General features: G+C 36.0%; 1 long non-coding RNA gene and 2 pseudogenes across 1 annotated transcript; 1 reads left to right on the forward strand and 2 right to left on the reverse strand.

Annotated features, from left to right (window-relative positions):
• Positions 1-17950: 17950 nt before the first annotated feature.
• Positions 17951-239451, forward strand: LOC107973853 (uncharacterized). Its single transcript, XR_001716344.4, has 4 exons — positions 17951-19166; positions 51291-51385; positions 155582-155848; positions 238579-239451. It is a non-coding gene; the product is annotated as an uncharacterized LOC107973853 (long non-coding RNA).
• Positions 194969-195730, reverse strand: LOC100613627 (ferritin heavy chain-like; annotated as a pseudogene).
• A 21624-nt stretch (positions 239452-261075) lies between the features above and the next one.
• On the reverse strand, positions 261076-261576 carry LOC107973666 (large ribosomal subunit protein uL15-like; annotated as a pseudogene).
• Positions 261577-288358: the final 26782 nt, after the last annotated feature.

Consider the following 288358-nt stretch of genomic DNA (forward strand, 5'->3'; position numbering starts at 1 on the left):
CTGAAGCTATCAAAAAGCTATACAGTGGAAAGCAGCAGAGAAGGCTCAGCAGCAGAGAGATGGCTGCACCTGAGGAAGGAGTCATGAGTCAGGGAGAGGCATGTGTTTGTCCTGGTAATTGCAGCTGAACTTTCCTGGGGAGGAGGGGTGTGTCATTTAGAAATCCCAAAAAAGGCACCCATGAAATAAAAACAAAACAAACAGCAATTATATTTCTGCAACAAAAGCCAAATGATAACTGTAATGTATCATCCATTTTTTTACTCTTCCTGGGCTTGAAACTATTGTAGTCAGAACACCGCAGGAGTGGCCAGGAGGATAGAGAGAAGCCTGTTACCCTGCAGGTTCATGCCATCCTGTCCCACAGCCAACTTCCAGATCTGAAACCTTGCATCTCTGGGGTACGGGTGACAGGAGAAACTTTAATTTGAATAAAGTTTGGAGTTCTGGTTATTGGTTTGGATTGGACATTTTAAATCTTGAAATGAGGCACTTATAAAACAAAGAAATTGGCAAGAATATAAATAGTTCACAGAGCCTTAATCAAAAACAAAATTTAGAGTATTTAGTGCCTAGAGTCATATAACCCCACATGCAAATAAAATGACCATGGAAGATTTGACAGAATCCCAATGTCTTCCAAGAATGAACTGCGAATTTTTCTGTGACTTTTTCCTTAAGTATTCTTTCCATTAATTGAATATTGATCAATAGTATGGAGTAGTGAGCTCAAAGGCATAGTTTTGACTAGTAGAGCACATCTTTTGACTAGTGCTTTCTTCTGACAGAGAGCAGATGTGCTACTCTTACTGGTGCCATGAGGCAGTTACATAGCGGTTTAGGCTTGAGTCTTCCCAGCCTTGAACATGTACAAGAATCATCTAGGTATCTTGTTACCCTGCAGATTCTAATCAATGGGTCTGGGGTGGGGTCCAAGAATCTGCATTTCTGATATGTTCTGAGGTGAAGCCAACGTTGAAGAGTTTAGAACTCTTCATTTTGGGAGCCAGACACTCTTCTCTTCAGTCTTCTAATTGTTCTCCTAAAAATTAACCAATTTTACCAGCCCATTTTTAATGGGCTCAGCTATGACTTTTCTGAGTTTTGCCCTCACTTACCAGTATCTTATTTGAGAACGTAGGAATTATAAGAGCTTAACCTACTCACCCACTGACTCCGCTTCTTTGAAAAATAAGTCAATTTTGGTTTCTCTATCTCTGAAAAAAACTGAAAAAACTCTAGGTTTATGGAGAAGCAAGAGAAGCTGAGATTTTTTCCATCACTTCAAAAGAGAACCAGAGACTATTAAAATCACTCTAGGACAATTTAATTGCCTTGCATGGCTAAGGCAATGATGTTGTTTCCAAATTTTTATAGACTTCTCCCTGAACCTGAACCTGAACCTGAAGAACCTGCCTCACTTCAACTATTCTCACCTTCCACCCAGTGAATGTGGCATTGCCTTTGACTCTCAAGCTCCTTTGGCCATAATTCAATGCTACTTTCCCTAGGAATAGTCCATAATTACTCTTATCTCATTGATTTGTTAATGAGCTCCACTCTAGTGGCAGAGACTTGAAACTGGAAGCCAGCAGACTCCCTGGCTCCTAGAAAATGACTGGGCATCTCTCACTTGATGATGGTTGAAACAGTTTGGGAGTTTAAGGACAAGCTATTCAATCAGAATTTAGGGCATTTTCACAATGCTGAGGCTACACACACACACACGTGCGCACAAACACATAAAATCCATGACTGAGATGCCCCTCTGCTATAATATGGGGGTTGAGATCATTAAGGTAAAGATTGAATGTACCAGATGAATAAGCCTTTTTAATTCATCTGAAAAAGATCTGCATTTTGAAAGGTTATATTTCTTTATGTTCAAAGTCACAGATTGATTTATTGATTTATTTATTTGGGCATAGCCCTAAACCCAAGATATTTTGTCTGAGCAAAGGGTAAATGGGCCACACCTTTCTCTGTCAGCCTCAGAGGAACCCAGTCCAAATACCACAGCTCATATAACAGGAATTTGTTTTTTTCTAGTTGGGATTCAGGTCCCTGCTAAATCGGATGTGATTTGCTTTAACATGTCCATAACCTTCTGTCAAAGTGCATGCTACCTTTTTTGGATGTCTGGCCACCTTTTGAAGATCTTTTAACCTTTATTTGTACTTGCAAGTTAATTATTTCTGGGGAGCTAAATGCCAAGATTGGCAGCCGTTCTAGTAGGACACGACCTGAAGCCAATGAGAAGTAAAAAGAATTGTTTTCCTCTAGGAGTAAAATGTAGCTTGAGGATTTAATCTAGAGGAAACCTTATCCATATTTCCAACATGGACGTCAGCACCATTGATTGAATAATAGTTTCCCTTGCTGCCTTAGGTTAACTAGCCCGAGCTTGGTAAAAAATCATCCTTTTCACCATACTTTAACTTTTAGCATAGACTTTTCTGGAACTATTTTCCACTCCTAGCTCCTTTCTGACATTAAGGATTTAAAAGAAAATGAGAGGAAGGAAGAAACTTTCAAATCATATTAAGAATCTTTAGTTCTCCAAAGATATTTTATCATCTTTATGCTACACACAGGTTTACTTTATTCACATATTCCAATGTGTGAACATTTGTTTTTATGTACAAAACTCATGTTCTTACATAATTTATTGCTAATATTTATGTTTGAAATGTTCGCTAAGAAAACATTTAAAAATGAATATTTGCCTAGTAAAGTTTGTTCATTTGGGATTTTGTTTTGTTTCTTTAAGCAGCAAATGAATCATTACATGGAACTCTAATGCTTGCCTGGTAGAAGGCGGGGTGTGGGAGAGGCTCAGCACCCGTCCTCTGTGCCCTTCTTTTTCCTCCCACCCCTGGGGCAACCTCTAAGGCAAGTCTTCTGTATTCTCCTCCAGAGGCTCTGTAGAAGACAGTTCAAAACCCTTGCCCTGATACACGTATCATACGATTCCAAAATCATTTCTGCATAGGGTTTCAGGAACTTTTCTGTTGGTGAGGTTAGACAAATTTGTATTGTTACATGTGAGCTGTAATAATTCAGTGAACAAAAGGTGGTTCCAGAGTATGTCATTTTTAAAGTTTGTCAGTTTTTGCATTTGGCACATTGCAAGCTAATGAAAATTACTGCTACTTTGGGAGAAATACTCAATGAGGGATGTTTATTACAATGACACAATGTAAGGAACACATTAAGGCAAGCTATTTCTCACATTTTCATTCTTTCTAAATTCATTGCCTTTTTATGCATCCATTCTTGTTTCTACAGAAACTGATTTGTAGTTTCAAAATAATAAATATTCATCTCATATGGATTTTTAAAGGTGACTGATTTGTAAAAATCAATAACTGTCTTTTGCCAGCTCGTGGACTGACATGATTGCCTTCATTTTCAAACATAAAACGATTGCATTAAAATAACATTAAGAGACAAACATTGGCTGACACAGGAAGAGAAATTCTTAAATGAAAACTGCTCCAGCCAGCTTTAATCAGTTCTGATCATGCTTTTTATTATAGTGCAAATGGGCTCTATTAAAAGGAAAGCCAATTCCAGATGATGAAGCAAATAATTATAGCTGCCTTTAGCCTCTAGTTAGTGGTATTAACTAATGGTTTCAAAATGTGAGATTTATTTTAGAAAGAACATTTTCCTTTAACAATGAAATGGGAAATTGGGCTTTGTCTATCTAATGTTAAATATACAGATAAAAACTGAAAAAGAAATTAGTCTTTTTTTGATATTTGAAAATATAGCAACTATTGACTAAATTACTTAACATGGATAAACTTAAAGTTCATTAGTTCAGCAATACCCAGACTAGCTTTGGCTCTATGTTCCATTAAGTGTGAGAAATTCTGTATACTCTCTTTACCCTGCCCCTTTCTACCATTTGAGATTATAATATGTGTTCACACATTAAAGGCCCTTAGAAATTTTTCAATAAAGATCTATGTCTATCTTGTTTTTCCTTTTCTTTCCTCCAGTCAGTTTGAACATGAAATGTTTTTAAGACATATAAGTTAATATTCTATCTTACAGCAATATGGAGTATTCCCTCTTCAGAAATTCTGAATGAATTTATCAACTACGGCTCTATTTTTTAACAGATAGTGATACACAAATCAAACATCCAGCCACTCAGTCATAAAAATTGCAATTATGGAATCAAAAGTTCTAAGTCAAAACAATAATTTAAACACAAGTGTAGGCAAACATATAAATATTGTGTCTAAAAACATCAATCATTGAAACATTTCTCTGGAAATACTTGATTTTTCATTTATTTGAGATCTAATGAAACTTAAATCAGCTTGTTCTCAATGCTGTCCTTCTTAGCATTGATACATTAATTCATTTAGCTTATATATACTTCTATTATTTCTTACGTTGCAGAAATCCCTTTTTTTTTTTTTTTTTTGCCTTTGTCTCCCAGTGGCAGGTATGGAAATGTGTTATTCAGTTGGCCCTTCAAGAAAACAATTGTTCAGCTGTAAATGGTGTAGTGAGCTGACAGCCTCCAGCTGTTCCCTCTGCAGGATCTGCCTCAGCTTTCAAGCCAAGGCCATGCTTTTCCTGGGCAGTGCCTAGTGATCTAGCTCTGCAGGAGGAGTAGACCTGGTCATTTCTGTGCATGCAAGATTCCTCTAACAGGCAGTCTTTGCTCTGGAGCTCCCCGATTTTGTTGGCCAAGATTCTGTCAGGTCTGCATCATGACCTAAAGCTTTCCCTGCCTAGACCTGCTTCCTCCTCCTCCTCCTATTTTTTGTGAGCATTACCTCCAATAAATCTCTCACACTCCTAACTCTGGCTCAGCATATGCTGCCAAAAGGATCCTACTGACATTTCCTTTTTAGCTTCTAAGACACTTTAGAGACAGAGTCGTGTCTTTAGCATTGCATTCCAACTATCTCACAAAAAAGGCTTAAATTAGCACTCCATAATCAGGTAAATTTTCAGTATAATTAGACAGATATAGGTATAGATGCTGATGTACATGCCACATTTGAACTACTTTTTTACCTGGGTTGGGTATATATGAGTGCATGAGTGAGTGCTGTGCAGAAATTAGTAGAAGATACTGTGTGAAAGAGTTAAATTCATTGTGATACAGGCTAAATTTTGCCCGTTTCTCAAAGGATTTCTAATCTGGATAACCCCAACTGAGGAAATTTAGTCCTAACACCATCTATGAGTTCAGGTTATTAGAATATTAGAGTCCATCTGTACCAGTGGAAACCATTTTAGGTATTTTAATCGAAAAGACAGATTTTGAAAAACGCATCATAAGAAGATTAATTCAACATTTGCGTGCATAATAGATGGAAAGAGCGAAGACTTAAAGCAGAATCATTCTAGGAGGCAATTACAGCAATCATTTTGGATCATCATCATCAAACAGATACTGGCTGATGCCTACAACATGCCAAATATTTTACATACATTTACATGTTTAATCCTCAGCCTGAAGTATAGATATTAAAGATAAGGGAATAAAGTTTGAAGTAGAAAATTTGTCTACCTTCTTTCTGGTAGAAAGTCAGTAAGTGAAAAGTTGAACCTAGATCTACTTTACTCCAAAACCTACAGTCTTTTTGGGATATCTAACTGCCTCCTATGGAGAAATAAGGATTCCTCTAAGACTAGAATTGTTTTTAATGACTTAGTCTAAGTGAAAAAACAGAAAGCATCACTCTGAGACATGTGCTTCAGAACAGATGGGTAAAGAAAGACAAGGCATGCTCTGATGGAAAATGTGAATACAAATGAGCAAGAGGTCATTGCCAAGAAGTCTGGAAATCTAGAAAAATGAAAGTCCATATAGGGATCTCCATTATGGTGCTTGGAGAAGGCAATATTTGGGTTAAAATGCTGCAATAAATAAACCAAGTTCAGAGACAAAGAAGTCAAAGCGAAAATATAATGGGAAGTCCAGTAAATATATCAAGTTCAGTCTTCAGAGAAGTCTTCTAAAAAAGGGGTCAGCAAATCATGGCCCATAGGCCAAATTTTGCCTTCTATCTGTTTTTGCAAATAAAATCTTACTGAAACACAGCCATTTGGCCCACAAAGTCTGAAATATTTACTTCTGACCATTTACAGAAAAAGTTTGCTGAAGCTTATTCTAAAAGGCTTTTGTAATTGGACTTGTGATAATAGATATAAAGTAAGGGTTTGCTAAATACTATCCATATAGTAAACATTTTAGGCTTTGGAATAACAAATGATCTCCACTGTATAATCCTCATTTTCTGTTTGTTTGCTTCTTTCCAATCATTTGCTTCTTTCCAATCATTTAAAAATGTAAAACCATTCTTAGTTCATGGGCAAGCATAACACAACCTGTAGCCCAAATTTGTTCTCCAACTCATTATTTGCAGATTCTTCCTTTTATTTTTAATTTTATGGGTGCATAGTAGGTATATATATTTATGAGGTACGTGCAACGTTTTGATACAGGGCTACAATGTCTCATAAATCACATCAGGGTAATTGGATTATCCATCATCTCAAGCATTTACCACTTCTTTGTATTAGGAACATTTCAATTTTACTCTTTAACTTACTTTAAACATACAATAAATCATTTTTGACTGTAGTCACCCTGTTGTAGAATCAAATGCTAGATTTTATTCATTCTATCTAACTTTTATACCCATTAACCAACTCCATCTTTTCCTACCTCTGCACTGTCCTTCCCAGCTTCTAGTAGCCATCATTTCACTCTGTATCTCCATGAGTTCAGTTATTTTAATATTTAGCTCCCACATATGAGTGAGAACATGTGAGCTTTTCCTTTCTGTGCCTGGCTTATTTCACTTAATACAATGTCCTCCAGTTTCATTTACGTTGTTGCAAGTGACATGATCTCATTCTTTTTATGGCTGAATAATATTCCATTATGTATGTGTAATAAATACACATGCATACTGTATGTGTAATAAATACACATGCATACTGTATGTGTAATAAATACACATGCATACTGTATGTGTAATAAATACACATGCATACTGTATGTGTATTTAGGCTGCTTATAGGCTCTCTGCAAGAAGAAAAACATGGCTCTTTTTGCCTGACCCTGCAGGCAGTCAGACCTTATGGTTGTCTTCCCTTGTTCCCTAAAAATCGCTGTTATTCTGTTCTTTTTCAAGGTGCACTGATTTCATATTGTTCAAACACACGTTTTACAATCAATTTGTACAGTTAACACAATTATCACAGTGATCCTGAGATGACATACATCCTCAGCTTACGAAGATAACAGGATTAAGAGATTAAAGTAAGACAGGCATAAGAAATTATAAAAGTATTATTTGGGAATTGATAAATGTCCATGAAATTTTCACAATTCATTTTCCTCTGCTACAGTTCCAGCTGGTCCCTCCATTTGGGACTTCCGGCAACAAACTGTAACATGATGTAATAACATTTTCTTTATCCATTCATCTGTTGATGGACACTTAGTTTCATTCAATACCTTGGCTATTATGAACAGTGCTGCAATAAACATGGGAAAGCAGATACCTCTTTGATACACTTATTTCCTATCTTTTGGGTGCATACATAGCAGTGGGATGGTTAGGTCATATTGTATTTCTATTTTTACTTTTTTGAGGAATCTGTATACTGTTCTCCCTAGTATCCGTCCTAATTTACATTCCCACCAGTAGTGTATGAGGGTTTCCCTTTTTCCACATCCTCATCAGCATTCTTTATTGCCTGTCTTTTGGATAAAAGTCATTTTAACTGAGGTGAGAGGATATCCATTGTAGTTCTTATTTGCATTTCTCTGATAATTGATGATGTTAAGGATTTTTTCATATGCTTATTTGCTGATTATTTATCTAAAAGAAGAAGCTTTCTATCCTCTCCCCTCATTTCATGTTTCATATTAAACATAGGCAAGAAATGGGAACCTGCCTTCAATCAGAAAAGCTAAATCTAGCTGGTGCATGTAGCAAGTAGATCTGAGGCAATAAACTAAGAAAATTTTGCCTTTACAAAGCAAATTCTGCTTCTATTTTACTGGTCACATATTCTTTAAATGGTTTTCTTTTTAATTAGATTAATTTGACTGTGTTCTATACTGATTTGGAGAAGTAGGTTTAAGAATTGAGACTTTATCGCCACTCCATAGTTTGTGTCCATTCAAAAGTTATTTCCTGTTTTATCTTTGAGACCCCAATATTGCTTCAGCTATATGGGTTTGGAGAATGCAGGAACCTCAAAATGAGATATAACGCTACATCTTTTGGGAGTAATCAAGTTCTGCCTGGCTTTTGACTCATATCCCATCCTTTAATCTCTTCAAATATCAGGCACAGTTAAGGCTTCTACCCTGAGGTCTATCTTTGTGCTCCTTGAACCAGCTGGGGGTACTTATTCTATCTACCAGTTATTGGTGGAACCTGCCTCCAATATTTCAACATAGGTTCTTTCTATTTTCTATAAGTGTTGGATGGCTGAAAAATAAACAGAAAGAGTACAAAGAGAGAAATTTTACAGTTGGGCCTCCGGAGGTGACATCACATATAAGTAGGACCGTGATGCCCACATGAGGCTCAAACCAGCAAGTTTTTTATTAAGGTTTTCAAAAGGGGAGGGGGTGTAAAACAGGGAGTAGGTACAAAGATCACATGCTTCAAAGGGCGAAAAGCAGAACAAAGATCACATGCTTCTGAGGAAACAGGACAAAGGCAAAGCAGAACTCCTTATAAGGGTCTATGTTCAGCGGTGCACATATTGTCTTGATAAACATCTTAAACAACAGAAAACAGGGTTCAAGAGCAGAGAACCAGGGTGGAGTTTCCCAACCCAAGTAAGCCTGAGGGTACTGCAGGAGACCAGGGCATATCTCAGTCCTTATCTCAACCACATAGGACAGACATTCCCAGAGCGGCCATTTATAGACCTCCCCCCAGGAATGCATTCCTTTCCGAGAGTATTAGTATTCATATTCCTTGCTAGGAAAAGAATTTAGTGATATCTTCCCTACTTGCCCATCTGTTTATAGGCTCTCTGCAAGAAGAAAAATATGGCTCTTTTTGCCCGACCCTGCAGGCAGTCAGACCTTATGGTTGTCTTCCCTGCTTCCCTAAAAATCGCTGTTATTCTGTTCTTTTTCAAGGTGCACTGATTTCATATTGTTCAAACACACATGTTTTACAATCAATTTGTACAGTTAACACAATTATCACAGTGATCCTGAGATGACATACATCCTCAGCTTACGAAGATAACAGGATTAAGAGATTAAAGTAAGACAGGCATAAGAAATTATAAAACTATTATTTGGGAACTGATAAATGTCCATGAAATTTTCACAATTCATTTTCCTCTGCCACAGCTCCAGCTGGTCCCTCTGTTTGGGGTCCCTGACTTCCTGCCACAACCAGTCATATTTCCTGGATCAATGCTCAGTTTTGTAATAATAAGGGATGCAGAAAGCCAAGAGAAGTCTTACTTCCTATCACTGTCTGATTGCTCTGCCCTTCTTTATGAGTCTAATATTGTAAAATATGTGTGTATGGTTATACAGCCATATTTTGAATTGATAATTCATCCTGCAATAATGAAATAAATAGCTAAAGTTCATTGAATGCCTTGTGTCACATACCCTGCAAGGTACTTTATTATCTCATTGACTCAACAGAGGACTCATGTTAAATGAGCACTGTTCTTATCCCTGCTTCACATATGAGTAAACTAAGGTTTAGAGAGATAAAGCAACTAACTCAAAATCACATAGCTAGCATGTGACAGCTCTTGGATATGAACTCAAGTCTATCTGACCCGACAGGCAATCTCTTTCTCTCTGCACTGTACTACATTTGTACTGAAGTACAATAGTGCCCTTTGTCACTCTGATACCTTTCCTGAAGGGGTTTTATGACATTTTATAATGACTTCCAAATATCATGAAAAGGAAAAGATATTAAGAGAGCATCTGAAATGTATCAATAAATTTTGGATAGTTTTGAAAACATAAACTTATGATTTATTTTCTTTCGGCTGTGTTAACAGAAGTCCCTGGAGGTTAATTGGTTAATTTAAGATATTAAAGAAATGTTCAAAGTATATAATATAGAAATAAATTGTTGGATTAAAATGGCTTTTATTATGTAATTAATTTTTTCAGATCCTTTAAATCTAAAAAACTGGATGTTTCCATACAGAATTTCTATTTTATATGTTATCCTCACAAAACATAACAAAAATGTTCAGAGACTTATTTGAGAAGAATTCATAATGATGCTAAAAATGTTAAGAAATTGTCTGAGTTAAATGTGATAAAATTCAGTAAGAACAAATGCAAGGTAGTGCACGTAGGATGGATTAATCCTTCCCCTAAATATAAAATGATGGTGCATCCTGAATAGTGAGTGATACAGGAAAAAAGACTTAAGATCAACAGCAAACCATGCACTGATCATAAGGATCTAATCACATAGATTCTTACAATGAGAATACATTGAAAAAACTTAGCAGAAATATTTTCCTGCTTTCAGATGTTGAAAACCCCACAGGCAGAAATCTCATAGTGAGTTAATATCATTGACTGTACAGCATAAATATAACCTTATAATACACAAGGCATTTTGCTTCATAATTTATATACATTATCTCATTTGATTATCACAGAAAACCTATATTATTCTTATACTTGAAGATGAGTAAACCAAAGCTCAGAGAAATATGTGTATATTTTTGCTAAAATATGATTATCTAAAAGAACTACACTGAAACCATGATGGTCTAATCTTCTTTCGTAATGCCAAAGTATCCATTTTTAAAGTTAAAATATGACTGTTACACAAATATAGAATGAACACATGCCAAAGATTTATTAACTTATTAATGTCATTAGTTTTTAACTTCTTTACACATTATTAATTTATAACTTATTACCATTATTTATTAATGGTAAAGCAGTTTGAGAAAGTGGATTTTATAAACATTTTTAAAAGGAAAGTTAAAACTTCTAAGGTAGATACAAAACTAAATAATATCCTGTAGGGCAATAAAAAGACAACCATTGGGGGTTATCTTTTCTATTAGACTATTTACATCTTTACCAGACAAGGTCTACAGATCAACTTGCAACTTCATCAAGTTTGAGCCCTTAAATAATAGTAAATAACAAAGTCAGATAAAAGTATATGCTTCAGGCACTTAGAAAATCTGTGGTTGTTCAGGAGAACCATCTGCCATGGTCTTTCAGGAACAGAGGGGTTTCCCAGACATTGGATTCTTAGAGCTAAAACCAGGAAAGACCCTGGCAACCCAGCATATTTGATCTCACTAACAATGCCCTGGAATGACACTGAAAGAACATGCTGCATCCTCCTGACCTTATTTCCAGAAAATTTTTTTAACAGTGAGATTGCAATAATGGTATTCTATCTTGATAGTGACTTCAAACCTTGGAAAAGCTAAGAATATATAGACATTTTTGGGTTTACCTTAATTTGCATTAAACCCACAAAGAATAAGATTTTTTTCCAGTTATTCATTAAAATGCTGCTGCTCAGGATAGCAAAGTCTCTAAGAAGTGGCATGGTAGGTTTCTACTATAGTACATTTAACACGGCCTCAATTTGGCCACCAGTGAAGAGCAGCACATGAGATCCTTCTTTACCTACTTGATGTCCATCTCCTCACACTTTGTGTTTGTATGTTTGTGTTAAGCTACAATGCAAAGATAACCTGTTTTAAAATCATCACCTCTGATTTAGTTACTATTCTGCATTCAATGGGAGAAATTTATCCAAGCTAAACTAAAGGGGCTTTGATTTTGTTTTTCTTTCTCCTTTTTTCTTTGTAAAAAGGAAAAACCTAAGAGAGATTATCTAACGTCATCAAATTCTGGAATATTGCATATCCACAGTCATCAAACTTAGGTTTGTCCCCTCTTCTGTGCCTTTGCTCTCCACAACTCCATTACTCCATTCAAATATGCTCAATGGTTGGTTTCTCAGAGTGTCATCTTGCAGACTTGAGACTTCATAGGGAGTCCTAGGCAGTAGATGAGGAATGGCAAAGGGAGGTAACTGGGCGGATATATCTGAGAGCAGCTCAACTTTGCAGAACCTAAAGACCTTGGGATGGTGCAGAAAATTCAGATATGAGTTCCTGAGACCCCCCAGGAAGGTAGAGTTGCACTATAAGGTCTGAGAGCTGGCAGACTGGAAGAGGCCCAGCTATACTTAAACACTTCTCTGCCTTCCACCAAACTTGCATAATTAGCACATCCAGTTAGTTGTCATGCCACTAACAGAAACCACCCCTGTCGGAGGGCAGTCTATGGTAATCTATCCTTTCTTGAGCCTTCCCATTATCATCTCACTGCCATATCCAAAATTGCTCCTCAAACAGTTTTTCCAAGCCCCCTCAGTAATTTTTCTGAGTGTAGTTATGACAATATAAATTTATTCAACTCCTTGCATAATACAATTTGGGTCAAATTGCAGGATGACACCACTTCTTAAGAGAACAGTGCAAGAAAGCAGAAAAATAAGACAAAGTAGAAATAATTCAGAGAAAACAAAAACCTTGCTAATATCCTTCTTTTGAAGACTGGGGCTGAAGAAAGGGTGGACTGAGAGTAGAGATAGGTATTATCTACCTGGGAGTCACTTTTCTAACCACAGAAAAAAAATAATACTAAGGACACTAAGCATTGCTGCTAAACAGTGTTTTTTTATTTTTTTTATTCTGATCTAGTGCCAGCAGGGGGGAAAAATAGTAATCTCCTAGGAGCCATTGTCATTGCTGAGGACCAAGAACAGCAAAAAAGCTGTCTGCACAGAAATGCTAAACCTCAAAATAAGAAACATAGGACATTTCTGCAACCCAAATTCTCACAAATGCACCAGTCTATCCCTAGATCAAGGAAATAACTGAAAATCTGAAAGGTATCCAGCTGAAATTCAAGGACAGTTCTTTACTGTAGCTGAGCTGCCCTCCAGCTTTGAAAGAACTTTGTGTGAAGACGTGACTCTGACCAGTCTCCCCAAACAGCTGAAGAGCAGAACACAAACCATGAAGTGTCTACACTGAGTCCATTTTCCAAGAGGTATATGAAAAGATTTTAAGATCAACACAGAAAATAAACCTACCCAGCCTATTTTTAGGCTCATAGCACCTTCCAGGATACATCATGCACTTGATGTTTGGAGTTGCAAACCCTGAATGTCTGAGATAGCATGATGGTATATCTAAACCCCTCCAAGGATAACAGCTATAAAGCACAGGGGAAACTGCCTGGTATTCTGGAATCCAACTGTGATGGGGGTAGGGCTGGGGAAGGTGAGGCTTGGAAGACCTTCCTACTTCCTTCAGGAGTACCAATAACAGGACCTTATTACTCCCATTTCAATTACCAACCTAGCTACATTAGTCTTGCAGTTTAAAAGACTTCACTCCTAATTCAGGCAGAGGCAAACTTTCAGACCTATTTTCTGGTACCATTGTGACTTGTTTTTTTTCTCTGTCTTTAAAGGTGTCTTCTGTGGAAATTGAGGACAGCTGTGCCAGGGGCTACTAGACAAATGTCATTATTTGTCTTTAAACTGCTTCATGTCATCATTTGATACTATTTGCCCATATTTAATGGGCAAATAGTATTTGTACTATTATGTAGACCCAGAAAACTATAAATTGTACTTATATTAATCTTTGTTCCCAAGGCCAGTGTTTTTCTTTCTTTTTTGGTAGCCTCTAATTATTTTCTTTTTTGGTAGCCTCTAAATTAGCCTCTAATTAGGGGAGCATCTATAAATAAGTTATTTTAATAAGTTAAAAAATAAATGCCACTTTAAGGAAAAACTTTAATTGGCTAAATTTTGTCCTTAAGCTTTTGCCAGATATTAAAAAGAGAGTGAGACTGAGAGAAAAAAGACGGATCAAATGAGTCAAAAACTACTACTTAAACTAGTCCTAGAAAGTCAAAGCTTAAGTGGGGGACATTAACTTCTAATTTAAGTCTGTTCCTACTCATTTTTCTCTAGCAGGTCCACATCTTCTGTGTCCTTTGCACATGTTAGTACTAATGCCTATCTATGCTTTGCTTCTTTTTATTTTCCCCAGTTGGAATCCCATCCTATTTCCACCATCCAGATCTCTCCCTTTTTTTAGAGCCTGACTCCACCCTTCAATGCTCCAAAGAACATTCTCCACTAAATGTCATCAGGCTATAATGGTACATTTCTTTATATTATTTCACCTATGCCATTTTATATGTCATACATACACGCATACACACACAAAAAACACACACACACACACACACGCAATTTCTACCCAACAATATGAAACAATTTCTTTTAAGAAAGGGACCAATTCTTTGATTGATTTTATATTATTAAAAATACCCCTTAAAACAATATACTATTTTTCCACATTGTGGAATAATACATTTAAAATAAAATAGACTTTTCAGATAGCTGGAGTTTTTATTCTGGGAATTCCCAAGAAAGAAAGATAGCTGAAAATACAGAGACGATAGGCATCGTCAGGGAGGTTTCAGTTAATTGGATAAGGTATGGCTCATTTGACTAATTCCTCTTCTTCCCTGAATTCAAGGTTACTTTTATCTTGACTGCTTGAGCTCATGGTATTACTCTTCAAGCAAACTTTAGGAGACTCACAGGACATGAGACTAGATTTCAACTTACAGATTTTCACTTAAGCATAATTTTCACAGCAAAAGAGAAAAATCAGAAGTAGGATATGGCATGAAGCAAAGATGGCAAGATAGATAATATGTGATCTGCTGTGGCTTTAAAAAAGAGAGAGAGAAAAGAAAACTACTGTGGGGAAGGGCAGATGGAAGAGGGAGAATGGTATGGGAATCAACTAGGGAAAATAGTAGATTTTACATCATTTTAAAAGATATTTTGCTAGACAGGAAAAGAAGTCAAAGTAGGTAACAATTCAACCCAACAAACATAGATGAATGAAATACAATAAATGTTGGACCTATCTGCTATCTTGTGATTCCTTCTGCCTGGTTTTGTCTTTCACTATTTTCTCTTAACTAATAACTTCCAAAATCTCATGGACAAATTCTAATCTTCTGTCTCCAAATAACAAATATAAACATTTATTCAAGACTTAGGAATCAGGATATTTGTGTTAGAATCCTAGCTCTGCAGTTGTAAGCTGTGTCTTTAAATAATTCATTCAACTTATTTGACCTTCAGTTTTGTATTTGTAAAATGGGCATAATAATAGTGCCTAAAGTTGTGAGAATGTTACAAAATACCATGAGAAAATGCCTTGAAAATATAAATCTTTATGCAAATATAAAGACTCCTAAGTATATTTTAATATGAATATTTTTTATGTCAAATTCAGTGTTTTAAAACACATTTAATAGCTTACCATCCAGAATTGTTTCTTTTTCTTTATATTTTTAATGCTGTTAGCTTTCAATTGTTGTCTTATCCAGCTGGAATGAAAACTTAGGGTTATCTTTGAATCCTTCCCATCTTTAAATATTAACTAACTGCTGCCTGTTATTACTTTGCAACACTGGAGATGTGAATCTCTTTCCATTTTGACTGTTTTTGTGCCTCTTTTTCTCTAGAAGATTGCCTTTGGCACACTACTGTGCAGCTCATTCATCTAAACCTCTGCTCCTACCATCTTACCTCCCTTACAGATTGTTTCAGTAGCTCCTCCATTTAAAGTAAAATTTCCTCAATTAGGCCTTATCATCAGCCACAATCTTACTCTGCCTTAACCTTTCAGAGTGTGTTTCCCCTTATGAATCCTCTGGGCCTCCCAAATGTTTTCTTTCAATCTATCTAGTATATCATGAATAGTGGGTAACAGTGTTATAGGGGATGGTTAGGCTTAAGGCCCTAAAACCATTAAAATGAATATAGTCGTATGAGTCGAGAAGACAGCATATAATTTCATAGCATCAGGGCATTCTTAAGACACCTGGGCTATTGTCTGCTTTTTTCATTTTGTCCATATACACAAATGGTTCATACAATATTAGTTTTGGTTAAAAATAGCTTCTAACTAAAACAATAGACTTATGATGAAAACGAATATGGGAACTTGGATATCTATGGCCAAAATTCATCCAAATCAAGTAATAATAGTTTTTAAGATGATAAAAAAATTATACAAAACTAGTTCCTAAACACACACACATACACTGCCATTTAAAATTATAATTTTGTTTCTCTGAATAGAATTGAAAAGAACACTCAGCCACATTGTTGTAACATGTTGGATCCTATTATTTTTAGGTTGCTAACCAATACCAATTTGCACCAAAAGAAAGAGTTACAATTGATGAAAAAAATTAAACAGATGCAAGTTTGATTTTATCACAGTTTTAATCCCTTTAACACAATATTTCATTTTTTTTGTCAAACACCCACTGAACTCTGTTTTATGAATGTTTTGTTAAAGCATATTGTCCTGACATTTAATGCAAGCAAGTCATTGTTAAAGACATCTCAGTGTATCCTGCCATTATCTCTTCCTTCTGTTAAATGGTCACTGGATACATCAAGTCTACCTCAGAGATGGCTCCAGAATGATGGTTATCTGTCCAGATATAGGCCAAATGAATGTCTGTAAGGAATCAAGTCATTTTTCAGAAAACAGCACTACCCAACTTCAGCTCATGAAAAGGTCCCAAAGTTTTTCATAGACATGATTACTGCCTGGAAGTTTTTCAAAGCAAGAATAATCAATAGCCCAAAAGAACCCCAAACTGAGCCTCAAATCTCCTTTGTTGGTGATGCTAACGTGTATAATTAGGACATAATATATTTCTGTTAAACTTTGTGCATGATTTGAAGATCCTAATGATAAGAAGTTCTATTTTGGACAACTGTGTATTACTCCTGGATTAGCTGGAGATAGTAGATGCAGTAGATACCCAGTGATGGAGACTGCACAACATGGTGTCTTCCCTCAGTTGCTTTAGGGTCACACAAGAAGACACAGAGCACATGGACGTTGAACTTCATGATAAAATACAAATTGTGTGATGCAAATAGCTAAGTGGTTGTGCGTAACAAATACTGAACAAACGGATAGAAAATGGATTCTAGGGAGTTTGCAGTATCACTCACCATGGTTGGAAGAGGGTATTGGGGCTCAATCTTAAAGTTACATGAACACTTTTTATTTGATACCAGATGTAACTGAACAATGTTCCTTTTGATGTATGAGGCCAACCAAAATATCACCTCCAGGTTTTCTTTTCCCTTTAATGCAGGAAATTTAATTTGGTAGGAAAATATAGGTCTCTTCTCACCTTCTTCAGTTTCCTCCCTCCCTCCCTTCCTCCCTCCCTTCTTTCCTTCCTTTCTTCCTTACTTCCAAGTCTTAGTACATATATAGAGAGGCATTCTGGCCATTAGTTTTTCATGAAAGTAGTTTATTCCTGAATCATAGGCTGTTTACAGTCATTATACAGCTTGCATATATTTATCTTTAATCATCAGTCGCCTGGGAAATGATACAACATAAGATGTTGGTATGAGACAGATATTCTTCTCTCTTCCATTGTTGTCTCTCTCTCTCCCTGTGTGTGTGTGTGTGTGTGTGTGTGTGTGTGTCTGTGTGTGTGTATTTATAAGGAAAGACTGCTGCTGTGTTAAATAATCAGATGTAATGCTTATAAGCATTTTATATAGTATTTCAAAACACAGACCCATAGCCAAGGAAAGTATTCCCTGTTACGATATTGCTGCTTAACAGTAAACCACTAATAGTATCCCTGAATCCCTGGGTGGTATTAGAAACAAGTCAGCACACCTGAGCTAAGGAGAATACATTTAGGTGGAGTTATACTGGATTCCAGCCCCTTGTTTCTCAGAGTCAAGGAGAGGGAGATAAGACAGTAAAATACTGCTTTTCAGTGGGTCATTTTGAGAGGTGACAGCCTGCTGGCAGTCCTCACAGCCCTCGCTCGCTCTCGGCGCCTCCTCTGCCTGGGCTCCCACTTTGGCGGCACTTGAGGAGCCCTTCAGCCCACCGCTGCACTGTAGGAGCCCCTTTCTGAGCTGGCCAAGGCCGGAGCCGGCTCCCTCAGCTTGCAGGGAGGTGTGGAGGGAGAGGCGCGAGTGGGAACCGGGGCTGCGCCTGGCGCTTGCGGGCCAGCTGGAGTTCCAGGTGGGCGTGGGCTTGGCGGACCCCGCACTCGGAGCAGCCGGCCGGCCCTGCCGGCCCCGGGCAATGAGGGGCTTAGCACCCGGGCCAGCGGCTGCGGAGGGTGTACGGGGTCCCCCAGCAGTGCCAGCCCACCGGCGCTGCGCTCGATTTCTTACCGGGCCTTAGCTGCCTTCCCGCGGTGCAGGGCTCGGGACCTGCAGCCCGCCATGCCTAAGCCTCCCACCGCCTCCATGGGCTCCTGTGAGGCCCGAGCCTCCGCGATGAGCGCCGCCCCCTGCTCCACGGCGCCCAGTCCCATCGACCACCCAAGGGCTGAGAAGTGCAGGCGCAGGGCGCGGGACTGGCAGGCAGCTCCACCTGCAGCCCCCGTGCAGGATCCACTGGGTGAAGCCAGCTGGACTCCTGAGTCTGGTGGGGACGTGGAGAATCTTTGTGTCTAGCTCAGGGATTGTAAACGCACCAATCAGCGCCCTGTCAAAACAGACCACTCGGCTCTACCAATCAGCAGGATGTGGGTGGGACCAGGTAAGAGAATAAAAGCAGGCTGCCTGAGCCAGCCGTGGCAACCTGATCGGGGTCCCTTTCCAAGCTGTGGGACCTTTGTTCTTTCTCTGTTTGCAATAAATCTTGCTACTGCTCACTCTTTGGGTCCACACTGCTTTTATGAGCTGTAACACTCACCTCGAAGGTCCGCAGCTTCACTCCTGAAGCCAGCGAGACCACGAGCCTACCGGGAGGAACGAACAATTCCCGACGCGCTGCCTTAAGAGCTGTAACACTCACCGCGAAGGTCTGCAGCTTCACTCCTGAGCCAGCGAGACCACGAACCCACCAGAAGGAAAAAACTCCGAACACATCTGAACATCAGAAGGAACAAACTCCGGACACGCCGCCTTTAAGAACTGTAACGCTCACCGCGAGGGTCCGCGGCTTCATTCTTGAAGTAAGTGAGACCAAGAACCCACCAGTTCCGGACACAATTTCAAGTCCTCAGGGTGAGTTTTCCCCAGCTGAGTGAGAATATAAGTTAGTCACAGGAGTACCCTGAATCGCTGTTTGGTTGGACTAGTTTTTCTAGGTGAACACTGTGCTGGCTGTGTGGCACAAACTCCTAATTGGTCAGACTGAAATTTCCTTGCGGAAGAAAGAGGAGTATGTTTTTCTTGAATCCTATTATTTCTTAACTCCTAGGACAGACTTCTGCACAGTAAGGGCCTATCAAATATACCTATAAGGATAATTATATTAGCTTTTCAGAAGACAATTACCAGGACTGTGTGATTTGTGCTTTTCTATATTTTTCCCTTTGTGCTTAGCTTAAATCTATTTGGCAATGTTGGTAGTGACTTTCTTGAATACTGTAAGGTTCTATGAACATTAATCTAGCTAATTTTATTTTATGCCACAGCAGATTCTCAAAGCAGAATATTGGTCTCGGCTGGGCGCAGTGGCTCATGCCTGTAACCGCAGCACTTTGGGAGGCCGAGGCAGGTGGGTCACCTGTGGTCAGGAGTTCAAGCCTGGCCAACATGGTGAAACCCCATCTCTACTAAAAATTGGCTGGGCTTGGTGGTGCCTTTAATGCCAGCTACTTGGAAGGCTGAGTTAGGAGAATTGCTTGAACCCCGGGGGAGAGAGCTTTCAGTGAGTGGAGATCATGCCACTGTACCTCAGCCTGTGCCACAGGAGCAAAACTCCGTCTCAAAATAATAATAATAATGGTCTCATGATACTCATAATAGTGGTAGTTTGTGCTCTAAAACTGTCAATTATTCTGTAATATATTTGTATTAGGTTGAGGAGAAAAGAATTTGGGGAATCAGAAGAAAGAAATAAAAAGAAGAAAGGAGGCGGCTGAAATTTCAATAGGTCACCCAACATGATCCGTTCCTTGCAGCAGAAGCTAGTATTGTCATAGAGGAAGACACAAGAGTAGGGAAAAGCAGGAGTCTGTAAATCAAAAGAGCTCTGTCCTACTCCCAGTGAGCAGTGCAACTGGAAGAAATTCTAGAACTTCTCTATGCTCCATTTTCTATTTTAAAAACATTTTTTAAAAACTTAATTATAACACAACCATCTTTTTGAGTATAATTTTTTTCTTCACGAAGTACTAAAGCTACTAGTTAAGCTTCCTTTGTGTAAGCCTCAGAACAGGAAAGTTCTGTTGACAGAGCAATCTCTTTATTTTTTTGTTTTATTTGCCTATAGGATGACATCTTAAAAATCTCAAAAGCAGAAAAACATAGCTGAGAAATGAACAGCTTATTTAGTCTAACTCATGGGAAATGCAGCTAGCACATGTTATAAGACTTCTAGAATTTGTTGATTCATGTGAGCATTAAAGATCTTTATTTGATTTTAAAAATGAAACTTTCATTTCAAGCTGCCAAGCCGAAACATTTGCATCCTGTACAAATGAGTACTAAAGGCCTTTTCATTGGCAGATTATTGGCTGTGCTATGGAAATGAGAAGATTGACTCTATGAATATTGTATCTTTAGCTGTGATCAACTCATTCTGAAGATGACATGACATGATGTGACTGATCATAAAAAATTTATTGGTCTATTTTCCAAAGTTTGTTGAGTTACTTTAAAACATAAAGATATATTTCCCATTTAAGTTTCTTTCCTTTGAAAACTACAATGAATCTTTTTCTGCAAAGACAGATCTTTAAAAGGTCAGCCATTTTTAGCCATTCATGCAGAAGTACATCTCACATTGACATCAAAATGGAAAATATTTTAATTATTTCTTGTTTCACAAATAAAAATAATAATCATTGGACTGAGAAAGGTATAAACAATTTCTGGTAAACTTTTGCTGAGAAAGCTATGAGAAATGAAATTATCAGGGTAAAACTTACAATACTTGCTTAGATTTCAGACGTAAAATAAATTTCCCAGTCATCATTTTAAAACAGCTGTGAGATTCATTATAAATAATGTTATAAATTATACGCGATAATCTTTTTTTTTTTTTGCAATTGTCAGTGTGTTTATCTCTTGTGATCCTTCTTTTTTTCCAAAATTCTATTAGCCCTAAGGAAATGTTTACATTTTGTCAGAAGCTGTTGAGACTAAAGTTTGTGGCTTTTTAACATATACAATGTTAGCATTATTCTTTGTTCACTGAACATCCATAGCTCTCCCTGTGACAGGCTGTCAAGAAATATGTCTCTGAAAAGACAGGTTAGCTCCTCAAAGACAATCACTGATGCAATTCTAAACGATGTTCTACACCCCACTAGAGTGCCCCTTACTGTTCTCGTGTGCAGTGATGTGATGTCTGAACTATTTGTTTGCTCTGCCATAAGATAGCATTAGCAGATGTAATGTGAACAGATCACTCATTTGCAGAAATATTTATGGTAGTGCTTTCAAAGGACCATTCAATCTGCAAGTTGCAATTGGTGAAGCATGTAGCAAGGACTGTTTCTAAAACCATGTAGGCTAAAATGTCATACTACAAGGCAGTTAAAATGTGTTAATATGTGTATGTCCAGAGATTAGAAAACACATGCTGTCATATTTGAGCAGATTCAATACACGTGCATTTTCAGTAAAGCAGAATTAATCATCTTACGTTGAAAGGGCTAGGTTAAATTGCTTTAATTTAAGAAAAAAGCTTCCCTAACACATACTTTATGCTGCCCATCAAGGAAGCTTTCCATATCTAAAATGCATCTTCTTCTACCTGACAGAGCTTTTTTAACATAATATTGTTTTCTGAGCAATACTTAAAATCACACTTCACAGCATGTGATTGCAACACATTTAAAAGTGAAACTGAGCCAGTCCTACTCTTTATAAGGCTGCTGATAAATTTTTCTATCATAATGAGAAATGCCATAGAAGATGAATTAATTCAACAGATGCACATAAGTGTGATTCTGGCCACAAACAATTGCTTTCATCCCTGGGATGCAGCATCGCATGCTTTCATTAAACACCTCACTGTGCTCTAATTATTGACAGTCTTTTAGTCCAAAAACAGCCCGGAAGCAGGTCATAAAACATAATGCCCGGCCAATGGATGCTGGCAGATCTTTGTCAAAAGTTTGGCAAAGGTATCTGAGAAATCTCTGAGAGGAGAAGAAGAGAAAACTAAATACATGCGGCTAAAAGCTAGGGAATACCACAGGGATCTGACTTTTGGACACTTCTTAATATAATACTTTCATTACTTTGGGCTATTTAGCGCAATGATAATTTACTAAATAGAAGCAATTTACTAAAGAGACTCCAGAAATGTAAAAGAATTATTGCACCTCTGGAAAAAGTACATAACATGCCCTCTGAAAAGATGAGACCCAGCATTTCCAATATAGCTGATTTACTACTTAATGTGCATCTGAAACAGCGTGGTGTTGGTTCAGAGAGCAGTTTGCAGCAATTTGATTTACACTAATCAAATGAAATGGTACATTTTCCTGACACCTAAATGAAGTACACATTTTAAAAAATTACTTAAGAAAATAGATATTTGAAATATTTAGTCATTGTGATGGAAGCTAGCAGACATTTCACACTTACATTAAATTGATGGCTTCTAGTTGTCTCTAAAGATACATCTTTGTAATCATCCATCTTGTAAGTTTGCTTTTAGAAATAAAATCTCATCCTTCTAATTGTGTTTAACCTTATGTCAAAAATATTTTAAATACAGTCCTGTGTCACTTAACAATGAGGATACACTTCTGAGAAACACATCATTAGGCAATTTTGTCATTGTGCAAACATCACAGAGTGTACTTAATAGATGTTATAGCCTGCTAGATTTACCCAGGCTATGTGGTATAGCCTATTGCTTCTAGGCTACAAGCCTGCATGTCGTGTTACTGTACAGAATACTGTAGGCAATTATAACACAATTGTAAGTATTTGTGTACTAAACATAGAAAAGTACAATAAAAATATAGTAGTACAGTCTTATGAGACCACCATGATATATACAGTAATGGTGTTATGTGGTGCCTAACTATATATTTAAGAGACCTCATGAATAGAATGAGAAAGTATAGCCAAATAGGAGTTCTAAAAAATTATATGAGAAATGATGCCATTAAATATTTTTCTTAAAAGGTGATGGGTGTTTGTGTGAGGGCAGAAATTTTGTAAGGTTTATATTACGCTTACAGGTACTGAACACCTGCTACATGCTGGTTATGGTCCTAGGTGCTTAAATTACAAAATTGTACACAACAAAATCCTTTTATTTAACAAATGTAACTGGAAATCATTTGGTGTCACAGAATCGTGTAAGAGAGCATCCAAACCAGATCTGGCATGTTAAGGAGATCTCCAGAATCCTGAACTGAGGTGGAAAAACAAAGATGTAGTTGTTTCCAGGATATGAGTAGTATGTGTCTGTTTGGGCACAAGGGGCAATGAGCCTGGGGGTGAATCCAGGTAGAAAGTGTAGAAAATGTGGCTTGGACAAAAACACCAGTATGTGAACTTGTCCTCCTGATGGGATTGGGAAAGTACAGGACAAGGGGGAGAGTCAGATGGAGTCGGGTGGGACTTGGTGAGGTGATGTCACATTACAAAGGACTCATTGACATGCCAGACACCCAAATCTAACTCTGTGTGTCATGAGGAATTGTAAAAGGCTTTTAAGCAAGGTACTGACATGGTCGTAGTCTTTTAGAATGAGAAATGAAGAAGAATTGAAATGAATACAAAATGGACACAGGGAGATAAATTAGAAGACTGATATAGTAAAGGTGAAGACCTCAACTGAGTCAGTCACTGTAGGAGAGAAGATTCTACAGATACTAAAGCAGTAGAATCAAATTCAACTCAAGACAAATTCTATGGAGAAGGTGAATGAGAAGGAATACTCAAATACAAAATCTGGTCTCAGATTTGCTTTTTTTTGTAAAGGTAACTAGACGAGATATTATTGACCCTAGCCAAAAATAAGAGAAGAAAGAGGAGGGGTAATTTGGGGGGAAGAAAATAAATATATTGTGTTGAATGCTGGCCTGGAGCTTATTAAAGAGATTTGGGCTGTGATATGGATTTTAAAGTCACTGGAGTGAAAAAGATTATTAAATTTATGTATGTGGAAGATATCTAGGGAAAATATTTGAAGAGAAACAGCTCCAGGAAAGCATATTAGGAAAAAACACATGCATAACTACTATTGAAGGAATGTAAATCTATACAGCCAACTTTAAAAACACATTCAGAAAAGCCCAAGAAGAGAAGAATACTTTACAGAAAAAAGAGAAAGAATTTCAAGAAAGTCAAAGTCATTTAAGATATTTGAGAACTACAGAGAAGTAAATTAACATAAAGATTGAAGAAAGATCACCTCAATAAAGAAGTAGTTTCAAGGAAGAAGCTGAGATGAGAGAGACTGATGGCAGCGTGCTGGGGGAAGAAAGAGAGGAGAAAGTGATGCCATGAAGAGGAAGCAAGCAAGAGGAAAAAGAGGGGGGACAGCTCCTAGAGGAGGTAGGACCCAGGGATGTGGTTATTTTTATAAGAGGGAGGTTTGAACAAGTTGATTATGTTGAGAATGCAAATTGTATTAGTCTGTTCTAATGCTGTTAATAAAGACACACCTGAGACTGGGTAACTTATAAATGAAAGAGATTTAATTGACTCACAGTTCCACATGGCTAGGAGGACTCACAATCATGGCGGAAGAGCAAGGGACTTCCTTACATGGCAGCAGGCAAGAAGGAAAATGAGACAGAAGCGAAAGTGGAAACCCCTTATAAAACCATCAGATCTTGTGAAACATTCACTACCACAGGAATAGTATGGCAGAAATTTCGTAACATTTAGATTACATGTACAGATACTGAACAGCTGCTATATGCCAGTTGGCTGAGGAGTATTCCATTGTGTATATATGCCACATTTTTAAAATCCATTCATCTCTTGTTAGACACTTAGGTTGTTTCCATATCTTGACTACTGTGAATAATGCTGCAATGAACATGCCGATTTCAATTTCTTTGGGTATATACCCAGAAGTGGGATTGCTGGATCATGTGATAATTCTATGTTTAGTTTTTTGAGGAACCTTTATACTGTTTGCCATGACTGTACTAATTTACGATACCACAATTTCTGCACATCTTTAACTGACCTTTGTTGTCTTTCAACTTTTTAATAAAACTCAATCTAGTATGAGATGATGCTTCATTGGGGATTTAATTTGCATTTCTCTGATGATTAATGATGTTGAGGATATTTTCATACATCTGTCACAGGATCCTTGGAGTGTCGTTTCACCAGCCAGAAACCTCTGTGGCTGGTGGCACCTTTGCCCAAGTTTTGCTCAGGCCCACTGGGCTTGTTCTGCCCACTCAGCCTGGCAAGCAGCACTCAGCTTGCACTACTGGCCGAGATCCCACACCTGCCAAGGGAGAGCTAGGTGCAGGGTGTGAGGGGTGTGTGAGTGAGCACAGGGTCCTGCCACTGCACACAGCCAGGCATGCCAGATGCAGCGGAGCAGGCAGCTCCAGATGTTGGCACAGGTGCCAGCTCTGTGCAAGGCTGCAGCTGGACCAGATGCACCACAAGCGCCTTCTGCTGTGGGCACCTCCATCTGGACAAAGGGGATGCAGTGGTGCCCAGAAGCTTGGAGATGCCAGAAACCACAGAGCCCCAAATAAGGTGTCACAGCCCTGGCTCAGGGAACCCCTAAGTCTGGGCTTCTGGAAGCACCGCAGCTCTTCTCTCCTTCTTATCACCCTCAATGTGGTGAGTTGGGAGGAATGTTTCAGCCCTGTTTGTGTTAAAGCTCTTTCAGTCCCACCATTCAGTGGGTCCCAAGTTCTTGTCCCATGTCCAGGAAGAATGAGGTATATGGACAACTGGAGGGTGAGCAAGGTGAAGAGGTGCTTTATTGAGCAACAAAACAGCTCTCAGGAGACTCAAAGTCAGTAGCTCCTTTCTTTAGACAGGTCACCCCAATGAGTGCTGGCCTCAGCAGAGAGGAGACCTGGTGTGGGTACCTCCTTTCTGCAGGCAGGTCATCATGATGAGTGTGCAGTCCTCAGTGGTGAGGAAGCCCGAAGTGGTTACTTCCTATCTGCTGGCAGGTTGTCCTCTCGTCTCTGTGAGTCTGGCTGAATTTGAGGTTTTTATGGGTTTCAGAAGGGAGGAAGTGCATGCCAATTGGTCCCTGGGCAGCCATGTGCGGGCCCAGAAAAATCACCATAAGTTCGCACTCCCCCTATGGACTCCACCCAGAACTGACAGCCTGGCCCCCAGGGTGCAGGCCATCCCTGGCTTGAAGGTGGGGCTTCACCAGGGACACACACCTTTCTGCCCAGAAGTGTGTCTGCCTCTTGCCATCATCAACCCGCCCCCACAGCACCCATGGCACCCAGGCTGTTTGTGTTGAGGGGCACCTGGAGACCCATGCCAAACTGCCCTCAGCCTCCCCTTGGCCTCTCTCCCATGCTCACTGGTGCCCAAAGTCTGGAGGGGGACAAGGTGGCAGGGGCTGGCATGTCAGCACTACTCCAAGTGTGTGCACACCTGGCCCAGCCATGACATTGCCAGGGCTTGGCCTCAACTTTGTCACAAAATTGGAGAAGGTGCAGGGAGCAGAGAGAGGCCCAGCAACAGGAGCAGGCACTTCTGAGCCTGCAGGGTCAGGGGAGCGTCCCAGACCCCCAAGAATGCAGAGATGCCTGGGTGCATAGTCACAGCTGGGCAGCTGCTCCTATGCTCAGGAGGGCAGGGCTCCTGCCTGTTCCTGGCTCCATCTGGCTTCCTGGAGCTTGCAGCCCCAGCCACACCTCCCCTGCTGCAGCCAGCATCTTCGCAGTGGCAGCACCACGTGAGTCACTGTTGCCATCATTTTGGCCATTTTTATTTTTGTTTGTTTGTTTTATTTTGTTTTTGTTTTTTTGAGAAATGTCTATTTAGGTCCTTCAGTATTTTTAAAATCAGGTGATTTGTTTTCTTCTTATTGAGTATGTTGAGTTTCTTGCATATTTTTGGATATTAGCCCCTTATCCAATGTATGATTTGTCAATATTTTTCTCCCAATTTGTGGATTCTCTCTTTATTAATTGTTTCCCTTGCTGTGCAAAAGGTTTCCAGTTTGATGCAATCCCATTTGTCTAATTTTGCTGTCATTGCTTACGTGTTTCGGGTCATATCCAAGAAATACCTACTAAGACAAATGTCATGGAGCTTTTCTTCTGTTTTCTTCTAGTAGTTTTATAGTTTCAGCTTTTACAATTAAGTCTTTAATCCATATTGACTTGATTCTAGTGTAATGGGTGACACAGGGGACCATTTTGATTCTTCTTCATGTAGACATCCAGTTTCCCAATACTATTTATTGAAAAGATGGTCCTTTCCCCATTGTATGCTATTGGCACTTTTGTAGAAAATTAATTGACTTTTGCCATGTCACATAACATGTAAAATAAGAAAAGAAAACACAAAATCAATTGACTGTATATGTGTGGGTTTATTTCTGGGCTCTCTAAACTGTTGGAAGATATGTCTGTTTTTATGCGAGTACTGTCTATTATGATACCTGTAGTTTTATAATATATATATTATAACGTATATTAAATATACTTTATATATACTTATATATTATAATGTCTATATAAAGTATATACTTTATATATACTTGTATATTATAATATATAAGTATATATAATGTATAATATATACTTACATATGCTCACATATATTATAATGTATATTGTATATATTATATACATATACATGTATAATGTATATATAATATATATTACACATTATAATATATAATATATATTACACATTATAATATATAATATGTGTAATGTATATATTATATATAATATCTATGACAATATAATATATTGTATATATTTATATATAATATGTATTTATATAACATATAATATAAAATATATATATTATATATTACATAAATATATAATATAAATATATATTTATTATGTATTTATATAAATAAATATTTATATAAATAATATATATGTATTATATTAAAATAATATATATAATATAAATATATAATATACATGTATATATTATAATATATACATGTATATGACATGTACATGTACACATGTATATACATTACATTATATATACATGTATGTATATTTTACATACATGTATATATTGCATATTATGTAATATGTATCACATATGTATGTAATATTACATAATTACATGTATGTAATTATGTATGTAATATTACATGTACACACATACATGTATGTAATATTACATCATTACATATAATTATGTAATATTATGTATATATAATATACATATTATATAATATATGTATTATGTATATATTATATATACATGTATATTATATATCGTATATTATATATACTGTATATATAATATACAGTATATATAATATACATTACATATACTTGTATATATAATATACATTAAATATACATTATATAACATACATTATAATATACATTATATAATATACATTATAATATACATTATATAATATACATTATACATTATATATACATACATATATAGATGTATACATATATGTATATACATTATATATATGTATATATAATGTATTATATACATTATACAATATACATTATTATAATATACATTATATTGAAGTATATATACTATAATATATACTTATACATTATAATGTGTATAATATACATTATTATATATAAGTATGTATTATATATAAGTATATATTATATGTATATAAGTATATATAAATATATAATATATAAATATATATAACATACATTATAATATATAAAAATATATATATATTTTTTGAAATCCCATAGTGTAATGTCACCCCCTTTGTTATTTTTGGTCAAGATTGCTTTGGCTATTCAGGATTTTTGTGGTTTCATAGAAATTTTAGAATTTTTTATTACTGTGAAAAATGACATTGGAACTACGCTAGGGATTGCACTGAATCTGTAAAGAATTTTGGTACGAACATTTTAACATTTTTTTCCAATCCATGAACATAAAATATCTTTCTATTATTTGTATCACCTTTAATTTCTTTAATCAACATTTTATCGTTTTCAGTATTTATATTTTTCACTTTCTTGGTTAAATTTACTGCTAAGTATTTTTTACGCTATTGTAAATTAAATTGTTTTCTTATTTTTTTCAGATGGTACTTTGTTAATGTACAGAAATGCTACTAATTTTAGTATATTGCTTTTGTATTCTGCAACTTTACTAAATTCATTGAACAATTCTAACACTTTCTTGGCAGGGTCTTTAGAATTTTCTACATACAAGAGCATGTTGTTAGTAAACAGACAATTTCACTTCATTCTTTTCTAGTTGGATGCCTTTTATTTTTTTCCTCTTGTCTAATTGCTGTGGCTAAGACTTCTAGTATTACACTGTGTCACAAAGAAGTGGAGAAAGTAGGAATTCTTGTCTTGTTCTTGACCTTAAAGGAGAAGCCTTCAAATTTTCAGTATCGAATATGATGTTAGCTATGGGCTTATACATGACCTTTATTGCACAGAGGAACATTCCTTCTATACCTAATTTGTTGAGACTTTTTATCATGGAATGATGTTGATTTTGGCAAATGCTTCTTCTGCATCTATTGAGAAGATCATATGCTTTTTGTTCTTCATTCTTTTAATATGATGAGTTACATTTATTGATTTGCATATATTCAACCAACTTCACATTCCAGGGATAAAACCCACGTAATTGTGGTGAATGATTCTTTTAATGTACAATTGCATATGGTTTGCTCTTATTTTTATTTATTTATTTATTTTTGAGATGGAGTCTCACTCTGTCACCCAGGCTGGAGTGCAGTCGTGTGATCTCGGCTCACTGCAACCTCCGCCTCCCAGGTTCAAGTGATTCTCCTCCCTTCAGCCTTCCGAATAGCCGGGATTGCAGGCATGCACCACCACGCCAGACTAATATTTGTATTTTTACTAGAGATGGGGTTTCGCCAGTTGGTCAGGCTGGTCTCAAACTCCTGACTTTGTGATCCATCCTCCTTGGCCTCCCAAAGTGCTGGGATTACAAACGTGAGCCACAGTGCCTGGCCGGGTTGCTAGTATTTTATTGAGAATTTTTGCATCTATATTCATCAAGATATTGACCTCTAGTTTTCCTTCTTTTTAGTTTATTTGCTAGCTTTGTTATCAGGATAATGCTGGCCTCATAAAATTAGTTTTGAAATATTCTCTCCTCTTTAGTTTCATGGAAAAGTTTGAGAAAGATTGGTATTGGTTCTTTAAATGCTTGGTACAATTCAGCTGTGAAGACATCTGTTCACTGGCTTTTTTTCAATTATTAATTCAATATCCTTATTAATTATTTGTTCAGGTTTCCAATTTCTTTATGATTCAGTCTCAGTAGGTTATATGTTTCAGGGAATGTATTCTTTTCTTGAGATTGTTGAGTTTTTCGGCATATAATCGTTCATATTAGTCTCTTATGAGACTTCCTGTATTATCATTGTAATGTCTCCTCTTTCATTTCAGCTGTCTTTGGGATTAGTTGGTTCTTATTTTTCTAGTCTCTTGAGATATAATGTTAGGTTGTTTATTTGATATTTTTCATCTTTCTTGATGTAAGCATATATTATTATAAACTTATTTATTAGAACTTCTTTTGCTGCATCTAGTAAGTTTTGGTATGTTGTGTTTCCGTTTTTATTTGTCTCAAGATATTTTTAAAATTTCTCCCTTTATTTCTTCTTTATCCCAGTAGTTTTTTTTGGGAGCATATTATTTAACTTCCACTGTTAATTGTCCATAATTCATTTTATTGATTTCTAATTTTATACCGTTGTGATTGGAAAAGAAATTTGATATGATTTTGATCTTCTTAAATTTGTTAGGACTTGTTTTATGGCCTAATATATGATCTATCTTGGAGAATTTTCCATGAGCACTTGAAAAAATGTGTATCCTGTTGCTGTTGGGTGGAATATTTTGTATACGTCTATTAAGTCCATTTGGTCTAAAGTATAGTTCATGTCCAATGGTTCCTTATTGACTTACAGCCTAGATGATCTGTCCAATGTTGAAAGTAGGATGTTCAAATTTCCTACCACTGTGTTGCAGTCTGTGTCTCCTTTAGATCTTTGAATATTTGCTTTATATATTTAGGTGCTCTGATGTTGGGCACATATATACTTAAAATTGTTAAATCCTCTTGATAAATTGACTCATTTATCACTATTTAATGACATTCTTTGTCTCTTTTTACAGTTTTTGACCTGAAGTTTATTTTCTGAAATAAGTGTAGCTACTTTTGCTCTCTTTTTGTCTTCATTTGCATATTTTTTCCATCCCTTCACTTTCAGACTATGAGAGTCCTTTAAGTTGAAGTTGAGTCACTGATAAGCAACATATACTTGGATCTTGCTTTTTTATTCATTTAGCTAATGTGGCAATTTTAGCTGCAGTTTTGTAGCCAGAATTGCTTTTGGTTTGCAGCGTTTCAGCATTGAAAAGGTGATGTCTCACTGCTTCTACTAGATGGTGACAATTAAAATATATTGCTACCTCCCTCTGCCCATTCTTCTCACTCACCCTCCATTCCTCTTAACCTCCAACCCACAGGGTATTCCTTTAAAATGATGAATTACAGAAATAAAAGAGTGAGGAAGGGAAAGACCGAAATAAGATTTTAAAAACAGAGAAAAGTAAGACAAGAAAATAAAAAGTAAAGTAAAAATGGAGGCCCAGGGGTGACAACAAAAATTATACAGAAAATAAGAAAATGATGGTATTTGAAAAATAAGCCTTTTGCTTATGTCAGGATACTTATTTTTACACCCACAATGCATATTCAACCTAGATGACAAAGCAGCATGTAATCAAGTCACACGTGGGAAAGGAAGTTGCAGATATTTTTTCAAAATCATTATAGAAAATGTGACTCACAGAGGCCTTACATTTCTACTCCTGTTCAGGATAATCTTTCAAGTCAGAGAAGATAAAAACAAGGTTTAGTGTTTATAAACTATGTGGGTGAAAAGAGCTAGGAGGATAAGGTTCTGATTTCAGAATCCAAATCACAAGCTTTTTGCATTTAATTGTGACAGAAATGGAAGGTTTGTATTAGGTAAGTGTTTGTAAAGAAAAATTCAAATAAGCATTAAGGGATTTTGAAACCCTGATGAGGTAGTTACCTGCTGCATTATTTAGAACACTTGACACTCAAACTGCTGCCCTTTTGTGTGCCACACTGCCACTGGCTGATGTAAGGGCCTCAGAATTTCTCACTTAAGAGGTATAGTAAATGAAAATCCTTTACCAAAACAAGTCCCTGAAGTGTGTCATCCCTCTGCTAGGCATCTAAGGGATGATTTTTTTCACAAATCATATTAACTCACCAGTACAATAGTAGTAATACTCATTGTAAGTTGCTGAATTTTGCAACTTAACGAATGACAAGAACATGGCATAGGTCAGTGATGCATGTTATGCTTAATTTTGAGTGAGTGACTTGCATGTTATATCTCTGCCTGTCTGAAAAAAAGTTGGTGAAAATAGAGGCACTAAACATCATTAGACTTCCATGATTATACTACATTTTTGCATAAAATAAAACTTTCAGATGTTTTATAATTACTACAGTGTATTATCAAAATTTTATTATGCAATTAAAACATTAGCTACAACAAATATAAATATGTTCATGTGTTCTTAATTAAAGCACTTTAATAATCACTGTTCACTTGTGTATAAGCTGTTTACGTACAACTGGAAGCACTTTATGTGAATTAAATTAATATGAAAGTGGGATTTTAAACTTCTAAATCTATTTTTTTCTATAAATGGAAACTATTAGGTGATTAAAATGTATAACCAAAGGGATAAAACTGACACTGAATAACAGTATAACTGGTGGCTAAGTGCCATGACTCTGGGTTTAGATCCTGACTCTGCTACCCATTATCCATGACACCTGGCACAAGTTGCTTCACCTCTCTGTGCCTCAGTATTCGTATCAGTAAAATAGAAATGCCAATTATAATTAAAACACGTCCTAGGCTTGTTGTAAGGATTAAATGCATTGATATGTTGTGGCACTTAGAATGGCATCTGACACATAATAAGTACTGCATGAATGATAGTGATGAATATCATTATTATTGCTTGATTGTCAAAGGAGCTATTAATCTAAATTATCAAGATAGGGGTCTTTAGTAAGCTTTCTCAAAAGATTTCAAAAAATGCCTAGGTAAGAAAAGCAAGCAATCAACAGGAAATTTTTCTGTTCTGTCTTAAAAATGCAAAATAGAAGACGGCCTAATAACTAAGGTAAAAGCAAAGGGTCTCAGACTTTCATGAAGAAAGCATAATGATATAGCAGTAGAAGTAGAAGAAACAGGAGTCTTCTGAAAAAGAAAAACTCTCCATATCTCTCCTCCCTGACGAACTCCCCCACCACTTTCTCACTCCTCCTCAAGAAGGAGACCTAATCAGCTAAGGCTGGTGAGTCTAATGAGGCCATCTGGTAACATGCAGAAATGAGGAATGCAGAAATGCATCCACTGTGCATTAGATCTCTCTTGTAACACAAGGAAGGGATATACCAAAAGCCTATTTTTTTAAAAAGCAAAACAAATCACTTGCACTCTCTTCATTTCCTTCCTGCAGCCAGTAAGAGTGTGGTAAAATTCTGCTTTAGGGTTTCAGGCATATGGAAACTTGGGCTATATGCTCTAGCCCAGTTTACCGGAGCTATTTTTGGACTTTGGGACAAAAAGCCCAGCTAACAGTAAAGTGCTTGTCTGTTCCTTGGGCTATCATTCCTTGCTTATATATCTCCCTACCAGTGGCTCTGGTCTAGGGTAGGATTGGGCATTCCTGGGTCCTTCCACCTAATCTTGTCTAAAAGCATCTGTATCTCAACACAATCTCTAACATCATGTAATAAATGGGGAAAATAAGAACCATAAAGGGAAAGAAACCTGCCCAAGGTTACATGGTTAGTTAACAGTAGCACTGTGGTTTGAAGCCAAGTTTCCTGACATCCAGTTTAGTATTCAAAAATGGGGTGTAGTAGCTCAAATAAAGTGGAAAAATGCAGAAAATCCTCAACACTTTGAAAATGTTATTTTTAAAGTAGAAAGCATACAAACTGTTTTTGTATAGAACTGAGTTCTTACCATGCTTTATTCTTTCCTTCCAAAGTCCTTCTCAGAAAAGCCTCATTTTCTTAGCCAAATTCCCACTTAGGCAATTACATCCTGCTCACATAAACTGTCTTTATATCTCAATTGGACTTTGCCCACTTCCGTCTAATTTGTCTTGTTCCCCTAATTGGCTTTGCAGAATTGCTATGTGAGCTTCAAATTGCTGAGCTTCCTCTCTGCACTCCAGGGTATCCTTAGAGGGTCATTGAATAAATTACTTTTTTTTCCAGTGTTCTAAATAGTGCCCTAGTGCCCTGAAAGAGTTAATTCACCTCAGAGAGGTGAGCTGTTATTCACCCAAGAACCAGGATTGTTACTGACCCAAAGGGAGCTGTAATAATCTGGGCATATGGCCAATTAGCCACATGCTGGCTTAGCAGACGTTCAGTAGTTGCCCAACCATTGTTCATACCCCATTGGAAGTGACTCAGCCATGGGGAACATGTGACTGTTCAACTGAATCCCAGGTCTCCCCAAAAGGAGAAATTAGAAGTAGATCTGCCTAAGAATGCTATTAATACCTGACTTGTGGAGGTTGGTTTTTCTTCACACTTAGCTGTAGGAACTCCTAAGTATACAAGTTGGTTCTTCAGTGACCCTGCCTAAACAAGATATTAGATTCCCAAAGGAGCATCTCAGGGATTTTGACTGAAGATATGTATTCCGTGTTTCAAATCCTCTTAGAAGACATAATTATAGGGTGTTATTCCATCTTCTAGAGCTGTCCAATAGAAATACAATGTAGGCCGTATATATAGTTTTAAATTTTCTAGCAGCCACAGTAAGAAAAGTAACAATAAATAGGTAAAATTTATTTCAATCTTATATCTGATTTAACCCAATATATCCAAAATGGTATCATTTCAGCATATAATAAATATTAGAATATTATTAGTGAGGTATTTTTCATTATTTGTACTAAGTCTTTTGAAGATGGTGTGTTTTACAGTTTGAGCATGTCTCATTTCAGTAGAAGCCACATTTCATGTGGTCAATAACCATATGTGGCTAGTGGCTTCCATGTTGGACAGCACAGCTTTAGAGGTCATCTAAATTGGTCTAGCCTCAGAGAAGACTATATCTTCCTCTCCTCCTTACCTGTAATGGGTTTCGTTTGCTTATTAGTTTTGCTTTTTCTGGGCAAATTCAGATTCCCTGAGCTTGCTCAATTCTTTCTAAGTTGGGTTCTCGATCTTCAGAATGATCTGTAGATGACCAATTTTTCACAAAGATTTGCATTATGGGACTTTCGTAAGGTGTTTTTGCCCCAGCATCCCAATTCCTGAAATAGAATAGTGGAAAATGATAGACACAGAGCTGTGGTATTTCCAAAAGTATGGAAAATGTAAGAGACAGAATCTTCTTTCCTTTTATTTCTTGATGGTAGAAAGGAAGAGAGAAATATTGAGAAAAAATAAATAAAGTTCAACAGTTCCATGAAACATTAAGAACCTACTAAGGATCAGGCCCTTAATGTGCAAAGATGAGCAAGCCATCATAACAATTTAGAAGCTTGCGGTAAAGAGGAGAAGACATCCTCAAGAATGACTTCAATACCATATAGAAGTGATCAATGAGAGGAAATCATAGACTGTGTGTGGGCAAACTGCATGATATTTTGCCTAACTTGGGATACAAGGATACCTTCCTGGAGGAAAAGAAAATAATAAAGTAAAAGCTTGGATGCCGTACAAGAGACCTAAAGTTTGTAAATCACGCTATGAGCTCACTTACTTCCATAAGTGAGGGGAAACCATTGGGAGTTCCTAAGGGAGTCACCCATTTAGGTTTGTGTTTTAGATGGAACACTCTGACTGCTTTACGGAGGATGAATAACATGGAGTGGGAAGAAGGAAAAGGAAGTGGAGCACTAGAATAAAGGGGACAAAGTAGAGGCTGATACAGAAGTGCAGGTGAGAGACTGAGGACTGCCAAGGGTGAAGGGTTAACCTAAGGCAATGGTAGACATATATAAATTAAAATTGTTAGTTTCAGTGGTAGACATATATAAAGTAAAATTGTTAGTTTCAGTGATTGGTTAGATCTAGGAGATTAGATTTGAAACAGTTAGATAGGGAATTCAGAGAGAAGTCAATTTAGATGTGAAGACAGTAAATTCTATTTTGACAGCCTGAATGTGTTGTTCCTGTGCAACACCCACAGGGACTTACATATGTAGATAGTAAATAATATCTCTAATTTACAGATCATTTAATGAAGTCAAGGAACTTTTCATTTGTCATCCCATTTAATGGCCAGAATGGCCTTATACAGCAGAAATTATTATGAGCAATTGTATAAATGTAGACATTCAGGCTAAGTGTCACAGTTAGTAAGTTGATTGAGTCACACAGTTAGGAGCCAGGATTCAAACTCCAAGCAATCTGAGCCCATAGGCTTCAATCTTCCTTAAAATGTTGTGCTGTGTCCTCTAGTTATAATACCACAGAGCAAAATTTAGGAGTAGAGATGATATCGCCCAAGATGAGGGTAAAAAGAGAACCGTGAGTCGAACACTAAATCTTCTATCGCTCATAAGAAATCTAGAAGTCTACTGCTTGTTATAAACATGTAAATACATGATGAATAGCTCAATCATTTGCTTACAAATTTACCATGTTTAGTTTACAATTTGAAGAACAGATTCTTCATAAATTATAACTTTATCAGTTAAACACATTTCTCTTTAATAATTTTTAGTTACAAAGTAAAACCTAAGGTATGATTGTGATAATTTAATTTTAATTATTATATCCTTTTGTAACACATGTTCTGTTAAATATTTACAGTATCTAGAATCTCTATTTTTTGCCAAATTTTGAAAAATTTAGTCAAATTTTGAAAACACAAAGAACTAATAATATGCAAATTTAAAAGGATAGCAAGACAATTTTCAGTCTTGATAACTTGTCTCCATATAATTAGTTGGTTACAGAGGACTATCACTGTAAGGAAAGAAATCTCATCTACCTCCTGTCATTCTTGACTTTTTAGTAGTAAAAGAAATAAATAATTATTTAAAAATATTTAATGTACCTTTCCCACGGAATTATTGTCTACATCTTTTTATATTCATTTTCTGACTGTCACTAGAATAGCTTTTTGCTTGCTGCTCTAGTTGAACTTGAGTTCTACTCTAAAACTCAATTTACTTTATAGAGGTGCAAGGTCCCTTCTCTCTCTTCATGACTTCCATTTCTATTTTCTGTACCATAGTCTGTTTAGATTCTGTTGGATGGCCGCTATTTTTTGTTTGTTTGTTTGTTTTAACTTTTATTTTAGGTTCAGGGGTATATGTGCAGATTTATTATATAGCTAGACTCATGTTGCAGGGGTTTGTTGTACAGATTATTTCATCACACAGGTACTAAGCCTAGGACCCAATAGTTATTTGTTCTGCTACTGTCCCTGCTCCCACCCTCCACCTTCAAGTAGGCCCCAGTGTCTGTTGTTCCCTTCTTTGTGTTCATGAGTTCTCATCATTTAGCTCTCACTTATAAGTGATAACACATGATATCTAGTTTTCTGTTCCTACCTTAGTTTGCTAAAGATAATGGCCTCCAGCTCCATTCATGTTCCTGCAAAAGACATGATCTCATTCTTTTTTATGGCTGCTTAGTATTCCATTGTGTAAATGTACTACATTTTCTTTACCCAATCTGTCATTAATGGGCATTTAGGTTGATTCCATGTTTTTTTCTATTGTAAACAGTGCTTCAATGAACATATGCTTGCATGTGTCTTTATGATAGAGTGATTTATATTCCTTCGGGTATATACCCAGTAATGGGATTGCTGGGTTGAATGGTATTTCTGTTTTTAAGTCTTTGAGGAATCACCACACTGCTTTCCACAATGGTTGAAGTAATTTACACTCCAACCAACAGTGTAGAAGTATTCTATTTTTTCCAAATAGATTACTGGCTTCCGAGACCTTGCCAGTATCTTTTTTTTTTTTTTTTTTTTTTTTATTGAGATGAAGTCTCACTCTGTTGCCCAGGCTGGAGTGCACTGGCGTGATCTAGGCTCACTGCAAGCTCTGCCTCCTGGATTCATGCTGTTCTCCTGCCTCAGCCTCCCGAGTAGCTGGGACTACAGGCGCCTGCCACCACGCCTGGCTAATTTTTTGTATTTTTTAGTAGAGACGGGGTTTCACCGTGTTAGCCAGGATGGTCTCGATCTCCTGACTTCGTGATCTGCCTGCCTTGGCCTCCCAAAGTGCTGGGATTAGAGGCGTGAGCCACTGCGCCCGGCCTAGTTTTTACTTTTTAATAATAGCCATCCATCCTGAATGGTGTGAGATGGTCACTGTGATTTTGATTTGCATTTCTCTCAATATATCTCAATATCATCAGTGTTATTGAGCTATTTCTCATATACTTGTTGGCCACATGTATTTTTTTTTTTTTTGAAATGTGTCCGTTCATGTCCTTTGCCCACTTTTTAATGGGGTTGTTTTTTTTTCTTGTAAATTTAAGTTTCTAATAGATTGTGGATATTAAACCTTTTCAGATGCATTGTTTGCAAATATTTTCTCCCATTCTGTAGGTTGTCTGTTTACTCTGTTAATGTTTTCTTTTTTCTGTGCAGAAGCTCTTAAGTTTACTTATATCCCATTTGTCAAGTTTTGCTTTTGTTCCAGTTGCTTTTGGCATCTTTGTCAAAAAATCTTTGTGCATCCTATGTCCAAAATGGTATTGCCTAGGTTGTCTTCCAGGGTTTTTATAGTTTTTGGTTTTACATTTAAATCTTTAATCCATCTTGAGTTGATTTTTGTATATGGTGTAAGAAGGGGATCAGTTTCAATCCTCTGTGTGTGGCTAGCCAGTTATCTCAGCAACATTTATTTTTTTTGTCAGCTTTGTTGAAGATCAGATGGTTGTAGGAGCATGCCCTTATTTCTGGGCTCTCTAATCTACTCCGTGATCTATGTGTTTGTTTTTGTACCAGTACCATGCTGTTTTGGTTACTGTGGCTCTGTAGTATATTTTGAAGCCAGGTAAAGTGATGCCTCCACCTTTGTTCTTTTTGCTTAGGATTGCCTTGGCTATTAGGGCTCTTTTTTGTTTCTATGTGCATCTTAAAATAGTTTTTTTCTAGTTCTCTGAAGAATGTTATTGGTAGTTTGATAGGAATAGCATTGAATCTGTAAATTACTTTTGGCAGTATGGTTATTTTAATGATATTGATTCTTCCTATCCATGAGCATGGAATGTTTTTCCATTTGATTGTGTCATCTCTGATTTCATTGAGCAGTGGTTTGTAGTTCTCATTGTAGAGAACTTTTACATCCCTGGTTAGCTGTATTCCTAGGGATTTTATGTTTTTTGTGGCAATTGTGAATGGGACTGCATTCCTGATTTGGCTCTCGGCTTGGCTGTTGTTGGTGAATAGGAATGCTAGTAACTTTTGTACATTGATTTTGTATCCTGAAACATTGCTGAAGTTGTTTATCAGTTGAAGGACCTTTTGGGCCAAGACTATGGGGTTGTCTATATATAGAATCATGTTGTCTGCAAATAGTGATAGTTTGACTTTCTCTCCTCCTATGTGGATGCACTTTATTTCTTTTTCTTGCCTGATTGCCCTTTCCAGGACTTCCAATACTATCTTGAATAGGAGTGGTGAGAGAGGGTATCATTGTCATGTGCCAGTTTTCAAGAGGAATGCTTCCAGCTTTTCCCAATTCAGTATAATATTGGCTGTGGCTATGCACACAAGCTAGAAGAACTACAAGAGATGGCTAAAGTCTTGGACACATACACCCTCCCAAGACTGAACCAGGAAGAAATTGATTCCATGAATAGACCAATAATGAGCTCCAAAAGTGAATCAATAATACATAGCCTACTGATATGGTTTGGCTGTGTCCCCACACAAATCTCATCTTGAATTCCCACGTGTTGTGGGATGGGCCCAGTGGGAGGTATTTGAATCATGGGGGCAGGTCTTTCCCATGCTGTACTCATGATAGTAAGTCTCACGAGATCTGATGGTTATTATAAGGGGGAGTTTTTCTGCACAAGCCCTCTTCTCTTGTCTGCGCCATGTGAGATGAGCCTTTCATCTTCTGCCATCATTATAAGGCTTCCCCAGCCATGTAGAACTGTAAGTCCAATTAAACCTCTTTCCTCAGTCTCGGGTATGTCTTTATCAGCAGTATGAAAACAAACTAATATACCTACTAACCAAAAAAATCCCATGACCAGCTGGATTCACAGCTGAATTCTACCGAACATACAAAGAAGAGCTGGTACCATTTCTACTAATACTATTCCAAAAAAATGAGGAAGAGGGACTCCCCAACTCATTCTATGAGGCCAGCATCATCCTGATACCAAATTTTGGCAGAGACACAACAATAAATGAAAACTTCAGGCCAAAATACTCGATGAACATTGATGCAAAATCCCCAACAAAATACTGGCAAACAATCTAGCAGCCCATCAAAATTGAATCTACCACCATCAAGTAGGCTTCATCGCCAGGATGCAGGGTTGGTTCAAAATATGCAAATCAGTAAGTGTGATTCATCACACAAATATAACTAAATACAAAAACCACATGATTATCTCAATAGCTTCAGAAAGGCTTTTGACAAAATTCAACATCCCTTTATGTTAAAAGCTCTCAGTAAACTAGGTATTGAAGAAACATACTTCAAAATAATAAGAGCCATTTATGACAAACCCAGGGTCGCTGTTTAGATACAAAGCAAGGCACTACTTAACACCCAACATCACCACCTACCTGTTTAAGCACTGATTATTGTCCCTGTGCGTTAATGCTACCCTCACCCACCCTAGATGGCCTGGCTGAAGCTCATTTGACAGGACCTTTCTATGTTGTAATTGGATGAGTCTCAGGATCCAGCTCCCACAACCTGAATCAGCCTCTGAGAAACGTTCACCCATATTTTTAGCTTCCCTCTTTGGGCGCCAGCGTGCCACAGAATTCCCAACACAATTCTTAACAGAAGATGTTGATACTTTTATTATGAACTTCTTTTAGTACTCAGGGACTATAATCACAGAGCAGGGTGTCATTCTATAAAATCTTCCTATTTGCAAGCTTTTTAGGAATTATTTAGAAGAAGTAAATTCCAAAGTGACAAGATAAATAAACCTATTTTGTTTACTATTAAGCAAAATTTTATTTCCTTTTTCTTTTTTTAAAAAAAGAAATGTCCTTTATAATTCACAGCTAGAATCTCTCCAAAAATTCAACTAAGTTATAGTTAAGTTGTTCTAAGATTTAACTACATATAGAGTGATAGGTTGATAAGCTAGGCTTATTAACACAGTTGTCAAGGCACTCTCTGGCTCTTTCTCTTGTCCTCTCAGTTGTATCAATTAGCCCCCTCAATAACTCATACCTAGTCTTAAGTAGATTCAGAGCCTTTCTATTCATGAGGCCATTCAGGTAGCTGCCCAAGTGACATTTTCTGAAAGAGCCCAGAAAACTGATCTAACTGGAATCATCTCCAGCCAGCCCTCCAATGTATCTGTAATCACCATTAAGTAGTATTGGGAACAAAAACCTATGACTTATTTAGCTAATAGAGTTGTAATTCATGTACATGAATAACCACATTTGTTAACCTCTTATTGTCACCGTGACAACAGTAGAGTGTTTCATTTATTTTTAGAGTAAACAAATATTTATTGAGTGATTATTGCCCCATGCTCTAGGCTCTGCACAGGCACTGAGTATACATAAAAGAACATCACAGCATAGATAAAGTCTTTGCCTTCCACAAGTCTAAATTTTAACGTATCCTAATGAGGGGGGTGAAGTATGAGACAATGTATTATTCAGGCTATAACTCAGCTATGCTAAAGGAAAATATATCCCCAAAATTTACTGGCTTCTGAAAACAATGGTTTATCTCTCATTTTCATTCCATGTCCTTTGCAGGTGAGCTGGGTCTCTTCTATGTATCTCTTCACAGGCTAGGAATCCAGGCTAGTAGGGTAGCCACTATCTCAAATATTGTTGGACACTAGAGCCTAGAACAAAAGTACCCTAAAGAATCTTGCACTAGTAATTCAACACCTTGGCCTAGAAGAGATAATCCTTACTTATACTCCCAACTCAGTGACCAGAATTAGTCATGTGAACTTATTCAACCACAAGGAGACAGATATACCTGGGAGGCAGAGAAGTAGAATGTCTGAACATTTTTAATGACTACCAGAGCCATGCAAGTTCTGAGGGTGAGGAGGAAATAAGTTGAGACCTCTATTGTGTTGCAATCCCCAAGCCCTGCAGAATAGCACCCTTGGAGATCTGGGCATCCACGATAAAGCTTGCAAGTGTAAGGTTCCAGAAAAGGGGATAAAGGAACAGAAGCAGGGGGAATTATATTTATTGATTATCTACCTTATCTCAGTCACTTTAATTTTGTTGTATTGTTCAAATATTTAAATTTAAGGGATTGAGGAGGAAAACAAAATGTTTAAGAGGAAACAAGGGAGCTAGGTGTATTCTCATATGGTTTGGCTGTGTCCCCACCTAAATCTCATCTTTAATTGTAGCTCCCATAATTCCCACGTGTTGTGGGAGGGACCTGGTGGGAGATAATTGAATAATGGGAGTGGTTTCCCCCATACTGTCCTCGTGGTAGTGAATAAGCCTCATGAGACCTGATGGTTTTATAAGGGGAAACCCCTTTCACTTGGCTCTCATTCTCTGTTTGCCTGCTGCCGTGTAAGACATGCCTTTTGCCTTCTGCCATGATTGTGAGGCTTCACCAGCCATGTGGAACTGTGAGTTCATGAAACCTCTTTTCTTTATAAATTACTTAGTCTCGGGTATGTCTTCACCAGCAGCATGAAAACAGACTAATATATTTTCCAAATGTAAACCAGGCTCCCTGAGCAATCTGATTTAGCAATATGGTACCAGACATAACATGGCACATACAAACTGATAGCTATGTTTTCTAACTAGGTAAATGCATTCTCCAAGATTTACCTTGAGTCTCCTACCAGAGACATAAGAAGAATATATAAAGTGTGACTCATAGAAATACCTAGGAGAACCAGACGTCGTGGCTTCCTAAAATTCCAGCCACTCAGGAGGCTGAGGTGGGAGTATCACTCAAACCCAGGAGTTCAAGGCTGCAATGAGCTATTATCACGCTACTATTATAACACTATAACCTAAGTGACAGAATGAGACTGTCTTGAAAAAAAAATAACTGAGAACAAAGCTCACTTTGCTTTCACGCCCACAGCTTTCATTCAGAAACATGTCAGGATTTTGTGTGTGCTCTGCCTCCAACCTTCCTACAAATGTTAATATTCTTCCCACTTCTCTTATATTCAAAGTGTTGAGAGCCAAGGCATGCAGCTTGGAATGAGGCCAGCAAGACCTCTTGGTTTTCTTTCACTTTTTCTCTTTCTCTCTTCACTCACTTTTCTTCTACTTGGATTCCTAAATTGCTTCTTCTTTCCATGTCTTTCTGATATCTCCTTGTCACCAACCCATTCTGTTAATTACTCTTCTTCTGGTAATGAAAGAATAAAGCACTTTGTGGGTTTCAATTTAAAGTAATATATTTCTTCATTTGGTTCTTTTTTCTTTTCTTAAACTTTTTTTCTTTTTACTTGTTTGGCCTCAATGTATTAGAATTAAAGAATGTAGTAAAAATTTAAAAGATATGGATGATGCCATCAAGTAAACACATTTTGGAGCAAAGAATTAGCTAGACTAAAAAGTTCAAAGCATTTGGAAACTATTCTCTAAGTTTAGACATCAATTTCGGCCGAGTTTTTCAGAGTTGAACATCAAAAACCAAATTTATAAGTTGGGCAATTTTTACATATGCCCATGAGTATCATATTTAAAATATATAGGGCTATATCTTAGGATCCCTGAAAAGAAATGAAACTTTTGGAAGAAAAAACAGGATTGGTTAGAATGCTGTAAAATTACATGCATAGGGAAATTTGGGGGACAATATGCAATTATAGTTAATGTTTGATTATCAGATAGAATTTTGGAGGGTGGGTGGAAATAAGGTAAGCTACAGATAACTCAAAACCATGCACAGTTCAGATCAAATCACAGTTGACTGTTCATTAGCTTTCAGTAGATTAACCACTTTGCAGATTAGTCAAATATCTGGGGTGATCTTACCTCCCAGGAAGGCTGAGTCATTAGGTAATTAGAAGATTGGAGTTGAAGGACAGCTCTTCAAGGTGCAGAAGCTGAGAACCCAAACTCTGGGTAAGACTGCTGATGGAGTGAATGATGTATGCCAGATTCCATGTGTCCAGACCTGAAACCGAGTCGTCCAGACCTGGAACCCAGTCTTCCAACCACTGGGTTGCTGATAATCAGGGCAAATAATAACGGCTTGATTGCATGCCCTTGTAGGGGAAGATACCCGATTCTAAATCCCTGCTGTACCTTAACTACCTCCATCTGAAAACAGGTTAATCCACCTTCAGATGATCAGGAATTAATTGCATGCATCCCTGTAAGTGCATTTTAATACATAATCAGAAAGCAAAGAAGCAGTTTTTTATATTGAAGGCCTAGAAATTGTTTAGAATATAACAGAAATATGTCTTAGCCTCATTTTTTAATCCAAATGTAAAAATACAAATAGTATTGAAGAGCATCTCTACCAATTGTTCAATATACGCCCAAAGTTGGGACCATTTAAGTCTTCTAAAGCTGTTTGATTTTTAAATGAACACGAATTTACTTTTCAATGGATATCTATCATTGTCATTAATTGACTCAAATAATAACATTGAGCACATATTATACATCAAACCAAAAAGCAACCACCATTAAAAATATATAATGAGTTATGGCTTTGTAATAGAAACTTATATTCTTAATACCAAACATTTAGGACTTTGTAGCCAAAGACTGACAAATGCAAAACAAAAGCATATACTGGACATGTAGGACTTACAATAAAAACACTACAAGATCATGAGTCAAAGGTTTATTTCCTAAAACAAAGAATATGTTGTAAAATCAGATTGTACAATAAAGGGCAATTTGACCATTATATCAAAATTTCAGCTTTATCGAGAGAGAGCATTTCTATTTGTGATAAAACTGAACAAGTTAGAAGAATTGGCCAATGCTTTTCAGTTTTCTTTACAGCCTGCCTGAACCTTCTCTCCTTCTCTTATCTGACTAAAGATATCCCCCTTGGGATGTCTTAATCTAGAACATGAGTTGGCAAACTAGGGCCTAAGGACCATAACCATGCCTCAGACTAAGAATGGCTTTTGCATTTTTGAAAGATTACAACAAAAAACAGAAGAAAGATTACCAAAAAACACCAGACTATACATGGCCCACAAAGTCTAAAATACTAGCTGCCCACTGTAGGAAAAAAATCCCTGAACCCAGTGTAGAATATTCTTAGACTCCTCCCTCTTATTTTCTCATCAAATCCAAATTACTGTCTGCCTCTTAATACCTCTGCCACAAGTCCCTTCTTCTTCATCCTTCTTGCTAACTGTTGGTTATTACTACGTTGCCTCCTGCTTAATGTTGTTGTCTGCCTCCAGTCCCAACCGTCTCCATTATAGACAACTACTATTATGTCGCTAGAATAATTTCCTAAAGAGCAAGTTGCCATGTCTTCAGTAAATCTTTTCTTGACATCCCAAGACCACCACCACCTACATTCTTGCTTCTCCCAGTCCCTGCCCTTGTGCTGATGTCTGCTGCAACACTCTTCACATGAAGGATTTATTTGTATGTTAGCTTTCCCACGAACCTGAGAGCTCCCTTGAGGGTAGATACAGCCACAGCACCTGCCACACAGAAAATGTGTGAATGACTTTAATTCTGTGTTCTCTGGATATAGATTTTAACAGGGTAGAAAACACCCCCAGGATTCTGGAAATCTTTGGAATAAGGAGGTAGGTATGTGCTAGCAAAAAGATGTTTAGAAAAGTTCACAAGGAGAATTGAAAACCAACTAGAACTGAAAACCACCTTCTCATCTGCTTTTCATGCTAATGCCTCTCTCCATGAATGCATTTAAATACATAAATTTTCAACTTAAATTGTGTGCAAGACTAAGCTGTGTACTTTATATATTTCGCCAGTTATTTTCATTTTATAAAGTTGGCATATGTGTGAATATAGAATTGAAAATTGACAGAATGGGTGCATTTTTCGCGTGTAGAACAAGAATTAAAGAAAGGCAGGAGGACAGAAGGAAGACAGAAAAATTTACCACTAGCTAGCTGCTTCCCCACTTTTAATTTCTTTCCCCAAGCTCCAGAAACAAAGCAATCTCCTTGCCTCTCAGCATCTTTTTTTATTAAGCAGGGTAAATTGTGCTATAGCACAATTTTAAAAATCACTCTGAAGTCTTGAAGGCTTAACACAACTGAAGCTTATTTTTTCTTCTCCAGTGAAATGTGTTCATTTTTTGTCAGCTTTAGGGTGGTTCATTTGGACACTCAGGATCCTAGGGTTATGGTGGCTCCACCAACCAGGCTTGTACTCCCTGAGATATGTGGTCTTCTTTCAAGAGAAGAAAGTACATAAAGGCTTCATACTTTATTACTCTGTACTGTATTCCATTGCTCATAACTAGTCACATGGCCCTGCTTAACTGCAAGTACAGTCTCTCATGTACTAGAAATGAAAGGAGAACCAGATATTAGTCCACAGATATTATGGATTTCATATCCATTTGTTCAATAAGATAAACTGTTATGTTGGATTCAGTCTCATCTTCCTTACACCTTCAGTTCACGTTGAGATTTTTTTTCTAAGTAGTCCATTAACTAGTCAAGAAAATAGCAGACATTTATTCCTGCGACAGGTGCCTTCTCTGATCATCTGAGCAATAGCCTCTGTTGGTTACCCAATTCTCCTGATTTTGCTGGAATAAAGGGAATTAGAACAATAGCCCAAAAATTAGAAATTAAGGGAGTAGCCTAGAGCTGTGAATATTTTTGTGTATGTGGAAAGGGCTGAGGTGGATAGCATGGAAATGGGCTATTGGGAGCTGGGCAGCCATGAGCTACCTCTTTATCCTTCCTTATTAGTGTGAAGGCAAAATAGGAGACCACCTCCTCACTCCCCAAAGCTTTCATAATATCCCTCTTGGGATCTCCTTTTTCTTTTCTTGACTACCTTGGATGTTCATTTAGCATGCTTCTACCTATGTACAAATGTTAAGAAGGAGAAGGCCATATGGATTCAATTATCACAGGCATCCCCATCTCATAGAAATAAACTGGAAAGACTTAACTTTAAAAACCTTTTTGTCGTTGGCTCTCTGTGCCTTACCCAGATATCTGGATATCTAAAAGTGAAATGAATATGTGTTGAGTAGGAAGAGATTACCATGGTTTAGATAAGTCTATGTTAAAAGTGTATAGAAACATAATTTGTTAACCAAATGAGCTCTTCATTATAAAGTTAATGCAGTAGTTGCCTGGGGCCAGATTTCTGGCCAATTACATCTCCTGGAAAGAAAAATAAAATTGAAAATTTATACCAGCTCTACAAAGGGAAAAGTAAAAAAACAAGTGAGCAGAGACTATTAGCAACATGATCTGACTTCTAGAAGGAGATAAAGGCTTCCTGCCCGCTGAGAGGAAGAAAATCTTACATGAGTTAAGAGTACAATGGGCTGGGCATGGTGGCTCATGCCTGTAATCCCAGCACTTTGGGAAGCCGAGGCAGGTGGATCATGGTGTCAGGAGTTCAAGACCAGCCTGGCCAAAATGGTGAAACCCCGTCTCTACTAAAATTACAAAAATTAGCCAGACACAGCGGCAGGCGCCTGTAATCCCAGTTACTCATGAGACTGAGGCAGGAGAATTGCTTGAATCTGGCAGAGGTTGCAGTGAGCCAAGATCATGCCACTGCACTCCAGTGCAGCCTGGGCGATAGAATGAGACTCCGCCACAAAAAAAAAAAAGTACAATGAACTCCTAGGACTCCCTAATGCCAGTTACCAAGCTAGCCTGTAGATGGAGTGAATACATTTCTCCTTGCCTGACACGTTCAAATTATGGATATTTTCTCTTTTTTCTCTCCCATGTGTCTGTAGATGGAACTGGGATAATCTCCTAATTGTGAAAGCCTTTTTCTTCAGATAACACTGTCTTCTGCCACCTCTTGGAAGGTCTACACAGGAGATCCTAGGCTGCTTCATGTGTGTTATGTTTGGCCCTCACTGTGTCAGCTTACATAGAATGTTTTTACATTTTGAATTAACTGTTACTATTTAAAATTCAAGAGATTTAATATAAAATTCAAGATGCCTGATAACTCTGGTAATCTGGGACTGAATTCCCACATGGTGACTTTTGGCTGAAGCTAAATAACCCCTGCTACCTTTAAAGGAGGCAAGAGCTCTCCAATACTCTAGTATCTCTACTCCCTGTTGCCTTGTTAACACTGAGACTGGGCATTTAATTTCAGATTTGCCTTGATGTTTTCCTTGGACTTAAGAAGCAAGGGGCATATTTCCAACTCCCAGCCTGTTTTACTTATTCATTTTTCCTGCTGTGCCCCCTTTAAAGATTGGAATTTGTAACCTCTAACTAGCAGAACTGAGTTTTAGCCAAAGCATCAAAGTTAGAAAGGGACTTTCTTGGACTTATTTTTTGTGTCCTAGTAAGCCAAGGTTCAGGTACCATCTTAGAGGTGAGAAATCTAGGAGTCTGCTTAGCCTGCTTCAGCCTCGGCAGAAGGAATCTGAAAATGCCCAGTGTGTCAAGTCAGGGATGGGTATGGACTGAAGACCCAGCATTTAACAAAGAAATTGAACATGGGTTATCTGATTTTTTAGGCTTTGGTCACATGTAACAAAAAGAAACATATCCAAAATGCTTTAACCAAAAAGAATGCATTGGCTCAATAATCAAAAACTGCAGGAATCAGTCTGGCTTTAGGTGTAGCTAGATCAAGGTTTCAGTTGACACCATCAGCCTGAGAGGCTTCTGTCTTTCCATCTTTTGGCTCTGCTTCTTCTGGCTTCACTCTCAGATAGCCACCCTACCTCATGGTCACAGATGGCTTCTATCATGCCCAGAAGCACATCCTCATCCAGTAGGAGAGAGGACTCGCCTTTGTCCTACCATTCTAGCAAAAGCTTATCTACATTACATCATCTTTGCTTGGGACAGAGTGAACCCAGTCTCTGTGGCCAGGGAAATGACAACAAAGGCACCAGTGACAGGTCAGATGCTCTGCCAAAAGCAAAAATGGTTGGAGCCAGAAGAATAATTCCCCCAGATGGAAATCAAAGTATAGTTACCAGGAGAGGAGTGAATGGATCATGGATAGCATCAGTAGCTGGTTTCAACTGCACCTGGACAGCTTCTTAAAAAGCAAACTCTTCAACTCCAGCACTGCCCAGATATTCTGATTCATTAGATCTGGAGCTGGGCCCAGGAGTCTTCTTATTTAACAAGATCTCCAGGGATTCTGAGGCAAGAAGTCATTAATTCAAACTTTGTGAAACACTTTGAGACTGCAGTGTCTTATTACAACTAACAATAAATTTATAATTATATGCTAGGAACTGTATTGTGTTTTATAGGCATTATTACAAATAATCCTTAAACAACTCTGTGAAGTGGATACCATTATTATGTCCATTTTTGGGTGAAAATGTGGAGCTTAAAAAGTTTAATAATTTTCTCAATGACACATAGATAGCAAGTGGCTGAGCCAGAGCTCAAACCCAGTGTTGTTCCTACTCTACTATAATGCCTACATCCCTTTGGATTTCACATAAAAATTAAATGAGGGAGATAAAAGTGTCAAGACTGTGTGTGCCCTCAGTAAATATCAGTTTGTTTATTTTTTAATCTGTGCATTAAATCATAAAAGATCAAGTAACAATTTCTTTTTCTATCATTTTATTGCTGCTGCTGATCCATTGAGAACTTTTGCTATGGGCCCCCTCATTACCTTTGCAACAGATGCTAACTAATGCTGGAAAAACTGTATTCTTTGGAATGTTTGTGATGCCCATGGCAGCTGATATTTTCATTTGAGAGTGGTGCTCAGGTATTGGAAAGAGGGGAATAGAAAATACATTTGTTACATGATTACATGATCACTATGTGGTAGGCATGTTTTAGAAAATATTTTGTCAAGTTTTAACAACAGTGCTACATTGTGTAGATTAAGAAGTTATTTTCCCAAGGTTACTCTGCCCAGAAAAGTAGAGGATCAGAATTTGAGCTTCTACCATGCCCCAGTGACTCTACAACTTCTGGATATGTCATTTCCTTGTAAAAGTATAGCCCCCGTCATAGATATAAATTGGTGCTGACTCCGCTTGAGTGAACTTTATTAGTGAAAACCTCAGTATATTTGGCATATTAAATGTTCAAAACTGAAACACAGGAAATCATCAAATGTGAAGAAGGAACACTGGCAGTTGTACTGATGAGCCTTACAATACTGGAACAGTGTTGATTATAACAATGATAAACACATCTTCTTTTAAATACAATTCTAGTTGACCTTTTTCTTACTCTAGGCTAGAAATCGGGAGTTCAAACTAATCAAACGCTAATGTAATAAGTTATCTAATAAGTAGGACATCACAGGTTTTGAATGCATATCAGATTTTTCTCTTTTCCCTGAGAAAAAAAGAATCATCTGGAATCCTCTGCTGGGTGAGAGCAGGTTCTTATTAGAGGAATGTAATACATTTATGATGAAGATAGGGGTTTTGCAAAGTTGCCTTTCTCATTTGCTTTACATTCAATTCCTTCAGAAGAATGGGAGAAATTCAATTGAATAGGAAAAATATCACTGAAGTTCCAGAACTTGATCAATTATCTAACAATATTAAGAAACTAAATGTATTTTCTTAAGTAATCCAGTTTATCTTTCCAGGTCAGTTAACATTGTTCCTTCTGAAGCGCAGATGGAAATTTTTTGAGTTTTTCCAAAACTTTCCAGAGTTCAAATACCCTGTGTTTTCTTTCCAGTGCCATCAATATTCTGAAAATGGCAGTGATTTTTATTCAACCTGTATAAGCCACTTTCACCATGTACCTGGAAGCAACATCCACATCTTTTTCAGGTAATAGTTTCCAAATATTAATTAATAAATATTGCTGTTGTTAAGAAATACTAAATAACTACAAGTAAGTTGCATATTCTCAAAATGCCTAGAAATTCACTCCAAAATTTTGCAAAATTGTTAGAGGTTAGTGCAGATAACATTGATGCTATTCTCCTTCCTCACGGCCCAAGCTCAGTCATTGAGAAGTAAATACCCAAAATGAAACAAAACATGTATGTTCCCCAAATTTCTCTAAAAGGCACTCTTTAAACAAAAAAGAATTTTTTCCCTCTGGAATTGGAATTATAAATGGCAATTACAATCCCAGATTAGCCCACAGAAACCTAACCATCAATACCAACTGTGTGAATGCTGGCAGCTGGCAGAAGGGAAGGAGACAGGAAATTCTCCCTTCTGAGGCACAAAGCTAGCTTTATATAAAGTTGTTATTTAGGCAAAGATTTTCTTTCATGTCACTATTCTTTTTTTTCCCCTCATCTCATCAACCACATTCCTAGTTTTCCTCTGTCCACTATGAAGGACTCTGTGACCACATTCTGACTCTGATGAGACCCTGCCCAGAATTGACCTGAACCCCAATAATTCACCTTTCTCTCAGGTAATGTTTTCAAATCCAGGTACTCTTTCAAGGTCCAATTCATACAGCTGTTTTTCTAGAATTCCTTTTTTTACCCAACCCTTAGCTCCAACTCTTGTCTTTCTCTGAATAGCTACAGTGAGTACTATTTGAATAAGCTATTTATTATGTAAACATATCCTAGCATTATTGTTACAGGAAAGGGGTCCCAATTCAGACCCCAAGAGAGGGTTCTTGAATCTCAGGCCAGAAAGAATTCAGGGCAAGTCTATAAAGTAAAGTGAAAGCAAGTTTATTAGGAAAGTAAAGGAATTAAAGGATGGCTACTGCGTAGACAGCAGACCTGAGAGGGGCTGGTTGCCCATTTTTATGGTTATTTCTTGATGATATGCTAAATAAGTGGTAGATTATTCATGCCTCACCTTTTTAGACCATATACGGTAAGTTCCTGATGTTGCCATGGCATTTGTAAACTGTCATGGTTCTGGTGGGAGTGTAGCATGGAGGACGACCAAAGGTCACTCTCGCCGCCATCTTGGTTTTGGTGGGTTTTAGTTTGCTCCTTTACTGCCACCTGTATTATCAGCAAGGTCTTTATGACGTGTATCTTGTGCCAACCTCCTAACTCATCCTGTGACTTAGAATGCATTAACCATCTGGGAATGCAGCCCAGTAGGTCTCAGCCTTATTTTATCCAGCCCCTATTCAAGATGGAGTTGCTGTGGTTCAAATGCCTCTGACATTATGACACTGTTTACTGACTTGAATCATTAGTTAAATCATATATTGTATGTAGGTTTTATGTCTTTGTATATTATCTCCGCAACCATTATAAATTGTACCACGAAGGATAAACCTTGCCAAAGAGAGGTCTGGCCTTTGCAGTTGGCACCTGGGAGGTAACCTCTAAGCCCGTGGAGTATCCTGCCTGATTAGAACATCTTTGTTTACTTGGGGTCTGGAGCCATAGGTACCTCAGACTACAAGGTGTCAGATTGACCTCTGGAAGTGCTGGAAACTAAGATTAGCCATATGAGTAGTGGCTGGGTGACTGGATTGCAATCAAAACTCCAGACACCAAAGCTCAAATGAGCTTCCCAGTGGGCAATATTCCATGTGTATTTTCACACAATGTTCCTAGAGAAATAGGTACTGCACACATGCCTTCACTGGGAGAGGATAACTGGAAGCCCTGTGCCTTAAGGTCTCCTGAGCCCTGCCTTGTGTGCCTCTTTCTTCCGCTGATTTTAATCTGTATCTTTTCACTGTAATAAACTGTAACCGTGTGTGTAACAGCTTTCCAAGATCTGTGAGTCCCTTTAGAGAATTATCTAACCTGAGGGTAGTCTTGGATCCCTGATCTCACAGTACATGTGAGAAGTAAAGGTGGTCTTGGGGACTCCTGAGCTCTGTGTACTAATAAAGGGAAGGGACTGTATTAAGTCATACTTCTACATATACATAGTCAAAATGCCTAACGCAGAGTTTAGGACACATGGTTGAATAATGATTTAATTCTATTAACAACTTAACTGTTCATTCTTGTCCTCGAACTCCACTTCCATAGCACCTTACTTAAAGATAACTTCTTATATCTGAGGCAGTAAAGAGCGAAAAAGAAAAATAATTTGAGTAAATATGCTGAGTGTTAAGGAATTCTACAGTACCTGGTGATAATAATGACCACTTAGAACATATAAAGCACCAAGTATGGTGTTAGTCCTTTACTCGCAATAACTCTTCATTTTCATTGTAACCGTTTGAAGCATCATTGTTAAATTTGCCTCTTTTACAGATGAGAAAACTGATACAAAATTTTTAACAAAGATGCATATTTAATCATTAATATAAACTTTTAAAAGTCCACATACCCTTTATCTGTTTATAGCCACCACTCCATTTCCCCATGCTGCTTCACAGCAAACTTCACTGCAAAATCCCTCCCACAGGTTGACTATATCCTGTCTCCACGTCCTTGTTTCTAACTAATTCCTTCACCTACTCCAATGACTTATCTCTACCTTTCCATCAAAATTGTACTCATCAAGGTCTACAAGTCTTTTCATGTGGCCAAACCCAGCAAACATGTCTTAGTTTTCATGCTACTCATCCTCACAGTTTATCGTGTACTTCCTCCTTTAAATATTTTTTTTCTTTTGGCTTCTGATTTTTCTGTTACTTACTAAACTTAATTAGTCTTTGATGACACCTGTTCCTCCATCTAAACTCACTGTTAAATGTTGGCCTGACCAGGGCTTCCTCTGGGGCTCTTTGCTCTTCTATGTGTACTGTCTCCTTAGGTAATCTCATTGCCTTGACTTACAAACATCTATATGTTGATGATGCTCAAATTTTCAGTAAAAGTCTAGACATCTTCCCTGTGCTTCAGGCTCAAAAATCTATGTTTCCCCACTTACTCCTCTTATCAACATCCTTGTGTAAAGGAGAATATGGAAGTAGGAAAGGCAGAAACTCACTCTCTTGGTGCCTCTGTGACATGGTGTGGCATCGAGGGAATCTTCACTCTTCTTACTCCAGTCATGACCCAGGATATTTGTGTTCAACTGGAGTGGATAAGAAAATTGTAAGTCAACACAATTGTTTTTTATAAGGAGTTCTTAATGCATAACTCATATATGTACATACATTATATAGTGGCAATTTATGTGATATTTTATAACTTTAAAATATTTAGATCCAATTCAACTTTCTAAAAATTGGTGTGACAATTAAAGTCAACAGTTTTTATCACAATCTTAGCATGAAATCCAATTCTCTTTTAATAGTCTACAATGTTATCAAGGACTGCTTTTTCCCCCCAGCCCCCACCCACCACTGGCCTTCTTTCTACTTCTTAAATGTTATTTCCTACTCAGAATATTGGTACTTGCTTTTTCCCTCTGGCTGGAATACATTTTTTCCCTCATCTAGCATGGCTGACTCCTTCTCAATCTTGAGGTCTCAACTCAAATATCATCCCCTCATGAAGGCTTTTCCTGACCCCTGTTCCCACTCAGATAGGAGCCCCTAATTAACCTGTATTACATGACTTTGCTTACTCCCTTTACAGAACCTACCACACTAGATAATATTTTTCATTGTCTTCCCATGCCTCAACATGAGCTCAGGGAGAGTAGGTTCCTTGTCTGTCTTGCTCACTGCTATACTGCAGCACCTACAATAGTGTCTGGCCCCCAATAATTAATTTGTTCAATGGATTTGTTTTACTAGGCCCCTATGCCAGGATTCGAACTTGGGTTGAACGTGACCACAGAATTTAAGCTCTTAAATACCCTGCTTGGCTAACATTTCATCTAAAGCAAGTGACAGGAGATAGTGAGGAGATGACAACAGTTGGCATCAGTCAGGGAAGATTTCCTGGAGAAGATGTGAAAGATTTGGATACAGGTAGAAACTTAAGGAAGAATATTTTAGGCCAAGTGAACACACAGAACCAGAAACTAGAAATAACCTGGATTTATGAGGTAGATGACTAGAAAATCTTAATTATAAGGTTAATTGTAATTATAATGGAATTAGTATTGAACAGTCACAACATAGCCTTTTGGTGGAAAAATTTAATTCAATCCTATTTTCTCCCAGTTTCCATGCCAAATTTAAGTTACATTGGGAGCTGATGGGTTCACATGTACATTTATACATATAAATGGCAAAGCTGCAACCTTCAAACTCAGGGTCAGTATCTGTTATAGGAGGTGAGTTAAGGGCTGCTGGTTGCAACCCACTAATGCCTGAAAGTTGTTTAGAACCAAAAACCCAGAAACTGGGGGCATCCTCCTCTCTTATTTATTTTACTTTGAGCTATGCCAGAATATTCAGCATGGCTGATCCTAGTGGAAAGAGCGATGGAACTGGGTGGAGGAAGGAGGTGGCAGAGAAAAGGTTGTACAAACAAAATATTTTCACTTTGCAAATAAAGCGATTTAAGCATTCTCCAAAATGTTACTGCTTCTATATTTTTCATCTTGTTTCCCAGAACATGTCACTTTCATTTTGAAGTCTAGTGTTGTTAAATAGGAAAGCCTAATTGATATATAGAAAGAAGTATTAGTCACCTCACCCAAATGCCTGGGAAAATATCCTTAGCTATACAACTCATGACTCACAGATGAAGCTGAGGGCCAACAATAAACTAAAACTCTTACTCAGAGATAATGAAGCATGAAATGGCACTTTAGAATTAAAACTCCATTGAGAGAAAATGCCTTTCCAAAGTACAAAAAAAAAGGGTTGAAATGTTGAATCAAACTATATAGGGTACATTTTCACAGGTTACTAAACAATATATATTATGCTGTGTAGAGAGGTTATTTTTCTTCCAAATTATGTGAGTCTTTGTTTTCTCAAATGTTACAATATTTTCTAATAGTTTTTTATGAAAACAATTGAATGATAGGTTTGAATTAAAATCATTTTTTTAGAAAAACAAAATGCATCTGGGCCTGGAATTTTAGTACATCATTTCGTTATTGTTGTCCAATTCGAATATATGTTCCTCTAGCTACCCTCATAAAATATTTTAGACTTCTCTGCTTCTTGGTATGTCATGTGTATGTAGGTCCTTTGAATTTATTTATTTACTCTCCAATCCATAACCTAAAACTTCAATTATTCCACAACTTTCTCCGAATATTAAAGAAATATGGGCCGGGCATGGTAGCTCGTGCCTGTAATCCCAGCACTTTGGGAGGCCGAAGCGGGCAGATCACGAGGTCAGGATATTGAGACCATCCTGGCCTACATGGTGCAACCCTGTCTCTACTAAAAATACAAAAATTAGCTGGACGTGGTGGTGCATGCCTGTAATCCCAGCTACTCGGGAGGCTGAGGCAGGAGAATCGCTTGAACCAGGGAGTCAGAGTTTGCAGTGAGCCGAGATTGCACCACTGCACTCCAGCCTGGCAACAGAGCGAGACTCTGTCTCACAAACAAAACAAAACAAAAAGAAATATGTTCATGATCTATTAAGTAAATAATTTATACATACAAAGCCCAAAGGAACTATTCATGGCTCTCTGCTTTTAAGTGTTATTCAAGAAAGAAAGAAGAAAAATATGTTTATTCAAATATTTTATTTAACTCTTAGATACATCACATTATGTCTATAAACTAATTTCATTCTTATTCCTCTTGATTTTGCTGTTATAATTATATTAAAATGCATGTATTCATTCATGATATTTGCTGATTTTTTTAATTGCATGAGAATAATGCATTTGTGTAGTGGGATGCAAAAAATTAATAGTGATTTTATTTTTCTTCCTAAATAACAGGAAATGTTTCCAATTATTTTTTAAAGCAGGACATTTGGTAAAGATAATGTTGCTATAGCAACTTTAGAACAAGGCTTAATTTGGGCCACAGTGAGTGCACCCACTTGTTTTAAATTCATCATTCAGTCTAATCTAGCATTTACATGTAGAGCTTCATTTACAAACAACTGCAGCAGGAGAGCCTATGTGGAAAGTGCTTTAGGGATACCGTGCCTCAAATTTCCACTTGCATTCGTGGCATTTATTAAGAGCCTATATCACGGTATCAAATGTTGTAATGTTGATTAAGAAAAAGATAAAACCTTAACTTCAATTTTACTCAAGATTAAGAGTTGTGAAAATCAATTTGCTCTTAACATGTCCGTGAAAATATTTTGACACTAAAATACTCCTTACTTTCTAGTTTTAATCCTTACAAAATGTTGGAATGGAAACATTTATTGCATTTGTCTGAGGAAAGATAGTTTAGCTTAGTCTGCTTTAGCTTATTTCCACCGAAAGAATACTATGTACCTGTAAGACTCTTAACCAGTGTTGTGTCACTTAACAATGGGAATACATTTTGAGAAGTGCATTCTTGGGTTATTTCATCATTGTGCAAATATCATAGAGTGTACTTACACAATACATGGGATTTCCCAATTGCTATGGTTTTGTGTCCCCTCTGAAATTCATGTTCAAAGTGGATCCCCATTGTAGTGGTATTAAGAGGCAGGGCCTTCGGGGGATGTGATTATATTATGAGGACTCCAGTCTCATGCATGGAATTAGTGTCCTTATGAAAGGGCTTAGGTTGAATGGGACACCCTGTTGGTCTTCTGTCCCTTCTGCCACCTAAGGACACAGTGTTCCTCAACTCCAGAGAATGCAACAACAAGGTGTCAACTTGAAAGCAGAGAGAAAGCGAGAAAGCAGAGAGAAAAAGAGAAAGCAGAGGGCAGCCCTCAACAGACACCAATCCTACCAGCACCTTGATCTTGGACTTCTCAGCCTTCAGAACCATGAGAAATAAATTTCTGCACTTTATAAATTACCCACTCTCAGGTATTCTGTTATAGCAGCACAAATGGACTAAGACAGAAATCAGTACCAGAGAATAGGGGTGTTGCTATAACAAATACCTAAAAATGTGCAAGCAGCTTTGAAACCGGCTAACCGGTAGAGACTGGAAGGGCTTGGTGGTGCATGCTAGAAAAAGTCTAGATTGCCATGAACAGAGCATTAAGGGCAATTCTAGTGAAGGCTCAGGAGAGGAGATCTGTAGAGAACATGTCAGTCTTAGAGAATATCTCAATGGCTGTGAACTGAATGTTGGTAGAAATACGGACAGTAAAGGCCATTGTGAGGCATTCTTAGACATAAATGAGGAATATCTTACCGGAAACTGGAGGAAAAGCCATCCTCATTACAAACTGATAAAGAACTGTGTTGACATGTCTCTTTGTCTTATTCCTTTTTACAAGAAGAATTTAAGAGAAATGAACTAGGATGTTTAAAGGAAGAAATCTCTAAGAAAAGTGTTTATGGTGATGCGTGGCTTCTCTTAACTACTTATAGTAAAATTTGGGAGGAGAGAAATGAGTTAAAGCCAGAATTTATATCAAAAGAGAAGAATAACATAAAGATTTGGAAAATTCTCAGCCTGGCCAGATTGTACAGAATGCAAAGTTGTGTTCAAGAGAGAACACCAAGGGTGTGCCAGGAAATTTTGTAAAGGAGATTAGTGATATGCATCTAGACAAAGAAAAAATGACCCCAAAGGCATTTCATAGGTCTTTGAAGCTGCCACTTCTATTACAGGCCCAGAGTGCCAGGGCCTTTTAGGGCAGAATGGTTTCCAGGGAGGGATCCAGGCTACCTGTGGAACCTTTGGGCTTGCTGCCCAGGGCCACCTCAAGTTTCCACTCCCTGCATTCCAGTGCAGCACTCCTTGGCCACCCTAGCTATGGTTCAAGCAGGTGCAGATGTGGCTCAGGCTGCCACTTCAGAAGGTACAAGCTACAAACTTCGGCAGTGTCCACATGGTGCAACCTCTGCAGGCATGCAGACTGCATGAGCTGTGGAGTCATGGCTACCACCACCTAGATTTCAAAGGATGCCTCAGAGAGGCTCAGGATCTGGGCAGGGAACTGCTGCAGTGTTGGGGCTGCCGCAGACTTTCCAATGCAGCAACACCTAATGGAGCTGTGGGAGCAAGCTGTTCTTGAGGCCCCCTAACTATAGAGCCACCTGTGTATAGTGCCAGCCCAGGAAAGCTGCAGGCATGGAGCTTCAATGTGTGAGAACTGAGAGCTGAAGTTGGGGCTACACCCAGCAAATCAATGTTGGTGGAGCTGCCTGAGATCCTGGGGGCCCATCCCCTGTTTCAGTGTTTCTGGAAGGCAGGACATGGAGTCAAAGAAGATTATTCTCAAGCCTTAGGATTGAATGTTGTTTGCATGGTTGGGTTTTAGATTTACTTGGGACCTGTTACTCATTTCTTCTTTCCTATTACTCCCTTTTGGAATGGAATAATCTATTGTAGGCCTGTCCCACCATTGTATTTTGGAAATACATAACTTGTTTCATCTTACACATTCACAGCTGGAGAGAAATTTGCCTCAGGATAAATTTTACCTTGAGTCCCACCCATATCTGATTTAGATGAGACTCTGGACTTTAGACTTTTGAGTTGGTGCTGGAATGAGTAAAGATCCTGGGGTTTATTGGGATGGAATGAATGTATTTTGCATGTAAGAAGGACATAAATTTGGGGGGCAGGAGGGAAGGAATGCTATGGTTTGAATGTGTCCCCTCTAAAATTCATGTTGAAACTTAATTCTCATCATGATAGTATTAAGTAGTGGATCTTTTGGGGGAAATGATTAAATCACGAAATCTCCACTGTCATGAATGAATCAGTGTCTTTTTAAAGGACCTGAGGGAATCAGCTTAGGCCTTTTTTGCTTTTCCTCTCTTCCACCATGTGAGGGCACAGCATTCATCCCTTTTTGCCCTTCTATCCCTCCCACCATGTGAGGACACCTTAATGGTGCCATCAATGAAAAACAAACCCTCACCAGACACCAAACCTGCCAGTGACTTGATCTTGGACTTCTCAGCCTCCAGACCTGTAAGAAATATGCTTCTATTAGTTATAAATTTCCCAGTCTAAGGTATTTTGTTACAGTAGCACAAGCGGACTGAGATGCCAATTATACAAAAGCATGCAAAACGTGCTCTGGTGTTCAGTTTCACTCTCATAAAGGCTGAACTATTTAACTTACCATTGTAGGAGAGATTCAGTCTGCTACTATTGATGTATTGCCTTTGAGGCAGCAAATATCTTCACACACTCTTTTACCTCTGCCTAAAATTTGTTCCCTGCCCCTCTTATTAAGATTTAACACAAATGTTAGGTCTTCTAACAAGTCTTCCCTGAACTGCAGTTCTCTTTCTCAAGAGAACCGGGCCTAGACTGGACTCTGCTATTTCAAATACTTATTTGCATATCTGCCTCACTGCTAAACAGACAGTTCTTATAAGGAGTACATTCTTTAACTTGGAGTTTCCTTCTCAAACTAAGCAGTACCTGGTAAGTAGCAGGTGCTACTTGCAAATTTAAAAACAAAACAAAACGTGTTTCAATTAATCAACACATAGCTATTGAAGAGCTATCATGAACCGTAATAAATGTTATGAACTTACCATTTGTATTTGGGCCATAAGGTGTATATATCTATTATCTCTTGAAATGACACCTAAGCATATAAGAGTACAAAGCAATAAATGTCATCTATAAAATGACTAAAACCAACAAGAAGAATAATAAGCTATATAAGAATCTAAGAGATGGTCTGCTGGGGAGAGCAGAGGCTGTTTCAAGGAAAGGAGAAGATTTTAGCTAAACCATAAGTATAATTAGAAACTGAGGAGGTAGCCAAAGGGTGTGGAAAGATTTTTCAGAGAACAGCAAAAGCAAAGAGCAATGGAAGCAAGATCATTGATCCTGGGATAATCAGTACACAAATGTGGCTGGGTCTAAAGCTCCCTCAAGGAGAGGGGATTCCTTACATTCTGGAAGAGTGGTTAAGACCAAGCACCTTTAAAAAAGGCTGTGGAAATTATGGAAAGGTTTTAAATCATGCACCAGAAGGTTCTGGTGTACAGAGCTAGAATTGGTTTAATATTTACTATTAGCTATTACTTTCCCCTCAGAACATTGTAAAAAACAACAATAAATAAGAGTTATAACAAAGTAAAATATGAAATGGCAAACTCTTTCTCAAATCCACTATTTTCCCTCATAAGACTATATTTAGTAAACATTTCAGACAATACAGAAATGTAATAAAACAGTATATTTTAGGAAAAGGTAAATTTAGTTGACATCTCATTTGCCCTGAACTACTAGCTCCAGACTTTCAATCTCATTTTTTAAATATTTTCATTGATATGATAAAAATGCTTAAAACACACACATTACTATTTATATAAAAGCGAATTGAGCTATTGACAGAGATTTGAAGATATCTTCATGGTTCAAGAAAATTACAGAAGGAGGCTCTTAGATTTTGTATTATTAATATATAAGTACGATAGCCAAGAAAATATATTTTCTAGAATAAAAAGAATAGGCTATTGATATACTTGATCTAAAATAGTCAGTATGAATACTTCACAGCAAGTTTTAGGAAACAGGTAAAGTTTAAAAGAAATCATTTAGAGAAAAAAGCGTGGGAGGCTGTAAATTTAATTTAATGAGAGGTCAAGACATGTAACTTCACATAAAAGACTAATTCTGGGGAGAAACATTAAATAAACATTATGTGAGAGTCAACTACTACAGTGAATGAAGACTGGATTTGGAGAACGGTAAGGAACACAGGTGGAGGTTTGATAAATGGAATAAATATAAAACCCTAATGTTTAACCACGAAATCAGTGATCTGAGAGGCTGAAACACACTATGACAGATATGAAAAGCATAAATGAAATAGCATAAAAAGCCACATACCAAATTAACAAAATATTATGATTCAGGATCAAAAATAGCTAGTCTATAGCTAGGAATAAGAAAAATAAAAGGCAGGGAACTTAGCTTTAATAACATGATATTAAACCAACTGTTAGGAGTGAAGACAATAGAAAATGGAAAGAATAATTCTATACTCTTGCCTCTCAAGAGCATTGAGGATTAATAAGAAGATAATACATACTTGCTCGATACAAAAGGAAGGTGATGAAGCTTCAATGGAACAATATTTTTATAAATTAAAAAATTTGGTTTTTTTTGAACATGAAAAACTCTAAGCTTGGAATTTTCCATGCTAGAGCTCTAGCAAAACAGTGTTGCTGCTATTTCAGGGGCTGACATAGTTTGGGTGTTTATCCCCTTCAAATCTTATGTCGAAATTTAATCTCCAGTGTTGGAGGTGGGCCTGGTGGGAGGTATTTGGGTCATGGGGGTGGATCCCTCATGAAAGACTTGGTGCCATCCTTGTGGTAATGAGTGTACTCTCTCTCTAATAGTTCCCTTGAGCACTGATTTTTAAAAAGAGCCTGGCACCCTCTCCTCTCTCTTTTCCTTCATCTCTTGCCATGGGATGGCTGCTCCCCTTCACCTTCCACCATAAGTGGAAGCTTCTTGAAGCCCTCATCAGAAACAGATGCTGGCACCATGCTTCTTGTACACCCTGCAGAACCATAAGCCAAATAAACCTTTTTTTCCTTATAAATTACCCAGCCTCAGGTATTCCTTTATAGCAATGCAAACGTACTTAGATAGGGGCTTACAATTCTGTTTTAGAAAAATAATCACAGATCAGAATGCTCCCTTAACTATAGTAGTTAGTATCCTTGTTTTCATTTCTTTTTAGCTCTACCGAGAATATATACTGCCTCATTCTTCTGAATATTGATTGTCTTACATCTCTTAGAGTCATTAATTCAAGCCCTAGCCTCATCTATAATAGAGAGGCATATATAGAACATATAATAACAGTATGTGATGCATGAATTTATATACCATTTACCATATTCTAAGCACTACACTAAACATGTTAAATGTTAGCATCTTACATGTGTTCAATACAATGCTTTCTGTGACTTTAATGTGCTTGTCCTATTTATCAATTTATTGCCACTCAGCTCAAAATCTATTCTTAATTCCTTGTTCTGCAAAATTAGAGCTGAACCATTTAAATATTTTTGTCTTTCCACAGTGGCACAAGGTTAAGCTTTGCTGGCAGACACTGTTTGTAGGGACACTGAAGGAGGAAGGAGTGTTTCTCTCCTGGGTCTGGTGTCGTCCTCTGGTCGGGCACCTGCCCCGAGGGCATCTTTTCCAGCTCTGCCTCCTAGGACACATAGCAGCTAGCAGCCCTGGTGGCCAAAAATTTTCCCCAACACCCCATCAGATAACTTCATAGCCAGGTGTTACTGACAAATCATCTCCCTATGGATAGCTCCCCTTGGCATCTTCTTGAGCCACCTTGCAGCAAGCTAATTCTACTGGCTTTTCCATGGGTGGTCTAGCTCAGCCCTAAGGAGATGGCTGCTCCTCATTAACTGCCACTGCTGCCTCGTTACTGCTTACCAGCTAATCCTCTGTCACCCCCAGTCCCCTATAGAAGATAATTCTTTATATTAAACTTACTTTGTTCAAATAACTGCGGGGTTTCTGTCTCCTGCTTGGAGCCTGACAGGCACAGTACTTTTTTTTTTTTTTTTTCTTTTTGAGACGGAGTCTTGCTGTCGCCCAGGAGGGAGTGCAGTGGTGCGATCGCAGCTCACTGCAGGCTCTGCCCCCCGGGGTTCACGCCATTGTACTGCCTCAGCCTAGGCACGGTGCTTTTATAAGGTAGCAATTGGTAAGCCCATTTTACCCATAGAAAACAAACTAAGACAGTAACTTTCTCAATGTCATATGGCTAATAAATGAAATAATTGAGATTTGAACCTTGTTTTTTTTAACTTCATAACTCAAGTATTCAACCATATTTATGACCAGGTATAATTAAAAACAGATACACCTTTATTCTCAGAAGTATCCCAGTTTGTTTGATAAATTATATTATTATCCTGGTTATATTACACTTATTTCTCATTTTGTTTAAACCCAGTAGTTTTCACAACTTTTTACCTAAAATACTCATCAAAAAATACTAAAAAAAAAAAAATACTCATCATTCTGGAGATTCCAAGAGTCTTATAAACTCTTGTGTCAGGAACCAAGAGCTAAAACCAAATATGACAAAAGATACTCCTATCACTGAAGAAGCTGCAAGGGTTTGGGGAGCTCTCTGTCAGAAACCGAGGATGAAGACCAAATACACATTTCTGATTATACTGCAATATCATACCTTGTGCTGCAAATGGGAATGGAGCTCATGTGTGTGTCATGCTCTCTTGTCCAATTCCTTTAATTCCCCTCTCTCAAGTCTAGGAAGCATATTCCAGGACAAGTGAGAGAGATGTTAATATGAAGATAACTTTGAATCAACTCTAATGTATTCTAAAGACAGTCTTCTACAAATTTTTGTACTTTGTCTACCATCAGTAATTAATGACTTATGACACTTACAGTTGATTGTAACATATGTATTGATAAAACTGGTCATTCTAACCCATTCACAAAGAAAACAACCTCGTTTGTAAGCTAAAGCTTCACAATTGCTTTACACAGGGAGTTGAGTCCAATCTCCCTCCTCCACCGCAAGACCCCATTCCAGTGATCCCTTTACCTATCACTATGGCCCCCACAAGATTAAAGTTTGCCTTACCATCTTTAAAAAAATTTCTTTACATAACATGCAATTTATTATATATAATATATAAAAATTATCAACATCCAATTAATTTTTTTACTGTACAGTCATTTTTTATTAATATACTTTAAAAGGTTTGATTTATTCCAAGTGACAAGTTGCATCTCAACCAGTACAATTGCTTTGATGCTTTACCACCATCAAAACATCTTGAATATTAACTTTTTACATGTAAATAGCTCATGTAGAGTTTTCTAGATATCAAAGACACGCATACAATGGTACATCTCACTGAGAATATCCTATACTAAATGAAAAGTAAATTAAAAGTTAAAAATTTGGGGACCTGCTTCAGGAAAGAAAAGAAAAATTGTTAGGGATCTTGACTTTATATCTTAAGATAAACTACTAATTTTTTCCCCAATAGGACAGAAATAAGGCTTCCTTATTAATATGCTGAGAGTTTCCAAAGCTTTCCTAGGGTTATAAAATGCAGTTTATTCTAGCTTTTACATCTGATGACAAGGATTTAAGCAAGGAGTTATAGTTCTCTTCCACAAAGTTTTGAAACCAAAAGACCCAGGAGAGCAATTGAATGTTTTGTAATTTGGGAATGAGACATTGTGGCATGGTAGAGGCACAATAACCAAATAACAATACATTTGCTGAGGAGACAGATGCATAATATTCCTTCATGCAAGCATTGTCTGCAGTTACCCAACATACTTACATCAATATTATATAACCTAAGCATCTAAAATGTGCAAGGCATTCCTAATCTGAGACTCCCATTTAGAGTTAGGAATACCATGTTGAGAATCCAGCTTGGTTACCTTAAGGATTGTGTAGCCCACATGTTTGATTGGGAACAAAAAGACTTACACTAGGCCTTGATTCACCCAGCATCTATCCTAGGGCTAACAGCTGTGACCTGTCACTCTTCTGAGGTTTTGCCATCGGCTTCTCCATGGAGCTTTGGCTTGCATGAGCCACAGCATCAGCTTGTGACATACTAGTGGGGCCTGCCTCCCTTAAGATATTTAATATCTATCACAGAGGCACCAAGTGCCAGACAGCCAAAGAATACTAATGAGTGCTGTAAAAGCAGGTTTAGGAAAGATTACAGAAATTGTTTGCAGAAGGCTTAAAGTGGATATTGTCCTAACTGCTCACATGGGTCTCATTTGACTGCTTCCAGAAATAAGACATTATTCATATGATTATTTGATATCATTTGGCAATTTGGATTCTCTCCAGATATTGTAGACATTCCAGATAGTCCAGATATTCCCTACTCTCTTCTAGAATCACAAAACAGTTGGTAGGATTGGCTATATCTTGAATGCTTATCAGGGCATCTCTAGTTCTCAAGGTCCAGTTCTCAACTGAAATATGTATTTGAAAAATATTTTGCATGTTTCTCCTTAGTGAATATTTGTGCTGATTACAATATAAAGAGTCTACCTATATGATTATGAAACCACATTTTAGTAATATGTTTTCAAACAAAGGGTCATTATATGCCCTTAATAAAAATAAGTATGTATGTAGTGAAAATATATGTTTCTCTTATATTTGTTTCTGGTAGAATGTTTGTTCATAAATATCTTTGCATATTTACAGCCACAAATTGCAATAAAAAAATAAGAGAAAATAGGCAAGCCATGCTATAGATTGTATAGAAAATGATAAATTTAAAATCATACAAGAGCTACTGAATTTTTTCAAGGAAGTGGAAAGGTATGATAATAAAACTTTAGCTTCATTTAATTTTTTTTTCCAGAGTCTCGTTCTGTCATCCAAGCTGGAGTGCGGTGGCACGATCTTGGCTCACTGCAACCTCCACCTCCCAGGTTCCCAAGCAATTTCCTGCCTCAGCCTTCTGAGTAGCTGGGACTACAGATGCCCGCCACCACGCCTGGCTAATTTTTTGTATTTTTAGTAGAGATGGGGTTTTGCCATGTTGGCCAGGCTGCATTTGAACCCCTAACCTCAAGCTATCCACCCACCTCAGCCTCCCAAAGTGCTGGGATTACAGGCATGAGCCACTGCACATGGCCTGCATTTGATTTTTGACAAAAGCTTTAAGCCTTTTGTTTCTTTGTAAATTAATGGATACTTTCCTGATTGCAGAAAAACTCAGACTAGGGAAACTAGTGTGTGTCCTTCTCTTCGGCCACACTTTTACTGAGGTAACAAGAGGGTAATCTCCAGACCATTTTTGGCCCCTTGGCCTGGTGCTCAGGCAGTAGCAGATTTTGCCTGCTGACTTCAGTATCAAGGCCATTCCCGGATGCTCCAAGCCTTTTTGCTAGTAGTTGGGTACAAGGAAGGGATAAAGAAAAAAAAATTAAAATGCATAATATTAATAGCTCTGAGGTGTGGCTACTTAAGCTGTTGAAAAGGCCGAAAAGGGCAACAAGCATTTGTGAGGTAATTAAAAAAAAACTTTCAGTAATTACTGGTCCCACTGCTTTGACTGTAACAAGCAAAATATTCTGCATTCCATTATACATCTTGTGATTCATCTCATCTCCCATCAGACAGAGATTAATACTGCAATACGAAGAAGGAAACTGTGATTACACCAGATTTTATTGTAATACCATTATCGATTTGTTGCCATAATAATGTAGAATGCACATTGCCTTACTTCAGTAAGTTTTTATTTTTCTACATTTCCCCCTAGAGATTTGAGAGCTTATATGCTATAAAATTGCAACCTTGATTCTGCATTTGAAAAACCTATCCATTGTTCTAAAGGTACCTTTAATCTGACTATACAGGTAGTCATAAACTATCATGATAATAGAATTATACTTCTAGTACTATAAATTTTTCATCACTGGGCTCCTGTCTCAAGCACACCTTAATATTTAAGGTATATCAAGATACACTGAAATTTTTTTTCTCCATCTTAGTCATTTTTATGTGTGCGATGTAATGGATTCTGCAGCATTATAGATTTCAAACAAAAGTCCAAAAAGCAATGATGCCAGCCTTCCTCACACTAACTCGCTTGAAAATATAAAACATTAGCTAGTTAGTCTTATTAAAGCAAAGCAAAAAAGCTTCCAACTTTTTAGAGCTTTCTATTTTTCCATCAATGAGTGTTATTTAAAATATACATTTCCTTCTCACATTTTTGCTTGTTCCTTTGCCAGTAGTAATATTTTGTTAATACAATCCAACTTTATCATAAATTATTACTTAATATGTGGATTCAGATGTCTTCTGAAATATTCTACTTTATGTAATAGGAACCTTCATAATACAAATGGGATTCTTTGTCCACTCTTCTACTCTCTACCTTCACTTTCTCCCTAGACCACTTCATCTGTTCTCATGTAGGTAGTGTCTGTTTACATACTACCTACATGGAGATAGTTTCCAAGTTTGTATCTCCAGTTCAAATCTTTTCTCTGAATTAAACTCCTATAGTCAGCTCACCAGTTGACATTAGTTGTCTCAAAGGTGTCTCGAACTTCACACATTCAAAGAGCTTTATTTTATTTTATTTTTAAGAGCCAGGGTCTATCTCTGTCACTTAGGCTGGAGTGCAGTGGTGCAATCATAGCTCCCTGCAACCTCGAACTTCTAGGCTCCAGCCATCTTCCTACCTCAGCCTCCCAAATAGCTAGGACTACAGGCACACATCACCACATCTGGCTATTTTGTTTCTTTTTAAAGTATAAACCAAGTCTCACTATGTTATCCAGGCTTGTCTCCAACTCCTGGGCTCAAACAATTCTCCTGCCTTGGCCTCCTGAAATGCTAGGATTACAGGCATGAGCCACCATGCCTGACCCAAAGGGAAGCTTTTGATTTATCTTCCAGCTTGCTCCTCCTCCTTATCCCCATTTCAATTATTGTCATCACTATTCACTCAGCTATCTGTGCCAGAAAGGTAGGAATTATCCTTGGTTTTTCCCTTCTCCTCATTCTCTGCATCCAATCCATCAGCAAGTTCTGATGGCTTTATCCTCAAAATATATTCTAAATCCATCCACTCCACTCCATACCCACCCTGGCCTCCCCTGTCCAAGTCATCACCTGGAGCCAATTAGCTGCTCTCCCAGTGTCCACCCATGGTGTCCTCCTATACTTTCTTCACAGAGCAAAGCATTTTTTTAAACCATATTTAGATCATGTCACATCCCAACTTCACTTAGAATAAAATAGAAAACTCTTGATGTCATATTTAAAATCAGATCTAAACTTCTTACTCTGATTTACAAAGCCTGGCTTCTACCCACCTTGAAAATATAATTTCCTGTCATCTCTCCTTTGCTAAAAATGTACCAGCCATCCTTCGTCTCCCACCTCAGGGACTATATACTCTTTCTCTGCTGTGAACACTGTTTGAATTCCTGGGTTCTTTTCGCCCTCCATGCCTCTGTTTAAATATTACCTCCTTAGAAAGGTTTTCTTCCTGACCACTTCATTTAACTATGGTCCTCAGCCCCCTGAATCACCTCCATTATTTTCTTTTACAACACCTCTGCCCCCGATTTCTTTCATAACACTTTTCAAAAATCTGTGATTATTTATCTAATTTATTCACTTTTTAATTAGCTGTCTTTCTCTGGGCTAAAATCTTCTTTAGGGCAGGGATATTGTCTACTTTGCTTATCTTTGCAACCCCAGAGTCCAACAGTGTTAGTCACACAGGAAATGATAAATAAACAAGCAGACAGACCAGAGTTACCTGGATCATCATTGACCGCAGTCTTGTCTATCAATGTTTATTCACTTCTGTCCCAAGCATTCACTTGACTTCCATTATTCAAAATAAACATTTCAAAGGTATTTTAATTTCTATTACGTTATCACCATTGACTTAAATTTAAAAATAATAAAAGTGTATTCACTAATCTTCCAAATATTTAAATTTGATAGCTTAGTTCTTTTCTCCATAAACCAAGTGTATTAGTTTGTATTCAGTGACAAATGACCATAAAAATTCCAGTGACTTAATATGATAAAAGTTTATTTTTACACTTGTTCCATATCCCAGGCACATCAGGAGGGGATTTTGTTCCACATAGTCACTCAGAGATGCAAACGGACGAACAGAGCTCTTACTGCCTTGCAAATGTGCAGTGGGTCGTGGTGCCTCCTCAGTATCAATGTAAGAGAAAAAATAAATGAGAAATTGCACATACGTTTCCCTTACTCCAGAAATGGCACACCATACTTTTGCTCATTGGCCAGCACTAGTGACATGATCCTACCTAAGTGCAGGAGCCAGTAAGTGAAGAACTTAGGAAGCGTTCCTCCCTCTGCCACTCCTGCTATACCATCCAAATGATACGGATCACAATCTTAAAATTTCTCAGAATTTCTTGCCTTTGTATCACTTATCAGGAATGTGTATGTGTGTATATTGCTCAGTTAAGTATATGGCACTTATTTGTAATGTGATTCAATTTATGAGTATTTTTAATAGAAATGAGCAGTTACTATGCATAACACATGTGGAACAAAACCTTGAAAGATCATATGCTCTGTAATGTACTTTGGAAATTAATATAATAAAAGCAATAGTATAACAGTGGGTGGAAAAAATAGAAATAAGAAAAATGACAAATATTATTTATTCAGCCATAAATATAAATACAACCTCAAGTGTAATTTGTTCTTTCAATCTGACAAAAACATATATACAGAAACATATAAAAGAAAAAAATTCCAGTGGCTCTCCATTGCTCTCTAGATCAAAAACTCTTCACCGTAAATGTCAAAGTCTTCCATCAGTTAATACTACCTTGTCTGCAGTACTCTTTCAGAAATGTATCTTTATTTGTGCTAAAGACTTGGCTGAGCACTAGCAATCACAGTGTGATTATCCTCACAACAGAAGTACCTGTAAATGCTGTAGAAATAGAAGAGAGTTAGAAAACGCTTCATAGAAGCAGCAACATTTGATCACAGTCTTAAAGAATGATCTGGCAGGAGAGAACAGGGAGTGGGGACTCCAGTACAAATTATTCCACAAAGCTCCAGAAAGGGATTTGTGCCCAACTGTATTGCATATCAATACAAATCTGATGTACGTATCCTTAGTCAGGTCATGCTTGATGGGGAGCACCCCAAAGAAATCTTGGCAGCCCATGTGAGCGGAAGTTTGTTATGTATTAAAAAAGTTGAAGGTATTCTATAAAAGAACATAGCATGTGCAATGTCACAGGAAAATGAAAATTCATGGCAAATATCAAACTGATAAATACCAAAAGGCTATGGGTAAGCCTCTCACACATTGCTAGTGGGAAGGCAAAAAGTACAACTCCCATGGAGAAGAATTCGGCCCCCTCTTGAAAAATCACATACACATTGTCATTTGACTCAGCAATTCCTTTTCTAGGAATCTATCCCAAAACTGACATTGGCAAAAACATGAAAAGACATTATGTACAAGGCTATTGATTGCATTACTACTTTTAAAACCAGAAATGCAAAAACAAAACTAATTCCATTAACAGCCACTAGCTGAATAAACAATGATCCAACTATGCAAGGTAGACTCTGCAGCTGTAAAAGAAATGGAGACTCTCTTTATCTACCGCTATGCAATATCTCTAGCATATATTTACATGAAAAAGTAAAATGGGGGAAAGTTAGTAGAATGTGCCACCATTTTTCTAGAAGAGACATGAATATTTATGTTGAATGCATGCAATTGCTGTTTTTTTAGGTTAAAAGGCAGTGAAATATCTACAATTTGATGTGGTTTTGTCTAATGTATATGTATTAGCCTATATATTTTAAGGAAAAAGACTAAATTTTTAAATAATATTTTCAAGACAGAATGACATATATGCCAGATTTGCCTGAAAAAGTTCCAGTTTATTCTTCTCTTCAAAGTGCAATTATTAATAGAACCCCTTTTCACTTTTGAAAATGTCTCAATGTAGACCAAAGTTATATGGTCATTTGGAGGATAGGGAGAAAAAGGTGGAGAGGACCGATGGAAATGAAGAAATAAAGGTGTGAAGAGCAGAAATACAAGTTTGACTTCTTTTAACATATTTGTTTGTCAATTTTACTTTGAAAACATGTAAATATTTTAAATAATGATAAAAATTAATTTAAAAAGCAGTTCTTGAAATTCAAGAGCAAAAAGAAATATATAAATCTAAATGTATATCACTTGATGGCATAACCATACAAAACTGTTTAGAATGGCATAAGAATGCAATGATTTGACTATAGTTCCCCAGTAAGGGAAAAAAAACCTAGAAACATGTCTTAAAAAGAGGAACGAAGATAAAGACGTAGAATTAACAGGTTGGATAAATATCCAATAGCACTGAATTTGAATTAAATTAGCGGTATGAGTTCAGAATGTCTTTATATTAAAAAGAAACAAACGAAAAACATATTTCCTGTCTGTTTCTAAAAAGCCTAGAAACAATGACTGATTCAGTAGCTCTGAGCATCCCCAGTGTTCACATTGTGGTCACCAGTATGAACTATTTCTAAATGGAGCCAGAAATCCTTTGAGAAATGGATGCCTACAGATCTAAGGTAGGAAAATTCCAAGATAAGCCTGGAAATTATTTTCATATAAGAAAGCAAAAAAGCTGTTAAAGACTACTACTAAAGTCTAGTAAAAAGGGTTCAGATGGCAACATGAATAGGCTCTCATTGGCCAAAGGGAGTAAGGGAATCTAGGATTTATCCTGCCTCTCTGTAATTAGCTATTCCTCAAGACAAGAAATTACATCATAAGGGAAACTTCCCTTTATGGAATTGCTCCAGCTGATGAACTATGAAATGTTTTTAAAATTAGGATATTTTCATTTTGCAATTCTGAATGAATTAATGGATCTAGAAAATGACCATCAATAGCTAAGCATATAAAAGGAGTTGTAATCAGATATTATATAACTCCTGAGACAGCACACACCACCACCTCTGAAGTTGTCTGATAATGCATTTTTTTTAAAATTTTACTTTAAGTTCCAAGATACATGTGCAGAATGTGCAGGTTTGTTACATAGGTGTACATGTGCCATGGTGATTTGCTGCACCTATCAACCTGTCATCTAGGTTTTAAGCCCTGCATGCCTTAGGTATTTGTCCTAATGCTATCCCTCCGCTTGCCCCCTACCTCCCAACAGGCCCCAGTGTATGTTGTTCCCCTCCCTGAGTCCGTGTGTTCTCATTGTTCAATTCCCACTTATGAGTGAGAAAATGCGGTGTCTGGTTTTCTGTTTCTGTGTTGGCTTGCTGAGAATGATGACTTCCAGCGTTATCCATGTCCCTGCGAAGGACATGAACTCGTTCTTTTTTTATGGCTGCATAGTATTCCATGGTGTATGTGTGCCATATTTCCTTTATCCAGTCTATCATTGACAGGCATTTGGGTTGGTTCCAAGTCTTTGCTATTGCAAATAGTGCTGCAATAAACATACGTGTGCATGTGTCTTTATGGTAGAATGATTTATAATCCTTTGGGTATATACCCAGTAATGGGATTGCTCAGTCGAATGGTATTTCTGATTCTAGATCCTTGAAGAATTGCCACACTGTCTTCCACAATGGTTGAACTAATTTACTCCCACCAACAGTGTAAAATCATTTCTATTTCTCCACAGCCTTGCCAACATCTATTGTTTCCTAACTTTTTAATAATTGCCTTTCTGACTGGCGTGAAATGGTATCTCATTGTGGTTTTGATTTGCATTTCTCTAATGATCAGTGATGATGAGCTGTTTTTCATATGTTTCTTGGCCATGATAATGCATTTAGGTCCAACAGTTAATATACAGGAAATACAAGGAACACTGCAAGATGCAATCAGCAAAATCTAGACTGTGAGAAATTCTATGAGAAAACTACTTGGTTTCTTCAACAAATAAGTGTAAGAGGAGGGAAAAAAAAAACACAGGTAGAATCTATAGACTTAAACAGACTTAAGAAATATATTAAACAATTGCAATGTATAGACCTAGCTCTTGATTCAAACAAAATGTAAACCAGAAAATGAATCATTTATAAGATAATAATCAGAGAAGTGCAAACAGTAACTTGATATTTAGTTCTTGAATTATTGTTCATTTTTTAAAATTGTGATAATTATATTTTGGTTACTGTATTTTAAAGACCCCTGCATATTTTCTATTGCCAAAACAAATGCAGTACTCTATACTCTAACCTCTTCCCTGTGGCAATCTTAATGAAATGACTAGTTTCCTTAAATTGCTGTGTAAGGACACTGCTTCGGGAAGGTTTTTTCACCTTACCCTATCACTTTAAACATTCAGCACCATCTAATCTTCATAATACACTTAATAATTATAACATATCGCTATAGGTATTGTATCATGGTGGAAAGAAAGAAATAAAACAAGCAAACAAAAACCTCAAATACTTTATTGGCAGTTGCTAGAGGTCCGAATAAGCAATTTGTTTTTTCTCATTCGAAACACACATTTATGCCCTCGGCCTTGCCCCACTTTCTCTTCCTGCAGGATTCCACTTCCAATATCAGACCCAGAAGGGCTAATGCCAAAACCAAAGGATTAACTCTGGGCTGACCATGAGCAGAGGATGACTGTGGTGTCACCTTGCAAATAATGCCTAGAGAAATTTTCAGAATATCTGAGGGTAGTTGGACCAGATCGCCAATTGGAATATAAGAAAATCAGTTCACATACCAGAAGAGAGCGGTAACAACGGGAGGAAAGTTGGAACAGGTGTTGAGAAACTAAGTTTAGCTGAGTAATAAGAATGGAATCCAGGTTAAAGATAGAGTCAGAAGAAACAGATGGCACAGGAGTTGAGCAGTAAGCAATATTGAATAACTAGAGCAGGAACAGTGTCAGAACCAGAACCAAGAGAAATAGTGAAGTCAGGTCTCTGTAGCAACAGAGATCAGAAACTTATTTTAAAGATTTCCCTGGAGGCACAGGGTCATTTCTAAGGCATGGGCCGGAAGCTTTTATTTAAAACTTTACATGTCTTAGAAGCACTCTGGTTGTTGCTAGGCAGACAATTTTACATCTCTTGCTATATCAGTTGCATGAGGTTCATCATACATATTGGCTGTGGAAAACCTTAACAGCATCATGTCGTAAGGTTTCAGTAAGGTTTAAATTAAATCATATATTAAGCACTTAGTATAGTGCACCTTAAATGTTAGCTTCAAAACAATGACAACCTAACTAATGTTGAAAGAAGCTTGTGTTTGTAAATTATGTCTTATTGAAAGATGTCATCAAATCCTGTTATTTCTAATCGCTTAAAGTCTCTAAATGTATTTCTTTTTGCCATATCCAATGACAGGACCTTAGTTTAAGCCAGTGGTTCTCTCAACTTCTAATCCAGAGATACCTGGGTGTCCCCAAGACCTTTTCAGAGCATCCTTGATGTCAAAACCATTTTCATAATAATATTAAAATATTATTTGCTCATTGTACTCTTATTCTCTCCCAAATATTCAGCGAGTTTTCCAGAAGCTATATAACATGTGGTAACATCTTATCACTCTGACGATTAATAGAATATGTGTTTTTGTATTCTTGTGTTTTAAATTTTTCTCACTTTGTGTTTCTAATATGGTAACGATTAATAGATATGGTCTCCATAACCAGAGGTCTTTAAAGTCATCAATAATTTTTAAGAGACTAAGTACTATCACTTTAAAGATTGAGAACTACCATCATAATTTGCTTCTTTAGCTTTTACAATGCCTTCTAATGCATCCCTGCCTCCTTCTAATTTCTTCAAAGTCCCCAGCACATGGCATTGCTGCACGACACTCCCTAGAAGATGAGAGTGGTCATCTGACAATGGGCAGTGGGCAAATGTGATCCAGGTCTAGTTGTCTGATAAAGGAAGGTGGTTCCCCTCCATTTCTTTCCTCTTGTCTGCAAGCTGCAAGGTGGGCTAGGGTGTGATAAGCCAGTGTCAACATGTGGATGAAAACCACACCTACCTTCTTCAGATGGTCTGCCAAAGTCTAAAATTTTTTGTGGAAAAAGTAATCTCAACCAAAATCTTCATGACCTTAATCGCTAGGTAAATTTTCTAGCTATTTCAAGGTTTCTAGCTAGGTTCCCACTAAGGCCTGCTCTGAACAACCTTTGATTTTTAAAATTTATTCTTCATTGAATATTTATGAAGTTTGGTAGGCCCTGTGCACAATGCTGGAGTAATACTTAGTCAACATCATGGGACAACCTCAAATAATTTGGGACAACACCATGGGACAACCATCCCACAGGATCCAAAATCAAGGAAAAGGTGTCTTGACAGAGCAAAGTGACAGGGGACCCAGGGTGTCAATAACCAGAAGCCTGATCACACAGATTCTGGGTCTGCACACAAGTGGCAGGACCTCAACATGTAACAGTATTCCAGATTATTGGAGGGGGATAGGTAAGAACACAGTGGGACACTAGTCATTGGCTCAGAATGTAAGGTACTGAGTGGGATCAGTGCAGAGGAGTGCTTGGGTGTGACGAAAGTAACAGGAGCAAATCTTACATCAAGCCTGGGCTGTTCTAGAACCGAGTTCAAGACTGAGCATGCAGGCAGGTAAGGGATCCAAGATCATCAAGAGCTAGAGGAGGCCAGAGAAGAAGAAATGCTTCTGCAATCACAGGTGATATGTGTGTGAGGGTGGAGTTATGTATTTCATTGACATGGTTTTTCACGTGAAAAAGGCACGTATTTTCCCAGCTAATTTTTTTTTGTTGTTTAAAATGGGAATGTAACCTCTTTTGGAGATTGGCAGTATTAATACATTTCTACTGAAAATAATTTCCAATTTTATATAATTTTTAGGCCAAACCATATAAAATTGCTGTTTTATGGATCAAACAGATCAGCTACTGTTGATTTTTGTATGGTTCACCTATCAATTTGCCACTTCACCATGTCGTATTCCTGTTTGCAATGATTGATTTAATAATTTACATATTCAAACTGTGATAATGGGGGCTTTGATAGTCCATGATGCTAAACAGTGCTGAAGGTATGATTTTTTTCAGGGTGAGCTGTTGTTTCATTTGTTCATTCCATTTAGCTCCCTAAGTGAAAAGAACATTTTTAAAAACAGGTGAAATGAATAAACTCATTCGTGCCTCAAACCAGAAATTATTTGAGGTTATCAATAACTTCTCCATGGAAGAGTTTGTTAGAGTTTTGGTCAGGAAAACAAAGTCTCTAGGTATGTTGAGTAGAAAGAAAATTATTACATGGGATTCGAAGGCTTACACAACCATAGAAAGATTAAAGTAATGAAGGACAGAAAGGCCTCTTTTGGGAAATCTGGATATGAAAGAATTGTAGACAACCACTACCAAAGTTCTCAGATACCTGCAGCATCAGAGTAGCTGATACATAAGACTTCATCAAAATGCCACAAGGGAAACCTCATCTCTACGATTTACCAACACTTAGGATCTGTCTAAAGCTGAAGAGTAATGGCTTTCACTTTTCTTCTTTCTTACAAGTCTCATGCAAGTACTTCTTATTGGTGCTATCTCACTAACTAGAATTCTGCTGGCAAGGGAGTCTGTGGAATGTAGTTTCTAGGTTTTACACCCCTGTGGTAGAGCAGGGAACCCAGAAGAGCTTTAGCCTATGTTAATGCCATTGTTATTAATTAGACTATGTGTAGGGTCCGTGGAGTAGAAGAAATGAGTTAAAAGCAGAAAGAGAAGGTAAGGGAAGTATGTGACAACCCCAATTCTTTCTCTCAAGCGAGTGACCCTTTTCACTTTATTTTCCCAACTCTTCTAGCTCTTTCTCTATTGTGGACAAAGGGAGATACTGCTAACACCCAAACCCTGCAGGTATGAGTATGGGTGTGAGTGTACGTGTTTCCTGTAGGATCCACAAAAGAAAGACTCACAGAGTTATTTTTCTTTCAGTCTCTACACTTTCCTTCACTCAAAGAATAAAGTCATATCTATAATTTTTGTATGGAGGGAGTTTAAAGTGTTTGAAAATACATAACACATTAACGTGGAAAAAGAGACATCTGGTATTCTAAGCTATGACATCAAATGCATCCTTTATCCATTATTGTCCACTTAAAATATAAATTGATGTGTTATTTTTAATGAAAATGTAATTTTCTGCTTGGTAAAAATGCCCCCAGACTCCCTATTTCAGCTTCTCAGATTGATTGTTTAAGAAATCAGTGGCAGAGCTAAGCCATGGGGCTTTCACGGTAATTACATCCGATTCCTGGACATTATATTAATGCTGAGCTATTAGGATAAAAATGGCTGCAGATGTACTTTTCATTTGTATTTTCATAATAGCATTTATCTATGGAAGACACCTAATATGTGATAATGGAAAGTTGGTGTTTTTTTAAGGTACATTTTAAAAGGCTAATCCCTTATGATTTGACCACAATAGTTCACTGTCGTGAAATTCTATCATTTTTTTCAATATGTCAATGTTAATTCATTTTACAATCTGGTTAAGTCTGGCTTGGTGGTCAGGCATTAAAGCTGTATTAAAGCTGTAATAGTTGACTGTCTCCTACAGTGTCCTTTAGAATTTTTTTTAGAGTCATAAATTTGAGGGGAATTATCTGTGATAATAGTGTTTCTTGTTATGTAGAATTGCTTATATTGATATTTGATATAATTTTCAAGATCCGAAAAGAGATGAATGAAATTACTTGGATAAATACCAATACATGTATCTCCCTTCAGATTAGTTATTTTTTCCTGGACCTAAATATGTATTCAGCTCCATCGTAGAAAATATATTTTAAATATTGAAAATTTAACACACATATAATTCTACTATCCAAAAGTATTACCATTTTTTAAAAGATGTATCTTTTTTTCAATTATCTATGTGCCAGGGTAGATGTGTGTATGTGCATGCGCATGTGAATGAGAATACATCTTCCGTAGACAATTCAGATTAGGAATATGCCATCTTTTATTTACCATTTAAATACAGGAGATTTTATCAACACTTACTATTGGAAAAGTAAAATCTGAGGACAGACTAATTTTTACTGCTTCATAGATTACCTAAAAGTTCTAGAGATCTGGATTTTGTTGATATGGAGGATTACATCAATAGATTTGCAAATGTTAAGCCAGCCTTGCACTCTTAGTATAAAGTCTACTCAGTCATGGTGTGTAATTCTTTTTAGATATTTCTGAATCTGTTTGTTAATATTTTGTCAAGGATTTTTATGGTGATATTTATGAGGGATATTAGTCTCTATGGTGTCTTTTATTTTTGTATTTTCTTTGCCTCATTTAGTATCAGGTTAATACTGGTCTCATAACATGAGTTGGGAAGTGTTATATTCCCTCCCCTTCTATGTTCTGAAGGAGACTACCTAGACTTGACATTAATTCTTCTCTAAATTTTTAGTAGAATTCTCCAGTGGAACCATTTTGTTCTGGAGATATGTTTTCAGGAGCTATCAAATTATATGTTCAATTTCTTCAATGCCTGTATGGCTATTGAGATTATGTGTTTTATCTTAGTTGAATTTTGTCAGTTTGTAGTTTTCAAGGAATTAGTGTAATTCTTCTAGGTTATTGAATTAATGAGCATAAAATTATTTATAATATTCCCTTATTATCCTTTTAATGTTAAGCTGCAAAATCTGTGGTAATTTTTTTTTTGAGTAATTTTTTTTTTTTCTCACTCTGTCACCCAGGCTAGATTGCAGAAGTGCTGTCTTGGCTCACTGCAGCCTCACCCCCCTGGGCTGCAGCGATCCTCCTGCCTCAGCCTCTCATGTATCTGGGACCACACCCCACACCTAGCTATTTTATTTATTTATTTGGAAGACAAGTTCTCACTTTGTTGCCCAGGCTGGTCTCAAACTCCTGGGCTCAAGCGACCCTCCCACCTTGGCCTCCCAAAGTATTGGGATTACAGGCATGAGCCACTACACCAAGGCTTGTAGGGATTCTTTTTAATGAAGTAAATTTTACAAAAGTAAATGCACAGATATAAAAAGCACATTTTGATGTGTTTTAACAAATATAAACCCATATAACTGCCACACAAATCAAAATGAAGAACTGAAATTTCCTTAACCTCCTTGTCAGCCAATAACCCTTATAGCTAAAGAAACCAATGCCATGATTTCCGTCACTCCAGAACAGATGTTTTAGGGCCCTCCAGAGAAACAGAACCAATCGAATATATAAATATACAGATAGAAGAGGAGATGTATTATGGGAATTGATTCACGTGATTATGGAGGTAGAGAAGTTCCACAATATGCCATCTGCAAGCTGGAGAACCAGGAAAGCCCATAGTGTGATTCAGTCTGATTCCAAAAGCTTGAGAACTACAGGAGCAGATGGTGTGACTCTCAGTACAAGACGCAAAGCCTGAGAGCCTGGGGAACTCCTGATTTAAGACCAAGAAGTCAAAGATGAAAGGAGTTGGGTGGTGCAATTTTCAGAATCCAAAGGCCAGAGAACCTGAAGTTCTAACGTCCAAGGGCAGAAGAAGATGGGTGTCCAGCTCCAGAAAAGAGCAAATTTGCCCTTTCTCTGTGTTTTTGTCCTATCAGAGCCCTGAGGGATTGGATGATGTCTGCCTACATTGGTGAGGGTGGATCTTCTTTATTGGATCTACCGAATTGAATGCTAATCTCTTCTGGAGACATCTCACAGAAATACAGTCAGAGGTCACTTAACAATGAAAGTATATTCTGAGAAATGTGTCATTAGGTGATGTTTTTTATTGTGCAAGCATCATAGAGTGTACTTACCCAAACCTAAATGGTACAGCCTGCTACACACCTAAGCTGTATGGTGTAGTCTGTTGTTCCTGGGCTACAAATCTATGTAGCGTGTTACTATACTGAATACCATAGGCAATTGTAACACAATGGTAAGTATTTGTGTATATAAATATATCTAAGCATAGAAAAGTTATAGTAAAAATATACTACAATTGATTTTTTTTAATGGTCCACCCATGTAGGGCACTTACATGAATGGAGAATGCAGGGCTGGAAGTTGCTCTGGGTGAGTCAATGAGGAAGTGGTGAGTGACTGTGTAGGCCTAGGACATTACTGTACATACTGGAGACTTCATAAACACTGTACACTTAGGCTACACTAAACTTAATTTTTTTTTAATTTGGCTGGGTGTGGTGGCTAACAGCTGTAATCTTAACACTGGGAGGCCAAGGCAAGAGGGTCACTTGAGCCCAGAAATTCAAGACCAGCCTGGGAAGCATAGCAAAACTCTGTCTCTGCAAAAAATTTAAAAATTAGCTGGGCATAATGGTGTGCACCTGCGGTCTCAGCTACTTGGGAGGCGAGGCCAAAGGATCCCTTGAGCCTGGAAGGTCAAGGCTGCAGTGAGCTGTGTTTGTACTAGTGCACTTCAGCCTGGATGACAGAGCAAGATCCTGTCTCAAAAAAAAAAAAAAACTATTTCTTCGATCATAAATTAATTTTAACTTACTGTAACTTTTTTACTTCATTAAATTTTACACTTTTAAACTTTTTGACTATTTTATAATAAAATTTAGCTTAAAATACAAACACATTGTACAACTATACAAAATAATTTTTCTTTATATCCTTATTCTATAAGCTTTTCTCTATTTTTAATTTTTTTGTTTTTATTTTTATTTAAAAATTAAGACACAAAAATACACATTAGCCTAGGACTACAAAGGATCAGGATCATCAATATTACTGTCTTCCTCCTCCACATCTTGTTCCACTGGAAGGTTTTCAGGGACAATGATATGCGTGGAGCTGTCATCTGCTGTGATAACAATGCCTTCTTCTGGAATGCCTCCTGAAGTATTTGTCTAAGGCTCTTCTTGAGGAGGTGTCACTCTTTTCACAAATACGTCCATGGTGGTTTGCTTTTTTTTGTTTGTTTGTTTGTTTTTTAACATCATGAAATTGCCTGTAATCAGATAATGCACCACGAGCATTTCTTTCTACTAGTGGAAATATTTCATTGTTGGGTATATGTTTTCAAAATTTTTAAGAAGCTTATTGAGGTTTGCAAAAGCTTCTGCTAAGCCCTTCACTGTGAATTTTTGGGAGTATTTGTCTTCTATAGTTCCCTTTTCTCTTGTCTCTTCTTCAGCTATGCATTCCTGTTCTATTTCCAATAATTCCTCATTAGTGAATTCCTCAGGAATCACCTCTAGGAGTTCTTCAATGTCATCTTCATCCACACCTGGTTAAAGTTGTTTGCTATATCAATCACAACCTTGTTGATTTTTGCAACCTCTTCATCCTTAGCAAATCCTGTGAAGTCATGCATGACTCTTCAGTGTCTTCTTCTAGATACAATTCGTACACCCCACGGCAACATCACCCCAAGTCCAAACAAGGTTCATGATGCAGTCACAGATGTTGTCTTTCCACAATTTCAGTGTCTTCCTCAGTTGCAGCAATAGCCTAAACTAAGGTCCTCCATAGGTTGTAGGCCTTAAAAGCTGCTATAACTTCTTGATCTATTTATTGAATCAAAGAGGTGATGTTTGGAGAGAGAAACACCACTTTGATGTTGGGATGAAGCTCACCAGTAAGAGGAGGATGTGCAAGAGCATTATCAACAATGAACAAAACCTTGAAAAATATCTTATTCTCCAAACAGTACTTCTCCATTTCACTGGCATAGCAATTCAGGAGGGCATTGGAAGAGGAGCTGGGCTGTCCATGACTTCTCATATTGCTCTTGTAGTACACTGGCCTGTGTACTTATTGATATAAGTACAATATTAAAATAAATACAATGTGTGCACTTATCGATGTGCTGGAAGGCCCTGGGGTTCTCACTGTGCCAAATCACAAAGGGTTTCAATTTATAGGCTGTAGCATTGCTCCCAAGTGGGACTGTTATACTGTCCTTATGAACCTTGAAACCTGGCATTTATTTGGCCTCCTTATGGGTGAAAGCTCTTCAAGCATTCATTTCCAGAATGGAAAGGTTTCATCCGTATTAAAAATGTGCTTGAGCAAGTATTAGGTTGGTGCAAAAGTAATTCCGGTTTTTGCCATAATGGCAAAAACCGGAATTACTTTTGCACCAACCCTAATAATTTTTCTCCACAATCAGCTTATGTAGAGAGTTTCCAAAAGTTCTTCAGCTGCCTTCACTGCACTCGCAGATTCAGCACTCACTTTCCCATTGTATAATGAATAACAATTCTTGAATCATTTAAAATACCCAAAACTAACAATAAATTCAGCATGGTAATCAGGTCGAGCCTTTTCTTTCAACATCAAAAACAAACTTTTTGCTTGTGTCATGATTTTCATGGTGCTGAGAGGAATATACTTCTGTGTCTAGTCTTCAATCCAGGTCATTAGAAGTTTCTGTATGTTTGATATAGGTCTTTTTAAAATTGTGTTAGTTGCATTGCCTTCAGAGAAGCAGATTCTTTAACAGTTTCTGTTACTTTGCTCATGTCCTTCAAGATTGTAACCATCATGGAATGGGACATGCCTGACTGCGAACAATAACTATCACTGATTTTTCACCTTTGTAGTTCTTAATCACTTTTAATTTCGTTTCGAGGTCAGTCACTGAACATGACCTCTTTTTGGCAACATTAGCAGTGGATTTTGAAGACTTAGAGGCCATGCTGAACAAAACAACAGGAGATTACATTAAACATAAGAGAAAATTATGCAATCAAAAGATGCGGTGAACACAAGATATATGAGGCTGCTATTGGGGTAACATGACATAACTGTTTCATAGTAAACCTTTTTGTATAAATAGAAGAAGTACACTCTAAAATAACCACAAAAATTATAGTTTTGGAAATGCCTAAACCAGTAGCTGGTGTTTATTATCATTCTCAAGTATTATGTATTATAGTATAACTAATTGTATGTGCTACGCTTTCATACAACTGGCAGCACAATAGGTTTGTTTACAGCAGCATCACCACTAACACATGAATGATGCATTGCGCTATGATGTTACCATGGCCACAATGTGAACAGGTGATAGGAATTTTTCAGCTCCATTATAATATTTTTAAGACCACCTTCATATATACGGTTCATTGTTGACTGAAATGCAATCATGTGGTGCATATGACTATATTTTACTAGCTATCTGGGTACCCCTTCACCCAGTCAAGTTGACACCTAATTAACCATCACAGCAGGAGATGGCAAACTATATAGTCCAAGAGTTAAATCTGGCCTGCTACTTCTTTTATAAAAAGATTTCATTGGAACAAAGCCACACTCATTTCTTTAATGTATTATATATACTACTGCTTACATGTGAGACAGAGACATTATGGCCTGTACTAGGGAAGTTAGTCTTTTCCGGATTTTTCACTGTTCCTACAGAGACCCAGCCCCCTGAGCAATGGAAATTGACAAGTTATAAAGACAGGGAATGCCTTCTTTTCTCCCCCAAAACATTTGCTCTCCACAATTTAAAGTTACATATTTACACTTCAAAGGGGAATGAAACTAGGAGCCATTTGTTTTCATTCCAAAGAATTATACTTTAAGGATCTTCAACTTTTGTTTTAGTAAAGATTTATTTATATTAGGAAGATAATATTTATGTTCTTCTCTCATGTGGAGAGGAGGGCAGCTGTATAGCAGTTCCCATTGAAACTGCCAGATTCATAACTCTGGGGTTCCACTCCTGTGTATATCTCAAAATCAAGTTGTCTTCAACTCTTTTAATCTTCAAGATTTTCCAGGCTAGTCCTTTGCATTTCTATATGAATTTTAGCATCAGGTTATCAATTTCCATGAAAATCTCTGCTGGGATTTTGATTGAATCTGTAGGTACATTTGAAGATAGTTAACATATAAAAATACTAAACTTTTCCAATCTATGATTACAATATATCTCTTCATTTATCTAGGTCTTTAATTTTTCTAAGTAATATTAGTAGTTGCCAGAGTACAATTCTTGTAAACCTTTCACTAAATTTATTCCTAAGAGTTTGATGGGGGTTTTAATGTGATATTTCAAATTGGTTATTGCTGGTATGTAAAAATACAATTGATTTTTGCAAATGCACCTGTTTAGTTTGTGACAATCTGAGCCCAGTACATGGTTCTCTGATTCCTAAGCCAGGAGTCTCTCTGTAACCAAACTGCTATTATGTGAGCATAGAACAGCTCTCAAAGTAAATGTCCCACTTCTATTTCTGGCAGGTTATGTTTAGCTACCTTTCCAAAAGAGTCCCAATCCTAGTATGCCTTTCAACAGTGTCTGCTCCCTCTGTACTGGAAATTGTAAAAAAAAAAGAAAAAAAGAAAAGAAAAGAAAAAAAGATGCCTTTCTAAATTCTCATAATTTTTTTTATTCTAGGAATTAAAAAAAAACTTGGAATATTTTTAAGTATGAATCTCTTGATTTTGCCTCAGATAAGCATATAGTATTCAACCACATCTGTGAATCTTATTTTAGCCCAAGAACTTTTGTTTTTAATTTTTAATGTTTTCAAATTATTGAATTTCTGTTTTTACTAGCCACTTCTATTCATTCATTCTAAAAATATAGTCTATATATTCCTGGTGCTGTAGTAGGCCCTGGTTTAAAAGTGTCAGCAAAAACAGGTCATTTTCTGCACTCATTATACTTAAAGTTGAGTGAGGGGACCGCTATTCAGTTTTGAGCATGGTTCAGACTCTCATTTCCAAATCTATAAGTCATAAAATAGGAATTAAACAAATTACCTCTCCTCCGACCCCAAACACATATATTCTTTTTTATGAAGCAAGTGTCTTGTGTGACTCTGTTGGGTCACATAAGACAAAGTATAGGTTGGCCATTAATCTCATGCTTACTGGATATTGTTCCCAAATTCCATCAACAGCATGTAAGATAACATTGGTTTTTAGTATTATTGAGAATTTCTATCTCCTTTTAGTGATAAATCAGAAGATGTGTCAAAGCCTATAAGACAGAACTGAAGATAGTTTTGTTTAATGTAATCAATTATTTTCCTAAATATTGTCTCTAGTTTCCAGTGCTTTCTGAGATTAGTCCTTAGCTTTTATGATAAGTTGTCTAGAAAAGAGCATTGTATTGTTCAAACCAGTTATCCTTTCTGAACAATTTTAGAATATATTGCTTCTTAAAGAAATAGTCCACTCCTCTATAGCTTAAAAGCTATGACTATCATTATTTCTAAAATGTATTCTTATAGTTTTGAATCAAAAATACAAAAAAAAACTCTATAGAGGATAATAGCCCACAACTAATTATCTACAGAAGAGGTTAGTTATGAAAGCCAGAAGAAAAGTTTTTTTATACAGAGTTACTCAGCATCTATTCTTCTAATTCTCTTTAGTATAGTACCTATTTCCTATGGATAAGTTTCATACACATTTTTTAATCACAAAATGATTGCTGCTTCTATAGATAAATTTGAACTCGAGGTGAAAATGTTGTGTGCATCAATTTCAAGTCCTTTTTTGGCAGTCTTCTCTTCATTTTGATACTAAAATGGATGTATTGTTTGTGAAAGAATTATATGCAGATTACTGCATGTAGTGTCATTTATTCTTTTACAAATTACACATTTCTCCTCAGTTCTGGAATCATTTACATTATAAAAGCTATGTACAAGAAGAAATAATGAATTTGCTTTTATTCTCAGCACTGGAATCCTCTGTCCTAATGCTATGTCAGTGCTTTATCCACATCTGATTTTAACCTCATCCGCAGAGATGATAAGATGAGGGGAATTTCTTCCACCACAGAAGTCTGACCTGTAATTCTGGAAGATCATTTGTAGTGGAGCATTATCTTGAATTTTAGTTCACAGAAGAAAAATTTGAGAGAAAGAAAAAGAAAAATTTAATGCTAAAGATTATTGTGTCTAAAAGCCCATGGTATTCTTCTTCTCTATTTATTTCTCTGCTAAGTGGCTCCTAATTTGCTTTTAAAAAGCTGCAAAATCTTTTGCACTATTCCTTACCTAATAAGTTTGGACATTGGTGCATGTTAAGAAAAAAATGATGTCCCAAAATATTTAGGGGTTTTTCTTTTCTCCTTTCCTACTTATTTTAGGGATACAAGCTTATATGCCTATGCGGCCCAAGCAGGTTATATAAAGTTCTGATTCCAGCTTGGTATAAAACACTGGGGATCAGTGGTTCACAGAGACTGAGCACCACCAAAAGGCTCTCAAATCCTAATATTTAAATATTGTTTTAGCCAAAACAAACAGTTTGCAAAGGGTGCAGGAGGATATGCAAAATTTAGTCATAAAACCACCAGTTTCCTGATCTTACTTAGATGTCAAATACCAAATATCTTCTCTCTTTAACTCTACAAATAGCCCTGAAAGGGAAGTATCACTGTCCCCACTTCATCAATAAACAGACAGCCAAGAACATGCATAAGCACTCTACATATGTGTAAATAAACATGTCTATATACACTTATATAGATTATATATGTATCTACATGAGAGGCAGTTACTCAGCAAAAGCAACATCAAATCCAGAGACAGTCAACCTGGACTTCAGTATCAGTTCTGCCCCCAATTTCATATCCAATAATGACAAAGTCACCTAGTCCTTCTTTGCCTTGTTTTCCTTCTGTAAAACAAGGATTTTTTACATATTTTAAGAATTAAAGAGGCAATATATGTGAAGGTGTTGATAAACAGAAAAGAACAAGACTAAACCACAGTATGACTCAACCATAACTATATAAAGACAACATGGTACCAAGTGGAGAGATGGGCAGCTATAGAGCTATTTTAAGCAAAACAAAGTTTCCCTCCAAAATGTCCCCATCCTAATCTGGAACCTGTGATCGCGTTATGTTATAGGGCATAGAGGAATTGAGGTTGCAGATGGAATTAAAGTTGCTAATTAGCTAACCTTAAGATCAGAAGAGGATCCTGGATTTTCTGAGTGGGCCCAGGTAATCACAAGGGTCTTTGAACAATAAAGACAGAGACAGAGCTGCGTCAGAGTCAAGAAAGGAGGTGTGATGGCAGACAAGGAGATTGTAATAATGGGAATTGTGAAAGCTTAATCTTCCACTGCTGGCACTGCTGCCAGCGAAAGAGCCTCTAGAAGCTGGAAAAGGCAAGGAAACCAATGCTCCCCTGGAGCCTCCAGAAAGGAAGTAGTCCTGCCGACACTTTGGTTTCAGCCCAGTGTGACTCATTTTGAAACTCTGACCTCCAGAATTGTGAGATAATTAATGTGTGTTTTTTGAGCCACGAAGGTTGTGTAATGTGTTACAGTTGCAATAGGAAACTAATTCAAGAGCTGACTGGCAGAGGGGGCAATCTGATGTTCTCTGCCTGTGTCCCGTTGGCTCCCAGCAATTCACAGGAATGTCAGAGACTGAACGCAAGCTAACTAACCCTTTTCCTTGATATCTGTGGATTTCTGGTTACTTCGCTTAGGCTGTTTCACTGCTCACAGTGAAGCACTGTGGAGACCAGAGAGAATACTCTGGACGAGAACTCATGAAATGTGAACTTTTCTGATTTTCAAACGTCTCTTCCTGTGCCAAATACAGCATTGGGCTCCAGAGTATCGATGGCGCTCTCCTGTGATGTGGGCCGTGAATTTCACGTGATGTGCACCTTGCTCCCAGCATGAATCCTAGACTGAAACTTCTTGGCGGCTGTAAAAATAAGATTTGGGGTTTTCACTTGGCACCTCATTTTCTTAATGTAGCAATAGCTAGTTCTCTCTTTCCCTTTACAGCTTTCATTTGGTCTGGAAAAGCAGAAAAGGATTCGTGTGACTCCTCCTGACTTTCCATTGTCCTATACTGTAATAACTGGGAGAGAAGGGCTGTCCTTGTTTCAGGAGGAGTGTGTGGCAAACAAAATAACTTCCAAATTAATTTGGATTGCCTGTTGGGTCAACTCCACTTCTTCACTGTCAATCCTTCTGAACTCTATTTCATTTGTAGAATTCATGCTTCAGGATATGCACAAGAGGCCTGGCACAGTGGCTCATGCTTGTAATCCCAGCACTTTGAGAGGCCACGGCAGGTGGATCACTTGAGGTTAGGAGTTCGAGGCCAGCCTGGCCAACATGGTGAAACCCTGCCTCTACTGCAAATACAAAAACTAGCCGGGCGTGGTGGTGGATGCCTATAATGCCAGCTACTTGGGAGGCTGAGAGAGGAGAATCACTTGAACCTGGGAGGCAGAGGTTGCAGTGAACAGAGACTGTGCCATTGCATTCCAGCCTGGGCAACAAGAGCCAAACTACATCTCAAAAAAAACAAAAAAAGGTATGCATAAGGACAGCCTCTGCATGGCAATGCTACAATGTTGGAGAGAGATGATTCCTTACATTTCTTTTTCCTGCTTCTAGCACCCAAGGACACACCACTGACTTATTTTCCAGCCCCCATGCTCAAAGATGCAGTAGTAAGCTTTGGGGTAATCAAGTTATGAAACTTACTTTATCCACCTGTGTCTACTCCAGTTTGTCTCTATGTCCAGTTTGTCTCTATGTCCTCTATGAACTAGAGGAAGTCAGTTTCTATTATCTTGTCTGTAAAATGGGAATGGTATTTCCTGGCTTCTCCTTCCTTCATACTGATAAATGTGGTTAATAATGGAAGCTGAGAATAGCCGCACAATTCTGACTTCCTCAGAGATGTGGCTAAATAAAAATTATATAATACATATTAGTGTTCATCTAGACACGCCTAATGAAAAGAAAGCTAAATGGGGAAGAGAGTGCTATGGACATTACAAATTCCACATGTTCCTTTTAAAGCTTAGATTAAGCCTGAGCCTCATTAGCAAAAGTGCCTCAGCCACTTGATCACATAACCTCTGGGGAGAGTCTGACAGTAGTGGTGTCTCTTTTGGTTACTTTTGCTTCCTTTGTATACCCTCAAATTTCATTTAAGATTTTCACAAAAATAGATGTAGTAGCTCAATGTTTTCTTCTTTTCATCATATTTTTTCCAGAAATATAAACTGTCTTGTTAGTTGAAATATTCTTGTATCATTAATGATGGACTCACTATAATATGTCTAAACTATATTTTGTATCAGTAAATATATTACAAAATTGTGGTTTTGTTCTTTTTTTAGAGGCAAAATGAGGCTGGCATTTGAAACAACGCTGTGAGGCTAACTCTCTTTATCTACCCCCTCCCCACCTTCTCTCTCTCTCTCTTTCTCTCTCAATCGCTGTCTCTGGATAGACACACATGCCTGCTCCCATGCACACATGCACACACTCTACCCCCAGAGTTAGATGGTTATATACTGAACTTGAAGAAAACTTCAGCTAGCAGTTGGTCTTTGAAATCTTTTGTATTTACTTATGCCTTTAGAGCTCAGTATTGTTTTCATCTGCTATCCTTCCAGATAATAAAAGAGATACCCACAACATTCTGTATATTAATGCCATAAACGCCTGCCTCTGGCAAAGCCTTAATGTGTGAACAAATAAAGGAATTGTTTACACAGCAAAACATACAAGGAGAAATGTATATCAGTGGTGGAAGCCTCTCTGTCAGAGGGAATTTCAGATCATTTCAATGTTTACATTTGCAACTCAAGCATATTGACAGAGCAAAGCAAATAAATGTACACTAGGAAATGCAGGAAGAAAATTATTTGCCCAGATACTGCAAAGATTTTCTAGCTATGTGAGAAATGAAAATGCATTTTTGCCATATTTGGTAAACTGAATGTTATTAAGAGGACAAACCTCATGTAAAAAGGAGATAAGCAGAAACTGATTTGAATATTATTGCAGAGCAAAGTAAATAATCATGATGCATTCAACCTTTATAAATGTGCAAAAACAGATTAATTTTCCCAATTACAAGCCTTAATAATATTAAATGACTTTAAACACATGAAGTAGGGTAAGAAATAGATAGCAATGATAATACACAAGTGTGTTATAAGGGATATTAATGAATAATTGGTTACACAAAATAGGGAGGGGATGGAGAAAAAAGGGAAAATGCTGGATTAAAGTTAAACAGATATCCTCAATACTTGTCACATCCTTAAAGGCTAATATACGTTCTGAGTCTCTAAATAGAAATAGAGTATACAGTGTTTTCTAAACTTCTTAAACCCAAAAATACTTTCACAAAGCACCTCGAGAGACTAAGAGTTGTGAGGAATACATAGGTAAATGAATATCTTTCCAATTGACTTAGACTTAGAGTTAAACTGAATTGCACAGGGGCAGTGGCTAATGCCTATAATCCCAGCACTTTGGGAGGCTGAGGTGGACAGATACCCTGAGGTCAGGAGCTCAAGACCAGCCTGGCCAACATGGTGAAACCCTGTCTCTACTAAAAGTACAAAAATTAGTCAGGCATGGTGGTCGACACCTGTAATCCCAGCACTTTGGGAGGCTGAGGCAGGAGAACCACTTGAACCCAGGGAGGCTGAGGTTGCAGTGAGCCAAGATCACATCATTGCACTCCAGCCTGGGCAACAAGACTGAGGCTCCATCTCAAAAAATAAATAAAATTAAAATAAAATAAAATAAAAAACTGGATTGCACATTCTATTCTAGATGTTGATACAATGATGGTTATTGAAATCTGATTTTTTGCAAATTAATAAATGAGTTACAGATGTGCAAATAGAGAAGTCATTATTCTATATTTGTTTCTGAAATCTAGTTCCCTATTTCTGAGAGTTGCAGGGGTTATGCCAGAAAATTGCTGACCAGATAGTCACAAAGAGGTATTACCAGATGGTCTCACAGTATATTGGCAATGTTACGATGATCCAGGTCCAGAAACTTGACTTTTTCATAACCAATATTGTATTATCAATCCCATAGTTATAGACCTGGATTCTTTTTTAAAAAATTCACTGATTTTCAATGAAAAAGAAAATTGTCAGTTCAAAGATGGCCAAATAGGAACAGCTCTGGTCTGCAGCTCCCAGCATGATTGATGCGGAAGATGGGTGATTTCTGCATTTCCAACTGAGGTACCTGGTTCATCTCATTGAGACTGGTTGGACAGTGGGTGCAGTCCACGGAGGGCAAGCTGAAGTAGGGCGGGGCATCGCTTCACTCGGGAAGCACAAGGGGTTAGGGGATTTCCCTTTCCTAGCCAAGGGAAGCCATGACAGACTGTACCTGGAAAAACGGGACACTCCCACCCAAATACTACACTTTTCCCAAGGTCTTAGTAACTGGCAGACAAGGAGATTCTCTCCTGTGCCTGGCTCAGTGGGTCCCACGCCCACGGAGCCTTGCTCACTGATAGCACAGCAGTCTGAGATAGAACTGGGAGGCAGCAGCCTGACTTGGGGAGGGGCATCCACCATTGCTGAGGTTTGAGTAGGTAAACAAAGCGGTTGGGAAGCTCGAATTGGGAGGAGCCCACTGCAGCTCCACAAGGCCTACTGCTTCTAGACTCCACCTCTGTGGGCAGGGGATAGCTGAACAAAAGGCAGCAGAGAACTTCTGCAGGCATAAACGTCCCTGTCTGACAACTCTGAAGAGAGTAGTGGTTCTCCCAGCATGGCATTTGAGCTCTGAGAACAGACGGACTGCCTCCTCAAGTGGGTCCCTGACCCTCGTATAGCCTAACTGGGAGACACCTCCCATTACGGGCCGACAGATGCCTCATATAGGTGGGTGCCCCTCTTGGGCGAAGCTTCCAGAGGAAAGATCAGGCAGCAATATTTGCTGTTCTGCAGCCTCCACCGGTGATACCCAGGCAAACAGGGTCTGGAGTGGACCTCCAGCAAACTCCAACAGACCTGCAGCTGAGGGATCTGACTGTTAGAAGGAAGACTAACAAACAGAAAGGAATAGCATCAACATCAACAAAAAGGACATCTACACCAAAATCCTATCTGTAGGTCACCAACATCAAAGACCAAAGGTAGATAAAACCACAAAGATGGGGAGAAACCAGAGCAGAAAATCTGAAAATTCTATAAATCAAAGCACCTCTTCTCCTCCAAAGGATCACAGCTCCTCGCCAGCAATGGAACAAAGCTGGGCAGAGAATGGCTTTGATGAGTTGACAGAAGTAGGCTTCAGAAGGCCAGTACTAACAAACTTCTCTGTGCTAAAGGAGCACGTGTGAACCCATTGCAAAGAAGCTAAAAACCTTGAAAAAAGGTTAGACAAATGGCTAGCCAGAATAAACAGTGTAGAGAACACCTTAAATGACCTGACAGAGCTGAAATCCATGGAACGAGAACTTTGTGATGCATGCTTCAATAGCCAATTAGATCAAGTGGAAGAAAGGGTATCCATGATTGAAGATCAAATTAATGAAATAAAGCAAGAAAACAGGGTTAGAGAAAAAAGAGTAAAAAGAAATGAGCAAAGCCGCCAAGAAATATGGGAATATGTGAAAAGACTAAATCTACATTCAATTGGTGTACCTGAAAGGGTTGGGAAGAACGGAACCAAGTTGGAAAACATTCTTCAGGATATTATCCAGGAGAATTTCCCCAACCCAGCAAGGCAGGTCAACATTCAAATTCAGGAAATACAGAGAACACCACAAAGATATTCCTCGAGAAGAGCAACCCCAAGACACATAATTGTCAGATTTGCCAAGGTTCAAATGAAGGAAAAAATGTTAAGGGCAGACAAAGAGAAAAGTCGAGTTACCCACAAAGGGAAGCCCATCAGACTAACAGCAGATCTCTCGGCAGAAACCCTAAAAGCCAGAAGAGAGTGGGGGCCAATGTTCAACATTCTTAAAGAAAAGAATTTTCAACCAAGAATTTCATATCCAGCCAAACTAAGCCTCATAAGTGAAGGAGAAATAAAATCCTTTACAGACAAGCAAATGCTGAGAGATTTTTTTCACCACCAGGCCTGTCTTCCAAGAGCTCCTGAAGGAAGCACTAAACATGGGAAGAAACAACCGATATCAGCCATTGCAAAAACATGCCAAACTGTAAAGATCATCAATGCTAAGAAGAAACTGCATCAATTAACAGGCAAAATAACCAGCTAACATCATAATGACAGGATCAAATTCACACATAACGATATTAACCTTAAATGTAAATGGACTAAATGCCCCAATTAAAAGACACAGACTGGCGAATTGGACAAAGAGTCAAGACCCATCAGTGTGCTGTATTCAGGAGACCCATCTCACATGCAGAGACACACATAGGCTCAAAATAAAGGGATGGAGAAAGATCTACCAAGCAATTGGAAAACAAAAAAAGGCAGGGATTGCAATCTTGGCCTCTGATGAAACAGACTTTACACCAACAAAGATCAAAAGAGACAAAGAAGGCCATTACATAATGGTAAAGGGATCAATTCAACAAGAAGAGCTTAATATCCTAAATATATATGCACCCAATACAGGAGCGCCCAGATTCATAAAGCAAGTCCTTAGAGACCTACAAAGACACTTAAACTCCTGCACAATGATCATAGGAGACTTTAACACCCCACTGTCAATATCAGACAGATCAATGAGACAGAAGGTTAACAAGGATATCCAGGACTAGAACTCAGCTTTGCACCAAGCAGACCTAATAGACAACTACAGAACTCTCCACCACAAATCAACAGAATATACATTCTTCTCAGCACCACATTGCACTTATTCTAAAATTGACCACATAGTTGGAAGTAAAGCACTCCTCAGCAAATGTAAAAGAACAGAAATCACAACAAACTGTCTCTGAGACCACAGTGCAATCAAATTATAACTCAGGATTAAGAAACTCACACAAAACTGCACAACTACATGGAAACTGAACAACTTGCTCCTGAATGACCACTGGGTAAATAACAAAATGAAGGCAGAAATAAAGTTGTTCCTTATTTATTGAGAACAAAGACACAACGTACCAGAATCTCTGGGACACATTTAAAGCAGTGTGTAGAGGGAAATTTATAGCACTAAATGCCCACAAGAGAAAGCAGGAAATATCTAAAATTGACACCCTAACATCACAATTAAAAGAACTAGAGAAGCAAGAGCAAACACATTCAAAAGCTAGCAGAAGGCAAGAAATAACTAAGAACAAAGCAGAACTGATAGAAATAGAGACACAAAAAAACCTTCAAAAAATCGATGAATCCAGGAGATTTTTTTTTAAGATCAACAAAATTGATAGACTGCTAGCAAGACTAATAAAGAAGAGAAGAGAAAAGAATCAAATAGATGCAATAAAAAATGATAAAGGGGATATCACCACTGATCTCGCAGAGATACAAACTGCCATCAGAGAATACTATAAACACCTCTATGCAAATAAACTAGAAAATCTAGAAGAAATGGATAAATTCCTGTACACATACACCCTCCCTAGACTGAACCAGGAAGAAGTTGAATCTCTGAACAGGCCAATGACAGGCTCTGAAATTTGAGGCAATAATTAATAGCCTACCAGCCAAAAAAAGTCCAGCACCAGACGGATTCACAGCCGAATTCTACCAGAGGTACAAAGAGGAGCTGGTACCATTCCTTCTGAAACTATTCCAATCGATAGAAAAAGAGGGAATCCTCCCTAATTCATTTTATGAGGCCAACATCATCCTTTTACCAAAGTCTGGCAGAGACACAACAAAAAAAGAGAATTTTAGACCAATATCCTTGATGAACATCAATGTGAAAATCCTCAATAAAATACTTGCAAACCGAATCCAGCAGCACATCAAAAAGCTTATCCACCACGATCAAGTTGGCTTCATCCCTGGGATGCAAGGCTGGTCCAACATACGCAAATCAATAAATGTAATCTGTCACATAAACAGAACCAATGACAAAAACCACATGGTTATCTCAATAGATACAGAAAAGGCCTTTGACAAAATTGGACAGCCCTTCATGCTAAAAACTCTCAATAAATTAGGTATTAATAGGATGTATCTCAAAATAGGAAGAGCTATTTATGACAAACCCACAGCCAATATCATACTGAATGAGCAAAAACTGGAAGCAATCCCTTTGAAAACTGGCACAAGACAGGGATACTCTCTCTCACCACTCCTATTCAACATAGTGTTGGAAGCTCTGGCCAGGGCAATCAGGCAAGAGAAAGAAATAAGGGTATTCAATTAGGAAAAGAGGAAGTCAAATTGTCCCTGTTTGCAGATGACATGATTGTATATTTAGAAAACCCCATTGTCTCAGCCCAAAATCTGCTTAAGCTGATAAGCAACTTCAGCAAAGTCTCAGGATACAAAATCAATGTGCAAAAATCACAAGCATTCTTATACACCAATAACAGACAAACAGCCAAATCATGAGTGAACTCCCATTCACAATTGCTTCAAAGAGAATAAAATACCTAGGAATCCAACTTACAAGGGATGTGAAGGACCTTTTCAAAGAGAACTACAAACCACTGCTCAACGAAATAAAAGAGGACACAAACAAATGGAAGAACATTCCATGCTCATGGGTAGGAAGAATCAATATCGTGAAAATGGCCATACTGCCCAAGGTAATTTATAGAATCAGTGCCATCCCCGTCAAGCTACCAATGACTTTCTTCACAGAATTGGAAAAAAAAACTACTTTAAAGTTCATATGGAACCAAAAAAGAGCCCACACTGCCAAGACAATCCTAAGCAAAAGGAACAAAGCTGGAGGCATCATGCTACCTGACTTCAAACTATACTACAAGGCTACAGTAACCAAAACAGCATGGTACTGGTACTAAAACAGATACATAGACCAATGGAAAAGAACAGAGGCCTCAGAAATAACACCACACATCTACAACCATCTGATCTTTGACAAACCTTACAAAAACAAGAAATGGGAAAAGGATTCCCTATTTAATAAATGGTGCTAGGAAAACTGGCTAGCTATATGTAGAAAGCTGAAACTGGATCCCTTCCTTACACTTTATACAAAAATTAATTCAGGATGGATTAAAGACTTAAATGTTAGACCTAAAACCATAAAAACCCTAGAAGAAAACCTAGGCAATACCATTCAGGACATAGGCATGGGCAAGGATTTCATGACTAAAACACCAAAAGCAGTGTCAACAAAAGCCACAATAGACAAATGGGATCTAATTAAACTAAAGAGCTTCTGCATAGCAAAAGAACCTACCATCAGAGTGAACAGGCAACCTGCAGAATGGGAGAAAATTTTTATAATCTACCCATCTGACAAAGGACTAATATCCAGAATCTACAAAGAACTCAAACAAATTTACAAGAAAAAAACAATCCCTTTCAAAAAGTGGGTGAAGGATATGAACAGACACTTCTCAAAAGAAGACATCTATGCAGCCAACAGATGCATGAAAAAATGCTCATCATCACTAGTCATCACAGACATGCAAATCAAAACCACAGTGAGATGCCATCTCATGCCAGTTAGAATGGCAATCATTAAAAAGTCAGGAAACAACAGATGCTGGAGAGGTTGTGGAGAAATAGGAACACTTTTACACTGTTGGTGGGAGTGTAAATTAGTTCAACCATTTTGGAAGACAGTGTGGTGATCCCTCAAGGATCTAGAACTAGAAATACCACTTGGCCCAGCCATCCCATTACTGGGTACATACCCAAAGGACTATAAATCATGCTCCTATAAAGACACATGCACACGTATGTTTATTGCAGCACTGTTCACACTAGCAAAGACTTGAAACCAACCAAAATGTCCATCAATGATAGACTGGACTAAGAAAACATGGCACATATACACCATCTAATACTATGCCGCCATAAAAAAGGATGAGTTCATGTCCTTTGCAGGGACATGGATGAAGCTGGAAACCATCATTTTAGCAAACTGTCACAAGGACAGAAAACCGAACACCACATATTCCCACTTATAGGTGGGAATTGAACAATGAGATTGCTTGGACACAAGGTGGGGAACATCACACCCCAGGGCCTGTCAGGGGTTGGGGGACTGGGGGAGGGATAGCATCAGGAGAAATACCTAATATAAATGACGAGTTGATGGGTGCAGCAAACCAACATGGCACATGCATACCTATGTATCGAACCTGCATGTTGTGCACATGTGCCCTAGAACTTAAAGTATAATTTTTAAAAAAAGAAAAGAAAAAAGAAAATCATCATGGTGACCAAACACCTGTATCATCTGCCTAGTAACTGTTCTCTTTGTAGACCGACCTATCCAGGTTATTTGGTAAGCATGGATCAGAACAATAAGAGCTAGCAAGATGACCTACATCATGAATAGCATCATATCAGGCCTTCAGAGCCTGATTCTCCCAACACCAGAAAGGGCCATCTTTCCATAAGTCCCAGCTTCGGCCACGGTAGAGTATTGCATGAGCATTGCCAGCTGCTGTTCCTTTCATGCTGTTCTTCAATATTTTTGGTAAACACTTCATTTTGACTAAATCCATGCTTGTTTAGTTTGTTTGACTAAATCCATTGCATGATAATGCAATTCAATCTGCAGAAGGGTCGAAATATGACATTACAGTTACAGGCAGATTTCACCTAAAGCTATACCCTAATAGATTGGAGGAACCTATTATTGCTCACTGTGATTTTCCATAATTTCATTTTCAGTCACTTTATTCCCACATTCTGACACTATCTTACTATCATATCTTTTTATTTGCTATAAGTAGAACAGTGTAAATTCAGACTCTCAGTGCACTACCACTTGTCTAGAGGTGTTAATCAGGGAGACATTACCGTGTACATATATGTGTAATACGACTGTGCATGCACCATCCATACCCATTCGGATTTTCTCCAGGCACAGCCAAGAGGAGGAAAGACCAGAAATGCTAGAGAGCTAACTCCTCTCAGAACAGCCCACAACCAATGACCAAAAGATTCAGCCTCCTCATTTTCAGATATGACAGCTCTGAAATTTGTTTTATATCATCTCCTAGGGGTCTCCAGTGGGACTGAGTCACAATTGCCCACAGTGGTAATCTGCTCATTAGTCACATCATATATTGCCTTTCTTTCTCTGTTTCATATCTCTGCTTCCAGACTCATACTTCCTAGGATCATGTCCAAAATAAGCTACTGACACCTCAAATACCATTTGACTCTCAGAGTTCTAGGGAAATCCAGCCTAAGACAACATGTAACTGTAGAGTTGAACTACAAATCTGGTTTATACTCAGAAATGTTTACTTTCTCCCTGAGAGTTTAATTCATTTTAATTGCCAACGCCTGGACTTGTACAATTCTGTAGAATGATAATTGGCTTATGTATTACTGATGAATCCATAACATGAGGCAGCTACTCTATTTTCCTTGGAAAAAAATCATTTTATCAAATGAGTCATTCTACCTGTGGTTTGATCCAGTGTAGAACCTATTGCTTGTAGTGTGAAATTAAATGACAAGATTCCAAACAGTTTGCAGATTGAGCTCTACAAAACTCAATTCCTCTTTTCCCTTTGCCTTGCCTTGAATCAAGTTCCCTGTGAATGTTTTTCAACTTCTAATTAAAGTGCATTATTTTTCGTAGAATAGAATTTTCATGGTGTTATGCATGCTGAAAAATGCATTGCATTTTGAAAATTTTAGCAAAGGATAAGTCAATGACTGCAGCATGATTCAGGCACCTTCCCTGGCAGCCCACAACTCTGTTACCTCATTTGTAACAGAAGGATGATGCATTTAGTATCTTTTGAGGAATCTTTCTTATTCTAAAATTTTAATTTCTATAATTCTAACAAAAATTATGACAGTTATGATTACAGTGAAATTATTGAAATTGTTTGAACCGTAGGGAAAGATTTGCTTTAAAATTCTAGAAGTTAGAATATGAAGGATTATTTGTACTTTTTTGTATTTGAAAGTTAGCTTTAGGCTAGTTTTAAGCTAACAATTTTAAAAATAATTCCTCATTTAGGTCAAAATGGAACTTCAGAATGTTTTAAAATTAAATATTCAAATTGGGATATTTATTGCAATAATTTCTAATACTGATGTAAGAAAAAATACAGTAAAGTCATATAATGATTTAAAGAATTTCTAATTTTCTTGAACTACTACTTTTTTACTGGAGGGCAAAAGTTAGATCCTGAGAGTAACATAGTTTGTTGATGTGTTAAGACTGGTCTTTACCTCTTTGGTGAGATATTTGAGGATAGATTGAATTAATTTATAGGGTGAAATGACCTTTACAATAAACAAAACTTATGAGAATTGTTAAAAGGCCCATAAAAACCTTTAAACTTTAAATGGCTCTGAATTTCTTTACATAAATTGATTAGAAATTCATGGATTTCATTTTTTCTAAGATTTACTTCTATTTTTTAAATGAAGAAGAACTATGCCTTCTAGTTTTCTTAACTCAGCTTTTTTTTTTTTTCTTTTTTAACTTCTTGATGTTTAAGAAGCTACAGCACAGCAGGGAGCTACCCAACTAAATCGATCTCACCTTTTCAAAGATGTTGTCATTGACCATGGAAGACTGTGGCATTTTATTTTGTAAATTTCAATCTTCCTTAAAAAATGAAAGACCAACTTTGAAGTTGATGTTCTACCATAGACTGTAACTAGAAGATGGGTATGTAAAAGACGAACTCAAGCTACCATTCAAGGACCTGAGAAATAACTCTATTGTAACTAGATTCTAAAGGATGCTCAACCTCAGGCCAGTCTGACTGCTGGGGTGGGCAGTGGCCTTGGCAGAGACTGCTCTCAGGTGTGCTTCTCTCCAAAGTGGCTTTCTGGATCCTAATTATGTCAGGCTGTCATTTCTCTCAGCAAGTACCTGTTCATCCTACTTTGTTTTCTCAAATATTCAAAGTCCTTATTTTGTATTACAATATCTGGTGGCGAAATTACCCTTGCTCTTCTTCGGGAATATCCATTTTATTTTAGCAAATAAAATATCTTTACAGAACTACTTTCTGGATACCTCTGGAAACAGAAAATTGATGCCTGCCAGATAGATTTCAAAACAGTACTCAGTAATGAAAACCAATCATTATTCTAATTGATTTCCTTCATTTGGTTTCACAGAATCATGAGACTCCCAGTGCCTTGTGTCTTCCTCCCTGCTTAGGATATGTGGAAACATTTCAAAGAAGAACTGAAGGAATGAATTTGTATGCTTTGGCTCTCATAAATCTTAGATTAAATGATAGTTGTGTTTTTATACCAAATAATTTTTGTTTCCATATTCCTCTTCTTCAGACTGTTTCCTGGAAGCCGTTCACCATTATCTTAGTAATTTAAGCTTCTCAGGACCTATGACTTCCTAAATTTTTCTATCGTGTGATTCAGAGTTACATTTATATTTACTTTACTTCCAAGTGTTTAAATATCTGGATGTAGTCACAAGTAAGTTGGATGATAATAACAGGTTGCAGTTTTTAAGAACTTACTATTTTTAGACACTGCTAAATGCTTTCTACGTATTATCTTACTTAATCCTCTTAACAACTCTATGAGAGAGGTCTTTATCAATTGACCACATTTTACAAATATGAAAACTAAGGCCTAGATTAAGCACCATGCCCAAAGTTGCACAGCTAGTCCCTCGTAGTACTGGAACTCAAACTGAGATTGACAGCAAAGCACTCAATAAGGAATTTTATTTCACTTCTCAGTTTCTCCTGAACAAATAATTTCAAAGAATATACTTGAAAAAAATTAATAAACTAGAAATAAATTACCAGCTGTCATGATCCTCTTGTAGCTCACAGATTGCACCTTTCCACCATATAAACACTCATCAACAGCAAACATTTGGATATGCTCCAGTGTCAATTAAAAGAAAATAGAGAATCCAATGTGAATATCTCAAATTTAAAATCATATTCCATTCTTCCTCACAAATGCCTTTTCCTCCTCCAAACCGGTGTCAACTAGGAGTTACTTGTCCATTCTTTTTTTTTTTTTAAACTATGTTGCAGGTCATGTTTATCAAACATTTTTGTTTGCCTCTTATGTGACTGCAATAATCAACTGAATCAGTTGCCCTCCACTGGCATGCCGGGGCATATGGGAATGTACCACAAATGTTTCCCGGGTATGCTGCCAAATTTTGCTATGTGTAAAATGTATTTTGGTTACAACTAAGAATACATATGGTCATTGCAACGTCTGTCAGATGGAATATGGAGCAAAAGGGGTCCTGTGCTTTGCTGTGGAGCAGGTTAGGACTTGCTGAGGGAAAGAAGAGAAGGTTGGTGCGTGTATTTTCAAGCTGGCTTCCAAGTAACATGGAAGGTTACTTAGCAAATTCAGAGATCGTTGTCACTTGAGTCTTTAAGAAAGTACTTATTTGGAATAATCAGTTATTCTCAAATAGAGACCCAGTAACTGTTTGAATTCTATGAGGACTAAGGCCATTTCTCTAGTTGTCTGAGATCTTGGTATACTGTGACCGATCATATGTGATAACCATTAGTGGTGATACAAATCCAAAAAGTTGAAAAACCACTGAAATAGACGAATGACTTTTAAATTTTGCTTATAGAGCTGACCTTAGAAAAGATTATATTTTATCCCTTTCCTTCCAGCGACTTTCTTATGCTTTAGAAAACGAATGATCTCTTGCTGCCCCCTCATTTTCCATGTCCGCTCTGTTTTGCCACACTTGAGCTTCACTTCTTGAATAGTAATCCTTTATTGTCATACTAATTTCTGGTTCTATCTCAACAACCTAAACCAATTCAACTACTTGGAATAATTGACTGCCTGATTGTCTGCTAGAATTAGTAACTTAAATATCTGAGCTATATGGGTTTTGTTATAAATTCTAATTTGTCACTTACACAGATGGTCAAGCTGATTTTGCATGCATTGATTGGAAGAAGCCAAGCATTCAAACTATGAATAATCAATCCATATACTATATGTATATAAATACACATACCCCCCAACACACACACACACATTCAACTATCCATTATTCTGTGGGGAAAAGGCAATAAATCTTCGTGTCTTTATGAAGAAACCCTGGGCCTATGTCTTACCTAAATTACTAAATGTTGAATGATTAAATAATATTTTCTCTAATATTGGAAAAGAACATGAACACTACTCGAAACATCAGAAGGTCATGAAAAAATCAAGAAGTATACGCACTTACCTTTTTTTAAAAAAGATCACATTTTGACACACTTATGTGTCTGCCTTCCACCTATCTTCATAGAAGCTCTCTCTTTTTTCTTCCTATCAAATTCAGAAACTGTTCTGCAAATGTGAGCCTCTATTTGCCTGTAATGGTAACATTATTCTTAGCCAAAAGCACAGAATTATATTTGTATGGCTCATCTCCAAATTCTACTGGTTGCCCTCAGGGAATGCGCTAATTGCATTTTTTAGCTATCCATTTTCTTATCTTAGCCTTTGTGGTTTTATGCACATTTTACTAGATGTTACACTTTCTTGTGTTTAGGTTTTATTTGCATGACACCAAAGTGTGAGTCAGTTGGCTCATTGCATTTTGCATACATTGTGCATAATGAATACTAAAGTGAAGATTATCTTTTCATGGAGCAACACTGAAAACATGTGTTTCTCTGCCAGATCTGCTTTGATGAAAAACAGAGAAACCTAAAATGTTGGGCAGTGTATGGTAAAGTAATCTTTCTATAACCCAATCTTAGCAATGAGAGACTTTGTATCTTTCCTTGTTTTCTTATTATACATACATCATTATTCTTTAATTTTGACAAGTGAGATCAAAGAAAACCCTACTTTACTTTTCAATTTAATAAAAGTGTGAGATGTAATGTTTATATATGTTTGTGTATATATTATGGTTACCACATAATTCTGAAATTTGATAAAATATGGTATATATGTGATATTATAATTCAGGTCTATTCTTAAAGTTATATAAAAGAGAAACACTCATAAAGAAAGAAAATAAAAATATAATCCAAAATTATTGGCACAAATCTTTTTACAACACCATTTTTCTTATGCTGAATTTGTGTCTGCAATAGGGCCTTTTATCTATTCTTGTCTCAGTGCCTTGTTTTTGCTATTGTAGGCTTACAATATGTTTTAATATCTAATATTGCAGATGGCCCCCTCCGTTGACTTGATATGCATTGCACTGCATCCCTGGAATAATTTGGAAGAGAACTTTGTGCCACCATCCAATATAGGAAAAAAATCCTACCTGGTGGTTTCCCGTTGCTTTAACTTCCCACTTTAGAAAGAAACCCAGCCTGCACAGGCTTTTTTCTTGGAGAAGCACCTGTCATTGTATGTTTTATCTGCTGCTTATTGTGGTCTCCTTACTTCACCAAATTGTGGGCTGTTCAGGTTTTCTCACCTTATATCCCAAAGGATATACGAAGGGGAACATATGTTTCCTTAATCTAGAAAGAAAAAGAGAAAGAGTAGAAGGAAGGAAGGAAGGAAAAAAAGGAAGGAATGGAGGGAGGGAGGGAAGGAAGGAAGGAACGAACGAAAAGGAAAGGAAAGAAAATGGAGAGAGGGAGGGAGCGAGAAGACGTGGAGATTCTTCTCTTTATAATGGTCATATTTCAGTTTTAGGTTTTATACTCCACCCCACCCAACCCCCCAAAAATAGAACTCTACCAAAGACTCTTAGTTTTTGCAGTCTTAGTCTGACAGATGGCAGCAGATTGGTCTCTACAATGGTAGTGATATCATTGACAGAAAACTGGAATGATTGTGCTCTACATTGTCTGTATACAGACTTGACTGCTAGTTTGATCAACATTTATAACTGAAATGATTCTTGAATTCTTTCTGTTCCCATATTAAAATATATAAAATTCTTTTTTCCAAGGTTATCAGCTTTGGTAAAACTTGGCTCATAAATCACAAAATAAAATTATGTATTTCTCAAAAGCTTTTCAAGAAATAAACTATGACTTTCTATTATAGTGAAGTGTTTTGACTTTTTTTTTTCTTGAGATAGGGTCTTGCTCTGTTGCCCAGGCTGGAGTGCAGTGACTCGATCACAGCTCACTGTAGCCTCAACCTTCCTAGCTCAATCCATCCTCCCATCTCAGCTTCCCAAGTAGCTTGGACTATAGGTACATTCCACCAAGACTGGCTATTTTTTTTTTTTTTTTTTTTTTTTTGTAGTGACAGAGTTTTACCATGTTGCCCAGGCTGGTCTTGAACTCCTGTGCTCAAGCAATCTGCCCAACTTGGCCTCCCAAAGTGCTCGTATTACAGGAATGAGCCATTGTGCTCAGTCTGATTTTTAAAAGAATTATCTTGATTAAAAAATTAAAACATAATACTTCCTTTCTGTTAAAAAAATTTGTATAAAACTTGGAAATAAGAAAAAGAATGTCTGCATGTCCTTTCACCGTCTTACTGGAGCATTGTCTGAAACGCATATTCAAAGGACTACTTAATTCTGTAGGGGATATACTTTTTTTTATTGCACTTATATTTATTATTGGTTAGAGCTTAACTATAGAAATTGCATGCTAAATTGTATGCTTTTGTCCATGGCAGATTCAAATTACATCTTTCCAGAAGAAAAGAACATCCCAAAGGTTATGTTTTACTTCCTTATAGGACATTAATTAGGACATGAATCAAGTTTGTCTCAAACTTAGCCAACTTATTTCACCACCCTTTCCAGACTGATGATACCAATTGCTGTTCATAAAGTTCTCCTCTTAATCAGCTTTACCATTCTGCTGGTTTACTTATTAATTATTTAAAAAATCTTCGACATGTCTTTGTTTTATATTTGTATGAATCATTTCTAAAGTTTTGAAAATTATATTTTGGCAATTCAAAACATTTTAGCCATCATATGTGTCTCTGTGTGTTTGAATTGACTAATGATTTTATTCAAACAGTATTAATAAAGGGGTTCTATTTTGGTTTCAATTCTGTATGTATATATAGAATTCTGTATGCATATGTGTATATACATATATGTGTTTAAAATATGAAGACATATTAGAGAAAGTCTACACAATATTTAATGGCTGCAATTCAGCCACACACACAAAAAATAATTAGACATAGTAAATTGTGTAATTATGTATTATTTCTTAATCTGGAATGAAATAATTTATAGAAATATTTTTTGAAAAACCAAAATGTAGAAACTGGCTTTTGAGTCCAGGGTCTGAGAAAATTATTTTTGTTCCCTTTGATTCCCCAGACAGAATATATGTAATGATTTTTCATCAATTTTTAATTTACAATTTAAATACTAAGCAATAAAAGGATTTACATAAAAGATTTTTTAACAGTAGTTATTTGCAGTGCAAAAATGTGGTTTCTTATTATTTCTAGCTCTTAAAATGTTAATGTAATACATAGCTGTATTACAGGACAGTTTAATTTCCCTTGAAAATATGGACCTCAGTGAAGGGTCCAAATTAAAAAGAAATTAATATGTTTCAAATATTAAGTTATTTTTCTGGTCTTCTGAGTTTTATTATAACTAGACTTTGTGGAAAAATTCTACTTAATGGAAGCAACTAAAAGTAATCCTAGTTGGAGATTCTTCACATTACCAGAAAATAAAATGCTTTTAGGATGAGTATTCTATACTCATTTCATTATGTTAATTACCATCAAATATCATGATAATAAAAATTCTGTTGGCATGGAAACTAGTAGAAATACACTGGTCAAACATACTCAACTCTTTATCAGCTCTCCCTACATAGAATAAAAATTTTCATTTGCTCTGCGCAGGATCTTTCCAGTTTGGGGCAATATACTATTTAGAAGGTTAAGTTGCTCTATAGATGTTAAATATTAACAAACAGGTTTTAATAATTGATACTTGAACTTCAAATTTGATGCACACATTTTATAGAAGAAAGCAAGAGTTATGTTGAAATTGTAATAGATTATAGCTTTAACGATAAGTTTGGAAAACCTAAGATTCTTGGCCTCCACTGTTCAGTACGGTGGCCACTAGCCACATGTGGATATTTGTGCTTAAGATTAAATTAATTAAAATTAAATAAAATTTAAAATTTGGTCTTTTACTAGCCACATTTCCAGTGCTCAGCCTCCTCATGTTGTTCCTAGCTATTGTATTGGTCAGTGCAGATATAGAACATTTCTATAATTGCAGAAAATGCTATTGGAAAGCCCTGTTCTAGATTTCTGATGTGTTGATCATGCTTCTTTCTTTCTTTTTTCTTCTTTCTTTTTTCAAATGTTAAAGATAAATTTGATCTTTAAAGTGTAAGCAGTATGTGATTGGACAGCTATACAAGATATCAGGTTAGACATTCTTCATTTATTAAGCAGGGAATTTCAGTTTTTCACATTTACTTTTTATAAATACATAAACAATTCTCTATTATTCTTTAGATTAAAATGCATGGAATGTGCTTCATTCATTCTTAAGATTTCTTAAAATTATTTTTATTTTGAGTGAGAATCATTTCTAAGATTAATAAAAATTAACAAATGTCCAATAAAAAGATCAGAGAAAGAGATCTACAGAAAATAAATGTTAGATTATCAATTCAAAAATTCACCCTTGTCACCAAAACCAAATAAAATACGAATAACTTATCTCATAAGGCCTTTTTTTTTTAGGCTGAAAAAACACTTACTAATTTCTTTTAATGCACCTATAACTTCCATTTCTTAGATTAAATTCCTTAGTTCTTACTCATATAATGTTAAACACATACCATTAGCAGGAATATAACTCAGAAAGAATGAAAGTCTAAATCAGAAGTTGTTTCAGACATCTTTTTTCTGTCCTTTCTGATCATAGGCAGTTGAGTCATACTGGTAGTGGTAATAATTGTTTTAAAATAATTTAATGTAAATAATTTCTAATTTGAAATAATGGTAAAATAGAATATCTATTATTTTCCACTTAGGGATTTCATATGACATTTATTGCTCCTTAATATTACTTCTGTGTTTTAATCCTTTTGTAACTCATGTTATGTTTGTTTTCAACTTAATGTAAAGAACCCAAAAATCCTATAGAATTACTGAAGAAAAATCCCCTTTGGTGTAAAGTTACAGACTTATTACTTAGAGGTTTTTTGTTGTTGTTGTTCGTTTGTTTGTTTGAGATGCAGTCTTGCTCTGTCACCCAGGCTGGGGTGCAGGGGCGTGATCTCAGCTCACTGCAACCTCTGCCTCCTGGGTTCAAGTGATTCTCCTACCTCAGCCTCCCGAGTAGCTGGGATTATAGGCACCCACCACCACGTGCAGCTAATTTTTAAAATACTTTTGGTAGAGACAGGGTTTCACCATGTTGGCCAGGCTGGTCTCGAACTCCTGTCCTCAAGTGATCCACCCACCTCGGTCTCCCACAGCACTGGGATTACAGGTGTGAGCCACCGCGCCTGCCCTACTTAGAGTTTTAATAACAGGTATTTGCATTAAAAATTAATATGAACTTAATAAACTCTGGGAAACTTTTTAGTTTTCAAGCAGTCAAGAAAAACCTTTGTGCCATTTGATTGAGGAAAACATGGAAAGGAAGAAATGTTACTCACATTCTGCTCCTTCCAGGAAGGAGGTAACCCACCATTTTAAGGGAAGAAAATGTTAATTTGAATATTGAGCTAGAGATTCTGATTATTTAAATGTCAATTTAGGAGACAAAATACATGGTAAAATTACAATATATTACATTCAGATGTCTCAAAAATACCTCATATATGTCTGTGTTTAATGTAGTCTCTTATGTAAAGAGAGCCTAACTGAGTTCAAACCAAGTATTGGCAATAGAGAAAATTTTTAATCTAACCCAAAATTTAAATATGTTTTTATTAAATTATATTGATTTAAATAAAAGTGCTTTACATTCAAATCACCGGCATAACAGTGAAAGTTTCATAATCTTATCTAATTACAGCAATCATAAAATAAAGATCTGAGTCTGAGAAAATGATTCTGTCTCTTGTAGAATACATCAAATGCACATAATCTTGAGTTAAAAACACTCTAATTTTTAACTATGGATTTAAACCAAAACAAAACACATGACCTGGAAAGATTTAGTGCTGGCATGAAAGAATGGTTATCAGATGATTTATCAATGTAGTTAACTACATTAACAGACCGAGAAAGAAAAATCATGTTATCATTTCATAAGATACAGAGAAAGCATTTGATATTGTAGCCACTCAACTATGATTTTAAAAATAAAAACTTATTAAACAAGGAATAAGAAGATGTTTCCCTAACCTTGTAAAGTATCTTTAGCAAAAACCTATGATAAATACCATAGTAAATGGTAAAATTTTAAAGCAGTACTATTAATGTTAAGAGTAAGATAATTATGACTGTGGGTTTCATACAATTCAACATCATACTGAAGGTCCTTGCAATAAGACAAGGTAAAAGTACAAGAATCAGAATAAAAGAGGCAAAGTTTTTGTTTTCAAGCAATATGATTGGATGTAGGAAAAAAAATCAAAAGTTCATAAATAAACTTTTATTAATAAGAGAGGACAGCAAAATTTTTTGGATATCAGACCAGTGTTCAAAAATCAATAGCTTTCCAAAAAAAACTAATTAGAAAATAATACGGTAGTAGCAATAATCAAAAGGGGCCTAGAAAAAGATATATAAGACCTTTTAAAAGAAAATTACAGTTGATGAAGGACATAAAAAAAGACCTGACTATGTGTAAAGATTCACTAAGCTCCCTAATGAAGTGACTTGACATTATAATTAATTCTCCACTAAATAATCTGGAAATTTAATGCAATTCAAATGAATACCCTATAGGAATTTACCAACAGGTCTAAAACTCATATGGAAGAATCAAGTTCTAAAAATTGACAGAACCAATTTTGTAGACAACAAAAAGGTGAAACTTTCTTTGCCAGATATCAAGATCTATAATTAAGGAATAATAAAGAAAACATGATTAATTAGTTATAAAAAGAAAACAGCACTTATTATTTATTGATACTAGGATAGATACTAGATAGATCTAATGAGCAAAATGCAGAAACTTGGCACACTACTAAATTAGTAATTGACTATATGGAATTTTAAAAAATGGGTATCCACCTGATAACAACAACAAAAAAATTGCCAGGTACTTAAAAATCTAAATTTAAAAAACAAAAACTTTTAGAAAACATCGGGATAAGGAAGAATTTTGTAAACAAGACTTGAAGATTACTATAAAACTATATTAGTAATTTTATCAACATTCAAATTTTAATAAAAGCAAGCCACATTATGTGGATATATTAAAAGAGGGAAGATGTTGTAAAACATGTATTTGATAAACAATGAATGCCTGGAATTTATAAAAGTTCTTCCCAATCAATAAGTAATCAACAAATAACTGAATGGCCTGTAAATACAAAAAGGATAATCAGCCTCAGTAGTAATCAGCAAAATGCACATTAATACAATGAGATATCATTTTATAACCATAAGATTGGCAACATGTAAACAGGCTTACAATACTAAGCTTTGTCAAAGATGAAGAAAAAGAGTAAGCTCATACACTGCTACTGGAACTATAAATTAGTTAAGTTACTTAGGGGAGCAATTTGCAAATATCTAACAAATGTGAAGATGTTAGATATTTTAGATGTTAGAAGATGTTGGATATACACTATAATCCAACAATTCTACTTGTAGGACGATGGACGTCTCTGTGTATAGAGACTTTCACTAACACACACACACATATATGTGTGTGTGTGTATATATATATATGGATTATCTACATATACATATGAAGAAATATGTTAAGATATTATTTGTAATGTTGAAAAATTAGAAACAAGTTCAACATCCATTAGCAAGAAAATAAATAAGCAATTGTTGCGTGTTTATACACAGTAATACTACTAAGCAATAGAAATATATGCCTGGACATGACTAAATCTCAGAAACATGACATTTAAGCAAAAAATTTCAGAATTTCAAGCTTCTCCAGGGAAGAATTTTTAGGCACTTTGCATCTCGCACTTCTTTATAGTGTATAAACCCCACTTATTTATAGTGTATAATTTAAAAGAATCAAGCTATTTCTGAATCTTGTTTGCTAATAACCTTGTTAAGGATTTTTTTAAATTTATATCATGAGAGATATTGGTTTACAGTTTTTTGTTTATTTGTGTGTGTACTGTCTTTGTCTGGTTTTGGTGTAAAACAAGCTTCATAAAGTGAATTAGGAAATATTTTCTCCACTTCTATTTTCTGGAAGAGATGTGTAGAATTGTTGTTACTTTAAAAAATATAAAGCTCTCACAAAAATAGAATAGAGGGGAACTCCCTCAGCTTGACAACATCTTCAAAAACCTACAGCTATACATTCATGTCATCTGCAAACAGGGACAATTTGACTTCCTCTTTTCCTAATTGAATACCCTTATTTCTTTCTCCTTCCTGATTGCCCTGGCCAGAACTTCCAACACTATGTTGAATAGGAGTGGTGAAAGAGGGCATCCCTGTCTTCTGCCAGTTTTCAAAGGGAATGCTTCCAGTTTTTGCCCATTCAGTATGATACTGGCTGTGGGTTTGTCATAGATAGCTGTTATTATTTTGAGATACGTCTCATCAATACCTAATTTATTGAGAGTTTTTAGCATGAACGTTGTTGAATTTTGTCAAAGGCCTTTTCTGCATCTATTGAGATGATCATGTGGTTTTTGTCGTTGGTTCTGTTTATATGCTGGATTACGTTTATTGATTTGCGTATGTTGAACCAGCCTTGCATCCCAGGGATGAAGCCCACTTGATCATGGTGGATAAGCTTTTTGATGTGCTGCTGGATTCGGTTTGCCAGTACTTTATTGAGGATATTTGCATCAATGTTCATCAGGGATATTGGCCTAAAATTCTCTTTTTTTGTTGTGTCTCTGCCAGGCTTTGGTATCAGGATGATGCTGGCCTCATAAAATGAGTTAGGGAGGATTCCCTCTTTTTCTATTGATTGGAATAGTTTCAGAAGGAATGGTACCAGCTCCTCCTTGTACCTCTGGTAGAATTCGGCTGTGAATCCGTCTGGTCCTGGACTTCTTTTGGTTGGTAGGCTATTAATTATTGCCTCAATTTCAGAGCCTGTTATTGGTCTATTCAGGGATTCAACTTCTCCCTGGTTTAGTCTTGGGAGGGTGTATGTGTCCAGAAATTTATCCATTTCTTCTAGATTCTCTAGTTGATTTGCATAGAGGTGTTTATAGTATTCTCTGATGGTAGTTTGTATTTCTGTGGGATCGGTGGTGATATCCCCTTTATCATTTTTTATTGCATCTATTTGATTCTTCTCTCTTTTCTTCTTCATTAGTCTTGCTAGCAGTCTATCAATTTTGTTGATCTTTTCAAAAACCAGCTCCTGGATTCATTGATTTTTTGAAGGGTTTTTTGTGTCTCCATTTCCTTCAGTTCTGCTGTGATCTTAGTTATTTCTTGCCTTCTGCTAGCTTTTGAATGTGTTTGCTCTTGGTTCTCTAGCTCCTTTAATTGTGATGTTAGGGTGTCAATTTTAGATCTTTCATGCTTTCTCTCGTGGGCATTTAGTGCTATAAATTTCCCTCTACATACTGCTTTGAATGTGTCCCAGAGATTCTGGTATGTTGTGTCTTTGTTCTCGTTGGTTTCAAAGAACATCTTTATTTCTGCCTTCATTTCGTTATGTACCCAGTAGTCATTCAGGAGCAGGTTGTTCAGTTTCCATGTAGTTGAGCGGTTTTGAGTGAGTTTCTTAATCCTGAGTTCTAGTTTGATTGCACTGTGGTCTGAGAGACAGTTTGTTATAATTTCTGTTCTTTTACATTTCCTGAGGAGTGCTTTACTTGCAACTATGTGGTCAATTTTGGAATAGGTGTGGTGTGGTGCTGAAAAGAATGTATATTCTGTTGATTTGGAGTGGAGAGTTCTGTAGATGTCTATTAGGTCCGCTTGGTGCAGAGCTGAGTTCAATTCCTGGATATCCTTGTTAACTTTCTGTCTTGTTGATCTGTCTAATGTTGACAGTGGGGTGTTAAAGTCTCCCATTATTATTGTGTGGGAGTCTAACTCTCTTTGTAGGTCTCTAAGGACTTGCTTTATGAATCTGGGTGCTCCTGTATTGGGTGCATACATATTTAGGATAGTTAACTCTCCTTGTTGAATTGATCCCTTTACCATTATGTAATGGCCTTCTTTGTCTCTTTTGATCTTTGTTGGTTTAAAGTCTGTTTATCAGAGACTAGGATTGCGACTTCTGCCTTTTTTTTTGTTTTCCAATTGCTTGGTAGATCTTCCTCCATCCCTTTATTTTGAGCCTATTTTGTCTCTGCATGTGAGATGGGTCTCCTGAATAGAAAACCCCATCGTTTCAGTCCAAAATCTCCTAAAGCTGATAAGCAACTTCAGCAAAGTCTCAGGATACAAAATCAATGTGCAAAAATCACAAGCATTCTTATACACCAATAACAGACAGAGAGCCAAATCATGAGTGAACTCCCATTCAGAATTGCTTCAAAGAGAATGAAATACCTAGGAATCCAACTTACAAGGGATGTGAAGGACCTCTTCAAGGAGAACTACAAACCACTGGTCAATGAAATAAAAGAGGATACAAACAAATGGAAGAACATTCCACGCTCATGGATAGGAAGAATCAATATCATGAAAATGGCCATACTGCCCAAGGTAATTATAGGTTCAATGCCATCCCCATCAAGCTACCAATGACTTTCTTCACAGAATTGGAAAAAAAACTACTTTAAAGTTCATATGGAACCAAAAAAGAGCCAGCATTGCCAAGTCAATCCTAAGACAAAAGAACAAAGCTGGAGGCATCACGTTACCTGACTTCAAATTATACTACAAGGCTACAGTAACCAAAACAGCCTGGTACTGGCACCAAAACAGAGATATAGATCAATGGAACAGAGCAGAGCCCTCAGAAATAATGCCACATATCTACAACTATCTGATCTTTGACAAACCTGACAAAAACAAGAAATGGGGAAAGGATTCCCTATTTAATAAATGGTGCTGGGAAAACTGGCTGGCCATATGTAGAAAGCTGAAACTGGATCCCTTCCTTACACCTTATACAAAAATTAATTCAAGGTGCATTAGAGACTTAAATGTTAGACCTAAAACCATAAAAACCCTAGAAGAAAACCTAGGCAATATCATTCAGGACATAGGCATGGGCAAGGACTTCATGTCTAAAACACCAAAAGCAATGGCAACAGAAGCCAAAATTGACAAATGGGATCTAATTAAACTAAAGAGCTTCTGCACAGCAAAAGAAACTACCATCAGAGTGAACAGGCAACCTACAGAATGGGAGAAAATTTTTGCAATCTACTCATCTGACAAAGGGCTAATATCCAGAATCTACAAAGAACTCAAATAAATTTACAAGAAAAAAACAACCCCATCAAAAAGTGGGTGAAGGATATGAACAGACACTTCTTAAAAGAAGACATTTATGCAGCCAACAGACACATGAAAAAATGATCATCGTCACTAGCCATCAGAGAAATGCAAATCAAAACCACAATGAGATAACATCTCACCCCAGTTAGAATGGTGATGATTAAAAAGTCAGGAAACAACAGGTGCTGGAGAGGATGTGGAGAAATAGGAACACTTTTACACTGTTGGTGGGACTGTGAAGTAGTTCAACCATTATGGAAGTCCGTGTGGTGATTCCTCAGGGATCTAGAACTAGAATTAACATTTGACCCAGCCATCCCATTACTGGGTATATACCCAAAGGATTATAAATCATGCTGCTATAAAGACACATGCACACGTATGTTTATTGCGGCACTATTCACAATATCAAAGACTTGGAACCAAGCCAAATGTCCAAAACGATAGACTGGATTAAGAAAATGTGGCACATATACACCATGGAATACTATGCAGCCATAAAAAATGATGAGTTCATGTCCTTTGTAGAGTCATGGATGAAGCTGGAAACCATCATTCTCAGCAAACTATCGCAAGGACAAAAAACCAAACACTGCATGTTCTCACTCATAGGTGGGAATTGAACAATGAGAACACATGGACACAGGAAGGGGAACAACACACACCGGGGCCTTTTGTGGGGTGGGGGGCAGGGGGGAGGGATAGCATTAGGAGATATACCTAATGCTAAATGACGAGTTAATGGGTGCAGAACACCAATATGGCACATGTATACATATGTAACAAACCTGCACGTTGCGCACATGTACCCTAAAACTTAAAGTATAATTTAAAAAAACCTTCAGCTGAGATTTATATTTAATAGTAAAGTGCTGAATTTTTTTTCCTAATTTAAGAAATAAGATAAGTAGTGCATTCTCACTACTCTTATTGATTATACTATTGGAAGTTCTAGACAATTCACTAAGACAAGGGAAGGAAATGAAAAGCATACAGATCAGAAAGTAAGAAATAAAACTGTCCTTATTTGCAAATGCATTGATTATCTATGTAGAAAATTCTGAAGAATCTACAAAAAACTCCTAGTACTAATAAATGAGTTCTTTATGGTTGCAGAATACAAGATAAACATACAAAATTGTGCTGAAGTATTTGGACTTCCACAAGAAAAAGAAAAAAGAGCCTCAACCTAAGTCTCGCACCTTATACAAAGATGAATTCAAAATAGATCACAGACATATATATAAAATGTAAAATTAAAATTTTTTAGAAAAAGAAAAGGAAAGAATTTTTAGAATCTAGGACAAGGCAAACAGTTCCAATACTTAATGCCAAAAATATAATCCATAAAAGAAAAAAATGATAAAGTGGACTTCATCAAAATTAAAAACTTTTGCTCTGTGAATAAAGCCTTGTTTAGATGATGAAAAGACAAGCTATATGTTGGGGAAAAATATTTCCAAACCACATAGCCAAGAAAGGACTAGTATCTAGAATATACGAAGAAATCTCAAAACTAAACAGTGAAAAAAAATGCTATTCGAACATGGGCAAAAAGGAACGGATAAATATTTTACAAAAGAAAACACACAGATGATAAACAAACTTATGGAAGATGTTCAACATCATTAGCCACAGAGAAATGCAAATTAAAACCACAATCAATGAGACAACCCTGCAACCCCATCTGAAAGGCTAAAATGAAAAAATAATTACAATATTGAATGCTGATGAGAATACAGAGAAACTGGATTACTCATAAATACTGGTAGGAATGTAAAATAGTACTGCCATTCAGGAAAACAGTTTGACAATCTATACCTTCAATTACCATATAACTCAGCAATTGTACTCCTGGGCATTTATTTCAGAGAAATAAAGAATTTGTTCATATGAAAACCTGTACATAAACGTTTATAGCACCTTTATTGTAATAGTTCCAAACTGGACACTATTATAAAAGGACACTATTACAAAATGTTCCAAACTGGACACTATTACAAAAGGACTATTACAAAATGTCCTTAGGTGAGTAAATTTTTAAGTACATTATGGTGCATCTACATCATGAAACACTACTCAGCAATAAAAAGTAACAAACTATTGATACATACAACAACCTGAATGAATAATCATACTGAGTAAAAAAGGCCAATCTCAAAAGTTTACATATTATGATCCACTTATATAATATTTTTGAAATGACAAAACTGTAGAAATGGGGAACAGATTTGTGGTTGCAAAGGATTAAGCAGGGATTGTGTGTTGAAGGATAAAGGTTGTAGCTATAAAAGAGTAACATAAGGAATCCTTTTGGTGATGGAAACGTCCTGTTTCTTAGCTGTATCAAGGTCAGCATACTGTTGTGATGTTGCAGCAGTTTTGAAAGATGCCTCCATTGGAGGAAACTGAAAAACTGCATATGAAGCTATAATTAATTCAAAAAAATGTTAAACTAAAACACACACATGCAAAGTTATTATCCTTGCAAAGAGTTAAAATAATGTTTATAAGTAGTGTGACTAAGAATATAGCATGCAAGTTTGTGGTAAAATTTTGTCTAATTTAGTACTATATACCTCATTTTCCATAGGGTGCTCAGAAGCCAAGTTTCTACTGCTCTTTAGGGAGATTTGGCCAGCTATTAAAAGTTGAGATGCAAAACAAAAAATAAAATAATGCATATATTGTTACAACCTGGCCAAAGTCTGTAGCTAAAATTATATCCCACTTCCAAATTCAACTGTCTTTGGTCTTATATCCCTAGTTTTCATAAATCATTTACATTGCATGAAAATTATTGAAAGAACTTAAATAACTATTAAGGAGTCCAAGTGCTTACTCTCATAATTAAGTTAAAATTTATTGTTCCCAGTATTTATGATCCTTTGATCATTGAGCAAGGCAATGAATAAGACAATACTAAACGTGGATGAGATTGATCCTTACCTTGTTTTGTTCACATGGCATTTACGTCCCTCCATTCACCCAAGAAGGAAGGAAGGCTAAGGCCTGACCAATCAGCAAACTGGAGCACCTATTCCTTTGGACAATGGCAAATTATGGTGCCATAGAATTTCAGAGATGAAAACTAACAAACCATCTAACCATCTTCTTATTTAACATGTGAGAAAACTAAATCCCAGAGGAATTAATGGATAATCTATGGTCAAATTAGCAAATGACAGAGCTTAATTTTTCATCTATTTAAAAAAAATTACTAAACTTATCCATACATTTATACTAAGATTACTTTTTGTTTCATATATACCCAGAAGGACTGAATGAGAAAGCGGGAACTTGCTATATGGCAGTATTTCAAGAAATGGCTTAGCTGGAGAAACTAACAGTAAAATACTCATGTCTATTAGCAAATCAAATCTAATGAGTGAACTCTTAGTGGAGTTTGGAACTGCCTGAGAATATTCCTATAGAAACTGTGTCATCTTGCCTTCTGTGCCACTAGAACCTCCTATCTCTCCAATAGCTGCTTCTCTCTAATTCTTCACCATAGTTTTCTTTCTGTGGTCTTTTGAGGTTCTCTCCTCACTTTGCTTTTGACTTAAGTTCTCCACTCCTGACTCACCCAAATCCACGGCTTCACACGCCACCCAATTAATCTAAAATTTGATTCTCAGCTTTGGAACGCTCTGCTGAGCTCCAGGTGCATAGAATCAACCTCACGAACATTTCAAGCTCATCACATCTAAAACTAAACTCATTATTTTCTCCTCTGCTCCCTACGTCTGCAGGTAATAACCAACCATTCCGTTTTCCAGGACAAAAAAAAAAAAAAACTTAAAATTATCCCAGTCTACCTTCTCTTGCCACAGTTGTATCTAATCAATACAATCTCCTTTCTGGCCTCATTTGCTTCTTGATTATTGTAATAGCAGAACTGGTCTCTTGAGTCCTCTCACCTCCTCCCCTCATACACAGAACTTCGTCTTGCCTTTTGTGGACTTCCCTGCAAGGCTGCCAGAGTGATCTTCCTGAAGTGCAAATCATATCATGTGACTCCTTAGCTTAAGGTAATGTAAGGGTTTCACAAACCTTTCAACCCAGAATACACAAAGCTCTCTGTGGATTGATCCCTAACTACCCATCAAGCCTCAACTCTGGACACTCTTTAATGCTTTCTTTCATAGAATACTGGTAGTTTCCAGACTTTCTTGTATTTTTCAAACACCACTGACTGTGCACATGGTCTTCCCTCACCTAACTCCTCTCCTGCTGCTCTCCCCCTCTGTACTCAGATTCCAGCCATACAAGCCTCTGTGCTGTTCTTTGAAAATGCCAAGTGTGCTTCTGTTTTAGAATACAGTTTCCATACTAGACTGCTTCATGTTTTTTCATACCCCTTTAATTATTCCATGCTTCTCCCTTTGCCTGTAATATCTCTCTACCTAGCCCAATTATGGCTCTTTTAATCTGTATGTGAAAAGTCAGTTCCAAATCACTTTCTAAAGCTCTTGATGTCCTGACCAGTTTCCCCAGGATAATGTGGATGTCCCTTGCATACCATCTCCTGGTACTCCCAGGCATTGTATTGGTGATGGTTTACCAAGCAGATAACTAGCTCTTACTGTGACTAAAGTCATAAAAACAGTAAATGTTAATTCTATGGAAAAGGGGGTTTTATTTTTAGCATTTTTAAAGTAAATATCAATAAACCCTAGAATGCATTACTGTTATGGCCTCTGCTGTTTTGTCTACCTTTGAAAACAGATAGAAAGATAGATTTTTATCTATCAGGCATGATTATAGAGTATTGTTATTTGTCAATGAATATACTACTACTCTTTTGTATTCATCCCTCTATTTCTCTTGTTCTTTTGCTTATTTTTGTACTACTTCCCATTTCTCTCGTTTTTTTACTTATCACCTCCCTTCTTTCTTCTTTTTCTTTTTCTCTTCCTTTTCATTCCTTATTAATTTCTCAAGTGCCTACAAATGTGTCTCATGTTGCATATAATAATTCAGAAAACAAAAATTGACATAAAATCAAATTCAAATATAAGCAGCTTAGAAAAATGGGGAGACAGTTGAAATATCTATTAGTTAGCATACATTAAGTTACAAGTATTAGAAAAGTCATTCTTAAACTAGCTTAAGAAATAAAGAAGTTGATTATCTCAGATAGCAAGAGGTCCAGAGATAGGGTGGCTCCTAATTTGGTTACTTCAACAACATTGTCAAGAAACCAGATTCTCTCCTGTTTCCTCATCTCTATCCTTGATGTGCATGCTTTGTCTCCAGGCTGTTTCCCAGCATAGTTACAGGATGTTGCAGTACTTATATGTAAGTCACATCAAGACAGAATCGGTCAGACACTGAATGCCTCTTCTGGCATGTGCTTTATACAATTTAGAAAAACAGTTTGAGAAGCACACTCAGTCAAATGTCTGCCACATCTCATTGATCAGTATTGAATTAAAACCTTTTATTGAGACATTCAATAAATTCTTATTAAATAAATTCATGGAAATTCCAACAGCTCTAAAATTAGAGTTTAAAAAATGATGTGCCAGAACTCAGGAACAATATTATATTACCAAAATGTATTTGAGCAAATGAGCAGAGCAAGAAAAGTAAATTATAGGAAGAGATTTCCATCTATCTCACTGCACACATGGAGACTTAGCTGTTCAGAGACCTAGGAGCCATTTTTATTACCATCTTGTCTCCTTTCCCCAGTTAGTGTATCTTTTTCTGTATCAAATTAGCCACAAATTATGTGCTTATAATATCAGGAAAACCAAAACTGGTAGTTGAGAGTGAAATAAAAGCAAGTTGAATTTGCCCTCTTTGTGGAGTTGGTTACAAATCTTTTTTTTTAATTATTAAAGCTGAAAAATATATATTTGAGTATGTCTTAAAACTCACAGTGGTAATTATGATAGGAAAACTGGAACCTTGGAAATCTTTAGAGGATGAAGAAAAGACAGAAAAATATAGTCTACATAACAAAAGAGGTAAAAATTTAACAAGAAACATTGTTACGAAACAGAAAATAAAAACAAAAAAGAGTACTCAGAAGTAAAATCCAATATATCAATTATTAGAAAAAAATTATAAATTGCCTAACTCCATTCATTAACAGACAGATTCTCAGACTGGAAAAAGAAAAATCTACTCTGTGTAGTTTGTGGTAGAGTGATCATGTAGTTTATTTCAAAATCAGACACTTTTGAAAATGAAAGGTAGCCACTATCAATAAGTATGCATAGAAGATAGAAGTAAACCAGACCCCAGACTGTCCCAGGCAAACAGGGATATATCATTACCCTATTTATGAAAGATATACTAAATGAACACTAAAATGTTGAACATAAAATAATTGTTAAATATTTATCAGATTTTAAAACATAATTAAAACATTTATATTAAACAAAATGATTTTAAGGCAAAGAGCACTGAATATCAGTTAAATGATAAATATTTATTGAGCATTCCCTATGTGCCGGGCACTATTCCAGGGACCAAAATAATAGCAACAAAGAAGACCAACACAGTCACCGTCCTCACAGTCTATATTCTAAAATCTAATAAGCCAATGACTATGAAATAAATTAAGAGTTCTCTGTCTTTTCTGCTCTTTTGCTGTAATTCACTTTTATCATATAACAAAAGTTTTACACTGAAACTAAACAGAAAAAGTGGGGGAAAAAGAACAAGGGAAGAGGCAGGGTAGGGGAGAAGGCAGAATAATCCTCAAGGAGTATAAAAGAATACTACTAAATTAAATCGAGTAGAAAATGTAAAAATAATATGTCATAAATAAGATTTATGCTAGTAATTTCAAGATGGTTCAATATTTTAAAAATCTATTAATGTATTAATACACATGAGAAGGTCAAAGGAGATGACACATAAAACCATTTCCCAATAGTCACTGAAGAACAATGTTAATCAGGTTGAGAAGCAGAAATTTCCTAGCACATTTGTTGGAGAATTAAGTTGGTTAAGTCCACAATCCTTCATCTGAAGTTCTAAACACTGTTTTTTGTTTTGTGTTTGTTTTTGTTTTTTGGTAATTCATTCGAAGACAAAGCCGTGCTGACTTAAACTAATAAATAAATGGTAGAATGAAGAAAAGGAAGTTAAAGATTGGCATGAATAATATCACATCTTTGTAAAATTTTGTATATATGTTTGTAGCAGGAGCAAAGAAGTTGGTGGACATCTAAAATTTTTCTCTAAGTGGTGGAATGATGAGCAATATTTGCTTTATTGTTTGTAATACTTTGATTTTCTTTCTTTTTGAAATTGATCAATTCCTCACTGTGAAGTATGAGGAAATTAGCTCATCTGCAATTGCCCCTTCTTCACCTCCCCTCATCTCCCAATTTTTCTAAATTATATAGTTTTTGCATTAATAATATTTATAAAACATATGAATGTATATTTAAATCCTCAACTGTAATAAAATCTTCCGTGTCTATCTAAGACACATTTCTACAAGTGTTGTCCCACAGCAGCACTATATTATGGTGATTTTGGGTCCTACCCCATGCCTGAACCATACTTTCTGAGCTTGGGGCTATAATATGACCAAACTCAAGAAATAATAAATGCATATTAAAAGCATATTAAATGCAACAACTTGGATGGAACTGGAGGTCATTATGTTAAGTGAAATAAGCCAGCACAGGAAGGCAACTTCACATGTTTTCACTTATTTGTGGGAGCTAAAAATTAAAACCATTGAACTCATGGCGGTACAGAGTAGAAGGATGGTTACCAGAGACTGGAAAAGGTTAGGGGGTTGGGTGGGAGAGAGGTGGGGATGGTTAATGGATACAAAAAATTACAAAGAATAAATAAGACCTAGTATTTGCTAGCACAACAGAATGGCTCTAGTAAAATAATTTAATTGTACATTCTAAAATAACTAAAAGAGCATAATTGGATTGTTTGTAACACAAAGGATAAATGCTTGAGGTGATGAATGCTCCATTTACCCTGATGTGATTACTACACATTGCATGCCTGTATCAAAATATTTCATGTAATCCATAAATACATACATGTACTATGTGCCCACAAAAATTAAAAATTAAAAGCATATTAAAACCAATCTCTTTAAATGTTTTTCGTGGACATTAAAATGTGGGACCACTGGCCTATAGTTTAGACTCAAAAACGAAAATATCAACAAGCAACAATTAAATATGATGGTGGGTGAATACAATTAACTCTAGAGTTAAGTGACACACCCGAAGCTGATTGATAGAATCATTTTTAGGCTTTATTTTGGGAGAAAAATATTTTAATGAATTAGTATCACCATTTTCTCTGACAACTTCTTTCGTTGCCTAGTTGATTCCAAGTTACAAATTTCCTCCAAAGCTCACTGAAGAACAAGTAGGCTTGAGTGTCAGACTACTGTTTCTTTCCTGCTCTAGGTTCTCTATTGGACTAATTTTGGACTTATATTTTCCAGCAATTTCTTGAAGCTGATTGTATTCTTTACTTCCTCGGCTGTAATGATTTTATTATTTTAAGAACATAGAAAATTTATGTCATCAAGTGGGAATTAAGACAAAGAAAGTTATACATGTTCTATCTATTGAGCCAGAATTTTTCACATCTGGATGCATTGTCATCATGATCATATTTTTTTAAAAAAAATGTTAACTTTGATTATAAAATATCTGACACATATATGACTTTTTTAAAAGTATGAAAAGCCTGTGAGTAGTACAATATTTTCTTAAGGTAATAAAGAATATCAATCTAAATCAACAAAAGCTTAACACTTAATATTGAAACTGTAGGCTTAATATCAATCAAAGTCAGAAAAACAATAAATATAATTTTTATCACCACTATGATTTAATATAGTCTTAGAAGTTCTGCCTAAATCAATAAGATGAAACAAGAGGAAACAAGAACATCATTATTTTCAGATATTAGCCAACAAAAATGTCCTACAAAATTAACTGAAATGCTCTTCTAATTAACAGGAGAAAATAGTAAGTTAAACATGGAAAAATAAATGTGAAAATTTTATTTTTTATATTTAGCAGCAATAATCAGCAAAATGGATAAAAGTTCCTGGTCATAATAATAAGAAAATGATAAAAATGCATAAAATATGAAATCATCAAGAAATATGTAACACTCAAACGAACACTTCAAATATTCCGAGTGAAATGAAAATGAGCTTGGTAAATGAGTAGACTATATTCTTAAATAAGAGAACAAAAATTCTAAAAATATAAGTTTGCCTTTAAATTTATTTAAACTTTAAACAATTGCATTCAATACTTCTGCAACATTTTTTAAGAGATAGGGAGGAATGGTTTGTATTTGTTTATATTATATATTATATTAGAACATATAATATGTCTACAAAATTTTTTTTTGTTTTTTTTTTTTGAGATGGAGTTTCACTCTTGTCACCTAGGCTGGAGTACAATGGCATGATCTTGGCTCACTGCAATCTCCACCGCCCGAGTTCAAGTGATTCTCCTGCCTCAGCCTCTCAAGTAGCTGGGCTTACAGGTGCCCGCCTCCACGTCCAGCTAATTTTTGTATTTTTAGTAGAGACAGGGTTTCACCATGTTGGCCAGGCTGGTCTCAAACTCCTGACCTCAGGTGATCCACCCGCTTCGGCCTCCCAAAGCTCTGGGATTACAGACGTAAGCCACTGAGCCCGGCCTTACAGTAATTAAAACAATGCTGCACTGACATAAGACTTGATGGATAGGATATGCAAATTAAATGTAAATATTACCATGTTTAAGAATTTTCAATATAGTAATGGTACATGATACACTGGTAAGGCCTAAAAACTATTAAATTTGAGAACACCGACTTGGAAAATAATCTTTAGATTCTAATCTCGTATCACATACCAAAATATAAACTCCATATGTCTTTTCCAAACTAACTCCTCAAAAACGAAACTGTGTACATAGAAAAAAATGTAAATGACTAAATATCTAATCTTAATCAGGAAATCAATAATAGATTTTTATTAAATAATACATTTGAATACAGTAACCTTCAGGCACATATATTTCAATATATTACAAAATTTTAGTGATAAACAGCACACTGGGAACCAGTATTGCAAATGAATTATATTACAAATGAATTATATATAGTCTTTATATATAAAAACCTTATAAAAACTGAAAAAAACCTAAATAAAATTCAAATCTCGAATTATTTTTTAAAAATAGTCAACTTTGCTAGTAGAGAAATTGAAACATTCAAAGCAATGATTAAGTGTAATTTTGCCCATAATGCTAATAATACATAGTTTTCAAGGTAAGATAATAAAAAGACAAGCCACCAGTTGAGAGAAAATTCTCGCAAACCACGAACCTGTTATAAGACTCATATCCAGAAAATATAAAGACATTTTTAAGCTCAGTAATAAACTTTTTTTTTTTTTTTTTTTTGAGACAGGGTCTTGCTCTGTCGCCCAGGCTGGAGTGCAGTGGCGTGATCTCGGCTCACTGCAACCTCCACCTTCTGGGTTCAAGCGATTCTCCTACCTCAGCCTCCCAAGTAGCTGGGACTGCACGCGCAGCCGCCATGCCAGGCTAATTTTTTATATTTTAGTAGAGACGGGGTTTCACCTTGTTGCCCAGGCTGGTCTCAAGCTCCTGAGCTCAGGCAATCCGCCCTCCTCAGCCTCCCAAAGTGCTGGGATTACAGGCGTAAGCCACTGCGCCCGGCAATAATAAACATTTTTAATGGGCAAAAGATTTGAACATAGACTTTAATAAACAAGATACATGGATGGCAAAAGAGAACGGGAAAACATGATCAAGATCATCAGTTATTAGAGAAATGTAAATTAAATCCACAATGAGATATGACTGCACGCTTACTAGAATAACTAAAATTCTAGAGTGATCATAAAAGTGTTGGCAAGCATATGAAAAAACTAAAACTCATATACACTGCTGGTGGGAAAAACTTTGTCAGTTTCTTAAAAGTTAGACACATACCCACAACATAACTCAGCCAGTTCACTCCAAGATATCGACCCCAAAGAAATGAAAGCACGTGCTGCGATTTGAATCATGTCATCTCCTCCAAAATTCACATTGAAACGTAAGCCCCAATGTAACAGTATTAAAAGGTGTAGCAATTGGGAGGTGAGTAAGTCGCAAGAGCTCTGCCCGCATGCATGTGATTACCACCTTAAGAAAAGGGCTAGTGGTTGAAGCACACACTCTCCTACCCTTCCTTCCCTTTTGCTATGTGGGGCATCATCTTGAAAGGAGAGACCAGGTCCCTCACCAGACACCAGACTTGCTGGTACCTTGATCTTGGACTTCCCAGTCTCCAGAACTAGAAAAAATAAATTTCTGTTCTCTATAAATGACCCAGTAAAAGGTATTTGGTTATAGCAGCACAAATGGACTAAGAAAGCAAACTTACATACAAACACTTGTACACAAATATTTATAGTACCTTTATTGGTAATAGCCCAAAACTGGAAATAACACAAATTTCCATTAATAGGTAAATGAAAAACAAATTACATTCATATGCTGGAATAGTATTCACCAATATAAAGGGCTAAACTATCAATACGCACAACAACATGTGTGAACCTCAAAATTATTGTGCTTAACGAAAGAACGTAGGTGGAAAAGAGTACGTAATGTGTGCTTTCTTTTATGTAAAAGTCTAGGTAACACAAACTAGTCTATAGTGATGGCGAATCATGATTGTCTAGGTAGGGGTGGAGAGAGGCAGGAGAGAAGATATTACAAAAGGGCATGAGAAACTTCTAGGGATGATAGATATGTTCATTATCTTGGTTGTGGTGATGGTTTCATGGGTGTATAAATATGTTAAACTTATCAAATTATGCAATTTCAAAATGTACCATTTATTATTTACTAATAATACCTCAATAAATAAATAAATAAAGCTATGTAAAAGGAAAGCAGGATGGAAAATCATACCTATAGAATGATTTTGTTTTCAGAATACTCTCCCTCTTTCTCTCATACACATGCAAACACACACACTCAACACAAGCACAGGCCAAGAAATGAAATTAGAAAGAGATACATGAAAATACAAAGAATTATTTATCTAAATGTTAGAACTTCAAGGTGTTATTTTTAAAGTGCTAATATTTTTAAAGTTCTTCTTTTACTTTCCTGTGTTTCCCAAATTCTCTAAAATTTTGGCTTTGCTAAGCCTAAATGATTACTTCTATGAAAAATAAAATAACTTCATTGTCATCCAACTTCAAATATCCAGATTCATTTTAGCATCCATTTTTTATACATAAGTCATTATCATCAACCTTTTGTGTAGATGTTAATTCATCTTCTTGCTTATTACCCACAGAAGGTATATTATGGAAACTACTGAATAATTACCAAAATATATTGAATTTCACACAGTGATCATTTTGAGAAATGACTATTATGTTAAATTTATTTCTGTTCACTTGCACTCACTTTGAATTATGTGTCTATAGAGTATAAAATGTTATATGAGGGACCCAATTTTTCAAAATGACAAATTAGTTATAATATTATAAATTAAAATTTTACATAACAATGTAATAAAATATCCAAGCATAAAATAAATATTTAAATTCAAGTATATCTTCAATTCTAACAGCTCCTCCTTGCTTACCATACAAATGCAAACTCCTTAAGCTGGTCATCAAGACTGTCAATGCTGTGAGCCTGGCTTACCTCCCAATGTATTCCAAAACATCAACCTTTATTGTCCAGCCCCACTGAGCTACTGATGCTTTCACAGTTCCTGCCTCTGTGCTGTCCCCAGTGAAACTTTCTCCACCTCATGTCCTCCCCACATTCTCTACCTGTCAAGGTCTTGTCCATTCTTCAATGTTTATCTAGTCCTTTCTTGCTGATATACTTCTTTTCTTATAAACCAGAAGTTGTCCTCTCTTTCTTGGAACACCCTTCCACTGATGCCAAACCTCTAAAATGGCACCAAGAAATAAGACACTCACTGTGTGTGTATGTGTTTGTGTGGGCATGAGTATGGGTAGATGTGTAGCTGAATTTCGCCTGTTCTTTTCTATCAGATTTCTCAGCACAGCGAGTGTTTAATAAATATTTATTAAGTTAAATAGCAATTTTTAAACATTGTTTAACACATGACTGTTTTTCTGGATCATGATTTCCTACACAGGAGTAATAATTTCATGGGCTTGTTATTTGTTATGGCAAATAGCATAGAAATCTGCAGTGAAAATATAGTAGCCATTGAATAAGCAGAGCAAAAGGTTGTTGCATATATTTATCATTTCGTTTGTCATCTGATATATTTTCATAAAATCTTTTAAAAATTAAGGAATCCTTTTTTGGAATACTTACCCTAGGCCATGTTAAGTATAATCTTTGTTGTGTAGGATAAAGGAAAATACAAATAAAATAGTTTGCTGTGATTATTAACAAAGAATGACTTTGTGCATTGTGTAAAATGGAGCCAAATCAGCATAGATGGTATCTGCACTGTCTCTGTATGACTGCCATCATGCGTGTTTCTTTGCTCTGTTTATTTTGCTGTTCTCTGTAAAGTAGATCAGCCAATTCTTTGTCATTTTATTGGAACAATGTGTTCTGCTGTTGTTGTTTTGCTCAATATATAGCATGGGGTTAATTCAGATTTAAAATTAAAATATTTACTTTTCATTTTATGCATAACTCAATTACCAATCACTCATAATATGTTATAATAATATTTGGATATATTTTAAGCATATATGTTATTGATAGTATAATAGTTATCTAGTACTTTCAGTAATAAAATATTTCCATCACCTAGAAAGCTTAGAATTTTTTTTATTATTACTTTTGTTTTATAAGTTAATGTAACTTGGCATAAATATAATAGTGTAGATATTTGGCATAAATATTTTAATAGTGTAGATATTTGGCATAAATATTATAATAGTGTGGATACCTTTGGTCAAGAATATTATAATATTCCATTTCTGGAGTAGAGTACTTCAGACAGTATGAAAGGGTCCAGAAGTGCCGCTATTTGATTTGTTACTAAAAATGCATCCTCATATCCAGAAGTTAAATGCTTAGCAAATACAACTTACCTTTAGTTGCCAGGATAATTGGCTTTACTTCAGTATATCTTAGATATCTTAGTTGCTTTCAATAGTCTATCCGTGTTAACTGCTGGTAATTTTTAAAAAACTGATGCCAAGTAAAGTCAACATAACATTAAGCTGTTCTGCTTTATTAACTTCAGCAGTGTGTTTCTCAGTCAGAGCAATACTGCGTCTAAGGAATCTAACTTATTAGGTTTGAATTCTTCTTTTATCCAAATGCTTTCATTCATTCACTCATTCATCCATATATTGGATACTTATTTGTGCCTACTGTTTTCTAAGCACTGTGCTAAAAAGAGTAGAAAGTCTTACTAGTCAAAAAATTAAATCTGGTGGGGGGATATATTTATAGAAAATTATAATACAATGTAGTATGTGTAATTCATTAAACCATTCAACAAAAAATATATTGAACATCCACTAGGTGAGCATGGTATTGTGGTACAAACTAGAAATAAGATTGTAAGCCAACAGACATTTACAGAGTTTATGGTCCAGTGACTTATTTAAGAAATAACTAGAGGACAAACTTGGTAGTCATTAGTAGTTATCCATAGCTTGGTAATAAAATGGATGGGTGGGGATTGAAGAATACACAGCAATTGCTTTTGAGGTTCTAGCATAAGTTTGTTTATTTGATTATTCGTGTATTTGCATTAAAGAGACATACAAAATTTACTATATGTCAGGCTCTGTTCTAAGCACTTTTTAATCCACCTAATCCCACGTAACAACCCTACTTTTACTTATACCTATCTTGCCAATGAGAGGCCAAGTCAATTTTTCAAGGTTACAGAGCTATTAAGTGGTAGCACTGGAACTCTAACCCAGATAATCTTGCTCAAAAATTGTTTTTCTAAACACTAATCTAAGCTGCCTCTCACATGCAACTAGGAGGGCTTATTGCTATAGAAAATATATTTAAAAATGGATACCTCTTGTAGGGATGATGTCAGTCTTGAGATACTTAGAGAACATCCTCTTGGTAGGTAGCTTGCTGGATGTGAGTCTTAAGTTTAAGAAAGATGGCTGGGTTAAAGATACAGATTTAGGAGTTGCCTATCTATGGGATTAGGGAAGGTCGAACAAGTAGGTGAGCTCACTTAGTGGTTCCCAAACACTAATCCACAGGCCATTTCAGATCCATATTGAAGTTTATAACAACTCTTTGCAAAGCAGATCAATAAGGATTGTTGAGGAGTTTAGTGCCTAAATTCTATCTTTTCCCCTTATGTAATTACAGTGAATAGAGAATACACACAAAATATAGTCATTGGAACTTAGCTAAGACCTAAAGTCAAATGGGCTCTATTACTCACTCTGTACACCTAAAACATACAATCTGCCAAAGGAAATAGCTGTCTACACAGGAGACCCTGTCTTACCTACCCCGTTATAAGCTAAAACTCTAGGGGAAATGGCTACCCAAATTCCTCACAAACTGAAGAGAGGAATGCAGCAAGTCTAAAGAATGGGCTGTCCAGGAAAGACGTAAGATGATAATATTAATAAATTAACTAATATGAGAATATACTGAGTGATACCTACATGCCTAGCAAGAGCTTAGAACTAAATTAATGACAGAATATAGAAAATTAAGCAAATAAAAGAAATACTATTATTAATCTAGTACTAAGTAGAATTGTCATGTAGCAAAGGTAATTGTAGTGTATTATTTGGCCCAGTTTTTACAGACATAATAATGTAAACACATTTTTATAATCAAAATTATTATTTACCCACATTGATCAGATGCGAATAGAAAATTGAGTGGGGAGTAATATTGGGAGCAAGGGTAAAGAGAGCTAAATTTTTATCCTCCACAATATCAAACCAATAGAAAATGACTAAAACTAATAAACATAAGAACTGCCACGTTTTATTTAGAGATACAGAAATAAATATCAAATTATCAGTGAAAAATAGGGAGTGCTGGTTTCCAATAAGAAAAAAGGAAAGATCAGGGACTACTGTTTTTCATAACACAATTTGTGGTACTATTGAACTCTACTTAACTATGTGCACACATAATTTTTATTTGAAAGCTACATGATATGAAAACTTGTAGGTGAAAACAAAATGAAAGTCATAAATAGCAGCATTTGTATTAGCAAGCATTGAAATAGTGAGCTCATGAAAGAAAGAGTTGAAAAATTCCACCAGAGACAGAAAGTCCTAATATCCAGAAGACAAGAGTTTCAAAAGAAAGAAAAAAGAGATAAAAAAGATTGAATGGATTCTTAGCATGACAAAAAATGATAGTTAAGTATCTTATACCCTGGCTTATTATAGTGAAATTTAAAGTTATCAAAGACAAAGGAAAATTTCTAAAAGCTTCTGAAGAGAAAGAACAGACTACCCAAAAAAGAAATGATAATTAGGTTGACATCTGACTCCTCAACAAAAACTCTAGAAATAAAAGACAATGGAGAAATATTTTCAAAATATGGAAGAAAGAGAACTCTGATTTTAGAATATTATATCTTCTCAGACTGTCATTTAAATGTAAGAATGAAATTAAGACATTCTTATGCATTCAAAGCCTGAGAGGTTCTGTGTAATAAAGATCCTCTGAAAATATTATTTAAGGAAATATTACAATAAAAAGTAGAGTACTATTAGAAACATTTAAAAAATGGGTTAGAAGGTAACTTGTACAGAAGAGCAAGAACCACAATTAATTTTTTTTTTTAAAGCAAGCAAAGGCCAGGCATGGTAACTTATGCCTGTAATCCCAGCACTTTGGGAGGCTGAGGTGGGCAGATCACCTGAGGTCGGCAGTTCGAGACCAGCCTGACCAACATGGAGAAACCCTGTCTCTACTAAAAATAAAAAAATTAGCCGGGCATGGTGGCATGTGCCTGTGTAATCCCAGCTACTAAGGAGGTTGAGGCAGGAGAATCGCTTGAACCCGGGAGACAGAGGTTCCAGTTAGCCAAGGTTGCAGTGAGCCAAGATTGTACCATTGCACTCCAGCCTGGGTGACAAGAGTGAAACTCCATCTCAAAAAATAAAAATGAAAAAGTAAAATAAAATAAAAGCAAGTGAAAAAGGTAAGAAATTGAAGAAAAGCTGAAGAGCGAGTGATAAAAAATGGAAATCCATTTCAACACAAAACTGAATTTTAGAACTTAAATTCTTCCAACATAGTAACAGAACCAAAGGTAGAGAGGTGAAAAGGTAGAAAATATTTGTCTCATTTCAGTATATATATAGATACTGGTAAGTTCATAAAATTGTCAAGAAAAAATTACCTTTACGTGTACATTAAAATGCTAGTGACAATAATACAAAAAAGAAAAAAATATTTATCACACCTTAATCAGCAAAAGAAAACTTGATTTATCTAATACAAAGCAGAAAAAAACAGAAAACAAAAATTTTTACAGAGAAAATTTTAAGTAAGGTTGAATTTTTAAGTCCCAATATATCAATAAATATAATTTTAAATAAATTCAAATTTTCAATAAAAAAGACAATCAGGTTCTATTCAAAATGCAGTATCCAGCAATACATTGTCAGAGCAATGCAAAACAAACCTACAATTCTATAACACATTTTTCTAAGCAGCAGATAGAAAATATAGCATTTTTCAATAATAGCAAACACTGTTTAATGCGTATGAATTAACAAAGAATTTACAGAACCTCTTGAAAAAATTGCAAAATATTGCAAAACTGTTGATAGACATAAATAATCTGAATATATAAAAAGATATTCTGTACGTATATAAAGAACGACTTAATATTATTGAGTTCTGTTCTCCAAAAATCATGTATAAAAGCAATGCAATCACAATTAAAATCTGGCCAGATTTTTTTAAAAGGATACAACTTCTTATAAAGCCAAAATCACTGATTACAGATCCATGAATAGTTATGTTGACTTTTTAAAAACTGAGCAAAATTGGCAAGGGAGGTTAGCACCAAGCCTACCAGCATTCAGACACATTAAAATTCTTAAATGAGACAAGATTATAATCTTTAAATAAAAGTGTGTGTGTGTGTGTGTATATATATATATAGAGAGAGAGAGATTTAAATACATCAAAATGTATTCATATGTTGAAAAAAGAAGATCCTAGACAAAGTAAACAAATGATGACAATATAGAAAATATTTGCAATATCTAAAACTTGACAAGATAATGATATATGGTTGGGGGTAGGAGGAACTACTTCAAGAAAATAAGAAAAGGAGAAGAAACTCAAAGTTTAAAAACAGGCATTTGAGAAAAGGGGAAGCCCAAATGTTAAATAATTACATGAAGAAATACTCAATACCATTCATAATGAGAATAAAATAAATCAAAACAAAGAAATCCCATTTTAAACCCTAAAAAATATGTGTTGGAAAAACTTGGAATGTTGGTGAGGATTTGGGAAGCAGAAACCACCATGGTTCAGCTAATGTTTTGTACAATGGTGTAGCTAAGAACAATATGGCAGTTCTTAGTGATATTAGGGAAAAGTATACTCTGTGTCCAAGAACCCCTCTACTGGCATTCCCTCACCAAAGAAATGATCAATTAGCGACATGCAAGAATATGCATATTGCAGGGGAGTTGGAACCACCTAGATGTCCCTCAGTGGAGGGACTGAACAGGATAATGTGAACAGGTGGAGGATACGTACTACAGAATATTATTCATCATTCGAAGTAATTCTTAAAACCATAATATGGAAAGGGTAAAAAACACAATGGGATTTATGGTGAAATAACTTTTATGACATTGTCCATATAGGGGAGATCAATTGAAGGGCAATAGTATAAAAAGGAATATGCTAACGTAACGAGAGAGGGGTCTTGAGAGGACTAATAGTGATGCTGCGCCACAAGCCAAGAGAACTCCGCACTCTAGCTAAGGAGGAAGAAAGGTGAAGAAAGAACAAAGTGGGGTGGGAGGAAAGGATGGAGAAAGAAAACAGGGAGGAAGATGAAGTACAAACTTAAAAATACAGACCCGTAAATACCTACCATTTTCTAGTTAAGTTAGCCTGGTTATTTTTAAGTTATGATATAATTTGTGCATGAATTAATTTTCTTACTCTCCTAAAACTGTGGGGTTCCCAGAACAGCCAAATTTCTGCCACACTGTTGATCCAAGAGGGGGACTGAGGACCTAACAATAGACTGAGGGCATTCCCCACACAGGCCCTAGGATTCAGTTGCTACGTTTAAGAAGTCTGGGACTTTGAAGCAAGTGTATGAGCAGGGCCCAAAACAATTTGCCCCTGGACTCATTTAAATGGTAGAATCTCCTAAATCTCTATGTTAAATGGTAGAATCTCTTTGGGTGTATTACCATGGCCTCATCTTATTACTAAGTAAGACAGTAGTTTTCTAAAACATGCTTTTATTAAAAACCTTGATTCTTAATTCCTTCATTTTGGATTAGTTAGAATGTTGCCAACACTCTTAATATTATAAATTGCAGTCAGTAATCATTATTGCAAGGTTATGCTTTGACAATGAAGATTTTAGATTCCAAAAAATGAGGGATGTCCTCATGAAGGGATTTCCAGTCTCAGACAAGGGCTGGTGTGGGGCATTTAAAAACAAGGAATAGAGACGGAGGAACTGCAGAAAGGGGTGGAAATTTCTTAAGGTGACAATAAGCAAGCAAAGGCAGTAAGGTAAACATTTACAAAGGTGGGAAAGGCCATGAGAAGATAGGGAAAGATAAGCTTTAAGAAATAACAACAAAAAAATAGAATGGGGAAATGGGAAATTAATAAAATATTTGCTCAAGTAAATGTATTCATTTCATCGAACAACATTTATTGATTGCCTACTCTGTGACTGGCTCTATGGGAACACAGCTGTGAATAAAACATTACCTCTCAACAGTCCTGTGTGGAAGACAGGATAAAAAATAATGAAGATTCAAGGTGTTAAATGTGGTAATAACGGTATAAAAATGCTGTTGAAAGACAATGGAGGGAATAATTCTCACCACAGGGATTATGAAAGGATTCAGAGAGTAGCATTTGACCTTCATTCCAAAAATGAAGAGCAAAGATTATTTTAGGATAATCATTGAGTAAATAATATATTCTTATAATTTATTACTATTTTATAGTTACTAAAGACTGCTCATTTTAGAATGACCTCTAGCTAATACAGATAATAAAATAATTTTTAAAAATTATTATGGGATAACTTCATTTTCTCTGATTCTTTTGATGAAAATATAATTCAGAAAGATGACTTTTTCGGTATATTCTAAGATGTTTGACCAAACATTTCCCCTAAATTGGCCTAAAAATTACTTCTTTTAAGAATTAGATTATGTTTATATAATGGGTTACATTTATTGATTTTCATATGTTGAACCAACCTTGCATCCCAGGGATGAAGCTAACTTCATCATGGTGGATAAGCTTTTTGATGTGCTGCTGGATTCAGTGTGCCAGTATTTTATTGAGGATTTTTGCATTGATATTCATCAGAAATATCGATCTAAAGTTCTGTTTTTTTTGGTGTCCCTCTTCCAGGTTTTGGTATCAGGATGATGCTGGCTTCATAAAATGAGTTAAGGGGGAGTCCTTCCTTTTCAATTGTTTGCAACAGGTTCAGAAGGAATGGTACCAGCTCCTCTTTGTAGAATTCAGCTGTGAATCTGTCTGGTCTTGGGCTATTTTTGGTTGGTAGGCTATTAATTGCTGCCTCAATTTCAGAGCTTGTTATTGGTCTATTCAGGGATTCGACTTCTTCCTGGTTTAGTCTTGGGAGGGTATATGTGTCCAGGAATTTATCCAATTCTTCTCTCAATAGATGCAGAAAAGTCCTTCAATAAAATTCAACATCCCTTCATGTTAAAACTCTCAATAAACTAGGTATTGATGGAACATATCTCAAAATAATAAGAGCTATTTGTGGCAAACCCATAGCCAATATCATACTGAATGGGCAAAAGCTGGAGGCATTGCCTTTCAAAATTGGCACAGAACAAGGATGCCCTCTCTCACCACTCCTATTCAACATAGTATTGGAAGTTCTGGTCAGGACAATCAGGCAAGAGAAAGAAATAAACTACTTACTGAAATGATCATTTGTCTGAGTAACTCAAATATCTATCAGATCCTGTAGTCAAAATAATTTTCCATGTATACAAAGATTTAGTTTTTATCATTAAAGAAAATAATAAATGTCCACATAGAAAATAATCACTGACAATAATTAGCATTAATAGAGTTGTATTTGGATAGACATTAGTGCAGAAGGAGGAAAGTTCAACCCCTTTCTGAATAGCAGCAGTCATTGGTTCTCTAGTCCTCATCTGTATTTTACTGGTTTAAAAACTATTGAATTTTCATCAGCCAAGTTATATGTAAATAACAGCAGTAGGTAATATGCTATATTTTCTCCATGACTGGGGGAAAAACATGCAGGAGTTCTTGTGAGCACAAAGCTGACACAGAACAGAAATTCTAATACGTGCGGGTGGTGTAAGATGTTAGCATCTCCCTTTGTATAACTGAATGTCTGTTTTCATAAAAAACAAAAAAAAAAGGACGTTATGGCAAATGTAGAACTCCCTTTGAATTAAAACCCAAATGCTTGAACCTGAACTTTAAAATTTGTGCTCAGAATTCCTTTTAGAGCTGGAAAAGTGAGTCCTGAGCTGTCATTTGTTTCCAAATTGCATTTCAGTTTCCCAGAAGACATCGTAAAAAGGACGGGGAAAAAACAATTTTTCAGAAATTGCAACAGTTTGAATAGATTTGTTTTGCTGTTGTTTAAAATAGAAAGCTCCATGAAAGCTAACACAAGTGACTCTTACAAGGAGGACACTGAGGACTGAAAGTTGCCTGTCAGAAGGTCTGTATCCTCATCCTCGCATAAAATAACTCCTTTAGAAGACAAAAGCATAGCATAAAAATATACATGTTTGGTGACAAGGATCACGTTTCCTTCTCAACTTTAGTAATAGAAGTTTATTTCCTCGGTGATTTCAAAACTGTCTCAATGTTTTGATATTTTTAAAATATATTTGCCATAGATATTTATATATTTGTTTTGTTCAATCACGGGGCTTAAGTCTTAGTAAAGGATGAGGTAGGATTTTATTCTTCATTCCATCAAGAATAAGCTAGATAGGTCATTCATCAAGAATGACCTACCCAAAGCAAGTCATTCAAATTTCCAAAATGCTGCATTAGCAGGCTTCTCACAGGTGCAGGTTGATGATCATAGGGCCCTTGGGGCAAGCGGCAGAAACAACTGACTGTCACAAGCAAGAAAGGAAATTACCGGTAGAATAAAAAGTCTGCACGTTGGTGGGAGGTAGTTCTGGAAAATGTGTGAGGCCCAAAGGGATTCTGGAAGTTAGGTATTATGAACATTCTCGCCAAGACACTAACATTCCACACAACAGTTGGATGCTCATTACCAGAGCACACCACATCTTCATTCAAAACTCTACCATCATGAGCTCTGTCTGCCAAGGGCTGGGGAGAGAGGAATTTTCCCATTGAGCTTCCATAACAGAAGCAGGGTGCTGAAGGATCCTACCAATACTACACTCAATGTGTTCTTCCTATGACAGAAAGCAGATAAGAAATGTTGAACCGAAACGAAAAGAAAAAAAAACAAAAGTTTAAAAAAATTCTATGGCTTTGTTGTTCCCTCTTGTCCTCTATGAGATATAAAATATAAAGACAAGAGCAAAATACATAAAAGCCTTCTATTTTAGGCCCGGTTTATTATCTTCCAGAGCCCTAATGTGAATGACTGTGATGCATTTGAATTTCTTAGATAAAAGGCGATTTTCAAAACATTTCAGTCAACTAGAATTTCTATAAAATCTTAAACATAAAATATATTTACACATATCTTATAAATGACAACATGATACTAAACTGCTGGATAAAATTTGAAAGAAACAATAAATGAATCAGATATTCTGTTAGCATGATAGTGATATCTTTGGAAAGAGAATTATTTGAGTATATCTTATTTTAGAGAAAATATTTGTCATTGAAATAAATATCTGACTCATAGACAAAAAAGTATAGAAACATGAAAAAGACTAAAAGTATGGAGCATATACACTATGACATATCACATACCAGTCAAATTTGCCTTATAATACCTAAAAAAACCAAAAATCAAGTACAGCTGAAGTCCATTGGAATTCATTGTAAAGGAAATCAACCCATAGAAGTAACTTTCAAACTTCTTTTTTTTCTTTTCCACCAACAGCTCTATGACGCTGCTCCAGACACCTAAGTTTGAAAATCTTAGCCCAGACCCTCAGTTTTCTCATCTGGTAAATGGGAAAATAATCCCCTCATAGGTTGAGATGAAGATTAAATAAAACACCACAAACAAAGCATTTGAAATAACGCCTGACATATTGTTTATCACCCAATAAATGAGAGTAATTATTATTACCTAAGTAAGAAATTCACATTCAGGGGACTGTAGTCCTTTAAAAACTGCAACATTTTTCACAATTGTTAGACCTTGATTCTTCCTAATTGCTTGTCAAGATGCCCCAGTGAAGAAAATCATTTTAGAGTTTATGTTATACTATCTTTCTAAGCCATGCCAAAAAGCTCTGGTTATATGGAACTTCATCAGTTACTTCAAAGTATCTGCCTTAGCCAGCAATTCTGATCAGTCTCCAAGTTTAACATATTTTGGTTATTTGAATTGTTGAATTCAACATTTTTTAAAAGAAATTGGACCTGATCTGCACCTGGCATTATTTATTATTCCAAATTATTTGACTGTCATCCAGTTTTAAGACCTCATCTGTAAAAAGTACTGGCAAGCAGGGAAAAAATACATGAAACTATTGCTAGTTATAATAATATGCTTTCTCTTTTCCTGAGCTCTTCTCCCCATCCCCTAAGGCATAATTTCCAAGTTATGTGGGACACAGCATCAGTCTGATGATTGCCTACTCAATGTTATCAAATAGTTTTCCGGAGAGATAGAATAATACTTTTATAATAACATGACAAAATGAAAGTAAATAGACTTAAGGATGCATTTGTCATGAAAAATAAAATGCCTCATTACCTGAACCCATACCAAATGATCCTGGTTATTAAAGTCAAATATAAAACGATCTGTGAACATTAGTAGCCTCTTGTGATCGTTGCCAGCCGAAGTTCTAAAATTATTGTACTTTCCTCTCCAACACTCTGAAGCCCACCTCCTGCTTATTTTTAGCCTTATTCTGCATGCTCAATCTGTAAGTATTTCAGCTATGTCTACAATAATCTTATGATAAATATGTTTAAATCAAAACAATATTAATTGGTGCCCCTAGACTTGAAAAACATCTATAAGTAGTTTTATCTTTGTATAAATAAAATAAAATTGCAGAATCATAGAACGTAGAGTTGAATGAGAACTTGAAAATATTCTAGCTCAACCTCCTACCTAAAGCTGGAAACTTCTGTACAAAGCACTCACAATTTGCAATATAATTCACTCCATTTCTAAATATCTTTGCTTTTAAAATTGTTTGGGTTTAACTAGGTTCAATCTGGACCTTAGCTTCTTGAAACTTCTGGATCTGCCCTGTATCTGCTTCACAGAATATCTCTAATCCTTTCCTACATGACACTCTGAGAAAATATGAGGACAGTAATTATACCATTCCTCTCTCTCCCAAATATGTTTGAAATACAGACAAATCTCATTTTATTGTGTTTCAGTTTATTGTATTTTGCCTTATTACGCTTTGCAGATAGTGTGTTTTTTTACAAATAGAAGGTTTGTGGCAACCCCGCATTGAGTAAGTTTATCAGTGTCATTTTTCCAACAGCATGTGCTCACTTTCTGTGTCTGTGTCACATTATGTTAATCTTAGCAATATTTCAGTCTTTTTCTTTATTATTGTAACTGTTATGGTGATATGTGATCAGTGATTTATGCTGTTACTATTTTAATTGTTTTGGGGTGCCACAAACCTTGCCCATATAAGATGGTGAACTTAATTAATAACGTTGTGTGTGTCCTGATTGCTCCAACCTGTCACTTCTTCATTTCTCTCCCTCTCCTCAGGCCTCCTATTCCTTGAGACACAGCAATATTGAAATTAGGCCAGTCAATAACCCCACAATGGCCTCTAAGTGTTCAAGAGAAAGGAAGAGTCTCATGTCTCTCACTTTAAATCAAAAGCTAGAAATGATCATGCTTAGTGAGGAAGGCATGTCAAAGCCAAGATAGGCTAAAAGCTAGGCCTCTTGTGCCAAATAGTTGGCCAAGTTGTGAATGCAAAGGAAAAGTTCTTGAAGGAAATTAATTGTGCTACTTCAGTGAACACATGAATGATAAGAAAGTGAAACAGCCATATTGCTGATCAGGAGAAAGTTGAGTGGTCTGGATAGAAGATCTAACCAGCCACAACATGCCCATAAGCCAATCCCTAATCCAGAGCAAGGCCCTAACTCCCTTTAATTCTTTTAAGGCTGAGAGAGGGAGGAAGCTGCAGGAAAAAAGTTTGAAGCTAGTAGAGGTTGGTTCATAAGATTTTTTTAAAAAAAGAAGCTATATACAATTAGTTCAGTCACTGTGAAAGCGGTTTGGAGATTTTTCAAAGGACTTAAAATGCAACTACCATTTGACCCAGTAATCCCATTACTGGGTATATATCCAAAAAAATCAAATTGTTCTGCCAGAAAGACATATGCACTCACATGTTCATCGCAGTACTATTCACAATAGCAAAGACATGAAATCAAACTAGATGCTCACCAGTGGTGGACTGGATAAAGAAACTGGTAAATAGCCGTAGGTAAATTGCTTCATAATATTAGTACATATTTATGGAAGACATGTAATATTTTGTTACACAAACAGAATGTGTAATGATCAAGTCAGGGTATTTAGAATATCCATCATCTCAAATATTTATCATTTCTAAGTGTTGGGAACATTTCAAGTCCTGTCTACAAGCCATTTTGAAATGTATGATACATTGTTGTTAACTATAATCACGCTACTCTACTATTAAACATTAGAACTTATTTATTCTGTCTAACCGTACGTTTGTACCCATTGACCAATCTTTCTTCATGCCTCCTTCCACACACACACCCTTCCCAGCCTCTGGTACCCATCATTCTATTGTCTACTTCTATTAGATAAACTTTTTTAGCTCTCACATGTGAGCGAGAACAGGCAATATTTGTCTTTCAGTGTCTGGCTTATTTCCGTTAACACGATGAACTCCAGTTCCATCCATGTTGCTGCAAATTACATGATTTTGTTCATTTCTTATAGCTGAGTAGTATTCTATTGTGTATATATACCACATTTTCTTTATTCATTTATTTATTAACACTAAAGTTGATTCCATATCTTTGCTATTGTGGATGGTGCTGTAATAAACATGGGACTGCATGTATCCCTGTGATATACTGATTTATTTTCCTTTGGATAAATACGCAATAGTGGGATTGCTGAATCATATGGTGGTTCTATTTTTTGGTTTTTGAGAAATCTCCACACTATTTTCCATAGTGACTGTACTAGTTTATATTCCCACCAACAGTGGGTTGGTGAGTTCCCATTTCTCTGCATCCTCAGTAGCATGTTATATTTTGTCTTAAATTTGTCTTCTTAACCATAGCCATTCTAATGGAGGTAAAGTGATATCTGATCATGGTTTTGATCTTGCATTTCCCTGGTGATTATTGATGTTGAGCGTGTTTTCATACATCTGTTGGTCATTTGTATGTCTTCTTTTGGGAAGTATCTATTCATGTCCTTTGCCAAATTTTTAAGGGGGTTATTTGTTTTGTTTTTTTACTGTTGAGTTTTTTGAGTTCCTTAAACAACAGATTTTCAATGCAGACAAAACAGTTTTATATTGGAAGAAGATGCCAACTAAGATTTGCATAGCTAGAGAGAAGTTAATGCCTGGCTTCAAAGGACAGGCTGACTCTCTTTTTGGAGGCTAATGTGACTGGTAACTTTAAGTTGAAGCCAGTATTCATTGGCTGTTCCAAACCTCCCAGGGCCCTTAAGAATTATGTTAAATCCTGGGCATGGTGGTGTGCACCTGCAGTCCCATTTACTTAGGAGGTGGAGGCAGGAGAATTGCTTGAACCTGAGAGGCGGAGGTTGCAGTGAGCGGAGATTGCTCCACTGCACTCCAGCCTGGTGACAGAGCCAGACTCCATCTCAAAAAAAAAAATAATAATAATAATAATGATAATAATAATAATAATAAAGAATTATGCTAAATCTACTCTGCCTGTGCCCTGTATATGGGAAAACAAAGCCTGGATGATAGCACATCTATTTACAGCATGCTTTACTAAATATTTTATACCCACTGTTGAGATCTACTGCTCAGAAAAAAAGATCCTTTCAAAATATTACTGCTCATTGACAGTGTAGCTAGTCACACAAGAACTCTGATGAAGATGTATAAGGAGATTAACATTGTTTTTATGACTGGTAATGCAACATCCATTCTGTAGCTCATGGATCAAGGAGTAATTTTGACTTTTAAGTCTTACTATTTAAGAAGTACATTCTGTAAGGCTATAGCTCTCATAGCTCTTGTACATAGTGATTGCTCTGACAGATCTGAGCAAAGTATATTGAAAACCTTCTGGAAAGGATTCACCATTGTGGATGCCATTAAGAATATTTGTGATTCATGGGCAGAGGTCAAAATATCAATAGTAACAGATGTTTGGAAGAAGTTGATGACATTCAGGGGTTCAAGACTTCGGTGAAGAAAGGAACTGCAGATTTGGTAGAAATAGTAAGTGAGTTAGAAGTGGAACCTGAAGATGTGAATTGCTGCAATTTTATGATAAGAGTTGAACTAATGAGGAGTCGCTTCTTATGGATGAGCAAACAAAGTGGTTTCCTGAGATGGAATCTACTCCTGGTGAAGGTGCTCTGAACATTGCTGAAACAACAACGAAAAGTTGAAAATAATCCATAAATGTAGTTGATAAAGTAGCAGCAGGGTTTGAGAGGATTGACTCCAATACTGAAAGTTCTACTGTGGGTAAAATGCTACCAAACAACATTGCATACTACAGATAAATCTTTTATAAAAGGAAGAGTCCATTGATGCAGCAAACTTCATTGATTTCTTATTTAAGAAACTGTCACAGCCACCCCAACCTTCAGCAACCACCACCTTGATCAGTCAGCAGCCATCAACATTTCGGCAAGATCCTTCTCCAGCAAAATGATTACAACTCACTGAAAGCTTAGATGATTGTTAGCATTTTTTAGCAATAAGGTGTTTTAAGATTAAGGTATGTACTTTTTTTAGACATAATGTTATTGCACACTTAATACTCTACAGTATAATGGAGTGCACTGGGAAGGCAAACAATTTATGTGACCTACCTTATTGTGATATTCACTTTATTGTGGTAGTCTAGAACCAAACCCACAATATCTCTGATGTATTCCTGTATTGAATTTATTATCTTTAAAAAGAAATAGGGGCCGATGTGGTGGCTCACGCCTGTAATCCCAGCACTTTGAGAGGCCAAGGCAGGTGGATCACTTGAGGTCAGGAGTTCAAGACCAGCCTTGCCACCATGACAGAACCCCATCTCTACTAAAAATACAAAAATTAGCCAGGCATGGTGGTGTGCACCAGTAATCCCAGCTACTCAGGAGGTTGAGGTAGGAGAATCACTTGAACCTGGGAGGCGGAGGTTGCAGTGAGCCGAGATTGCATCACTGCACTCTAGCCTGGGAGACACAGCAAGGTTCCATCTCAAAAAAACAAAACAAAACAAAACAAAAACGGAAAGAAATGGGATTCAGTCTGCACCTCTAAGTTTCCACTTCTACAGTCTAAACATTTTCAGCTCCTTTTGTTGGTGGGTGATTCATTCAGAATTAAGGAGTTATCCTTGGCCTCTCATTTAAGAAATAGAGGTATGAAAATAAAATCTGTTGGGGCTAACTTTATCTCTCTTTTATACTCAGGATTTAGCAATGCTCGGGCCTATATTGGGTTGAATGGTGGCCTCCAAAACAATATGTCTACATCCTGACCCCTAGAATCTGTGAATGTGACATTCATTGGAAAAAAATAGTCTTTGTGGATGTAATTGAGAGTATCGAGTTGAAATCAGCCAGATTTAAGGTATGCCCTCAATCCAATAGTAAGTAACCTTACCAGAGACACATGAGGAAAAGAGTAGAAGACACAGAGAAGGCCATATGAAGACAGAGGCATAAATTGGAGTTATGATGCCACAAACCAAGGAACACGTGGAGCCACCAAAGGCTAGAAGAGGCAAAAAATGGTATTTTCGTCGAACTTTCAGAGGGAATGTAGTTTTATTTTGGACTTTGGAGCTCCAGAACTGTGAGAGTGATGATTTAATATGGCAGTCCTAGGAAACTGATACAGAGCTCTCTAACATACTGAATTCCCAACTCTAGTAAGCAGAGCAGCTTCCAGGTGGTAACCTGCTCTCCCTTTGTCTCAGAGTGACTTTACCTTCATCTTTCCCTGGTTTGCATTCAGCATTGACATATTCATGACAGGTTCTTTCTTTGGACAGGCCCTCACTCTGTAATCCAGGCAAAAGTGCCGTGGTACAATCATAGCTCACTGCAGTCTTGAATTCCTGAGCTCAAGTGATCCTTCTAACTCAGCCTCCTAAGTAGCTGGTACTATTGGTGCGTGCCACTATGCCTGACTAATTTTTTTTTTTAAATTTTTGTAGACACAGGGTTTTACTATGTTGCCCAGGCTGATCTCAAACTCCTGGCCTCAAGCAATCCTCCCCCCTTGGCCTCCCAAAGTGCTGAGATTACAGGTGTGAACCACTGGGCCCAGTCTTCAATCTCATTTTTAATTCTTACTATGAGGGAAGATCCAAGAGATTACCTTGGACTCCAGATGCTGACTAAAGATCAGATAGATCTAGAAAATCACAGGTGCAAGCTCTTTCTGCCATAAAATGCTAAACACTCATGAACTAAAGATACCATGAGAAATCAAAGTTAAAACAGGAGTAAATGTCACATTGAAGGTTCACTTCTTCCATCTCTCTTTATTATACTCCTCCTACTAGTCATGAAATACAGGTTCTTAGAGAGGGAAATTGTGAAATTGTGCAAAGGAGAAAAGAATGTGTACCGACAGATACATACACAAACACAATTTTATATACAATTTTATGGGTCAATCATGTTGCCTCTAAAGGGACTATAGCCCTGTATTAGCTTGCTAGGTCTACCATAACTAAGTACCACAAACTGGGTGACTTTAACAACAGAAATATATTGTCTCATGGTTCTGGACATTATAAGTCCAAGACCAAGTTGTCAGTACGGTTGGTTCCTTAAAAGGCTGTGAGAGTGAATCTGTTCCATGCCTTTCCCCTAGCTTCCGATAGTTAGGTAGCAATCCTCAGCATTCCTTGACATGTAGAAGCATCATTCCAATCTCTACCTTCAGCGCTTCACATGAAATTCTCCTTATGTCTGTCTCCAAATGTTCCCTTCTTCTAGGATTGCCAGTCAAAATGGATTAGAGGTCCATCCTGCTTCAATATGACCTCATCTTATCTAACTATATCTATAATGACCCTATTTCTAAATAAGGTCACATTATGAACTACTGGAAGTTAGGAATTTAACATATGATTTTTGAAGGGAGATGCAATTCAACCCTTAACAGCCCACAAAATTAGTTGCCCTTGAGTTATTCACTATGTGTTTGAAATTGTGCTCGTTGTCACATGAAGTAGAAAAATATGTCATGATTTTTACTGTCAATGAATTTTCTTTATTGGACACATGAAACAATTTTTTAAAAAATTAAGATTATTTAATTTGTTTAATAAGAACTTTAGGTACTAAAAGTATCCTGATAAGGAGAAAACATGGGTTGTGTTTTCTTTTTAATGTCGTAGATAGACATTAGAAATGTTAATTCAAATAGACACTAGAGAAAGGAGGGTCTGAAATAGGCATTTGTGCACCCATGTTCATAGCAGCACTGTTAACACAATAGTCAAGAGGTAGAAGTAACCCAAATGTTCATCAACATGAACAGATAAGCAAAATGTGATATACAAATATGACGGAATATTATTCAGTCTTGAAAAGGAAGAAAATCCCTTTAATTCTACAATCTTGAGAACATTATGCTAAGGTAATTAAGCCAGTCACAAAAAGACAAATACTGTATGATACCACTTATATGGAGTATCTAAAGTAGTCAAATTCACAGAAATAGGAAGTAGAGTGGTGGTTACCAAAGGATGCAGGGAGAGGGAAAAAGAGTTCTTTAATATGCATAGACCTCCAGTTTTGTAAGATAAAAAGTTCTGCAGATCTCTTTCCCAAGAATGTGAATATACTGAACATTACTGAATTGCATTTTAAAATGGTGAAGATTGAAAATTTTGTTATGTTTTGTACCAAAGTAATAAATAAATAGTAAAATAACTGAAGCAAATAACTGAATAGATGTGATTTCAGAAGAGATTAGGCATAGCTAAAGAAAAAGTTAGTGAATGGGAATATAAGACAATACTCTAAAGTATGAGAAGAAAATAATAGAAAATAGAGAAAAGCAAAAACAAGCACAAAGTGTAGAAGAATTAAATCTGACATGTGTGTTATTGGGATGGTAGAAGGAAGGAGGAGAGTTTCAGAGCAAGTATTTAAGGTTTTCAAAATGACAATGACATGCCATGCTTTCAAGGAGGCTAACAAACAAGAAAACCATAAGTAGGACCAGTAGAAGAATTCTGTCACAGTCCAAAGACAAGATCTTAGAGCCTAACAGAGAAAAAAGAGAGGGCTTTCAAAAGAGTAACACTTACACCAAGGACCAACTTCCCAATAAAAACAGTGGAAACTAGAAGATTAAGTGCTCATAAAAAATACACTGCTAAACTGGAATTTGGTATCACTAAAAACTGAAAAGGAAAGTGCAGATTAAATAACAGAAAATATAAATTAAAAGGAAAATTATAGGAATGATAGAATACATGTGATTGCATGCAAATCATATAGCTATATAATGAGTCATTGAAACCAAAAGTTTTATGCAGAAAGCATGTCAACTCAGAACTCTATAATAATCATGGGTCTAATAATTAGGAAATGTATGTTGATAAGGAAAAACATTTCATTGATAGCAAATAATTTTCTCACTCTTTAACTGGAAAAACTTTTTTTCTCATTAGAGTGACGAAAAATTAATATTCATTGAGGACATAAAAGATAACGTAAGATTGAGCAAATATTCAAGGCTGGAGGCAACTGAAGAAAAAACACGTCCAACTTCAGGATGGGTCCTAGATCAGAAAAAGGATATTAAAAACTAGTGCATTTAAAAATTCATTAATTAAAATAATAAAAATGTTAAAATAAATAATAAAAATAAAATGAAAAGTCGGTAATTTGGCCGGGCGCCCTGGCTCACGCCTGTACTCCTAGCACTTTGGGAGGCCGATGCGGACAGATTTCCTGAGCTCAGGAATTCGAGACCAGCCTGGGCCACATGGTGAAACCCCGTCTCTACTGAAACATAAAAAATTAGCTGGGCATGGTGGCATGCACCTGTAGTCCCAGCTACTCAGGAGGCTGAGGTGGGAGAATTGCTTGAACCAGGACGCGGAGGTTGCAGTGAGCGGAGATCGCACCACTGCACTCCAGCCTGGATGACAGAGTGAAACTCCGTCTCCATTTAAAAAAAAAAAAGTCTGTAATTTAGTTAATATAGTGCCAAAGTTACTTTCCTGTTCTTTATAATTGTACTGTGATAAGGTAAGATGTTAACGTTAGAGGAAGCATGGATTAGAATTACAAACACCTTCTTTGATCTGTTTTTGCACCTTTTCTATAAATCTAAAATGTATTCATAATAATAATTTTAAAATAGACATTAGGAAAGGTACTTCCAGCACAGTATAGACAGCTTTGTTCAAATCCTAGAGTCATCACTTACTAGCTGTATGATTTTGAAAAAGTTACTTAACCTCAGGCCGGGCGCGGTGGCTCACACTTGTTAATCCCAGAACTTTGGGAGGCTGAGGCGGGCAGATCACCTGAAGTTGGGAGTTTGAGACCAGCCTGACCAACATGGAGAAACACCGTCTCTACAAAAAAATTAGCCTGGCATTGTGGCACATGCCTGTAATCCCAGCTATGCGGGAGGCTGAGGTGGGAGAATCGCTTGAACCCAGGAGGCAGAGGTTGCTGTGAGCTGAGATCGCGCCGTTGTACTCCAGCCTGGGCAACAAGAGCAAAACTCCTTCTCAAAAAAGAAAGAAAAGAAAAGAAGAGAAGAGAAGAGAAGGGAAAAGAAAGTTACTTAACCTCTCTGATACTCATAGTCCCCATATATCAGTCGGCAATACTAACAGCATTTACTTCATTCAGTTGTTATGATAGTAAATGAGTTAATATTAGAAAAATGCCTGTCACACAGCCAGCATTGAAGAAGTAATAGATAAACTATTACTAAGAAGTTTTCGCTGATTAAGAATGCAATTAGGTAAAGTTGCATTTGGTTAATAAAATATCCAGAGTCTCTGAAGAGAGAAAAAGCAAGGAGAAACAGATCATTGAAACAGAAATCAACTTTGAACAAAATATAGTTTTCCACTCAGGCTAAAGGAAAGAGGGTAGAGTGAATGTCTAACAATGTGTATTACTGGAAAAAGGAAGTTGGACTTTCTTATCTGAGATGCTTTAATTTTTTTTATAAAATGAAAGTAGGGATCTTGGCTAAAAATGAGTTGGAGGAAGGAGTTAAAGCAGATGGTTTGTGTGTGTTTGTAGATAGGTCAGAGGAACCTTTTGGAGAAGAAAAGAGTTCTGATGATTCTTTTAGACATGTTGATAGCTGAACTCCTTGTAAATAGACTGATGATATTTACTAGAAGGAACGCTCTTATTTATGGAATTCTCTTAGGAGGATATTCCTCATTTAGGTTTGCTTATGACAAACAAATCTAGGTTCTATGAATTTATGGGGCATGGCACTCTGGAAAATGTCATGCAAGTTAGGTGACTAATTTGAGGTATAAAATGGAGATATGGTGTAACCTAAATGTTCCCTGCTATGTAAAGTAATAACCCATGAGTACTTCTTTGTAGACCTTATCCATTACTCTGAACCACGCGCTGTGCATGTCTAATGCAGGAACAATGAACTTTGAGAGCCATGCAGATGTCTCAGACCTCTCCATACTTCATCTGTACTTCTTGATCGCTTTTATTCTTCAAATTAATACAAGAAGGTCTCTCATTTATGTGAGTTGAATTGACAATCCAATCCTTTGGGTTAGCTGATTTAGTAGGTAATGGTGCAGCAGGAAGTTTGAGAAAATTCAGTTTAGAATTGAGAAGGGAGCTGATAAAGGACACATAGCTAGGCAGTGTTGGAGATCAGCAGGAACTAGACACAATGAATGGATATGGCATCAATACTCATGAACATGCCATTCCTCCAGCAGTGCTTGGCAACTCAGGTTGAGGAACAGAGAAGGTGGATGGCTTAGGTAATGGAATTGGATGCTTTTTAAATGTCAGTGGCTGTCAAAACTGTATAATAAAGGAATTTAGAGCAGTGGCAAAAAGAAAAGACAGAGAAAGAGAAAGTGGTTGAAATGAGATATGGGCAAGATTGAATATGGAAAGTAATAAAAGCATAAGAGCTATATAGCATACGCTATGAAGAAACTAGACCTGAATTTAAATTATGTCCTCCACTTCTCTTGAACAATTTATTTAACCTCTCTATGCTTCAATTTCCACAGATGTGAAATGGGATAATAATTCCTACTTCACATCAAATGGCTTAAATCAGACAATTCATGTAAAGCACTTGGGCAATCTAAGTGTACAATAAATTGTAATTTTATTGAATAAATTGGTTTAAGGAAAATAAAAAGGTTAAGAACGCCAAGGTCTTGATGAAGGGAAGGCCTTGTTTAAGCAGAACTAAAGAAGTGAAAAGATTTAAATGAATATGAAGTTGGTCAGAGGATGGAATATTAAGAGTTGATAGTTTTAAGGATGGAAGAGTTCCAGGGAATAAAAGGGCCCAGGATTGGAACCAAGGTTCATGGCTAGTTAACATATATGAGTCTGATGGTCACTGATACTGATAAAATCCGAGAGCCATGAGGCTGCTCAGACAGATCCCAAAATAAGAGGCAGTGTTAACATGTTTACTTTTCACTGAAATCATCATCATCATCACCATAAAGATACATCTTAAAACTCTACCTTATAAAGTCTTAAATTAAACCTTGAAATTTGTGTTAAAAATAGGTTGATTTGATTTTATTATTTCCTAGGCAATGAAAACATTGTGAGGAAAAAGGTGTTTCTCTGTTAACTCCAGTGGATCCAGTTGCACTGTTTACCCATGAACAACACACAAACTGAGGTCAATTAAGCAATGAGACAAGAAACACTATTTAATGTAATGGCAGTTTTCATTTAAATTATATTATAAACAATTCTCCATTTGGCTAATTTACAAGATCAAAGCATAATTATTCTACCATAGTTTCTGGAAGACAAATTAGTTTAAATCACTACCAGATTTGCAAAATTAGTTATGTAATATAGCATTTCAGCAGAATAAATGATTTAAACTAACTTGTTGAAATTAATAGTAATGCACTTGAGAATAATTCAGAGATGTTTAATCAAAGGAAAATATGTAAAGATAGGAAATAGGCAAGGTTTAAAATACACTAGTATCAATGTGAATAAAATTTACCCAGTTCTTCTGTATTTTAGTAATATAATTAGTCCAGAAAATATATAGTAACTAATAATTGGAAAAAATAATTAGAACAGTTAGAATCTGCAAAATGATGACCAATGCTCTTGAACATAATTATAAGGAATTACAAATGGGAAGGTAAAACTATAATTCTAAATATTATAACCAACTAATATCCATATAATTTGTTTTAAGTATTAATAGTATATTCAGAAGAATATTTAATATCTATTGTGAATATGATAAAACATTATGACATTATAATGACAAAAATTTTTCTTTTTAAAATTTGGTTTATTTTGCAAAATGCCAAGCATGCAAATATTTAGACATTAATTTTTTCTCATTCTAGTTTCTGGTTTTATGGCTAAATTTTTCTAGTTTCACATAATATTATATACTTTTATTATATTATTTATTATATTTCATTATTTTATTACAATGATAATATCATTTTAAATATTAATATAGTTTATTATATTCACACAGTAATGTAATAAAATGTATTAGGGTTTCATATTTATAAAATCATAATCAATGGATTTTACCACAGGTTTTTATCAAATTCATTTATTCTTTCCTAGTGAAGAAAGGAGTGGTTTGACAGCTATTTCTACCACCATTGTAGAGCAGTGATCAGCATCATTTCTGAAGTTACAGCGCAGATAATGTTTCTATTATTTAAATTTGTTAAAAAATTAATAGCTATTATATAATATTCATCTTAAAGGTCTAAATGCACTTCACCTTCTTTTCTTCGTTCTCACATTTGTCCCTTTAATGAAGAATTTGACCAAGGAAGACCCTCTATCCTCTGACCTCTTCTATTTTCTCTCCTCTAAAAAAATTATTGCATACAAAGTAATGTATGCTTATTCTAAATAGTTGTGATGGATAACTTGATGTGTCAACTTGATTGAGTTATGGGATGCCCAGATAGTTCGTAAAACAATATTTCTGGGTGCATATATATGCTTTTCAGAAAAAAAAGATTAGCCTTTTAATCAGTGGACTCACCAGTGTGAGCTGGAATCATCCAATCAGTTGAGAGTTCAAATGGAACAAAAAGCCAAAGGAAGGGCAAATTATCTCTCTCTTCTTGAGTTGTCACATCCATCTTTTTCTGCCCTTGGACATCGGAGCAGGGCCCAGTGCACCAGGTTTTCTAGCTCTCAAACTTGTGAATGGTATCTCATGGGACTTCTCAGCCTCCATAATCATGTGAGCCAGTTCTCGTAACAAGTTCCCTCTTACGTCTATATATATATAATCTATCTATATCCTCTCTTTATGTCTCTCAGGAGAACTCTAATAATGCATTAATCAAATATTACAAAAATCTTATGATGAAAAGCAACAGTATCCCTCTACTTTGTTCTCTAACTCACATCTATTCCCCCAAACAACCTCTTAACCATTCTGTTTTAATAACTCTGAATAATATACTTCTATATACCTTAGATTATTGATTTAACAGATTTATCATGTTTATTCTTTTTTCCACCTTTACTTTCTTCTCTTAATGTTTATAATTAGATCGTTACCTTAAATTCTCCTATTGCTTATGTTTGTCACTTTAAATGATATCTTTAACCTCTATTTCTTGTTCTGTGAATTTTAGGTAGGATCCCTTAACTCTACACTTTAAAAATTAAGATATGGTAGAATTTTTTTGGCAAGAAAAAAATTAAAAAGAAGAAAAACTTAAGCTATTTGGCTCCTTACTCTTCCTTCAACTTTTCTTCCACACCAGAGTCCTTTCCACATCCCACCATCTACCACCTACTTTTTCCTTTTATATTTCCAAGGTTGTTAACATTTACCTTCATGCAATCACCACCCGGGTTTCTGTGCTTTTTCACAGATTGACTCTAAATATAATGACCCAGAAACAGCATTTACATTATCCTTATTGTGTAAATATTCTTTAAAGTTGGACCAAGTACTATATTAAGATTGCATTACTTTTTTCTGTGGACCAAATACAACCCCTAGGGTCACTCAAAAGAGATTGTGATGGCTTTGTAATGTGTTAGTGCGTTATGCTACGAGCTAGGCTGACCTATGTGTTCTGGAATTCCTCTCCCTATATGATTCATATTAGATTGGGCCACAGGAGACATTCTGTGTCAGATTTTGAAGGCAGAAATGAAAAAGTGGTTATATTGTTTGTATGCTCAGAAGATCAAGGAAGAGGCAACAGGAGGTTTTAGCTCTCACATATTTTCTTATTTAGCAGCTCACATTGTTGGGTAGGAGCAGAAGCCCAGCCTGCAGCTGCTCCATCTTCTCCTAGGTCTTTCTGTTTCTTCTTCTTTCAGTTTCTTCTATGCCAGGTGTGTGCTTAGCTCCATGACAAAAGGTGACAGCTTATTCTGCAGAACACACACATCATCAAAGTGGGAGGTGGTGAGACTGGCACACTGACAGTCTGTCCTAGCAGATTTCAGCTCACACTCGTGAGTTCCAGCATGCTTATACCGCTATTTTACACGTCTTCCCTTCGCCATTGTCTATCTGCAGACTTCTCCAACATCAGATGCCAGATGTCTCATGGAAACTAAATAACTTCTACAATTGTGTGTGTATTTATATAACTGATACAAATATTGGTTCTAACATCAATTCCAAGTTGATTTTTTAACATTCAACAATTACTTCCAATTGTGTCACTTCTTATTTTGCTTCATATTTTTTACTGACATTTCTAATTATATTTCTTGGTTCCTTGAATTTGTAACTTTATCATACTCATATTCTTCCTCATTCTTAATCATATTGTCCATAGAGTTCCTTCCCCCACGCCTTTCCCCCAACCCCATAGATCGACTTATTTATTTCCTTCAATCGAGGACTATGCAAACTATAATTATGGGATTTCTTTGACTTCTTTACCAGTTAGACACACTGTTTCCAAAATTCCATATAACCTTTGTGCACTCTTCTGTTTTGCTTTAATATATCCTGTTAGTCACAAAGAAAAATTGATGAAGAATAAATATTTTGAATTTTGCATGATTAAAAATGTCTTCAAACAATCATCATATATGGTTGATGGTCTGAGCATAAAACATTTTGTCTCATAAATTTGAAAAATATTTTTATAGAAGTTTTTAGTGTCTTTTCTCCTTGGTGATCTGTAAAATGTTACAAGAATATGCCTTTGTGGGGATCTTTTTGCAGTCTCAGACACCTAGTGGATCCAGATCCTTTTAATCTGAAGACTCATGTCCTTTTCAGTTTTAAATAATTTCCTTATATCCGTATCTTTAATAATACTTCCTCTTCCATCGCCACCACCCCATCCTAACCCCAAGCACACACTATTTTTTGTTCTCTTTCTAAGACTCTTACTAACCAAAAGTTGAACATTCCATATTTGAACCCTATGCCTCATTTCCTTGCTAACATTTCCATTACTTTCTCATTTGGGTCTACTTTCTGGGAGATTATTATCTTTTATCTCAATGGTTATATTTTAATCTGTAGAAGCTCTCTTTTATTGTGTAATAGTTTTCTTTGCATTACTTTCCTGTTCTTGGATTAAGATTAATAAAAAAATACTAATATCCTCTTTAAATTTCTATGAATATATTAACTATTTCAGATACAATGGAAAGGACACTGGCCTTGAGTCAGATATCTGGACCTTGATTATTTAATGTACCAAACAAGGATAATATTTACTATTCCACAGGATTATTTTGAATATTAAAAGAGATAATATATTTTAAGAGCCTTGTAAATTATAAAATATGTAAGTACAACATAAGAAAGATATTTAAATTATTATATATCCCTGCATGACAATGTTTCTGAGCATGGCAATTAAATGCTTTTATGAACCCACGTTTAGTTATTTCCTTCTATAATGTTCTATATACATAAAACTTCAACCACATCACACAATGAAACTTGTGGAGTTATTTTTTTGAGTCCTTTGCTGTCATTCCTCCAGGCCTTGCTTTTGTTAATGGAGCAGACACTGTCATATATACCCAATATTCATTTTCCACATCTTCAGTAATAAAGTCCTGTTTTTAGCAAAACACATCATTTCCCCACTTCTCCACCTCTCTTGAGGTTGCTTCCAGAAATAAACACAATCAGTGTACACAACTTTTGGTAAATGTTTGGAAATAAAGAGGGCATGCTCTTCTTCCCTACTATCCCTTTCCTTTCTGCTGGCTGGAATGCAGATATGATGAATGGAAATAATGTGGCCGTCTTAGAGCCTGAGCTGGAAGCCATGTATGGAAGATGGTGGAGAAACAACATGGAGGGAACACCCTTGGCTCCTACCTCTGAGTACAGTACCCATGCTAGACTAACTATACCTAGATTTCTTTTATGGGAGCAAGAGACAGTTTCCTAGCTTGTCAGACCAATATAACTTGGGGTTTTCTACTACTCCATGATGAACCTAATCCTAATTAATATGCTGTTATAGTTTCTCAGCCTTTTGGTTAAGATCAGATATACTAAGACACTCCCCATCAGGACATGACAGTATTTACTCATCCTTTATGAGCCAATGAAAGCATCACCCTCTCTAGTAAGTCCTGCCTAATGAGACCTCCCCAATAGGATTTAATGTCTTTATTATAGAATATATTTTTCATGAGACAAAGGATCCTGTTTATTTTATTCACTAGTGTGTGCCTAGTGCCTTGAAAAATGTGTGGGCCATATTAAGCAGGTGTTTGTTTGTTTTTTGAGATGCAGTCTTGTTCTGTCACCAGGCTGGAGTGCAGTGGCATGATCTCGGCTCACTGTAAGCTCTGCCTCCCGGGTTCACGCCATTCTCCTGCCTCAGCCTCCCGAGTAGCTGGGACTACAGGCGCACGCCACCATGCTGGGCTAAATTGTTTGTATTTTTAGTAGAGACGGGGTTTCACCGTGTTAGCCAGGGTGGTCTCAATCTCCTGACCTCGTGATCCGCCCGCCTCAGCCTCCCAAAGTGCTGGGATTACAGGCATGAGCCACCACGCATGGCCTTAAGCAGTTAAATAGTTGTTAAGTATGCACAACTCTATAACCCTTAGGATTTTGTGGTTACCTCAGCTAAACCATGGATGCTTTTCCCAAGCCTCTCTCCCTACACAAATTGTAACCTCACTAGTGGGTAAAACCATATATATGTATCACTTACTTTGCTCCTTAATATATGGTACATGACTGACAGTATTTATGAATTGAATAATTTAAATGAGAATAAGTGTAATGATATATAAAAAATTATTTTTTAAATAAAATTTACATAAAAGTATTACAATTTGAGATGAACTACATCAACACTTTTTCATCAAAAAATAGTGTTTTCTCTCCCCTGATTATAATGAGACAATTTAGTGACTGCTTTTATCAAACATAATAGAGCAAACCACAATCTGACTTGGAGCAATTTGCTGGACTTCCAAACCTCAGTTTTGTCATTAATAATATGAGGTTCATATCCACCACATTTGGCATCTTGGACTGTGCTTGATTAACACTTGTGCTCAGTAAGAGGTAGCAGCAATTCTTATAGTGACTAAGAAAAAGCATTATCTTTAAAATTTACTGATTTAAAGTTTTATATACGTTCATTTATTCAATACCTATTTGCTTGATCCCTACAATGTAACAGCAATCTAGATGCTGGGGACACAAGGTCCACCTTCCAGGAATATGGCCATGACACCAGAAATCACAAACATGATGAGAATGGAATGATTGGGGAAGAAGTGCCAGATGCTTCACTTGTAAATGAAGACCCAGCCTCTGGGGATGCAGATACCACCTCCCTGAAGAAGCTGAAGATCTGCAGATAAGTGGAGTTCACCAATGATGAGGAGCAGGATGGAGAAAGGAGGTAGGGAGAGTCATCCAAGGTACATGAGCAACATGTTAAAAGGTAAGAAGTGAGACAATGGTGAGGTGGTGAAACTTAACAAGTCGGCCATGGCTGGGGGGTGAGAGTGAGGGAGGGTGGTGGGAAATAAAGTTGCTGGGATCGGGAGAAGCCAGATGATGCAGCTTTTGCAGGACATGGTACAGATCTGGGAAAATATTGTAAGGTTTTGGGAGAGTATGAGGGATTTATGGGTCAGGTTTATATTACAAAGATTATTCTAAAAATATTAGGCCTCCCGAGGCACTCAAACCTTTTACCTTGCAGTTTCTACTCACCCTTTGGGACTCAGTTCAAATGACATTTCCTCAGGGGTGCTCCCTGATACCCAGATTTTGCACCCTGTGATTCTCCTTCAGAGTATCACAAGTCGAATAAAATCGTTAATAATAGAAAAAATATCCTGTATGTAAATAGGCTACTTTAAAATGAAATCATTTCACATGTATTATATTTTCTATTTAAATAAATTCTACCATTAAATTTTTGAAACATATTTACCTCTTAACTATATGTTTAGTTAAGCAAGTCCAAGTCTTTGAAGATTTTATTTTGTTGTAATCAATACTTGTAAATATATGTGGATATATAAAAATGCACATAAATGACATAATTTTAAATGTAAAAGACCAATGTGTATATGTTTTTAACACATATTTTTAGGGTAATAGGTACTAGTATTATTTTATTTTTTATTTTTTATTTTTTTGAGATGGAGTCTCGCTCTGTCTCCCAGGCTGGAGTGCAGTGGCGCAATCTTGGCTCACTACAAGCTCCACCTCCCAGGTTCACGACATTCTCCTGCCTCAGCCTCCCGAGTAGCTGGGACTACAGGCGTCCGCCGCCACGCCCGGCTAATTTTTTGTATTTTTAGTAGAGACAGGGTTTCACCGTGTTAGCCAGGATGGTCTCAATCTCTTGACCTCGTGATCTACCTGCCTCGGCCTCCCAAAGTGCTGGGATTACAGGCTTGAGCCACCGTGCCCGGCTTATTATTTTAAATTATAACTTGTTCTGTTTGAAGCAAGGAACTGAATACACTTATAAACCATTTATTTAATGATGTACATTTCAAATATTATCAAATTTAATCAACACTTTTAAGAATAAAAATAGTTTATTGAGTTTTTCTGCTTAAAATTATGGTAGTCATGCAAAAATCCATGTATTCCCTTCTCTGGTTATCAAATCTAACATTTCTTTCAAATATTGACCAATCTATTGTGAACAACATGTTTTTCCCATATATAAGGCAAACCAACTGATTGTTTTTATTAGCAACAAAGGTCGTGGGAAAAAAACAGAAAAAGCCTGACGTATTAATCCTAAAATGGCAAAGCGTGTGTAAATGTAAAGTAAAAGGTTATGTAAATGAAGGAGGTTAAGACCTAAAAGGTTATGACACAGTTGGATCATTCTCATTACAGAAACATTAACATAGATGAGTACAATCTGCAGGCCAGCTAAATCTAAATTGCACGACTGCACCCAAGGGAACTGAAACAATTTCCATAGTTTCCTTAAACATAGAGCTAAACAATTTAAGTTTGAGAGAGTTGCTAAGTTATTTAGAAGAACTATTTAATCTTTAACAGTAAAATATTAAACCAAAGAGATTTTGTGATCTAGTACTTATTTCGAGAGAGTAATAAATTTATTATTCACATATTCTGAATGAGCTTGCATCAATCACTACAAGACATTCAATCAAATTCATCTTGAAAAATGAAATGGCAAATGCATTTAAATTCAAGAAAGCCAATTTAGAGCAATTGACTATAATTAAGAATGTTCACTGGGATGAGGTCTACTAGATTCGTGAATATATAAAAAGGAGCCTTGAAAACACTAAAAGTTAAATACTAGGATTAGGATGTGAACATTCAACTGAAAAGAATAAGATTGGAAAAACGGTTGTGTGAGTGCATGAGTAAGTGAGCGAGAATGCATGGGTGTGTATGGGCGTGTGTATGCCTCCACTTTTATAGAACCACAGTTAAGGTTTCTGAAAGGAGGAACTGGGATTCTTCCTCCCTCTTTAGCTTCACCCATTGTCATGATCAGAGAGTAGTATATTCCTTGTCCTTTCTCCTCCGATAAAATAAGAACTTGGCATCTTGTGAGTTTATACCTTAATTATGGAAAACTTACTAGAGAGTCTTTGGATTAGGAAGAGTACACCCTGTAGATACGATATCAAGCAAATTCACTTTCTGAAGCCAAGCTTTTAGGAGAAGCAGAAGGTTCCCTGGCACCCTCTTGAGTGGCTACTATCTGAGCAAAAAGAATTAAAAGTTATCAGCCCTGAAACTACCAGACAGTTGATCCAGAACAAACTGTGCCTGCTTATGAAGCAAGGCTTTTTCACCCTTAGTTGGAAGTTCCAAAAGATAGAGCTTCTTTAAGTGCAGTTAAATTCATACTCTGAGCTTACTATAGTTCCAGCAACACCTTCAAATGGCTCCTCCCCAAAGAGTATCACATTAATGTTGCTGGCAGGCACAGTTGCCAATTTAATTAATACTTTTGAGTGCACAATCTTCAAAAGAGTAGTTCTAAAGTTAACCAAAAACACTTGCCATGATTTTAAAAATCAACACATTTGGTTTCCTTCACTCCTCCAACAACTGTAATTGAATCACTGCCAAATACAGAACACTGGGGTAGGTGCCTCAGGAATGTGCAGCCACTTACAAGAGTTGGGGGGTGGGGGTGGGAAATACAGTCAACTAAAACAAGGCAGAGTGTAGTGAATGCCAAAAGTTGGATTCAAAGGCTATGAGTGCGAGGTGAAGGCAAAGAACATAGTCCTACGTCTCTTTCCCTCCACTACTACAATCTACTTCCAAAGACCTGTCCCACTATCCCTCAACATCCAACAATTCACTTCTTTTCTGTCCAGCCTAAATTCCAGCGGAATTCAGTTTCTCTCCACCTTCAGATTCTTTTTTTTTTTAATATTTGCCTGCTATATATTTTTTCATTCTTTTTTTTTATTATACTTTAAGTTTTAGGGTACATGTGCACAATGTGCAGGTTAGTTACGTATCTATACATGTGACATGCTGGTGCGCTGCACCCACTAACTCGTCATCTAACATTAGGTATATCTCCCAGCGCTATCCCTCCCCCCTCCCCACACCCCACAACAGTCCCCAGAGTGTGATATTCCCCTTCCTGTGTCCATGTGTTCTCATTGTTCAGTTACCACCTATGAGTGAGAATATGCAGTGTTTGGTTTTTTGTTCTTGTGATAGTTTACTGAGAATGATTTCCAATTTCATCCATGTCCCTACAAAGGACATGAACTCATCATTTTTATGGCTGCATAGTATTCCATGGTGTATATGTGCCACATTTTCTTAATCCAGTCTATCAGTGTTGGACATTTGGGTTGGTTCCAAGTCTTTGATATTGTGAATAGTGCCGCAATAAACATACGTGTGCATGTGTCTTTATAGCAGCATGATTTATAATCCTTTGGGTATATACCCAGTAATGGGATGGCTGGGTCAAATGGTATTTCTAGTTCTAGATCCCTGAGGAATCGCCACACTGACTTCCACAATGGTTGAACTAGTTTACAGTCCCACCAACAGTGTAAAAGTGTTCCTATTTCTCCACATCCTCTCCAGCACCTGTTGTTTCCTGACTTTTTAATGATTGCCATTCTAACTGGGGCGAGATGATATCTCATTGTGGTTTTGATTTGCGTTGCTCTGATGGCCAGTGATGGTGAGCATTTTTTCATGTGTTTTTTGGCTGCATAAATGTCTTCTTTTGAGAAGTGTCTGTTCATGTCCTTCGCCCACTTTTTGATGGGGTTGTTTGTTTTTTTCTTGTAAATTTGTTTGAGTTCATTGTAGATTCTGGATATTAGCCCTTTGTCAGATGATTAGGTTGCGAAAATTTTCTCCCATTTTGTGGGTTGCCTGTTCACTCTGATGGTAGTTTCTTTTGCTGTGCAGAAGCTCTTTAGTTTAATTAGATCCTATTTGTCAATTTTGGCTTTTGTTGCCATTGCTTTTGGTGCTTTAGATATGAAGTCCTTGCCCATGCCTATGTACTGAATGGTAATGCCTAGGTTTTCTTCTAGGGTTTCTATGGTTTTAGGTCTAACGTTTAAGTTTTTAATCCATCTTGAATTGATTTTTGTATAAGGTGTAAGGAAGGGATCCAGTTTCAGCTTTCTACATATGGCTAGCCAGTTTTCCCAGCACCATTTATTACATAGGGAATCCTTTCCCCATTGCTTGTTTTTCTCAGGTTTGTCAAAGATCAGATAGTTGTAGACATGCAGCGTTATTTCTGAGGGCTCTGTTCTGTTCCATTGATCTATATCTCTGTTTTGGTACCACTGCAAGGCTGGTTCAATATACGCAAATCAATAAATGTAATCCAGCACATAAACAGAACCAAAGACAAAAACCACATGAGTATCTCAATAGGTGCAGAAAAGGCCTTTGACAAAATTCAACAACGCTTCATGCTAAAAACTCTCGATAAATTAGGTATTGATGGGATGTATCTCAAAATGATAAGAGCTATCTATGACAAACCCACAGCCAATATCATACTGAATGGGCAAAAACTGGAAGCATTCCCTTTGAAAACTGGCACAAGACAGGGATGCCCTCTCTCACCACTCCTATTCAACATAGTGTTGGAAGTTCTGGCCAGGGCAATTAGGCAGGAGAAGGAAATAAAGGGTATTCAATTAGGAAAAGAGGAAGTCAAATTGTCCTTATTTGCAGACGACATGATTGTATATCTAGAAAACCCCATTGTCTCAGCCCAAAATCTCCTTAAGCTGATAAGCAACTTCAGCAAAGTCTCAGGATACAAAATCAATGTACAAAAATCACAAGCATTCTTATACACCAATAACAGACAAACAGCCAAATCATGAGTGAAATCCCATTCACAATTGCTTCAAAGAGAATAAAATACCTAGGAATCCACCTTACAAGGGACGTGAAGGACCTCTTCAAGGAGAACTACAAACCACTGCTCAATGAAATTAAAGAGGATACAAACAAATGGAAGAACATTCCATGCTCATGGGTAGGAAGAATCAATATCGTGAAAATGGCCATACTGCCCAAGGTAATTTATAGATTCAATGGCATCCCCATCAAGCTACCAATGACTTTCTTCACAGAATTGGAAAAATCTACTTTAAAGTTCATATGGAACCAAAAAAGAGCCCGCATTGCCAAGTCAATCCTAAGCCAGAAGAACAAAGCTGGAGGCATCATGCTACCTGACTTCAAACTATACTACAAGGCTACAGTAACCAAAACACCTTCAAATTCTTAACCAAAGTCTTTTAACTATACCCACTCTGCAAATTCTCAGAGAGAGCATTCCAAACTTTCAGTGCCTCTATTCCTAAAAATACATATTCTTGATGAAAAACCCCATGCAATTTTAGAGAATGATGCCACATTTACAAATTTAAGATGTCTAACATCAAAGAAGCCTTCAGGCAACCTGTTAATCCTTTGACTTTCCTCAGCAATTCTCTCTCTCTCATTCTCTTCATCAAATACCCAGAACTTCCAATATTCTCTGCAAATTCACCATTTCTCACTCTCAACAGATATAGCCTGAGAAAAACAGAATGAAAATTAAGGTCACAAAGTGTAAACTCCCTCGGGGTTCGGTTTTCATACATGCTTCCACAGGCTATTTTTCTCGTGCCTCCTACCCAAGTCTAATTTTCCCTCAGTGCTCTAGAGCTCAACCAAACTGCAACACCTGCCTTCAGCAACTTTTAGTCCTTTTAATCCTCAATTGGTTCTTTTCATTGCCCTTTTTTCCATTCAGCCTGCAGACATGTGCAACACTCTCCCTTCTTTGCAAATATCTTTCCATAACTGTGTGCCCCTCTATCTCTTTACATCACTTCACTGATGTCTGGCATCACTGTGTTTTACTGATTTTAAAAGTTCATTGTAGAATATTTGAAAAATGGAGAAATGTATGATAAAAGTTGCTGCAATGCCATGGTCCAGAGATAACTATTTTGGTTAACTTTTTTACAAATTTATGTATTCTTTCTAGTATTTCATTCTATTTATGTATATGTGTGAGCTAGTCTATTTTCTATCAGATTTTAGCTGAGGTATAATATAGCTTAAATCCTAATGTTTTCACTTTATTATATCAAGAGTATTGTTTGTCACAAAATATTTCTTTAAAAATAATTTTCATGGCTGTTAGGTGATAGCTTACATTATTTTTCCACACTGTACTATTAACAATATTTTATATTTGTCAGCTTAATAGTCATATAAGTACATATTTATTTACATTTGTATTACTTTGGTTATTGGAGAATTGGATATTATTTTATCTATATTTACTGGTTATTTTGTTTATCTTCTTTTATGAAATATCTTGATAATTTTTGCCTGCTTTTCTATTTATTTATGAGTCTATCCATATTAAAAGTATTAACCTTTTTATCTGTGTACTAATAATATTCCCACTTACTATATGTCTTTTATTTATGGTGTTATTTTACATACAATGCTTTTCTATTTAAATTCTCAAATTTTTTAGATTTATTCTATCGCTTTTATGTGCTGTAAATCATTCTTCTTCCACAAAATCTACATGATTTTCTGTTTTATGTAGTCTTCAATTGTTTACACTTAACTCTTTCACACCCCTGTAATTTATTCTGAATTACAGTATGGGGTGTAGATCCATTTAACTTGATAGTTTTCATAGTAGATAACAATGATGTCAGCAGCATTTATTGTCATTCCTGTCTCCTCTGATCTGTGATGTCACCTTCACTACATATTCTATTAGGCTATACTGTATCCCTTTCTTGCTCCTCTGCAGCTTTCCTCACTACCTCAGACCTATACACACTGATTTCCACTCTCCCTTATTAACAAGCTTCTAGTGCTTATAATGGGAAGGGCTAGTAGGGAGAAGAGAGTAGTGAAGGTATTTCTCCCATCTTTCTGCCTCAGGTGATATCTTAGGTAGAGGTTGCACTTTTTCTCTGATTCTTGTCCCTGCTTGGACAGGCCCACCATGATTCTACCTTCCACAAGATGACCCAAGCCTCTGGGCTCTAGGAATTCTACATTCACCCTGTGTTCTTCTAGCTAGAGGTAAAGCAGCAGCCTACTGTTGTTCACGTTTGGGTGGCTTCTCAGTCTCTTCTCACCTGTGGAACTCATTACCTGCATTAAGTTTTCTCTGCTTTCAATATTCAGTTTAGCCGGGCGCGATGGCCCATGCCTGTAATCCAGCACTTTGCGAGGCGGAGGTGGGTGGATCACTTTAGGTCAAGAGATCGAGACCAGCCTGGCCAACCTGGTGAAACCCTGTCTCTACTAAAAATACAAACTATTAGCCAGATGTGGTGGTGGGCGCCTGTAATCCCAGCTATCTGAGAGGCTGAGGCAGGAGAATCACTTAAACCAGGGAGATGGAGGTTGCAGTGAACTGAGATTGTGCCACTGCACTCCAGTCTGGGCAACAGAGCAAGACTCTGTCTCAAAAAAAAAAGAAGAAGAAGAAGAAGAAAAAATTCAGTTTAATTTCAGATTTCCTGTTTGAAACATAATGTTTCTTATTCATTGGTGTGTAGGTTATTTTCTGTATCAGGGCTATAATTTTAATGATTGTAACCTATATAAAATAATGTTATTAATCCTTTTAAAAATGTCATTTTCTAATTTTGTTTTAGTAAAACTAATTTTTCCAAGTGAATTTTAAAATTATTTTGTCATTTTTAACACTTTATGCCATTAATATACTTATAGACAAACATTGAGTAAACATAAGTATATATATTTATTGAAGAGTTAATTACACTAGTAAAAAATGGAAAACAATATTAAATAAATGACAATATATTTATATAATGGGACACCCTAAGTCTTTAAAAATATAGAACACACACTGCTATGAGAGTATGAATTGCTACACTACAATTAATTGGAAAACTCTTTGGCAGTATCTACTAAAACTAAATATATAGATGCCCTATCACCCAGCAATTTTACTTCTAGGTATATGCCCGACAGAAACATGTGCATATGTTCACAAAAAGGCATGTACAAGAATGTTCCCAGCAGCTCTATTTATATTTTCAGTCTGGATACAACCCAAATATCCACTAAAAGAGAAATCTATAAGTTATATTATATTCATGTAACGTAACATCACAATGGAGAGAAAAAACAAACTACAAAATGACTCTCATAAATGTAATGTTGACTATAAGAAACCAGACACAAAAATAACACTGCATTATTATTCCATCTGTATAAAGTTCAAAAATGGGCAATACTAACCAATGCTAAAAAAAAAAAAGTCACAATGATGGTAACCTTTTGGAGACTATAATTAGAAAGGAGCATGAGGAAAGGATGATTTCCAAACTTCTTTGTATGTATGATAGGTTTTCCTTGTAGAAGTTTAAAAATGTATAAGGTAGATCCATATGTATTGATGCAGAAAGATATCCAAGTTATGCTGCTAAGTTAAATAAAATAGTTGCTGAAGAGTATGTAAAGAAAGAGGCCATATGTGTAAAAAAAAGCATATATGTGCGTGGGGGTATAAATATATATTCATGTGTGAATATACACACATATATACATACACACATACAAGAAAGGGAGAGTAAGAGAAAGAGAGACTTCATTTGATTCTTTCTCCACAAAGATGAGCTACTTTTATACTTTTTAAAAAGAAAATGTTAGTAAAACCTCAGTGGAATATTTGGTTAATTTGCATTAAAACAATAAACTGATTTAGGAAAATATTTCTACCTTATCATACTGTTTTTCTGGCCTGAAATATGCTATGTCTCACCATTTGTTCAATTCTTCTTTTATATCATTCACTTAAGATTTTTAACTTTCTTCCAATAAGCCCTACATGGCTCTTGAGAGATTATTCCTGTGTATTATTTCTTTATTATTCCTCTTGTGAATTATGTTGTTTTATATCTAATTTCCTCAAAAGAGAAATTTAACATTTTCTCTACTTATCTATTTTCCATTCGTTTCTAACCTGCTCAACCCTGATGAAGCTGTTCTAGCAGAGATTATCGGTTGCCAAGTATAACAGATGGCTTCCTTTTTTCAGCATGACAGCTTTAGACAGTTATTAATTCATTAATTCAACAAATATTTGTTGATCACTTGATATATGCTAGTCACAGTGCCATACACTGTAGGTGTAAAGGTGAAAACAAGCTCTACACTCATACTGCTTATACCTTAATGGAGCAAACAATAAACGGGAGCTTACAACACATTATACTATGTGCTGAAACAGAAAAACACCAGAGTCTGTGAATATACATCAGAGAGGCATCCAATCCAGGCTTGAGTTAATAGGAAACACTTCCGAGCACAGATGCTGTGTAATTGAAACCTGGGTCTTATGAGGTAAAGATAAGAATGAAGAACATTCTAGACATGGATAAAATTATCTCAAAGTCTGATGAAGGTCAGAATCAAGAGCAATAACAGCATTTTTTAGCATATTTAAAGAAATGTCAGTAATTCAATATAGCTAAATTATAGAACTTGAGAAAGGTAATTGTAGAAAAGTAGGTAAAAATATTAAGTAGAGAGCAGATGACAGGGTCTCATGGGCTTTTTTTTTTTTTTTTTTTTTTTTGAGACAGAGTCTCACTCTGTCTCCCAGGCTGGAGTGCAGTGGTGCAATCTCAGTTCACTGCTCACTGCAACCTCTGCCTCCTGGGTTCAAACTATTCTCCTGCCTCAGCCTCCTGAGTAGTTGGGGTTACAGGTACATGCCACCATGCCCAGCTAAGTTTTGTATTTTTAGTAGAGACAGGGTTTCACCATGTTGGCCAGGCTGGCCTCGAACTCCTGACCTTAGGTGATCCACCCTCCTAGGTCTCTCAAAGTGCTGGAATTACGGTGTGAGCCACTGCGCCCGGCCCTTAGTAGCATCTTTTAATGGAGGTAGAGTTGAGATTTCAGTGACTAACAACTAAAGGTATTAAAGGTAGGGGTTTATATGATACATTTGCATTTTAGAAAACTGATTTAAGCTTCAATGTGAAGAACAGATTGAAATGGAAGGGGGAGAAGACTAGAAGCAGAAACATTACTCATTTAAGTAATCTGGACCATGAAACTGAAAAAAAGTATTGGGACTCCAAAAGTCATAAAGAAGTGAAAGCAAGATTTGGCAATTAACTGCTAGGACAGGGAAGAGTTGAGGGGAGTCAAAGAGGAAAGCAAGGTTTCTGAGCTGGCAAACAGTGAATTGTAGCTCTGTTCACTGAATGAGGCAAACAAGAGAGAGCAATTTTGAAAGGATAGAGAGTGATGTGATGGTGAGTTTAGTTTGAGACATGCAGGGTTTGAGATGCTTGTGCGACACAGTGGGAGGCCATAGTATGTATGGGACTTGTCTCCAGGAGACATGTCTGGGAAGAAGAGCTAGACTGGAGAATCATGAGCATGTTCAGGTGAAAACATGTGAGTGGATAAGAGCAAGAGGGTGAGAACACAGACCAAGGGGCTAAGGGACAGACTGTGTTCAGTATTTGGGTATGGAACTTGTTTTTGCTACTTGCTAGTTCTAAGACCAGGCTCAGACTCTAACTTCTCTGTAAGGTGGGAATAATGACAGCACTTACCTTATAAGATTTTACAAAGATTAAAATATCATATATAACAGCACTTAACACAAGTAAGAATTCAATAAATGTTGACTGTTATTACTATTGTCTGGGTCGTTATAAGTTTGAAGACACAATTGCATAAACTGTCATCATTAAAAGGAAAACAGAGAAAAGTAGTTCTGGAAGGACTCTGAGAGGCATTGCCAGAAGGTTAGGGGGAAAATCAGGCTAAAGTAATGTTCCATAGGCCAAATGTGGGGGCTGGGGGAGGTGTAGGATTTCAAGAAGACAAAGTAGACAACAGTTTACAATGCAGTAATAGAGGCAAGTAAAATAAGGATTTATTGCATCAAACTATCTTAATGAGCATATACTCATTGGTGTTCTAGAAACAAAAGCCAAAGTACTTTAGGCTGAGAAATAAATAGAAGGTGAGAAAAAAGAACAGTCTTTATAGTCAGTAAGAGTGAAAAGAGAAAGATGGTAGTTGGGGAAAGACAGATGGGGAGAAAGGTTGGCTGGTTGTTAATAAAACAGTAGAGGATGAGCATGTATTATAAATGCTGGTGGGGAGAAACCTTGTGGCAGGGAGGGTGGTAGTGTTGGAGAAGAAAGAGAGGTTATAGTAGAAAGTTAAAGAGGAACTGTAAGCAGGTGGGATCCAGGACATAGGAGGGGGAAGAGCCTTGGGCAGAGCTGAGACGTCTGCAGGAGGGAAGGAACTGAGAGAAGGGAAGGTGTGCAAATGTGGCAGGAGGAGTTTGAGTAAAGTTCCATCTGATATCCTCTATTTTCTCTGTAAATCATTCTGAATGAAGTATGAGACAAAGAGATCAAAGGCTTGAGAAAAAAGAAAATTTGAAAAAAAAAAAAAAAGTACTGTGGACATTGAAAGAAGAAAACAATAGGAGATATTTAGAAAATTTTCCAGGCAGCTGTCAGGACCTGGTTATTGTTGAAACTGGTCAGACTATCAGTCTATGGGTTAATTTTCTCCAGCATTATTTAGTAGCTCCAGAAGGAGAATGGATAAAGTAGGCATTGAAATAGGCTTAAACTTTGGTTCTGCTGGTGGATTCAAGAAAAGGGAAAAATTGGAAGAGTTGAGAGAATGGGCAAGAAGGAGGTCCAAACGCTGGAGCATGAACAGAGAAAAAAGACAGAAGAAAGAGGGGGTGTGGATAAAAGCAAAGGGAGCAAAAAATTGTAGATCCTGATGAGGGGTTGAGGAATAGTGGTTGTAAAAACTAGAAGGATAAGAGTTTGTGATCCAAGAGCAGGTTGTAAATATTTCAGAAAAGGAGCACTTTCTGATGAAAACATGGTCTGGGTTGGAGGTATGGAAGTGGCTATCTAAAATGGACTGAATTTGAAGATCATTGGCTTAGAAAAAGCCAAGCCAACAAGAAACTAAGCTGTTCACTAGAAAGTGCAATGACCACTGAAGTTATCCTAGTTAATGACAGGAATAGGGATAAAAAGAAAGACACATTCGGTGCCGAAATATATAATAAATGAGATGTAGTGACTAGAAAGTTTATGACAGCAAGAAAGCCGTAAAGGATGAAACTGTAAACGTGTTATGAATCTCAAAGGAGAAGAGAAGATGTGGAGTTATGTGTCCAGATGCGGAATTGAGGCAAGAGAATGTTGACCCTCCCAGCTTGGTGGAAAAATAGGTGGCACCTACTTAAGACAGCTGCTATAAAAGCCCATTGTCATCACAGACTAGGGTGTGACATCAATAGTTTATGAAGCGACTAAGGATATAGCAGAGGGACATCAAATAAAATAGGCATCACAGAAGGTGGCTTAAAAAGGTTTTGGATGTAATGGGGAAGGCATATGATGGGGCAGAGGAGAAAAAGCCTTTCAATGCAAGGATGAGAATATGGACACAATACACAGTGGGGAGTGTTTAAATTGGAAATGGTGACCATGAAGGACAGGAATGTGAGGCATGGGGGGATCCACTGATTCTAATTACAAACATTTATGTCTAAATCATTATAATAAACTCCTGACTGACCACTCTGCTTTCAGCTTTGATCTTTTAATTTATCATGATGTATCTGGATTATATTATATAAAATAGAATTCTAATCCTATCATTCATCCCCCTGATTAAAACCTCCACTGTTTTCATCAAATCCACAGTGTTAATTGCAAACTCCTAAAATTAGCATTATGTAAAAAGTCTCTCCAATTATCTGGCTCCTGTCCACCTTCTCACTCTGTCCCTCCTGCCACAGTGAACGACATGATTCTTCCCCAAACTCCATATACTCTAATTGGAGATAAGGGGAAAAGAATATTCCATGTGGAATAAACAATTTGAAGACAGATGTAAAGATGGGAACATTCCAAAATGTCAAGAGATGTAATTTAACTGGACTACAAAGCATAATTAGAAGATAAGACATGAAAAAAAGGATTTCTGGAAGCTAGGACTCTTAAATGAAGTACTGCTTCTTTGAAATGTGTTAGAATGTAGGAGCTGTTAATTTTTCTCAAGGAGTTTTAATTTTATTTTTTATTAGGATACACTTGTCTGATGTTGCTTTTAGTAATTACTGTACACATAATCTTTTCCTCATATTTCCAAGTTTTCTATAGTCAAATTTTTTGATGTTGAGAGGAATATTGGTTAAGAAGTACTCTTCACAGCATGTAACTCATAACAGGCACCTTGCAAAAATGTGTGTGAGTTTGCGTATTTTTCAAAGATAATGAGGAGAAAGATTTAAAATCTGTTCAAATGTTTTCTGGCAAAATGTACGTGAATCGTGCCAAAAGGAATTGCATGTTGCATGCCTTCAATCTGTTTTTGAATTATTTGTAGATACAGGCAACATCTGTTCCACTGGACAGAGATATACTACAAGTGCTAATAACTTTGGAAAGACCTGACTTTAAAAGTTTGTGCTTGGGAGTTAAATATTTTTAAACATATACATTTTGAAGTTCTCTTCTACATAAACTTAAAAATTTTAAATTGCAAAATAATAAAGAAAACATTTCACAAATTAAACCAAAGTCTGAAACTTAAGGAATTTTTTTGAATCTATTTAGTTATGTGTTAAGTGTGCCTACTGGCAAAATATATTATTGCAGCTCCACTCTGTTAAACATAGATGGGGAGGGGAGAAGAAGAACTAGGAGACCTATCTGTAACTATGTAAAAAGAAATTCATTTGGGGCAAAAGCTGTGTAGTCTTGTGAGGAGATGAATATAAGTAAAACTAAAATCCAAAAGTAAGAAAAATAATGAACAATTATCAGGGGAACTAAAATCCAAAAGTAAGAAAAATAATAAAAAATTATCCCGGGACTGCGAATAAAAAGGCAATGATTCAGTAAAGATTCTGGCCAGCACAAATCAACACTCCACCTGGCTTGAGATTTGCAGACACCATAACTGTGCCGCCGCAGTAATCAGATTAATCAATTGGAGCAATATTGTTCCAGAAAATTGTAGCTCTGATTTAAACTACCTGAAAATACAATTTTTTATTTAAAAAAGTAAAATTTATCTGTTTCCCAGTGTCTCACAGTTAAATTACATAACGTGGTAAACATTTCTTTTATGGCCAGAAGGAATATCTTTGACAATGTGCTGATTGTCATTAGGCAGTATTTTTCAAATTTTAGAAAGCCGTCTATTATTGGTTCACAAAATACATTGGAGTAGAACATGATATTTTTGAAATGAAAAATAACAGAATAGAAACTAAGAAATTAAATCACAGATAGTAGTGGTAAGGATTGTTTTGCTAAAATTTTGTTTCAATGTATATGTATGAGAAAGATATAAAATTTGTTTGTTTTTGTAGATCACAGTTGAAAAGGTTTGAAAACCCCTGTCAAAGGGACCACCACCATGGAAAATGTCATACTCTCTCCTCTTTGGAGGTTGACCTAGTCACAATTCAGTGTAAAAGAGCAGATCTAAATCAGAGAAGATCTTGGGCCAGATAAAATCGTTGGTATTACAAAGTCCTCTGAGGACCAGCAGTACAGAGAAGCTAAGTCAGCCAAGAAACAATCTAAGGGAGGTGACAGATGGTGAGGTGGAGGCTGCAACAGTCACTTTTCTCCTGACCTTACAACTGGGAGATACTAAACTAGCTTTTGGAGAAAGATGAGGACTTTAGAGTAAAATAGGAAATTATAGCAAGGCAATACTTGGCTGGTTTTATAAGTAACAAGGAAGGTGTACCTTATTAAATATTATAATAAACTATGGAATTAATTCCAGGGTTCTGTAGATATTGGTCACCAGATGCTAACCATCTCACTTGATTTCAGAATTAATATGCCTAAGGCAGAGAACAAAAACCAGCAGATCTAGTGATTTGAAAAGCCATTGTTGTGTAATTGAATGACAAATATAGTAGTACCTAGCTTATCTAGCCTGATCAAAAAATGAGAAGCAGAGGGATTCATAAGGTTGCCTGATCTGGGGAGGAGAACTGAGTGGCTATAAGACATGTTAGGACAAAGGTTTAAATTTCATTGCACACACTTTTTGCAATATTTGAATTTTAAAATACACATTTTACCAGTTGAAAAAATAATAATGTGCACTTAGGAAAATATGTCTCTTACATTAGTAAAAACTTCTTAGATAAGCTGAGTTAGCTCTGTATGTGGACAACTTGTTGATTGTTTAGCCAATAGCTATTCTCCTGGATCCTTTTTGTTAAAAATCTCTGATTTTCTCTTGGTGATACCACGTCCAAGACCCATGAGATGAATCAAAATTAGCCTATACCAAGCCGGTGAAGGGCCTGGGGTGGGTCAATGAGAAGTAAAGTAAGCTGAGGCTTCTAGAAATGAGTTTTCTCCCTGACAATTAAAAAAGACAGCATGTAGAGGGTTCTGAGGAAAGCTTTCTCTGTGCCCTACCTAGCTACCCCTCTTCCTCCTTTGAACTTCAGGTGAGATTATAAGAAGCCGAGCAGTAATCTAGTGTTCACAAGAGTGAGGCTAAGGGCATTAGAAAAACACTGATCCAGAACCCTGATATTGTAGCTCAGCTAGATCAACTCTATAATTGGCTCCATCCATAAATTGTGCAAGTAAACATTAAGTTCTCTTGTGGTTTAAACCTCTGTTAGTTGGGTTTTCATTAATTTCAGCTAACCTGTTAATGCACTGTTAACTGATACACACTGAAATATCTATTTTTAAATGTAATAATTTTGAATATTTTTATAAAACCAGTACTTCTCTGCTGAATTAAATAGAATCCATTGATTTTCATTTAACTTTTACTTAATGATTTGGTATTGTCATTATGAGCATAAATTATTATAATGTAATGAATAAAAATAATATAATACAAATATATGCCCTCTAGGTTATAAACACTTGAGGACAGGCCCAGTATGTTATTCATCAATGTATCCCTGCTACTGCAAGCATCATAATAATGGCTTGCATACAGTGGTGGTCACTTATGAATTATAATTAAGTATTGCATTAAAATGCTGAACGTGTATATCTAGCTCATCTCCACCTGAAATTCACTGGGAATATATACATGTATGTATACACACATATACACCTGTGTGTCCATATGTAATATGTGTCCTTGAGTGTATATATACATTATATATATACTTTTACTACGTGCATATTTAAGAAAAATTTCCTAACAGTGCTGCTGTGCTAGAAAATAATGGAGTGTTATCAGTAGGCTGGAAATTTTGACGAGTTCCTAAGAAAAAACATACAGAATCAGGTTGACAAAAAAAAAATCACAACCTACAAGTACAGAAGAGATTGCTACAGAGAAGGGTGGTGCTCCACACTCAGAGGCATGAATAAAAGGCCTAAGAGAGCACACAAGGCAATGATTAAAGTGCAAATATGCCTTTCAGGTTGGCTCCTTCCTATCTTTCCATCTTATGCTAAGCAGCGAGAAGAAAAATATTTATCCACAGCTAAAGCAATAAATGTGGGTGTACATGTGTATACACACACACACACACACACACACAGTTTCTAAATGCAGGCAATGATAATCAAGATTAGCCTTCATCGACAGGTCATCTCAAATATGTAGATGAGTATACTATCAAAAATCATAAAATATTTGAAGGAAAACTATTATGAAAGGAAAAAACAAATAATTTCAAAGAAATGTAAATATTTTCAGGAAGATATGAAAGTCTGTCTTATCCATGAAAAAAATAACAGGATAAATTATAAATCTTGAAAATAAAAAATATGTGGTCATTAATACTAAAAAAGAGATGGGCTAAATAGCAAAAATTATTACACCTGAAATGTACATTAGAGTACTGGAATATTAAGGCGATGGGTTTTTCTATTATAATAGAGCACAAAGAAAAAAAAAAAGAGTGAGGAAAAAGATGAAAGAGCCAGAATGTCCAGCATTCATTCAGTGTGTGTTTCTAAAAGGACACGTATGAAGGAAGTCAAAAATAAAGGGAAGAGTGAAGGGGGTGCTCAAAATTTAATAAACATAAGAGAACCCATTAAATTAAAATTTAAGATAATAAGTAATTTTTAGAGATTTTATAAATTATAGAATTTTTTAGAGATAATAAATCATTATAAGATAATTTTATAACATTGATACCTAAACTAGGCAATGATGACACAAAAAATAAAACCATAGGCCAAGTGTTCTTTTAAGTATAACTGTAAAACTTCTAAATAAAAATGCAATAGATCAAATGTAGCAATGTATTAAAGATTGGCCTGACACCGGTAATGCAAGGAAAGTTCACCGGTATAAAAACATTTTTAATAAAATTAATTTTTAAAAAGATTTAAGAGACAAATTCAGTTATTGAAAAGTGACACTATTTGTGATTTTTTTGTTTGATATATGTGAAATACAAGGAGAATTTTTCCTAATATGATTGAACTATATTCAAACACTGGCAATGGTCAATTAGAACATGTAATGGAAAAAATATCCTATTCATAATTTATAACAGAAATGACAAAAAATTAAACAAAATATGTAAGAATAAACTAATAAAAATATATAATAGCTACCATATAAAGTTTACTGTTAAACATCAAAATTATATAATTAAGTAGAGAAACATACCCTATACTAAAGTGGAAAGAAAATATAGCAGCCATTCTTCACAAAATAAATTACAAAATAAATGTAATCCCATTCAAAGCCTAATGAGATTTTTAAAAATAAAACTTAGTCCAGTTCTCAGAAAAGATGCAAATATGTCCAAATTCATATTTATCAAAAGATGGGAAAAGATGAGGATTTGTACATTCAAATTTCAAAATATACTATAAAAATACAGCAATTAAAATTATATGGCATTGAGAAATTGATATATATAAATGAAGGAGAACAGCATGTATAATGAAGGGACATTCTAAACCACTGAGAATAAAACTGAACAAATGGGATTGAAAAAAAATTGTTAAGATTCCTAACTTGGCCACCAACATAACATATATTCTAGGTTGATTAAAAATCTAAATACCTAACATAAAACCATAGGAGCACTGAAAATAAATATATTTGTAATCTTGGAGTACAGAAGACCTTTAAAAGATATAAAATGCATATGTCATAAAAGAAACAACTGATAAATCTGACAATATTTAAAACATGTACCTGAATAGAAAGAATAAAATGTTATTGGAATGCCTACCAATATTCTTAATTCTTACCACTAGGAAATTTAGAGTCTTCAGAAGAAATGGCTCAAAAATAAAGAAAGTATAAGTTAAGGGAGGCAGAAAGAATTGCCAAATGTTTGAGGCCTACAGTGTACCAGACACCATGGTAGGGGCTTGACATAAGATATCCCATTTCATCTAAAGGAATCTTCATCAGACATGCAAAGAATGTATTATTATCATCATTTTGCCGAAGAGGACACTTATCTTTAATCAGATATCAAGTAATCGACTGAAATGAGATTCAAACTGAATGCTTTTAACACCATCTTATCTCCCTGCAAGATAAGAAAATATAAGAAACTTTGTGAAAAAAAATGCATGAGTGCTAAAGTGCTTGCTATACTAGTTAAGCAACTACAATAAGATGGATTAATTTAAGACAAAATTTAAATGCACACAAAGCAGATAGTTGTTTAGTATATTGTATGGTAGATCACGAAGGATGAGAGGATGAAGGCAGGAGGCTGTTAAAACATTTTAGCATAACACCTACAGAGCTTGAGCCAGTCTTCCAGGGACAAATATATAAAAATGTTGCAAAATACAAAATATTTAATAACAGCATAGAGAATGAGATTCAGCTGTAGAGAGATCATTTGAATCTACTCCCAGCATTTAAGCTAGACTGCTGGTGTACTAACAGCACTGATTCTGTTAGCAACAAGTAGTGGTAGACAACTAGAAATATGTCAGTTTAAAACTTGTGAAGTTGGTTGTTACAAATCTCCATTCTGTGTATCTCCATTCTGAATACTAGATACACATCTCCATATGTATCTCCATTCTGAATACTAGGTACAATGATTTTGTCTCTTGGAAAATTTCTTTGCCCACTGAGTAAAGTTAATAGAATCCTTATTTTAAAAAAAAAAATTCAGGAGAAATTTTTGGTCTTAGAGTATCTTTCCGTTTGAAAAAAAAAATGAATCTACTTAAGGAATATATTATCCTATTCAAGTTAGCACAGATCATAGAAAAATTTCTTCAATGAGTTTCATTTTTCTTTTTTCCTGTTGCTAGAAATAATCCTGCATAATATTTTTATTATTTTGAATAGTGTGTTATAAATTGAGAGCTGAAATCCCTCAGTCTACTAGGTTAGCATCGCCTCATCCCTTAAACACTTCTAAGTCCTACAGTTGTTCAAACACTGGTAAACCTGGCAGTGCATAGGGCTATTCAAAGCATAGGATTAAGATTTGGGACACCTAACGTCTTGGCTCCGAACACAAATTAAAATACACAAACCTGCCTAGTAATCTCTGGCTTTATATTCCCCATTTACATGACTTGATGTCTACCTCAAATTTTGATTTGCTTTCCTCCACTGGAAAAGGCACCCTACATCTCTCGCCTGGGCCCTGGCAAGTGTACAGCCCTTTCAATTTCTTAGCGGGCTTAGTTCTGCATCTCTACCCACAGGCAGCAGTTAGACTGGGCTTTAACATGAACTAACTACCTGGAATCCAGATACCGCTAGCTTCTGACTATCACCATGTTTGCTGAGCTTCCATGGTCAGTGTGACTTAGAAAGATGGCCCACCTCTTTGAAAAGAAACAGCTTTCACAGATGTAAATAATTCCCCACCAAAAAATTAAAGGGAAAATAAATACTATTGCCTAAATTGAACAAAAAGGAAGAATTGACATGTTGAAGTTTGGTTATCATAGTACATAATCTCACCAATATAAACATATAAAACATTTATTTTGATGATAATTTTTAAAAATTAATGAATTCATATTGTTTGCTAAGGTTAATAGAATTCTTAACTGTTGTACTTTGGACATTTGAGTTTGAATGTAACATTTGGCCAGATGAAGGCTGCTGACTTGCATAAGTTGAAACAGTTTTCCATTGAAAAAAACTGGAAAGTAACTGTAAAGCAACCTGCTATGTATTTATGAGATTAAAGCCATGTAGGATAGGGAGAAAAGAATGAAAATAATGAATCTAAGCTTTTCTCCTCCAATAAAAGACCTATAAAATAGAGAATTTTTTTTTCCTTTTTGAAAATACAATCTAGTGCCTTGAGTGGTTTCTTTCTCAACAACTATTTGATTCTATGAATGACATTCACTTTGAGTGTGGACAGTTGTGCCTTTGGGACAGAAGCAGTTGTTTCTACCTTTGTCATTTTGTACAACAGCTATAGTGAGAGAACTATTTTCTCCGAAAATTACCACTAAAGAGACCTAGAAAATAAAACAATGTCATTTTGTATGTTTACAAAAGACAAAGCAGTCTTTCCACTATAAACCAAGTAGAGGAAAAAAGCAATTGAACTAATGGTATCTTTATCACCGCGACTATACCACAAGTCATTAAAAATAGAGGCATGTAAAATATTTAAGGATGCAGTTAAAATAATGGACATCAAATTTTTTTAAAGGATTCAAAAAAACAGAAAAGTTTTTTGCAAACTAGCTAAAAATGTTAGAGGAACCTTTTTTTGCAGAAGACTACAGATGGCCCAGCGCGGTGGCTCACGCCTGTAATCCCAGCACTTTGGGAGGCTGAGGCGGGTGGATCACCTGAGGTCAGGAGTTTGAGACCAGCCTGGCCAACATGGTGAAACCCCGTCTCTACTAAAAATATATATATATATAAAAAAAATGGCCAGGCATGGTGGCGTGCACCTGTAGTTCCAGCTACTTGGGAGGCAGAGACATGAGAATTGCTTGAACCTGGGAAACGGAGGTTGCAGTGAGCCGAGATCATGCCACTGCACTCCAACCTGGGTGACAGAGTGAGACACTGTCTCAAAAAAAAACAAAAAAAGGCTATAGACATAAAAACGTTTTCAATGTATTTTTCTTATCGCTTTCTTTTTGAGAAGAGACCTTGTAAAGAGAACAGTATGTGCCTCGTATAACCAGTACATACTGGAAGAGACAGATTATGCATTAAATTCTGACTAAGTAACTTTTTCTGCTAGCTATAATAATAAATCACCATTGTTACAACTAACTCATAATTCTCATGAGCCAAGATGATAAACTTCCCCAGCTATAGATAAAAATTCTAAATCATATAACTTGAGTGAAACAAGTGTGAACTATATAAATATTATGGCTGGAAAAAATCAGAGACTAAGAATCAGTTAAGTATACTTTTTTGTTTGTTTGTTTTTGAGACGGAGTCTCGCTCTTTCACCCAGGCCAGAGTGCAGTGGCGCGATCTTGGCTCACTGCAAGCTCCGCCTCCCGGGTTCACGCCATTCTCCTGCCTCAGCCTCCCGAGTAGCTGGGACTACAGGCGCCCACCACCGCGCCCCGCTAATTTTTTGTATTTTTAGTAGAAACGGGATTTCACCGTGTTCGCCAGGATGGTCTCGATCTCCTGACCTCATGATCCGCCCGCCTGGGCCTCCCAAAGTGCTGGGATTACAGGCGTAAGGCACCGCGCCCGGCCCAGTTAAGTATACTTTAAATATAAATATATATCCACTGTTGGTATTTCTTTCTTTTTCTAGCCCTAGGGTTTGTAGATAGATTTTGTGAGTACTAAATGAGTACAACCAATAATAACCTAATTCAATATATGGCAATGAAATATATCTATAAGCAATAAATTAGTCCAGTGCACTGCTGCCAATATGTACTGCCTCAAACTTTTATTAAACACAAAATCTGATAATGTTGCCTTTGTTAAACGACCTAAAATAGTGTTATCTTTATTAGTTATTAATATTTTACCAAATATTAAAAACCTTTTACCAATGCCTTCATGTTAGAATTCTAATGTACACATTAGAATTTATTTTAAATTGTCACAGTTATTTTTACTATATATATATCAGCATTCCAAATTCCTTGAGATATTCCAAATTTAATCTTTTTAATCATGAAATTTGTTTACCTAAGTACCTGAAAAAATTAAAGACAGAATAAAAGCAGATTATTCTGTTAGCCAATTAACCAGATTTGCAACATGATTGCAAAATATTTATTAAAAATTTGTTTAGAATGTTGAACTTCCTATAATAAAAATAGATAGTTCTAAATATTTTTATAGCTTTCTTTCATATTTTTAGTAAAAGAATTTATTGTAAATTTTCTAAACACATTTTTCCTACTGCATTTCTAATTCAACAGGGATAAAATATCAATTTGCAGACAATTTTTAGAAGTTCAACTATTGAATAATGTATCATAAAGATGTATTTTTTTCATGTCATGCTCACGAAATCAGTATGAGAAATTATGCTCCCTCTCTGCACAAGAGAAAATGGAAAGCCAATGAGGTCATGCCTTTGCTTCATCATTTAGATACAAAACAGATGCAATATCTGTGTTTCCTAGTTTACTGATATTTTCACTTCAAATTAGCTCATATTCACAGTTTCATACCTGAAATAATGATAGTATATGGAAAAAAGTTTAAATGAAAATGACCTTTAATACTGTTATTATACTTATGATCACCATCATCAAATAAATGCTTTATCATTTTTATAAGGGCACGTGACTATTTTACAAACTGGTAAATATTTTTGCAGAAAGAAAAATATTTTAAACTTAAAAATAAAGTGCTTTATTTAAAGTTTTTGTCTGTCTCTAGGTGATTTTTAGTAACAAGCTTAAAGTTTAGAACAAAACCTCAGATAACATTAAACACTGTAAAAAAAAGTCTTGATATATGAATCAACTAGAAAGGCCTGTATTTGTGTAGCAGGCAAAAAAAAAGTCAAATTAAAGTCAATTTTGAGGAGGTGTATGAAGAAAAATATTTGTAAGTTGTATTAGTCCACTCTCACATTGCATTAAGGACATACCTGAGACTAGGTAATTTATAAAGGAAAGAGGTTTAATTGACTCACAGTTCAGCATGGCTAGGGAGGCTTCAGGAAAATTATGATCATGGTGGAAGGGGAAGCAAACATGTCCTTCTTCACATGGTGGCAGGAGAAAGAGGTATGAGAGCGAAGTAAAGGGTGAAGCCCCTTATAAAACCATCAGATCTCATGAGAACTTACTCACTATGAAAAGAATAGCATGGGAAAAACTGCCCCTATGATTCAATTACCTCTCAATAGGTCCCTCCCACCACACATGGGTATTACAGGAACTACAATTCAAGATGAGATTTGGGTGGGGACACAGCCAAATCATATCATTCTGCCCTGGCCCCTCCCAAATCTCATGTCTTTACATTTCAAAACACAATCATGCCTTTCCAACAGTCTCCAAAAGTCTTAGTTTATTCCATCATTAACCCAAAAGTCCAAGTCCAAAGTCTCATCTGAGTCAAGGCAAGTCCCTTCCACCTATGAGCCTGTAAAATCAAAGCAAGTTAGTTACTTCCTAGATACAATGAAGGTACAGGCATTGGGTAAATAAACCCATTTCAAATGGGATAAATTTTCCAAAACAAAGAGGCTATAGGCCCCATTCAAGTGAAATCCAAAAGGGCAGTCCTTAAACCTTGAAGTTCCAAAATAATGTCCTCTGACTCCATGTCTCATCAGCATCATATCCAGGTCATGCTGACGCAACAGATGGGACTTATGGCCTTGGGAAGCTCTGCCCCTGTGACTTTGCAGGGTACATCTCCCCTCCAGGCTGCTTTCACGGGCCAGTGTTGAGTGTCTGTGGCTTTTCCACATGCATGGGTGCAAGCTGTAGGCGGATCTACCATTCTGGAGTCTGGAGGACTGTGGCCCTCTTCTCACAGCTCCACTAAGCAGTGCCCCGTTGGGGACTCTGTGTGGGGGCTCTGACCCCACATTTCCCTTCTGCCCTGCCCTAGCAGAGGTTTTTTGATGAAGACTCCACCCCTACAGCAAGCTTCTGCCTGGACATCCAGGTGTTTCCACACAGCCTCTGAAATCCAGATGGAGGTCCCCAAACCTCAATTATTGACTTCTGTGCACCTGCATGCTCAACACCACGTGGAAGTTGCCAAGGCTTAGGGCTTGAACCCTCTGAAGCCAGCCTGAGTTATATCTTGGCCCCTTTTAGCCACAGCTGGAGCAGCTGGGATGCAGGGCACCATATCCCTAGGCTGCACACAGCAGGGAGGTCCTGGGCATAGCCCACAAAACCATTTTTTCCTCCTAGGCCTGAGCCTATTATTAGAGGGTCTCCCACAAGCTCTCTGGAATGCCCTGGAGACATTCTCCTCATTGTCTTGGTGATTAACATTCGGCTCCTCATTACTTATGCAAATTTATGCAGCTGGCTCAAATTTATCCCCGCAAAATTGGTTTTTCTTTTCTATTTGCATCATCAGGCTGCAAAGTTTCCAAACTTTTATGCTCTGCTTTCTCTTGACTGCTTTGCACTTAGAAATTTCTTCCAGCAGATACCCTAAATCATCTCTCTCAAGTTCAAAGTTCCACAGATCTCTAAGGCAGGGGCAAAATGCCGCCAGTCTCTTTGCTGAAGCATAACAAGTGTCACCTTTGCTCCAGTTCCCAACAAGTTCCTCATCTCCATCTGAGACCACGTCAGCCTAGACTTCATTGTCCATATCATTATGAGTGTTGTGGTCACAGCCATTCAGTAAGTCTCTAGGAAGTTCCAAACTTTCCCATATCTTCCTGTCTTCTGAGCTCTCCAAGTCTCCAGGAAGTTCCAAACTTTCCCACATTTTCCTTTCTTCTTCTGAACCCTCCAAACTGTTCCAACCTCTCCCTGTTACCCAGTTTCAAAGTCACTTCCACATTTTCGGGTATCCTTATAGCAGCACCCCACCACACCAGTACAAATTTACTGTATTAGTCCATTCTCATGCTGCTATAAGGTCATATCCAAGACTAAGTAATTTATAAAGGAAAGAGGTTTAATTGGCTCACAGTTCTGCATGCCTGGGGAGGCCTCAAGAAACTTACTATCATGGTGGGAAGGGAAGCAAACATGTCTTTCTTCACATGGTGGCAGGAGAATGAAGAAAGAGAGCCAAGTAAAGGGTGAAGCCCCTTATAAAACCATCAGATCTCATGAGAACTTACTCACTATCACAAGAATAGCATGGGGGAAACTGCCCCCATGATTTATTACCTCCCACTAGGTCCCTCCCATCATACATGGGGATTATGGGATTACAATTCAAAATGAGATTTGGGTGGGGACACAGCCAAACCATATCACAGGGGTAAGGAGGTATGCATCTGTGTACAGACTGTTTGAATATAAGATAACAGGGAGTAATGGGCCATATAAAGAAAAATGAATGTACATCCCACTTAAAGGCATTAAAGCACAAAAATTCAAAATCCCATGCTAGTAAAGGGGTGCTCAAACTAAACAATCCAGAGGCTCTCTTTAAGTGGTAGCTGCCAGTTTGCAATGCTTGTTTAGGTGAAATTCAGAAAACACAAGATACCTTATATTATTTATTTTTTGTTTTGAGAGTCACTGAACTGGCCTCTCCTATTCTCCAAATGCCAGTTGGGTACCAGTTACTCTGGGAAAAGAGTGTAAAGATCTATTTTTTTTTTTTTTTTTTTTTTTGGTTTGATGAAGGCTGCTACCCCTAATACCCCCTTGAAATATAGTACTCGTCTCAGGAGAGGAAGGAGAAAATTTGCCTATCAACAGACATAGCTACTGGAAAGAAAGGGACATCAATCTAACTCAGTCCCTGCACTCAGGATTTGAGATGGTCAGACTGGGGGTCATTGATAGAAAAGGACATGAGACACTGCAAAGAGGATCTTGCCATGATATAGAGGAGCATCTTAAAGCCAGGGCTGAGAAGTTCATGGACAATGCCTGAGACTGGAAACCCCTTCAAGCCTCTTTGCCTCATCATTTAGGTATAAAACAAGTGTTCTGTACATAAATGTGACTTTCAAAAGCTGTAATCTGGATGCCAAGTATGACAACCACTCTAGTAGAGGAATGTGATCTAGCAAAGATTTTAAAACTAAACAGAAAACAGTAGTCCTTGCCATATGGAAAGGAACAAATTGTAATAGCAACACTCTGGTGGAAGCAGAGGCAAGGGCAATCCTAAACCAAGAAACTACAGCAAACCAATCAGAATGTCCCACTATTCATCACCTGATCTTTAGAAGAAGCTTCAACAACCTTGGACCTGAGTACGTCTGGGGAATCTTGGATAACCGAAACTCAGAGAGGGATTCTGAACTTCTGTCTTGTATGGCTAATGGGGATAGTGGAGAGGTCAAGTAACTAACTAAAGAAATGGAAAAGATACCATCATTTTTATAGTTCCGTCTGGAGCAGTAAGTCTTTCTGGCTATATCCAATTCATCAAGCAAAAATTTGCAAATATACTTGTTTATGTTGAAAGTTCAAAGTTGAATTCTTATGTAGAGCGCATAGTAATTAGTGCCCTTTCTTTCAGTACAGTTATGTAAAAACTATCCATGTTCAAAAAAGTGTAGACATATACCTTTAGAGTACTTTAGCTACATTTAATAAATAAAGCCTAGTAATGAAGATATGACTTTCATTTGCATCACACTTATCACTCTACTTATGCTATTTCATTTTACCATCACTGCACTTCTGTGAATTAAGTCAACTTACAGTTTGGTTATTCCAGATTCAGAGGTTAGATAATGTTTGAAAAGTTAGACCAACTGCCCAGGTCTTTTGGACCAAGTCACTGTCCATAAATATACAAAGAACCTCAATAAATAGCCAAATATCCCTTAAAGGACATTAGGATTAAGGATGTAAAGAGAATTCATATTTCTCTCCCTGCCCACACTGGCCACCGTCCATTTCAATTACCTGCCTCTTTGAATTTTTGGAGCAGAAAGGAAAAAGGAGAATGAGAAAGGTGGAAATGCTACTTGTCAAAATAGAAGCCAAAAATTATTTTCCCTCTGATTCTTCTACCGTACCTTTTCTAGAATGTGGTCAAAGAGCTGCCTGCATCCATCACATTGGGGCTTGTTACCATAGAAGTGCCCTGGGCTCCCCTCCAGAACCTGCAACTTGAATCTCTATAACGTGAAGTATGGGGATCTTCATTTGTAGCAGCCTTGTCCAAAAATTAATCTGCACACTAACGCATAAGAACCACTGCATACTCTCTGCAGGGACTGCCTTAAATATTAGATTAAAATCCTAGTGTTAAAGTTGTTTGATTAACAACATTGGCAATATCACACAATTTGTTTATAAAATCCTAATGAATAGGTCTGTGTTCAAGTTATTATGATCGTATGGAATATTGCCCTTTGCATGTTTCCATCCCCTACAGAAATGGATCTGCTTGTGACTCGGCCTTTAAAATAAATTACCATATTGTTTTTAAATGTCTCCCTCCTGTTTTCAGCTATTAACGTATGTTATGACCTGAAGAAAATATGTAAAACATCAAAAGAAAAGTCAGCACTGAAATTGGAATTTTGTAATTAAATGATATGTAAAATTTGAATATTATTTGTTCAGTCTTATTCTTCCAGAACCTCAGTTACTTTCTTTTATTAATTCAGACAGTTACCACAGTACTAGTCAGCTATTACTCAGTTCTGATCAAATTCTAATAAAAACTTTGATTAAACAGAATTGGAAGACTTCAGTTTCTGCTTTTGAAAAAAAAAGGTAAATTTCTGCTTTAGAAAAAACAATGCATAGGGGAGAAAAAGAAAAGTATTTGGAAGTAATGTATAATATATTACTAAATATAAATGAATATACATAAAAGTCAATTCTTTTTCTATTATAAAAGACCAATTTTCCTAATATCATTTACTTACTAATACTTTCTTCAACAGAATTCTAATGATTATGCTACTATGTTCTAAATTCTCATAGGTGTTTGGCATTAGTTCTATACCACACTGTTTCAATTATTAGAGCTTTATATTATCATAAACGATACACTAGAAGGAGGCCCCTCCTGTTCTACTTTTTCGGAATTGTTTTAGACAACATTTTTGGACCATGACTCCCTGATATAGATTTCAGAATCAGTTTCTTCTGGTTTCATGTAAAATGCTACTGGGAATTTTATTTAAATTGCATTACATCTATGGGTTAATAAAGTAGAAATTTGGCGTATCTCTAGTTTTAGTTTTTTCACCCATAACCATGGCAGGTCATCTCATTTATTACGTGCTTTAATAATATTTTATAGTTTCTTTCATAGTGTTGTTTTACATCTTTTTTTACATTTATTTCTGTAGATTTATATTTTTGAGGAGTATTTGTTTTCTATAAGATTTTATATTTGGTTATTACTAATGCATAAAATTGTTTTTATGTGGTTTTTTTTTTTGTATTTAGGAATTCTTTTATACTCTCTTTCGTGACTGCAGATTTTTAGTCTTAATGTACGTCCTATCACTTACAAATCAAAATCACTTTGCCTCCTCTTTCCTTTTCATTATGCTATTTTTAAAATTTTTCTGGTTTTAATGCACTTGCCAGATTCTTCAGTAAAATATTAAATAATAATTCTGACAGTATATGTTCTTGTCTTGACTTCAGTCAGAATGCTTCTAAATGTTTTCCCACTAAATATTTGCAAGAGATTTTTGTAGTTTTCCTTTAAATAAAGATAGTTCACTTCTCTTCCTCACTTGCAGAGAGTTTATATATAATAAGCATCAAATTATGTCAGTTGCTTCTTTGAAAACTATTGCTCTCTTTAACTAAATGCTTTTTTAACCTTTTAATTTGTTAATATGGTATACTGCTCTAATAGTTTTTCTGATATTAACTCATCTCTATACTCCTAAAATAAAGCCTCTTGGATATGCATTATTGTTTAATCCTGATGGATTTTATATGGTAGCAATTTATTTAAGATTTTTCACAACAATAGCCATATCGTTGTAGCCTTCTTATTGGTTTTCTCACTCTTGTCTTCCCTGCAGTGTATTCGACACACAGCTGCCTGATGGATCCTTCTATATCAAATCATGTAACACACTAAAAACTGAAGTTCCCAGCAGAGCTCATAAGCCACCCTCTACAACCTCAAGAGATGAATGCATTTCTTCTTCTTACTCCTTTCCTTGCTATTTCTTAAACTGATCAAGAACACCTTTGCCTCGGCACATTTGCCCTTGCTGTTCTCTCTGCCTGGTATGCTTTCCCCCAGATATCTGCATATCTCATGCTCTAATGTCTTTAGGGATCTGCTCAAATATTACCTCATGAATGAAACCATTCCTAGTCAATTTCTTGAAATAGCACCCCCTCCTCTATTCCTCTCCTATTCAACTCGCTTTATTTTTCTTCATAGCACTTCTCATTACATGACCTATTTTTTAGTTACTGTTACACATTTATTTGTGATTGATGCTCAGGCAGCTAAAATGTGACTTTCAGGAGGGCAAGTATTTTATGTTTTTTTTTTTTCAATGTTTGTATCCCCATCCATAGAACATTCCTGAACCATGGTAGGTACTCAAGAAAATTGGAGATAGCATTATGTTAGGTAACTGTCTGCCTGTTGTTCATTCACCTATTTGGTAAATATTTCCCACCTACAGTATGCATAGTCCTTTTCTAGACCTCACAGCGCTTATCAGGGTTCAAGCTCCTGAAAGGGAATTTGTGTCTACTCTTGTGGCCAGAAGGCAAACTGCTTAGTCATATCCCATATCAAGGTTTAACATGCATCTCAGCACCATATTCAGTCAAGCCAGTCCCTTCCTGAATCCTGGCTCTGCACTAGTGTTTCAACTCTAGCTTTTGACTATAAGGATCCTTCAAAGTGGATTCCTTTTCCACTCAAAGAGATCAATAATGCTCCTCCAACTGCTGTCTCGTGCCCCACTCCCAACCTATATTTTGTTTTGCTAACGCCAGCCATTTAGCTTCAGCTCCTGCTCACTTTGACTTTATGTTTCCTCTTCACTTTGGATCATGAGCATTTCTCTCTTGGATTCATAGGCATTTGTTAGCTTTCAGCCAGCATGTCTATATATTGGTAACAAGAGACACCACCTTCTGCACTGGCTAAAATTTTATCATGGGAACTGAAATTTTTTTAGTTGTTAAAAAGCTGTGCTTATAACTCTGGATATTACAGGTGGTGAATAATTGTGTAGATCCATCTCTATGGCAATGTGCCCTTAGCAGTCTGGTGAAAAATATAAATCCTAGTTCTTTCTATATTGATTTTTCACCTCATTGTCCTTACAAATATGCTTTTAAAAGTTTTATTTCTAAATCTTCCATAACTATTTCATGACTGTTTTGTGAATCATTTGTGTTTCATAGCCCTATGTGTAAATTATTATTCCAGAGACTCCAAATAATGTCATATTCAGTGTATCACACTGGAGTGGTAGGAATGGGTTACATTACTGCATCTCAAGGTGCCAATAAAATTTGCTTGAAAAAGCTCTCACTAAAGATAACTTAGTATAGAACCTCTTAATATGAGCAAAGATAAAAATACTCAGAGGAGTTTAAAATGCACAGGAGAGCCCCAGATCAGAGAAAGAATGCATTTATAATTGGATGGCTTTTACAAAGCTCAATAGAAATTGGATAGAAGGATTGTCTTCCTGCCTTTCCCATGCCAGTCCTGTAATGCCACTATAAGAAATCCTTTCCTAAGGAGCCTAGATTTCCCAATTTCATTAAACAGTTGGCTGAATGTATTCAACATTTGTTAGATTAATTTAGCCGTCTTTCTTTGAAAGGAAATGCTCTCCCCAGGGCTTTTTTGTCTTCTTTTTCTTTCTTTTTTAGTTTTAGTTTTTAGCAGGTTTTTTAAATGCCTTTATACCAACACTACTAAATTATGAGAGGGAGATGTCCAGGCATTGTTTTTCCAAACAGCACACTAATTGCTTTGGAAACAATGATAATGCTAGCATGTTTTGAGTTAACATCACTCACATGGCTTACGTCTGCATAATGCAAAAGTAATAGGTTAACTAAACAAGTCCCTCCCTAAAACTGAGTTATTTCAATAAACGAACTAGTTGAAATTATCATTGCTATCTTATAGAGGCAAAAGAACTAGTTAACTGATTTTGCTTTAATGAAAGAGCTAAGGATTGTCTATATTATTATTATTATTTTTGAGATGGAGTCTCGCTCTGTCTCCCAGGCTGGAGTGCAGTGGCAGGATCTCGGTTCACTGCAACCTCCACTTCCCGGGTTCAAGCAATTCTCCTGCCTCAGCCTCCTGAGTAGCTGGGACTGCAGGTGCGTGCCATCATGCCTGGCTAATTTTTTGTATTTTTAGTAGAGACGGGGTTTCACCATGTTAGCCAGGATGATCTTGATCTTCTGACCTCGTGATCTGCCCACCTCAGCCTCCCAAAGTGCTGGGATTACAGGCATGAGCTCTGTGCCTGGCCCTGTCTATATTATTTGTAATCATCTTTATGAAAGCCACTTTAGAGTATGTTCTTAGTGTAACATATAAAACTATAATCAAGGTACATATCATTCCTTTATAATATATAAAAGTCATTTAGTAATTCAGAGCAAAAAGAAAGAATCTGGGCATTCTCTTTCGAAGTCTGGTAATAAGTAAAATCAAATACTAGTTAAGAACTCAAACTCCAGAGTCAGGTTGCCTTGTTCAATCCACTTACTAGCTGTGTGACCTTCAGAAAATTACTTCCTCTGTAAAAAGTTACCTCCTCTGTAAAAAGCATATGGTGTTCCAATTTCATTCCTCTGCATGTGAATATTCAATTCTCCCAACACTATTTGTTGAAGAGACTGTCCTTCCCCATTGTGTGTTCTTGGTGCTTTTCTCAAAAATCAGTAGCTATAAATATATGGACTTATTTCTGGGTTATCTATTCTATTTCATTGTTCTATTTGTCTGTTTTTATGCCAATATCATGCTGTTTTGATTACTATAACTTTGTAGTATATTTTCAAGTCAGGTAGTATAATGCCTGCAGCTGTGTTTTTTCTCAGGATGGCTTTGGCTATTCATGGTCTTTTCCACATGAATTTTAGGATTTTTTTTCTATTTCTATGAAGAATGTTATTGGCATTTTGATAGGGATTGAAATGAATCTGTAGATCACTTTAGATGGTCTGGATATTTTAACCATATTAATTCTTCTCAATCATAACATGGGATATCTTTTCAATTATTTGTATTTTTTTCAATTTCTTTCTCAATGTCTCACAGTTTTCAGTGTAGTGTTTTCACCTCCTTGGTTAAATTTATTTTTAAGTGTTTTCTTTCTTGTAGCTATTAAAAATTGGATTTTTTAAATTTATTTTTCAGATACAGTCATGCATCACTTAATGACAAAGATACATTCTAAGAAATGTGTTGTTAGGTGATTTCATTATTTTGTGAATGTCATAAAGTATACTTACACAAACCTAGATGGTATAGCTTACTGCACACCTAGGATATGTTGTATAGAATATTGCTCCTTGACTACAAAACTCTACAGCTTGTTACTATGCTGAATATGGCAGGTAATTATAGCACAATGGTAAGTATTTGTGTATCTGAATATATCTATACATAGAAACGGTACCTTACAAATACAGCATGATTATTTTTGGGGTATATGTTGTTCATCATTTAATGAAATGCCACTATGTGGCAAATGACTGTAGTTCACAGTCAGAGTTTACAAATGATACTGATTTTTATATGTTGATTTTTTTGTATCCTGTAACTTTACTGAATTTGCTTATTAGTTCTAACAGTATTTTAGTGGAGTCTTTAGGATTTTCTATATATAAAATCATGTTATCTGCAAACAGGGAAATTTTAACTTCTTCCTTTCTAATTTGAGTGCTTTCTATTTCTTCCTCTTGTCTAATTGCTCTGGCTAAATTCTTCAGCAGTATATTAGATAGAAGTAGCAATATTGGACATCTTGTATTGTTCCTGATTTTGAGGAAAAGTTTCAAATTTTCCCTGTTAAGTATGTTAGCCGTGGGATTGTGATACATAGCTTTTATTGTGTTGAGGAACATTCCTTCTATACCTAGTTTGAGAGTTTTTAATCATGAAAGAATGTTAAATTTTATAAAATGCTTTTTCTGTATCTATTGAAATTATCATATGGTTTTTATTCTTTATTCTGTTAATGTGATGTGTCACATTTATTGATTTGTGTATGTTATATCCTTCTGGCAGCCCTAAAATGAATCCTTATCTATCTTGGTGAATGATCTTTTTAATGTGCTGTTGAATTTTGTTTGCTAGTATTTTGTTAATAATTTTTGCACCTATGTTTATCAGTGATACTGGCCTGCAATTTTCTTTTTCTGTAGTGTCTTTGTCTGGCTTTGGTATCAAGGTGATGCTGGTCTTGTAAAATGAGTTTGGAAGTATTTCCTCCTGTTTAATTCTAGTCTTAGAAGTTCAAAAAAGGAAAAAAACTAAAGGAGTACAAAGCTTATTTAAGGAAATAGTAGCATAAACCTTTCTAAACCTAGTGAAAGATGTCAATAACTACGTAAACAAAGGTCAAGGTCTCCAATCATATTAAATTCAAATAAAACAACCCCAGGACATATTATAATCAAACTGTCGACAATCAAAGAGAGGATGCTGAAAGCAGCAAGGGAACAGAAGCAAATACCATATAAGGAAGTTCTAATACAGCTAATAGCAGACTTCTTAGCAGAAACCTTACAGGCTGGGAAAGAGAGATGATATGTACAACGGGCTGAAGGAAAAAAATTTCCAACTATGAACGTTGTATCCATCAAGGCTATTTTTGATGCTGTGTCATAAATATTATAAGCTTTTCTTATTCCTTTTCATTATTTTATCTTTTTTTTCCTTTGACTGTATTTTCAAATAACCAGTCTTCAAATTCACAGATTGGTTCTGCTTGATTAATTCTGCTGTTGATGCTTTCTATTTCATTTCCATTTCATTAACTGTACTTTTCAGTTCAAGGATTTCTGTTGCATATTATTATAATTATTGTCAAGTTTCCTTAAAACGATTATTTTGAATTATTTTTCAGAGAGTTAATATATCTCTATTTCTTTAGGGTCAATCGCTGGAAATTTTTTTGTCCTTTTGGTGATGTCATGTTTCTGTAATTGTTCTTGATCCTTGTAGCTGTGTATTGACATCTGTGCATTTGAAAAAGTAGCTATTTATTCAAATCTTTACAGTTTGGCTTTGCATTGGAAAGTCATGTGGCAGGAGCAATGGTGGGGTGTGCCAGAAGCCCACGGTACTTGCAGCCAGCATGGGACTGGAGCACTCGAGAAGCCTGGGCCCCACTATGGTCAGTTCAGTGCTAGGGAATTCCAGATGCCCAGGGTCAATGTTACCAACATGGCATTGGGGCATGCCAGAGACGTGGGGCCTACTGCAGCAGGCACAGCTCTGAGGCACACCTGAGCCTCAATAGATGCAATCAGCATGGCACTGTGGTATGCTAGAAGTCTGGAATACATGGGACAGTGTTGCTAGAAGGTCAGGGCCTGTGGCAGCTGGCTGGTACTGGGATGTGCCAGAAGCCTGAGGCTCCTGAGGGTTGCCTGCCACTGAGGACTGTCCAGAGCCCAGGATCTCTGAAGTCAGGCTGGCAGTGGTGAAAGATAGAGATTGAGTCTACCACGCAAACCTAAAACCTTGAGCTGTGTGGTACCATCTGGTACTGAGGTGGGTCTAGAGGATTAGTCTGTGAATAGCAGCCTGGATTCTGAAGTTGTGGGGTCTGCCTGGTGCTGAGTTTTACTGTGGTGGACTCAGTGTTGGGATCCAGCGGAAAATCCTGTGCTTACTTTCCTCTCTTCCCGCCAAGTGGAGAGTATGTCTTTTCATGCTCTGCTGCCTGGAATTGGAAGAGGTGATTTGGATAATGTAAAACTGTCCTTCCTATCCTCTTCAACATATATTTTATTATTATTGTGCTACAACCAGACACTGTGATCTTTCATCTGGTTTTCTTAGATGTTGTAAAGATATTGTGTGCATGGACCAGGTATGGTGGCTCATGCCTGTAATCCCATTTTGGGAGGCCAAGGCAGGAGGATTGTTTGAGCTCAACAGTTTGAGACCAGCCTGGGCAATATACTGGACCTCACCTCTACAAAAAAAAAAAAAATTTTTTTTAATTAGCTAAGTTTGGTGGCACGCACCTGTAGTCCCAGCTATTCCAGAGGCTGAGGTGGGAGTATCGCTTGAGCCTGGGGAGGCAGAGGTTGCAGTGAGCCATGATCATGCCACTGCAGTCCAGCCTGGGTGACAGAGCGAGACTCTGTCTCAAAAAACAAAAACAAAAACAAAAAAACCGCAACTATGGTTGCTAACAGAATAATTTAGTTTACTGTCCAAGAAAATAAATATATCCCACTTGGATGCCAGGTAATGTAAACTGGTTAAAACTTCACTAACACAAAATATGCTGAATATTTCATCTCTACCTTTTAATTAAGGCAACATTAAAATATTAGTTTTCTGACTTAAGATAGCTACAGTTACAGAAATAAAATACAGTTGGGATATACTTTTCACTTATTTAAGCTAACCTAACTTCTGATCAAGTATATATTACAGAGAGCATATGGAGGATTCCACTGGAAAGCAGTCCAACTTCTGTATAAATCCTCAAAATAAATTTTCTAGAATTTATTTTATATCTTTGAAAATTTTTATTTATATGGAAATATTTTCATTAAATCTAAACCCTGAAAGCAAATGTTTTTATACATTTACAAAAGATTTGGTTTTTAGAATATCTTTCAAGTGAAAGATATTCATCTGAAAGAATTGCCATTGTAGACAACCTATCCACTCTTCTCTTTCCTGTTCTTTGCTCTGGAAGGCCAACATTTGTGAGCAATACTGAGCTCCCTTGCACTGTGGCTTCCAGTCGGGTTTGATTAATGAAGATCGCTAACATGAGATCAAAAGAAATAAAGTGAGATTACGGTATTTATACTACAGATTTTCTGATCTCTCAACCAGAAGTCACATCTCATGTCAGGCAGCCCTCTCCCCCAGCCTTCTATGTCTCTGGATGCCAGGTATATTTTTTTTCTCATGTCAACTTCTCACCTGGGTGATAATCTCGGCTCCAGATACTGTTACCTCCCTTTCCCCTTCTTGTGTGGTGTGGTAACAGCTGTTAATTAGTTCTGGAGGATTACAGTATCACTTGTAGTTTCCCCACACCTTACCCACAGTAAACACCCTCTTTATTAAAATAGTATCTAATTACTCAATTAGTATGCATTCTCATTACACTCAAAACATTCAGCTGAAGTTTTCTTCCAGGACTCTGACTGCTAACTTTACCTAAAAATCTTGTAATTATGTCACAAATATATGCTTTGATTTATTCTAGAAAATAGGGTTTACACTTAACACAGTATTTGGCTTTTGTTCATTATTAGTGCTTCAGTGTTTTCTGTTGCCACCTTTCTTCCCTTCAGTTCTATCAAAATGTCTAATGCCTGGTCCCTCTATTGCTTTACATGCTTACAAGTAAAAGCTACTGAATCATGTTAATGTGATAGTTGGTTGGCTCATGTATTTTCAGGTTGGCAGGCCTTTTCTGGAAGTAATGCCTTAATTCAAAGAATTATAGTAGATTTCTGAGAAAGTTACCCCAAATTTTATGAAAACATATTTACTTGGGCAAGATGGTCAAATAGAAGCATCTAGCCATTCTCCCCACTTCAGGAACACTAAATTGAAAAACTACACAAAAAAGAACCTTCATAACAACCAAAAATCAGGTGAGCAAACGCAGTACTTGGTTTTAACATCATATTAAGGAAAGAGGCATTGAGGAGGGTAGAAAAGACAGTCTTGAATAATGTACACCACTCCTCCCTCATCCCCTGGTAGCAGCCACCTGGCACAAAGAGAGAATCTGTGTACTAGAGAGAGGGAGAGTGCAGTGACTATGGGACTTTGCATTGGAACTCAGTGCTGCCTTGTAGCAGTGGAAAGCAATATGGGGCAGAACTCAGCTTGCACCCACAGAAGGAGCATTTAGACCAGCCCTAGCCAGAGGCAAATCATCCAGCCCAGTAGTCAGAACCTGAGTTCCAGCAAGTCCTGCCACCACAGGCTAAAGTGCTCTGAGGCCCTCAATAAACCTGAAAAGCAGTCTAGGCCACAAGGACTGCAATTCCTAGGCAAGCTTTGGTGCTGTGCTATAGTCGGAGCCAGTGGAGTTGGGGTGCATGCAACCTAGTGAGATACCAGCCAAGATGACCAAGGGAGTACTGGTGTTACCTCTTCCCCAACCCCAGGCAGCATAGCTCATAGCTTCAGGAGAGGTCCCTTCCTTCCACTTGAGGAGAGGAGAGGAAAGAATAAAGAGGACTTTGTCTTGAAACTGGGATACCAGCTCAGCCACAGTATAATAAGACACTAGGCAGAGTCCGAAGGCCCTGTTCCAGGCCCCAGCTTCTGAAACTGAATAATATTTCTAAACACATCCTGGGCCAGAACAGAACCCACTGCCTTGAAGGGAAAAAAACAGTACTAGCAGAATTTATTGCCTCCTGACCAAGGAGCCCTTGGGTTCTGAATAATCAGCAGTGGTAGCCAGGCAGTACTCACTGTGGGATTTGGGTGAAACTCAGAGCCCTGCTGACTTCAGGTATGACCCAGCAAGTTCCCAACTATGTTGGCTGCCTGGAGAGATCCATTCTGCTTGAAGAAAGGAGAGGGAGGAGTAAAAGAGACTTTGTCTTGCAGCTTGGATGCCAGCATGACCACGGTGGAGTAGAGCACCAAGCAAGCTACTGAGATCCCCAGTTCTAGGCCTTTGTTCTTGGATGGCATTTCTGGAACTTCCCTGGCCCAGAGGGGAGCTCACTGCCATGAAAGGAGAGACTTGGGAATGACAATATTCATCACAAGCTGACTGAAGAGTCCTTGGGCCTTGAGTGAACATCAGTGGTAGCCAGGCAGTACTTGCCAGGTGGTGGTGACGAAGGAGGGAGACTCCTCCCTTGACCGAAGGGGAAGAAAGAATGAGGAGGACTTTGTCTTGAGGTTTGGGTGCCAGCTCAGGCTCAGTAAGATAGAGCACCATGTAGATTCCTGTGGTTTTCAATTCCAGGCACTGGCTCCCAGATGGCATTTCTGGACCCATACAGAGCTGGGGAGGGAAGGACACAAGCCTGCCTAGATTTGCCACCTGCTGAATGAAGAGCCCTTGGGCCTGGTGTGAACATAGGTGGTAGCCAAGCAGTGGTCACCATGGGTGTTAGCAAGACCTAGTGCTATGCTGACGTTAAATCTAACCCAGTGCAGTCCCAGTAGTGGTGGCCACAGGGATGCTTGCATCATCTGTACCCCAACTCCAGCCAGGTCAGCAGGGAAAGAGAGGCTCCATTTGTTTAGGAAAAGTAAAAGAACAAAGGTCTCCGTCTGATAACCCAAGAAATTATTTTGGATCTTATCCAAGACCACCAAGATGGCACCTCTATAAGTCTGAAAAGTCCACAGTGCTACTGGGCTTGGGGTAACCCCTAAAGCAGATATGACTTCAGTGACAAAAGAATCAGATTACACACCCAACTCACTTTAAGTATCTGGAAAGCCTTCCCAAGAAGGACAAATACAAAGAAGCCCAGACTGTGAAGATTACAATAAATATTTAACTCCTCCATGTGCAGCAGCTGATGAATATTCATAAGCATTAAGACTTTCCAGGAAAACATGATCCCACCAAACAAACTAAATAAGGCAACAGTGACTAATCCCAGAGAGACAGAGATATGTGACCTTTCAGACAGAGAATTAAAAATAGCTATTTTAAGGAAGCTCAGCAAAATCCAAGATGACACAGAGAATGAATTTAGAATCCTATCAGATAAATTTAACAAACAGATTGAAATTATTAAAAGCAATCAACAGAAATTCTGGGGCTGAAAAAATGTAATTGATGTACTGAAGAATGCATCAGAGACTCTTTTTTTTGGGTACCAAATTTCTTTATTTGAAGGAATGGTACAAATCAAAGAACTTAAGTGGATGTTTTGGTACAACTTATAGAAAAGGTAAAGGAAACCCCAACATGCATGCACTGCCTTGGTGACCAGGGAAGTCACCCCATGGCTATGGGGAAATTAGCCTGAGGCTTAGCTTTCATTATCACTGTCTCCCAAGGTGTGCTTGTCAAAGAGATATTCTGCCACGCCAGATTCGGGCGCTCCCATCTTGCGCAAGTTGGTCACATGGTCACCCAATTCTTTGATGGCTTTCACCTGCTCATTCAGGTAATGTGTCTCAATGAAGTCACACAAATGGGGGTCATTTTTGTCAGTGGCCAGTTTGTGCAGTTCCAGTAGTGACTGATTCACATTTTTTTCCAAATGTAATGCACACTCCATCGCATTCAGCCCGCTCTCCCAGTCATCACAGTCTGGTTTCTTGATATCCTGAAGGAAGATTCGGCCACCTCATTGGTTCTGCAGCTTCATCAGTTTCTCAGCATGTCCCCTCTCCTCATGAGATTGGTGAAGAAAGTATTTGGCAAAGTTCTTCAAAGCCACATCATCGCGGTCAAAGTAGTAAGACAGGGACAGGTAAACGTAGGAGGCGTAGTGCTCCAGGTTGATCTGGCGGTTGATGACGGCCTCTGAGTCCTGGTGGTAGTTCTGGCGCACCTGCGAGGTGGACGCGGTCGTCATGGCGGCGACTAAGGAGAGGCGGCGGCGGCGGCAGTGGCTGCGCCGCGCTGGAGCAGCGGCGGGAGCCTTGGGGCAGTCCGAGGGCGCCGTGAAGAGGTGACGGAGGGCTGGCTATGGGCGGCCGGCCGGGGTGGGGGACGAGCGCCGGGTTCCGTCCAAGCCCTGTTGAAGCAGGAAACCCCTACGACTCTCGGCGAAGAACGTCTCGCATCGGAGACTCTTAATAGCAGAGTTGACCAAGCAGAATTGGCGAGCTTGACGACAGGCTATTTGAAAATATCCACTCAGAGATAATAAAAGAAAAAAGCATGAAGCATACCTACAAGATCTAGAAAATAGCCTCAAAAGGGCAAATCTAAGAGTTATTGGCCAGTAGAGAGAGAGATAGCAGAGTAGAAAGTTTATTCAAAGGGTTAATCACAGAGAACTTCCCAAACCTAGAGAAAGACATCAATATTCAAGAACAAGAAAGTTATATAAAAACAAGCAGATTTAAACCTTATTAAATAAGACTACCTCAAGACATTTAGTAATCAAACTTCAAAAGGTTGAGAATACAGAAAGGATCCTAAAAGAAGCAAGAGAATAAAAACAAATAACATGCCAAGAACCTTCTATATGACTGGCAGCAAATTTCTCAGTGAAAACCTTAAGGGCCAGGAGAGAGTGGCATGACATAGCTAAAGCACTGAAGGAAAAAGTCTTTTATCCTAGAATAGTATATCCAGTGAAAATATCCTTTAAAAATGTGGGAGAAATAAAGACTTCTCCAGACAAACTAAAATAAGGGATTTCATCAATACCAGATCTGTCCTATAAAAAATGCTGAAAGAAGTTCTTCAGTCTGAAATAAAAGGATGTTAATGAATTAGAAATCATTTGAAGGTGAAAAACTCACTAATAATAGGAAGTACACAGAAAGAGAACAAAAAAACACTGCAATTTTGGTGTGTTAACTACTCATATCTTGAGTAGAAAGATAAAAAAGATGAACCAATCAGAAATAACCACAACTTCTTAAGACATAGACAGTACAATAAAATTTAAATGCAAACAACAAAAAGTTTAAAAGCTGGGGGATGAAGTCAAAGTGTACAGTTTTTATTAGTTTTCTTTCTGAGTGTTTGTTTATGCAGTTAGTGATAAGTTATCATCAGTTTAAAATAATGGGTTATAAGATATTATTTGCAAGGCTCGTGGAAACCTCACATCAAAAACTACAACGGCTACAAAAAAATAAATAAATAAAAGGCAAGAAGTTAAAACATACCACCAGAGAAAATCACCTTTGCTGAAAGGAAGACAGAAAGAAAGTGAAGATCAAAAAACAACCAGAAAACAAATAACAAAATGGCAGGAGTATGTTTTTACTTATTAAAAATAAGATTTAATGTAAATGAACTAAACTCTCCCATCAAAAGACATAGAGTGGATGAGTGAATAAAAAAAAAATAAAGACCAAATGATCTGTTGCATGCAAGAAACACACTTCACTTACAAAGACAAACATAGCCTGAAAATAAACGGATGAAAAAAATATTCTATGAAAATGCAAACTAAAAAAGAGCAGGAGTAGCTATATTTATATCAGAAAAAATAGATTTCAGGACAAAATTTATAAAAAGAGACAAAGAAAAACATTACATGATTATAAAGGGGTCAATTCAGCAAGAGAATGTAACAATTGTAAATATGTATGCACCCAACACTGGAGCACACAGGCATATAAAGCAAATATTATTAGAACTAAAGAGAGAGATAAATCTCAATACAATAATAAATGGAGACTTTGACACTCCTCTTTCAGCATTGGAGATCATACAGACAACAAATCGACAAAGAAACATCAGACTTAATATGCACTATAGACCAAATGGATATAATAGATATGTATAGTATATTTCATCCAACTCATGCAGAATATACATTCTTTTCCTTGGCATGAATATCTGGATAATTCTCAAGTATAGACCATAGCTATTTTTAATTATCTGTTTGAGTTTTAATACACAACAAAACAAGTAGTAAAAAATTCAAAAAAATTGAAATCAAATCAAGTACCTTCTCTGAACACAGTGGAGTAAAACTAGAAATCATCACCAAGAGGAACTCTGGAAACTATACAAACATGGAAATTGAACAATATGCTCCTGAATGACCAGTAGGTCAATAAAGAAATTAAGGAAATTTAAAAATTTCTAGAAACAAATGAAAATTGAAACACAACAAAACAAAATCTATGAAATACAGTGAAAGGAATACTAAATGGAGATCTTATAGCAATAAGTAGCTACATGAAAAAAGTAGAAAAACATCAAATAAACAACTATGCATCTTAAAGAACTAAAAAAGCAACAGCAAACCAAATTCAAATTTAGTAGAAGGAAAGAAATAATAAAGATCAGAGCAGAAATAAATGAAATTGAAATAAAAACAACAATACAAAAGTTAAATGAATTATGTTTTAGTCTGTTCTCATGTTGCTAATAAAGACGTACCTGAGACTGGGTAATATATAAAGGAAAGAGGCTTAATCAGCTCACAGTTACACATGCCTGGGGAGGCCTCACAATGATAGCAGAAAGTGAATGAGGAGCAAAGTCATGTCTTGCATGGCAGCAGGCAAGAGTCCTTGCGGAGGGGAACTCCCATTTATAAATCCATCAAATCTCATGAGACTTATTCACTACCACAAGAACAGTATGGGGGAAATTGCCCCCATGATTCAATTATCTCCACCTGGCCCCAGCCTTGACACGTGGGGATTATTACAATTCAAGGCAAGATTTGGGTGGGAACACAGCCAAATCATACCACATTAAAAAGTTGGTTTTTGGAAAAGACAAATAATATTGACAAACCTTTAACCAATTAATTAAAAAAGAGAGAAGACACAAATAAATGAAATCAGAGATGAAAAAGGAGACATTACAATTAACACAGCAGAAACTTAAAGGACCATTAGAGAATACTGTGACCAATGATATGCCAATAAATAGAAAAACCTAAAATAAATGGATACATTCCTAGATATGTAAAATGTAACAAGATTGAACCACAAAAAAATCCAAAACTTGAACAGACTAATAACAAGTTGTGAGATCAAAGCCATAATAAGAATTATCCTAGAAAAGAAAGGCCCAGGACTCAATGACTTTACTGCTGAATTCTACCAAACATTTTAAAAAGAACTAATGCCAATTCTACTCAAATTATTTCAAAAAGTAGAGGAGGAGGGAATACGTCCAAACTCAGTCCACAAGGCCAGAATTACTGAATCCAAAACCAGACAAAGCCACATCAGGAAAAGAAAACTACAGGCCAAAATTCCTGATGATTATTGATGTAAAAATCCTCAACAAAATACTAGAAAGCCAAATTCAACAACACATTAAAAAGCTCATTCATCATGACCAAGTGGAGTTTTTCCCAGGGATGCTAGGATGGTTTAACATACACAAATAAATCAATGTGATACATCGTATGACAGAATAAAGGACAAAAATTATATGATCATTTCAATTGATGCTGAAAGCCTTTGAAAAAATTCAACACCCTTTCATGATAAAAACCCTAAAATAACTGGGAATAGACGGAACATAACACAATAAAAGCCATATACAACAGACCCACAACTGGCATCATTGAATGGGGAACAACTGAGAGCCTTTCCTGTAAGACCTGGAACACAACAAGGATGCCCACTTTCACCATTGTTATTCAACATCATACTAGCTAGAGCAATCAGACAAGAAAGGGAAATAAAGCATATCCAAATTGGAAAGAAAGAAGTCAACTTATTCTTAATTGCAGATGATATGATCTTATATTTGGAAAAACCTAAAGATGCCACCATAAAACTATTAGAACTGATAAATTCAGTAAAGTTTCAGGATACAAAATCAACATAAAAAATGGTAACATTTCTATAAACCAACAGCAAACAATCTGAAAAATAAAGTAAAAAAGTAATCCCATTTACAATAGCTATAAATGAAATAACATAGGAATAAATTTAACCAAAGAAGTAAAAGATCTGTATAATAAATACTGTAAAACATCGTGTTCATGAATTAGAAGAATCACTATTGTTAAAATGTCCATACTACTAAAATCAATCTACAGATTCCATGCAATCCCTGTCGAAATAATAATGACATTCTTCACAGAAGTAGAAAAAACAATTCTAAAATTTATACGGAAACACAAAAGACCCAGAATAGCTGTAGCTATCCTGAGCAAAAGGAACAAAACTGAAAGAATCACATTACCTGACTTCAAATTATACTACAAAACTATAGTAACCAAAACATCATGGCATTGTTGTAAAAACAGACACATAGATGAATGAAACAGAATAGAGACCTAGAAATAAATCCATACATGTGCAGTGAACTCATTTTTGACAAAGATGCCAAGAACATAGATATTGGAAAGGGACAGTACAGTCTTCAATACATGGTGCTGGGAAAACTACATGTCTATATTCAGAAGAATGAAACTAAACTCCTATTTCTTTCCATATACAAAAATCAAATCAAAGTGGATTAAAGACTTAAACCTAAGACCTCAAACTGTAAAACTACTATAAGGAAACTTTAAGGAAACTCTCCAGGACATCGGATTGAGGAATGATTTCTTGAGTAGTACCTCACAAGCACAGCCAACCAAAGCAAAAATGGACAAATGGGATCACATCAAGTTAAAAAGTTTCTTCTCAGTAAAAGAAACAATCAACAAAGTGACAACCCACAGAGTGGGAGAAAATACTTGCAAACTACCTATCTGACAAGGGATTAAAAACCAGAATATACAAGGAGCTCAAACAATTCTATAGGAAAAACTCTAATAATCTGATTTTAAAATGAGCAAAATATCTGAATAGACAATTTTCAAAAGAAGACAAATGGCAAACAGGTATATGAAAAGGTTCTCAACATTGTTGACCATCAAAGAAATGCAAATCAAAATTACTGTGAGATACCATCTTACCCCAGTTAAAATGGCTTTTATCCAAAAGACAGGTGATGATTAATGCTGGTGAGGACATGGAGAAAAGGGAACTCTCATACACTGTTGGTGGGAATTAAAATTAGTGCAACCACCATGGAGAACATTTTGAGAGTTCCTCAAAAAAGTTAAAATATAACTACCACACTTGTCAGTAATCCTACTATTGGGTATTTATCCAAAGGAAAAGAAATCTGTATATCAAAAGGATGCCTGCACTGCCACGTTTGTTGCAGCACTGTTCACAATAGCCAAGATTTGGAAGCAACCTAAGAGTCCATTAACGGACAAATGGATAAAGAAAATGTGGTGTATATACACAATGGAGTACTATTCAGTCATAAAAACAAATGAGATCCTGTCATTTGCGGCAACATGAGTGGAACTGGACATTATGTTAAGTGAAATAAGCTAGGCACAGAAAGACAAACTGTACATAGTCTCACTTATTGTGGGAGCTAAAAAATTTTAAACAATAGAATTCATGAAGATAGTTGAATGATGGTTACCAGAGGCTGGGAATCATAGTTGTGGTTGGAAGTCGGAGTGGAGATAGTTCATGGGTACAAAAATATAGTCAGATAGAATGAATAAAATCTAGTATCTGATAACACAATGGGGTGACTAGAGTCAACAATAATTTATTGTACATTTTTAAATAACTGAAACTGTATAGATTGTTACACAATGAAAAGATAAATTCTTGAGGTATGTGTATCCCTTTTACCCTGGTGTGATTATTACTCATTTTATGCTCATATTATATTATCACATGTACCCCATAAATACATATACCTACTATGTATACAAAAATATTTTTTAAACATACTTGTAGACCAAAGAAGCTCAATCAGTTACAAGATAATTAAATTCAAGGAAAAAGTACATCTGAAACATGATGGTCGATATTCTGAGAACCATGTATAGAAAGAAAATCTTGAAAGCAGCCAGAGATAAACGTATGCTAAAACAGGAACAACAATATGAGTGACAACTGACTTCTCAGAAATGATAAATGTCCAAAGACAAAGGAAGTAGATTACTCTCATTTAGGAAATCCACATCCAGAGAAATTCATCCTCAAAAATGAGAGTAAAACAAAGATAATTTCAGATAAACAAATGCTAAGGAAATTTGTTGTCAGCAAACCTGCATTAAAAACAAAATGCTAAAGGGCATTCTTCAGACTAAACAGACATGATAACAGATGGGAATTTATATTAACAGGAAGGAATAAGTCCCATAAATGATAAATAAATGAATAAATAAAAAAGACTATTTCTTTCTCCTTCATGTAATTTTCTTAAAAGACAATGACAGTTTGAAATAAAATTAGTAACAGTGAAAGGTAGGATTTATAACACATGAAAAGTAAAATATGTGACAACAATAGCACAGATGATAGGAAAGGTAAGTGGAATTATATTGTTGTAAGATAATTATTTTTGTGAAGTTGTACATGGAAAGTGTGAAGTGACAGTTGCAAGATGGGATATGTATGGTACTATATTGAGTCTAAACAGACCTTGATGAGTCAAGGATGCATATTGCTAACTTTTAGGACAACTGATAAATGTAATAAAAAGAAGACATCTAGGAAACCAATAGACAAATAAACTGGGGTTTTAGTCCATTGAGTCTGCTATAACAAAATACTATAAACTAGGTAGCTTATAAACAAAAGAAATTTATTTCTGAAAAGTTCTAGAGGCTGGGAAGTCCAAGATTAAGACACTAGCAGACTCAATGTCAGGTGAGGACCTGTTTCCTGGTTCACAAATGTAGCCTTCTAATTGTGACTTCACATGGTAGAAGGAATAAAGCAGCTCCCTGGGGCCTCATTTATAAGGACAGTAATCCCATTCATGAGGTTTCTACCCTCATGACCTAATTATCTCCCAAAAGACCCCAGCTTTTAACACCATCACCTTGGCAGTTATAATATCACTATATGTATTTTGGGAGCATAAAAACATTCAGACAATATCAAGTGGAATACTGAAAATATCATTTTAATAAAAAATAAAGCAGGAAATAAGCAACAGGGGAATTCAAAAGTAATAAACAAATCCAAACATAGAAATAATCACATTAAATGTAAATGGATTAACATTCCAATTAAAAAGCAGACTAGATAGGAGGAATATCTAGTGTCCTATAGCACTATAGGTGACTATAATTAAAAATAACTTATTGAACATTTTCAAATGTATTTAATATTTGATATGGTCTATTATAGGGTGATTATAATTAAAAATAATTTATTGAGTATTTTCAAATAGTTGGAAGAGCAAATTCTTAATGTTCCCAACACAAAGATATTCTAAATGTTTGAGGTGATAAATATGCTAATTACACTATTTGAGCATTACACGTTTTATCCATATCAAAATATCATACTGTACCACATAAATTATGTAAACTGTGTCAATTGAAAATAATAATAAAAGCAAATAAAAATATTACAGTGGAGATTTATGTATCTCCTATATATACCCTAACCATATACAACTCTATGATATATACATATGTGTATAAATCCTAATGCATAACAAATTTTGTAAATACAATATTTTGTTTGAAAAAGAGTATATATTCTTTATTTTGAGGTATAGAATTCAATATATAATAGATTATACTTATTTTTAATTTAAATGTTCTATGTATTTATTTCTTGTATATGTTATCTATTGATTTCTGAGTGGCATACTAGAATCTCCTATTACAATTATACACATCACAATTATTCCTTGAAAATAAACAGTCTGTGCTTTGTTAAAAAAAGGTCAGAGACTATTAGACTTAATAAACAGAGTGATTTAACCGTATGTTTTTTGACAATAGATACACTTTAAATATAAAGACACAAATAAGTTAAAGGAAAAAAAACACACCATGCAAAGAGTAAGCATAAGAAAGCTAATGTGTCAATATTAATATCAATACAAAGAGTATTATAAGACATAAAGATAAACAATTCATAATGATAAAAGAGGTAATTCACCAATAACATGTTAATTCTAACTTTTTGTGCACCTAGTAACAAAGCCTCAATGTTCATGAGGTAAAAACTAACAGAAGTAAAGAGAAATTGTGACTAACTCACAATTATATTTGGAGATTGAAATACCTCTCATTCTGTAATTGAAAGAAAAATATATAGATAAAATCAGTCAAAATATAGTTTGAAATGTGTTATCTATCAACTTGATCTAATTGACATTAAATAATTCCATACGCCAAAACTACAGAACACTTACTCTGAAAGCTGCAATTGAAAGAATACACACAAAGTACTTATCAAGATAGGCCATGTGAAAAGTCATAAAATAAGTTTTAATGAAATTGAAAAGATTGGCTATATTCTATGGCTATAATAAATGGAATAGGAAATTAATAGCAATAAGAAATATAGAAATTCCTCAATACTTGGAAATTAATTAACACATTTCTAAATAACAAGGAGGTCAGAGAAAAAAATCACAGAAGAAACAAAAAATATTTCTAACTAAATGTTAATAAAAGTACAATATATCAAAATTTGTGGCATTTAGCTGAAACAATGCTTGGATAAAAGTTATACTTTTAAATGATTATACTAGAAGAAAGAAAGCTTTTAAAACAGTGACATAAATTCCTACTTAAGAAGCCATAAAATGAAGAAGAAACAATGCAAAGTCAGTAAAAGGAAAGAAATAATACATACAAGAGCTGATACCAGTAAAAATAGAATATAGAAAACATTACAAAAAAACTAAAAAAATGCTTTCTTTAAAAAGATTAATAAAAATCAATATACCTACACAAAACTAATTAAGAATTAAAAGAGAAAGAAATGCACAAATTACTAACATCAAGAATGATATGAAGGATATCACTGCAGGTCATAAATACATTAGAAAGATAGTAAGGGACTACTATAAGTAATTTTATGCCAATAAATTTGGAAATTTAGATGAAATTGACAAGTTCTTGAAAAAATAGCACTAAAACAGATATAAGAACAAGTAGCAAATATGAATAGTTCGAAATCTACTAAAGAAATTGTATCTGGGGCTCAAGATGCCTGACTAGATGCAACTAGAATGTGCCTCCTCCATGGATAGGAACCAAAATAGCAAGTAGATATTCACACTTCAAGTAGATTGTCTAAGAGAGTACACTGGGACTCAAAAGAGAAGTGATGAGAAGCACCAAAAGCAAGTAAGACGAGGGAGGTGAGAAATCCTTCTTGGCTGGGATTGGTTGGGAACTGAGGGAAGCTCCCAGACATGGGGAAAGGGTAAGAGATATATCCTCAGCATTCCATACTTGCATTATAGTCTTTTACAGTCATAGCCATGAGAGAACCCCTTGAAACATGTGTCAAAACTAACACAGGGAGTAACCTAGAGATTACACAGAGGCGTTGTTCCAGAGAGGGAACTCCTGCAGATGCCCATAGGCTTTTGAGCCCTGAGAAACTGCAGCTTGGTGCCATTCTGAAATCCAAGGCCCCAGAGGACTGCATCCTGCTTTGAGGTTGATGCCACCCATGCCATCAATGAAAGGGGGAGAGAGGAAGCTGGGGTCTTTTACAAACTTCAAGGACAAATCCCACCACTGCTGCTGCAGGGTTCTGGAGAACTGAGGTGCAAGCAAACCACACTCCCCACAGCTACCTGCCTACACTGCTCCTGCTGAAAGGGGCTCCACCCCATGCCCTGGTGATAAGTCCATCTGCAGCTGGCACCATTCCAAAAGCCTAGCCTCCAGAGGTCTGTGTCCTGCCTTGGGGGCCTGGATCTGGGTTGCTGTTGCTGCTGCCACCACCAAGGCAAGGATGGAAAGGGCAAGCCAGGTGTTTTCACATGTCTTGAGCACAAATCCCACCAACATTGATGTAGGCTGCTGTGTGATTGAGGCATGAGGAAACTGCATGTTCCCAGCTATCTCCCTATGCTACTCCCACTGAGAGTGACCTCACCTCAGTCACTGGAGGAGTGATCTTCCCAGTGGCAGATCCACAGCACCACTGCCACTCGCCATACCTCAGCATTCCACTAACAGCCTGGGAATCACCCTGCCCCTGCCTATGACAACAAGCACCTGAACGCACTTCAAAACAGCCTAAGTCTGCTGGCTCAGTCCCATCCTCTCAGCAATTCAGTATGCTGTCCAGGGGCCTGGAAATCACTCAGCACAATCTACCACCATTGGCACATGAACACTTCTCCCAGGGTCTAAGGACAGGCTGACATAACATGCTAATACCACCAGAGCTGGCACTCACCCACATGTACCACATCAGGCCAGGAAGCAGAAACTACCAACATCCCAGCAAACCATGTGGAGGCCCCCAAATCAGACTGCTTGGGCCTAACAACACAAGTGCCAGCATAAGCCAACCTGGGGCCAAAGGACAGGCATGATCAGCTAATCACTGCCACCACTGAGGCCCCATGACTGGACCATCTGTTATCCTGGTCCCCAGCAAAACTTCATCACAGCCAGCATTAATAACTGTACCCTAAGCCACCAAGGAAATCACAGCTATTACTGACATTGTTTACAGACAAAGATCCCAGAGATCACACTACTGCATACACCCAAAATCAAAGCCAAAGCACCTTACCCAACTGACAATATATAAATATTTTCAGGAAAACTTCTTCCCATATGAAAGCAGTTGCAAAAAAAAAAAAAAATGGAAGAAGTAACTATTATACCAGAAGTGCAGATATCAATGCAAGGACACAGAAAAAAATGAAACGGCAAAAAAAAAAAAAAAAAAAAGACACCTCCAAAGGAACACAGTAGCTCTTCAGCAACAGATTTCAATCAAAAAGAAATTAATAAAATCCCTGATAAAGAATTAAAAATATTGATTTTAAGAAGTTCAGTGAGATACAAGAAGATTCTGAAAAACAGTACAGGGAAATCAAAAAAATAATTCAGAATATGAGTGAGAAATTTACCACAGAGTGCCAGATATTTTTAAAAAGAACCAGACTGAAATTCTGGAACTGAAGAATTCATTGAATGAAATACAAAATATAATCAGAAGTATCAACAAAGGACTAGATCAGTAAATTTCTCAACAAAAACGTTACAGGCCAAGAGAGAATGAAATGACATATTCAAAGTGCTGAAAAAATAAAACTGGCATCCAAGGATACTACATCTATTAAAATCATCCTTCATAAATGAAAGAGAAATGGAGTCTTTCCTATATAAGTAAATACTGAGGGAATTTATCATCACTATACTGGTCCTACAACAAATGCTCAAGAGAGTTTTAAGCTTGAATGTGAAAGGGTAACATTTACCATCATGAAAACATATGAAAGTATAAAACTCACTGGTAAGCCAAAGACACCATTGAGGAAGAGAAAAAACTCAAGTGGTACCACTACAGCATACCCCGAAGCACAGTGACAAAAAATAAGAGAAAAAGAGACAATGAATATAAAAAATGATGAGAAAAAATCAACAATATGACAGTAATAAAACCTCACATATCAATAATAACCTTAAATGTAAATAAATTAAATTCTCCACTTAAAAAATACAGATTGTCTAAATGGATAAAAAACATGATCCAACTATATGCTGCCTACAGGAAACATACTTTACCTGTAAAGACACATACAGATTCAAAGTAAACAAATGGAAAAAGATGTTCCATGCAAATGAAAACCAAAAGTGAGTAGGAGTAGCTACACTGATATCAGATAAAACAGACATTAAGTCAAAAACAGCAAAATGATGAAGATGGTCACTAAATAATGATAAAGGGGTTATACCAGCAAGAGGATATAACAATTGTAAATATATACATACACCCAACACTGGAGCACCCAGATTCATAATGAAAATATTGCTAGATCTAAAGAGAGAAAAAGACATCAATACAATAATAGAAGGGTACTCCAACACCCCACTCACAGTATTAGACAGATCATCTAGACAAATAACTAATGAAGAAATGTGGGATTTAAACAACTTTAGACCAAATGGACCTAACAGACATTTACAAAACATCTTATCCAACAACAGCAGAATATACATTATTTTCATCAGTACATGAAATATTCTCCAGGATGGACCATGTGTTAGGCCACAAAACAAGTCTCAACAAATTTTCAAAAGTCAAAATTACATCAAGTAACTTCTCAGACCACAATGGAATAAAGCTAGAAATCAACACCCAGAGGAACTTTGGAAACTCTACACATACATGGAAATTAAACAACATGCTCCTAAATGACCATTGGGTGAATGAAGAAATTAAGATGGAAATAAAAAAAAATTTCAACAAATGAAAATGCAAATACAGCATACCAAAAGCTGTGAGATGCAGCAAAAGCAATGCTATGAGGGAATTTTATAGCAATTAATGCCTACATCAAAAAAGTGGAAAGATTTCAAATAAATAAGGTAATGATGCTCAAGGAACTAGAAAAGCAACAACCAAAGCATCCCAAAATTAGCAGAAGGAAAGAAATAATAAAGATCAAATCAGAACTAAATAAATTAGAGAACAAAAAAAACAAGGGATTAACAAAATGAAAAATTGATTTTTTTGAAAAAGTAAACAGCATTGATAAACCTGTAGCTAGACTAACCAAGAGAGAAGACCCAAATAAAGAAAAACAGAAATAAAAAAGGAGACATTACAGCTGATAACCACAGAAATACAAAAGATTATCAGACATGATTATAAACTACAATACACTAACCAACTGGAAAATCTAGAAGAAATAAATAAATTTCTGAATATACAATCTACCGAGATTGAAGAAAGAAGAAATAGAAAATGTGAACAGACCAATTACAAGTAATGAGATTGAATCAGTAATAAAATGTCTTCCAACAAAGAAAAGACCAGAACTGGATGGATTCACAGCCCAATTCTACAAAATGCACAAAGAAGAACTCATACCTATCCTCCTAAAAAAATCCCCCAAAAATTGAAGAGAAGGGAATTCTGTTTAATTCATTCTATGAGGCCAGTATTACCCTAACACCGCAATCAGATTAGAACACAACCAAAAAAGAAAACCATAGGCCAATATCCCTGATGAACATATTTACAAAACTCCTCAACAAAATACTAGCAAACCAAATCCAACAGCACATCAAAAAGATAATACACCATGATCAAGTAAATTTTATACCAAGAATTCAAGCGTGGTTCAATATACTCAAATCAATGAAAGTGACACATCACATCAACAGAATGAAGGACAAACACCATATGATCATCTCAATTAATGCAAGAAAAGCATTTGATAAAATTCAACATTCCTTCATGATAAAAACTCTCAGAAAACTAGGAATAGAAGAAATTTACCTTAAAATGATAAAGGCCATATATGACAAACCCATAACTAACATCTTGCTGAATGGGGAAAAGCTGAAAGCTTTCCCTCCAAGATCTAGGATAAGATAAAAATGCCTTCTTTCACCACTCCTATTCAACATAGTGCTGAAAGTCCTAGCCAGAGGAATCAGGAAAGAGAAAAACAATAAAAGTCATCCAAATTGGAAAAGAAGTCAAATTGTCCCTCTTTGCTCATGATATAATCTTATATCTAGAAAAACCTAGGGACTCCACCAAAAACTCCTAGATCTTACAAGTCAATTCAATAAAGTGGCAAGATGCAAAATCGACATACAAAAATCAGCAGCATTTCTATATACAAAATAGAGAATATCTACTATGGGATATTCTTAATAGAGAATAGCTAACTGAGAAAAAATCAAGAAGGCAAATCTCATTTACAATAGTCACAAAAAAATTAAATACTTAGGAATAAATTTTAACAAAGGAGGTAAAAGACATGTATAAGAAAAACTACAAAACACTGGTGAAAGAAACTAAAGGGGACACAAACAAATGGAATTACATCCCATGCTCATAAATCAACAATGTATACAGTTAAAATGACCATACTGCACAAAGCAATCTACAGATTCAATGCAATCCCTATCAAATACCAATGTTGTTTTTCACAAAAATAGAAAAAATAATATTAAAATTTGTATGGAACCAAAAAGTCTCCTGAATAGCTAAAGCAATTCTGAGTGAAAAGAGCAAAGCTGGAGGCATCACACTATCTGACATCAAAATATATTACAAGCCTATAGTATCCAAACAGGATGATACTGATGTGAAAACAGACACATACACCAATGGAACAGAAATGAGGATCCAGAAATGAATCCATGTATTTACATCCAACTGATTTTCAACAAAGGTGCCAAAAACACACACTAGGAAAAGGACTCTCTTAAATAAATGGTGCTGAGAAAAATGGATATCCATATGTAAAAGAATGAAACTGAATCCATTTGTCTACCCATATCAAAAATCAACTCAAGATGTACTAAAGACTTAAATGTAAGACTCAAAATTGTAAAACAACTAGAAAAAAGTAGGGAACATACTTTAAGATCGGTCTAGGCAAAGATTTCATGGCTAAGAGCTCAAACGCACAAAAAACTATAATAAAAATAAATAAATGGGACTATATTAAACTAAAAAACTTCTATACAGCCAAGGAAACATTCAAGAGAGTGACCAGTTTTATGGGAGAAAATATTTGTAAACTATTCATCTGACAAAGAATGAATATCCAGAATAACCAAGGAGCTCAAACAACTCAACAATTAAAAAAATCTCATTTAAAAGTGGTCTGTGGACATGAATATAAATTTTTCAAAAGAAGACAGACAAATGGCCACCAGGCATATGAAAAAAAAATGCTCAGCATCAGGAAAATGTAAATTAAAATCACAGTGAAATATTATCTCATCTCTGTTATAATGGCTATTGCTAAAAAGACAGATACTGATGAAGATGTAGAAAAATGATAACTTTTATAGACTATTGGTTAGAATGTAAATTTGTACAACCACTATGGAAAACAGTATAGAGACTCCTCAAAAAATTAGAAATAGAACTGCCATATAATCCAGCAATCCCGCTACTCGGTATTTATCCAAAGGAAAAAAAAATACGTATATTAAAGAGATATCTGCACTCACAAGTTTATCACAGCACTATTCACAATGTCAAGAATTTGTAATCAACATAAGGGTTCATCAGCAGATGAATGGATACGGAAAGTGTGATATATATATACATATATACAATCAAATACTATTTGTATTTGATGTATACAATCATATACTATTGTGTATATACATATACAATATGTATATTGAATATATATATAGAATATATATTGAATATATATATTGAATATATATATATACAATCAAATACTATTCAGCCATCAAAAAGAATGAAATCATGTCATTTGTAGCAACATAGATACAACCTGAGGTCATTATGTTATGTGAGATAAGCCTAGCACAGAAAGATGCTGTATGTTCTCACTCATACATGGGAGCTAAACAACAACAATAAAAAAGATCTCACAGAGATAGAAAATAGAATGATAGGAACCAGAGCATGGGAAGGGTGTGTAGGTGAGAGGGGGAAATACAGAGGGATTGGTTAGTGGGTACAAACATATAGCATATAGTTGTAAAAAACAAAAATGCCCCAATATTCAATAGCAGAGTAGAGTCACCATAGTTAGCAACAATGTATTGTATATTTCAAAGTAGCTAAAAGAGAGGACTTGTACCAACACATAGAAATGAAACTCAAGATGATGGCTATTTCAAATACCCTGACCTGATCATTACACATTTTATCCATGCAATAAATATTCACATGTACCCCATAATATGTAAAATATTTTGTTTCAATTAAAAAAATTTTTTAAGAAATTCAACTAGTAATCAAAATGTTCCCAAAAGGAAAACATCAGGCCTAGGTAGTTTAACTCTCAGATTTATCAAACATTTAGAAAAAAAATAATAATCTTAAAACATTCTTCCATAAAAACAGAGGTAGAGAAAGCGCTTCTCAATTTACTTTGTGAGGCCATCAAAACTGTCATATAAAGTCTGATGAACACATAAAAACAAAGAAAATTAAACATCAATATCCATTATGAATGTGGGCACAAAAATACTCAAAAGTATTAGAAAATTGAATCCAGTGATATATAAGAAAATAATGACTTATATTAAAAAGTAATATTTACACTGGGAATGTAAGATTTGTTCAAAATTGAACAAATTCAATTAACAATACAGAAGAAAAGTCATAATCATCACAATAGGTCTAAAATACCTTTTAAAAATTCAACCTTCATTCATTATTAAAAAAAGAAACATCTCAGCCAACAAGGAATATAAGGGAACATCCTCAATCTCATAAAGAAAAACCTTATAGAAAACATATTTCATGATAAAAGTTTGAATGTTTTCTTCACAGCATTGGAGATAAGTGAAGGATATCTGCTCTTAGCATTTCTATTCAATCTTGTGCTGGATATCTTAGCCAAAATAAAAAGGCAATAAAAAGAAATTAAAAAGTCCACATATTGGAAAGGAAAAAGTAAAATATTCTTCATTTTCAGATGACATGATTCTAAGGAACTTATAAGAAAACTACTACAATCAATAAGAGAACTTATGAAAGTTGCAAGATAAAAGGTCAATATCCAGGAATTAATTGTATTTCTACATGCTAGCAAAAAATAATTGGAAATGAGATTTTTAAAATACAATTTTCACGTCTTTCAAAGACATGAAATGCATAGGTATCAATTTAACGAAAGATATGCAGGACCTCTGCACAGAAAATTACAAAACATTGCTAAGAGATATTAAAGATATCTATATAAATGAGAGTTACACCATGTTTATGAATCAATAGTTTGAAAAAGTGCGTTCTCCCCAAATTGATATGTAATTCAATGCAATATCAATAAAAATTCAAATAGGAATTTTGGAGAAATTGGCAAGTGGATTCTGAGATGCATATGAAAATGCAAAGAACCTAGAATTGCTGAATTATTTTGAAAAAGAACCAAGTAGGAGAGCTTATGCTACCAATCTTAAGACTTGTATAAAATTTCTGTAATGAAGACAGGGTAATAATGGCAAAAAGATAGAAATATAGATCACAGGAATGGAATAGACCATTCTGAAATAGAACCACACACATTGCCAACTAATTTTCAGCAGAATGCCAGGTCAATTCAATAAAGAAATAAAAATCTTTCCAACAAATGGTGCTAGAATAACCGGAAATCCATAAGAAAAATTAAAAAAACCTCATGCCATATGCAAAACTTAATTTTAAATAAGTTATAAGCCTAAATGTATAAAACTGTAAGGCTTTTAGAACAAGACATTGCAGAAAATTTTTACAAACTTGAATAAGCAGTTATTTATTAGGCAGGACACAAAAAAAACAAGCCATTAAAAAAATTGACAAATTAGACTTTATTAAAATTTAAATCTCCTGCTCTTTCAAAGATACCATTAAGAAAATGAAAATGTAAGGCACGGATTAGGATAAAATATTCACAATACATGTATTTCATAAAAGACATAGCCAGGATAAATTTTTTAAATTCTTGAAATAATGTGAAGATAACTCATTTATAAAATGTTTAACATAATTAGTCATCAAGAAATCACAATAAGATTCCACTACAGATTTACTAGAACAACTAAAACTTTAAAACTGGCAACAAATCAGGGTGTGAAGCAACCAGAGCTCTCACACATTGCTGATGAGAATGTAAAACAGCACACTGTGGAAAATAATTTGGCAATTTCATTTAAAGTTCAACATACACTTTCCATAAAACCATCAATTCCACTCCTTAGTGTTTTCCTATGAGAAACAGAAAAATTATTTCCCAAAAGAAGACTTGTACACTGATACTTACAGCAATTTTATTCATAATAGGCAAAACTAGAAATAATACAAATGTCTGTCAACAGGTGAACGAATAAACAAATTGTGACATATTCATATAATGGACTAGTACTCATGAAAGAAAGGCTCCAATTACTGGTACATGCAACAATGTGATTTAATCTCAAACCTAATACAAAAGAGTGCATACTATATGACTTGAATTTGTCTGAAGTCCTAAAACAGGCAAAACTAATCTACAGAGATAAAAATCAGATCAGTGGTTGTACATTGTGCCTGTTATGTAGTTTTTTATCCCTCACTCCCCTCCTGCCTTCCTCCCTTCTGACTCTCTGATGTCCATTATACCACTCTGTAAAATGGGTTTACTGCAAAGGGACCTGAGGGAGTGTGCTGGGGTGAAAAAAAATTCTGTGTTTTAAATGGGTTGGTGGTACTCATTTGAAAGTACATGTGCTTTCCAAAACTCTTTGAACTGTACACTTAAAATATGTGCATTTTACTTCATATAAATTACTTTTCAGTAAAGTTGATTTAAAAATAAAATGAAAGTTCTGAATTAAAAAAGGGTTGGGTGAAAATTCATATATCTCAAGAGCAGAAACATAAGTAGTAAAGGGGGTGCCTGATGGATGTAGCCAATTCATCTAATATATTAAGAATATAGATTGAAATTCATGTTGCTGGTGGGCACTGTTAAGAATTGAATACATGATGCTCTGTAAACCTGAACCAGCAGTTTGCAAAAGTAAGTAATCCTTAGTTTATAGGCAATTAGCAATTAGGCATAAAGTATAATTGCTGTTGCTATATTTGTAGTCAAGTGAAATTGTAGTATGATTAGACTAATTGAAAAGTGTAAAAAAATCTGTTGTGTAAACTGTATTTAAGGATTTCTCTCCATGCAAAGGAAATGTTAGCAAGATTAAACGGAAACAACAAAAAAGACTCCCACCTATCTTGAAGATTCCTGATCGTCACCAAACTACTAAAATTATACTAGAGGTTTTATCTACCATTCAGCCAGAGGCACTGTGGCTTACCAAAGCTAAAGATGTTTTAGTCAGAAAGAAGCCATATGCCTTTCAAGTATTAGCAGGCATTCCTAAGGACGTTGCTGAGAGGTTGGCCTCGGAAGCAACTGCTACATCCAGATATGAGTATCTGGGATGCTTACTCGGAAGGATTTGCAGGCTTGTTTTAGAAAAGTCGAACAATTTCAGTGGTTTCCTAAATTAGACTGTTCTCCATACAGTATCAGAGTCATCTCTCTAAAACACAAATATAATCATGCAAACTTTAGCTAACTCCCCGACGTATAGGTGCATCCTAAACTCTTTGGGATAACACACGTGGGTCCTCTCACTATGGCCCCAGCCAATCTTTCCATTTTCATCTCCCTTTTTAATCAATTCTTCAGCCACTTTGACTTTCTCACCATTTCCAATTATGCCATGAAAAGTCATAAATCAGCTACTATTCCCAAACTCCTCAAATGCTTGGAAAATGCTTAATTATCATCCAGACCCAGATCAAATGTCACTTCCTTTGTGAAAATTTCCTGACTCCCTCAAGAAGAGTATTTCCATCTTTCCAGTTCCAATCTCACTTTCTACAATACCTTCATTGTAATATGTATGTCATCTTATTCAGATTGCATTTTAATATGTCTGACTCAACTATGAAGCTTTGATTAGCTCAAGGCCAGATACTGTGTCTTATTTATCATTAACTCGTCCCGAGCACCATACACAGTACATAAACTCAGTAGCAACTGAATCAATGTCTATTGAAGAATGAATCTCTTGATCAGATATAAATCTCTTTCTTTCAAGGATCAGAAAAATGTAGATTCCCTACACTGAATTTCACCCTCTTACACACCAAAGATTTCCCTGTTTTTAGACCAAAGAGTATACAGAGTTTCCCTCCAGTGCAGGCCCTATTCTCTCCCAGATGTGACAGTGATACAGTCCTGTGCTTTGGAAAACCAAGTTCATTCTTAAAGCTACTATGATAGGAGACTACTATGGAGATTTAGGTTAGACTTTGATATAGGTTGGATGCTTGTCTCCTCCAAATCTCATGTTAAAATGTGGTCCCCAATGTTGGGGGGTGGGGCCTGGTGGGAGGAGGGCAGATCCTTCAGGAATGGCTTGGTGCCCTCTCCACAGTAATGAGTGAGTTCTCGCTGTGTTAGTTCACTTCAGAACTGATTGTTTGAAATAACCTGGCATCTCTCTTGCTCACTCTCTTGCCATGTGAAGCACCTACTCCCTTTGCCTTACACCATGAGTAAACGCTTCCTAAGGCCTCACCAGAAGCTCAGCAGATGACAGCACAATGCAGAGCTGTGAGTCAAATAAACCAATGTTCTTCATAAATTACCCAGCCCCAGGGATTTCTTTATAGCCATGCAAAATGGATTAATACAAACTTCATCTCAGAAAAAAATTATAAGAATATTTCTATATCAAAACTATTTTGATTACAAAAATAATTTCTTGAAAACTCTAATATCCACAAGTAGATGGTCTCCAAAGTGATTGTGGGTACCTTTCAGACACTGAAGGAATGACGTGAGAAAAGAGACTAATAGGCCAAAGCTGTAAATGTCCAGTGAATTAAAGGGGTGGGTAAAAGAAACTCTTAAAAAGCACAGGAAATTTGAAACTGGTTAATGCCAGTGACAATTGATGAAAATTTAAAGCATATGGATGATTCCCTTGCATCATCAAAAATAGAGGTGAGATTGCACAATTTAAGTAGATTTTGATCTTGCTCTGAAAGCAGACAGCACTGCCCTGCATATCACAAATACACTCCCAATGGACAGAACATATATCTGTCCAGTCAGAGAAAAAAAAATAACATAGAGTTATCCATCTTTGGTTTTCCTGCTGTGCCAAAGCATCTTCAAACATGAAGAGAGCTGCACCTGGGATGCCCTGCTTCTTTTCCCAAGCCTGACATTGTTTCAGTTCTTTCTTGGGAATGCATCCAAGACATGGAGCACAAGGATGTTCTGTACACAATTTAAAATAAAACACTTTTATTATAAGAATCAAAAAATGGCTGGAGGTAGGAAACTTATCGTACTCATTGGCACTTCTAAAAATGCACAAAAGACTACATTGTACTGTGCCCAGTAATTATTATTAAGCATTTGTATAGAACTTTATATTTACAAAGTGCTTTGTAGTCCTTTGTATTATTATTCCTCACAGCAGCCTTATGAGGTAGGTTGGTATTGTTAAATCTATTTTACCTCACTTCAGGAGGTCCCTCTTTGAAGTACTTTGAAATAAACCTTGAAGAATCAAAACCCTTCAGAGTGTCTGGAAGAACAAGGTGAAAAAAAAGCCCCATGGTGAAAGTTTGTGCTAAAAAAGAAATCCCAAAGGGAGCCTGTGTGCTGGAGAAGGAGATCAGAGACCAAAAAGGGAGCTGGAAATTGCATCAATTTGATTTGGAAATAATGGGCAGCCTGAATATAGTGAGATTCATTTATTAAGTTGAGTATGAATATGAGACCTTTTTTCTTTTTGGTTTGTTTAGAAAACCTTGTCTCAGGTACTGATAAATTGTAAATAAGCTAAATATTTTTTGTATGGTATCTAGGTGAGACTGGTGATTGCCCTTCACTGTCAATTTCTGTGTTTTTATATCATAACACATACAATCATAAATGAGGAAATTCAGTGCAGTTGGGCACTGGGTTCTGTTACGAATCCAAGCGTTAACTGATCAGCCACAAGAAGAAATTTTTAAATGTTTCTGTTACCTTCGAAGATAAACTTTCTTTATTTCATCTTAAAAATCATTCATATTTGTATGGAAAAAATTTGGAGAATAAATAAAAGTTTGAAAAATTTCACCAATACTCGTAATACCCAAGACAATCATCATTTAAAATGTCAGATTTCCTTCACATGTTTGTCTAAGCATAAATTACATTATTCTGATTAAATAATGTATATAGTTTTGCATACTCCTTTTTATTTTACATTTTAATATAAACATTTTTTCTGTTTTATATAACAAACACTTACAACATGCAGCTCTTCTAAGCCTGGAGAAATATACTTAGTCCTAGAAACTGCAAAGATTTTAGCATCCCTAAAATACTATTACCTTAAAATTATTATTACTTTAAAAATCTGATATGATGACCTTTCTTAATAATGGCAGAAACTGTCATGGTTTCCATAAATGGGATCATCAGTCTCAGAGCTTAGAATACCATCTATGTATATTGATAACTCCCAAATTATATGCTCATGTCTCTCTTTTAAATTCCAGACTTGAATATCCAACTTCCCAGTCAGTCTTTTCATTTGAATGTTTAATGGGCATCTCATACCTAAAACAGCCAAACTGAAATTCTTTTTCTTTATTTTAAAAAAACTGTTAATACATAGTATTTATACATTGTTATAGGGTACGTGTGGTATCTTATTACATGCATAGACTCTGTAACAATAAAGTCAGGTTACTTAGGGTATCCATCACCTTGAGTATTTATAATTTCTATGTGTTGGGAACATTTCAAGTCCTCTCTTGTAGCTATTTTGAAATACGCAATACACTGTTGTTAACTACAGTCATAATACTCTGCTATTGAACATCGAAACTTCTTCCTTCTGCTTAACTGTATGTTTGTACCCATTAAACAACCTCTCAGGCTCTCACACCCTTCTCAGGTTCTGGTTACTAACATTCTACTTTCTACCTTCATAAGATCAACAATTTTTAGCCCCAAAAATGAGTGAGAACATGCAATATTTGTTTTCCTCCCTCTGGCTTATTTCATTTAACATAATGTCCTCCAGTTCCATCCATGTTGCTATAAATGGCAGGATTTTATTATTTTTTTATTGCTAGTAGTATTCTATTGTGTATATATACTGCATTTTCTTTACCCATTCACCTGTTGATGGATACTTAGGTTGATTCCATATCTTTGCTATTGTGAATAGCACTGCAGTAAATATGGGGGTGCAGGTGTCCCTTTGGTATAATGATTTTCTTTCCTTTGGATAAATACCAGTAGTGTGATTGCTGGACTGGATGGTAGTCCTGTTTTTAGTTTTTCTGAGAAATCTCCATACTGTTTACCATAATGGCTATAGGAATTTACATTCCTACCAACAGTGTATAAGAGTTTCCTTTTCTCTGTATCCTTGCCAGCTTCTGATGTTTTTTGTCCTTTTAGTAATAGCCATTCTAACTGAGATAAGATGATATTTCACTGTGGTTTTGATTTACATTTCCCTGATGATTAGGGAAATTACATTTCTGTCATACCTCACATCTCATTTATTAGAAAATCTTCTTTGTTCTATCTTCAAAATCTAACCTCTTGTCCACATCACTACCAATACTCCCCAGGTTCAAGTCACCAGTCTCTCTCTAGATTAGTGCATTAGCCTCCTATCTGATCTCTGTTTCTGCTCTTGCTCCTTTAATGCTATCCTTAACCTAGAACCCAATGCAGTTCTGTTAAAACCTATCAGACACACCCATCCTTGCTCAAAACCTTGCAATGGCTTCCCATTTCACTCTCAGTATGGACTTACCAGGACCCACAAGCTCTGCCCCTCACATTCACACTCATTACCTCCCAGACCTCCTCTCTAACTGCTGTCCAGGGTGTCCACTCTATTCCAGACACATTAGGCTCCTCCTATAAATACCAGGCACCCTCCTGCCTTGGGACTTCTTCACTTCTTCCCCCATCTGAAATTCTCTTCCTCAAAACAGTCACTCAGCTCCCTCTCACATCTATTCTCTTCAAAAGGCTTTCCTCTAAAATTTAAAGGCTACTCCACCAATAAACCATCTGTCTCCTTCCCTGCTTTTTTCTTATTTAGTACCTTAATTTCAGATTAACATACCATATATAGTTCTATTTATCCTGTTTAGTACATATCTTCCCCCGCTAAAATGTAAGCTAAGATATAACAAGAATATAGGGGCATAGATTTTTGTCTGTTTTGTTTGTTGCTCTAGTTCCAGCACCTAAAACAGTATCCAATACATGGTGTGTGCCAAATAAATATCTGTTCGATAAATAAACCTTCTGAGATAGAATATGTGGAAATTTCTTAACTGACCTAGCTAACCTAAAAATTAAGGTACAATGCAACGAGCTAAGTAAAAGGTATTTAGAGACAAGACAAAGTAAAGTGGCCTATATGATAATAAGATGACCTGAGGACCACTTGCCAAAGAACTTAATAACTCTTCATGTTAGGAAGAAGTCATTAATATTCAAGATCAATGTTTTAAATATATCTCACATACCCTTTCTAGGATTCAAGGCAGTGTTGCAGGTTAGATTCTAATAATGGAGCCCTTCTTGCATTGTCAATAGTCACTTGGGAACTTTGCATAGCAAGTAATTTTCCACAACCCTTAGTTTCTCATACCATTTCTTAGAAAAAAACTAATCATAGAAAAAAATTTTATATTGTTAAGATGTCATTATTGAACCATATGCACACAAATATACATTAAACATAACTAATCATATATATAACAAAATTAATGTTATGGAGTAATCTATTTGATTTTCAACATGCTTTTATAGTTTATAAAACATGACCATTTGTATCAGGCTCTATTTCAATGTTTAAAACTTAAAAGATTTTTTAAAAGAATCAAATAACTAAAACAAATTTTAAAATAACATTTTTATTAAGTACCTCTGAGAATAAATAGGTAGAATTCATACAAAGTCCAGCGGTTCAACAAATTAGTCTTCCGAGGTAGCAAAAAATGTTTAACTGTATCTACAAGAAAGAATTAGTAAGGTGAAAGTTAACTTATCAAAATCAGTTGTCAAAACAAACTACTCAATAGTTACTTTAATTGCCTATAGTGGAGAAAACCTTCAAAGATTTAGACTTATATATATGACCCAAACAGCTTATTCAGGTGATATTTTAAACCTTAAGAATTAGATGTAAGTGTAAGTAAAACTTAAGATTTCATTTTTATTTACTAACATTGCTCCTCTACAGGGACAATTTCTCACTTTCTCTGAAGGCACTGACACAGATTTTGGTGATTATTGCTGTATGCTGGGCCATATGTTACACGGCAGAATACAGCATGTGGCAGGCTAATTTGTAGCAATGCAATTTTAGATTTTTGACAATATACACAACATATGAAAACTATCAAGTAACTGAATTTTACCCTGATGAATTATCTATATATGTCACTTCAAAACCCACCCCCTAAAAACAGACTGCATATAATATTATAAAAAAGTAGTACAACTTATGACTGTTAAAATGTTATTCTCAATTTATCATGCAAGACCATATTCAGATTCTGTTGCACAGTCTTAAAATTGCCAATTACTGAAAAAAACCATCACAATGGTAATTTTCCAACCATGAGAAAAGAACAATATGAAAATACTCTACTGAAAATTGATGAAATTGAAGAGAAAGGCCATTATGAAAGTAAAACTTCCAAATAAAATGCTTTCTTTCTTTAATCAGTAATCTTCTTGAATGTATCATATACAGTTAGAATCATTGCTTAGGCATCTACCAGGGCATTAGCGATATCTGTGAATTCTCTTTTAGGTGTAAATTGTTGTTAAAGTGAGGAAAAGAGATAAAATGTTTGTTTCACTCCAATATAATAAAAATTCAATATTCAGTTTTAGAACTGACAATCACAGAGTTAGTATTAGCCAATCATACCATCACATGCGCAGAGCTCTACTGTTCTATAGTAGTCCACCCTTGTCAAACTCTTTAAAAATTCCCTGTTGGCATTGTGGCATGATTGATAATGCCAGGAGGGAGTTTTTAAAGAGTTTGACAAGTAATTTATAATTTGAGGTAAGTTTTAGTTAATTTATACCCATATATACACTAAAATAAATTTGCAACTCTCCATTTATTTAACAAAGATTTATTAAGCTCCTTTTATGTGTTAGTCATTTCTCTATTCCCAGACATTCAATTCAACCAGATAAATGTGGAGCAGGGAAGACAGAATTAAACAAATAATTATAAACTTCCAGTCAGCCATGACAGATTGAACACAATAGTGTATCTCTGCTCCCTCTTGAAAGGCCACTAAAATGACAGTAAAAAATACACAAACTCACCAAGATAAAGAAAATAGGAGAGAACATACAACAGATAGAAAAAGTCAACAAAATTGAGAAAAATGGAAAATAGATGGATAATTGGCCATTAGCTTAGGTTTCAGCCTTCTCCCCTCTGTTGAGTGCTTAGGTAGGGAGGAGAGGCAGATGCTGGGGGAAGTGAAAGGGAGTGATGAGAAGATAAACCAATTGGTACCTCAGAATTCCACAAAAAGCCTGGGTAAGGCACTAGCTATCTCTGATATCAGACATGTAAGGTGAAACTGAAGGCAATTAGATTTATTTAAAATCTGTATAAAAAATAATTAGACTTCTCTACTCTAGCCAAGTGGTTTAATTTCTGGAGATGGTGAACCCAAGAGGCTCTGCTGGGAGACAACAAAAATAATGAAGGTAATGGATGAAATCCTGTATGCTCAATGTAAAAATACTTAGCTCCTTTCACTTTAGCTGCCAGAACACTTGTGGTTTTATATTCCATCAGATGGGAAGCTTCTCTTCTCTGAAGAATCTGGAAAGTATATGAGAAAGGTGAGGTTGCCAAAGAAATGGTTTGTCTCATCCAGTCCCTCACAGTGAGTCCCAATAGTTGGAAAATTCCACCAGTGAACGCAAAAATTTCAATTTGTCTTTTAGTGTCTCACTTTTAAATATGAATGAATGGCCAAAAATCACCAGATTCAAGTAGAGGGAATTTCACTTCAAAGACAAGGCCAAAGCAAGGAAATAAGCAAATGAAAATGAACCATGCAGGGACTTGAAGAAAATTTGAAGCAACTATAAAAAATCTCTCCAGAGACACAGCATTTACAAAACAAGAATAGAATGCTTTTTTTTTTTTTGAGATGGAGTCAGGGGTGCAATCTCAGCTCACTGCAACCTCTACCTTCCAGGTTCAAGTGATTCTCCTGCCTTAGCCTCCCGAGTAGTTGGGATTGCAGTCACCTGCCACCAAGCCTGGCTAATTTTTCTATTTTTAGTAGAGATGGGATTTCACCATGTTGGCCAGGTTGGTCTTGAACTACTGACCTCAGGGGACCCACCTGCCTCAGCCTCCCAAAGTGTTGAGATTACAGGTGTGAGCCACCGCACCTGGCCTAGAATGCTACTTTTAAAACAAGTCGAGTAGTATTCAGAAAACAAAAAAGGGCCCTTGAAAATTAAAAATAAGATAATAGTATTTCTCAACCTTGGAAGATAAAGTTTAATAAATTACCCATAAAGTAAAACAAACAAAAAACAAAGGACACAAAGACAAAGAAAATATTACAAGAAATATGTTTAAACAAAAGAACCATTTCAGAAGATACAAGATGTCTAATAGGAATTCCAGAACAAAAGAACAGAATTAATAAAAGAACAGAAATAAGGGGAAACAAGCTTAACAATGAAAGAATATCAGAAATTTCCCCAGAATTGAATGAAGTACATGAGTTTTCAGATTGAAAGAGCTCAAAGAGTTTTCAATTCAATTAATTAAAACTGACCCACAAGATCCTCAATATTAAATTTTAAAACACCAGGAATAAAAGAGATCATAAGAAGAAACCACATGACAGAGAAAAAGCAAACATTTTAAAAGATCACACATAAATAATAAAAAATTAGAATGATATAATTCTCAAGACAATAATGGAGCAATGTCTTTTAAATTCATCTTCAACATGATGGATATGCTAATTACCCTGATTTGATCACCAGACATTACATGTTTCAAAACATCACTATATACCCCATGAATATGCACAATTAATGACAATTAAAAATAATTTTTTAAAAAGTTGAAGTACAAAGACTTTTGTGTATTTTCTTCACATCAGCAATGTATGCTACGTAATTTGCTTAAATATAAAACAGAAATAAGCCTCTCTTAAAAAAAATAGTTATCCGCAACCTATAGTGTATACTCAACAAAACTATCAAGCAAAGGTGAAAGTAGGATAAAAAGTTCAGACATTCATTGACTCAGCGATTGATTACAGAGATGCACCCATTCTCAGGAAAGTACTGGAGAACAAGCTCCAGCGAAACGAAGGGTAAAAGCTGAGAAAAAGGAAGGCATGCAATCCAAGATATGCAGAATTAACACTAGAGAACAGCAAGTTTCAGGGCAATGGAGAAGAGAAGTCCCACGATGACAGTTGTGCCCCAGGTATAGAGAACAAGCAGTTCAGATCAAAGAAAGACAGGGGGCACCAAGACAGATGTCAAATGTTCCTAAGGGGGGAGAAAAGTATTGCTGAAAGATAATGGGATATGCCTTACCATACCAAGAGGCATTTTACATAAAGTTTTGGGATGAATTAGAAATAGGTACAAAAGTGATAAACCAACCACATTTTAGAAGTAAAAGCGAATAACTTATCTCAAGAAAAATAGTCGTAAAAAGGGAAAAGAAATGTAACCAAAATACACTCTGTATCTCAGCAGTAAAGATTATTATGAGAATGGCGTATACTAAAGGTTATCTAAACAAATGACTATCTATTTTTCAAATTGGCTAGCTGGGAAATGGTAGTGGGGAATATGGAGGAGTGAGTAGAAGAGATGTAAATCTTAATTTGTTATAACTGAAAGTCAGTAAGTAATGACTACAGTTTAAAAATTCATGAAATTGCAGGATAAGCCCTTTGAGAGTCATGGGACAAGGCACTACTATTTCCTTGTAAATAATACAGCACTATTCGACTTTTAAAACCACATGTAAATATTTTTAAATAAAAATTAAAAGAGTGTATGCTAATATAATTATAATAAATATGAAGGAGAAATATTAGAAATCTTGAGTGATTGCTTAAACTAGCTTTAAGTTGATCCAAGTAATACATTACTTTTCTGTTTTAGCTTGGTTCCCTTTGAGGTGAAAATTGTGTGAAAGAGCTTTGGGAGGGAGAGTTTATGGGAACAACAGTAACAAGAGAGTAAAGGAGTCAAGACTGGACAAAGGAAAAAAATAAACTAAGAAGCAATTGTAGTGAATAACTTGCAAGTAGTCTTGGTACTAAGCTAGACCTCCAGAGATGCCCCAGATAAAACAAGGGGCCAGGGCTTTAACTCCATTGACCAGTCACTGGATGAAGACGGATGCCAAAGAGGAAGTGTAGCATTGGACATAACATTATGGCAGCTTCCTTTGAAAGAAAGAAATTCTTGGAGAAGAATTCCACTCTGAGCCATTAGCCAACAGTCTTAGCTGCTGAAAATGAGTGCCTAGATTCTGATGGGGGGATTTGGAAGGTAGGCAGGAATATTTACCAAAACCCTTCTGTTATTCACAGATCAAGTTGCAGAGTTTTATTTGTCAATTTTGGGAAATTTAAAAGCTTTTTCATATTTAAAAAAATACAAATTAAAAACACATTTTGAGATAGTAGATAACTTCCAGAGATGGACTACAATTGTTCATTTTCTCTGTAGTGCTACTAAAAACATACTGGTAACAGTACTTCTGTAAGCTAATCATAAAACGGAATAAAATTTCTCTTGGAAAATGCATTCAGAGTTCCACCCTTGAATGCATGGGGGGGCATGTCTTTTTTACAATAGCCATTTGCCACAGGAGTGGGAAATTCCACTTTTCCTGATGGATATCTATGGGAGCTGCTCCTCCAAAGTCCTAGAAGTAAGAATGTGACAAAATAGGGGAAATAAAGGAGAGAAAAGAGGATCGTAAGCCATCAGCAGTGCAAAGTTTTCCACCCCTCCTTCTCCTAACTTTCCTGCTTCACCCAAGTAGCAACTTGGGTTCTTCCAATAACTACCATCACCTGGGTGAGCTAAAAAGTGGGAAGAGAAGACAATGCCATCAAGTCAGCTTACGTCGTGTGCTGGGCAACATTTAAATGGAAAAGGATAAAAGAGGAGAAACTCTAAAGTCAGCCAAAACAGAGGGAAGTTCTTAACGCAGGAACAGAAAAAAGCAAATACTGTATGTTCTCACTCATAAGTGGGAGCTAAATGATAAGAACTTAAGAACACAAAGAAGAAAACAACAGACCCTGGGGTCTGCTTGAGGTGGGAGGGTGGGAGGAGGGAGTGGAGCAGGAAAGATAACTACTGAGTACTGAGCTTAATACCTGGGTGACGTAATAATATGTACAACAAACCCCTGTGACATGCATTTATGTAACAAAAGTTCACATGGACTCCTAAATCTAAAATAAAAATTGAAAAAAGAGAGGGAAGTTCTTGACTCTACCAAGCTGAACCCATGTTTATGAGAGATATTTATTGCGTTTTAGCATGTAGTTAGTGAGAGTATAATATGTGGCTGACATTATATAAGATGCGAGGAAGGATGCAAGAATAAATCTACTGGATTCAGATATTTGAGCAGGTAGTTAAAATATTGGTGATTGCCTGTGGTAGGAAAACTGAACTTACTCTAACCTCACTAAAGAATGTTGAAGGACATGACTACTTATGTGTACTGGATACACTGTCAGGGGCAGCCTTCAGAGGTACTGATAAAAAATTGAAAAGAACAAAATCTCAGAGTAAGCCTGACAGAGAACTATGAAAGAACAGAATGTAAGAGTATGCTCCATGTAACTACTGATGCAAATTCAATATCTGCTGACTGTTAAAAGTAGAATGATAACAACTATAGCTTTAATTCCATATAAACAGAGCTGAAAACCCACTATATGTTTGTAGCCACTTGCTGGCTACCTGCATGCATTCGGGGTATTTGGTTTGTTCAACAATAAAATCAGCTAATTCAAAATTTATGAACTGGCATGTTCCTTTGGGTCTTTTTCCCCCCCTCCAATGCTGTATCTTTATAGGTATAACTGAACAATAAGAAAATGTATATGCACACTACTTCAAAATATCAAGGACTTTTCATCAATATTCAACTAGGAAATTCATTCTTCAACATTTAGAACTCCCTTAAGCAGTATAAATCCAATTTTTAGCAAAATGCTATTTCCAACGTGTTTTAAATAGAAAGCAAAATATGTTCTGAATTATCTTAGAATCAAAGGGCATTTAAAAATATTTATTCAATAAACTATAACACTATGTCCTGAGTATATAAAATCAAGCAATTAGATATTAAAAATAAACATGCTTAAGATGTATTTTATGTTTAATGGTCCAAAACATTCAAAATGCCTGACTTCAGAGCATCTCTAGAGTTAACAATAGTCCATATAAGTCAAGTTTCCTTCTTCCAAAATCATAGCTTTGCCTTTTGTTTAATCTGATTCCAATATTTTGCCCTGTCACATTTTCTGCCATTTCAAGACAGGTTTTTGATGGGTTTATCATGGTTATTTTATTTTGGTCACAAATCATCAATAATTCATTTTCAGTTGATTTATCTTATTTATAGTGTCACATCAACTATTACCAAAGTTTAGTATTTGAATTCTGATAGCTCTAGTAAATAAAACACTATCTGCCATAGAAGAATTGCTGAGTTCTCATTGGAAGAATTCTCTTTTGATCTAATTGTCTAAATGCAAGGCCTTTAGACAAGCTCAAATTATAAGAAACTGTTCTTACCCTGAGACAAGTTACATGTATCTCATACTTTGATATTTCAGTATGTAAACAGTACACAATTGTTTCTCTTTGTTTTATCATATACACTTCATGTATCTGATCATGTATGGTTCAAATACTTATACAAATATCATGCTGCAAAGCAGAGTCTTCCTCTAAAAAGATGCTTTAAAAATATGTGTGTAATTGCATGCAATTGTTTATAAAATGGCCGTCATGTCAAGGAGGAAAATGCATATCCATTTTGACACCAGTTGAGTATTATACTCTCAGTTATATCAACAGGAGTCTTGTGTTTTGTTACCTAGTAAGAGGCAGGTGGTCTAGCATCCACCCCCTTGAACAACTGGCAGCTTAGTTTACATTTGGCTGAGCAGCTGCTTCCTCCTACTTGAACTAGCATTGCATCACAAAGCACAGTTGTCACTTGTATAACTTGCAACACACTAAGACGAGACCTTATTTCCACGCTCAAGTTATCTGCTTTGTTCACTTTTAGTACCATTTGGAGTTTCATCCAGTTCAAATATTTTTCTTTAACAATACCTACTATTGTTAAAAATACTTAAGCTTTTCTAAACATTGTTAATATGATGACACTTTAATTCTTTTGTATGTTGTTACAGATAATTTAGAACTCTCAAACTTTGAGTTTGACCTCTATAAAGACACTAAAAAGGTTTACTGAGAATGAATAAACCAAACACTATGCATTGAGAACTATATACTGCTTACTTAAGGGGTAAACATAATGCAATAAGTTTCAAAAACTAAACAGTATTTTCCTAGTATTAATTGATTGATCCATCCCTTCTCCTCATGATACAGTGAAATCCTTAGCCACCTGGGAAATGCTTAGATCTGTGATGAGCTCATACTGACATCTGCTTTCATTGCCTGCTGGATCCCATTCCTGTCTGCTTCAGTATGATCAACTCTTTGTTATCAGGGCTTCTGATAATAAAGGAAGAAATTGTCTAACTGTCTTTCTCTATCTGCTTCATGTCTACTCTTTTAGTACACATTATTCATCAATTGCATTTCTAAGAAGAACAATATTGTGGTAATTTGTTGGAAGTTGTTTGCATAAGCAAACCTCTATACTCTTTGAAAAAAGGTACACTCCCTTCATTCATTCCATTTTTAAGCCTTGACCTACATGGATGATAACTGAGTAAAATGGCTACTGCAGTTGCCAACTTCCTGGGGATGACCCTGCTATGTTGACAATTTTGTATAGATATTTTTGTAAGGTTTAATATAGCAGCTGGAGGAGTTTTCTATCTCACTCTAGCTTTTGGCAAGATAAGAACAGAATAGCTTCCAGGCTTGATATAACATGTTTTAAAGTCTCCCTTATTGTTTATAAGCTTTTGACTTTGGAATCCTCCTGTTTAGACCCTTACACATTACCTTCTGCATCCCAATCCAAGCTCAGGTACCCAAGGTTTTACTATTTAACCTTTTGGTAATGGCTTTCCCGAAGGCTGCCTATGCAGAAGCAGAACAATTCTAAAATTGTTTAGACCATGATATTAGCCAAAGTGATGATTAATTTTATTTGGCCTTTTGATAACTCGTTAACTACTATAGTCATGTTTGCTAACACATATTAAAAAATCCATTTGATCAAAATTTGATTATTGGACCAAAATTTATTGCTAGATCAGAACCTAGTTAAACTACTAGTGTTTGTCCTAAAAAAAAAAAAAAAAAAAAAAAAAAAAAAAAAAAAAAGGAGAAAAGCATAAAACTAATTTATTTCATTGTCTCCTTTTTTCTCTTACATAAAAATCAACTGGCTGTCAATCAAGTCAAAGACTGGAAACTTTCTAAGGAAAAAGAAGTATTTGCAAACTGAAATGAAGCACAAATCACTTCAATAGCTTAGATTTGTGCTTCAAAAAGTGTCAAACTAAACTAATCACAGTAGGAATTGATGGAGTATTAGCTCTGGATTTCAAGTTATTATAATTTTTCAATGTCTGTCTCACATTTTTGGCTATCTGTCAGATATAATTACCTTGGAAATCCCATCCTCAGCGTTGGTTCTCTGTTTAGAGCCTCAGGGGAACTGCTATAAAAATGAATTAGTCCCATGAAAAGAGACTATTTATGGGTGTTTTCTGCATGGTATTTGGACTATAGAATAGACATTCTGTAACCTTGACTTGACAGGAGTACAAAGTGGTAGATGCACAGTGTTGGAGAAGGCAGTGAATATAAACCTACGGAGATGATTCCGCATTGTTCCACCCATTCCAACCCCAACTCAAACATTGAGAGGGAAACATGGCTACTATTTTCAGATTACAAGAAAAATAAATTTACTGCCTGCTCGTTTGGAGATCTATAACCTTTATACTTAGACAGTTTTTTAAAAAGTATAACAGCAATTATTTCTCCCAATTTATTTAATGCCATTTTTTCATTGCATCCATTAAAATATTTTACTTTTATAAGCAATGGTACCAGGAATTTATCGTTTGAATAGTCTGCTGGAGGAGTAGGGCAAAGTAGTTAAGATCAATTGTTCTTTCAGAAGGCTGCTGCTTTCTAGCTGCATGACTTTGGGTACGTTATTTAACCACTAAACTTCAGTTCTCTCTTCCGTAAATTGGAAAAAAAAAAGACAATGCTGAATTCAAATAATTGAGGATAAATGAGGTAAAGCATATTGAGACTTATCATAGTTCATTATTATTGCTTTATACAAATATGAATTCTACAATGTGTACCTTCTGGTAAAAGTTGTGATGCCCTATTTTATTTTTTAAAGATTTTCTTAAATTTATGTAAACTTCCAATATCATAAGTTGACAACATGCCAGTTGGCCCTCAGATCTGTTTATTTATTGAATGACTGCTCTCTGGTTTATAAAACAGATATGTTGGAGGTTACAGTCTAGTAGAGACAGATAATAAACAAATATATATACATGAAATGTGAAGAAAATAACCATGGTACAGTGTATTTCTGTAAAGGGTAATTACCCATCATAAATGGTCCAAGAAAGATTCCCTAGAGAATTAGCATTTAAGTTAAGAGCTGAACGATGGTGGTGTCAGCCATGTGACTCATGGAATAAGAGGGTTTTATGCAGCATGGTTAGGTATTGGTCAGAAGTCAGACAGGAAATGGTTAAGCAGGAATGCTCCTGAGTTACTGCTTCTACAGAAAGGATGTCTAATGGTGTTATACTGGAAGTAACACAGTACTGAACACTTTAAAAAAAAATGAGTTGTATTGCAGCTTCCAGCCAGAAAGTTACTTTTCTTGCCAAAAAGGACGATTATAAACTGTAACCCTCTCTAGAGATGAGTGGAGAAGGCTGGGGTTGGAGGTGACTCAGTTAAAAGGACCTGCAGGGTGATCGGAGCCAGTCACCTGCATTTTACAGAACATTTCAAAGGCAAGCAAAGCTTCAGGTTCAATCTGTTAAAGGTCAAACTTTTAGTATACAGAGCTGGAGAATGAGCTGAAACAATGAAACATCAAGCAGGGCAGCCTGCAAGAGCAAAAATACTATGAAATGCACAGAAAAGGAACTGAAGAACTTGGACAATTGAGAAGAAAAAATGTTTGACATACCCAGAGCACAGAATGTACTCTTGTCTGCAATAATTGTCACCCATTTGTAAGAAGGAACTGAAAGCTAATGTCATTAATTCAACAAATATTTATTGTATTATGTCCCCGTACAAAGTAAACAAGGAAACAAAGATATTTACCCTCAAGGAACTTACATTGGGGGTGGGAGGGGGTGGGAGAGTACAGGGAAAACAGATTTGCATTGTGTTAAACATAATAAATAAGTAAATGACACAGTGTGCTAGAAAATACTTAGTGCTCTGGAAAAAAAGAAAAGTTGAGTAAGAAGGGGAAGACAAGGCTGGGAGAAGGTAGAAGAGACAGTTTGCAATATTAAATGGTTGTTCAAGCCAGGCCTGCCTCATTGAAAGGGTGAAATCTTCCTTCACTGGAAGGAAGTGAGAGAATTAGTCAAGCAGCTATCTGAGGAAAGAACATTCCAAGTAAAGAATATACAGCCCATACATTGTTGGATGTGTGTACGTTGAAATTTTTGTGCAGTAAAATGAATATTTCATTTACCTATATAATCATTTTACATAAAATAAAATATATTTTGAATGTGACTTTGTTCCAAACAAATCATTTTCTTGCCTTCAAAACCACTGAGCTTAAAGAACTCTTTCAAGTGTCATTAGAGATAGATTCCAACTACAATCAACAAACATTGTGGAATTCAGAGGAGGCAAAATGAAGGAAGCAGCACTCATTACAAAATGCTGCTTTGTAAAGAATTAATTCTGTCCTGGTATGTTTCACATTAGGTAATATGAAGGAAATGAATATGTCCTGAACCCCCCTTGAGGATGTGGGGGAATTAAAAGTAATTTCGCTTAATATCCAACTCTCACTTTTGGCTTTGTAGTCAGAGGGAAACAATGCTTTCCCAGGTTCTAAGGTAAACGTTAAAAGGTTACAAGGAGACTTGGAAGAGTCAAGGAACACTTCCACCAACTATTCCTGCCATTCCAGTTGGGAGGGTTGTCTGAGGGGAAGTGAAAAATAATTTATTACTTACTATATTTTTGGTACAAGATCTGTTATATTTTTCTAGATTAAAAACAATTCAGTGAACACTGATCCTTTAAAAAAACTCGAGGTTTATAAAATGCCTCTAAGGTGGGGAAGTGGGATAGTGGTAAGAAAAGCAAAACTGTGATGCAATTGTTGAAAAAGCCAATTATTAAGGCATCATTCATGGAACTATAATACCTGATCCTAAAAGTAATATATCCATTATACTTTGCCTCAGTTCTATATGTCTAACTCATCAAGTTAATTTCTGAGAGCTGCATTTCTTAAAAGAGATTTTAAAGGTCAGGAGATCGAGACTATCCTGGCTAACACAGTGAAACCCCATTTCTACTAAAAATACAAAAAAAAAAAAAAAATTAGCCAGGTGTGGTGGCACACGCCTGTAGTCCCAGCTACTCGGGAGGCTGAGGTAGGAGAATCACTTGAACCTGGGAGGCAGAGGTTGCAGTGAGCTGTGATCGCGCCACTGCACTCCAGCCTGGGTGACAGAGCAAGACACCATCTCAAAAAAAAAAAAAAAAAAAAAGTATAGTGAGGTTATAGGAGTATGAGTCCAATAATGTGGGGGTACAGAAACTTTACCATATGAGGAATAGTTAACAGAGACAATAGAGAGCCTTCAAATATTTGGGGGGGCTGTCATAAAAGTTACCAGAGAAGGTTTTAGCACATTCCATATGACAAAATGAGGACTAATGGCAGGCAGTTAAGAAAAACCGATTTGGGCCGGGCGCAGTGGCTCACGTCTGTAATCCCAGCACTTTGGGAGGCCGAGGCTGGTGGATCACGAGGTCAGGAGATCGAGACCATCCTGGCTAACATGGTGAAACCCCGTCTCTACTAAAAATACAAAAAAAAAAAAAAAAAAAAAAAAAAAAAAATTAGCCAGGCATGGTGGCAGGTGCCTGTAGTCCCAGCTACTCGGGAGGCTGAGGCAGGAGAATGGCGTGAACCCGGGAGGCGGAGCTTACAGTGAGCCAAGATCGCGCCACTGCACTCCAGCCTGGGCGACAGAGCGAGACTCCGTCAAAAAAAAAAAAAAAAAGAAGAAGAAAAAGAAAAAACAGATTTGGAGACAGGGTAAGAAAAACATTCTTAAAATTAGAAATTTCTAGACAAGAAAGTGGCTCATCAGCTAGTGAACTAACCCCTGATTGTAGGAAATATTCAAGCAGAAGGTAGAGGGTGAACTATAGTCACAATTCCAATATACACTGGAAGCCTAGATAAGATGACCTCTGAAGAATTTTTCTGTGTGCACATTGTTTTATTTTATGATGTATATAAACAAACAAAAGCTAATAAAACCTCCTGTTTTGAATCATACATATTGCATAAGAGCGTAAATTTAGGAAACTTGAATTGCACTTTTGTTGATATTATCATTCAAGCTATCATGTGCCAAATTAAAAGTGCTAGAAATGAGATAATACTGCTTAGTGACAGAACTTTTTAAATAGTAGTACTAGTTATTAATGTATTACCTCTCATCTCCACATGCAACCTTTTGGTCCTTTTTTTTGATAGCGGGAGCTGGGCTATGCAGACCACACACCTCTGCCAGCTGGTGAAAAGAACCTAAGCAGTCTTAGGTTCTTGCAATAGAGGGCGCTAGAGAGAGACTGCAAGGCTGGAAGAGGAAGAAGGGATTTTCTACTCTTCCCAGTGTTCTATTTTTCACGCCATGGTGAGCAAATCAGTGTGCCAGGGGTCCCAGAGGGCTTACCCAAATAGCAGCAACTCTCCCAGTTCTGCCACAGTGAAAGGCCTCCATCCGCTTTCCTCCCCAATCCAGCGCCGGGCGGCATGTTCCTGCAGTAGCTGTCCCTCTCATAAGAATCTTAAAGGTTTGTGAGAGATCCTTGCTTCTGTTTCTAAGTCCTTTCCGTTTTCACTTTTCCCTAAGTACTAGGGGTAGCAGCATTTTTTTTTTTCAGTTGCTACGTCTAAATACCTTAGAGTTCTTACCATTTTTAATAGTTAACCATCCTATACCTAATGGATAACTAAGATATTTACGTTTTTGTGCTCAACTTACTGTTGTGGTTCCCACCCCCAGAGTGACTGTACCCTGACTAATATAAGACTTGACATCAAACCTAAAGGCCAAGAATGAAAACCAATTCAAATCTCTTATTTTTTGTTTCTACTAAAACTCTCATACAACAAATAAGATTATTCTCTTTCCTCTGATTTTGTGATTATTTCTGGGATGGTGGTTGAGTGGAAATATGTTTTAAGCATGTTCCCCTGGATACCAGTCCTGTTCTGACAGAAGTACTTGACAAGTATCACGTATATTCATAGTTTTACTACAGCTTGCCTGATTGTAGCCCGAAAGGACTGCTCAGAAATATTTAAAGCCCTTTATTTGTGGAAGGCAGAAGCTTGACATGGTAATCATTTATGTAAAATCTCATGATAAAAAAGAAATTAACACATGTCATGCTACCTTCTTTGGTGTCCAATTTAACTATGCCCAGTGATTATGAAAAAGATGCTAAAACTTGGGGTCTATTTTAAATCTACATATCAAACAATACATTATGAATGTGACATAAAGATATTGTATATTCATGTTTGTTTGAGTATAATTGTGTATAATGTCCACTCACCTCTACAGATCTCAGTAGACTCTGGGTATTTTGACCTGACCCAAGTTACATAAAACAAGATGACAATCACGAGAAATAAAGACTAGGATAGAAGAGATCAAAATATTAAGTCAAATGTTCATCATCTCTCCTCTTTTCTGCCTGTGAAAGACACTTCTAATTGGTCCACCACACTTTTTTCATTATGTCAACTCAGAGTGGTGGTGCTAGAGGTACTGGTATAGACATAGAAGTAAGGAAGCTAGATAAATGGAGTGATCTTGCCCTACAATAGAAAAGAAATGTAGGGGGCAAAGAAGGAAAAGAAATAAAAGGACCTATAGTTGTTAACAGAGGGAACAAGCAAGTGGGAGAAGGAGAGAAGTAAGGATTGACACAGAAGAGGCAAGGAGAATCTGACACAGGAGAGGTAGAGAGTCTCTTGGGGGGGTTGGGGGAACAGTATATGTGACTGCAGTAAAGATGTGGATCTGGGAGGAAGATATGTAGAGATAAATTTAATATGATTTTCTGTGAGATGTCTGTTTAACAGCCCCCTTAGGTCCCCCAGTAAACTTTAACAAAGTTTTCCATTGCTTTTCAAGACATTTTTTGTTTTAATGAATGTGGCAGGTGTGTTTGCTTTGGACATGGCAGGATAGAAGAGGCAAACCTCAAAAGGGCCCAGTTATATTCAGGACCCAATCAAAAAGGAGAAAAAGCATTCCCAGACTATGGTATACCTTTAAACTACATTATTTCATTACATATCTATTTTCCATTTAAAAAATATGCACCTTGAAAAAGGACCAAATATTACTGCTCTTTACAGTTATAATTGTGTTCCCTTCTTCCCATCCCAGATTTCATATTATAATTTAAGTGTATCCGTTACTGTTTAGTAAAAGATGGCAAAATAGTGCTATACATAATAGTTTAACCTATTCAGGTTATTGTCTGGGTTATAGCATATACCACACGTTTCTATTATGGTAAATTATAATTATAGTGTTTGGTGACATTATTTACATGGTTAAGATTCTATTCTTCAACACAACAAATGTTAAATTAAAAGGAAACATAGCAGGCACACATTAACTAATATATTTCTTGCTTCATAGTAGCATTTTTTTAAATTTCCGGAACAAATATGTAATACCTGCTTGGAAGTTAGGGGACTAGATAATGGTATACATCTGCCAACTGTTGAATAGGCAAGAATAATCTAAATTGGCAAGGCAGAATTGGTGAGAATAATTACAGAAAGAGTGTGTGATACCTTGGAAACTGAGGTCTTTCTCTTTTGTGTATAAGAAAACCATACAAGACCTTTTGAAAGCCTTCATTTTTGTTATACACAACTACTGTCTCTGAGTTTTGTGAGTTCCATTTCAATTAAAAAAGGAGTAGTTATATGACAGCAGCCCTCCCACAGAAAACAATGAGAGATTTTGGACAAATACACATATATATGTGTGTGTGTGTGTGTGTGCACGCGCGCATGCCTGTGTGTGTTTGTGTGTGTATTTTAACTTTTAAGTTCAGGGGTACATGTGCAGTTTTGTTACATAGGTAAACGTGTCATGGGGGTTTGTTGTACAGATTATTTCATCACCCAGGTATTAAGCCTAGTAACCATTAGTTATTTTTCGTGATCCTCTCCCTCCTTTCATCCTCCGCCCTCCAATAGGCCCCAGTGTGTGTTGTTCCCCTGTATGTGTCCATGTGTTCTCATCATTTAGCTCTCACTTGTAAGTGAGAACATGTGGTATTTGTGTTTCTGTTCCTGCATTAGTTTGCTAAGGACAATGGCCTCCAACTCTGTCCATGTCCCTGCAGAGGACATGATCTCATTCTTTTTTATGTCTACATATTATTCCATGGTGTGTATGTACCATATTTTCTTTATCATTGATGGACATTTAGGTTGATTCCATGTCTTTACTATTGTAAATAGTGCTGCAATGAACATAGACATGCGTATGTCTTTATAATAGAATGATTTACATTCCTTTGGGTATATACCCTGTAATGGAATAGTAGAAGATTAAAACTAGACCCCTCCTTTACCTCATATACAAAATCAACCTCAAGATGGATTGAAGACTTAAACGCGAAACCCAAAACTATAAAAACCCTGGAAGACAACCAAGGCAATAGCATTCAGGACGGAGGCACAGGCAAAGATTTCATGACAAAGATGCCAAAAGCGATTGCAACAAAAGCAAAAAGTGACAAATGAGATGTAGTTAAACTAAAGAGCTTCTGCACCATAAAAGAAACTGTCAACAGAGTAAACAGACAACCTACAGAATGGGAGAAAATTTTTGCATGCAATGCATCTGACATCTAGTATCTAATATCCAGCATATATAAAAATTTAAACAGATTTTACAAAAAAAAAACCCAATTGAAAAGTAGACAAAGGACATGAACGGACACTTTTCAAAATCAGACATACATGTGGACAACAATCATACGAATAAAAGCTCAACATCACTGATCGTTAGAGAAATGCAAATCAAAACCACAGTAAGATATCATTTCACACCAGTCCAATTGGCTATTATTAAAAAGTAAAAACATAACAGATGCTGGTGAGGTTGTGGACAAAAAGGAACACTTGTACACCGTTGATGGGAGTGTAAATTAGTTCAACCATTGTGGAAATATATATAATTTTAATTACCAGGCCTGCAAATAGAGTGAGGCAAAGGAAACACGTCAGGCACAAAATTTAAAGGGATGAAAAAAGAAATTCAGTAATCCAGATAAATAAATTTTGAGTGCAATATTTTAGAAAATCAAAATGAGTACCCTAAAGAACCATGATGAACATAGAATCAAAATGTAAATAAGAAATAAAATCAGTATGACTGATTTTTTTCTTTTACTTCTGTTGCTAATGTAGCTCAGCACAGCGCTGTTACTGATTATTCCTTATTTAAAATGTTGATATTTTTCTCATCATGGACTTTTTACATTAACTTTGTAAATGAGAATTAAAATAAAGAAATTTTTCTGGCTTCTGCAAAGGAGATAGGTGCTCAACGAGTGGCCTAGATAAGTGATGCAAAATATGAGTTGGTATTATCCACCCCTCCAAACTAATCAATTATTCTACCAAATGTCAGAAATATGTAAGTGAATGTTATCATTTCAACAGTGCTGAACACATCCCAGCCATTAATGCTAGGTATCAGCTTCATTTTCATCTATTTGCTTAGCATTTGGTGCTTAATGTAGTGTAGTCTACAGCAACTCTAGTCTGGAACACTACAGAACAAATTGACAATTTGAACCAAAACTGCTGCAAAGGAAATAATGATCTAGTGCACCACTGTGGAAAGTCTCCAAAACAGTGGAGGGGAAAATCTTTTCGATATAGCCTCTCTTTCAGATAATTTGAATGCACTTTGACAGAACTTGATAATGAACGTGGGTGGTACACTCAGAGATGCTCTGCCAGAATTCCTTCAAGGAAGTACTTACTGCCCAGCCGTGGGGAGGACAGTCAGGAGGCAACCCAGCGATCAGCAACTTCAGGGTCCACCTCAGCTGTAAGGAGCCACCTCTCCAGAGATCTCACCCTTCTGAAGGCAGCATGCAGCTGCTGACTAAGCAAGGCAGTGTTTGAAAGGCCCCATCACTCTAAAGCACAATATTCCCTTCATTGCTCCTGCTGAATTGATCAAAGATTTGTTGGCCTGCATTCCAGTTCAACTTTTTTCTCTACCCAGTCCTGCTTCCTGTCCTTCCTTTCCCATCTTACCCTCCAAAACTCATCTAAATAAGCATCTGCTCCCAGAAAACCCAACCTGAGACAGGGAGTTAAACTTCCCAACGTTTTTCTTTTTACAGTATTATTTAGAATAACAACAAAAAAGTATGCAAAAAAAGAATAAATATCCAACTGTATTTGCAACATATCTTTTTGAGCTTTCTCAGTTTAGATCTGAATTATATAGTTATAATGATTTTGGATTCGGTTTTTTGGTTGACATTATTTAACATACAATTCCTCAGAGCAACTTTGTCGAGCTATTTCTCTTCTGCAATGCCCTTACAGTATTCTATAGTGGATTTCTTAACTGTCTCCAAATGTATGGCCTTACATTGTTTACTATTTTTTCACTGCTTGAAATAGTGTTATAATATTTATGTACAAATTGCTTTCTTTCCCTTTTGATTAATTCCTTCAACAATTGCCTTCCTAGAATTGAACCAGAGTCCCGTGAATATCAGCACTGGGACCAGTTAGCAGAGGAAAAGGAAAGAATAAAAGCGAAAACAATGAAGAGTCATATGATTACCAACTTTTCCTTTTTCATATAAATTGAGTGTATATGGGTCTGGAACAACCTGAATTTCCATCAAGTCCTGGCTAACCTCATTATGTCCTATGAATACTTTTGACTAATCCCACTTTACATTAATCTGTATTGTGAATGTGAATATTGAATTATATTTCTTTGTAATCCCATTATCCAAAATCCAGTTCAGAGACTATTAGTTACCGATGTTCACTGTGAAGGAAAAAAAAAAAAAAAAGCTCAGAGGATAAACATGTGATATGGTTTGGCTGTGTCCCCACACAAATATCATCTTGAATTGTAGCTCCCATAATTCCCACGTGTTGTGGGAGGGACCCGGTGGGAGATAATTGTATCATGGGGGTGGTTCCCCCATACTATTCTCGTAGTAGTGAATAAGTCTCACAAAATCTGATGGTTTTATGAGGGAAAACCCCTTTCACTTGGTTCTCATTCTCTTCTCTGGTCTGTCATCATGTAAGACATGCCTTTCACCTTCTCCACCATGATTGTGAGGCCTCCCCAGCCACGTGGAACTGTGAGCCCATTAAACCTCTTTCACTTATAAATTACCCAGTCTCTGGTATATCTTTATCAGCAGCATGAAAACAGACTAGTACAACATGTTTGGAAATGATGTTCAGAATTAAATTTTCTTCTTGAAGAATAATAATGTGCAGGAGTGTGTTGAAGATTTTGAGAATTCTCACAGCAAAGGAACTTGTTAATTTTTTTAATCCACCTACCTAATAGAATTAATATTTTAAGAGAAACAGCTTGTGAAACAATTATATATATGGTACCATAAAAACTTTTAGAAAACAATTATTATACACACATATAAACACATATTACTTACTAGTAAAGATGTACCTATCTTCCTAGGAAGCTCTTTCATGGTATTTCATTAGTATCCCTTCCAGCACCTACCATCCATCCAGGCAAATTTTAGATGTTTTACAAAGGTTTATGAAATTGCATTAAACACCTGTTAAAAATCACTTTGTTCATTGTAAGACATTTATATACTGTAGTTTTAAAGAAAGATAACAGCTGAGGGGAGCTACAGGAAAAAGAAAAGCATAGAACTTATGTTGAATTATTTTTCTTGTGCATATGAAGTTGCTCTGTGAGAACAAGAGCACTCAGCAGATGTATAGATCCACTATCTTTTCACATGGCAATATGTTCATCCTTTCAGACAATTTGAGCAAGTTTGGAACATAAAAGAATACGAAGAGGCTAAAATGCAAAGCAAAAAAAAATGAAAATGATTGGCACAAGATAATGGAGCAATTGTAAGAGACGTTACATGTGTAAACTTAAACCAGGACATAAACCGTTGAAGTTCACCGTTTAAGGAAGCATCCAAATATATAATAGTCCTGCTAAATGCTTGGAGTAGCAAATTTCTATCACATGCATCCACATGCACATCTTACATTAAAATCCCGTGACAATAGTGTTAACATCTTGTCATTTTAGCCTTGAATGTCAAAGGCTCATGGGATCTACTCCATGACTCACATAACCTGTATATCTAGAAACAGGTGTTTTAAACTCTACATCTGGTGATAAATATTAAAGATAGAAGATGAGAGTTCTAAAACAGTCTACTTATTTCATTTCCACTTGGCTTTGCCACCACTACCTAAACTATTACAGATTGAGCTCCACAGACTACTCAGAATTCTCCTCCTGTCTTGAAATTCCAAATGCAATTTTCCCAGGATTTTTAGAAATTTATGAAATTATTAGCCAAAAATATTATATTTCAAGATTAAGCCCTCATCCTACAGTTTAGAAAACCAAGAGCCAGCTGAAAATACTTGCTCAAATTCAGAGAATGAATGTTGTCTAAATTAGTTCAAAAACAAGTGACTCATTGAAGATAAAGTAGTGTGGTGATTAAAAGCATGTACTTTGAAAAAAAAAAAACAAGTGACTCTTGGCTTGTAATACAATTTTTTCACTGCATTATTCTAAGGAAATTTGTTAGTAGAGCTGAAATAATACAGCATTAGGGTTAAAAAGTACAAGTTTCAAAGTTACAAAGACCAAGGTAGCAAAAGGCAAATTACTCAACCTCTCTAAACATGGTTTATTCATTAGTAAAAGAAGAACAAGAATATTATTTATGACATAGTATTAAGAGTTTTAAACAATGTAGAATACTGAAAGTGCCAAAAAACTATTGTCATTATTACATATGTAAGTAAAATTTATTTTCTGCATATCATTGTATTAGTCTGTTTTCATACTGCTACAAGGAACTACCCAAGCAGGTAATTTATAAAGAAAAGAGGTTTAATTGACACACAGTTCAGCATGGCTCGGGGTGGGGGGCCCTCAGGAAACTTACAATCATGATGGAAGGCAAAGGGGGAGCAAGGCACCTTCTTCACGAGGCAGCAGGAAGGAGAAATGCTGAGTGAAAGGGGAAGAGCCCCTTATAAAACCATCAGATCTAGTGAGAACTCACTATCATGAGAACCGCATGGAAGAAACTGCTTCTGTGATTCAGTTATCTCCACCTGGTCTCTCCCTTGACACACGGCGAATTACAATTCAAGATGACTTTTGGGTGGAGACACAAAGCCTAACCATATCAATCACCATACCTTTCAAAAACTACAAATAGTTTTCATTACATTTGGAGGTCAGTCTCATGTAAATTATAATGAGGTATCATATTCAAAATCCACTTTGATCTCTGCTTCTAAGAGGACGGAGTGGACATAATTTCCGTATTCCTCCCAATGGGCACAACTAAAAACTCTGGAAATTATATATAAAACAAATGTAAGAAGACTCTAAAGCATGGAAAGAAAAAGGCAGGTGAGCTTGGGAAATCGGAATTCAATGAACTACACAGTGGTGAGTTCCCTGAGTTTTCATCTTGCCTCACATATCATCTCAGACTGGGCACTAAAGACATCAACAACCCAAAAATACTAAAACGCTAATGGACACAAACACCAAAACACACACATACACACACAAATAAAAACCCAAGAGAAGCCTGCTTTCTCTTGTCAATGGACCAGAAAAGAAGCAGCATAGGAAGACAGAAAACATTTAGACAATAACCACTTTACTCTAGCCGAATACTATGTAAAATACTGCATGCCCACCCCTAGAAGCAAAGGCAGAGGGGAGAGTCCAGTCTTTGGACTCTTGCCAGGCTGCCAGGAGGTGCTGCAAGCCCTACCTACCTCCAGAGTGGTGTCAGAGAAGGCAGAGTGGAAAGCTGAGACCATCATCCCTATCAGGTGGTAAAGAGGATCCCCTTCAGGGTGTCAGGGGAGTCCATGGGAAGAGGGATAGGGACTTGGATTTCCACCCTACCCAGAGGCACCAAGGCACCCACACTCCTCTCACTGAGGTGCTGTCAGAGGAGGTCTAATGGAGAGTCGGTACTTTAATGTGGCTCAGTGGTAACAAGCTCGACCCCAAAAGTGCTAGTAGAGGCCATGTGGGAAGTTGTAAGAAGACATCCCTCCCCTCCCAGCCAGGGTGGTATCAACAGATGCCTAATGGGGAACTGAGTTTTGACCAAAGTGCAAAAGCAATTCAATGGAGGAACAAACTTTTCAATAAATGGTGCTGAAGCAATTGGATACCTATAGGCAAAAAAATAAAAATAAAAAAAAATTAGACCTCAAACGTTTAACAAAAATTAACTCAAAATAAGTAGTATATTTAATATAAAATGTAAACTACAAAACTTACAAAATAACATTGGAGAAAATTTTCAGGACCTAGGACTTGGTGAAGAAAATGTAGATGTGACACCAAAAGCACAATCCATACGAGTAAAAAATCAATAAATTGGATCTACTTTTGCTCTGTGAAAGATCCTGTTTAAGAGAATGAAAAGACAAGCTATAGAGTGGGAGAAAATATTTGCAAATATCAGTGAGATTTCTTAAAATTGAACAGTTAAAAACAAATAACCCAATTAGAAAATGGGCCTTCCCCACCCCCAAAAAACCCATGAAGAGACATTTCAGACATGTAAGCAAATGAAAAAATGTTCAAAGTCACTAGCTATTAGGGAAATGCAAATAAAGACCATGAGGAGACATCACTACATACCTTTCAACATGCTGACATAAAAAAAACGGTGACAACACCAGATGCTAGCAAGGATGCAGAGAAACTTGATGTCTCATACATTGCCAGTGGGAATATAAAATGGTTAAGCCACTGTGGAAAACAGTTTGGCTGTTTCTTAAAGTAATTAAACATATGCTTACCATACAACCCAGAAATTGTACTCCAGGGCATTTATCCCAGAGAAATGAAACATTATTGTAGCAGTTTTTTGTTGTTGTTGTTGTTATAGCCAAAACCTGGAATACAGCAATAAAAAGGAATAAACTATTAATACACACCATGATTTGGATGGATTTCAAAGACATTACAATAAGTGAAAAAAAATCTCAGAGGACACATTTATATGTGAGCTCATTTATACAACATTCTTGAAATGATAAAATTACAGAGACAGGAAAAAAAATGATGTTTCCCATGAGTTAGGGATGGTATAGGCGAGGAAATTGAGTGCAGCTATAAAGGGGTAATTTGAGGGAGATCTTTGTGGTAAAGGAATAGTTCTGTATCTTGATTGTACTGATGATATAGACTGATGAATCTACACATATGATAAAATAACATGGAATCATATATACTCATTGTCTAATTTCTGTCTTTGATGCTGTATTATAGTTATATAAGATGTATCCATTGATGGAAACTGAGAGAAGAGTACGTGGGTTGTCTCTGTGCTACTTTTGCAACTTCCTGTGAATCTACAATTATTTTAAAATAAAATTTTTCTTTTTTTATTATACTTTAAGTTCTAGGGTACATGTGCACAATGTGCAGGTTTGTTACATATGTATACATGTGCCATGTTGCTGTGCTGCACCCATTAAGTCGTCATTTACATTAAGTATATCTCCTAATGCTATCCCTCTCCCCTCCCCCCACCCCACAACAGGCCCCAGTGTGTGATGTTCCCCTTCCTGCGTCCAAGTGTTCTCATTGTTCAATTCCCACCTATGAGTGAGAACATGCGGTGTTTGGTTTTTTGTCCTTGCGATAGTTTGCTGAGAATGGTGGTTTCCAGCTTCATCCATGTCCCTACAAAGGACATGAACTCATCCCTTTTCGTGGCTGCATAGTATTCTGTGGTGTATATGTGCCACATTTTCTTAATCCAGTCTATCATTGATGGACATTTGGTTTGGTTCCAAGTCTTTGCTATTGTGAATAGTGCCGCAATAAACAAACTTGTGCATGTGCCTTTATAGCAGCATGATTTATAAACTTTTGGGTATATACCCAGTAAAAACAAATTTCACTTTGAGGACATTCCTGGGGAGCAACAAGAGGTTTGTATAACTACCTGTTAAAAGAAAACAACATGCAGCACAAAAGATGTTTGGCTACTGATTGAAGAAAAATGTTATACTTTTTTTTTGTGGCAGAGAAAACAGTCCATTCATTCCAATATGAGTTCCCACTAGATTTCATGGTTTTCAAACCCTGACTACAGATTAGAACAAAGTGGGGAGCTTTAAAAATGTTCAACTTCTGGCTCTACCTCCATGGATGCTCCCTTCATTGGCCTTGGATGATCATAATTATTCTAGATGATTCTAAGTGTACTCTGAACTGAGGAATGCCATATTTCACTAAGGAACATGACATTAGTTCCGTGTCTGAAATTTGACACTATTGCTGAGTCCTGTAAAGGAGTAAACCCAAACATTTTTGTTATTCTATTAGTGAGGTTATGTTAAGGCCAGTTACTGAGCCACCTGAACCTCCTAAATGTTAATTAATGAAGCGATATACCTTACCCAGGCAGTTTAAAAATAACGTAGGTAATTTTCAACTAGCTATGTTTACAAAGAAATCAATATTTTATTCTTTGGACATCACCAATTATCTCAAATGATCTTTTTACTTTTTTAGTGGTATTAATAAGGGGCAAGAAAAACATACTCTAAATTTCAGACATTAATTTGTGATAAACTGCTTCTGAAAGAGGTAGTTCTACATGGAGTGAACCAAGGTAAATAGCAGCAGGGATCTTTTCATATTACTCAGGCTAAAAGAATGACAAATGTGTTCTATAAAGAGGATTTGACACAAACTTAAAATTTTAAAAACATTACGCTTTATATTAATTACTACAGTTATGAAAGAGTATCAGAATTACATATTAATACTTGTAGTTTCCATTAAACTTTATTTAACAACAGTTAATGATGCTCTTGAGCAATGCTAGACATTATAGATAATATATAATTGAGCTTTAGAGCAGAATACTGGAAACAGAATGGAAGCTGAAGACAGAGGGCTTTGGTACACATCCCTGCTACCCCACTTACTGGTTATTTGACCTTGGATGAATTATTTATTAGTTTCTCACCTGTAAAAAGAAATAATAATATTCTTAGAAATGAATGAAATCATATGAAAAACACTTTAAGCGTTTTGTCATTGTCATAAGTGTTCCCATCTTCAAAAAAATTTTTAATTGTTAACTGCCTGTTTATAGGTCTATGAAATTTTTAAAAAATTGTAGCCTATATAAATAGAGCACGTTGTCTATGATCAAAACAACTATATGGTGATAATCAGTAGTTAATTAAGGAAGATTGTTTCCAGATAGCAAATTACTTGGCCATATTTGCTTTCATTGATGAAACTTATTAACCATAACTCATTGGAAGTGGCCAGCTCCCTTGGCATCTAGAGTCATGTGGCATGAAAATATTGTATGTCATTTACAGTTTTCCATTTATAAGTCCATCAGATATATTTCATTTCTGTATCTAGCCTTTCTGTTAAACAGTGCTTTAGCTGTGGTGGTGCCAATATTTTAAGCTTCAGATTTTGAAGCAGAAGATTCCTAATAGTGTACATATGGCTGTAAATATTCCACACCCTGAAGCAACGCAGAGGACCACAGGGATATCTGGAAGAATTTCAAAATGTCTGTAGCATGCAATAGTAGTTAGAGAGTATATACATGATGTTAAATAGTATGAGAATGAATGACATGTAAATAGTTTTTAAACATCATAAATATATTATAAGGCAATTCTAAATAATAAATTTAAAATAACTCTAGGTAAGTAATTTATTAGAATAATTGAATAATAATAATTTAAGAACTAGCTAAGCCAAATGCTGAAAATCACAAGTAATAATTTCATCGGGACAATTTCAGTATTACCTGTAAAATTCAGTATTACCTGTAAAATTATAACGGTATGATTAACAAAAATATTTTTGGCATAATTTATGGAGGTTGCCTTCTTTCACATATTTAGATATGTAACTTTATGTTTCTCTTTCAAACATACTAATTTTATCTCTAGTAAAATTATTAAAATTAACAAGATTTAAAATACAAACATAAACCTGGTGATTCCTCAAGGTTCATAATTTTCTATATTGCAGCTTAGCTTTTCTCAAATTGATATATCTGCCTAAAAGTATACCTATAGGTTGTATACCTATGCAACCTATCAGGTTGTCCTTATGTGTGCAAGTAACAGGCAATGTGATTTTACTGGCTTGTTTTGTTTATTTATAGTACCTCTCCCACCCAAACAGAAGTGCAATGTCTTACTATAAATAGCTACATCATAACATACAAAACATTAATCAAGGAAACTGAGATCAAGGAAAAAATGAATATAGAAAAAATAAGATGTAACCTAAAGTAAGGTTAGAATGCATATGGCTCAGTGTGCTTGCCAGAGAATGGCTACAAATTTAGCTCTAAGGAAAAAAACATGATCAGTTTACGATATACAGTGTCCATATGCTCAGTAGGTGTGGTTATTTCTGGTGCTGAGATCTATGAGACATCTCTCCTGGGCATGGTCATAAAGTGGGCCCTCTCTGATGTAGTTAACAGCCATCAATAACAATAACATCTCCAGAGGTTATGTCTCCTAGGCCTTTTCGTATAACATCTCTCTAAGCTGACTAATGCTATAGCATCAAAGTTCAGGAAAAGTAATTCTGCAGGAGCCAAACCATACAGAAGAGGGACCCAGGTCCCTAAAGAGCAAGAAATAGCCAGATTTGAGCCCCAGCCAATAGATAATGGCAAGGTGACCCCATCTTAATCCACAGACAATTTTAAAGTTAACTGGAGGAAAGAGTGACCAACATAGTTAAATGTCAAACTATCATTTATTTTCATATAAATTAGAATAAGGGCAGAGGTTCCTTTAAACCTTTTATGCTGCATAATTTCTTCATTATTATTATTATTATTATTTACTATTTTTTTTTTTGAGACGGAGTCTCGCTCTGTCGCCCAGGCTGGAGTGCAGTGGTGCGATCTCAGCTCACTGCAACCTCCACCTCCCGGGTTTAAGCAATTCTCTGCCTCAGTCTTCCGAGTAGCTGGGATTACAGACACATGCCACCACACCTGGCTATTTTTATTTTTGTATTTTTAGTAGACACAGGGTTTCACCATATTGGCCAGGCTGGTCTTGAACTCCTGACCTTGTGATCCACCTGCCTCGCCCTCCCAAAGTGCTGGGATTACAGGCCTGAGTCACTGCACCCGGCCTCATTATTTTAGCATATAGTGGAGGCTGTGATCATAGATCTTAGAAATAATCAAAAGAAAAAGAAAAATTATTGATGGGTAGTCAAATTTTAAAAATAAAATGAAAGGTTTGGGTAATGAAAATGAAATGACTCATTTACTATTAGTATATTGGTATTGAGATATTTATGTTAAATTTCGTGCCAAGAATAAGAGAAGAAAAGCCAATGAATACAAATTAAATTTTACACTAGCACTGAAAGATATGAATGTCCAAAAATAAATGGAAAGGCCCACATTTCTTTTAACTGGACTTTCGAGATACAAAGCCAAATTATCTAAAAAAGAGAAATGGATATTTATAAACACATACTAAAATGTCTATATATGGACAACCAATGATAATTACTTTGCACCTATTCCCCTCAGCACCCAACTTGTCTTAGCCTATTTCTATTATCAGAACCTGAAAGCTGATTGGAAAGTTGAAGAAAGACCTGGATCAATTTGTATAATCTACTTGCCTAATATTGTGAATAGATTCTAGGAGGTCTTTAGGTATTACCTTGATAACCAGATATTTCCTTTCAGAAACTTACTGCCAAAAAGATCAAGACTTGAGTATTAGCCAAACAAAGAATTACAAAGAAAAATTAGGCTACAGGTAAATCTCAAGATTAATTCATGTCAAACCAATTAAATCAGATGCCAGTAGTATCCAAGAAAAATCACTGAGGCATATAATGGACTTGGCTTAAAATTTAAGAAAAAGAGTAAGAAAATTCTCTTTGCTTTTGGCTGAGACAGAATGGAAGAAGGTTGAAGACTGAGATAGAAAATGGAAGATAAGGAGAGTTCAAGAGGAGGAGGTAGGTAAAGCAGGAAAAAGCAGAGATGAAAGATGACTTCCTATCAGCTTTCCTCATAGGTGCCAGCTACCAATTGGCCTTTACTCTCTGAAAGTGCTTGTGAGCTTTGAACTGGCTAATGTGCCCAGACTTTGCAGAACAAGGTGATAAAGGCATATTTGCGGACTGAGAAAAGGAATGAGCATAATATACAAGGGGGAAATTTTCAAGATCACTAGAGATAGAGACACAAAAATACACCTTAATGTACAGAAACAAACAGCTCCCCAATTTAAAAATAACTGAACCAGTGAATAAAAACAGATGTGGAGAGGTAGCTCCCACACAGGCAGACAGAGAGGAGGAGCTCAAGAAAGAAGAGGATAATGAGTTAGAGAAGGCTGTGGTGTTGGAGGAAAAGAAGGGTCAGAAGGAGGAAAACAGCCAAAAATGTACTTACTGGAATAGCCACTGTAGAGCCTGACTATTTAAGATGCCAAGTTTCTGGCAAGACTCCCTTCTTTGCCAGCCTTTAGCTAAGTAGAAATAGAGTAGAAATCCACATGGCAAATTTAAGTATTGGAGGACGGAGATGAGTGAGTTCTGTAGTCTTGCTATAATACTGTTGATTTTAGGATATGTTTTATTATAGGGAAGAATCATCTATGTGATGGCTAATACTGAGTGTCAACTTGACTGGATTGAAGGATGCAAAGTATTGATCCTGGGTGTGTCCGTGAGGGTGTTGAAAAGGAGATTAACATTTCAGTCAGTGGGCTGGGGAAGGCAGACCCACCCTTAATCTGGTGGGCACAATCTAATCAGCTGCATTCGAATATAATGCAGGCAGGAAAAAAAAAAAACATGAAAAGGTGAGACTGAGACTGGCCTAGCTTCCGAGCCTACATCTTTCTCCCGTGTTGGATGCTTCCTGCCCTCGAACATTGGACTCCAAGTTCTTCAGTTTTGGGACTCCAACTGGCTCTCCTTGCTTCGCAAGCTTGCAGACAGCCTATTGTGGGACCTTGTGATCGTGTAAGTTAATACTTAACAAACTCCCCTTTATATATATAAAGGTATTATGTATATATTATATATATATTAGATATAATATATATATATAATATATATATATATCCTATTAGTTCTTTCCCTCTAGGGAACCCTGACTAATACAATCTAGGACCCTATCTGGAGATATTAATGAAATACAAAAAACACCTCATCTATAACATCATCATTTATAAGGCAATCCCATAAGTGGATCCTGAAGACATCTTCATAATTATGTTCTAGGGTATATGTGAATTGAAATTCCCAAGAAACAGGACTCTTCTCATAAAAGATGTATCTCTGTAGATAAATTCCAGAAACGTTACTGGATACTTCCTGTATGTGGGGATACACAAGGGTGTGAGGTGACCAAAGGAGTTTTCCTTTTTCTTGTAGCTGGCGACTAAGGGAATTTTCCTTTTTCTTGTAGATCATACACTTGCTTGAAGTGACAACTGAAGAACAACCACACATAAACAAGTGCAAAATAATGAGGCTAAAAATGGGAAGACTGTAAAAGAAAAGTAGTCACTTAGACCTACTTCCGTTCATAGCAAAGACAGAAAACATTCAAGGAATAGAGTAATTTGGTGGGGGCAAGGTAAATCATTGACTACAATTAAATTTGAATCATGTCTTGAATTGCTGGTCTGTTGGGAAAGTGACTGACAGGTCCTTCATTAAGGAACTCCATGAGCAAAGGTACAAAGGGAAGAATGTAAAATATGTATATAAGGGACAGTGATCAAGAGGTGGTAGAAAAGATGTTTAAAGGAAAAGAAAAATGACCTTGGACAGCGATGAAATAAGGGAAAGAGATTTGAAAATAAACTTATGAGCCAAGAAAGTGATGTGATGAAAACAATATTTAAATTTTTCCCCTGTGGCTTTTTATAGTTTTACAGACACCCAGGATTTCTAGAGACAGGTGCCTGCTTAAAAGTGGGGAAGCAACATTTGTAAGATGCTTTGGTGGTTTCTATACTATTTGTTTCACACTGAACAAACAGCAGTGAATATAATGCAGATATTTTGAAATAGGTGTGTGTGTGTGTGTGTGTGTGTGTGTGTATGTGTTGTTGTTGTTGCTGCATTGCTGTTGTTGTTTGGGGAAGAGTATTACATCCAGTAAGTTACCTCTGGAAGAAACAATGACCACTTCCATCATTGTAAATGTGGAATGAAATCTGTTTACTCGTTACTTTTTATTGAGACCTTTATTTCATATGCAACAAGACAATTTGGAGAGTAGGGATTTTCTAAATCCATTGTTTTAGATTATCAAAGGAACACTCTAGGGCTACTGTGATACCTCCAACTACTAATTGGTTTTGTTTAGTCATATTTCTAAAATCTATAATTTCAAAATAATTTGGTAAGATAGTTATCTTGAAGTTGGATCAGAGGAAGATACTGTCCTTAAATTATGGAATATATCATAAAAGGATGAACTTAATGCTCCATTCAACTTCTTCTTACTGCCATATTATCAAAGTAATAATAATTGCATATGTAACACAGTGTGAGAAGAGCTGAATAACAGTCTTTCGAAAATGGCCAGTGGTAGTGATACAGATGCAGAAATCTTTGGAAATGTTATGTAAATATTTGAGTTCAGAATTTGGTTTGAAGTGTCTAGAAAAGGAACAAGATATTCAAATGAGACAAATGGCTTAGGGGGTTGATGGAAACAGATGGATAGCAATTAGAGGGAATGCTAAGCATGAAGCACCACTGCAAATAGTTCCTGGCTGGAGAAGAGCAGATGATCTGAGCCTGGGAATGGGAGGACGGAGAAAAAAGAAGAAATTGCTTACTCCAGCTCTTGCTTGACCTTTACATCTAAGAAAAAAAAAATTAAGGTAGAAAGCAACAAAGGAAATATCATCAAATGGAAGTTGTCTGTGATTCTCAGTATCTGTATAATTTAGCCTTTCTCCCCTGCTTCCCACCTCCCTCCCTCACCTGCTCTTCTTCAGTCTATTTGCCTCTTAACCAAAAGTCAGAATTTGTTTTATAAGTTTTGTTATTTTCTTCATTTTGTCATAAAGGTCCACAGAGTTTTCTCACAACTGCAATCTTAGAATAATAGTGATAAAGGGGAGAGAAAAAGAACTGATGGAAGGGTATTGGCTAATAAAATTTAATTTTTTCATGTTCAGGAAGTCTAGAAAAACTGAGTGAAACATGAGGCTGAAGGACTTAATATGGCTTATAAATTTACCACGTACATGATCAAGATGGTTGGCTGGAAATTCTCAGCTTGGGAAATCACTTTTAGCTGGAATAAGGGGGGCAAGTTGGAAAAGATGCAGAACTGTTGCATTATTGTTTGGTTTATTTTGATCATATTTAAATATATTGTACAATGATATTCAAAAAACACCATGTTGTAATGTTTATTATTTAAATTTTATGTTTCCTTTTCTGAGGCTACCATTACACTAGTCTGAGGCATTAGTATTTTCACGGGAAATTCTCGGGCATAGTTGTAATCACTCACCTTCAAAAATCTTTAAACATGTATCTTGACCATTGCAGACCTTACTGAAATCACATTAGGTCAAATAAGATGAATAACACAAGAAACGGTGTATAAGAAGAATTAAAATATTTGAGAGAAAACAAATCTAATTATTGAATGGTATTTAGTGGAAAGATGTTTGCTCTCAAGGATAGCAAGTTACTTAAATTGTACACATTCCTTGTTTTTTGGCAATGGAAGAAGAACCACTGGGGTTTTCAAAACATGTATCAATTAAGTCATAATGAATATGTATATATCCTGATTTGAAAAAAAGAACATTTTATACATATGTATATATCCTAAAGCTGACTGTTAAATATTAAAACAAATATAGTTATTTAATAACAAAAATAAAGTGGACGTTAGAAACTATTTAGACATAGTAATCAATACCAAAAACCTTCACAGATAATTTGGCCAAATGTTTAAGTTTTCATCAGAGAAAATGAGAAATATTCAAAGGAATACACAAAAATAAGATTATTACTAATTGTATTATTAATTATAATCATTACATTGTATAAATTATTATATGCACAGTAATAATGCAACCACAATTCTTGTAGAAGCATGACTTTTAAAAAGTTTAGAATAAGATAGAGCATAGTTTAACAAAGCATATTATATGGCAGCAAGAATTCTACCTGAAAGTCAGAGGCCTGGATTTCTGCCCTAACCTTAAGCAAACGTCTTCACCATTTTAAGTTTCACTTATGTATAAAATGAGAGCTTTGGACTAAATCACTTTCATTCTCTTCCAATACTCATATTTTATGAATCTACAAAATCTTGTAATATTGAGGAAATGAGTTTTCAATCCAAGATTAGTGTTTAAAATTTGACTGCTTTCCAGGATTTAAAATTAACAAACTATACTCATTTTTTAAGGAGTATTTACATATTAAAAAATTCTAGAAGCACATACACCAAAATGTTGACATTTATTTTATTTAACAGATATATATTATTGCTATCTCATGGCAGGTACTATACTCTTCACCATGGATACAATGGAAAACAAGGAAGGCCTAGATCTTACCCTCAAGGAGTTTATAGACTAGTGCCTATCTCTGCAAGGCAAAATTGCAGTGTGATTTTGTGTCTTTCTTTAATCTCATTTTCTAGAGTTTGTTACATATAATACTATTGAAGGAAAAGAAGGTTACTACTTTTAAAAATTCAACTGTTTTTAAAAATCATGTAGTCTTTATCTTTACAAATAATGGTGCACAAAGGAATATTCAGAACTTGAATGACTCTAGGATTTTTTCTGACTTTTATATTAGGTTCAGAGGTACATGTACAGGTTTGCTATATGGGTAAATTGCATGTCACAGGGATTTGGTATACAGATTATTTTGTCACCAAAGTAATATGCATAGTATCTAATAGGTTGTTTTTCTATCCTCAACCCTCCTCCCACCCCCAACTCTCAAGTAGGCCCTGGTGTCTGTTGTTCCCTTCTTTGTGTTCATGTGTATTCAGTGTTTAGCTCCCACTTATAAGTGAGCACATGCGGTATTGGTTTTCTGTTCCTGTGTTAGTTAGCTAAGTGTTATGGCCTCCAGTTCCATCCAAGTTGCTGCAAAGGACATGATCTCATTTTTTATGGCTTCATAGTATTCTATAGTATATATGTGCCACATTTTCTTCCACCTAGTCTACTTACATCGATGGGCATTGAGATAGAGTCCATGACTTTGCTATTGTGAATAGCGCTGTGATGAACATACATGTTCATGTGTCCTTGTGGTGGAATGATTTATATTTCTTTTGGTATATACCCAATAATGGGATTGCTGACCTCAGGATTTTTAACAAAAGCAAGACAATTGCTCAAATCTATTCTTACGAGCAATGGGCTTTCTGAATTTTATGATGTCTGAATTTTATTGCTGACTTATTATTATATTATACTCTTCTGGCCAGTTGACCAGAGTACCCATGGTAGAATCATCAGGCTGCTTACAATTTCAGACCCCATCTAGAAACCTAGGAGACTCTTGTAAGGACTGTGGTCATAAAACACCAAGAGGGTACTTTTTCTAAAAGCAAACTCTTACGGACAAACCTCAGTAGCCCTATGCCCCATAGTAAAAACTCTATAGTACTATATATAATGATAGATTTGATCCAAAACTAGAGCAACCTCTCTGATGAAGCCCATCATACTATCAAAATCCTTTCCAGGAGCTCCACAGCACTGCCCACTACTTGGTCAATTTTGTTCTCATCATTGTTTATTGTCCTCTGTTTAGTTTTGTATGATGCACTTTTGTTGCCTTAGAGTTCTCCTTGACCAAGGATCTATCTTGGATAAATTGGAGATTGCTTTTAACATTTGCAATGATGTTTTTCAACCAAATATTACTCTCTTTTTCATCACATTTTTTTCCTCTCCTTTCTGATAAATGTTCTTTTCATAAGTATTAACACTTCCAAATCATCCATAGGCCTAGGTTCCACATGAATTTCACCTGACTGGCATTTTAGACATTGTTGTTATTGTTATTTTGTTATTATAATTACTTTTTACTTACTAATCTGATAATACATAGCTTGCTACATATTTTCATATGATTCATATTACCATTATTATTATTGCTATGACAGTTAATAATCTGTTACTAATTGATATTAGTAATAACTCTAATATTAGTAATACCTCTAAGACGGTAAATCAGCAATTTTTAAGGGTTGACTAGCTTCTTTAAAATATCTTGCAGGCAGAAAAACAATATACTTCCACTGCAAACTGTCTATTGATATCTATGTAATACAAAAAGTGAAAATAAACATTTTGGATAGAGAATAGTCTTGGAAATAAAGGCAAATATATAAAACCATAGACCCTGAGAGTGTTAAGGGCCTTAGAGACCTGCCTAATGCAGAAATGTATTGTATAGGTTCCCTAATAGCAGACATATTTATATACAATGTAGTAGTTATGGCCAAAAGGGGTATATATTATAATAATACATGTGATATTGATGATGATCTATGTAATTATATCAGGGAGAAGGTTCTTATTTTGTTAATAATTTAAGGGATAGTGCATCAATTCTATAGGCAGCCTACTATGATATTTAATAACTTCAGAAAATTCAGAGTAATATAATAGAGATATCAGTAGCTTATTAATTTGTAGAACTGGGTTGCAACCACTCTTCCCTCAATGTCCTATAGTTCTACAGTGGTATTTTATTATTTTGCACCTAAGTTACATTCGTCATGTTGTAGTTTAAGCCTGTGTCATGATATTCTCTAGCCAGTAGGAATAATCTATATTTTTATCTATAGTTTTTAAGGTTTATTAGGTTAAAGTGATCCTTCATATATCTTGTCACTAACTTTTTATTTTAAATTTTTTTCAAGTCTTATAAACACAAGGCTGTTTTGCAGACACAAAGTCAAACTAAATGTTATCTCTGCCCTCAGGGAATTTCAGTGTAGCTAGGAAAAATGAAACAAATTATAATAACCCCAAATTGGTTACTAGCTGAGCTTAATCTAAGCTCTTTTTGGTTGTGCAATGTAAACTGCAAAAGCATTTGAATATGAAGATGATCTGGCTACAACAGTGCAGACTCTATTAATCACGAATATTAATTTGGCCTGGTGGGTGAACCTGTTCTCCCTCATTACTCAGTCCTGCCTAGAGCATGTGCCATAAAATGTCCTAAGTGCTTTCCTCTCAAAAAAAAACATTGCTGATAGACATTATTATGTACATTTTAAACATAAAAAGGTAAGGCTCAGAGAAGTTAAGTTCTTTCCTCAAGAGCCACAGCTAAAATCTTTTTGAGTCCAAGCCCCCAATATTTTCAATAAAATATGGCCATGTTCCCCTATTGTATCACAAATAGTTCCTATATTAAATCCTCCCAATATCTCAGATCTAGCTGCAGGAACAATAGACTCTGATTAGGGCAAATAACATAGAAAGTATTGCCTTTTCTATATTCATAATTAAGAGATTTCTAGAAGAAATGAGAATTTAAAATAATTGAGATCAATTAACAGTGACTGCCAACAACATTGTGTTGTGAAAGATTCTGAAGACATGTCTGAGAAGAGTAGAAAAAAAGTGCCATAATTAATTATTGATGTTTACCATGAGAATAGAAAGGGGAAGTGGTTGAGTATACATTGTTCACTTTTTTTTTATCCTTAATCTGCAGGGTACCACAGTTTACACATTTTCCCTACATATAATTTTGTGAATTTATGCTCACTTTATTTTTTACTACTATCCACACTATAATATACCATGAACCTTTGTTCGCCCTTTGTTATCACATAAAACACTAATTTTTCTATTTTTGCTTATTGTGACTATCTACTTCAAGCAATTCTTTTCCTGATTATTAAGGGAACAGATCCTTGACCCATTTAATTTATTACCTTTATCCAGAGACTATAGTTTGTAACTTTGAAGAACTGGATATCATATGAACATAAAGAATCAAAATTAACATATAGGAATACAGAGTAATTTATAGCCACAAGGAATTGAGTTATGGTTACTATGGTAACCTTAACTATGAATGTTAAGTCTTTCTAAGGTAGAAAACTCAACCATAATAGAGCAGAAATATGGCTTTTTCATGCTTAATAAGCCAGAAATATTATATATCATAATTGTGTGCAATAAATTACATCTGTGGAGTAAAGAAACCGCTAAGATGGTAAATCAGCAATTTTTAAGGGTTGACTAGCTTCTTCAAAATGTCCTATGGGCAGAAAAATAATATACTTCCCTGCAATTTGTCTATTGATATCTATGTAATACAAAAAGTGAAAATAAACATTTGGATATATAATAGTCTTGGAAATAAAGACAAATATCTAATAAAATCACAGACCCTGAGAGTGGTAAGGACCTTAGACACCAGCCCAAAGCAGAAATGTGTTGTAATAGATTGTAGCCAGACTTGGCTTAAACCTCCAACAATAGAGATCTTATTTTCTCACCAAGCAGTCCTTCTGGTTGTTGTACAGATTGAGGTGTTATCATAAAGTTGTTTCTTTGAGCCAACAATATGCCTTCTTTTTTGCTTTCACCCGCTGATTCCTGCTCTGCTCTCTGGAATGACACAGTGAAAATAATCCCTATAACAACATTTGACAGTCCTTTAGATATTTGAAGACAGCTATTAAGGTTTACCACTAGTCTGATTCCTAAGTTTAACCTGTCTCTGTTCCTTCAACATTCCCCATAGATCATAGTTTTCTGACACTGCCAGCATCTGCCAGTCCCATAACAGATTGTAGATGTCTTTCTTGAATTAAAGGGGAAGAGGGTGCCGAATTGAGCAAAGTAACTTTTCCATGTATCTAGTACATTCCAGGGATTGCGCCAACGTTATCTGACTATCTCAGAATGAAGGGATTTACACTTTCCATAATATTCTTATTAACCATGTGGTCAACTAAATACTCCAGATTGTTTCACATGAACTGCTGTCTGATTGCTTTTTCCTCCCATTTTGTACTTTGCATTTCCACGTCTAGACTGCAGACTTTTATTCCTGCCAAATTTCATCTTGTTGTTTTGGTCTGATATTTTTGCCTGGAAGTATAAAGTTGGGCAATAAAATTTTGAATCTTGAGTCAACCATTGCCAAGCTCTTAGAATCTAATAATTATGTCTTCTATTTCCACTGATGAAAGTGTTGATTAGTAGGGATTGAGGAAAGGAACTCTCCAGTCTTCCCTGTTTGCCTGCATTCCAGATTGAAACAGAGATATGAATGATACCCTTATCTTGCATATTTGTCCTTAGATAATCTTTATAAAGCCTTTTAATACTACAGTCTTATGTAAACTCACAGCCACCTATAAGACGGACTTGCAGCCATTATTATCTTTGTTTTACAGATAGGGATACTTGCAAGGTCATACAGCTACCAAACAGCACAGCTAAGACTAGAACATAATCCAATTCTTCCTCCTCTATACTATTGCATCTACCAGCAGGACTCATGCTTACCTTGAGGAAAAAAAGTAGGCTCTATCTTACCACCACGAACTACCATTGAAATCCAGACAGCATTAGGAAGAAAGGAAGGTTCTCAATATCCTTTAACCTGACATGCACTATGTCCCTGATAAACAAAGCAAGCCAACATTTAAAAGTAATCTCTGGGCTATGATTCTGCTTACATAACCAGCATATCCATAAGGTTATTATGAGAGGTAATTCTTTTTTCTGAAAATATTATACACCAATCTTAACATTCCACTCCCACCAATCTAATAACTGGTAAAATATTTTTGAATGTTTTATCCTAAAAAGACATGTAAAAATGTATATTCTTCTCTAAATATGAGTCCTTTACATAATAATTTGTTCTACCATTTCATGTTAGATAGGTTCATATTTTTCTGGAAGAAGGACATTATTAGGTGCCAAGCCTTCAGAAACCTATACAAGACTCTATGATGGTTTGGAATATTGCTAAACAGGAGATAGTGGCTAATTGATGAAAGTTTCTTTGCCATCCTGACAGGAATCTTTATCTGCATATAGAGACTCAAATTCATTTTTAGTTATTTTCTGATTACCTCCTTACATATATTGGTCTATGATTGCTTCTCTAACTTGATTGGTCTTATTATTTGGAAATTTTGCCCTTTTGTAGCAAATATGAAATCAAAACAGGTTTTGGATATTGTTACTTCTAGAGACCTGAGATCATTTGTCTCCAATGTAGAGTCTAAGTCATTCTTTTTACTCTTCTTCCTGCTCCAAACATAGCTTAAAAAGTCACTTAGGCTGCATCTAGTAACTTTTTTTCAAACTCTCAAATGTATTCTGGGTTTTAATCTTTCTGACATTATTTCTAGATGTTTGTGTTTCTCTTTTCAATTAGAGATTATTTTTGAGTTTCTTCTTTCTTTTTTTGCGTCTCTTAAAGTGAAAGAGATGAATCAGAAAACTCTTTATACAGCGATACTGATTTTTTTTACTAATGCTTCCTCATTTTTTCTTTGAGTTATTTCTTTTTAAATTTCATCTTTTATAGATCTCCAACCCTCAAAATTTGTTCAAAAAAAAGAAGGAAATCTCTTACCCATTACATACCATATTCCATTTTTAGAGTCTCTAAGTTAGAGGTGTATCTGTGTTTTTACTGAAATTTTAGAATTTCGGTTCTTTCCTAATTTATTACGTATTTTATACCCTTTGAGTTACTGGCAAGAACAAATTAGCCAAGAATATGGCCAAGAATACCTTCATACTACAGAGAAAATGTAGTGATAAATGGGTTTGACCAGATGTTTTCCTCTTTGGTTTAAGCAAAAAAACTGTGGAAATACTCTTCCCAATCCATACACATTTTGTATGGATAATGCCTTGGCAGCACCAAATGGGATGGAAAAGGTCTTTGTAAAAATAAAATGTTATTCAGTGAAGTTTGATTACTATTATTTCTGGCATGCCAATATCTTAGAATTATTATTTCATGTGGTGGAAAATTTGAAGATACGTATAAAAATTATTAAATTCCAAATACATGCAGACTTGATATCTTTAGGAGCTGGTATTTTCTGTGCATTAAGGCCTAGCATATTGGTCTTATCAGAAAGCTGAATCCTAATATGAAGAAATAAGCCCCTATCATTGTGGGTTAGTTACCTCAGAAGCTTACCAGTTACTATGATGCTAACCAGAGACTAGGTTGCCAACATAAAGGCTGCTTCTACCAGAGTCACTCTGCCCAGTGGTAGACAAGGAACTAGAACCTTGACAAGGAGAAATTCATTTTATTATGGTGAGATCCTTTGTGTACTCAGTATGGTAATTCCAGACAAGCTTGTTAGAAGATTCCGATCTTTCTATTTATTTCATCATGCAATACCTTCACTAGAAAATATTAATAAAAGCAACATATTAGGGCCTCATAAGACCTGTTCCTATTTCCCTCTTTCCAGAATCAATAACATGCATGACTGTGTGTTCCTAACTCATCCTGGAATGATAGCGACAACCACATGAACCAACTTTTTTCCTCTTTAGAATTTATGAAGCACCTTACATGTGCTGTCTAATTCAATCCTCAGAACAGTGCTACCAGGCAGATGATATGGTTTGGTTGTGTCCCCACCCAAATCTCATCTTGAATTGTAATCCTCATAATCCCCAAATGTCAAAGGAGGGAGATGGTGGGAGGTGGTTAGGTCATGGGGGTGGTTTCCCCCATGCTGTTCTCGTGATAGTGAGTGAGTTCTCAGTAGATCTGATGGTTTCATGAGGGCTCTTTCCCTTTCACTTTCTACATGAGCTGTCTTGTCTGCTGCCATGCAAGACGTTCCTGCTTCCCCTTCTACTATAATTGTAAGTTTCCTGAGGCCTCCCCAGCCTTGCAGAACTGTGAGTCAATTAAACCTCCTTTCTTTATAAATTACCCAGTCTTGGGTAGTATCTTTATAGCAGTGTAAAAACAGACTAATACAGTAGGTGTAACTATTTCAATTTTACAGATGAGAAAAATCTTTGAAGGTCAATTACTTGCTTCAAGTGAAAGGCTAGGTAGTGACATCAGTGAACCAGAACATCAGTGAAGGCAGATCTCCTTCAATTTTAAACACATCATGTATTCTTTTTGTTATGTTACAACTATGAGAAAATCTGTGGCTTCTTTAAAAATTCCATCAGAGGATTCAAAGAAGAGATAGAGGCAGAGGTTAATGGTAGCTTAGGTCTGGAATAAGTGGTATTAGATGAGAGTAAACCTAAATAGCAAGGTCCTCAACTGGAAAAAATTTAAAGAACTATTGTACAGAAGGATTCCATGATAAGAACCCTCCAATGACAAGAAATGTCAGTGGCTCCAGCTCTAGAAATCGCCTTTACTCTCAATTGGGATGAACCCTAAGAAGAAATTAAAAGACTAATTAGGAACTTTGGCTGCTGAGACATAGTTCCTTGGGCATAAATGGAGAAAGACATCAGATGATGAGAAAAGCAAAGAAAAAAATTCAGTAGTTTACAGTCGTTATATTAGACAAGAAAGACAAAAGCTTTCCAATGTCATATCTTTATTTCTTTAGTGAACTACATTTCTGTTTGCCAAATATTCTTGTTTCCCTCCCTGCAATGTTCATCACTGCAGAACCCTTCCTGTGGGAAGATTATACATTCCCTGCCTATTGCACTTGAAAGTGATTGTGAAACTTGGTTTGACCAATGAAGTAAGAACAGAAGTGAGTGTGTGTGTTATGAGTGCGAGCTTTAAGAGCCAGCTCGTGCTTTGCCATGTGTCTTTTCTCTTCTTCAAGAACAGCAACATCCTGAGCAGCAACAGCTCCAATCTATCTATTAAGGCTTGGCAGATTAGTCTTATCAGAAAGCTGAATCTTTTCTTTTTCAATTGTTAGCATTTAATGGACATCCCTCCATGTGGCTTCAAGCCACCAAGACCCCAACCCCACACCCCCACCCCACCTCTTTCACCCTTAATCGTCTCCTTGGCTCTTCTGCTGAAGAATTTGGCCTTCACAATAATAGCTGCTTTGGGAGCTTTCCCTTTCCCAGAACTTTTTAATTGCCAGGTCATACCACATCAACAATGGGAGCAGCTCCAGTCTTGTTTTTAGCAACTTTCACCCATGTCTGCTCCCTGACCAAAGTCCACAATTTGTCAAGATTGACAGCAGGGCAGAAGCTCTGGTTTCTCTTTAAGTGGTAATGCCTCATGCCAACTTTCCCAAAGTAACCTGGGTGATATTTGTCAAAGTTGATCCTGTGTGATGCATGCCACCAGCCTTACCACGGCCTCCTGGGTGCTTCCAGTGCTTTACTTTTTTACAGTGCGGCTGTGGCCGTGGCTCACATAGCCCAAAAGTTTCTGGGTCTTCCTCAGTCTGGATGGCATGTCAGCAGGCCCGACAAAAATAAGAATGCTGAATCTTAATGATACAGTGTGCCTGAGTCAATCCTGGGACCCCTCTCCATTACATTCTCTACAATTATATCCTAGGTAATCTCATTCAGTTCCATGACTTCAAATAGTAACCACAAATGAACAACTTGTGAACCTCATAAAGGTGATCTTCAGCATCAGCTGCTCCTCTGAACTCCAGGCTCATGTATTCAACCTCTCCTCTTACATGTCAAATAACGACCTCAAACTTAACATGAGAAAACCTACCATGTGAATTTCTTTCAAGTCTTCTATTATCATCATATTTTCTTTATCAGTATAGAAATTTCCTTTCTCTCAATGTTTACACAAAAACCTTGAGATCATCCATGCCTCATCTCTTTTCTCATGAGCCATATCCCATAGGCAAACTGTGTGAACTCTACCTTCCAGTCATACCCAGAGTCTGACTGTCTCCACCTTTATCACTAGAGTCTCAACCATCTCAGTCTCTCATCTGGATTATTGCAATAGGCTCCTACTGAAACCCTTCCACCTGGTTTTTAGGCACTGTATACTCCACACATGGGAGCCAATGGGATCATTTGAAAATAGAAGTTAAATCATCTCACTCATCTGAACTCAAAAGATAAACTCCATATTCATTATCCTACCCTTCTCTTAACCTCTTGTTCTCCTTCACGATTTCTTTTTCTTCTAGGATCTTATCTTTCATCCTGTCCTTCATCACTACCCTCCACATTGGCCTCCTTTCTGATCCTCAAATAAGAGAGGCATGCTGCCACCCCAGGCATTGCATTTGCTTTTCTTCCTGGAAAAGGTTATTCCCAAGCTATCTGCACACTTTAATTCAAGTGTCTACTGAAATATCATCTTACCAGAAGTCCTTCCTTGAGCACATTATACAAAATAGCATTTAATCTTCCGGGGAGAATTCCCTGGCTGAGTGTGGAAGCATGCTGCATATGATTTGGGCTGGTCACTGCCAAGACAGGGTGAGTCTGAGCTGGCATGGAACCACCCCTCATAGCTTCAGCTGAAATCAGGAGTGGGCCACATGGATGTGAAACACACCCTAGAAGCATTGATTAGTGTTGACATGGAGATATGATGACAAGTTTTTGCCCAGTTAAATGAAAATTTGTTTATAGATGAAAGCAATTAACTGATGAGGCTACTAAACGAGACTTGGAGAAAATTGATTACTGACTGAGGCAATTATTATAAACTAATTGACTAATGAGGACTAATTCTAGCAATTTTACTAATGTATAATGAGGTCATTTCCCTAACTTCCTCATAAATTTTATTATTTTGTAAGCCATTGCCACCCATACTGTTTTTGTTGTTTTATTTTGTATTTTTTGAATTTAGATTTATGTGTTTAAATTTTAAAAAGATAAATGCTTTATATAAAAAAGCTATAGGAAGCTATAAAGAAATGAAAACTTCACCATATTTCTTATCCTGCTGACAGAAGTTAAAAAAAAATTGTACTTTGGTGTGTAAACTTTCAGATTTTAAAATTTTTCTGTTTGAATGAACATTTACTTATACATAATATTTAAAATAAACTATATCAACTGTTCACTAACTCGTTTTTCGCAAATGCAATATACATTAGGTCCTCTTCCATCACTACAATAGATTCCTCATTATTTTTAACAGCTGTATAGTATTCAATTACACAAAAATTCTTTAACTGATTCCTCTAATAAACATTTAAATAATTTATAATTCTTTATTATTAAGAATGATGCTCAAAAACCAAAACGATAAAAAGCAAAGTGTGGTGTTCTACACAGATCAAAACACAGATTCTGGTTTTGAAATGTGACTCTCTACTAAATGGAGCCAGGGCTCCTCAGAAAAATGGCTGATTCCACAGCTGGGACAATGAGAATGAGCCTGAACCATCTTGTATCAGAAACTAGGAAAGTGTCCTAAAAATGATCAAGCTATGTCAAAGGGACATGTAAGCTAACTTAAAGCAGTCTCATTTGCTAAATCTGATATAATTTGAGCACCAAAAAATTATATCTTAATAAATATTGTATTTGTTAATATTATGTTAATAAATCCTCATAGAATATTTTTTCTTGAATTAAATTAAAATCCATTATTCCATACTAACACAAAGAAAAAAATAGATAAAAAATGAGAATCTTTCTTATAGAAAGTAAACAAATAAATGTAGAAGAAATGGTGGAATTAGAAAATCTGTATTTGGCAATCATCATACTAATAATTGATCTAGGTATACATCATTATAGGATACTAAAATGATTAGGTGAAAGTTTGAGGGATACCCAAATATTTGTATCTTTCAGCATATACCCATAAATACTTATAAATTAAAAAGAGAAAAATGGCGTGTTTACACTAGAAAAACCTATTGAGCAATTCTTCAACCAAGTGATCACAGGTAACACCACCGGTAAAAGCACAAAACAGTAGCATGTGCCCCCTGGTATCATGGACCAAAGAAAACACTACATGACTTCTGGAGTATTCCTGCCAAAATGCCTGATATGAGCCTAATCATGAAAAAACATCAGATTAACCCAAAGGTAGAGAAAAGCTACAAAATAACTGCTCTGGACTTTTTAAAAAATGGCAATGTCATGACACACAAAGAAAGACAGAGCTCTTCCAGATTAAATGAAACTAAAGAGACAAGACAATGAATACAGTCTGTAGCCTTCTTTGCTATAAAGGACATTACTGGGACAATTGAAGAAATCTGAATACATTCTCTAGAAAAATATCATATCAATATTAATTTCTTAATTTTGATAAATGTATTAAGAATAAGTAACAATATCCTAGAGTTTTAGGAAATACACAGTGAAGTATTTAGGGGTAAAGAGTATCCTGTATAGGAGAAAAAGTGTGTGTGTGTGTGTGTGTGTGTGTGTGTGTGTGTGTGTGTGTGTGTGTAGAGAGAAAGAGAAGAATAAAGCAAATGTTACGAAATGTTAACATTTGAGCATTCTGAGTAAAAGGTATATTCTTGAGTTATTCTTGAAATCCTTCCATAAATCTCAGATTATTCCAATCATAAAAGTTGTAAGAAGTATTCTAGTGAACAAGAATGTATAGGAATATTTTTATCATTCTAAAGGGATTACTGTAAGATTAATTCCAAGGAGTGGAATCAAAGAATGTACCTACTTTAGATTTTGAGAGATACGGACAAAATTCTTCTCTTTTACCTCCATGTATCATTTGACAATCCACAAGTGACACAGGATATAGTGTATTTTCTGATACCTCAACATCAAAAACCACTGTCATTCTTTTGAATGCAAGTCTGATAAGAAATGAGATCTCACTGATGTTTGGGTTTGCATTCCTTTGATTAGTGGTGAGATTGAACATCTTTTTATATATTCAATAACCATTTAAATCTCATTCTCTTTAAAGTAAAGTTCATATACTTTAATATTTCAAAAATTTTTAAATCATTTACAAGAGTTATTATATTAAGGACACTAAGTAATGAATTAATACTGGATGTAAATGTTGTTTCCATTCGTTTATCCTCTGTCTTTGACTTTTTAGTAGTGTTTCACAATTTTATGTAATCAAATAAATCTTTTCCATATGGATTCAGGATTTCATGTCATCCTTAGAAAAGTGCTCTTCATCCCCATGAGTATAAATTTTTCTCCTATAGTTTTTTTCCCGGACCTTTCATTATTATTTAACATTTAAATTCACCAAAGCTATTTATTTTGCTTTCTAGATGATTATTAAAATCTATTTTGGTGGATGATAAAGTGAATTTATACATTTTTTAAAAACTTCAAAACTTTTTAAAAGTTTTATGTTAATAGAAAATAATAATAATCTGTAAGTCAAATGCTGAACATGGCCTACATAAAACAATTGTGTTATGGAGTAGGTCAAGTTCTCTAGCTTGCTAAAGATTTATGAATTATTTGGATTCCAAGAACAGGTTTGGTAGATTATCCCTCATCCCAGTTTTATTCTAACAGTTGATAGGATGTGTAGGAAAAAACTGCTGTCAAATTTCCCAAATAAGCTCCCTTTCCCAGAAATAATATCTTAGGGTAAATATCTGTCTGGAGAGAATCAAGTTGCTTTCTGTTTAGCTGGGGCTGGCAGGAAGTGTCAGTCCCTTTGATCCCTTGAAAGCATATGGGCCTGTGGGCTGCCATTCTCTTGAAGAATCTTGTCATTCCCTGTCAATCCATATTAGACAAGGATGGTGTTTTGTAACAGTTTGTCTCCTTCAAGGTGATTTAGTTATTTTCTGCCAAGATTATGCTAGAGGATGTCATTACTTTTGTCCTGTCTGTCTCATTACTTTTATTGCCAGAGAATGTTGTCGTTTATTTTCACTGATAATCCATCTCTCCTAAAAGCTTCATTTTTACATTAAAGAACATAGAAATAAGATTTCTGCCCTTATTCTTTGAAGATGCTGTCACAAGTAAACAATAAAGAACCTTAAGAAAAAAGGACATTAAAAGCATCAACGTGTTGTGAGTGGAATATTTTTAAAAAGAAAAGAGCAACTATATAAGCATTCAATTACTCGCAGTTGAATGCTTTGGATCACAGCATGTTGGTTAAAAGGAATACTTTGGGCTCAGCCATTGTTAGCTGAGTAACGATGAAAGTGTATTATCATGCTCTTAAAGCTCTCTTCCCTTATTTGTAAAATAGAAATAACAACAGTACTATGTCCTAGTGTTGTTATGAAGATTTATTTAAATAAATACATGGAAAATATTACCATACTACTTGGCATATATTAAGAACTTAAAGAGCACTAAGTGTTGTCATCATAAACAGCATCATCAAATAATAGGATTATAAAATAACATCCCTCGCTTAGTCCCGAACACCATTGCCTATGGTATGCACATGCCCTTGAACTGGCTACCAACAGATCATGATGAAACTAAAGGCTTCTCGTTAATTTATGAATCATCATAACAATGAAATCTATATAGCAATTATAGAGTGAAGTATTTTTAATAAGATCACTTTAGTTAAGTCAGGCCCCTCCCTAAAATATTTTTTATTTTTAGATAATTGGACACTATTTTGCCATAATTTTACCAAAATATTTTAGATAATATTTTACCATAATTGCCTCTCTAGATGAAGAGGTTTGTCATAGACTAAACATAAATAAAGACTTCTCTCCCACAGTACCTGTGTCATTTGGGGGACCGCTTTGGAAAAAGTGGCTGCCTGAGGCCTCTGATTCAGACCTCGGACAGCTCCTGACACAACCCCTAAATCTTTCGACCAATGACTCCCTAACTCCTTTTACTCTCCCTTTTGTCCAGCTCCCCCAGCTCTAATATTCCTCCTCATACTCCCTGCCATTCAGTTTAGAAGAATTCTATGTTTACTCCTATTCTTCTAGTCTTCCTTTTTAATATACTGTATATTTCACATCTTGGAGCAAAATTCAAATTGCCAGGAAATAGACACTGTATGATATGTTAAAGAATAAGCTAAATAAATGTGGCACAAAATATAAGAAACGAGGAGAAAATAAACATGAAAAATAGGATACTTAAATATTTATAAAACTTAAAACTAACTTCTTTGTCTAATCCCATCAGTAACATTAGAATTACTGGACCAATATATTCAGAAGTGTTAACAGATATATTACAGCTTTATTTAACATGATCAGGTAACTCATGATATTCTTGGAGACAGTGGATAGACATTGACTAAACAGAGATTCTGATAGATACATTCATTGGCAGTTGAATTGCTCTGCTCAATGTGGCTGATTAATGGACTGATAAAGACAAGGTTCTAAAGAAGAACAACAATTAAAATGTATGCATATTTTAAAATGTATTGATGTATGACTAAGATTCAGTGAAATGTACAGATTTTAAGGATATTGTTCAGTTTTAACAAATGCATTCACCTTATGTAACCCACACACCTCTCAAAATATAGAGTATTTCTATCTCTTGAGGATGTTCTCTCCATGCGTTTGCCCAGTCTTTCTCTCCCACCCAGAAAGAACACTATTCTGATTTCTATTATCATAGATTAATTTCATAGAACTTCATTTAACATACAATATGCACTTTGGGGATGCTGGCTTCCTTCACTCAGCATAATGTTTTTGAGATGCATCAATATTGCAGACTGTGCCACTAATTTAATACTTTTTTGCTAACTAGTATTCTATTGTATGAATATACCAATTTATCCATTCTCCTATTGATGGACTCCTGCGCCTGGGCCATTTCCCTCTTGAATTAATTTTTGTGTATGATATGGGGTAGGTAGAGATAGGCATGTTCATTTTTTTTCCCCATGTGAATATCCAAATGTTTCTACACCATTGGTTGAAAAACATTACTCCCTATAGAATTGGTTTGGGTTTTGGCACCAAATCATTTGACCACACAGACGGGTGTATTGACAACTTGTATTCTGTACCATTAATCTCATTTATATTTTGACCAATATTACACTTTTTAACTCTGTACCTTTATACAAGTCTTGAAATTAAGTTGTGTAAGCTTTTCCACTTTTAAGATGATTTTAGCTATTCTAGGTTCTTTAAATTTTCCATACAAATTTTAGAATCTGCTTGTCAATTTTTCAAAAAGTCTTGCATTATTTATATTGAGATTTCATTGAATGTATAGATCAATTTGGGAAGAATGTTTAGTCTTCCCATCCAAGAACATGGTATATCTTTTTTCATTATTTAGGTCTGCTTTAGTTGAACTCAACAGTGCTTAGTAGTTTTTAGTGCAGAGTTCTGCACATTTTCTGTTAACATAAAGAATTTTATGTTGTTGGATGCTACTGGAAATGATACTTTTTTTTAAGTTTCCTTTTTCAATTGTTCCCTACTATTCTAGAGAAAAATACGTGACTTCTGTACACTGATGTTGGATTCTCAGTGTATTAAATTTACTTACTTTTAGTTGGTTTTTGGAAAATTTTTAGGTTTTTCTGTACAGAATCATATAATCCGAAATAGTTTTTTACATTTTTTTCCAATCTTGTGTCATTTTTTTTTCTTTCCTCACTGCATTGACTAGAACTTCTATCTAGCACAATATTGAATAGAAGTGGGGGTGGGGAAAGTTTTAATATTTCAACACTAAAGAGTAGGCTTTTCATAAGTGCATTCCAACATATGAATGATTTTTTCATTTACTTCTAATTTTCTGTGAATTTTTTATATGAATAGGTGCTGAATTTTATCAAATACAGGTTCTGCTTGTGTTATAATGATTGTGGGTTTTTTTTCTGCTTTGATCTTTTACAATGTAATCTGAATTACATTGATTCTTGAATGTCAAGAGAATCTTGCATTTATATGCTAAATCCCACATGGTCATGATATATTGTGGTCCTAGTATATTACTTAATTTGATGTACTAATATTTTATTAACATTTCTTGCATCTATGGCTGAGAGATAATTGGTTTATAATTTTTTTCTCATAGTAATTTTATCTGATTTTCATAATGGCATTATTTGGCCTCAAAAATAAACTGAAAATTATCTTTTATTCCTCTATTTTCTGAAAAGGTTTGCATAACTTTGATATTATTTTGTAACTAAATTTTTGATGGAACTCACCAGTGAAACGATTTGGGCCAGGAGTTTTCTTTGTGGGAATGTTTTTGTTAAAAATTCAATCTCTATAGCAGATATGGGGAATATTAGTTATTTATTGCAGTGTGGCAAATCATACCTAAAACTTAGCAGCCTACAAGAATGAGAATTTATTAACTCTCAGTAGGTCAGGAATCCCAGAGCAGCTTTACTAAATGACAGGGTGGTTGTAACCCAGAATCTTTCATAAGGTTTCAGTTAATCTGTCAGCTGAAGCTGTAGTCATCTAAAGATTTAGCAGGATAAACCACTTCAAATTCGCTCACATGAGTTTTGGCAGGCCTCAATACGTTGCTGGTCTTAAACTGGTAACCTCAATTCCTTCCCATATGAGCTTCTCTATGAGCTACCTAACTGTTCTCACAACATGGCAGCTGGCTTCTTGTGGAGTAAGTGTTCCAAGAGAGAGAAACAGAGAGAGAGAAAGGAGAGAGAGAGAGAGAGAGAGAGAGAGAGAGAGACAGAAATAACCAAGATAGAGACCATAGTGTCTTTCATAAATGAACCTCAGAAGTAACATGCCATACTTTCTGTTGTAATCCCTTGGTCATACAGATCAACCCTGGTAAAATGGGAGGGCACAATACAAGGTGTGAATATTAGTATTGCTAACTACACAAATGAACACAATCTTAAGCAAGAGAAAAAAATACCCTTCAGAACAAGAAAGTATTGGTGCCAATAATATCTGCTACATATTGGAAGTATTATACTCCTTTCGGACACTAATAAAAAGAAGCCTTGGCAAACTGAAGCAGGCAGGCAAGAAACAGTCAACAAATATTGAGTGTTTATTAAATGCCAAATGAAAAATGGTAGTTACAAATGGTTGAAAAAGCTGAAAACTGGCATATTCTTTGACCTACTAATCCTACCTTTAGAAATTTATCCTGGGAAAATAATACTTAGAAAAGCACACAAAGAGTTGTATGCAAAGAGTCTTTGCAGTGTTGTTGTTTAGCAAAGTAACTATGCAAAGAACTTACATGTTCAAAAGTAGAAAACTGTTCAATAAAATTAATATTTGTACCTATCAAAATTATTTTCTAAAAGGATATTCACTGACAAAATAGAATGTTTTTTATTGGTTTTAAGTAAAATAAAAACAAGTCACGAAATAGAGTATTTACAGAATGATCCTATAGTAAGAAATATGTATTTATTTAAAAAGTCTAGATACAATATCATTATTCAAAACCTTAAATTATTCCACAGTGGACATTTACAGTTTTAGCTTACCCAGGATCTATTTCTCCCTCTCCTATTAACAAGATCCAGACTGTCCACTATCCCTTTCTTATCTTCTGTCCACTGATTGGGTAAAATGAATTAAAACCCAAGATTAACAAACAATCATTGTATTCTCAGTCACAAATATTGATTGAGGGATGGAATTAAGAGTCAATTCCCAGTCATTTGTTTGAATTTAAGCTTGAAGTAAGAATGGCCATGTTGCTGCTGCCTGGAAGCCAAGATGTGGAGAGAGGCCTTAAGACATCATTTGACCCTGTATCCGTAGCCAAGCCTGGGTGTCCTCACCCCACTTAGGCTCTCACACCTGTGCTAGGTCATCACTCTTCTCTCCACCACATACACTCCTATCTTAATTGGCTCCATTCAGTGGCTTTTGGGCTGAATAAGGAAGAAAGGATAGACACAAAGGAGGGATAGATGAACACAGGAGGAAAGAAGAAAGCTTAGGTTTCTTCTTTATTTTTTAAAGATAGCTATGTAAGAAATTAGAAAAAAATTTATTTTACACAAATGAAGACAGATACAAAGGAAATCATACTATTGTCTTCAAACAGGTTCAGAACTCATCTATAGAAACAAACAAAAACAACTATTGTGCACTCAATAGTATAAATTACAAGGTGACATAATTTGCTTCAATATATGTATGCAGCATAATATTTTAACAATTTGAGCTGGATACCGATAAAATGGGATGCCTTACAGGATTATAAACCCCTTGTAACTGGAAATATTCAAGCAGAGAATAGATAAAAATTATCAGAGCTTTATATAGGAGCTTCATTCCTACTTTAAAAGAAAGGCAGAACAAATGACAATTAAATTCGTTAGCCTGGGTAGGTAACTAATTTGGAGTGTCTGGGCTTTTATTTATCTTTTTGTTTTTAAATATAATAAAGTAGTCCATACACAGCACACTTTTAAACATAACTCTAGAGATGTCTGAAAGAGGATATTTGAGGAAAGCGTTACACAATATTTTCTAGTAGCTAAAATAATTAGGCTCTGATCTTTTTACAACTCAGAACAATCAGTAGTCAGGGCATTAAATAAAAACAACTTAGTGGGACAAACAGTTCCCTTTTGAAAAATAAAACTACTCTGAATTACACCGAGAAGAGAAATTTCCCTTGGATAAAATTTAAGACATTATATAACATATTAAGAAAAGAAAAACATTTTATTTTTATCAGCATGGGATTCAAGAGTGTTTTTTATGAAAACCTGAGCATGACAAAGAGTAAAAAAGCAAAAAATATTTATAAATATCTAAACCATCACAATTTAGCTAATGGAATAAAATACTGGGTCTATATGGAATAAATTTTACACATGAGTGTTTATTCCTTTAAACAATGAACGTTTTGATAGAAATATTTTTACAAATGTATAGGCAGATTTGTCACTTTCCTGCCTTTTTAGACAGAGACTACAAAAATAGCATTTTAAAGTGGCATGATGACCCACACAGCTGTAATATGCTCAACTAAAGAGCCTAAAAAACCTATACAATTATCACTTTATACTCAACTTATGTTGTATATATAAGTTGATGCCCTTAGAGTCTGACGAAGCAAATATGTATCACCCTACATTAGTATCCCATTGATGTGTATTTTGACTAGCAGTGTCTCCATTTTAAGCTTTTTTTTTCTTTTTTTGCTTTTTCTCTTAATATCAGACTCCAATTTGTCATTCTTCAATGCTGCTAATAGGATTATCTCTAGCAGCCTTTTTCCTCATATCAAATTTGCTTTTTATCTGCTGCTGGTTTCTCCCCCCAGCTTTAGTGAGGTATCACTGACAAATAAAAATTGCATATATTTAAGATATACAAGGTGATGTTTGATATATATGTATACATTGTGAAATTATTACCACAATCAAGCTAAGTAACATATCCATCACCTCACAAATCATCTCCACTGAGGGTTGCGTATGTGGTAAGAACACTTAACAATCTACTCTCTCAACAAATTTCAACTATACTATATTATTCAGCCTTAAAAAAAGAAGAAAATTTTACCAATTTGGATATTATGCTAAGTGAAATAATACAGACACAGAAAGACAAATATGGCATGGTGTCGCTTAATGTGGAATTTAAAGAAATTGAAGTCATAGAAACAGAAAGTGGAATGATTGTCAGGGGCCAGGAGTGGGGAAAATGGCAAAAATTTTGTCAATGGGTGCAAACTTTCAGTTATAAGATAAATAAGGTCTGGAGATCTAATATATAGCACGATGACAACCTGCTGCTGTTTTAAAAACTGGATAGCTTAAGCAGAATAAGAGTACAGAAGGAAGATTAGAACAGAATAGTGGACTGAGTACACGTGTGCCTATTCTTTCCACCCCAAATACTATAAATGAAATAAATATATGTTAAAGATGTGCAATACAGGACTGTAAGACATTTTTATATTGAATTTATCTTAAGTTTAAAATTGCTGGGAGAGAAAAAACTGTTTGGAGTATCGTGGCTCTTATGTCCTCCCCTGCAAGAGTAGAAATTGAGACCATCAAAACCATGTGGTTTGTTGGAGCATTGATTCCTAAAAGAAGGGAAGATGGACAGACAAAAATAAAGCATGTTTAACACCCAAACACTTGCTACAGGGAGACCTTCCCCACCACCATACTGGTTATTTGTCAAATTTTAAGAAACTTGAATTACAAAAAGAGAAGCTGCCCTCTTGCAGTTTGATTTGAGCAGAATTCACATTTTTTTCAAGTTGATATGCAAATAGCCTATACGAATAGTAAAGTTTAGTTTATATATAAATTATTTTATTAAATCCATAAAACATTCCTTAATTATTTTGAAGCTAAAACTACTCATGACTTTGTTCAGTTTTGGAAAATTTCAAATTATCGTTGCTTCAAATATTACTTCTCCACCATCCCCTCCATTCTCTTCCTCTAGAACTTCTGTTAGAAATACATAAGAATATTTACATCTTTCTTCCATATGTCTTCATTGCATTTTCATATTTTAATCTGTGTTTGGGGTGAATTCTTCATAGTATCTTCTCATTTGCTAATTCTGTCTTTTACTATCTCAGTGTAACAATTATCTATCGCTGCCTAACATCCTTCAAAATTTAGTGGTCTGAAATAAGAACAACTTATTTCTTATGATTTTGTGGAATGCCTAGGTGGTTTTCCTGCTAGTCTTGCCTGTACTGGCTCATGGAACTACATTCACCGTCAGGTCAGTGAGGGTCTGTGCTTTGCTAAGCTTTTGAGGTAGCTGAGGTGACTGAACCTCTCACTCCACATGCTCTCTCACCACTCAGGAGGCTAACCCAGACTCTGTGTCAGGATGGATCTGGTGTTCCCAGCAGCAAGAGCATATAAGACCCCCAACGTTCAAGTGCTTTTGAAGTCTCCACTTGCATCACCTTTGCTAGTGATCCATTGGCTAAATCTAGTCACATTGCCTATCCAAGATTCAAGGAGTAAAGAAATGGACTCCACCTTTTGATGGAAGGAGTTACAAAGGATGTATGGCCATTCTTTGCAATTTGCCATATCTTGCTATAGTTTATCCATCTTCTGTACTTTGTATTACAAGAAGAGCTTTTTATTTCAAATATTTCTTCTCCTTTTTCGTATCCATATGTTCTTTTATATGCATATTTTATTTCATGTCATCCTGTTCTTTGCCATGATTTTCATTTCTTTGTTTCTTTCTTTGAAAAATCAAAAATTTTAAAAAGTCTTTGTCATATTGTGCCATAAAACTGATTTTATCCAGGGGGAATTTATGTCCTGATGATTTTCTTGGCTGTCTTTTCTTTTAGGTAAGTGTCAAGGGTTTAAAACATACTAAGCTTTATCATGGTGATTGTTATCATTATTACTTCACGATTCCTCATTGTCCTAATTGTTTTCTCATAACTTTGTTTTTCATTTTCTCTGTTGGTTGTCTTTTTCATTATTCTTTCATGAGTTTCATTTTGAGAGGTAGGTTTTGTTTGAATTTGTGGATTGGGTTTGTTCTCAGTTTCTCTCCTCTACCCATACCAGTTTTATTTGTTCTCTCACTCCTTCAGACCTCAGGTCCAGAATTGAGTTTTGCAGTGTTTTGGTATTCCTATACTATTGTGACCTGTGGGTTTGTAAAAAATTCAGGCCTTGGGTCCTGAAAGCAGTTTGACTCAGTTCCTAACCTTAATCCTCTTGCTCCCTTATCCCCAGGCGGTAGGGCAACAGCAAGAAGGAGGGCAACACCAAGCTTTCTTTCCTTAGCTTCTTTTCACAGGAGTGAGAAGATGTTGAACTCCAAGCTGTAAGACAGGCTCTGGTTCCCCATCTCCTATGGAAAATTTCTTGCATCCTTCACTTCTACTTCCAAGCCCATCACCTGTCAGACCTTCAGATTCAGTCCTGCTTACTCATTCACATATCTGTCAGTTTATGGGCCATGAAGGTGTTTACATGTTGTCAACTCTGTGGCTTTTACATTTTATCTTTTGGGGGTATAGGTTTGGACTAGATGAAGTATATTACACATGAATAGATCATCCAATACAGCCTCACAATAGTTTTAGCAAAACACTTTGTATTTACTCAGAAGTAGACAATAAGCACATTAAAAAGGTGCCCAATATCATTAGTCATTAGGGAAATATAAGTTAAAACCACAATGAGATGCCACTGCACAACTGTTAGAATAGCTAAAATTAAAAACTGATCATACCAAGTGTGGGCAAGGAGGTGGAGCAACAGGTGCTTTCATACATTGTTAGTGGGAATGAAAAATTATACAACTAACTTGGAAAATAGCTGGCAGTTTCTAAAAACATTAAACATATACCTACCTTCTGATTCCACCATTCCACTCTTAGGTATTTATACAAGTGAAATTAATACATTTGTCTATACAAGCACTTGTACATAAATGTTTATGTCAGCTTTATTAGTAATAGCCAAAAATGGGAAACAACTCCAATGTCCACCAACATTGGGTAAAAAAAAAAAGAAAAAGAAAAGAGAAAAAGCATGGTATATACATATAATGAAATGCTACATGGCAGTAAAAAGGAATGAACTATTAATATATACGCAGTATGCAAGAATCTCAAAATAATTATGCTGAGTGACAGAAACTAATGAGAAAAGAATACAAACTATATTATTCCATTGATAAACATTCTGGGAAATGCAAACTTTCGTGACAAAAGTAGATAACGAGTTGTCTGGGGATAGGTATGGGAAGCAGGGAACAATGGGAGGTAGGGATTATAAAAAGTCATGATGGAACTTTTGGGAGTGATGAATATGTTCATTATGGTGATGGTTTCACAGTACATACATGTCAAAACTCACCAAATGTCACACTTTAAGTATATCCAGTTTACTGTATGTCCATTATGCCTCAATAGAGCAATTTCAAAAATTAATTTGATGGTATCATAAATTTCTGAGCTGGTTTAGCTTGAACATATCAGTTTCACCTAAAAGACAACTATAATATTGACAAAAATATTGGTGATGATAAATAATATTATTTGGCACATTGCCAAGCTAATTATTATGCTAACCATTTTAGAAGGTCATCACATTTGATCCCCTTCAACAAACTTATCAATTAGGTGCTACTAATAACCAAATTATATAGATAAAGAAACTGAGGTCTCAAAAGACTAAGTAACCTGTCCAACAGGTGACACACATGTTAAGTGGCAGAAATGGAGTTTGAACCATATGTTATGGCTCTAGGGCTCAAGCTCTTAACACTACCCCAAGTAGGGTGGGAAAGGACAATTTGCCTCACTCTTACTCAGTTTCCTAGTCTTGTCCTTTAAAACTGTCCTCTCAAGAAAAAAAAAAAAAAAAAAACACAAGAAAATAAAACTGTCCTCCCTCCCAACTCTGTCCCACTCCCATTTTTATCTTCTCCTCCTAGAAAAGGCCATTAAGTCAGTTCCCAGGATGGGACTCAAGAACCTTTTGGCTATACTTCACCAGGTCACATACGTAAGGGAAAAATTATAAACGAGGTGGGAACATATGATGTGTCCTGGCTAGTTAATACACCTACTGATCACCTCTGTCTGTCTTTGACTGGGTTATTTTAAAACTTTTTAGAGATAGAAATTATACATAACTGATGGTAATGCAAATAATTCCTGTCCATAGAAATGCACATTGTATCTGGTAGAATGCAACTGATTATTTGCCTGTGGACAATTACCTTTTTGTTTTTTGCCAGTTTTCCATCCATTTATATATTCATTTCAGTATTCCTCAGACTGTAAGTTGCCTATTGAACTGATTGTAATGTCTACTGATTCCTTCATTAATTAATGAGTTAAATAAAATCTTTGCATGTGATAATTTCATATTTGTATAAGCTATTATTTTATCCTTTTTAAGAAAGCCTATTTTTTAACACATATATATTATAGTACTATTTAAAATAATTTTTCAAATGTTATCTAACTGAGCAGCTCACTGAATTTAGTAAGCTCTTTCTATTCTCGTTCTATCATAATCTTCCCTTATGTGTGTGTGTGTATACATACATACATATATATATATATATATATATATATATATATATATATATTCAGTGACTGAGAATTTCCATTTTAATATAATGGTGTCTTCTATTATTTTAACCAGATACCTATGTTTGAAATACCAGATACCTATGATATCTGGTAAAAATGAGAGGAAAATGCTGAATGTTTTCTACAAGAAAAAGAAGTAAATTAATATTAATATATAGTATATGTCAGTACAGTTTAAGGTATATAAAATATCATTGATGCCATCCTTATGAATAAATGTTATTTTATCTGAGATGATATTTACAATATTTAAAAACCTTCAGGCAATGGTGAGCTCCTCCATTGATCGAATTAAGAACAGTAAGATTTGGAGTGGAAAATAGAGACTAGATATAAAATAAAGGTGCAGAAGTAAATAAAGTTTTTTTCTTTTCCAATAAAGGTATGGAAAGTTTAAAAAGAAGAGCAGAAAGAAAAGTAAATGCAGGCCTCAGGACTGCCTTCTTGTAACATCTGCAAGGAGAAAGGAAGGAAGCCAAGTACATGTTCTTTGGCTTGAAGTTATCATAGAAAGAGCTGAGGCCACATAAAATGAGAATTTGGAAAGAGTAAGAAATACCTGCTTTATGATGATGAGTATATTAAATACAGATGACTCAAAGCTTTTTCCCATTCCAGTATCCAAGTTTTTCTCTGTACCTTGGTTAAGACAGTAAGAAGATAGGAAACAGGAGATGAGGAGGCCTGTCCAAGATGCAGGTTTTTGGAGCATAGGATTAAATAACCCTGGACATAGAAAACCAGAAAAGCATTGATCGATCCATAACTGAGCAAAAGATGCTCGTTTTTTAGATTCTGTGCCATAAAGAAACATGAATTCGTGGGTATCTGGTTAAAATTCAAACACAGGAGAATTCTGAAAGTTTTCTGCAAGAAAAATAAATAAATGAATATTCAGTATATAGTGTATGTTATTACAGTTTAAGGTATATAAAACATCACTGATGCTGTCCTTATGAATAAATGTTGTTTCATCTGGGATAACATTTAAGATATTTAACAAAATTGAGGCATGGGGAATACCTATGTAGATAAGGCTTTGGAGGCACCTTCCTGTGCCTGTCATTGACTTATTCCTTGCTGAATTGTGGGAAGTGCCGTTGGCCTCAGGGGAGTAACCAGGACCACTGGGGAAGGGTCTGGCACTTGGAAGATCTGGGAAATTTACAAATTGTACAGAAGCATTTCACTATTTTCAATAAAGCACTATCTCTCCTAAGTACTTAGCACTGTCTGCCAAAGCATTCAAAGGACAAAGAATTTATAAGGGAATTGGCTACTATATGAGTTATGAAGATAAATAGCTATGAATAATAGAAAACCCTACCATTGTGGCTTAAGTAGAAGGGTTTTTTAAAATTATACTTTAAGTTCTGGGGTACCTGTGCAGAATATGCAGGTTTGTTACATAGGTATACACGTGCCATGGTGGTTTGCTGCACCCATCAACCCATCATCTACATTAGGTATTTCTCCCAATGCTATCCCTCCCCCAACCCCCACCCCCCAACAAATAGAAGGGTTTTAAATAATGTTTTTAAAAAAGCTAGTTGGGAGAAGTGTAGGCTTGGGCAGCTGCACATTGCCATCATCAGGGACCCAAGCTCCTAGCATCTTCTACCCCAGTTATCCTTATCATGCTTGTTATGCCCCATGGTCATCAGTTGGTTCACTACACACCTAAGTTTCAAGAAAGAATAAGATTGAAGAGTGAAGGAGTAAATTACCTGTCTTAGGAGAGGAAAAACATTTGACACATCCACAGTAGACTTCCACTTGCTTCTCTGGCAGAATTATGTCACCTTACTTACTTTAGATGTCAGGTAGTATCAGGAGGTCACTATTTTTAGTGATGCACTTTATTGCATCAAAAAAATGAGAACTTGTTAGTAATGATGAAAAAAAATAAATATTACTTAGGTAAAAAACAGTGTACACCTGCTATAAACAGAATGTTTGTGTCCTCCTAGAATGCATATGCTGAAACCTAATCCCAATGTGATAGTATTTGGAGGTTGGGTCTTTGAGATAAAGGTAGAGTTCTCATGAATGGGATTAGTGCACTTATAAGAAGAGTCCAGAGAGCTAGCTTGCTTTCTTTCCACTATGTGAGGATACAAGAAGATGGCAGTCTGCAACCAGAAGACCCTCATCAGCACCATACCATGTTGCTACCCTATCTTGGACTTCCAGCCTCCACAACTGTGAGAAATAAATGTCTGTTGTTTATAAGCCACCCAGTCTATGATTTTTTTTTAGTAACAGCCCTAAATGACTAAGACTATACCATACTCATCTAAAACTCCATCAAAAACTAGAATTGACTCTACCAGTGAATTCTTAATGCATATGAAAAGTTCTTAAAATGGTAAAGTTCACTCTGCTATGGGCTTTAACATAATGTATTGTGTCACTCAGTAGATATTATATTTAAATTTCACATCTGCAAATACATATATAATCACAACCTCATGTTTAAGTAGAAACCGATGTATTACTTACAAGCCATTTCCAAACATGTATAATCACATTTCTGGGCCAAATTTCTCCATCCACGCAAAAAAAAAAAACACTTCTCACTGATGATCACATAAAATCTGTTCATCAATGTAAGATTAATTTTAGCAGCATTTGAGGAGAAAGAAAGGGCATAATTTTGAAAAATTTAAACTTACATGAGGCAATCAAAGGTAAGGAAATTTTCAACCTAAATTTTAATTTCAGAGTTATCAACCACCTCAAGGCAGTTATTTTTTGTTCTTCCTGATTCTGCTTTTTTTCTAAGGTAATCTTCAATTTCCCTTCTGTCTTTCTCTATTTTTGCTGTACTTAATTTCTTCTCCTATTCAGAACATAATTTTTACAAGAGCAATAGAGAGATTTTCTCCAAATTGCCCAACATTATATGGCTGTATTCCAGAAAATGGAATCTTTATCTGTCGCAAAGGTGCTTTTTATAGGTTCTAATGCAGCAAATCCAATACAATAAGTTATTCTCCCAGTTTAAAAACATCTTTGATGAAATAATATGTAAGAGTTATTGGAGAATAACCCTTTCATAGAATGTTTGAGCATTGTGTTATTTAATCTGAATCCCACTTTTGGAAGAAAAGTGTTCTCACAATAGTTTCCTTTTGACAAACTGTTGATACAGCTGAATCCTCTACTCTCAGTGAGGCAAAGAATGGAGAATAATCAGGTAGAGATCAACACAGACAGTTGAGATGCTGATATCTCAATGTAGCACAAGGAGTATTTGTAATGCCTCAATCAAAAACTTAACAGGTCTCTAGGAAAAAAATAAAAGGGAAGTGTAACAAGACATTTCTAGGAAAGATGTTGGTTGTATATTTAGGCTATACTTACATGCAATTCAAATTAACTCAGTGTAAATAGACTCACATATGTTTTACATAGGTTTAAGTCTGTTTACCCTAAACTTTGTTTCACTAATGATAGGTATGTGTAACTAATAAAACCTTGTATAGAAAGGTGCACCATACCATTAGAAAATAGTCTGAGAGATACAGTCTTGCCTATTTTGCCAGTTTCACAGGGTTATTCTGAAGGGAGAATAAGATAATAGATGTAAAAATGTTTTAAAGACTTATACATGCTATACAAATCATTTACTACAATCTGCATCATAATGGAAATAAAATTAATTCTTGGCTCTAGTTTTAAGGGATGGGTTTTGTATAAATTCAGAAGTTCCTAGACTCATGGCTGGAAGGAAGTTCTACAGAAAGAGGTCCTTAAAGTATGACACCAGAAGACTCAGTCTTGTCAGGCATATATCCTTGTCTGCCATTCATGGGGACTAACCTATTTTAAAATGAACTCATCTATAAATAGCTAGCTAACACCTGGAAATAATATTAATAATACACCAGATTTTAAAACACTTTACTCCTATTTTTAAAAGGAGGAAGGGAAGTGATGATACTACTTATATTCTTTATCAGATAACATTTCCAGGATTCTACTAGAGTCATGTGTTGTTTAGTGTAATCTAAATTCTTGTGTTTGTTTCATATTTTCCATGTGGACCTTAATTTTTTTAAACTGTTTTTTAAATTATAAGAGTACTATTCATACATGCTAGGATAAAAATGTTTAAACAGAATGAAGGGGTAAAGATAGACATGAATTTTTGTGTCACCTCTTCAGCTCACCCACATTGAGTCCAAATAATTCAGAAAATTTAATAACATTTCTATATTAAAAATAGTGTAATATTGCAATAAAGAATACTAATTTCCATATTTATTTGAAATGGGAAATGATCACATTTCTTAGCAATACCAAGCATCTGAAGTCCCAGGAGCAAATGGGTATCTTGAAAGATCCTAAAATTTTGAGCTTCCATGGCAGAAGACATATCTTCAGTTGCCTGATCTTATTTCTTGGTGTTTCCACATTCCTATTTTTTTAACCCCATGTCCCCATCTCAAACACAGAAAAGAAACAAATCTCTTTTTTATGTTTATATGAGAAACAGCAATACTAATTGGAAAAATATCCAAATATTAATAATTTCATAGCCCAAGCTATCCCAGTTTTTTAGAATGTTCTCACAGGAAAAGCATTTACTACTACTATGACTGGCTACTGCTGCCATTATTACTGATATTCATAGTAATAATAATAATAATAATAATATGAGGAGCTACCATTTTCTAGTGGAGCATTTGCAATTTGTCACAGGCTTTGCCTGCATTTTCTCATATTTTTCTAACTATACACGTAAAGGCTTACCAAAAGCAGACTGAGATGAAAGATTTTAAGTAACTAACTTAGGGTCACACAGTAAGAGCTGAAGCCTATGTGTGGAACCAGCTAGCGATCCCAGTATTCAGGGCTTTTTAAGTATTAGGCTTAACTGCCTTGCAGGCTCACAGACTTACCAAATGGAACTTCTAAAAGCACACCATTCTCCATTAGTAACAGCTTTTGTGGTTGCTAATATTATGACTTAAGGAAAATTACTCGAAATTATTTTTAAACCCTGTACTGATGTAAAAAAGTAACAGATTCTCAGAATAGAATTAACCCACAAAGATGCTTTGAAAATCTACTTCAGAAAGCACTCTGCCCGGCATAATTGACAATTTGATAACCTTACACATTTCCATGGCTTTAACTATCACCAGTGTGTGATGAAGTCCAAATCTTTAGCTCCAGTGCCATCTTCTCCTTCAAGTTTCACTCTCTGTAATTGTGCTGGGACTTTTCCAAGGGACTACCCCAAATGTACCTAAAAATATGTCTAACATGAAAATCATTTCCTCTAACAATACTACTATGTACAAATCCCTTTACTGGTTCTTGGTGTTCTGTTTTTCCCTTTATTCAACTTTATTACAATTTGTAGTTTCATATTTATTTGTTCATTTTTTCCGCCATCACTGAAGTGTTAGCACCAAGAGGGCCCGCATCAAGTTTATTCACACAAAATTGAAAGTTTTAAACTCTATCTGTACTTTGTGCTTTGACACACATCTTGCTTCTGCTTGAAATATTAATAATTTCCTCTTGTTTTCCTTGACTAAATTCTATTTATCCTTCAACATCAGGCATGACTTCTAAAGGTAGCTTTTCCTTCCAAAGCCTCTTCTTTGTGCTAATAGCACCCAGGGCCAACTGCTATTTCTGTCAATTATTGCCCTCTATTGTAATCATTATTGGTTTGTCTACCTTATTAGATCTTAAGTTTCTAGAGGGCAGAATTAGTAATATTCCACTTGATATGTCTATTATACCTGGTATGACCAGGTAAAATGCCTGGTCATCATAAGGGCTCAACAGACGCTTTCTAAATGGATTAATAAGAAATTGCATGAGTGAAGGGGTGAATGAACCATATAATGGATTCCAAACATATGGCAGTTCTTGATACTTTAATATATAAGCATGTAAGCATAGTGCCAGGATATTACACCTAACAGATACTAAATTGCTAGCATTTTCACTTCTTCTTTTTTCTTTTCTTTTATTTGCATTATCAGGAATTTCATCAAGATCTTTAAAATAAAGGTATACACACCACACAGAACACAATGGGGCATTGTAGTCTACTCGGGTTAATTGTGGAACTCTCCACTGAAAATAAGACATAATGATATATTTCTCCACTTAAGGCCAAACTTAACATAGCAGCCCCATACTCAATCCCCAAAATGTGGCTGGATAAATTTCAAGACAGAAAGAAAGCCAATGTACTCGATGTTCTAATATTTATCACTGTGTAACAAATTATCACAAAACTTAGTGGCTGGAAACAACAAATATTTATTACCTCAAATAGTTCCTGTGCCTCAGGAATCTGGGTGTTACTTAGCTGGATGGTTCTGGCTCAAAGTCACTCATGGGGTTGCAGTTCTGCTATCAGCCAGGGCTGGAGTCTGTGAAGTATCCACTTTTGAGCTCAGTCACGTGGCTGTTGGCAAGCCTCAGAAGCTCTACTTCCGAGATCGTTCACATGTGCCTTTTCACAGGACTGCCTACAATATGGTGGCTGGGTTTCCCAAGATCAACCTAAGAGAGGGCAAGATTTAAGAAAGAACAAAAGAGAATGAGCAAGAGTACTTAAGAGAGAAGCTGCAGTCTTTTTTTAACCTAATATAAAAAGGAATATAACATTGCTTCTGTCACACTGTATTTGCCAGAACTGAGCCACTGAGGCCACCATATACTCAAGGGGAAGTGATATACAAGGTGTGAATATCAGGAGGTGAGGGTCGTGGGGGCCATCTTACAGGCTGCGTACCAGAAATATACTCTCTGTATTTCAAATATATTTTAAACAGCAAAACATAGCAGAATATTACAGGTAAAATTGCACAGACAGACATATAGGTGATGAAATCAAATAACCAAGAGGAAAGCCCTTAATATTAAAACTCAGTGTTTAAAATGAATTCATGTTATGTAGAGGTGGCTTTTGAGACAGCATATTGTGGGCACAACCCATCTAATAGTTATTAAAATGGTTATTTCTATGCTTATTTTGGAATTAGTGTCAGGTTAATGCTCTAGTTCTCAACATAATTCAGATTCCTCACCACCAAAATATAACAAATGAAAATAGTCACTTGCTATAGATATTGTCTACTCTTTTTAACTATTACCACTGGCATCATTTGACTTTTCTTCTTAACTAAAGGGGAAATAATGTACTTTTAATTACTGAGTTAACCATACTCTACTTATAAACTAACATATGTCTCTAGGTGGTTCAATGTGATTCCTTAAAATAAACTAACAGTTAATATAACCATGAAAATTTAAGCTTCTACCTCTGTTAAGACTTTAATGAATAAATATTAATTTGTTTAGGAAGACAAAATTGTACATCTCCTATAGCTTGAAAAACCAGCAAAAAATATAGATTATTATCCCTGTCTGAAGCATGGCAGAAATTTCCTATCCTGTTTAAAGCCAATTTCATGCTATTAGCTTCATTTTTTTCATTTGTATGTAATAGCAAAATTAGACCTATAATAGGAAAGGCACATATTATTTGTTGTATCTTTTCTTAAATTATGGGTTTTTTTTAATTGAACACCCTTTAATGTATATACATCTCAGGCTTAAATTCTTTAATTCTTTTTTACAGAGATCGATTTTTAGTTTTCCAAAGCTCTGAGACCCCTGGGAAAGGGATGTTGTGATGAGCAGAGAAGAATGCTTAAGGTGAAGAAGGATCTGTTCCAGGCCTCCTAGCTGTTGCTAGTTCCTTGGCTTGTGGCAGCACAGCTCCAGTCTTACATGGCATTCTCCCTTCCTCCTCCCCTCCCCGTGTGTGTGTGTGTGTGTGTGTGTGTTTTTGTGTGTCTGTGTGTCTGTGTTTCTCTGTATGTGTCCAAAATTTTGCTTTTTATCAGGGTACCAGTCATACTGGATTTGCTGTCCACCTTACTCCAGCATGGCCTCATCTTAACTAATTATACCTACAACAACTGTATTTTCAAATATGGTCACATTCTGGGGAATCAGGGATTAGAATTTCAACATACGAAGTTTGGGGAGACACAGTTCAACCCATACCAAAGCCCAGGGAGTCTACTTGAGTCCATTGGCAATGATGAGCCACTAAGTAAAGATTTTTTGTGTGCTGTTAATGGTTTTTCTGTTTTCTTTTAGTCAGGAAGCTGACATGTTCCAACAGGTCTTTTAAATAAGTGTGTCTTAGTTGTTGTGGGTAATAGTGACTGAAGGGGCTCTAACCTGGAGGCAGAGAGGCTAATTTTAAGCTGTTTGAGGGCTATAATCTAGTACATAGTCTACAAAGAGCTACATGATCTGGCCACCTACCTTTTCAGCCTCAGGGTAGTCCATTCTCTGCGCTCCACCCAAACTGGCTTTGACTCAGCATCATAAACGCCCCAGGTCCTTTCCTCCTCGGTTTCTTTCAGCACTTTGTTCCATTATGCCTAGATTGCTCTCTCTGCTTCACTTAGTTAATGCACTGCTTCAGAGCACAAGGTAAATAGCACTTCTTCAAGAAATCTTCACTTGAGCCCTCCAGACTAGATCTGTCTCTCTAGTTATTTGCTGTTATAACTTTTCATCTGTGAAACTACCAGAATTGTAGTTGTATGATTAATTTTACAATTTGTCATTTACTCTCTGTCTGCCTTGTTAGACTATAAATTCTGTGAAGGAGTGAAAGCATTTATCCTATATTGCCACAGTATAATGCCTTGTGCAGGGTAGGTCCACAATACGTATCTGTTGTATAAAAGAGGTAATAAAAACCTGTGCTAGGGTGGGAGCTATGGAAATGCAAAGAAAGGACAGAGGAAAAGTTTAGTAAATGTTCTGACTTAGCAACTGCATGTGGTGGGCAAGGAAGGAGAAATCAAAGATGGTACCAAGAATTCAAGTGGGAGAGAAAGATAGTACCACTGATAGAAATGAAGAGGCTAGAGGAACTAGGTTGGGAGCCCCATTTTACCATGAGGTGGATGGTGAGACAGGCAAGTAGAAACATGAACCACTTAAAGAAAGAAAGGTAGGTAGACAGATATTTGGTTGATATGTGGGTCTTATGCTGGTTCAGGAAACTCCCAACAATCACTGTTGAGGGAAATGATATTCTAACTTATTTGGTCTGCATTTCCAATATACATTTACAGTCATTTTTCACATGTGTAAGTATTTTTTATTGTTGAAACATTCACATTTAAGGTAGATAATTTGGAAAATAAAAAAAATAAAGAAGTCCTTGTAGGACAGGTACACATAAGTAGAAATTGGCTTGCCTACAAGGGAAATATGTAAATTGACATAATGCTTCTGGATGACTATTTGAAAATGTAACATAAAACACTTAAAAAATAAAAATGGCAATATACCTCATACTGGATCATTTACATGTTTTGGAATTTATTCAAAGTAATTAACCAGATATGTGTAAATGGTTTGCTTTGAAGGATGCAATCTCTTTATATGGATGTGACAGCTGCATGGTTAAGTTTCCATTCAATAATTTTTAAATGTTTGGTCTTATTGTACTAATAATTTTAAACTTCAGGTCACACTACATACACTGTTTCAAGCTCTGCTTTTTTATTACCCTATCTTTGCCATAACCATATATTAGGTTATGTTTCAATAACCTAATTATTAGGTTATTTCCATTTTTCTTTTATAATCTTGCTGTGATAAACACTTCTATACATAAAGCCACTTCATCCAAAAGTGGTGATCAGATGTGAGCACAAAGTCAAATTGCTATGCCTTTTTAGTCTCTTGATACATTACCAAATGATCTTCCAAAAAGTTGAACCAATTTATACTTTCACAAGCAGGATATGATATTTTATTGTGTCACCAAATTCTGGCCAAGTTTAACGCTATTTCTGGTTAGATATTGGTTACTTACTGGGGCCAGTCGATGTCAAACAGGCTTTTGTCTGGGCTTTCAGAAAGGAAGAAGGAAAGAAAATCACCTAAATCACATACCTATGATTAGTGAGACAAATGATATGCACAAACAAATGGGTGCACAGAAGTCAAGAAGTGAGGTTTGAAAACCTCCACCTGCATTTCAGAAGATGTATGGAAACCTAGATGCCCCGGCAGAAATTTGCTGCAGGGGTGGGGCCCTTATGGAGAACCTCTGCTAAGGCAGTGCAGAAAGGAAATGAGGGGTCAGAGCCCCCACACAGAGTTCCTACTGGGGCACTGCCTAGTGGAGCTGTGAGAAGAGGGCCACTGTCCTCCAGACACCAGAATGGTAGATCCACTGACAGCTTGCACTGTGCAGCTGGAAAAGCCACAGGCATTCAATGCCAGCCCATGAAAGCAGCTGGGAGGGGGGCTGTACCCTGCAAAGCCACAGGGGAGGAGCTGCCAAAGACCATGGGAATCCACCTCTTGCATCAGCGTGACCTGGATGTGAGACATGGAGTCAAAGGAGATCATTTTGGAGCTTTAAGATTTCACTGCCGTGCTCAATTTCGGACTTGCATGGGGCCTACAGCTCCTTTGTTTTTGCCAATTTCTCCCATTTGAAATGGCTGTATTTAGCCAATGACTGTACCCCAGTTGTATATAGGAAGTAACTAACTTGCTTTCAACTTTACAGGCTCATAGGCAGAAGGGCCTTGCCTTATCTCAGATGAGATGTTGGACTGTGGACTTTTGAGTTAATGCTGAAATGAGTTAAGACTTTGAGGGACCGGTGGGAAGGCATGATTAGTTTTGAAATGTGAGGAGATGAGATTTGGGAGGTATCAGGGGCAGAATGATACGGTTTGGCTGTGTCCCCATCCAAATCTCATCTTGAATTCACACATGTTGTGGAAGGGACCCAGTGGGAGGTAACTGAATCATGGGGGCAGGTCTTTCCCATGCTGTTCTCGTGATAGTTAATAAGTTTCACGAGATCTGGTGGTTTTATAAAGAGGAGTCTCTCTGCACAAACTCTCTCTTTGCCTGCTGCCATCCATGTAAGACATGACTTGCTCTTCCTTGCCTTCTGCCATAATTGTGAGGCTTCCCCAGCCACATGGAACTGTAAGTCCATTAAACCTCTTTCCTAAATTGCCCAGTCTCCGGTATGTCTTTATCAGCAGTCTGAAAATAGACTAATATAATCTACAACCCAATATGGAACACAAGCTGAGATGACATGTAACCTTGTCTTGTTCCTAAATTTAAATGGACTAAGTTTTACTGGTAAGATATACTTTAGTCCTCACAAAACCCCTGTGAGAAAGTAGGCAGTTATTATCTCCACTGTAGAGATGTAAGGTCAGTCTGTCACTAAGAGTTGAAAT

The sequence above is a fragment of the Pan troglodytes genome, chromosome 13, assembly GCF_028858775.2.
Source record: "Pan troglodytes isolate AG18354 chromosome 13, NHGRI_mPanTro3-v2.0_pri, whole genome shotgun sequence".
NCBI lineage: Eukaryota > Metazoa > Chordata > Mammalia > Primates > Hominidae > Pan > Pan troglodytes.